The sequence below is a fragment of the Rhododendron vialii genome, chromosome 10a (assembly GCF_030253575.1).
Source record: "Rhododendron vialii isolate Sample 1 chromosome 10a, ASM3025357v1".
In the NCBI taxonomy this organism is placed as follows: domain Eukaryota; kingdom Viridiplantae; phylum Streptophyta; class Magnoliopsida; order Ericales; family Ericaceae; genus Rhododendron; species Rhododendron vialii.
In genome coordinates, this window is record NC_080566.1 from 36,897,543 (window position 1) to 37,182,914 (window position 285,372).

Below are 285,372 nucleotides of genomic sequence, written 5' to 3' on the forward strand. Positions count from 1 at the left end.
CATTCAACTCACACCTTCACTCCTTTGCTCTCATTTCTCTCTAGAAACCATTTCCATTCTAGACAGCCTACTGCCCTTCACAAATCTCCATTTTTCTCCTGCTTAAAGTAGTTTCTAGGATCAACTTCCTTCACGAAAGTTGTAGAGCGCTTCTAGAGCTTCGATTTCGACCCAAGAACGATCATATTCGGTCAAATATTGACCGAGTTACTGCCATCCAAAGTTTGGTCCAGATTTGCGAGTTTCACCGCTCGTAGAAAACTTCCAACTAGCTTATTCGGCTCCGACTAGTTTCGGATCAAGGTAGATAAATCTCTACTCATTTTCCCTAGTATAACTTTAGTTATTTTTGTTTATGATAAGGCAAGTTAAAGTATTAGGAATAATTAGCAAGCTCGTTTTACAAAATCTTGAAATAACATTACGATCATGTAGATTAATCTTACTCACTATCTCTATGTATAACGTAGGATCATCTCCTATCTCTAAGTATAAGCCGAATATTCTTGAGTATTTTCTTAAGTAGATAAGGTTATCTATTGCTTTAAATGCTATGTGCGATACTTGTATGCATGAGAAACTTGAAAAGAGCTTTCTTTAAAAAGATGAAAAGGAAGGGGAGTATGTTGAATATATTGACTTTATTTTCCGAATAAACATATGTTACTTAGAATTTCTCAAAAGAAAGAAAGAACGGTTTTCGAAAGATAGAATTTGACACTTGAATAGAAGTATTCGTATTTTGATCTTTAGGATGGTTATGAGCATGATTATTAATATAGAATTGGATGATCTTGCTAGTTTAGTTTCAAGATTACAATGAATGATTTATGTTTGTAAAAAGTCCTACCGCAGAGTCTTTGTATGTAACGAGATACGAGAATCGAGAAAGTAGAAACATGGCGCATAGGGTGTGATTAATGAAAGGAAATATTTTTCGAGGAAGAAAATATTTTGAAACTACATAATGACCGGTTTTGGACGGCATTATGTGAGTTGTGTGCGTGTGCAAAAGTAAGATTTGTGAAAAACCCAATGAGAACCCGGAGCGGCGGAATCATTGTGAGGATACTCGGGAACCCGGAGCGGTGGAACCAAGGGTTTAGATTTCGAAAACCCCAAATGGGAACCCGGAGCGGCGGAACCGAGGGTTTTGAATTGTGTGCGTTCCCATGGGAACCCGGAGCGGCGGAGCCATGGTGAGGTATGGCTTGGTTATCCGCGGTAAGGAGCCAATGCAATCGTGTGCCAATGGGAACCCGGTGCAGCGGAACCATTGTGAGGATACTCGGGAACCCGAAACGGCGGAACCGAGGTTGGGTGTGTTAAAAACGGATTTTGAAAATGTTGATTTGGTTATGAAAAGTGAAAATGGAGACACAGTCTACGATGAGTCGCATAGGAGAAACACAAAAAAATATAGACACCAACGATACTTGAATAGTGAATATGGATGTGCTATCGTTAATCGTTTTTGTTAAACCTGCTTGTACTCTGTTGATTTTATGACCTATTGTTTGTAAGTTATGGGTTAGTGGGTACGATTTATTCTATTGAGCTCCAATAGCTCACGGTGTTACCTTTGGTGACCCTGACATATTATATTGGTGGCGACGCCGGTATAATGTGTCAGACCTTGTAGATAAACAGGGAGAACTCTACACCTTAGAGGCTTTCAGAGCCGAAGAGCTGGCTGGAATGGAGGAGCAGGTGGAGCTGTAGTTAGGGACCCTAGTTTTCCTCCCTTGTGTAATAAAAGTACTTTTGTGAGAGTTATGATGTAATAAAGAGCCAGACTCTATTTTGAAGTTTCAATAAAATTTCTCTTTTAACGTTCCCAAAAATTCAGGGCGTTACATGTCAAAACTCTATAATACAAAAGGCTTGTACTATGTGTAATGTACAAGGCTTTATGCATTGGAGTTTTGACACCAACAAAAACAATTTTGTTATTATCACTACCCTTTAAAAATGGGGAGCGTTCATTCAAGGGACACAACCTTTAACACAAATTTTGACATCAAAATAATAGGAACCCCATGTTGACAATAGTAGCCATTTAATTTGTTTAAAACATATTTGTAAGAGTTTTAAAAAAAATCAACTCATTCTAATATCAGTAAGCGTTTACTTGATTCAAGCCCCGTTTTAGTAACTAAAATAAGTACTTATTTAAAACTTAATTATTTTTGAATTAAAGGTGATGTATTATGAGATAATTACTTATCTCGCAAAACAAAAAATAAGTATTTAAAAAATAAGAACCTTAATAGAACAGAGTTCGATCCACTTTTTATCCTGTCAAATTTAGGGATAGCGGATCCAAGTTATCCAACCCAAGGTTTTGAATACCGTACAGTTTTTTTACTGGTACAGTACTATACCGGTCAGTTACCAATACCGTTTCGGATTTACCCCAACTAGTAAGATAAAAGAGTGTGCTCTATGATACACGAGAAATTTTCGGGTGTCGGATGGGTACCACGTCACCCAATCGACATGGTGCCCGAGCAAAATATTCGGATCCAGATTGAAACACTCTCTCCTCTCCTCTCCTCTCATCCGAGCCATCAAAAACCGAAATGAACGGCTCGGATGCACTGAGCGGGCACCACGTAGTACACGCTCTGCGCTCGGCACTAAAAATCTTCTCTACATACACACACTTAGAGCATCTCCAATGGGAGATGTCAAATCCTACGTGAACAAGTTAACGGTAAAATTTGACACCAAAGTTCAATCCAATCCAACAGCCTTCTTTGATGTCAATTCCTACATGGATTTGAAGCAAGCTTTCTCATGCCAACTTTGACAACTTCCCTCCTCCATGCCAAATTTCAAAAAATGACCATTTGTATTTTGACATAAGGATGGAAGATGGATAATTTGATGCCAAATAAATAGAATTTGACATAAGAATTGAAGGGGAGGTTTTGATGTCAAATTGGAGATACCAAAATACCACGTCAGCCTTCAAAAAAAATTGACATAACCTTCAAAAAAAAATTGACATTCCCAATTTGATGTCAAGGGTCGGAGATGCTCTTGTACCATTCCAATACAACTATTCCATTCATTCTCTGCGTTTTTATATTCCCGAACGGTGGGCTCTAACCACTGCTTTGTACCGATAAAAGAAAACCCACTGATTTTGTAGTAACTTTTCCAATACAACTTTACTTTTCCCAAACGGTGTGCAGATGAACCCACTTCTCTCTCTCAATACCACCACTAACCAGTGGGAAGATCGATAAGCCGCCGGAGAAGACCGCAAGGAGCCAGAGGATACGCCGAGGAAGATCACGAGGACCCAGAGAATACGCCAGAGGAGCCAGATTTCGTTCCGATCTCCTCTATTCTTTTTTCTCCTTCTTTTTCTCCATTTTCTCGTCCGGTATTGTCCGGAATTTCCATTCGTGCTTCTCTCTCGAAATCAAAACGATCTTAGGCGTGCTTCTGGCTAAAATGAAAGGGAGAGGGATAGAGAAGCTAAAACTTCAAAAAATAAAAAGGGGGCAATTTGTTGGAAAAATTGTGTTTACTATTTGTGATAAAAATCGATAATATGAGTCCAATAAAATCGGAACTCAAAACCTGAAAATTGATGGAAATAAATTGGTGATTAAGGCGAGTGTTTGTGTGTGACACTCTGTACTTAAGACAGATTTCGCTTCCGCTACGGTACTTATGGTTTGCATTAGACGAATATCTCTCAGTACTACTTGATCGGAATCTCCTCAAAACAGCACTTCAATTGGAGGGCTGACGAATCATCTTGTATTTGTAATTCTCTCATATGAATAGACTTGAATGAAGGAAAAATCAACCTCTAAAAATGAATGAGGGAAATAATATTTATAGGTCAACTCGTAACTCTACGAAAAATCACCAAGGAAAGAGGCACATTTGTTCCTGAAAGACTCGTCCGTCCACGGCGAACAAGTGCCAATAGAAAGATGCAACTCCAAAATAAATCAATTTTCATTCACACTTAAAAATAAAATATTATATTCTATAATATTTTCCAACACAATTTACATGCAGGTATAGAAATCCGAGCTCCACCAAAGATAAGTTCTCTTTCTCTCTCTCTTTGGACCATCTACTCCACTGTTTATGTACATATACTCCGTACTAGTGTAGTGCCCGTTCGATATATGGTAAGCCAAAATAATCCTTTTCTTTTTCTCCTCTTACTGTTTTATGCATAAGGGTCATCATTTAGTCCGAAGCCCGCGACCCGCCCAAAGCCCGCCCGCCCTGCCGGGTTTTTACCTGGCCCGAGCTCATAAAACGGGCTGGCTAGCCCGGCCCGTAGTTTGTAATGGGCGGGCTCGGGTCTATGAATTTTTACTCTGCCAGCCTGTAGGCCCGGCTCGGCAGCCCGCCCATGATACCCGCCCGGCAGCCCGTTAGCCTATTAGCCTAAAATCCCACAAAACCCTTTCTTTTTTCCCTTGGTTTAGTTTTGCCTAAGGAAATTTAAGCTCGTCCGTTGGCCCGCTGGCCCGCCAATTGGGCTAGCCCGTGGGCCGGGCTTGGGCTTCAATTTATGGTCGGTAGCCCGGCCCGCCAAAAAAAAGAGAAGCCTGGTCGGCCCGGCCCGTGGGTGGGCTTGGGCAGCAACTTGGCGGGCTGGCCCGGCCCGGCCCGATGATGACCCTTACTTGTGCATCGAATGAGCACGATGCTAGTTAATAAAAAAGAGATCGATCAAGAGGTGTGCGGAGTCGACCAACTATTTTTCTTGTGAGAATCCGGCGATAAAAGTAAGTAAAAAGAAGTAATAACCGTGTGACTCTTTTATTCCAAATTGAAAATTTGTTAGAAATGGTACATTGTAAATATATTCCGTAGAGTATAGAGAGATATGTGTGAAAGTGGAGAACATATTTTGTTGGAGGCTTGTGAGAGGCTTTTTTGCCTTTTTAGTCTCTAAAGTATTAGCGAGTTGCCAATTTGGTCTTCACTGTATGAATTTAGCCAATTTAGTCCCCATCGTTTAAAATGTGTGCCAAAATGGTCCTCCTCCCTCACAGCGTTTGCCTCTTCCGTCAAAAGGGAGGCATGAATGGTATTTCACCCCCTTTACACGTTTCTTTCTTATGGAGAGCTTTTTCCCGCCAAATGTCATCCCCCACCTCTTATATAGATTGTAACACTAAAAAAAAAAACACAGAGAGAGATTTTGTTTATCCAAGATTTTTTTGTCAACTTATTTATTTTGTCCTTGTTAAAAAAAATCGCATTTGTTAATTTTTTATCAATTTTTTGAGGATTATTGCTTCTTCATGACGATAGGAATTTGAAAAGTAAAAAAAATTACAATCAAACCCAATCTTTTTTTAATAAAGACAAAAAAAAGCCAATAAGGCCCCGTTCCGGAAACAGAAATAAGTACTTATTTTTTAAGAAGGCAATTTCAAGCTCAAAAATCATGTGTTTACGTAAATAATTTTCCTATCAATATGGATCTTGTTTGATAGATCTCATTGAGATCTTTTATACGGTGAAAAAAAAATTGAAAAATAATTTTTCATTTATATTATTTTTGATTTGAAAATGTGAAATAAGTATTTATTTTTTAAGAAGATGTTCTGGAATGGAGCCTAAGCCAATTTTTTCTTCTTTGTTAAAAAGAAGATTTCAATCGTAATTTTTTACTTTTTAGATTATTCTCATCATGAAGAAGCAATATTCTCAAAAAATAGACGAAAAACTAACAAATGCAATTTTTTTGTCCAAAAAAATGAGCCTTTTGGCTTATAATGCCAAACTAGGCATAAGTTACATGTAAAGGGGGTGAAATACCATTCGTGCCACCCTTTTTGACGGAAGAGGCAAACGCCGTTGGGCAGGAGGACCATTTTGACACACATTTTAAACGTTGGGGACCAAATTTGCTAAATTCATACATTGCAGACCAAATTAACAACTCGCTAATACTTTGAAGACCAAAAAGACAAAAAAGCCCTTGTGGAGGTGTTCCTCTCTTAAAATCAAGGATTAATTTGATTCGGATTCGATTGATTGATACTTGATTTTTAAGAGGACGCGGAGGCGTTCCTCCTCTCTCTGCTGCACTTGGTTTACTCCATGTCCTCCTGTCGAGCCCCGAATTTCCACCATGAACGCCGAAGGGGCAAAATGGGGTGTCAACACCTCCTCCTCTCCTACAAAACCACCGAAACCTCATCTCATGCATGCACACAAGCAGACCAGTACTTCACGTGCACGCACTCCTCCCAAAATTAACATCCATCCTCATGCAAATTGGTGTTATTTTTTTTTTCATTGAACTTCTACACGGTCTTTCAAGGGCGGAGTATCCGTCCGTTGATTTACTGGCAAGGGAAGGGATCTCCCTTCGTCGAATAGTGCGCCGATTTCACGACAGCTTGTTCTGATATATGTGCCACCGGTGCAACGACAACTCGTCGTTACGCCAGTCCTTCTATTGTGAAACTCCAAAATAGTCAACAAAATTTGGACATCACCAAAGAAAGAGACTAGTAAGCAAAACTTTAGGCCTCATCATGCCTAAAGGTCTGGTTTGGCTAAAAAATGCCGATGATTGGCTTATTCAGCTAATAAGTACACTAGTTTTTTGCTTATTTCTCTTTAGTTGGATGGATTAATATGTGAATCCATCCAAACAGGCCCCTGTATTCCGCCGGAAGGTCGCCGGAAAAAAACCATTGCCTATGGCCACCATTGAACCCCAAACCCCTCCAAATGCCAACCGTACGTGTACTAGCTACGTCCCCTGAAAAGACCCATAGAGATGTGGGTATTTGTAATCATGGTCATGTGTGAGGCTTATCAACATGTCGAGGGGCAACCAACAGAGAGACTCTTAATTTTCCTTGATTGTTTTTTTTTTTTTTTTTTTTGTTTCTGCATGTTTTTTAGTTTTCGTTCTTTTCTTTTCCAACTGCATTACTTTCGTTCATTTTAACTCTCCTTACGAAAACTTGTTTATGTTATTAGCTATTCTTAAGAGAAATGATATTGACACTTCAAAAATTGATACAGACACTCCAAAATCAGTGTAACTCCAAAGTCACTTTCCTTTGTTTTTTGGAGTGCCTGCATAAATTTTTGGAGTGCTAATATCATTTTCCATTCTTAAATGGATCGCGGCATATACTGGCCGGTGTGTCAACGAGAACTTACTCCTTTCTCTTTTCATAAATTTGGAAACCTTTTATGTAATATGGCCTATGTTGATATTCGATTCTATATTTTGTTTTTGCTCGGCATTGTTATTCAATATGTTGCAGATATAATAGTTTTTGACACGCGCGGCTAAAGTTTTCAGACATAAGAGGGGAGGAAGGCCATGTAAAATCGATATGGCCTTAGAGCATCCAAAATAGAATAATCAAAATCAAAATGTTGTTAAGGTTAGTAATGTTTGTTCAAAAAAATACTCACATTGGAATAACCAAACCTGACAACCTCTTAGCAACTCATCAAATTTTGGCATTTGAATAATTAAAACTAACAACCTTTTGCCAATAACCAAATTTTCTCTCTCTTAATCAAGTACACCATCATTATACAAAAACTTTCTCTCACTCTTTCCTTTTTTCTCTTTCTCAACAATGTTTTCAAAAACTAATTTTAAAAAACTGTATTTTTCAGATTTTTTTCTGTTTTTTTCAGAAACTTTTTTTTTAACAAAACACTGTTTTTTCAAAAATTTTAAAATGTGTAAGTAAATAAAGTGTGTTTTTAAAAAAACTGTTTTTGAAATTTCAAAACTCTTCTACACAAAACTCTTTTTAAAATAGTATTTTTTTGGTAAACGGATTTTGAGATTTCAAAACTGTTTTTTACACAAAATATATTTTTAAAAAACTGTATTTATAGTTTTTAAATTTTCAAAACTGTCTGTGTAAATACAGTTCTTTCAAAATTTCTTAAAATTGTATTTACAGTTTTTTAAGTGAACAAAGTGTGTTTTTTGAAAAATTATTTTTTGCTTCGAAATTTTTTTTTTACACAACTGTTTTTATTTTTTATTTTTTTATACTAGTCTCTAGTTCCGGTTATCGAGTAAGCAGTCCTCTGGGCTCTATAGAACTGTTTGATTGTAACGTCTCTATGAATGTTATCGGTCATTCTTGGTCTTGCCCATTGAACAGCATGCAAGTGTAGGATGGATTGTAAATTGCTGAATTTGTACGCATTTTCTATATACTTTTGCGATTCTTAATCGAATGTTTGGAGAACTTGGATGCGTTAACCTTGTTTGTTTTTTGTATTTTGTATTTTGTATTTTGTATTTTGTATTTTGTGACGATGTTCTGCCGAAGCTCCATATTTCCATGTCTAGATTGGTCTGGTTTTAGATTAGCACTGGTGTAACTCTGTTGCGATCGTGAATTCCTCGACAAATATACAAGGGGAGGGGAATGTTATGCATGTCATATGTTACTCTACAGTTGAAGGAGAGGGTTCCCCTTGCTTCTGACGACTTATAGCAAACAATAAGCTCTTTGTGTACCGGTAACTGCTCATGTCCACGGCTGCAAATTTCGATAGTAGAGGAGAATTAGTAGAAAAAAAAATCATCGTTTGAGTTTAATTTGAAAACCCAGAAAACTTCGACAAAAATGTTTTAACCTTGATTTGTTTGTGTGATAAAGTGATCTTCAATCAAGATTTTACCGATTCGAATATCAGTTGAACTTGAGTGGTTTGGTTTGTTTATTAGTACCACTCGAAGTCTAATCAAATTTCCACAGTTTTTCAAAGTTCTGAAGAAGGCCACCAGATTTGATTTCTTGCCAAATAAGCAGTCTTCCGAAGAGCAATTCAAGGTTGGTAAAGAATATCAGAAACACGCCTTTTAAGTAGTAATTTTTAGTGTTCTTGAACAGGCTTTAGTGAAAAACTTTTAACAGGCGTTTGATTTTAAATGTCCTTTGAGAAAATGTTTGTGAATACTGTCGTAAGAATTATTCGAGGATTCATTCACTCGCTATCCTATTCGAGGATTCATTCACTCGCCATCCATAATCGAAAGGAAGCCCGCCCAAGTTCTCTCTGCCTCTCTCATCTTTCTGCTACATCTTGCCACACTCGAGCTTTAGAAAGCCATCATTTTATAATGTAGGCAAAGCAAACATTCGTTTCAATTCATCAATTACACATGGTCCAACAAGAATCGAGGCGTTGATAATATCCGGGCAAGGCTGGATCAGGCTCTGGCTAATGTAGAATGGAGGACTCGTTTCATTTTCCCCTTGCTCAAGTAGTCAAGTGTTTCATGAAGTTATTCTTGGATCGGACCACTTGCCCATTGTTATTCAATACTGCCATCCTCTTAAAAAAAAAGTGCCACGCGTGTTTAAATTTGAATCTAAGTGGATCACCCATGTTGATTGCGCCCCGGTGATCAAGAACAATTGGTTCTCTTCGCAGCAGGGGTCTGCCTTGTTCATTTGGAATACTAAAAACTCAAGCAAATTGGAGCTTAGCAGAGATAGGGCCTGACTCTCCAACATGCCGTGCCCGCTGAACATAAATCTCCAACGCCAGGGTGAGGTGATCAAAGAAATGGAAACCCTTCTCTTCCGTGAGGAAATGTCCCTTCATCAACGGTCAAGGATCAACTGGCTATCGTGTAATTCGAGATTCTTTTGTGCCTCTCTCATCTAGAGACGCGAAACGCAACCAACTGTTGAGATTGTAGACGGAGGAGGGGGCTTGGGTGAGTTCGGTTGAAGGTATCAATTCATTTTCCTTGAGAGTGACTGTCTTGGGTACATGAAAAAACGAACCAAACGGCGTAGTTTTGATGCACGGCCGCACTACAACCACCCCAACCGTTGGACAATGCTGAAGAGTTTTGCAGGTTAAAGTTTTCGAAAAAGTGCCAAGTAACGTTGCTGTGCATTATCAGTCGGGAAGTATTAGCCTCAGCACTACATAGTCATCAATGCCACCACACTTATGTTGGAATCGAAGACAAGCTCTCATCCGTGCTACGACAGCTATATAATATATTTAGCTCCCACCGAGACTCAAGCCCAAGCGTTATACTAAAACTCCAAGCACGTACCAATTCTAATGGTATCTATTCTATGGCCATTGAATCGTTTGACAAACCAATGTCAGATAGTGTAGTATTTTATAAGATCAATCAAGCAAATTGTTAGAAAGATTCTTTACTATAAGGTGAGGGCTAGTTTAATCATACCTTAAAATAAGGAAATACAAAATTAAGAGGATTTGTTAGTTATCCAACAATGCTCAGGATACACATGTTCGAACATACATGTGTTCAGGGTCGTTTTGCGAACGCAAGTTATACACTATAAAATGTCCTGTTTACCCTTTCAATAGACGTCCAAAGCCTCTCGTCATTTTATCTCATCAGAAGAAAACCCTCAGTTTGTTTGGCTAATTTTCTACCATAAAAAAAGCAATTATTTAACACTTACACAAGAAAAATTATACTATGCCCTTGGGGCATAGCCATGTGGTGCAGAGAGCCCCTGTGGCACCACATGGCCATGCCTCTGAGGCATGGAATAATCTCTCCTTACACAAACACGCTTATATGTACTATGGGTCCCACACTTGCCACAAACCTTCAGTGTGTGAGCAACAATACTACAACACACCCCACCTTACACACCACTAACACACAAGTGTGTGGGTTCCATTCAAACTGTACATATATAATGTATAGAGCCCACAGACTTGTGGAACCTAATGGGTTTGGTTTAGTAGTTTCATTTATGGTGTGTGGGCAACAATACCACCTACTTTGCACACACAAGTGTGGATTCCACACATCTATTGTATGGAAACTGCGCACATCTATTGTATGGAACCCACGCACTTGTGGGACCCAATGGATTTGGTTGGAGTATCATTTTTGGTGTGTGGGACCCACAGTCCATATGGTGCCAGCTCTTTCTCTCAGGCTCCGTTCCAGAAACCTTCTTAAAAAATAAGCAGCTTATTTCACATTTTCAAACTTAAAAATAAAGTAAATGAAAATTATTTTTTTAATTTTTTTTGCATCGTATAAAAGATCTCGATGAAATCTTTCAAACAAAATCCATATTGCATATTTTTAGATTTCAATAAGACCATAATTTTTTAACTTGAAATTGCCTTCTTAAAAAATAAAGACTTTTTCTCCGTTCTGGAACGGAGCCTCAATAATCTCGGTTCAAAATTTTTCCTTTTGTGTTTTCCATTTATTATTCCTCTCCTCTGTGTAGAATCAGGGTTTGTCCATATGTGAGAGCGTCTTTATGGTGCCAGCACTATCATATAATGGGAGAATTACCGGCAGGTTGTGTGGACTGGAAATAATCACCACTTTCATGGTGTCAAGTCTTCAAATTACCAAGACATGGCACCTGCAAACAATATCACCAATACATGGTATGGGTTAATAAACATGATGAAATTGGACAATTTTGCCCTTTGTTAAGACTATACCGTTCAATATATCAATCCCTTTCCGTTTTCCTTCTCTCTTTTTCTTCTCATTCTCCACAGCCGAACCACATCCTCCCCTCTCTAGGGTTTTACTCCTGCCATTCTCTCCTCTGTGCTCCCCACACTCTGAAGACTGCTGCCTACTCCCTCCTTCGAGAGCAACCTTGTTCCCCAACTCCCTCCTTCGCATCTGTTTGAATCCTCTACCCCAGAGACGCTGCCTTCAATCGTCCACACTTCCAACATTGCCATCCCTAGTTCATCAGGTTAGTTGAATCGATTCCCCTTCCTGGTATGCATAGCTCTCTCTATCTCTCTCTCTCTCATCAGACCAAGTCAGTTCGAGCTCTCTCGATCTCGTACGGAACTGCAACGAAAAGGAACGAAAACCCTAGGTCCCGTACTCAATCAAGTGCTGTATATCACATGTATCGACAATTCAAGCACATTTTTGGCGTTTTTATTTTTATATGTAGTTATTGGAATTTACCTCTTTGTGTTGATGTTCTTGCCATGTGTAATTTAGTTGTTCAATCGACTGTCGGGGTTCGTAACTTGATGAATTTTGGGCGTTTTTCCATTGGTGCGATTGAATCACACACACATACATAGGGTGAAGAACACACCTCAATCGTGTTGGTTGAAGTTATTAGAACAATTACTTTGTGCATATTGCCAAAGGTTAGGTTTGTCTCCAATCCTCTCCCACCCATACCCCCAGTGATTGGGAACAACATGGGTTATGTCTGTCTGTCACTCTTGGTTATGTCGAATGCCACGCCGGCACGTTGCAAGAAACGTGTTTGATGAAATGCTTGTGCGAGCTGCATACACTTTTGGTTCAAATAATGAAACCATCGGGGCTAAAATATTTAAATGGCTTCCAATATGGACTTTGCTTGTTTAGGTAACAAACTGATACGAAATGGGCACAATATGAGTTGAGCACTTGAGCTAAAGTCACTAGGGTTTGATTTACTGTCCTAGGATTTTAATGAAAGGAATCACTGTAGGTGTATTTTCAGGTCGCTGAATGTACCGGCATTGTGTTGTTTAACCATGAAAGAATCAAATACTGAAGTGAGAAGTTGTTCAACTGTCTCTCCATTCAGTGGTAATTAGTTTCAGGAATGCCTTATTTCAGTTTGGTTGACTAAATATCGAGGATGATTTATGGTACACTCTTTACCAAAAATATCAGCTCCAGGGCACCATTATCTACCCATACATATTAGAACATTGAGTGACTGCTCATCTGAGCTCAAATCTGTCTTCTATAAGGTCAACACTTATTACTTTTCAAAGTGACACACTGCTGACTATGGAACCTTTCAACTGTTGTATGGGAGTGTGGAAATAAAGGATGAAAAGAGGAAACAAGCGACTTACACATGTACTTATGTACAACACAAATTGGTGTAAGAGACTTATACATGTACTTATGTTAGAGGATAAAATGGGTACTGATATGCGAAAGAGGCTACTCGTACGTTTGGGGTTATGCTCGTGCAACAAGGTGCATGATGACATCTTTCGGAAGTGCTGATTGTGTTTTCGTCTTGGTCTTTATATTTAGTTTATTTCATGGCGTGAAGAATGTAACTAGTGTTTGGCTTGGTTTTGAAGTTAGTCATAATTGGTATGAGTCTTTTTTTAGATTGCGGAGACTCCAAGGTACGTAAAGATACTAGTTTGATCATTTATTTTGAGTCTCGAATGAATCTGGTATATGCTGAAAATTTCGTGGGTTTTGGAAATCTGTCTTTTGGGAGCCCTTCTGCCAGGAATCAATTTTTGGTGTCTTCATAACAGTTAAAGTACGTTTCAATACGAAGATTTCGGTACCAAGATCATGAAAAACCGATAATCACACAATTAGTTATGAATTTTTAAATACCGGCTGTTTTCTGGAAGCGCGAATCTGTGTGTGGCTGTCTTCTTTTAATTTTCTGGGCATGATGAACATTTTGGGTGGATTTGGGTCTTTTACAGGAGCTGCATATTTAAGTTAAGAAGGGATTGGCGTTGGAATCAAGTGATCTGGTTAAGTATACAATTTTTGGTAAATTTCTAAAGCAGGGTTGGTCGACTAGGGCGAAAATGGTTGCGAATCTGTTTTTCCTTTGATTGTTGGGTTAATCTCCTCTCGTTTCTGAACCTGGAATTGTTACCGAGAGAGTAGGACTTGTAGTCGTGCAACTTTTGGCGTTGGTTCCAATATTGTTGGGTTTTAAGATGAAAGAGTTATGATTTTTCAATCAAATTTACTCGTTCCCGTCCTTAAATTCACGTTGTTTAATTGGATATAGTTGAATGTGGATGATTAACTTTGCCAATTTGACATTTAGGGATTTCTCTCCTCCTTTATATGTTTATGAGTTGGTTTGATGTGTTTAAGATTGTTTAAACGTCCGTATTTGTTGTTGGGAGAAATCTGTCGAAACTAGAAATCGTACGCTGAAACACAAGTCCTACCGGTAGGAGTTTTGGCCCTACCGGTAGAAATGCTGTCCAGTAGTGTCTATGTTTGAGAAATTTTGGTATTTTACCGGTAGGAGGTTGTGTCCTACTGATAGGGAATGAATAATCTGCTTAATTTTAAAACTTCTGACGATCATAACTTTATCATCCGGAATCCGTTTGGTGCATATTATATATTGAAGTTGATGTATGGAAAATCTACTTTCTAATGGTGGTAGTCTTATAATCAAACTCTAAACCTATAAGAAGTTATAGTTAAAGTACGGTAGGTTGGTTGTTAGAATCCATACCGATTTTGGAGGTTATGTCGTATGTGGATATTACGGGTGATTTGGTACACTCCTAAGTGTTCGAGGTAGAAACGCTATATGCATTGGGCATTCTTTGCCCTTAGAATCATTTGAGTGAGACACGAATGTTCCTAGGTGCGTTTAACTATTTGAATGGTCTACCGAGCCTTAGGGTAGTAGGCTAGCACACTTGGGAAAAAGTTTGTTGACACCTAGAGAAAGTAGGAGGTTGAGTGGTTGATTGTATATTAAAGTTGGATCGGGAACCATAGCTTACTATACAAAACATGATGACGACGCCGCAGCCTCTATATTTACCTCAATATCCCAAGCAGCAGATTCAATACCCAGGTCCTTCTAATCCATTCGGAGATCCATTTAGCTATCCGCAGAATGCAAATTCACAACAAGGGAACCATAGCTTACTGTAGAAATACTGTTTTGCGTGTATTATTTTATTCTTTGGTATAGGTGGATTATCGCAGTGAGTGAGTTTTCAAAAGTTCATTCTTTGCTATTTTTATTCTTTGGTATAGGTGGATGCTCTCGCAGTGAGTTTCCAAAAGTTCATTCTTTGTTTCTTTTAACAGCTCTATAGGTGGAAGCTCTCGCAGTTAAGACCCAAAAGTTCATTATTTCTCGATTGTGCAAATCGTGAATGTTACCTGTTTTTGTCTTGAGGAATAGCTACGTTGACTTTGTGCAAAAGGCCACATTGTTTTGATCAATTAAAAAAGGGAATTGATTTAACTCCTAGTTACAGGCTCGAAACAGAATGAATAATTAATTAATTTCTTGTTTACCACTGTTAAATTTATCACATGGCTATTTCATAAAGGGATACCTCGCCCACCAAATCCAGTACCCCACATAGTTGGTGTTAGATTTATAGCAATGAATATACTCGGTTATACCTCTAAAAATGGTGGGTTATAATTTAGTGATTTTACTCACTTTCTTGTAAATGTAGTCTAAAATTTATTTTTAGTGCTCGAATTGTCTATAAATGTAACTTATAAGCAGCATATTAATTCATATAAGTTATCAACATGACACCAAAATTTTGGAAGCGCCTTTCTTCTGCGCCCAAAATCGCACATCCCCTCCCAAAAAATTCAATTGATTTCAGTACTGGTGCCATTCGCACCCTGACTCCTCCTTCGACGATTTCATTAACGCTCTGACAAACATCGATTTCACCAATCCCTCTCCCCTCTTGTTCTGCAAAGAAACCCTAGAACCATTGTAGATTATCGATCGAAGGGGTATTTCACCAAACCCTAGAACCATCGATTTCATTAATAAATAAGATTTCAGGGGTCTGGACCAGCTTACGTACACCTCAATAATCCCTAGGGATTAATCCTGGTCCTCTCGCGGAGGCCTTAATTGAATTATGCGCAAAGATCCTTGTAGATTAGCCCCACAAAAATTGTGTTAAACTTGATAACACAAGGAGGTTGAATAGTAATAGTTACTCTCCATTTTTAGCCGGGGGAGGTTATATCAACAGATCAGGTGCACGTAGGCAAACAATTACTATCCAACCCAGAAATATAAACAATCACGATTAGAATTATCTAGAAGCACAGAAGCACAGAATCACTGAAACCGACCTCACAAAAACAATATGAGGTCAAATGCAAGGATAACTTTTAATTTTAATAGTAGATGTGAAGGAAAAGATGAAGTAAAGACCATTACTTTGTAAAACTCATAATTGTCCTTTGTCTTGGTAATGCCCTCTGAAAATCCATGATTAAAGCAAATCCAAGTCTACTATGCACATTGAATTTACAAAACAAGCAAAGAATGCATGAATTACTTCAGAGAAGTATGCACAGAGAAGAGCAGAAAATGTGCCAAAGGGTTAGGTCTACACTGTTCTTATATTATGATGCATTTAAGTTTGCATGTAAGATTTTGGGACAAAGGTTCTGCTTGTTCATCAATAGACTGGAAACTTGCTCAGACCATTTTGCCTGTCAAATGTTGTGGTGAAAATTGAGTTAGGTAGATTGGATAAATGTCTCTCTCTCTATATATATCATGAGGATGGTAAACCATTAATATCATTATCGACACACTGTTTTGCAATATTCAGTGTGTTCGGGTACTCTTCTCCCATAAAACTGAGGAGAGCAGAGCACAGAAACAAACTGTTTATGCAAACAATGGTGATCCAAAGTACAAAAATCTCTCATCACTAAAATCCTAGTTTATCTCTGTGGTTTACACTGTTTTGCAATATTCAGTGGGTTCGGGTACTTGTAAGATTTATTATGTATTCAGCAAGCTAAAAGCTCAATTTATTCTTTAAAAGAGAAACAATGATATTGTTGCATAAGATAATAAACTTTTGCTAGTCAATATTCAATTTTCGCTTGTCTTGTTAGACCCACATGGTGATGAGTGATGATGGATCAGTTGAGTTCCTTTCTTGTCTATACATGGATGCTGAAACAGTTTGTGAATTAGATGACATTTGCCACCTAAAGGCAAGATTTTTGTTTTGGCAAGCAAAGGGTCAATAGAAGGAGATATGATATGGAGCTCACATGACTGTTTCTTTTGTTGTTGATAGGTAGGTAGCTCCTTTACAACAACCTAAGAACTCAAAACGAAGTAGCAGCTTGAGTACTTAATCCTTTTTGCTCATAATAGTTTCAATAATTAAAGTTTTGTTATTTTTGTGCTGTATGAAGGATGACAACAACAGGAAAGAAGCGATTGCAAGTTGAAAAAGCAACAAAGGCAGGAGTTGAAGGGTCAAAGGCAGCAGAGGGACGTACCCACACCAATCCTTATTTGCTTTTCCTGTACGTATTTTACAACGAATATAGTTACTTTGTTAATGTGTTTACTAGCGACAGGTATTTGGTTGTGTTGTAATGCCTTTTTAAAAATTTCCAACTACAGTAAAGGTTATCTTAAAGAAGCGAAAGCTGCGAATAAGAGTCCAAGGTTTTTAATTGGACAGGTTAGAGTTAATGCGGTTGTAGTTTGTATGGTTATTTGGTAAACTGTAGTGCATGTTTGTATGAACACAAAATTTTGTCTCCACTATCCAGCATACCAAAGTAGCTGCGGAAATATGGAAGCAGATGTCTGATGCGGAAAGAGCCCCATTTGTGGACAAGACCAATGAAAGAAAATCCCGCATTAAAAAGCAAATTCCGAAGGAAAAAAAGAAAAATGCTTCGGTATGTTGTCGTTTTTTGTATAGTTAATCGTTATGTTAACATATCATGTGTGTAACAATGATGGGTTATATTACGTTGTATTAAATCGTAAATCCTTTATATGTGTAGCCGGTATTTCGCAGTCGGTGCTCGCCGTTGAAGTTGGTCAAAGTAAATGAGGCATTGACCAAAGCCCAACAAGATGCTGTTCAAAGAGTGGGTTTTGGTTCAATGCTTCAATTGAAGTGTACAATGTTGAACCGTGATTTTATAAGTCGGTTAGTTAAGCATTTCAACCCTGTCACCAAGAGCTTGGAGTTTGGGAGGGTCAGGGTTTATACAATCACGCCTGATGATGTTCGAAGGGCGCTAGGGCTATTTTGTGGAACGATACCAGTTCCGACGGACACTCAAGACCCCCACTTTGAACACATTACAAAGATGTTTGGGAAAAACAATAAACCGTTGAAGAGAGGAGTCACATTTGCGATGATGCAACAAGTATTCAATAAAAAGAAAGCTGATGTGAAGTTCCAAACGTCGTACGTGCTGTTTGTGCTTTCTTGTTTCTTGTGTCCAACCACGAAGGATGTGGCTGCCACAAAATTTTACCCGGCAGTGCACAATATATTGCAAACTCCTACATATGCATGGGCAGAATTTGTGCTTGATTGGTTGGTGAATGAAATTGCGAAGTACAAGAAGAGATGTGGCAAGGTTGGTGGTGGTAAGAAGGATTCTCTTGGCGTTGCTGGTTGTGTGTTACTTCTAATGGTAAGTACATCAACATGTTAAACTTTTGTCAATTGTTTGCTATAAATTTCGTTTGTAATCTATTCTGACTCATAATATTTTTTTGTTGCAGCTGATATATTTTGACAAACACCCAATGGGTATGAAGGTTGGGAGTGAAGGTGAACCCCTTATTCAGTCATGGACGACAAAGTTAATAAAAGAACGTATTGCAAAGGATGAGACGTTGGAGTTGGTTGATCCAATTGCTGAGCAATTCCCTAAGGCTTCTTATCGGCATCCGGTGAGGAAACTTCACTTCGTCGCCGATATACAATTGTACCTCTTATGTCATTTATATTTATAACATTACTCCTTAACCTTATGTGCAGTGCACAATTGCTGCGTATCATGATTTGAAGAAAAATTTCCTCAACCAAATGCAACATCTTGATGCCTTGGAAAGCGCATTGATGGGTGATGTTCCCAAAACATGCACACCAAGTCCGTCAAAAAGGAAGCCCTCCACGAAGAGAAAGAATCGAAATGAAGATGATGTTGAGATGGGTGATGTACATATGGACGTGGAGGATTTTCCTTCAACCTCCACTGTCAATCCGAAGAAGGTTAGGCATGGGGTAGACGTGGAGGACATGGATGGCAGCCGCATGAGTGGCCTTTTATTTGCCCGGGAAATGCCATTGTACTCTCCGGAGGCTTTCCAAGTGGATGTTGTACAAAATGCGCAACATGTGGAGCTAGAAGAAGAAACTGTGGTGGAAAACGAAGGTGAAAAACAAGGTGCACAAGAAGAAGACGAGGAGGAGGAGGACGAGGAAGAGGACGAGGACGAGGACGAGGACGAGGAGGACGAGGAGGAGGAGGAGGAGGAAGAGGAGGAGGAGGAGGAGGAGGAAGGAGAAGAAGAAGAAGAAGAAGAAGAAGAAGAAGAAGAAGAAGAAGATGATGATGATGATGAAGGACAAAGAGATGGAGAAGGAGAAGGAGATGAAGAGGTTGAAAAAGAACAAGAAGTCGCATTGACTCCGCCATTGAACAAAAGGCCATGTACACGTGTTCAGAAAAGTAAGTCCGTAACCCGACCATCTACGAAACGGGGTACGAGGACTTTCAAACCAAGTAAAGCGACAAGAACGCCGTACGTGGCTCCACCGGAGGTCAAACTATCAAAGCTTACAAAACAAGAAAGTCAAGTGTGGGCGTATGTTATGCAACCACCAAACAAAACAGGAGAAGAGTATGACTACTTAATCCTACATTCTAAAACTACTCTCCTGTAATTTTCAATAATTAAATAAGTTGGTACTTGCAGGGACTATGTTGTGAAAATGGACGGCGGGAAGATCCATTTATCGCATGATATGTTACACGAAGTATTCAAACCAAGGGGTCATATGTCCACTATGGTAAGTTATAGTACATTGCATAAATTTATCTACAATTGCATTAATTATTAAGTGCAAGTGTTCCTTACATATTCAGTCTTCATTACTTCACTTACATTCATGTCCCATTTTGTGTTTCTTGGAATGGTTTTTCAGGTGATGACAACGATGACCGAATGGTTGATGAAACAAGAAAAGGCAAAGGCCCCAATCAAAGACGGGGTCCCTCGTCCAACACGACACATGTTTTCAAGTTCATTTGTGGTAATTTAGCATATGTGTATTTTCACTTTCCTTACTCATTCGGCTACATTTTTATATTGGTGGTAATTCATATTTTTGTTCCATTCGTTCCTGTTGTAGAACAATTTGTTGAATTTCGATAAAGTACAAGATCAGAAGGTCATTGAAGATCCAGTGGATGCAAACATGTTGGGATACGATGTGGCAATGTGCAATCTGGCAAGTTTTACAGTCTACATTTGTCAAACTATCATTCTGATGTAGTTGTCCTCCATGCTTGGGTCCCGATAATACTTATTTGCAAATCCTTGTGGGTTTATGCAGCTGTTTCTACCGGTGTTGCTGAATGATATTGAACATTGGTATTGTGTTGTTGTCAACTTGGTGGATAAGCGGATTGAAGTTCTTGACTCAATGGTATTACAAACTACCGATAAGAAGGTAGCTAATGCTACAGTGGTAAGCACAGGCCAGTCATGTTTGTTGAATGTTATTTTCCTTTTTGCATGGTCATTTTTCTGTCAAGCTTCGCATGTGTAATGTACCTGTTTTGTTTGAGTGAGTAGGTAAGGATGTTGTTCAACGTATTGAGTCGGACTCGGTCAAGGCAACAACTACATACCCCATGGAATGACTGGCATGTCCATGAACCAGAAGTCCCACAGCAATCGAACACGTGAGTGGTTACTTATACAAAGCTACTCTAATGCCGACATAATGCATGCATGTTTATGAACTGCATTTGTGTGGATGCAGGCACGATTGTGGATTTTATACTTTAAAGTTCATGGAGCACTGGACGGGGGGCCGGATGAATACACGGGAACTTGAGGTAAGAAACGTTTGCCCAAATACTTGCTTCACCTTACCTATGCATATAATGTTACGAGCACCAGAAACTCATACATGTGGTTGCATTATAGGATCATGTGGGAGCTGATGCTATTGATGTGCGCAAGAGGCTGCTAGTACGGTTGCTGTTAAGCCCGCATAACCAGTTGCGAGATGTGGTTCTTCAAAAATTAGTGAAGTGAATTGAAATTGAATGGTTTTGGGAGATGTTGTTTAGACAACATCGCTGAAGTGACGAAGATGCATTACCACTGAAACGGGCCAACTAATGCACGGTATTCCAAATTTTTGCGGTTGTCAATTTATTATATTTGCCGACCAAATGAAGAACCAAATGAAGACTTCAAAAATATATGCAGAATATGTTTTTTGGGCTTCAATTTTGGAAAAAGGGATTTTAGTGGTGTATCATATGTATGTACTGCTCTTACATACTTTCAACAGGTTAGTGCTGTTTTATATTATGTCAAATGGTTAATCTTGCTGCTGTTTATTAAGCTGGGAGCTGTTATGTTACCGTAGATGGTACCAGCTATTTTTTCAAAATGTTTTCCTATGGTGCACCTCACGGTTGTTGGAGAATGTTTTCACGAGTATTGTGCTCCTGTTTGTGTGCAAGATACACCATTTGAAAAGTACCACATACATAGTTGCTGCTACTGCATATGGTGCTGCTATGATTGTACATCCCGAATTTGTTATGGGTGATTCCGTACCCCTAATAGGGCAATGATGAAACAATTACAATGTAAATGAAGGTAGTGCCTTGGCGGGGTAACTTTTGTTGCAGCCATGAGTACCCTCATGTTTTCCTAATACTTTTCTGAGCCCAGTGGACATCATGACAAACTGCAAAGGGCTGCTGCAGTTTTCAACATGGTTTTCTGTTTAGCTTTACTGCAGTTTGATTTACCATGCTATTTTGTGCTGTTACCAAGCTATTATGGAAATGCATAACCAATTTGGTGGCTATGATGTGTTACAAGCTGAGCCAAGTGTTTGTTGTTTTGGATGTGATGATATTTGATCTGAGCCAAAGGTTGCTTTCAAACTGCATTTAACTGTTTTTGGACTGCTGTTTGTGTGTGTGTGTGTGTGTTGTGTGTGTTGTGTTGTGTTGTTGTTGTTGTTGTTTTGGGACTGTTGTTGTATTCGGACTTATTTTTATTCTGGTACTAGTACTTTCAACTTTTTTTCCCAATGATGACAACATTTTGATATGTACATTAAGGACTTAGGCGTAGACCGTCAATTGCCAACTAATGTTGCCGCCTTAGTGCCTTTGAATATTTCAATTTTTTCTGAGCCAAAAACATATTTTTTCTGTAACCTCTTATATGGCATTGGCATATAGTGTTTGTTATGGTGAAATGCAGGTGTGTGGGTGTGTGTTTGGAATATGCAGTTCAGAAAACTAGAAACTGCAGAAAACAATATGAAAATCTTGACTTTGGTGTTCAAGCATGACTGTCTGTTTCTGCAATTTTTTGAGTTCAGCATGCTGTCATGACTGTGTGTGTTTGGCATTGGCATATATTGTTGGCTATGATGATATGATGATATATTATCTGAGCCAGAGGGACTATAAGACAGGTTTATGGGTTTACCATGCAATTTTCAACAGCTTTATGGGTGTGTTGTTGCTGTCTTGTGCTGTTTTTAGTGTAGTGTTTTTTTGTTCAACAGGTGTTTGAAAAGTTTGCAGTAGCTGTGTGTATGTTCATGACCATGTGTATTTGTGGAAGATTCAAGGTTTTAATGCAGTTTTGGTTCCAAACTGTGTCCAATATTCTGCTTGCAGCACCAATGAAGCTATGTTCCATATTTGGTGGCTATGATGATAAATTTTTGGAAGATACATTCACGACTTAGGCGGGGCAACATTAGAAGGTCAAATTGGCAACTAATGTTGAAGCCTACTAGTCTTTCAAAAAGTGGTCTTAAATTTACAGATTATCTGAGCCAAATGTTGACAAGTGTTCGACACGTATCCAAGCACGCCAAGAAGAGTTAGTTAGAAGAAGCAAAGGACGACCAAGAAGATAAGGAAGAAGCATTGTAATTTTTTCTTAGCCTTCGTACGTTGACGTTGTATTTTGTTGGTACATTCCGTAGTGATTGTACCATTTGACAAGCAGCATTCCGTAGTGATTGTACCATTTGACAAGCAGCACATAGGTAGTTGCTGATACTGCATAGCTGGTGTGCGTGTGGCTATTGTTGTTTACCATGCAATATTCTGCATTTACACTTAAGGTTAGGCTAGTGGCTAAAGCTATTGTTGTTCGCTTCAGTAGCCTTCAATGCTATGCTCTGGTTGAAATGGTATGGAACCAATTGGTATCATCTTTTTTGGTATCCTCCATTGTAATCCTAAACTTGGTAGACGCATAAAACTAATAGCAGGTGTAATTGTGGTTTGGCCCATCCAAGAGGTGTTTGTGTTTGTTTGTGTTAAACAGGCAAGTTCATTTGCCGGTTTTTTTGGTGGAACTGCCTGCTGTGTGTGAAGTATGTTTTTGGTTAACAAATTCAAGGTTTGCATGCAGTTTTGGTTCCCAACTGTATCCAAGATTGTATCCGATAACATTGTAAATGTCCCTTGTAAAGTGCGTTATGTATAATGTGTATCTACCGTTAAGTAATGATGAGACATTGGATCTCCGGTAACATTATATGCTTGTGTATCGGTCCATATCGGTCCATACGGTCTGATAGACAAGATATATATAATTGTATCATCGATATCGTTACATTTCTCGATTGATACCGCAATCAAATTCGAGGAGCCAACGTCAATTTTTTGATTAAGTTAAAAAATTTAATTTTCAATCTTTCTTGTATGAATTGAATTAAAAATTTGAAGGTATTACAAAATGTCAAGATTTACCCACATTGTATCCGTATCCCTCTCCCACTAAATCACGAACAAGGGTTCGTCCAGTTTCATCTATAAAGGTATTGAATAATTTCTCCACCCACAAGGCTCAGCCGCGAACCCAATTTGAACCAGTTAGATGGATATGATGACAGCAAATTAGAACCCAAAAAAAATGAAACAACCCCCCAAAAAAAACACAAAAATCAACTGCCGACCTTTTTTTCAGTCAAACGTTATGACATTAATTAAATGTATATAGTTTGGCAGTGAAAGTACCAAAATGTACTCTGGAGTTCTGAACCTCAACTACCATTCTCTGAGGAAGTTAGAGCGAGCAAGTATCAATTACTGAAAGACTACATTTTATTTTCAACAAGACTAGAACTTAGAATCATAAAGAGCATTTGTTTTTTTGAAACGGGCCCACCTAAGAAGCCCAGCAAATCTTGTCAGCAATCTACGACCAATATATCTTGAATCTTGTCACCAATCTACGACCAATATATGTTGACATACATTACCGATATATCTTGACAATATCCAACTAACTAATTATATACAGTTTGGCAGTGAAAGTACGAAATGTACTGTGGAGTTCAACAGCTCAACTACCATTCTCCGAGGTAATAAGACCAAGTAAATATTACTCAAAGAGTACATTATTTTTTCACATAAAGTACAGCATATAATCATAGAGAGCACTTCTGTGTTTACATAACTCAATTCACAGTCTGGAATAGTATGTGTCATCCACCCCCTATATCACCTGCCCTTGTGATGAAGGGCGCAGCTAAGAAACCCCATCGAACCTTGTCATAAATTTACCCTACCAATATATCTTCACTAACATTGATTTGCAAGTATTCATATACAACTTAACTACCATTGTCCGAGGTAGTAAGAGCAAGCAAATACTGTGACAAGACAATACGCGGCAGTCGTTCGCAAGTGGAGCGACACTACTCATAACTGTCCCAGCCACCGATCGAATTCCAAATTGTTCCTTTCTACCGCTGGATGCGCAATCAGATTGTTAAACCCACCCCATCTAACGCAACGGCAGTTTGCTCCGAACGGAGGGAATCAATAAGAATATACACAGCACTATCGTGACAGATAGACAATGTCCTATAATAATGTAGATGGCCACTTTAGTGGTTTTTTGTAAGACCGCCCATACATAAGAAGAACAGGAGAACAACACACCTTTGTAATGGAAGACAATTTATGAACATTGTCTTCTGGTCGCATGTTTGTGGGTTTGTGAACAATTCAAATGAACTACATATTCGTAGAGGTTTTTTTGTGATGACACTGAAGTGGGGGAACTTTCTGACTATGTAACATGAGGTACAACTTGGTGGTATTTATATGCCATAAGGATGGGAATTTAGTAGTCCGCATCTACCTTACTTTCTCCCAGGTCATCATACATAAATGAAAACCATATATATAATTTATTGATTACGAGCATATGTTGTGTTGACTTTAAGACGTGTGGAAAGTTACGTGTGCGAACTTCCATTCCACCTCAACCAACTTTTTCAGAAATTCCAAAACAACGAACTTAGTAATTAAAGACAATTATATGAAAAAACATCTGAAAACACCATATAATTAATGCAGTTTAATGCAGTAGGAGGACATTTGTTTCATACAAAATTGATTTCATCTGACTAAAAATGGCCCAAATAATTTACAATCTTAAGATGGGCATAATCTCAATCACATAGTTTCGTCATTAAAAATTGTGTAAATACAACATCTATTAACTAACATAAGACAACAAAAAGGGGTCCCATCCCTACGAAAACGTAACACCACAGAAGTCCTTGATTGCTGTTTCACACTGCTGTAAATGCGAACATGGGTTGCCTTCATCAAAGCTGTGGGGATTGCTTGTTTGTGCGTCATGACAAATCAACATAATAATGTAGATAGCCACTTTAGGTCACCCCGGTTTGCAAGCATAACACCACAGAAGTGAAGATGCTTGACAATGCCAGAACGGCCGCCATGACCAGTCTTCATCAAGATGCTGGGGATCGAGACGACAAGTCAACATAATAATGTAAATAGCCACTTTAGTGGTTTTTTACCAACACCGCTCATACCATACCCAAGCAGATAGGTTTACGCATCCAATGAACCTATCATTAATTTTATGGAAAAAGCAACTGCTTGGGAAAGCTCGTGACATATTGTCACTGAAAAGAAATGGAGTTGTTGGTTTTTGAACTTATATCGAACTCGGCGTTAGAAATTATGAGAAATTCTCGAAATGGGTGTGAGAAGGACCTAATAAGGGAGAAGGACCTAATAAGGTAGATAGCCACTTTAGTTATTTCTTACCAACACTGCCCATACCCAATAAGAATAACCCAACAACAAATGTATATAACCATAGATTGTGAAGGAAGAGCAATTTAAAAGGTTGGATTGTATTGTTTGTTAATGGGTTTTTCAACCGAAACGGACTGCATCTTGTTCACGCGCAGCAAGTAGAATTTTTTTAAGACAAACCATTTGGGAAAGTTAAGTTTGGATTGTAGTCAAAGATGAGGTATGAACAAAGTTGGGATGAGAATTGAGGCAAAAAGAAGACGAAGTCAGTATGTTTAGTTTAGACAACTATGTAGTTAATGATTGTGGGTTTATGACTAGGAAGTTGGGATGGGAATTGAGGGGAACAAGAAGATGAAGATGCAAATTAGTTCCCTATCTCATATTTATTTATACACATAAATTTGTACTATAAATTTAACAGTGAAAGTACTACCATTACTATGGAGTTCAACAACCATTCTCCGAGGTAACAGGAGCAAGTAAAACTTTCTCAAAGAGTACATTCTTCTTTCATATAGAACATAATTTATAATCACACGGAGCACTTTTTAATTTATGTAACTGTTGAGTATGGCATATTAAGTGTGAGGCATTCCCTATTCCAGCTGTCCTATGAAAGGGGGCCCAGCACGGGAAATGTTTAGGACAGTGAATCTTGACCCTACCAATAATTCTTGACAACCATTATGACATTAATTGGACATAGTTCCACAGTGAAAGTACTCCCATTACTATGGACTTCAGCAGCAGCTCAGCTACCATTCTCCGAGGTAACAGGACTAAGTAAGTCTTTCTCAGAGAGTTCATTTGTTGTTCACATAGAACATAATTTATAATCATACGGAGCACTTTTTAATTTACGTAACTATTGATTATGGAATATTAAGTGTGAGGCATTCTCTATTCCATCTGCCCTATGAAAGGGGGCCCAGCACGGGAAATGTTTAGGACAGTGAATCTTGACCCTACCAATAATTCTTGACAACCATTATGACATTAATTGGACATAGTTCCACAGTGAAAGTACTCCCATTACTATGGACTTCAGCAGCAGCTCAGCTACCATTCTCCGAGGTAACAGGACTAAGTAAGTCTTTCTCAGAGAGTTCATTTGTTGTTCACATAGAACATAATTTATAATCATACGGAGCACTTTTTAATTTACGTAACTATTGATTATGGAATATTAAGTGTGAGGCATTCTCTATTCCATCTGCCCTATGAAAGGGGGCCCAGCACGGGAAATGTTTAGGACAGTGAATCTTGACCCTACCAATAATTCTTGACTACCATTATGACATTATATGGACATAGTTCCACAGTGAAAGTACTCCCATTACTATGGACTTCAGCAGCTCAGCTACCATTCTCCGAGGTAACAGGACTAAGTAAGTCTTTCTCAGAGAGTTCATTTTTTGTTCACATAGAACATAATTTATAATCATACGGAGCACTTTTTAATTTACGTAACTATTGATTATGGAATATTAAGTGTGAGGCATTCTCTATTCCATCTGCCCTATGAAAGGGGGCCCAGCACGGGAAATGTTTAGGACAGTGAACCTTGTCATTAATGGACCCTACCAATAATTCTTGACTACCATTATGACATTATATGGACATAGTTCAGATAAGTCTAACAATAAATCGTTCCTTCCAAGGTCATATATTGGCCAAATAATTGTACCATCGATACCATTACGTTTCTAGATTGATACCGCAATGAATATCTTGAAGCTAACAATGTACTTTTTTGGATCATTGTATCGCTCTCCCACTAAATCACGAACAAGGGTTCTATCCAATTTGTTGTGACAAGGTAGTGAATAATTTATCCACCCACAAGGCTCAAACCCAATTTGAATTGTAGTTTTCATTTTGTTGCTATTTATTTTTGTCCCCTATTTTTATAAACCAGTTAGATGGGTATGAGGACAGCAAATTACAAGCCAAAACAAATATCAATGACTTATAAATGAAAGTACCAAATGTACTGTGGAGTTCAACACCTCAACTACCATTATCCGAGTTAGTAAGAGCAAGTACATATTACTCGAAGAGTAATTTTTTTTTCCCAAAGACTACAGCGTTGAATGACAAAGAGCAATTAGTTACGTATTATGGAATATTAGGTGTGCCCCATCCCCTTTTTGAGATGGCCTTACAAAACGTGGCCCAAGAAATGTTGTCATAAATGAACTCTAACAATAACTATTGACCAACATTTTGACTAATATTATGACATTTGTAATATATGTAATTTGGCAGTGAAAGTACCAAAAGTAGTAGGGAGTTCAACACCTCAACTACCATGGTCCGACTTAGTAAGAACATTGAAATATTAGTAATAGAGTACATCAAACATCCCCATCAAACATCTGTGTACACCATATAATTAACGTACACCATATAATTAACAATAATGCTAGCCACACAGACATTACAAATAGATCATGCACAGCAGCCCCCGTGGCAAAGAAAAAGGGCCCCAATCACACACACACACACACACACTCGCTCTCTCTCTCTCCCCCCTCCTGTTTTGCCGGAAAAAAATACATTTTTGCTCCACCATCACCCACCGCGAACAACTGCCGACCACCCGAGATCAAGTGTCAACACCGCCGCTCTCTCCACCGACAACCCCCAGAACGGCCACATCTGAATCGTACGACCACTATGACCACTAATGCCGCCACCGACAACCATTACTTATATGTCCCTGAATTCCATCTCTCATCTCTCTATCTCCACTCTCTCGGCCACATCTGTATGTGGGTAGCATTATTGTATAATTAATGCAGTATGTACATTTGTTGCATAATAGAAAATTGATTTTCATTTCATCTGCCTTAAAATGACCCCACTAATTTATAAACTTAAGATGGACATAATCTCGATCACATAGTTCCATCAATCAAACATGCATACATACAACTTCCATTAACAAACATAAGACAACGAAAAGGGGGTCCCTACGGAAACGTAACACCACAAAAGTCCTTGTTGTTTGACACTGCTGTAAATGCCAACATGGGCAGTCTTCATCAAGTCTGTGGGAATTGTCTTGACCATGACAAGTCAACATAATAATGTAGATAGTCACTTTAGGTCACCCGGGTTTGCAAGCATAACACCATAGAAGTGAAGCTGCTTGACAATGCTGAGAAGGCCGCTATGACCAGTCTTCATCAAGATGCCGGGGATCGCGAGGAAAATACAATATAATAATGTAAATAGCCACTTTAGTGGTTTTTTACCAACATCGCCCATACCATACCGAAGTACAATTTGGATTGTATTGCTTCTTTCTCGGTTTGTGAATCGAAACGAACTACATCTTGTCTTCTATTACCACTTTTGTGGTTTTTTTGCTTCTTTGGATTGTAGTTAATGTTTCGGAGGATATAACTATGTGAACCAACCAGAGGTATACAAATAGTTGGGATGGGAATTGAGGGGAGCCATCAAACATTGTATGAGGCAAAAAGAAGATGAAGTGAGTATTTCTATAAGACAACACCCAAATAATGAAGATGCAAATAAATTCCTTATCTCATATTTATACACATCATTTACCATAAATTAAACAGTGACAGTACTAACATTAATATGGAGTTCAGCACCTCAACTACCATTATCCCATTCTCCCAGGTAACAAGAGCACGTAAATATTACTCAAAGAGTACATTTGTTTTTGACAGAGACTACAACAAATATAATCACTAAGAGCACTTTGTAATTTACATCACTGGTGAGCATGGAATATTAAGTGTGAGGAATTCCCTATTCCAGCTGCCCTATGAAAGGGGGCCCATCTAAGAAGTCCAACAAATCTTGCCATGAATGGACGGACCCTACCAATAATCCACCATATGCGTCTATCAATCGTTCCACAACTTTCACGTTTGTTGTGAGAACTGTCATAGTTCTTCATTCAAGTAAACGATGCAGTTAATCATCTACGAGGGCTCAATTTTATTATTCAGCCTGTACGAAAAAGCGGTTAAGGATATAACATGATATATAAAAATATAGTTATTTACAATATATGAAATAAGGGAATTAAGTAGAAAATTTTGAGGAAAAATAAAATAAAAACGAAAACCCAATGCACAAGGCTCCCGCCATAGCGGTGTTTGGAGGTTAGTGCTTGTTTGAGAAACCTCAGGGGAGGTCAGTGAAATTTACCCATAGTTTCACAGTAAAAGTAGTAAATGTATTATGGAGTTCAGTACCTCCACCTACCATTCTCCGAGGTAGTAAGAGCAAGTAAAGATTACTCATGGAGTATACTTTTATTTCACAAAGAGTACAATTTATTATCATAAAGAGCACTTATGTGTTTATATAAATGTGGACTATGGAATATTAAGTGTGAGCCATCCCCTATTCCACCTGCCCTTTTAAAACGGGCCCAGCTAAGAATTCCAGAGAATCTTGTCATAAGTACCCTACCAATAACTCCCATACAAGATTGGTTTCTACGTAAGGTAGCCCTCTCACACATTAGGGATATGTGAGATGGTATGTTGGTAATGGTATTTGTGAATGTTTGTGTAATTATTATTGTTAAATTTTTGTGCAGGCACATTGAAAGAAGTTGGTTCGAACAAAACCATGGACAAGTCGGACTCAAAATGGAAGGGCAAAGGCATGGGAGAATGTAGTTTGGGATCAGAAAGGGTACATGATCGGACGATTCCCGGACCAGCTGGTGTTGTTCAAGAAGCGTAACATCGCAGAAGGGAAGGGGAGGGTGTGTTGGTAATGACTACACATGAAGCAGTTCATAGATCCCTTACAGTAGAGAGTGAGGACACTGATTTCATAGACAACCCAGCGTGGATAAATATTGTAAAGGCAGTATACCTTCAGTTCCCTAAATACACAGATTTGGCTACTGTGAATAAATTTCCTTCATTTGGACGTGTCGACCTCGTAAGTTCAACTACCTATATTCAATAAATATCATGGTCATTTATCGCTTGACCTAACTACGTGGTTAATACTTAGGTGGGCACATTGGTGAAATCATGCGGCCATACACAGTCAGGAAGGCCAGTATCCACCATAAGGCATATGTAGAAGGAGAATTTGCAAGGAAGATAAAGACGGGTGTTTGCCTCGTTGTAAGAAACATCATTTTGTTCCGACCTCATAAAACTGCATGTATGAATATAACAAGCGCAAACCTTGAATGCGTTATTGAGAAGTCAACACAATTGCAGGATGTGTTTTATTTGTGATTTAGTCTTCAGTTTATTTCTACGTAATCGTGCTTGGTGGTTTAACTTGATGTCATGTATCCACTCATATATGAATTGTTTATTTGGTTGGGTTTGTTCGATATTAGTTATTAATGCAAATTTACTTTTTTATGTCGCATTGGTCTTCACTTCATGACCATAATTTTGTCAGCATGACTTCCAACATATTTATGATCTCGGTGAATGATCAAAATTTCTCACAACACAATTTCATGTTTGAAAAAAAAATGTAAGCTGGAGAGTGTTGCTCTGCATAACGGAAGATGTTAGGGAGTGTATCAGCTCACTCATGCCCAAAGTCGAATAGAACCTCCTCCGAAACATCAACAAACTCTTCAACCTCGACTTCCTTTGCCTCATATTCCTCTTCTTCGTCACTGGCTTGTCCGTCCCTAAGCCACTAACTGTCTGATTTATCATCTTCATGTAATCGCTTCCACTCCAAAACCCATCTCGGTCCTGCTCAGTCAGCAGCGACACGTTTTCGTCCTAATGTATTCATACTTCTTGGTGTACTTCTTCAAGTTCTTGGCAATCTCCTCCTCCTTCTATGGGGTACAAGAAGGATGGTGGGCCTTGGATGCCATAGGAACCATAGGAACTGCAATGATCAACAGAAAACACATACCATAGTCAGGCCATGTCGTATTTGACTACGTAGGCACTAAATTTTCATTTTCGTTCCTGAGAGACTGAAATGGAACACCAGTGAAATTAAGTACTTTCACTGTTTGTAGTAAAAGACAACAGAATGGTGAAACATGTTCTGGAATGATTCTGTCTGTTTGCTTGCCAAAATAACAAAGCAAAATGAAATAAAATCCCTGTTTACACCGGCCATGCAGAAGAGCTCATAATTACTAGCCCAGCAAGATGTTCAAAACTTCTACAAATACAAGATCAACATTTGAGTTGCTTTGATACATCTTCCGTTGTGTAGTCATTGTTTTAAGGAATTTTGATAACTGGAAACAACAGCATGTTTAAGTGAGGATTGGTCTGGACTGGTTCGGTGGCTATCCAATCCTCCTTTTTTAATGTGAGGGATTCCCCACATGTCCAATACTCTTTCATTTCCCTCAACTGCAGGTCATACTTTTCCCTTTGTTTTCAGTCTCTTGTCTCCCCCATGACCTCCAGCCAAAATCAAAGTTCTCCAATTTTCAAATATAGTAAACTGATGACGTAATGTAAGCTGGAGAGTTTTGTTTTCCTTTCAAAAACATTATTGCAATTCATGATAGCATCGTACACATTTGACAAAGTTACAATGAAAGGTGTTCGATCATATAATTTTACACAAGAGTAGGAACTTATAACTGTAGATATCTGATATCTCCACCCATAGAATCTCTATATAGTCTACTAGCGACAATTCTATTTACTTATGTCACTCGTCCATTATATAATGAGATCCATTTTTACCTAAGGTAAATCTACAGGGTCATGAAGACATCCAGGACCATTTCATTTTCAAAATTAAAATGTCATTACAAGCAGCAGCACATGCACCAGTTATGACACGATAGAATGTTTCTTTCGCTATTGATGAATGTGAGAACAAAGTAATTCACCCAAAGCCAGCACAAACATTGGGGTTGACTGCATTAAACCTATTAATTGAATATCAGTAAATATGGTAAAGCAATATCCTAGGCAAATCCAAGGCAGTCATGTATTACTAATTACTCTATCCACAACCCCAAAGGATAAACGTTGCATAATAAGATCAATTCCCCCCCCCCCCCCCCCCCCCAAAACCACCAAATCTTACTTGAAAGAAGTGATCCTCTAGTATGCGATATAGAAGCTTGCCATTAAAACACCAGATGTTGAAACCATTTTCCATCTCGTGAACCAAAGTAACTAAAGTTGTAACATACCTGAATTCACAAGCAGATGAGCTTATAAAGAAAATAAGATGAATTTATTTCAGAAATAAAACAAGGAGTCTATCGCCAGATGTGCGTGTGCGTAAAAAAATCAAGCAAGGATTCTATGCTCTTTCAAGAGAACTGTATATTGAAAGCTAAGGAAATACTAGGGCAGGAAATCGATAAGCTTCAGTTCACTTGAAATCATAAGCAAGTTTTTGCCGAAGCCCCAACTTGGCAATTGACTTTTATTACCTCCAACATAATCGTAACCAAATTCTTCCTACAAATTACCTTCCAGTTGGATCCCATTCAATATCCGTTGCCATGAAATTCTTCATCGACATCATAGAACTCCAACTGTCCATTGAAGCCCTTCAACCCTTCAAGTAAGATGAAACGTCCAGCTGGCGACCAGTACAAAGCAATAGCCTGCTTTCCCTTAAGAGTAGTAAGCTTTGAAACCTAGCCAGAATTATGAGTGCTACGCATGGAGTAGAAACTAATGTCAAGGTTAGGGCTGTCGCCGTAAATGACAGAGAATCTGTGGACCTTCGGAAATCAAGTTCAAATGCAATAATCTTGTCATTTTTGTTCTCTAACTCCAAGAAAACCTCAATGGGTATGTCCTGTTCCTTGATGCGGAACAAAGAAAGGGAACAAAATAAACGGAATATGGAAATGAAACAGCTCGACTCACGCAGGTTGGTTTCCTCTTCCAAGTTCAGGAACAAAGAGTGCAACAATGGGTTCAGTAGGCGACCAACTAATTTCCACAAGGTTTTCAACCTTTATGGATTTGTTGTCAATAAGAGTAAATGTGTCTGTTTCACAGACATAGACAAAGATAACACTTTTACCAATTCAGGGAAAATAATTATCCTCTTTTCCGCCACACCATCACTGATACTCATACATGAGACAACTATGAATAACAATTGCCACAAAGCATCCATCCAAATCATAGATATTTTTAATGCACCTGAAAATAGGCCTGAAAACGCCGCTTACTGCACCTTCAACTGCAAACTGATATGCGCGTCCCTTGAAATCTCTCATCACTATTCCAGTTCTCACATCGAACATATTTAAAACCACCCTGTAGACTATTAACTCACATTAGGGGTGCCTCAAGGAAACAAATCTTTGTCAAAATTACAATGACAATAGTAGTGGAGGAATAGAAATTGTTAAATGAGTATCACGAGGATTGCATGGTTCATGGTTGCTGTACAAAACATGTCTCCCCATGAGATAAATGTATTAACTTTACCTACAGTGAATAACACAAAATCTATGCATCAATCGAAAACCTACAATATATAAAAGGCATAGTATAGAATACTAAAACAATTATGAAAGTAAACTTGGGGATGAGAATAACGCATAAGCCGGTTGAAGCTAGCATCGCCCCAAACAGCAGCCTCCCTGTCTATCTATGAACTGTACCCAAGTAAGTTCCTAGAGGGGACCATTGCACAAAACTTTCCGTCCAAAACTGCCAATAAAGTGCTTTGGATTATTATCTTCCACCCATCTTGAAAGATCAAGACAAATCCCATAGAAGTTGCCCAAATGATACTTCAATGAGTCTTCGGTTCTTGCGACCCAAGATCATTAACCATCTTTAGAGCCGTATTTTATCTTTCAGCTGTCAACCCCTTTGAGCTAGGTACTGTCAATCCAAAGTTTCACTGGCCTTCTTAGCTGGGCCCCTTTGAAAAGGGAATATTTCATACTCCACAGTTATATACAAACATAAGTGCTCTTCGTGATTCAACAGGGTAGTCTGTGTGAAAACCCAATGTACTTTTTTCGTAAAATTTACTTGCTCTTACTACCTCGGAGAATGGTATTCCAGCAGCAAGCAGCAGAAGAAGCAACAGCAAGTAGGAGCAAACAGCATTACCAGCCATGGCAGGCAAACACTACTCTGATCAACAGCAGCCATACATCAACTTACAATCGCCACAAAATGGAATTGAACAATACAATCCACTACTGCAAAGAACTTCAAGTGCTTATTTTCGACTTGCACAAGTGCTGATTCTTGTAAGCTAAAGGTTGGATTACATTCTCAACGCTCACCCAGGCAATGGAGACTTGCATGTGCTTCGATTGTGTCCAGGCTCATGGCAAAGCCCACAAAAAATAGTTTTTTTTTCTTGGAATTGTGACTCAATCCTCTTTTTCTTCGGCCTTCCAGCTGGTCGCTTTGTAGCAGGAGGTCGAAGCGCTTGCATGGGTATGGAAGAAGAGGTGGCTATGTCAAGGTCTTCAGAACCGTACTGGATCTCACGAACTTGTGGCACGATGTTAGTCGAATTAGGCATGTCATGCAAAGGAATGGGAGACATTACGGTCGTGTAAATAAGAAGTTGTGCCTCCACCTTATAGAAAGGATCCACAAGGTTATATATATTGTACGACGAACCTTGTATTGCGCGCACCGCATGCTTGCAAGGGATGCCTTTCATCTGCCAGCGCACACAACTGCAGTAAAAAGGATGGAGCTTGACCGCATGAGATTTCCAGTCGGATGCAAACACGATGAACTCTATGGGAGAAGTGGGTCGACAAGTGAGACCTCGAGATTTTTCCTGAGAATCCTTAATCATTTTGTCTATATTACGACCAACCGGCAAGGGATGCCATTTACCCACCTCCATCTTATGCCTATATAACATGTCAGTGGTGATGGTGACGTGGCCCTTCATGAATTGGATGATGTCCAAGTCTCTCAATTTCAATATCCAATTGTTGAAGCTTTCGGCAATGTTGGTGTACAATTTGTCCCACCTCCGATACGGAAATCGCGCATTCGACCAGTGTTGTGGACCATTTTCTTCAACCCACTTCGACAACTCAGGTGATAGCCCAAACAATTTCGTCAAGTACACCCCATATAGCCGCTCATCACATGCATAGGCAATTTTTGTGAAAAGATGCAATGCCGTCTTCTTGGGGTTCCCCTTCATTCCTTTTGCGGTGGCAAACTTGCTAAAATTTTCCTTCACGTGGCGAACACACCATGCATTGCATTCCTTGCCAAATAATTCATTAACTGCCCTCAACAACCCAGGATTACGGTCTGTCACAACCACAACTTCCTTTCCGGCAACAATTTCCTTCAAGTTATGCATGAACCATAACCAATCCTCGTAGTTCTCTGATGATACAATAGCATATGCAAGAGGGTACAATTGATCATTCGCATCATAGGCAACTGCAGACAAACAACTACCGCGATATGGACCAGTCAAAAAACATGCATCAATAAACAACATCGGGCGACATCCCCCCAAGAACCCCGTAATGCTGCAACCATAAGCGACAAAAAGTTGCTTGAACTTACCATCCTCAGAAGAACTCCAAACTGCCTTCGTGTTGGGAATTGATTCTATAAGACGTTGACACATCCACGGCACTAAGTGATACGTCATGGATACCGGCCCACTTATGAACTCACGGGCACGTTCCCTAGTCCTCCATCCTTGCGAGTAAGTTAGGGGAGTATGGAACGCAAGCTCGTAGTCCTTGCATATGCTCCTTGGGAGGAAATTGGGCTGCCCTGCTATTTTGTCCATGAATATCATACCCATCTCTTTTGCCCGAATCCTTGGCTTGAAATTAGTGTTGTCCTGTGCAATGTGGCAATGTTCATTCTTCATCTTGATGACTCTAATGAGTTCAGACTTACCTTGTGCCCTAGCTGTTAACTTCCATGGACAACCATCAACCACGCAAGCTAACCTATAATAATGACGACTATTGTCCAAATACTTGAAAGTGAACTTGTTCAATGCTGCAAAAAGAATAACAGCCTTCTTGAATAGCGTATGGTTGTCAAACAACTGACCATCACCACTTAGAATGTCTTCACCTCGCCGTTGCGAGTACGGCACCAAACCCATTTCATGGCAAATAGTCAAACTATCTTTGGTAGTCGAAGAAGGTTCTCCTGCGGCAGTGGATGGACTGCTACTCAACAGGTTCGACTCCCTACAAAAAAAAATTGTCTTAGTAGAACACTTGAGTAGGGAACTTATCAAGTAAATCATTAAGGAGACCAATTGCTATACATGTTATGCAACAACCAAGTCAATTAATGAAAAAGTGGATAACAGTAACCTCTTCTTCCAAACCATATGTTACCCATTTGTAACCTCTTCAAAACAATATCACTTTTCACATAAACACAAACATGCAGAATCCTCATATATGTATATGTGTGTGTGTTATATTTAAAAAAAAACAACAGTTATACCTGCTACTTATGTTACATTGTCTTGGTGTGTTCACAAGGGTCTCTTCTTCCACAAATATGTCAACCTCATCCTCATTCAAACAGAACATCATAGAAACACCATCTGCATCCCTCATACGCAAATGCTTCGACTTGTCCTTGCTTGTACTATAAAATAATGACTTCCCATCGGACCTCATATCCATGCGCAAGCAAACTTTCACGACTAACTCCTCAAACGGTATGCCTTCTTCAATGATTGTGGCTTCAGATACACCACCCATATACTTCCCCAAGCTACCATCCGCATTTGCCATGCGCTCACCACCCGAATAACAAAAACACATCAACTTCCGAGGAGTTGTAGACATTGCTGCACAACATCAACTACATATATAAGCATTACGCAATTCATACCCAGTTACATGATACAAGGGACGTTCAATTGTTCGATGAGTCCAATAAAACATGTAACCCTTTACACTACACCCACAACACTTGTTTGGATGAGGTAATTTGTAAATCACACAGGACAGCAATAGGAAGTCAAATTAAATATTTGTATGCAGCAACTACAATGCTGTGCAAAAACCACATCATTTAATCTTTCTAGATTAAGCCACTAAACTCTTTAATACCATATGTTACACACCATCTATAAATCATTTGGGATTAAGAGGATAAGTAAAAGGGACAATTACGGGTCAGAGGTGTTGGCCCGGTTTAATGCAAATTTTACATTTGAATACTAATACTATTACACAGCACCCACAAATTTAATGCTCAAGAACAACACATTAAAGATGATCTAATAAAGCTATGTTGGTCCTCAAATGGAGAAGTAATCTACTACACAACTATTGTAGTAAACATTTAAAAAAGCAGACATACCACCACACTTTCATTATCAATATCGATTTGCATGTGTGCACAAAAGAGGATAGAGATAAATGCTTAAACCGAAAGAAGACCTTTGCCTTAGATACAAGGTTTGGAAACCCGAAGCGCATTCGCTCTTGGGTCATCCTGGCAAAGTTTTCACCAGGGGGTTGGCCTCGTGGTCAGAATAATCCTTTTCGAGACGTTTTACCTGAAACACTGAACAACCTACCTTACGAGTAAAATTGAGTAAAAACGACGAGTTATAACTAAGAACACTACTCACTAGGGGACTTAAGCACCACAATCATACAATCTTAGGTGCTTATCAATAAACTGCATAACTTAGTAGGTTATTAACGATACAATCTATGCCTTACCATCCGCTCTTTCATTCCTGGCAAGGTCTTCCCTTGCAATTGGTTGCATATATATGCATAGGGCAAAGGAGTGAATAGCTTTACCTTTTAACCAAATCAATGACCATACTCATAAACCACATCCCAATAGACTGATTTTCAGCTCCCTACAACACAATTACATACTATAATTAACAAAGAACATTGAAAAGATTCTACCAATTACTACTCAAATCCCTGCCAATTCTCTTAATATTGGGATGGAATTTAACAAATCATCATTATCAAGCCTTGAGGAGAATGCTACTTCTATTCCATGGGGAAAAATCACTTGGTTTATCCATCTTGTCCGCAGGTGGACTTTTATTGAATGGCTGATTTTCTAAGGAGGCTTACAACTAAACGTATGTTTGGAACTTGGGGAAAATAAAGGAAAAGGAAAGGAAAGTGTATAGGAAATTTATTGTGCTTGATTCTTTGTTTTTTTTTTTTCCTTTCTTTTCTTTTCCCTAGGTTTCAAACAAACCCTAAAGATGGACTTGTAGGTTGGGAATGAATGTGAATCCTAATGTGTCCTTCGCAATTCTCACGATTCCCATGAGCATCTATTCTTTGAGTACTCTTATGGTGGACAAATTTGGGGGCTTTAGAGTGTTACATGACAAAGGTGTGCTATGCTTGGCAAAAGAGATGAGCTGGTGGAAAAGGCCATTGAGTTTGCATTACCTCTAGGACGAAAATCAAGAACGTTGATTCTAAAAGGCTTCTAGCTACTGTCAAGAACGTTGATTCTAAAAGGCTTCTAGCTACTGACTAGAGGGTTTCCTTCAGGATCTTTGATCCTCGATCCCGAGGTAGCTTTGCTTACTTCTATTTATACGTTTTGGATTGACTGATTTGTGTTTGTTTCCAGGTTCTATACCTGACTGTCATTTGGGTTTGTTTGCTTTCATGGAATCAATAACCCCAAAAAGAAAAGTTATACATAAAAGGAAAACGGCACAACAACAGTCATTACACACCATTAGAAATATCATTCCTTAGACAATAGGAGCGTAAGAAGGAATACCTATATATATAGGTTCTAATTCATAGAATGCATACAAAGGACACATAAATGAATCACCTTAATGCCCAAGTTTCTATGCCAGAATTGGTACAGTTTTGTGGTATTGTGCATAATATACTGTAACCCAACAGCTCCTCACCAAAAGGGCTCTGATCCCACCTATCAAAAACCAATCTATTTCTTCAAAATCCATTCCCACTTATTAGCATTACAGGTAGCTTTTCTTGAGTAGGTAACAACCTAGCTACAAGCATTATTAACTTAAGCATATCTACTTTTCAACTTGTTCAAGCCATTTCTATTTTGGAACGAGTTACATCAAAAAAGTAAAACAGCACTCCGACACAAACTTATAAGAACAAGTTAGTGTTCATATGCTGGCCAATTTTACTTCCAAACCGCGCCTAGGGTTTCATAGTAACCCTTACCCCCTGCAACTCCAATTTTACAAGCGTCATAATGGATTTTGCTTATTTTTTTCGCGACTCCGATGCTCCGATCTGGTTTTTCAACCAAAAAATCGTCTCCAATAGCAGAACAAATAAAGAGAGCAGAGAACCCCAGAGAGAGAGGATAAAGCAAAGAACAACGAAGAGAAGAGAGGAAGGAGAGAGAGAACGAGAGAGAGAACGAGAGAGAGAGGAACATACCAGTTGTGCAGAGAGAGAGGAGAGTCCGTTGATGAGAGCAGTAGACGATGAGGAAGGATTTGGGAGCAATTGAGAATTAGGGCTTTTTTACTGGTATATAAAAGGGAGGGTATAATTGTCAATTCAACTTCACACACCATGTCTTGGTAAATATTTGTCCTTGTGTCATTAGAATGGTGATTTGGAGAGTCAAGACCATCAGATGGTAAATAAACCTGGTCCACGCCTCTGCCCGGTGATTTTCCCATATAATCTGAGTTCAAAATTTTTCCTTTTGTGTTTTCCCATTTATTATTCCTGTGTGTAAAATCAGGGTTTCCCGTTCCACCCACCTGTTGTTGCTGCCTCTTCTTCGCCTAAAATCCCAAATTCAACATTCTCATTCTGGTTTTTCTAGGCTAGGTGTTTCGGGTTTTGTAGAAAAATCTTTTCTAGGGTTGGGTTTTAAGGTTTTCTTGAAAAAATCTTTCTGAGGTTTACGGTATACAGAGTAAAGTTCCGACTATGGATTCATACGGTGTTGTAAATCCCAACACCACCATTCCGGGCTTTCAACCCAACATGCGCGTAGCCTACAGCACCGACGGCGCCGCCGTGTACAGCCCCATGATACCGCCGCCGCCGCCGTTTCAAGGCGGCGGTGGCGGGTCTCCCGCGGTGCCGCCGTCGCAGGCCAAGAAGAAGCGCGGTAGGCCTAGGAAGTACGAAGTCGAAGGTGGTACTACCATGTCTCCACTGCCGCTGCCGCCGCAGACGGAGGTGGGATTTCAGCCGAGTGGCGGCGGCGGGGGTGGGACTTACCTGGATGCGGAGGACAGTGGCGGGATTCCAGAGATCAAGAAGACGCGCGGCAGGCCCAGAAAGTGCACCGTGGAGGGTGGTGGTGTGCCTTCGGCGGCCGCGGCGGCGGCGCAGCTGGAGGCGGTTTTTCAGGCGAGTGGGTTGTCGTCTCCGGCTATCATGGGGTCTGCTTCTGCTGGGAAGAAGGCAATGGGAAGGCCGAAGGGTGCCAAGGGACGGAAACAGGAACAAGTTGCTGACATGGGTGGGTCTCTATTTATGCAGAGATATCCATATACTATTCTGTTAGATGGGTGATAAGCCGTGGTTTTTTTCTTTTTTCTTTTTTTAAGAACAATGAATTAAAAGCCCCTTTACGCCAAATCTTTGACCACTAGGTCCCCAAGACTTGGGGCTTTGGGTTTGCTCCAGGTATGAGGTTCGATGCTATCAACTTCTTTGGCCAGTTCGTATCTGGCTTTAATTGAGACCTTCGCAAGTGGATGTGTAGTCGAGGTGCGCGAAAATTGGCCTACACAAGTGAGTTGAGTTATCAAAAAAAATTAAAGTCCCCTTTGGATTTTGGTATTTCATAAGAAAAGAAAAGAAAGGGTTATGGTTTCTTGCCAAATTACTCGCTCGGATGGAGGATGGAGTATTTTGGTGAGAAATGGAGAGAAAAGTACAAAGAATGTATTTTTTTATTGGCTCTTCTCCTTTCTTGTCTCATCCCTCCTCATCGTCTAAGGGGTTGTGTTATTATTAGTAGAGAGGCTTTTAGATTGTCAAAAAGGAGGCAAAAGAAAGGATTTTAATGGATGTAGTTGGTGAGAAAACAAAAAATGGACTACTCAGAACATAAGTTGTCATCATGTCTTACCTCTTTGTTATTATCCAAATAAGTAAAACAGGGTTCTAGGTTCTTTCTCTTTCTCGAATTCAAAGGGATGTGAAAACATTCAAGTAAACAAAAAGGAATGTTCTGGGATGGTAGAAGAAAGAGTGTGAAAATCAACTCTTTTTTAATTGTTACTACTCTCTTATTGGACTTTTGTCAGGTGCTTTTGCTTTTTATATTAGTTGCAAGTTTGGATAGTATTTCTTCTGTCGTTTTCGAGAATCAATATTCTTTAATACTGTTTGGGTCCGGGAAATTATGGAATAAGGGTACTTGTATTTGTTTATCCATTTATTTTTCATTTCTGGGGAGGAAGGAGTGGAAAGGGGGATTTTGGTTTATTTGTGCTCTAGGACTGGTGTTTATGATTAGCTGCATCCTGCATGCCGCATGATAGTGTACCGTCTTATTTAACGAAATAAAACAATTTCCCATTCCTTGCTCGTTACGTGCCTGTCTTTTTCAGCTATGTTGATCGATTTTGTTTGGTATGAAAACAAGAATTCATCTTCAGCCAGAACTTTTTTTTTTTTTTTTCATTTTTCTTAGGCCAGGTGCTCTAAAGTCTTGTAGTATTTGTTCCCACATTTTGTTTTAGTGCATGTAAGTTTTAATTGCACTTATGTGTTCAGTTTGTATGTTGTTTTTATTTAAAGCAATTGCTTATATCAGACTATTAGCATTTCTGGAGTTTTGATAAATATTAATTTTCAGGGTCAGCAGGACTTGGGTTTACGCCACATGTCATAATAGTACAAGCTGGAGAGGTGGTCATCAATCCTATAATATTCCTCTTTACTTTTCTGCAATATTCCTGTTTCATACTAGTAGAATTTGGTTTAAAGATCAGTGGAAAAGTAGTTGATAATCATGGAAGTAGTCCCAAGACTAATTTGTTCTCTTGATTCTTGAATGAGGAGGTTTGTGTTTTCACATCAACAGAATGATATTCATGCATGAAAAACCAAAAGGCATTTGAATGACGGTGTTGTCGTTGCTTTTATTGCTTTGGAAGTAGTTATTCATGAGAAGTTCCAGACTTATCTGCCCCTTGATTTGTTACAGTATATTCCTAAACAAGCTTTGTCCCAGTTATTTTGTTATTCAGTTTCATTATTAGCCTTGTAGTTGTGATGATGATTTATCATTCTCTCCGTAACAAGTAAGAAATAGCCAATGATCTACACCATTTATGATGCAAACTCCTAGCCGTTTATACATAGGTAGGTCCGATATTTGTGACTTGGTCAAGAGCTGTTACACATGTTAGGATTCAGTTATGCTTTTTTTCATTTCAATTTCAATGTCAATACATGTTTTTACTGCTTCAAGTGTCCGAAATTTGCATACTCTCATCCATGTGCATGATTTTATTGCTTCACAAAGTTGTTGTGCTGTGATAAGTAAATGTGACCAGAACAAGGTTGTCAAATCATGAATTTCGAAACTCAAAATGGTCCTTTACCGAATCGTGAATCTCTGTGATTCGGTCATGGTTTTTAAGATATGTGGAAAAAGCTATTTTATGCATTTGGATGAGAAAATACGTAAATCAAAGTTCTATGCCTCAATCATTTAAAAATTTGTTTTAAACGGTTGATAATCATGTCTATCGGTAAGACATTTGCTTCAATTGCAACTTTTGAGAGATGTGGATTCGCGAATTCTAACAAGGCCCTATTCGTGGAAAAGAGTTTAAAAAACTTGAAAGTTCAAACAAACCTTTTTGAATGTCTTTAGGATCATTGTATATCATCTTGTTTCCTATGGCCTTAAAAAGTTAGTTGATGCAGTCAATAAAGGGAGCAAGAAAGAACAAGATCAAGGAAGTAGTCACATTTGGAAATTACATAGTTTCAAGCCAAACTCTTTTGGGATCAGTTGGATTAATCATTAATGTATGGGGATGTCTCTACTTCTAATAGAGTCTGGGTTGTGCTTATTATAGGTTAAGTATGCTGCCAGTCAAATTTATTGTCGAAGGGTATATTTGTTGTTCTGAAACATGGGCCGTAGGGGTCTCCCATGGGTGACCGTCTTGGGCTTCAAGTCATTTGTTTGGTGTATAATTGTGATTCCTCATATAGGTTTTGGAAATCTAAGAAATTAGTTGTTCCTTTTCCATAGTCTTTGTTGGTTTAGGATCAGGAAAAGCCCTATTTTGATTGTGTTTCTCCTATTTTGGTAAGCCCTAACCCTAAACCTTCCATTCAATACAAAAACCCTCACTTCCTTCATTGTTCTACATCTGTTTGGTATCAGAGCAAAAGATCCTATCGTCAAGATCACCTTCTGAAAAATGTCTATGGGCTTTGGGAGACCCATTGTTAGATGGGTATTTTCTGAGAGCAAATGAGATTCTCTTCAAAATCATGGAGAAGCTTGATCGCTTTAGTTTTTGATTGAATGCTTTGGAAAGTTGACCTACAGAAGCGAGATGATGAATCACCAGATTATTGCAGTAGAAAATGCTTTATTTATGTAGTAAAAGCACCACGCGTGGCTCACCATACTGTTATGGAAGAGGCTGGAGTTGGAGCTATAGAACATGTAGGTTCTTATGCTGAGAAGTGAAGAACCAGCTGCTGATCCAAATATAATCTTCAATGGTCGATAAACCACTCTATGTGGTTTGGCATGTTGACCCTTTGGAGGTTGGAAACTTGCTGAGAGATGTGGTGCCAACAAAGCTATTTAATGATTCCCCACCCATGCATATTACCAAGCACGCTATAGATCCTATACAAGAGTCTCAACTGCTTAACCTTCCCCCATGTCTTGCCAAAATGAGTGTGTAAAGGACCGATAGCGATATCGACTCCAGATATTATTCAACACGGAAAGAGTGCATTGCATGTTGACATTCTAGTTAAGGAAGGGGGTCAAAATATGGAATCCTTGATTATCAATATGAGTGGGAGCATCAAGCATGAACATTGCAGTGCATATGAAAAAAGAATTGGAATGAATGGGAAATTTTTTTCAGCCCAAGACTTGAACCAATTCAAGGATGCGTTTTCTCCTGCTGATTTTGTCATTTTGGAAAAGTTCAACGTTGCAATTGAAAAGATCTCATTGTTCTCCTTGTTATCTCCATTGAATGAAGATGAGAATGATGCCATACGATGCTATGGATGCAATTGAAAAGTTCATGGTTTCTCATACTTGTCCGACAAGGTGAGAATGATGCCCGTATAGGGTGCTAGAAAGAACAAGATAAAGGAAGTATTTGCATTTGGAAATTGCTTAGTTTCAAGCCAAACTTATTTGGGATCAATTGGATTAATGTATTGGGATGTCTCTAGTTCTAGTAGAGTCTTGGTTATGCCCATTATAGGTTAAGTATGATGCTAGTCATTGCCCATTCCAAAAAAGAGAGTATGATGCTGGTCATATTTATAGTCAAAGGGTATTTATGTATTTCTAAAATTATAAAACAGGGGCCATAGGGGTCGCCCATGGGTGACAGTCTTGGGCGTCAAATTTATTTGGTTTATGGAAAATGCTAACCTCTGCCCTAAGGGTGGAGGATAATAGGTAAAAGGTGCATTGATATTCGAGAAAAGTTTATTGATATTTGTGAAAGCGTATTAATATCCATGAGCTATGTATTGATGTCCAAACGTGTTTGAAATTATTGGCATATTATCCTCCGCCTAGTTGGCAGAGGTTAGCAAGACCGTTGGTTTAAAATTACGAGTCCTCTTCAGTATCATATAGGCTTGGAAATCTAAGGAATTAGCAGTTTCCTTTTCCATGGTTGGTTTAGAAAGTCCCCAACCCCAACCCTATTATGAAATGTCATGCTTCTAGTTTTATAGAGTAGAATATTATGAGAAATTTTAAAGCTTTTGATGCCTCCTTTATGGTTTGTGTGATGCAATTAAACCCTGTGATGCCTAAACCCTCTAAGATTGATTCCTAGAGCTTTCTTCTTATTTTTTCTCTTTCATTCTTGTTTTCTGTGATGCAATCAGTCACAGGTACAATTCACAACACAAGGACAGCCGTATTTTGGTTGCGTTTTTCCTATTTTGTTAAGCCCTATCCCTAAACCTTCCATTCAATATTCAATACAATAACCCTACACTACCTTTATTGTCCTTCACCATTTGTTTATACCCATTTCCGACAAAATAAATTAAATAAAAGAGCCAAACACCGAATTCACTGAATCTAAAGATTCACCGATTCACCCACGATCACATTTATTTCCGATTCATGCAACCTATTCTTATTGATGGTCATGGCCCACTTAATCGTATCTAATCGTACATGAATAATATGATTCTAACAAATATGGCCAGAATATTATGCCTTGTGTGATCAACTGAAGGATGAATTCCGTGGGTGGAATATGCAATTAGGCAGAACTTATTCTTCTCATTCCCGTAGTTCTGCTTATCTGGAAACTTTTTTGTTTGAGATTATTGTCATTTGTCACGCTCAAAGTATAATTGTTGACGAGGCAAGAAAGTAAATTGAAGCAGACTTAGAGGGATGATACTCCTGTATAGAGTTGTGCAACATTACGGCTGTACAGATTAGGGTTTTGTTTAGAGGTGAGGTCATAGCATTAACCTGAAGATATGTAATACCATTTAGGTATGATGTCACATTGATGATATAATTACACCTTTAAACGCTTCAGAAAATTGAGTCCTTTATGCTTGCATGCTCATTGTTATGTATTTAGAGGGCTGCATGTGGAGATTCTGTCTACTCTTTTATATCATCATTGACCATCCGTTGGTAGTGCAAACTGTAATTGTTCCTGATGCTACACGTGAGTTAACTTTAAGTGCTGATCCATGGAATTAGCTTCTCTTGGCATCACCATAAAGCAATGGGTATGCATTCATGATGTGCTATTATATACTTGGATGTCAGATAATGTTTTCCTTGTTAAGGAGGTTTTTGTGTGTGAAACTGAAGAATTAAGTGTTGGTTGATTTATTTGTTAATTGCATTGTAATTTTTGATTACGATATGTCAACTCTCTAATTTAGCATTTACTTTTTCTGTTTCTCAGGATATATCCACAAGAATAATGTCGTTTTCTGAAAATGGTACGAGAGGTCTTTGCGTTCTGTCAGCAAATGGTACCGTATCCAAAGTAACACTTCGTCATGCGTCAACATCTGGTGGAGCCGTAGTAACATATGAGGTGATAGTCTGATACTTCTTCTATCTATGTTACCTGTGCTTACCAATGATGAACTGCATGGGATTATGGTTTTGTATTTCGAGATAGTCTTTCTACTACACTTGCCAATCTTCCTAAATATATGAAGCTATGGCACGGAATAAAAGTTTAATTCACTTTTTAGGTCCATGATGCATTATGATGTAGTTGTAGATATCAAGAAAGGGAGCTGGAGAATAGAAAAGAAAATGGAATCGGAGAGCCAAAGTTTGTAAAAGAGCTTTTTTGACGAGCATATGCATCTTTCTTGGTATATAAGTAGTACATGAGGGCAGATTAGCTTTGACAATAAGTTAGAAAGGACGTATCACCATAACCCTAGCAAATATTAAATCCACATGTAGATATCTTGCACCCTTGGTTTACAAGGATCATCCAGCAGAGTTTGCAGTTTCTTATGGAAAATGGATATGATAATCCTATAAGTACGGGTCCATCTTTGTTTCAAATGTCATGGATGGGACATTCTTTCCTTTGTAGTTCATTAAATCAAGTCCCCATCCTAAAAAGTGACTTTTTTTTTTTGCCTGTGTTACTGTGTATAAGTATTTGAAATCTTAAATCACCAGAGATGCTCATGCAGACTGCTTTTGCAGGGACGCTATGACATCCTCCGTCTTTCTAACCCTGACATGCTCGTAGAGACTGGTGGTCAGTGCAGCAGAACCGGCAGGTTAAGTGTGACGTTAGCTGGGCCTGACGGTCGTATTTTTGGTGGCAGTGTGGCAGGGGTTCTAACTGCAGCCAGTCCAGTGCAGGTATATTTGACTTTCAATTGCAAGTTTATTTCTCTCTCTTTTTTAGGATTCAACTCATCTCCCAGCTTGAATCATTTTCTTCAGGGTCCAGTGAGGTATTATGAAGATGCTACTGTTTTAGAAAATTCTTGGATATTCGTTACTTCTATATGTATCCCGCCATTGAAATTCTGCAACTGAGGAACTTTTCTCTACTCTCCCTTAGCTGATTCTCTCCCACTAGCAAATTTCTTTCGTTAGCAGAAACATGCTTGCTTCTTTTAATTCCATGAAAACCTCACCTTTTCTTTCAGTCTTTTCATCGTGGAGATTTGTCTTTTGCTTCAAAACTTGTGTTCCAATGAGATGCTTATTGCGATGTGAGGACCTCATTTGGGTTTTACCAATTTTAGATGTTCACACCTGATGTATGAAATATCACGGATTCAGTTATTTTCTGTTAGCTGTTCAAAAAAAGAAGTTATGTTCTGTTACATAAGCACTAAGATAACGGTCCTTGACCTTGGTTCCTTAATTTCTGATAGCTATGTTGTTATATTTGCTCTAGTTTCTATCTCATCTTAGTGCTTACTGATTTCTCCAAATTTAAATCGAGCTCCTGGTGACCATTTATCTTCTTCGGCCTCGAATTTGAGTGTATCCTCAAACAAACACTCTTTAGCTACCTGTAAAGTTTCATATATTTGCGTCCCACCAGTAAGGTTTGATTTAGTTGCATCCCATCTCAGTAACTTTACATGTAATATGGGGAGGGAAAAGAAAATCTTGGGGATTTCCCGGCACAGACTAAAGGCCCATCTCCCCATACCTTCCCTTTTCCCTCGATAAATCCTTTCACAAATCCTTAGATTCAAATACGGTACTAAATATATGCACTACACAGAGTGGTTCTAGTGCACATTTATTCAATGCCTTGGTCACATCTTGGTTCTGTTGCAGGTGGTCTTGGGCTATTTGATTTCAGGCCAGGAGGATTTCATATTGCCGACTCAAGCAGGCCTGGAGGATTTCAAATCACCAACCCAAGCAGGCCGGGAGGATTTCAAATCACCAACCCAAGCAGGCCGGGAGGATTTCAAATCACCAACCCAAGCTGGTCCTTCAACTGCTCCACCAAACGTCGTTCCTGGAGCATCAGCTGCTGGAAGCCCAATATCATGGGGAACCATGAGTGATTCCTCGGGTGGCCCCGGAAGTCCTCTTAACCAGAGCACCCAAGCATACAACAACGGCAGTAATCAACAAGAAATGAACTCCTTATCTTGGCTTAACTGATGCTGTAGAACTTGTGACCTGTTTCTGGCTTTTCTGTAGCCATTAGTTGCAACTAGAGAAGGACCATTGCAACATTCCGGTTCCAATTTACCGGCTGCATTTCCAGTTATGACATGAAAACATTTGAACGATTCTTTGACAGCTCTAAAGTTGATTGTGATTTCTTTTTTGAACGGCAAAGTTGGTTGCGATTGGTCGGTCGGCCACTGTGGGTTTGTTACCAGCATTCTCTACGACTTGATCTGTTACCTCTCAGGGAGATGAGGAGAATTGTGCTCCAGATTACCTCTGTGGGAGATGAGGAGGAGAATTGTTCCTGGAGCACGGAATTACTTGAGTTATTCTAGTAGAATATCAATTCACAGGGGAATACGCCGGATAGGGAAATTTTTAATTTGGTTCTTCAAGAGCAATGCTCCTCTCTTCGCATAGGTGTGCGACCACTTGTAAGTGCTAGGGTTTTTCACTTTTTGTGAGAGGGAGCATACTGCAAGGCAAGCGTGCTTGGCTAACGGTTTTTCATACCTCATGACAACGTGCCCGGGGTATCTTCTTGTTGAGACGAAGCTTTGCGCTCGGCTTCTTTGTTTCTCCTACCCCCTTGGCACCCAAATACCTTGGGCAGGTCCTGTTAGTGGGCTCAACTGTTTCATGAGGTTCTGAAGATGTGTGTCAAAGAGAATTTTGAAGGAATGGTTGGAAGATATTTAGGGTTTTTATTCTCCCCCCCTTTGTTTCTCCTATCCCTTGGCACCCAAATACCTTGGGCAGGTCCTGTTAGTGGGCCCAACTGTTTCATGAGGTCCTGAAGATGTATGTCAGAGAGAATCTTGAAGGAATGGTTGGAAGATATTTAGGGTTTTTATTCTCCCCCCCATACTCGATCTTTTTGGGTAGCTTAACAAGATGAATGATTAGGATCATCAAAATAGACATGATTCTGTAGGTCTAATAGATGACAAAAACACGTAATCGTAAGAGACATAGGTTTTGATCCAGTGCGCTAATCCATCTATTTTGAATAGCTTAACAAGATGATGATTAGAATCATCAAAATAGACATGGATGGGTCACATAGTGCCAACTAATTCTGTAGGTCTAATAGATGATAAAAACACGTTCTCGTAAGAGACATAGGTTTTGAACCAGTGCATTAATCCATCTACAGTATTTTTTGTAAAAAGAAATGTGATTCAAAATTACATAAATCGAAATCCAATCCACAAAAACTTTTGAAATAATTAATGTTGATGCGAAAGTAAGTTTATTTGTGAAATAATTAATGTTTATTTGTGAATGTGGCTCCTTTTTTATTATCAAAAAAAAGAAGAAGTTTATTTGTGAATGTAGGTCCGGAAAAGGCCCCGACTCTATTGGACTGAATATACTGATAATACTTCATTTTGGGCCGCCTAGGCCTAATAGAGTGTACTTTAAGCAAGTAAGGACCACAATTGGCTTTGTTCAGTTGCCTTGAGTTTTGTTTCACATAGGATGAATATTATCTTTCTTTTTATTGGTTGAAATAGTGTAGATTTCACTACAAAGTGATGTCATATTTACCAAATAGTATATTGCAGCCTTGCAGGGTGGGACTTATACCATTTCAAAAAATAAGAGAGAGGGTAATATTCACCCTCTTTTGAGGGTGAACAAAATTGCGCTCTGTTCAGTTGGGGTTTTCAGAACCACCATTCCTCTGTCAACACGGTTATCTAACTCTCCCCGAGAAAAAAAAAAAAAAACCTCCCTCAAAACATTTACAAAGCAAGTCCATGTCTTTTCCTCGGGTAATTGTTCGGTGGCGGTATCCCAACATCTTTATTTGCACGAAAACTTATTCTAAGCCTCTGGGACACTACCACGTGGTGTCCCATGCCCTTTCTCCGCTACACATTGTTGGATCAAAGAGAAAATGTATGGACCCCATACAAATGTGTGGTTGGATTAAAGATAAAATGTATGGACCTCACACAAATATGTGATGGAGAAAGATAATAAGACATTTTTACCACACACTTAGTACTAGACTCCACAGCAACGTGTGATTGATAAAAATAATAAGACACCACGTGACAGTGTTCCAAAACCGTCCCAATAATTTCAATAATTTGTCCTTTTCCTTGTCAATGAGGGGCCTTGGGGGACAGATCACGTGAGGTTGCCCACATGGAAGGTTACACATACCTAAAAAAGGAAGGGTAGAAACGGTTGTGGCGTGACTACTGAGAGAGAGGGAGAGAGAGAGAGACAGTGAGAGTGAGCATAGTTGGAAAGCCAGCTGGATAAGGTTAGATTGGCTATGGACGTGGGCTGGCTTTTCCTGTTCACGTGTCCACCCTACCAACCATGGACACCTGTATCGCTGCACTTTACTCCTGCATTCATTTGGCAGTTAGAATGACGGCACATGCCACCACCCTGCCTGGGCTATCTTGCTAGGGGTGGGATCCGGAGATCTTATAGGGCATCTCGCTCTTCAAAGTTGTAATACGGCTGTTTCGGTCGTTCATTTTAGCAATGGACGGCTCAGATTATTGAATTTTAATCTGAGCAGTGAACGGTTCAAATCAGTAGAAGTTCGAATTAAATTTGAGTCATCGATGCCGAAATGGACAACTAGGAAACCAGTTTGCCATCTTATTTTGTTCGAAAAAAGGGGATCCACGATATGTGTCTGTCAACAAATTTGACTTATCTAAAAGAGTAGTTGATGTACTTTTTGATGAAGAAAGGCATCCTGTAGTGCAGCTGTACACTATAGGAAAACCCCAATATGATACAGGTCTGGTTTGAACATATTTTTGGACCAAACTAGTTATTCGGTTTGGAGAAGTAAGAAACCAGAATCGGTTGACACTAATCCGGTCCTATTTCATTCGGTTTATCCGGTTTTGGTTCGGCTTTCAGGCCACGGGAACCGGGAACCGAACCGGTTTAATTTTTTTGAAAAACTCCAAGCAGGAAATCGAACCGGATTTTAAAAAAAAATGGAAGGAAAATAACCGGTCCAATTTTTCGGTTTTAAATGTTAGCCCTCTATATATCTTGTGCATGTAATGGTGAACCAACGTGGCATGTTATGGTGTCATCGATTTATTCACGTATGGTCGTTTGCGTACTCGGGAATCCCGAGACCGAGTTAGGTAACGAATCACAATACCAGTTTTTCTCTCCTCTAAAAAAATCTGTTTTCGGATAAGTGCGGCGGATTATGAATGAATCGATGATACGATGTTGACGTGGTGCCACCATTTTTCATACCACTCCACTAGTTACACCTTTTCCATTAGCTTTAGACTTGAGAGAGTCTTTTTTTGCCTTTCTTCCAAGCATTTGAAATGCATGGTCCACTCCCCACTATTTTACCCAAATTTATTATTGTTGGACTGCATTGACAAACATGGCTTCGTACGTGGTGGAGCATTTTTAGTACGAGAAAAAACTTTTTAACGGGTCTTCCGTAAATAAAGTTTACAGGGGTTAATCTTAGCCGTTCAAAAGTGTTTTGAACGATTTAGATTAAATACAAACTACTAACGGTATGAAATATTTATTACAGGTAATAGTTTAAAAACGTATCTCAACCGTTGATTGTCGAAACAGACGGATGAGATTGCACACTCCGCTGTGAAGAATGAGACCTTTTCTCGAAAAACTTCGGACGGGTGATATATGTGTAGAGTAGCATGTCACTGTATACATTTTGCAAACCTGGTCGATCCAATAATGATATTGAAGAAGAATGTGAGACCTTTTCTCGAAAAACTTCGGATCCCAAGAAGAGAGAGTTGAAGATGGTGCAACATCTAATCCTCCTCCGTTACGATAATTAGGAAACGTAAAAGAATACACGTAGGCGTGTTAGTTGACTAGTTTTTTTTTTGGACTGTCGTATTAATGCTACAGTATGCACCCCGTATCATATGCACCTTTATAACCAAACCAATGAAAGTCGTAACTAAACCATTGAAAGGCGTAACCAAACCATTGAAAAACATAATAAGAGAGGTGCTAGGGGGACATTATCTCAACCACACTTCTCTCACATACATGTGAGGTCCGTTTGTATGTGAGAGAGGTGTGGTTGAGGTGATGTGCCTCTAGCATTTTTGGCATAACAATTAAATGAAGTGTTTGGTTATATCTCTTAATGATTTGGTTACGTCTTTCAATGATTTGGTTACGTCTTTCAATGATTTGGTTACTCCCCTCAATAGCTTAATTACGACTTTCAATAGTTTGGTTATAAGGGTACATATAGTATGGTATAAGGTGTGTACTGTAGCATTTCCCCATATAATGCTGTTTAAGAAAGGAAAACCAAACAGTTCATGGATTGATATATATATATATATATATATAGTCAGTCTCAAATGAGGGAGTCCTTATTTTAATTAAAATGCGGATCTCCTCATTTCTCCCATTTTCCGATTGAATTTCAATGATCTGAGCCGCTCAATGTGTTCAGAACGTGATTTTAAGGGTACCCGCGAGAAATCGACAAAAAAAAAAGACCGGGAATGGCTTCATCTGAGCAGTTTTTGTTTGAACCGTTCGATAAAAAACAAACAAAAACTGCTCGGATGAAGCCCTTCCCGGTCATTTTTTTTGCTGATTTCTCGCGGGTACGCTTAAAATCACGTTCTGAACACATTGAGCAGCTCGGATCATCGAAATTCAATTGGGAAAGGGAGGTCCGCATTTTATTAAAATGAGGTGGTTCTTACGGGAGACGGACTGTGTGTGTGTGTATATATATATATATATATATATATATATATATATATATATATATATATATATATATATATATATATATATATATATATATATATATATATTAGTAACATCGAATTAGTTACCTTTCAAAAAAAAAAAAAAAACATCGAATTAGTCAAGGAGTATTTATTTTTTCTGAAAAATGTCTTTCTCCATTTTTTTTTAAAGAGTGAAAATTTCAATCTCTAGCATTATTTTTCTCAATTCACAAGTCAACAGGCAAACATGCGTTTTGAAAAGATTTTATATTATATATAGCAAAACAAAAAGGAATACTGCCTTTTCACGAAAAAAAAAAACAAAGGAAGAAAGAAACGAAATGTCACTGTATGATTGGTTTCGTTTATAAGCGATACTCATATACAAGTATATACATATGCACAACTTGACTAATTCCAAAGCTCGAAAGTTCACAACCCCGAAGCTTCTAGTTGCCTAAAAAAAAAAAAAAAAACTTGGCCGCAGTTGAACCTACAAGTTGGGGGAAGTATGGGGAGGCTGGGCTCTGAATTTGTGAAGTAAAATTCATTTGGGGTGTCTCATTTTGTATACTATAAAATGTAATGCATACCAAATTCCAAGGGGTTGACATGATAGTTAAGACCTAAAGCTTAATTAGGGGTTTATTCATTTTTAAGTTCTTAGCTTTGGAATCTCGCTAGAGCTATCAACTCCTTTGAAGTCAGTCCATACAGAGCCATGGTTTGCTTTAGTGAGGCTCACCGCTTAGTGGATAGTGAGATTAGACCCTCAAGATCAGCAGAGATGTGCGCAAGCTGGTCCGAACCTATCATCAGTTATCAAAAAAATGCAATGTATACCATGGAATCCTTCACTCAAGGGCATTACCTCTAATTAATCAAGGAGACCAAGATGCACCTAGATAACTTAAATCCAACAAGCAAGAAATCCAATCAATTAGACAATAATAAGGGCATGCATCGATCACTCCAAGGCCTTGAAATGATTAGTTCATAGATAGTAGGAGTATAAAACAAATCAAATGTTTTATTGATTTGTTTATTTGCTAGTATTTTAGTTTATCCATGGCGAAGTATCTTCTAAAATATGGGTAAAAAAGCATGTACAATAATCGAAGTTGAAATAGGTATTCAAAGATTTTAACTGTTTCTCGGTTTTAACAAAGCTACTATACTTTTTAACGTTACTCTAACCAATTGAAAAATGATTTTCACGCTCTCTTTTTTATAATCTACACTTCATTTTTGTTTTTATCCATGCGAATTTACAATGTTACCTTTGGATGTGTGAAAAAATGTATTAAAAAATGACAACATAGTAAATTCAAGTGGATAAAAACAAGAAATGGAGTGTGAATTATTGAAAAGGGATTGTGAAAATCACTTCCCCAGACAATTAATATTACCATCTACTTTGATTATTTTCATTTGAAGTACATCATTCTCTTTGTATTCTGTTTTTTCTTTTTTCTTTTTACAAACAAAATGTGCGCATTTTCAAAAGTTGATTTAGCTAGATTTTTTTATTTTATTTAAGATGATGGGTTAGGCCACTTATTTTTTTATACCGCGGTTTATCGGATATTTCCGTCACACATCCCATTATGAAAGTATATAATAGCGACCAACTGAGCTACCCCAGTTGTTATTGTAGAGAATTGTAAATGATGAAATTACAAGTGACGTTAATGAGACTTCGGCAGCCTATGAAACAATAGACGAGATTATGTGTAATAGGACTAGAATACTAAGCTTAGTAACATGCCTCTTTTTTTTCTTTTTCTTTTTTATCTCATGGTAAAAATTTTCATTCCATTCAAGAGAGCCATCCGGCACTTACAAACGAATTACGTCCGAAACAACATAAAAAATAATCTAACCACAACCCTTAAAGAAAGATGAACAAATTAAAGCCAAAATAGGATAATTTTCTCCTGAACCTAGACATGAGCGTCACGCTCTTAATAGATACCGTAAAATACGAATAAATGAAATTGAGCGCGTTTCATTTTATTACTCCTTCCGTCCCAATTTACTTGTCATTTTTGAGAGTTTGTGCCACTTTTCAATTAATTATATATTGCAATTTATAATGTTTTAAGTGATTTCGAAAACGTTGAATTATAGAACAAATTGAAATTTATCAAATAAGATCCATATTGAATATAAAATTCATTACCACTTTAAAGATATAACTAATTTTGTAATCCAGTTAGAATAGAACTGTAACAAATAAATTGGGACGGAATGAGTACTTCGCTATATAGTTTTCCAATAATAATACTTTTCTCGCACTAATTTCTTGACGAGTGAATGGAGCCAAAATAGGGCAATTCCGACTATTCACGCACATGTAAAGACAAACGGAGGGCTGAGCAGATCTTATTGATAACCGATCAGTCATAATCTGAGTTCACGGCGGAGTTCGGATGAAATGAAATATTTTTACACTAAAAATCTACGGTAGCAAATATAATACGCATGTAATGCACTGATTTCCAAAACGACGAACATTCTGCTACTCTCCAGCTCAAGAAGCAGCTGTTTCCCCCCCCCCCCCCCCCCCCCGCTCATACGTTCCATCTACTCTCATTTCGAAAGCAATAAACAGAGCTACCTAGCTAGATTCGGTTCGCTTTCATATACTGCTGATCCACAGCGAAGGTTCATTCACGTTGCTTTTGTTCTCTGAATCTGGTTTTTAATTTGGTCTTTGGGCGCTGTTTCAAAAGCTGTAAGTGGGTGCTGTTTTAGCTGTTTTAATTTCCTTAATTAGCAAGGACAAGCGGTTTTTGTTGCGGTATTTTTGGGTTACTAGAAAGAATAAGCGATTTCTTTGTGTTTTCGATACATTTTCATCTGGGTTTTGGTGGGAATTTGCTTCTCTTCGGTTTTTTTCCCCCTTCACAATTTGGGTTTGTTTCAATTCCTTTGTGTAAAACAGAATTTGGACCATTTGGGTTTCTGTATTTTGTATTGTATTCATCTGGGTTTTGCTAGCAATTTGCTTTTGAAAAATGGAAGATTAGCATCGACCCAGTTTGTTTTTTGGTTGTATTGCTCATTTCTCCCCACCTGGGTTGTTTCCAAAAACAAAATTTGGACCATTTGGGTTTCCTTATTTTGTTTTCTTTGCATCTGGGTTTTTGCTGCAATTCGCCTTTGGAAGCACATAGGATTATCCTCTCTCCTTTTCCCAACGGTCAGGGGTGTCGGGACATGCATCTCGACTAATTCCTTTCTCGGTCCGGTCAAAGGCAGGCCATCCACGGCGGCGAAAGGAGAGGATTCACAAGAAATTTCCTTCTTACCTTCCTTCTCGCGGCCTGACCCCAAAAATCGACCTCTGATTATTAAACACTGTGGATTATCATCCACTCAATTTGTCTCTCTTTGTTTTCCTCTTATCTCCCACCTGGGTTTGTTCCAATTCTCAATCTTATAACAGAATTTCGGCCATTTCGTTTTCTTGATTTGGTTTTCTATTCATCTGGGTTTTTTGGTTACAATTTTCTCTTGCAAACAACTAGATTAGCATCCATCAAGTTCGTTTCTTTTTGTGTTTTGCTTTATGTTTCCACCTGGGGTTTGTTTCAATATGGTGCTTTAGGAAAAAGAATTTGTATTTTTTACCATTTGGTTACAGTATTGTGTTCCGCTGCAAGGGATTTGCCACTAAAAGCTGTATGTTTTTTGGAAACACAAAATAGGAATTAGAAGACAATGGAACAGTCTGCGAAATCCGTCGACGAGGTGGTGGAGGAGATAATGAGGATCCACAGATCTCTACCTCCTAGACCTGGAATTGACGAGGTGGAGGCGGCGAAAACATTGATCCAGAATCTTGAGAAGGAAGATCAAGTGAGGCTCGAGGCGATAACGAGGCAGAAGAAGAGGGCAGAGGTGCCAGAAGAGTTGTTCATGGTGTTTTTAGAGATGCAGAAGAACTTGGTATATTTCCAAAGCAAAGAACAGAAACAGGAGGCCCTCAAATTGCTTGATCTAGAGAACACCCACTCGTTATTCGATGATTTGATCCAGAGAGCCTCCAATTGCCTCTCATCGAATTCTCACCAACCCAATTACTCATTTGCTTCCACGAATTTGAGCAGTGTTGCAAATTCGGCTTCATTTTCCCGCAGTAGTTTGAATTCAGATTCGGTTGTTAAGGATAGTACGATGTCGTCCTCGAGCTTATACTTTGACAAAAAGCCTGCTAAATCATCGGAGTTGTTCACCAGAGATGATACTTATGTGAAGAAGGCAAAGGCAACGTTATACGCGGATGGAATTGGAGGTGGGCTTCGATCTGGGGATGCATTAAAGCCGCAGATTTTGGATACTTCGTTGAAATCTCAAAGCCTGAAATCAGGTGAGTTTATATCGTGTTGTGTTTGTTACTTGAAATTTTATGAATGGGGACAGAAGATGTGGTTAAAGTTTTGAAGACCTTGGTCGCATAGCCTGTTTATGACAGGAAAAAAAAATTGACAAGTCCGTTTTGTGTAACCTTTTAGGTGAGGATTGATCCTTCTATGGTTCATGTCCTCTTGGGTTTTGGGTTTTTGTTGTCGTGCATTTAGCATTTATATTGTTGGGTGATTTTTACTTGAAATTAAATGAATGGGTATTAGAACATATGGTTGAATTTTGACGAAATTGGTTTCATTGCCTGTTTATTATCGTAAGCAAATCAACCAGATAGTTTTGGTTTAGTCTTTCCAGGTCAAGATGATTAAATGTTGAGTCTAATACTACGGATTGTGTTCGTACTTTTGGGTGTTGGGTTTTTGTTGTTGTGCATTTATCGCTGTTTGTTTTCTTGGAATTCAATGAATGAGTATCATAGGATGCAGTTGAATCTTTGAAGTTATGGTTGCACCTGTTGAGGATTGTAATTGAATTGTCATCATGGTCTTGCTTCAATCAATTTATTCATCAGTAATGGTCTTGGTTCAATCTTTGTAGGTCAAGAAGGTGAAAAACTGAGTCTAATAAAGCTTGCCAGTTTGATTGAAGCATATTCAAAGAAAGGCACTCGGGAGCTCAATCTTCAGAGCAAATTGATGGACCAAGTTGATTGGCTTCCTGATTCAATAGGGAAGCTATCAAGTTTAATCACCTTAGATTTGTCCGAAAATCACATTATGTCCTTGCCAGCCACAATTGGAGGCCTCTCATCATTGACAAAATTGGATTTGCATTCAAACAGAATTAGTGACCTCGCAGATTCCATTGGAGAACTCCTTAGCCTGGTTTTTCTTGACCTCAGTGGAAACCAATTAAAATCTCTTCCTTCAACCTTTGGTAGATTAGTCCGACTTGAGGAACTTGATTTGAGCTCCAATCATCTCCCTGTCCTTCCCGATTCCATCGGATCGCTCATTACTCTAAAGAAACTGAACGTAGAGACAAATGACATTGAAGAATTTCCTCATACTATTGGGAACTGTTCATCACTCGTGGAGCTTCGTGCAGACTATAACCGGCTTAAGGCCCTTCCGGAAGCTGTGGGACGAATTTCATCCCTTGAGATTCTTTCTGTGCGTTATAATAACATCAAACAGTTGCCTACCACAATGTCATCTCTTACCAATTTGAAGGAACTTAATGTTAGTTTCAATGAGCTTGAGTCAGTGCCTGAGAGCTTATGTTTCGCTACCACACTAGTCAAGATCAACGTTAGCAACAATTTTGCTGACCTACGGTCCCTACCAAGATCCATTGGGAACCTTGAAATGCTTGAAGAGTTGGATATAAGTAATAATCAGATAAGATTTCTTCCTGACTCCTTCAGGATGTTATCGCGATTACGTGTCTTAAATGTGGAAGGTAATCCATTGGAAGCACCTCCAAGAAAAATAGCTGAAATGGGAGCACAGGTAATTATTGTTTCTTCTATTTCTTGTGACTATTGACTTTGTAGCTTTTGTTGATTTCTTAATCTCGATTCTTCTCAATTAGGCTGTCGTTCAGTATCTGGCTGACCTAGTAGCAAAGAGAGATGCCAAAACAGAAACAGTTAAGCAGAAAAAGAGTTGGGCTAGTATATGCTTTCTTCCGAACTCCAACAAACGGAAGCGCGTTGGCAAGGCCTATGTGAAGACCTGATTTACTGCACTTGGCATGAAATCCATAACATGATGTATCTGCCGGGTAAGGTTTTCTATAACCTTCACCGGGACTAACCCGTCTTTTCACAATCATGCCCGCTAGTTTTTTGTTAATTCAACCAGTTATGGACAGGCGGATCAAAAAAAAAAACCCAGTTATGGACAGTAGTACTTCTAAAGTATATCCATTGAAGGGTTTTTTGGCTTTAATATGGTCAAGTGTCCTTTTTAAGGCACTATAAAGGTAAATCTGCCTTGCATTGGAAACCTCTCTTCCCCCCTCCTCTCGTATATGCAATTAAGTTAGAGAAGGCAAAACAATAGTTAAGTATCACACCCAGTCACATCTTTTTACCATCCGGATATTTTCTAACGTTTAATATCACCAAGTTACATGGATAGATATTAGTGGCATTCTCTATTTCCTTAGTGACTACTTTCAAACAAAAAACCAATAATGATTACTGGTTGATGGACTGATGGTGATTCAAAACGGTGACAGAGCATTTTTGCTATGGCTTTATGGGAGGTAACATGAAATTTCATGCGTTCCTTTTTTTGTACAGGAAAAGTTAGCTGCCAGTCGAAGGGAGAGGGCTGAGAAATTGTTGGAACTTATCCTTTACACTTAGAAGATGGATGGCTTATATGGTTCTGATTCTGATTTCTGACCCTTGCTGCTCAAGTTGTATATTTTCCTCCCTAAATTCCATCCATGTTTTTCCTTTTTCATTTGGCCTTCTATTTCTTATGTTCTTGTTCTATGATGAGATGTAAATTGACTCCAGCCGGCGAAAAAGGGGGAAGGAACAATGTATTCACTTCCCTCAACGTAAAATCCATAAACTGAGTGCTTTCCACAGCTTTCAATAGAAGAAGTTTTTCCCTGGACAAGTCTATTATCTTCCTTTGTCGTCTTCTTTGTTTTCCTACTGCATAGTTTGCTTTATAGTTTTGTTAGGTTTTAGCGCTTATGGTCTTGTTAAGTTTTTTTATCGCGGAAGGTTTCCATGAAGGTTACTTTGGGTGATACGGTTATACCTCCACTATATGTGACTGGCACTTTGAAAATTACCTCCACTATATGTGACTGGCACTTTGAAAATTCCAGCAGGTGTCTTATTAGTTTAATTATCAAAGCAAAGACAGAACAAGAAGAAAATGCTGTATCCCCTAATTTTGAATTGCCAGCCAATATCATAGTCATGGTCTATGATATGTATGATTTCACATTTTGTTCTTTTCTCTTTTAAGGGACCATTATTTCTTCATCCAAGTAGAAGCACGATAAGTTCGATTGTATTTAATTGCTCGAGTCGCTCTCTGTGTCGGAATCATATACCAAAAAGGGGAAAAACTTGGCTCTTGTATTGCAGCTTCAAAAGGAAGTAAGGAAAAACTTACTACCTCTTATACTTAAAGTCACATTAGTTGTGGGGTAGAAGTATTGCCATTTTGTTCTTCTCTCTTGTAATGCACCCATATATCTACATGCAAATATAAGCATGATAATTGAGGTGTATTTAATCGATCGAGTTGCACTGTGTGTCGGTTCATTTACGGAAAAAAAAAAAAAAATCTTACCTCTTCCATTTGCAGCTTCAAAAGCAAAGCCAGTGGAGTGTAACTTGAAGCATGCATACTGGATGCAATGAAATAGATGTAGTTGGATTACTACCGAATTGGTAATGAGTTCAGTTGACCAGTGAGGCATTTTATGGTTGAGAGTCCAGGGTTTTTTCTTGATAAATTCTTTATTACCTTTGTGAAGCCCAGTATGCAGTACATATGAGCCCCACTAAGTAATTCTGATTGGCCATTTTCATTGCTTAATTATTTTGCTTTGCATTCATCTTTGGTTCGTTATCTTCGCTTTCATCTCTTTGCCCGACCAATGCTAGGAACACAACTTGATGCATGTATACCTAAATACATCGAGCGGTTCCGGAAACAACTGTTTCTGCAGTAGTGTTCTAAAATTGTGTTCGACAAACTGTTTTGGTTTCCAAAATTGAATTTATGGGTGCCAGAAAGATTTGTATTTGTGATTTGTCGGTTTGTTATCTCCTTTTTTAGTAGGGTTTGGTAAGTAGGTCCTTCCACTGTGGACCATATATGAATTGTCCAAGTAGAAGTCACTCTCAGTGCACGTGAAGTTCATGAGTTTATAGAAATCTTCTCAATAGTTACAAATAATATGGCAATGACAAAATCTACTCACCGAGCTGCTGGTGAGCAACTTGAGACTCGGCTCGGCTCATTTAGTAATCGAGTCGAGCACGAGTTTGAGTTTTAGACTCATTGTAAACGAGCCGAACTCAAAAACTGCAAAGTTCGGTTCGGCTCGTTTGCACCCTTAGCTACTAGCCAAGGACTAGGGAGATTAGTAGCGCACCCACCACTCTCCCCTAATTTACCATTCTGATTAATTTCTGAACCATTTTCTTAGTGACGGGAGGAAAACTCAATTGGTATCGAATCGCGCACTCTCAATAGTTATGGTTTACTAGTGATCTCTGGGTAATTTGATTTTGAAAAATCTTTTTTCACAGAGCTTCCGTGAACGGGGGTTTACGAAAGTGCATCGTGTGCATCTGTTCCAGATTTGAACAGCCCAAATCTCGCGCCTCATTTGATTTAATCTAACTCATTAACTTTTTTCCGAAAAAAGTTTTGTTTAAATCCGGACCGTCCAAAGCCGGAACGGACGGCCCAGATCGCGCGCCTCCGTAAATGTCTTATTCACGTTTGCTCCGTGAATAAGACAATCTCATCTGATTTAATCTAACTCATTAATATTGCCTATGTCAAAAGAGAGAGAGAGAGAGAGAGAGAGAGAGAGAGAGAGAGAGACCTATTAGTCAATGTGTCACATTAGTTTTGATTTCTACTTCTCACATTATTCAAGCTTTTGTCTCAACTGTAAATTGTCCTCTCTCTCCTTGTTTGAGCACAGCCAGATATAGTCTGTTGAGGGTAGCTATGCTAAGGATGGCTTCTTTCCATTGGGAGATTCTGCGATGTCTGCAACTAGATTGGCCACTCGACCATCGGTTCGGTCCTTGGAATCAGACCGTAAGAAAGTACTCAATTTTTTTTTCGGGAATTCCCTAGTAACGGAATAGATGACTTGCCTTTAACTAAATTGGGAAGGAAATTAGTTGAGGTGTGTGTAAGTCAATTCGAACACTCCTGATTGTCGAACAAAAAAAAGTCTCCCTATATCTACCCGCGTCATCAATTTTATCTATTAATGTTGACCTAAACTTTGGCACTGCAATTCTAGAGTTGAAAGCATTTTGTTAGAGTTTCATTATACAAATTTGACTTTTTTTCTGAAGCATTTCTCTCTGACTGATTTAAAAAAAAAAGGTGTTTACCTAATGAAAACAACTTGTAGTTACACATTTATACTACTATAAAGAAGCTATCAAGCAAACGGATAAAAATAATATAAAATATGTTGCAAACATATTTGTGGAAAAAGATATGTTCCAGGTAACTCAATTAATACCAGTCTATTTCTATGTAGCTTTCTTTCTTGTGTTGTTTATTTTGCCTGTAAGTTGTTTGTTCATCTAATGAAAATCTTACTCTTTCAACACCCCCCCCCCCCCACAAAAAAAAAAAAAGCTGTCTATTTGAGACAGGGGCTGTAAACGAGCCGAGCTTTGTCGAGTTTGAGTTCAGCTTGTTTACTAAACGAGCTTTTTTAATCGAGCCGAGCCTCCCTTAATGAGCCAAGAAAACTCAAGCAAGGCTCGTTTACTCAACGAGCTAAGCCGAGCCGAGCTCGCAAGCTGCTTGGTTTATTTACATCCCTATTTTGAGAGTTGTGATACAGTGAGGGCAATCAAACTTACAACGTTAGTGGGTAATATACCCCTGGCGAGGAGCCACTTGGTGGAATATATCCTAGAAACACTAAGCTTAATACTAATTTGCCAAGAATTACATAGGGCAGAAATAAGAGGAGAAGCCTTAACATTTGGGAATTGAGAGCCCTTAATCCTAACATCAAATTTGATTCTCTGGAGAACAAAATCAGGGGATCTTTTGATGCCTTGGGAAAGCTCTACAATTCATTTTCATGCCAAACATAATAGAATCATGGCTGCCTAAGCTAGCATCCTTATAATGCTTCTAGGAAATCTTTTGCTTCTAAACTTCCTAGACGAGCCTCCTTGTTTGGTTGTATACTTGTATCTGTTGTTTTTAGGCCTATGGGCCGCACGATTTGTGTAACGACCCGCTCCATCTTTGTACAATATTGTCCGCTTTGGACGCCCAAAGCCCATAGACTTCCCAATAGGTCACCCATCCCTGAACTACCCCAGGATGAGCACGCTTAACATTGAAGTTCCTATGCACTTTGGCCCGCCCTCACGGCTTTAAAAGGCCTTATACAAGTAGGAGGGATCTTTTCTTATAAACCATGACTTGCCCTCTCCCGTCCGGACGGAGCCTGCTATCCTGCAGTACCGCCGGCCACCGAAAAACGGGGAGTCACAATTTGTATATGATTTTATCAATATAAATTGCATTTTTTTCCCGGTCAAAAATAACTTCCTAACGAGCCAATTCACTTCATCATCCCAAGTGTGAGGGGCCTTAGAAATACCACTGAGCAAGTTAACCTGCCTGCCACCATGCATGCCTTGAAAAGGAAACAGCTGAAGAAGAGATGAGAGATGTCCCCGTTACATAGATTGCGGAGAGGGCAGAGGGGGCCGGCTTGAATCCCTCGCTCGATATGATTTTATCTTTTGTTCTTGGGCGGCCTCTGACAGCCATCTGCCCAAGATTGGACATGGGGGGCAAGAAGAAGAAGAAGAAGACCACAGAGTTTGATCTGACCCCATATGGTTAGGTTGAAAACTTGGATAGAGAGATGCAAGGAGAAGCCAACTTTAACGGCTTGGCCAGTTACTCGAGATTCTCAATTTTATTTCATTTCCTAATGTTAGCAATGTACGGTGGTCAAATAGGATCATAATCCTCGATTTTATTCTGTTTCCTAATGTTAGCAATGTACGGTGCTCAAGTAGGATCATTTTTTTCTTGAGACCTTTTACTCTTTTTCATCATATGTGGGAGTCTCAATTACATTCTAAATTATCATAGAAACCGCAGCATTGAAAGGAATCCCAGAAGAAGTAATGGTCCTTGGCCCAAAGAATAGACTTAGGGGACCTTGAGGCATCCCAATTGTCATGCGATAAGATGGTATGAGACCATCACCAATGACATGCTTAATAGAGGGCCTAGCAATAGCCCTAAGGCTTAAAATTTTGCTTAATTTTTACTTCAATATCTGTGGAGTAACATTTGTAAAAATACAATTAAATATCATTACCTATTCTTGACAATTTTTGTAAGTCTCCTACCCCATTTGCTCGATAGTGAATTACACTCTCAAAAGTTAAGAATCTGGAGATTTTGTCCCAATCGGGTAGATATAAAGGGGCTAATAAACATGCCGGACAAGTTGAGTGGTAGATAGATTGTTCAAGCGATAACTAAACAAGATTTAAAATAATGTTAGAACTTGACTTGTTTACCATGCAAGTCAATCTCAAATGAAAAGACAGTCTAGTTTTCCAGTTAGCAATACAGTTTAACCATCTGCTCAAACAATCACAAGATGAGACACTGCAGTTTCCATGGAACATCAAGAAGTTGTCATTAACAATGCCTGAAGTTCATTAAACAGCCTCAGAAACGTTATCTGAGTACAACTTGCTCTTGTAATAGATTGCTCATGAAAATCCCGAGTTGTAAGACACTACCGAACAAAATGCTAGCTGTTGCACAAAATTAGCAGTGAATCGGAAACCTCAATGGTCCGACAGTGCGGAGTTATCATATATCTTCCCTCTCCCAAAGTAATTGCTAATCTTCTTTTGTTTCCCAGATTAGTCACCCTTTTATTGTTGCTCAAAATAGTTAGCGAAAAATAAACAAGAAGAGGAGAAACATACAGTAATGTAACTCTATTCAATTTTTAAAAACTCAGGATGTTTTAGTTTCTTCTACATCAGTGCGAACTTCTCCACTCGTTGGCCTGCAAGATTAACAAAAAAGAAAACCATGTTATTTCAGAATGACAGAGATAGGACCTGTTTTAAAAACAACTTTTAAAATATGTTCTTTTTTGCGCTCCATATTCCAAGAACCGAATAGGTGAATACCCACAACCACAGTAAAGTTTAGAATATTTACCATGCCAGTGTAACCCATGGGGGAAACCAACCAAAAGCAGCTGTGTTTACTGTTTAATTACAGGCAATCCAACTCAAACAGCCTGAATTTGAATTCTCCCATGAGTATACTCGTTGTAACATTATCTATGAAGCTCGCTATCTCCACCCACATATAAATTTGCAGCTAAGAAAACCCCAACCCCTCCCACACACAATAAGGGGTTAAATAATCAGACTAATTTGTCCTCTCGTTATTCAATAATCATGTTCTTCCTCCCACTTTCTTGTAATTAAGACAGACAGGTATACAGGGAGGTCATATGATACCAGACACCTTCAGTGTGACAACTGTGTCAACGACTCAACACAGGGTGTGATGTACGGAAATAAAATACACCTAAAAGATTAACAACAAGAGTTAACTATTCACAAATTCCAAATAAAATGCACTTACAATCCACTTAACACCTTAATGGTATCATAGAAGAACCATTGCAATGTCACTGCGGGTCCAACAAGCATTATTCTAATGGGGAGACTTCTAGTAAACAGATTGATAAGCCCAATTTTCTTCACAGCCTGAACATAAAAATAGCGGTTAGAATCAACCCAACAAAACTGAAGAGTAAAAGGGTAGGGAGTGACAGTAGTTTAGGGATCCTACCAGCTTGAGGCTACTAGCTTTCCTGTTAAAAAGAGAGGCGACGATATTGTCTGCAGGATTAGAAATAATGCTACCGACAGATCCAGCAGCATATCCAGCTATACAAGTCACTCCAAGCTGTTGAGCTTTTGAGCACTCCTCCTTCCTTCTTTGAATCACATTGTGATAAAGAAAATTTACAGAATGCTCAAACGTTGAGAACATAACCATAGAGACTGCCCAAGCAAATTTAGAATAGGGTAAATACAGAGAAGATGCTGCATACGGACGCAAAACAATCAACAAATTATGCCTCCTAGTTACACTTCATGATCTAAATTGCCCAACATAAGTAGAGTTGAAGGTGAGATAGCCTATCTATTGAATGCTTTTGTTACTCTAATAAACAACTATGCCTGGGGTGATATTGACCAAAGTACTGGCTAGAAGATGTAACAGTTCAGAAACTGGCCATCCATCCATGCTCCATAGTAAGTTCAGAATAGTGAGTTCATTCAGATAACCATTACTGATGTATGATTGAGCTCATGAAGAAGGAAAATATAAAATCTGGGTCTTTGTAGAGTGAGATACAGGTAGGTAGCCAGATAAGTGTGAAATTACATGGAAGGTTACGACCCAAAAGTGGAACTAAGCCCCGGTAAAATCTGCAGACAGAATCAACACAAAAAAGCAACAAGAGAGGAATGTCAGATAACACGAAGGGAGTATTAATGATGTAAAAAAAGCTGAGCTTTTAGATTCCATACCCAAAAAGACCTTCTGCTGCGTATAGTTTTGGAAAGCCATCAATCAAGCCTCTTGCAAAACGGGGCTGTGCTTGAACACGGACTTTGACAGCCTCAAAAGGACATAGAACCACATTGGCAATCACTTCTGCAGATGCACTACTGAGAAAAAATATGGAACTCCTGTTTTGATCTACCAGGAGATTAGAGTAAAACTTCTTGAAGTATTCATATAGGCCAAATCTGCAGGCTCCCTGAAGGCCGTACCCAAAGAACTTTCCACCCCTACCTCTCCAAAAGGCAGAAGGGCCTTGTTCCCTCAATATAGTGGCAAAACATGTAGAAATGCTATGATATTTAACAGGATTAACCTGCAACTCCAATGAAATTCATCTTATCAAGTCTTTGTCTAAAAAAATACTCTATATGATGGTAGGAAACCAATTAGCGAAAAGAAAGGTCGATATTTCCAGAGAGTTGAATATTTTCAAATCGCGAGAAAGATTACACAGTGGAGAAAACAAAAGGATCAACTGTCAATCCATCATAATTTATCAGTTGGGGTTGTTTTCTAGCATGAAGCCTGATGGTTCTGTACAATCGGGAATGTATTGAGTTAGTTGGGGATGGCATCAGCTTGCCCTAAGGTGGGGGATCGGGGGGATGTTTCCCCAAGGCAAATTTCCTAAGGATAATTTTGGTACTTTCAAAATACTTGTATATTCTACCATAAGGCATATCCAACTTTAACTCCTAAATTCTTCTCCAATAGTGAAACACCGCTGTCCGACAAAGATCGTGGTAGTATATCCCTTGTTGGGTGACCATGTAAATCTAGTGTTCTTGTGTGATTATTCTTGAAAAGATCTTTGTCTTTCTAAATTCGTATTCCATACATCATGCATCAGGGTTGAACATATTTTTACGAAGTAATACTATTTTTGTTTTGTTTTGCTGAGCATGTTCCTGATGGACCCGTTTGTTTGACCAGATATGATCATCGAATTTTTATACACTGAACATTATTGTGCACTATTACTCCAGTGGGAATGTATATCCAGTGGGATAGTACATCCCTTCACTCTTAGTCCATCAAGGCGTCAAACAATCTGGCCCAATAGGTAGGGCTAACGTTAAGCGATGCATAAACGTCTACATTCTTTTAAATTTAATATTGAACAAGATTTTCTGGGTATTAAAATCCAATACCGAAAGAGACATACTATGAACTACATAAATCTTACTAGGTTTGACTAACATCATGGGATGCATAAACCTTGCGATCATCTTAAACTGAACCAAATTTTCGGAAATAAATAATTACAGACTCCTACATTGTAAAAACAAACAAGCAATCCAAAAGTAGAGGTGATAAACAAGCCAAATGAGTCGATCAAGCTTGGTTTGAAAACTTAACGAGTTAAAAAAATATGGTCGAGCTTAGCTTGTTTATGAGACGATTCAATTTCAAATGAGCTTTAATCAAGCAAATTACAGGTCAATCTCGAGTAGCTTGATTTGTCTATGTAACAAACCAATCTTGAATAAGTTTTTAACGAACAAACACGAGCTTGAACTTGAGTAGCTTTGTTCGTTTAGCGGCTCTATCCAAAAGGCAGTAAAAATTCTCAAACTTGGCAAACTAAATCACCGTCAGTCACACTGAGAATTGAAAATGAAAAATAGAACTAGCCCAAATGCAGGATCATGCTTATGTCGAATACCTGCATATTAACTTTGACAACATCGAGGGGAGTGATGGCGAGATGGGTGGTTCCAGCACTGAGTAATCCTCCAACTGTGCAAATCCCGTAATACCCAGGTGAGAATTCCTCGCAAATTCTCCCTCCTCCCAAAAGGCCTTTCATTTTTCCACTATATTTTGGTTTCCCGAAAAAACCCAATTTATTTCTTCCTCTCGTCTTCAACCCACCTCCAAGAAAAGCCTCATTTTGTCTCTCTGCGTCCAAACGGCGCCCTTCCTTTTTTCGCTTCCTTATGTAAAGAGACGATTTTTTCTCTCTAAAAAGTCTGATTTGCCTTCGGAAATTCACTCTCCTGAATCTTTGGAAGGGGTTTTACGTTGATTGGACATTAGACCCTAATGCAATAACGTGCTCCGGACGGCGTCGTACTGCAGAGGTTAACATCGCGTTAAGGAGACGCGGTTTAATGATGGGGACAGAGATCGCATTATGCACGCGCGATATATCTCTACAGCAACCTCGCATGTTCAAGGCAGGATCTTCGGGGAACATAGGCGGCGTCGTTTTATTTATTTAGAGATGTGCCATAACCACCCGTTTTGAAGACGAGACACCTACGAATTTTGAAACAATCCTTAGCTAATTTTTTGTAAGAGCCAATTTAAATTTTTTTCACAACAATGAGTTGTTTGAATATTTTTGTGGGACTCATACAAAACGGGAATAAAAGGGGTAGCCAAACGGGGACCATTCCCAAGTACAAAACGGTGTAGTTTTGAGTAGGACAACAACCATGCTGAGTAGCTAACCCCCACGGTTAGCAGGTCCCAAATCGTAAATTACCCTCATTCAAAATAGTATTGCCTCCGGCTAGCGTTGTGGGATTCGAACATGTGAAGGGTTCATTAATTGATGGCTTAAAATCCCATAAAAGCTCGGTATGATGAAACTTTCCCCCCACCCCCACTTGATTTGAGCTAAATTTTTTTTTTTTTTTTTTGCCACGGCGATATACATCAGGGGGGTTAGTGAGGGTATTAGAATTAGCACGGGAAGACCAGAAGCTATCCATAGCCCTGGTCTCCTAAAGGGCCTGCCCTCTGTGGGGCTCGAACCCAAGACCTTCCACAAAGGAGAGGCAATGACTGACCAACTGCACTAAGCAGTGGTTGTCGATTTGAGCTAATTTACTTACGTTATTATTGGCAAAGTTCAAAGTTGATTTCTTTTGCTACTTGTGTGTTAGAGTCTTAGTTATTTCCTGATTAAACTGATAACTGAAATGCATGGTCTTAATTTGTAAAAAAGTTTATTTACCAGTAAATACACTATGACTATATGCTTAATTAGGAATGATATGTACTTATTGCAAAGCACTTTTGATATTTCCGGAGAAGGCGAAAGACTTATTTGGTTGGACTCCTCTCATTGAGAGGATGATCAATCCAAAAAATGTTAATGCAAATTGTAGACACCCCATTCTGGACTGTCCAGATAACGTTTTTTGTTGATCTTTTTATCTCCCCAATGATGATTTTAGTCGAAAACAGTTTAAGGACCAAGGTGTGGTTGAGCTTTGAGCGCCCTTAACCTCTTTCAAACCCATATCAAACCCTTCAAACCAGAGCTAAACAGCCCCAGCAAAACCAAACTGGCACGCGCCAATGTCCTGGAGGTGTGCGCCAGTTATCTGCCACGTGTCAGTCATCGACCAGTGGCCCAGCTTTTACTGGCGCACACCATTTAATAGTGGCGCACGCCAGTCAAACCCAGTCAAATCAACTTTATTCAGCAACTTGGACGGGACTTTTGTGCCACCCTGACGTCGGCTACAGCGTCCCTGATGATTACTCTCGGCAGAGACGTTCCCTCTCTCTCCTACACCCCCCATCAAGGCAAGTCCCATGCATTTAATGCATGGGAGGCTCCAACCTTGCCTTGACCAGCCAAACAAGGCCTTGGTCCCAGGCTGATCTCAGTCTCTCTCCCCTATAAATACCCCCCTTGCATTCATTTGCAAGGGGTTAGCATCATCAAGAAGCAAAAGCACCCCTCTTCTCTCTTCTTGCTCTTTTTCTCCTCTTCTTCCATTGAAAGAGAAAGGAAAGAAGCTCACTTCCATATACCTCCACTGATATCCAGTCACCATACAACATCCATCTTCAACCTCTAGGCTCTAAACTACCTACAAACTTCAACACCCAAAAGGTATACCACCTTTGCGTTCCTTTCTGTCTTCGACCCCTGAGGGGAACCAGCAAGGCCCAGGCTGGTAAACAATACTAGCCCTGGCCTTGAACTGGTAAAAATACAACAATCGTATGCGATGATACTTGGCGCACGCCAGTTTCTACATGCCGTACGCCAGTCATGGCAGTACGAGCGCAACTGGCGTGGAGATCATGGATCGTCATTTCTTTTGTTTTATCTTTCTGTCAATCACCCTTGCATGCTAAACAACCAGTTTGTTGCTTTCTGTATGCTTAGAACTGTTTAGACGTAAAGGTTATTGCTTACTCTTTGTTTATTCAAAAGGCCTCTGGGATCCTTCTGGTCATCTTCCAGAGCCCAGATGATGCAAAAACCAAGCACTGGATTAGGGTCAAATGTGTGTACGGCAGTCCATGACTGGCGTATGACAGTTAAAGCTAGGATCCAGTGGCTGGCCCTTGCATCTTAGCTTAATCTTGGCCTCCTTCCTGTCCCCACTCTGTTTAGGGGGTTTCTTTTCTATTTTCATGGCTTCAAGCCGTCTCATCTGTCTGTAAATATATATATCCTGTTTATTTAACTGCATGGTTTGTCCTGGGTGTGCGCTGGTCCTTTTCCAGAGCCCAGAGGGTTGCAAACAAGGACTGTAAAACTAGATGAATGGAGTACGCCAGTCTCCCTGTGGCGTGCGCAAGTCAAATCAACATGCAGTGGCTTGGCCAGTGCATGCTGGTAGAACTTGCTCACGCCCCTGCGGGGCAGCGTACTGCAATTTGTCCAGTTTGCTCAGTGCTTGTTCTCAATCTATATTTAGCATTGCAATCAAGCCATTCATAAACATTTTGTCACATAAATCACAACTTGTTATAATGCTTTAATCCCCATTATCTGTTCCCCCGCCCTAACTGGCTAAAAAATGATCAAATGAGAGAGAAATGCAAGAGCTTTTACAAAATGCCCGAGTAGAGACCGATCTCCGGATTGGGCGAGAGGGGTGCCATAAAACCCTTCCCCTCTTGTAACCTGGCTCCCGAACTTCAGATATCGAAGGTGACGACGGTTCAGTCTACAAGCCTTTTCAAAAATCAAACAAACGTGGCAAACGTTTTCGAGTTCGGTTCCTTGGGTGTTTTCACCGCTAAAACCCGAGTGGCGACTCTGAATCGAGGCGTTTCGCCGCGCTTTTCCAACAAAAGGGGCTGCGCCCGATTTTACAAATAGAATTTCCGGGGCGCGTGCCCACACAAATTCAAAAAAGACGAACAAAACACATAAAACGAAGAAAAATAATAAGTTTACTAGAATCCACCCTAAATTTACAGGTCTCTACTGTAAGCACACTGTTGGAAGCCCTGGCCCTGATGCTTTTGTGGGTGACACGGTTTCTACTTTCTAAGGCGGATGGATGAAAAAATCTGAATTTCGTGTTTATTTGTCTAATTGTTGCGCTGATTATAATGAAGGTTTAGCCAGAATTCTTGTTGACCAAGCTTGGCGTAAGGAGAATTTCCGGGCAGCAAGAGCTTGGGTTGCTTATGATGATAGGAATGAGAAGTTAGCTCAAGGAGGAAGGGTAGATCTTTGCTATGTTTGTAGCACGAACAATGGCTTGTTTAGATGCTGTTCAATGGTGTGTGTAACTACAGAGTTTTGATCGCGTTGCATGGTAAAAGACTAAAAGTAGTCTTCTCGTTGTCCAGCCCATTCGTAGGAAAGCTGCTTGAGAAAATGGGATGGAGTTTACAAAATTTTACATGTTTTATCAATAGTTATTTCAGTTGTTTTGTCAAATAGTGAAGTAGACAGAACGTTAGTCAAGGTTGCTCACAACCTTGCCAGAGGCGTGCTTTCGGGCAGTATCTAATTTTGTAAGATTTCGGCTATGGTGATGAAGTTTGTGGTCAGGGACGGAGCGAGGATTTTACCCTAGCAGTGGCGAAATGTATACTAAAAGAATAAAAAGATGCATTGCAATCATCGTTGGTGTTCTCAAAAGCACAACGGGTCTTCAGATCGCATATCGTTGTAAGTTGCAGACTTGCAGTCAATGCCAACCCTACTGCAATACATTAGCAACTCGCATGAATTTATGCTTCCATGAGTTTGCGTCTCTAAAATTATTAACGCAAGATATGCAGATTCGCCCTTCTTAGAAGAATGGGTACCGGATTTGACCTCCAGTTTACGAAAAATCAAACGCACGCAAAGAACAATCAAACACAAACAGCTCAACTAAAAGTGTTCAAACTTCCAAACAATCCACCTCAAGCAAAATCTGCCAACAATTTGGTTCCATATTCTATAGTTCAATCAATCCAATAAATGGATACTTATCAAAAAAAAATCCAATAAATGGATATATGGTAATGTCTGTATGTATGTATATTTTGATTGATATGTGAACCCTTTTTCATGCTCAGCTCAGGATGTGGTTGCCTTTGAGGTAGATTTCACATTCTGGTGGTCATTAGCGCCCTTTTCTAACCGGAGAAAGTGCTTTTGGGCATGGCTGGCCACTTGGGTTGGGGTCCTAGTCTTCACACTGTGCCTGGAAATACTCTTCCAATCTCCTCTACCAAATCTATCCAACCCAATTAGAAAGTTCCTGCATAAAATTAAGTGAGATCGGTTATCAAGTTACTAGAACAATTAGTGTAGTCTGGAGAGACGTCAATGTGCGGTACAAAAAGCGGTTACAATGCTTGTTACATTGTCTAACGGTTCAAAATCCTAGTTGAGATCAATGGTTAATCGGGAGATCTTTTGTGTTTTAACTCGTGCTGGCTACGCCGTTTCTTACATGGTGCACCGTCTTGCAGTTAACAGAAAATCGTGAGAAGAAGAAAAGAAAGAGAAGCATGGACAGGAAAATATATATGAAGGTTTGAGGAAACAAACTCATGTTCTTCTTTAGTCCAAAGAATCCCTTTCCTCCTATGTAGATGGCCAGAGTTGTTGTTCTGCCTCCTACTCTCATCATTCTTGGTATCTTTGTAATCAGGTAACGGAATTCGCCCCGATTCGATCATCTCAACATCTTCCACTAGTGCTTCATAGTGTTCAATGATCTGACCAATTGTTTTTCCAGGAATTTGGAAAGCGATTTTTTGAAATATGTCCGGAGAATCAAGGTTGAACTCTGCAATTGCATTCTCAAAAACCTTGTTCTCCTCAAAAGTCCACTCCATCATTTTGATGAAAGTCTCTCTCACTACAAGAAATTATATAGATGTGAACCTTTTTTTGTTTATAACAAGAATCCGGACCAGCTTATGTGCACTTCTAATATATAGATGTAAATTGATGCATGCACATAAACAGAATCGGCGGAGATTTATGGTTTCTCGTAATCTGTGAAGAGATTTTGCTAGATTCTTGATTAGTTGAAAATTAATGAGCCTTTATGGGAAGTAAGAATAAAATCTATTTCAAACAAGGAAATTATTGAACCAAATCTTCTTTGTTACTCTTTTTGTTTCGGCAATTGGTAAAGAAGAGCTGAATTTGAAAACCATTAGGGATTCGATTATGGTTATAGAAAGTTGTATCAGAGTTGGCACAAAGGGAAAGTTTAAGCTACTTACCATTATTGGTGAATGTAGTTCTCACATGATAGAGTTTCCACATCAATGATTTAGAGTTTACCATAAATGGGTGATTGTGTTTAGATTATTACGAACAGTTGATCGTTATTCTATCCGCTCGAACTCACAATATCAACCTTGGAGACTCAAACCCAAGGAGATGGACCATTGGGCTAAGCCCAAAGTGAAAGAGGGAAAGAAGGAGGAGTGAAAATCATTTTTCTAAATTCTTAGAATATTTTCTATTTTTCTTTTGGAGAAAACGCAAAATTCGTAACCATTCCCTCATTTTCCTTTTTGGTTTGTTGCTATATCTGTCCATGTTGAGGAGGAATTGACTAAATTTGGAGTTGCTAAATTATCTGTTATTTTAGTGTCATTTTTTGAATTTTTTTTTTTTTGAAACTCGTTATTTTGGAGAGTCAACTTATCTCCATTTTGTTTTTTTAAGCATTGTAACTATATATCGTTATCCTTGATGCTGTTTGGATATACTTTACTTTGCTTTGTCTAGTTGTTTAGAGTGCCCAGATTATTTATTTTTTTGGTTGAGAGAGAGCGAGTATAAGCAAGTAGAGTGCTCAACAACCTGTAGCTCATAAGTTTGACACAATTGTACTAAAACTGCCTGAATAATCAAAATCAAAAGAAGTTTCGTGAGACAGAGAGATAGAGATTAAAAGGTATCACTACTTTGCACGGTGGTTCAAATGAAAGTTCAATGTGTTCAAACTCCCGAATCAGTCACTTTTACTTCAAACCGCATAGCTACACTATTAATTTTTAGAACCTGAAGCAAGCTCACTACACTAAGATAGAACTGCCCCTGACTTTATAGGAGACTAGTTAAATTAACCAGTGTCGTTGAAGCTTCCAAACAAAAATGACAAGCTTGAGTAGTAGTATATTTAGATTTTGGCTAGCAATTTTAGCTAGGTGTTCTTGCACATGCCCTTATTACAATGGTTCTAATGTGAAAAGTTCAAGGTGTAATGTGTAAAACATCGAAACCATAAGGTTTTAATTTGTTATTAAGAACGAGCCGTTGGGATCATTCTGCGATTTCTTGAAACTTTCCCCTCGAAAGTCAGGATCTCTGATCAGTTGAAGACCCAAGAAGAAGACGACTCCCCAATTCGAAGCGTATCGCTGAATACCACCGAATTGAAATTCCTACACTTTGGTACCACCAAATGGCGAATGAGCAAAACGGCGTCGAAACGGCTTCTCTTGCTCTGAGGCCCGGAATCTTCATCGTCGGCTCCCCCAACGTCGGTAAACGCACCCTCCTCTCCCGTAAGTCTCTCTCTCTCTCTCTCTCTCTCTCTCTCTCTCTCTCTCTCTATACACACTTGTACATATATATATATATGTGTGTGTGTGTGTGTGTGTGTGTGTGTGTTGTGTATTCATACATGTGTTTTCATTTATGTGTGTTGGTAGTTGTTTGATTTTAGTTCATTCTCACTTACTTCGTAGCTGGAACAAGAAATTAGGTATCTTTTGTATGTGTTTTTGGTGTTCAAGAAATTAGGTTTTTCGTATGAGTTTCTTGTGTTTCTTTTTTTGGGTTTTTTCTAGGAAGTTGATAGTTTTCCTTGCAGACATGTATATTACATCTCTGTGTGTTGGTGTTTATTTGATTTTAGTTCATTCACACTCTATTTGAGAGAATGGCGTACGCTACTTACGCTACTTTATGGCTGGTACAAGAAATTAGGTCTCATTTGTGTTTATTTTGGGGGATTTCCTACTGTTTTCCTTGGGAAATTGATACTCCCCCCGTCTCATTTTGATAGGCCCATATTCCACTTTGGGATGTCCCAAAATACTTGTCCACTTTCCAAAATCAACTGTAGAAACTTGGTGAAGTTTCATTGTTACCCTTATGTTTAAATTGAATTACTACTACCTGCATCAATCAAATCACTTTTTGAGGGGGTATAATTAGACGTTAAATACATTTTGATGTAATCATTATGCTCCCTTAAAAAGTTGGAATCCCCAAATGGGACTATCAAAATGGGACAGAGGGAGTAATTGTTTCCCATTTTGGTAATTTGCGTTCTGGATGCAATTGTAGTTGGACCTCCTGAGCTTAGTCAATTGCCATGTTGAAGTGTTTGTGCCACTTGATAAGTAGTCTGATTGCTATTCTCTATTCCTAGCATTAGGCTTTGAAATCTGACTGATGGAATAGCATGAAAGGGACTTCTAATTAGCGGGTCCCACTTGTACTCCGGCATTGATACTAAAAAAGTAGATCCCGTAAGAATATATTGCTACTTACTAGGTTTGGGGGAGAGACGAGATTGTTTGTATGTATGTTGTTGTCGTTTAATCTTATCCGCGTAACCAAAAAATGGTGATTACTTGGAATTTTAGGGAGTTTTTCTTCCACACATATATAGGTATTTTAGGATGTTTATGGAATCTTTTTCCACCCAAGGAACTTACACGTGCCAATCCCATGATATTTTTCCAAACTAAACTGAAAATTAGTAAAATTAGTTGGAATATTCGGAATGTGCTGGGAGCGGAGCACCCCTGCACACCCTGTGTCCGCCTCTGATGGGGATCATTGACATAGTAGCGTATTGTAGAGTTTGAGTTTGCATTATACGTGATTTTTCAAGAGGAAGTAGCCAAAGAATTTTCTTGTTATGGTTTTCTGCTTCTATTCGGTATGTTTACTATCTAGGTATGTTGTACTCTCCTTCACAAGTACAAGATAAAAAAGAGAGAACATTCTTCCCTATACTGGTTATTCAGGGTCCAGGGACTTCGAAGCTGTTATGATGAAGATGGAAATTGGTAGAATGCTACTTTGTCATTTTCCCTCTTCTTGAGCCTATGAGAGTGCAGTGAGATCTTTTGTTAGCCTCGTGTTGATAATAATTCAGTATTGGGGTTTTTAGTTTCACACATAATCCATGAGATACATCATCTATGTTGACACGGAAGCAGAATTGAGTCTCACCACTTTGATTATTTGTTGATTTTAGGATTGCTCTCTGTGGATTTTGAAGATGCTTCTGATTCATCATCTGATGTACTTGCTTATGGGTATGTGGACTAGAGGTTCTTTCTTCAGACTGTCTATGATGCAGTTAATGTACTATCAATTTCATGCCTACCTAGGATTTCCTATATGTATCTGACTGAGTTGTAATTTCATGCCTAATCAGGTGGACTATCAGTACTAAGTATTACACTGCTGATGTGTCTGTTTGGATGTCTCATCTTCATGATGGCTTCTCTATTGGGTCCCTGCCAATATATGACCGGTTGACTGCATTGGTTATGGTTTTTGACATGAGTGATGTTAGCCTCACCTTCACTTTCAATCTAAGCTTTATACTTAAGAAGTTGGAATTTTAGTTTGCAGAAATTTGTGCATACTGCCATTTCATTTTCCTTGCTACAATGATAAATTGATGAGATGTATCTGTATCTTATGTAATCCACAGCTATCGTCTCTACCTGCACTGAAAGATTGGGTTTCCCGTACCGATATTCAGAAGTTTGACATATTATTATGCATTGGGAACAAAGCAGATCTGCTTCCTGGACATTCAGCTCATGTAGAATACAGAAGACGCATGCAGAAACTTGGAGACTCCTCTTTTGATTCAGAGTTCTCAGACTATGGAATTTCTGAAACTGAAGGGATTAGCTTACTGGGAGACGAAGAACCACTGTCAGAGATTACGAAGTCATGTATGGCATGGTGCACTGAACACAATATAGAATACATTGAAGCATGTGCATCCAATGCTGATTTTGACAAATGTAAGACTCTTCATTAGCCTTTACGTTTAAGTGCTGTTTTTCATTTTTTTAATAATCCATTTCATTGCGTTGTTCTGCTTATTTAGCAACCCGTAAAGGTACATGTCCTTTTCTGTTCTTAAGGGGAAACAATGGGGAATACCAAAACAATAACTGGACAATGAAGAAAATGAGCTTGGTTCTTTGGCTTTGCTACTTCTTAAAACACGCATATATGCAGAGGTGATGATCATAGTTCCTTGCCATTAGTAGATGGTACTACTAACCTTGTGATTCGTATTTTATGTTCAATTTTAATCTAATTACCTTTTAGCCACGCTGGAATAGGCAATGGGTACCAGTAACCTTGTCATTCCTATTTTGTGTTTCAATCTTAACCTAATTACTTTAGCCATGCTGGACACGCCCAATAGTCTGAATGGTATTGTTGTATGAAGTAGAACAATTTATCATTAGTTTTTTTTTGTTATGGATGCATTTGTAAGTATTTTGGTTTGTCTCAGAAAGTCTGTGAGCTACTGAGCTCTCAGTAGTCTATGTGTCCTGCCTGGGATTTGGCTCCTCCATGGAAGAAACTTGTCCACCTAGAAGCTGGTGTAACTTGAAGCCAACAGAAAAGTTAAACAGAGAAGTATGGAATAGGCATGCTGATATGATGTGTGACAACATTCTACAGAATGATTCACGCCTGCGTTGTCCCATTACAATCAAGGCAACTTAGAAGATATTTTGGACCATCATTATAGGACCTTAAAAGGCGTCGTTTAGCATAACGAGGCAACCTGAGAATAAGACAGTGGACGTTTGAATGGAGACTCCATAATGGTTAATATGTAGCTTGTCATTATCAAATTAATTCAAATACTGGCCCTGAATTGAGTAAATCTAAAACATCATTATGTTTTAAGACCAAACCATTTCAAATTAATCGATCACTACATGCTAGTCCTTAACGTATGCATTTTCATTTCTTTACGTGTTTTCATGTGTATAGGTTTATGGTTTAGTCATTTGTATGCTGTCCACTAGAACCCAAACCTTGAATCTAAATCTCCTGTTCTTGTTGGTCAACCATTCCTATTTGAGCATTTTGTTCCCCCAGGAATGGTCTGCCCCGGACCCAAAAAGTCAGATGCTCGCAAGACTCCTGAATTCGCTCCTTTAGTTCGACTACTGCAAGCGAGACAAGGGAAGGCCTGGGCTTTTCCCTCCAGCCAGAGATAAATTATTTCTTAGCTTTCTCTCTTCCTTCCTTCTGCTTTATGCAATAGGGGTCCGAAAGCCGGCCCTGTCCTCTAGCCAGCAAGCTCTTTCTTTCTACTTTAAGGATTTCAATGAATCACCATATGGCTATGGTCATTGAAATGGAATTGTAATTTGTAGTCTAGAGACCTTGTATTTCCCCTTGAGTTTTATTTTCCTGCTACATGTGTGTTTTCAATTCAAGAGTTCATGGACATTCGTATTTTGTAGCCTATAGACCCTGATTTGCCACAAGTTCTATTTTCTTCCTGTGGGCAGGTGTTTAATTCTACTGAGATAAAGAGTTTTTCCTTGACAGGTTTGTCAGTTGATGGAGATTTACAAGGTGTTGAAAGACTCTATGGGGCTCTTTCTGCTTATATGTGGCCTGGTATGGTCTTGAAATCCGGCGATAAGATAAATGAACCATCTCTACCTGAGAAGCAAGGTTTGATTTCCTATTTTCATTTTTTGAATTGTAAAAACTGCTTTTTGTGTAGTCAGGGTGCTGAATGTTTAACTTCACTGCTCAGAGATGTCAGATGAAGAATCTGACTATGAAATTGAGTATGAAGCATTATCTGCTGGTTCAGCGGAACCATGGGACGACGCAGATGGAGGATGGGTTTCTGCCGTTAGCTCTGTTGCAACCTCTTCAGTTACTCCTACTATTGAAGCCAAAGAATGTGAAGACAAGGATATTATATCAGTTAAAGGAGAGCAGGAGCCTTCTACATCAATGTCTCATTCGGCGGAAGAAAATGGAAGAGGGGCATTGACCAATGCAGATGAGCCTGAGGAAGCCTCAGAACTCAACATGGGGGCACACTATGAGTTTGAAGATTTGGAACAGATAATGTCTGAGATTGGAAATATGCGTGATAGCTTGAGGTTGGTGCCTGATTTCCAGAGGAGGGAAATGGCAGCAAAGCTGGCACTAAAGATGGCTGCTATGTTTGAGGATAGCAGTGGTGGTGAAGAGGGCTTTTGATTGATAAGGTGACATATTGGTGGGTAACAAGAAGCTTGGACAGCTGAAATCACACTTTCGCCCCATGAGGTTAAGGAAAAACCGCTAGTAGTCTACAGTTATATATCCAGACAAACGGGAAGCTTCTGTCAAGTACTGTGTGAGCTCTTTTCTTGTTTTGATATCCTTAGGTTGCAGAGAATTGTCCATGAGACAGATTCATCACCATGAAGTTTTGTTGATTAATGCTTCCCAGGCAAGGAAAACCTACATCTATGGAAATGATCGCTATTTTACAACGGAATGAGAAGTTATTTAACTGTATTTTAGACAACCAAGCAAGTTTGAGATTCAAAAGTTACTGCCGATCAAATGACCTGGCCACTTACTTTGTTGGCTTAATGATTTTGATGAAGAGACTTTTGTAATTTTAACCTGTTAAGGTACGTCTACGTCCTTGCTTTTGGTTAGTAAATCATATGACATGCCACCTATTCGTTTGTCTATAACATGTGTGTCTCCCCAAAAGGTGAAATGTTTCTTGTTTCGAAATATCTTGTCTCTTGTAACACATATTTTGCTTTGGTAAGCATGTAGATTGTTTCGCCGAAATAGATATATGTTTGATTTTCTTGTCAACTTCTTATTTAAGGTCTGTAGGTCCAAGAGCTAAAACTCCTATGGCAAGACTACTGCAATATATGTTTTTCTTGCTCCTATAACCATGAGAAGTATCTATTTAGCCACAGTACTCTGAATTGAACATTCAAGGGATGAGATTTTATTCTATATATAGACTTTTTTTAATTGTTTGTGGATATTTCAAGTTGGATACAGGAGAGGATGCAGCAAGATTTTTCTTTGCTCTTTTCTCCCAACTATATTCAGGTCTGGGGTAAGCCGGGGGTGGGTAGCCTGGTAGGAAATTCAAGAAAAAGTCGATCTAGGAGATGGCTTATCCTGATTAGTGGGTTGTTTATTGGTCCCAGCCGGTTAGTAGGCAAAAATATCGGTGTTTTTTTTTGGGTAAATTAAAAAAAAAAAAAAATATCGGTGTTGTGAAAGCTTTGGTGGTTAAGAAGCACAATCAGTTGAGATTTGAAAGCAAAATTGTAAGACCTAAGAAGCACAAACAGGGATACCGGATACAGCCATGACACGACATGGACACGGCAGTTAATTGAAAATTAGGGTACAGACATGGCAGGGACACATCGAATGTAGAATGTATTAATATTATAGATGTATGTTATGAATTCATATAAAAGTCGAAAACATTATTTTGTATCAATTTAAGAACAACACGATCAAGATACAAATCGGTGGTCCGCGTCGGGCTTGTAAGTATATACATAAACTATATATACATCTCTGAAAATTTTCACTCTGGGCCAAGTTCTAAAATTAGATTTTAACCTCTTAATATGTCCTTTGCATGCTCCAAGAGTATCGCCAACGTGTTTGACTGAAAGAAATATAATTAAAAAAATTAGACAAGTATTTAGGCATGTTCGTCATGTGTTCGCAGAGTGTTGTGTCGTGTTTGACCGACAAAGTGTCCGTCATGGATACAAGAGTTATGAGGCTGGTAGACGTGTCTGTGCTTCTTAGGTTAAGACTGCTAATGCAGGATTTCCCTTTCGATTTTTTATTATGGATTGATAGTTGGAGGTGGACTCACTAGTTCCTGTCAAGCTGTGGAAGGGTGCACATGTACTTTATCTTCCCAATTGTGATGCATGCCAAAAGTCTTGAGCACGAAAAAAGTAGTTGGTAATGGACCACCAGGGTTGGTAGTCTAGCGGTAAACAGCTCACTACCGTAAGATTTGGTTTTGGGAAGTTGTAAGTTCGAGGCATGTGGATGATGAGTCCTCGCGCCTTGCTACCTTGCCCTGCTTTGAAGCACTAGCCCTCGGTGGGACGGTAGAAATCTTTGGGTGATTTTGTTACCTCACAGAGGTCACCGTGGGTCTGGACTCTGTAGTTCCCTAATCGTCACGCCCTTGTTATAGCCGGTCGCCCTTCCTTCACCCTTTTGCATACTAAAGAAAGTGGTTGGTAGTGAACCCCAATCAATGTGACGATTACTAGGAAAAGTGCATGTTTTAGTGGGTAAAAGAAGATATTCACAAACCTTTCCGGATGGACAACCTTAATCCATCAGAGTGGAGTCTTGCCAGAATACCACCCAAGTGGCACATGACATGTGCTTATTCCTTCCCACCATAATAGGCTGCCATATTAGTTTGAGTCCAGTTATTGGAGTATGATTTTTGTTCTCCATCAGGCCCCGCCCGCCGTTGATCACCTCCTCCGTCTACCTCTAATGATCCCCTGCCACCTTCAGCAACTCACCGGCAACCACCCGCTGTTGTCCATTGACTTCGGTGACCTTCCGGCAACCCTAGTACAGCCACAGGCCACCCACCTCCGGGGATTTTTTTTTTTTTTTTGGACACAAACGTGTGTAGCATACGTGTTTCACGTATTTTTCTCTTCTTTTTGTTTGAAAAGTAAAATTCTTGTTTGCAAGAAGGAAAACTAAGAATTGGCAGTGTTACCAAACAGATCCAAAAATTGGCAGTTTTACCAGAGATCCTGGAATTGTTACTGTTTCCAGTTGGGTAAAGGAACACAGTTAGGCAAGATTTTTCTTTCCCTTCTGTTCAGACTCTATTCGAGTTTGGCTGTCAAAGAAAGGTGGTAGCCACTAAGCCTTTCAGCCAAATCTAGGAAAAATGGCAAAAAGGTTGGCAGAAAGGTTTAGCTCAAGTGGTAGAAAGGGCGGATACAAGTGTCTTGCAAGGACAAGTCTTTGATTCGATTTCCATCAAAAGGCATATTCTTTTAGGCCAGGCTGCGAGAGTTTCTCTCGTGAATTATATATCTAGTCTCGGCGTTAATAACCTGTCTTTGACTAGACCATTCAGGGGATTAGTCAACGTGTGCATAAGTTGACTGGCACACCCTTTGCGGTCGAAAAACAAAATCTAGAAAAAGTTTATCTACCAGATAGCTTCTCCTGATTACTGAGTCATTTATTTGCCCTAGTAGGTAAAAAATACAGAGAAAGCAATGGTGTAATGGGGTGGTTCCCAATGCTGATGTGCCATGGAGTGAAAGAAGCACTACAAGTGAAAGTATGATAATCAAATAGTCTTTGAGTACCACAGAGGTGGTAGCGCAGTTGGTGAGGGCCACCACTCCCCTTAATGCGGACGGAAGTTCGAGTCCTGGCAGGTGCTTGAAATCCGTTTGCGGATCAAAGGGGGGGACTTTTACCAGCTATGCACTAAAGTGGTGCCGTGGTGACGGTCCGTCCTTCCGGACGGTAGCTATGGCTCGAACCGGATATTTCATTGACAGGTAGGGAGCCCTTATAGTTACACTCAAAGGAAGTTGCTATGCTGGTCGCCCCCTTCCGTCCTTATTGATTATCAAAAAAATAAAATAGTCTTTTGAGTGTCCTTTTGGCGGGTGTCTCTGTCTCTTCTCTTCTGGACTACTAGTTGGTACTGCAAAAGGCGTTGTTTGGTTAGATTGTCTACCAACTAGCTCTTTTAAATTCTATTGCTAGGGAAAAAAAAATAGTTCGTATCGAAACTTTTCAAGTGCTATCAACTCTTTTGAAACTAGTTTTTACAGAGTTTTGCTCCGATTTTAACTGAGCTTTCGCAAATGAGTGGCAGGATTGGACTTCAAAATTAATCGAGATGCATAAGCTATGCCCGGACACTTCGTCTTGGACTCGAAACATGAAAAACACTTGGGAAAAGTGAAACTACACGTATGATTTGTGTAGTGAGTAAAGAAGATATTTTGCTACCCTTTATTGATGGATAACCTTAGTTCCCCAGAGTGGAATCCTACCTGAATGCTACCCAATTGGCACACTACATTTGTCATTTCGAGATAGACTGACTGACTCAAAATTTTCTTCGGCCTTTTCGACGACTAAAAGAGAAACCGTTCAATGTGCCTATTTCCTTACGAAAAAGGTAAGCATACACTTTATTGGAACAGATTTGAGTCCCCATCGAATAAATAAGAAAAAAAAGAGTTGAATCTTAATATACAATTTGGTGGTTCACCGCTTACAAATCTTGAGCTTTTAAGTACTGGACTTGGGTCTGTCAATGTGTGTTGGGACGAAGTGATGTTTGTGGACTATGTGGGTACTCACAGATGGATTGGACCTTTGCACACATGGAGAGAATCATTGTGGATCGGACTCCTAACAACACTAGGTCTTGGGTTTCAAGCGAATTGACAACTTCCAGTGTGATAGTTACTGATGTGGTTCCTCATTTACTGCAGAATAGGATCCACCACAATCCTATTCGACTATTTGAGTCGTTTATTTCGTAGATCTTGAAGTATTTGTCGTTCATGCAAAAAATCGGATCAAATGGATATTGGCAAAGGTTTGTTGGAATCATATTTGTCTGAAGAATCATGAATGGTTAGAGTCTTACCGTCTATTTGCCTTGTGACAAATATATTTTGACCTTCGTTCAACTAGATATCGATTTAATTGACCTAATTTTTAACTCGAATGATAGAAACACAACGAAACTAATTAAATGAATGGCTAGAATAATCAAATGGCGTTATGGATTTCATTTCGCGTCACATGAGAAATCATCATTTGAGAAAATCTTGGATTTGTGCAAGTTTCTCCCACCCCTTATTGAGATAATAGATATAGATACATACAAATATGTGATGCTGTTATTGGATATGTACTTGAAGAAAATGTGGAGGTTTCTTTATCTTTATTCTAATTCTTTCCTTTGAATGTCATCAACTTTCATTATCTATTGCTTGAAGTAACAGAGCGGCAAACTAAAGATACTGGAACAAATCAAATTTGTCAGAGCAAGTTATTCCCTAGATTTGACAAAAGTATTCAATTGTTTTGTATATAAAATATTGACACAAGACTATAAATATATTTTTTCAATAATTCAGGTGTCCGAACCATCTTATACGCACCTCAACTAATCATGGGGGATCAATTTCACTGCCTACTTGCGAGGGTCTCATTTAGAGGTCTGTATGGACTGACCCTAAAGGAGTTAATAACACTTTAAAAATTTCGAACTTAAGATCTTACGATGGAACAAACTCCAAATTTGAGGCCTCAGATCTCTAGGCAAACCCTTTGGGCTTACATGACTACAAATCTTGAGAGAGACTTATGACTAAACACACTATCGATCAATAGTTTAGATTAGTTGAATTTGGAAGAGAAATGGGTATGGTTCACAACAGGGAAAGTGTAAAGGTACAAGAGAATCTTGAAGCTTAATATGGGAGAATCTGCTTAATTTCCTCCTCTCTTTTTTTCCCTGGCAAAACTTTTTCCCTACATGACCAAAAGATTCATAGCCTTGTCCCTCAAAAAGCCAAAAACTGGACCGGAGTTGCCTACACGGACTCAAAAAGCCGAAACTGAACCGGTCTAGTGTTCTCCGTAACTGGTGAGGAGCTAAGGTTGGAATTGTGAATCTGGTGAAGAACTAACTTGATGACGAATTTTGACAGGATTTTTCATATGTTGGCCGTCATGCCACGTAACACATAACCCACCTAAGACATAACCCTCATTTTTTTTGACATAAGCTTGACTGTGTAAGATATAAGACTCGAAATATGATGCATCCAGAATAACATCCTATTGAGTGATTTAAGTTCGAGTAAAATAGCAGTTTGACAAAATTTGATACTTTAGTACTAGTATCCAGTATTCATTTTATAGATCTGGAGAAAACACATATTTTTGTATAAAAAATAAATTAAAAAAAAGAGAATTTTTTTAGAGAAGGCAAATTATTAATTAGTCCGACACTTTAAGAAGAAGAAATAAGAAATGACTACCCACAAACCAGAATACTTCTTGTTTAACTCGTGCTAGCAACAAAAAGATGGGACCTTAATCAACCCACAGAATAATAGGAAGGTGGTAGGAATAATTTTTTTTTTAGGGGTTCTCACCAGGAGTAAAAGTAAGACAAAGTGAGAGGAGAAAAATAAAATGAGTTGAGGTGCGTGTAAGCTGGCCTGAACATTTGGTTATTTAAAAAAAACCTCAACGGACAACTTTCTCAGGGTAAAAAAATTTCACACTCTGATGCAGGGAAGCGAATAAGAAAACTGATGATCAAAACGACAAGGACAATCACAAACTCAATAGTTTAGAGAAACTCTCTCTGACTCTTTTCTTTTATCAATAATCAACTGCTCAGCCCTAAGGCGTAAAATCGAATATATAGGTAGCAACCCTAACCCTAGAAAACATAAAAAAACAATGCCGAAATTATTACAGACCCATAAAATAGAAGAAAAAACAAGACTTTAGAAAAAAGAATAAGCTGAAACGGAAATTCCTACGGAAAGTTATAAGAGCGCAAAGATTGGCCCAAAACGAAACGAAGGCCCATTGAGAGGCCTAAACTGCATGTTCTGACCGTTGAGCCGTTTCGCATCGAACCCAGGTGGATCCGTCGCCTAAATCCACGGTCAATTATATTACGAAAATGCCGGTTAGTACAAATAGGCCTTAGAATGTTTAAGATGGTACTCCTCTTTTTTGATAATTGCACTCCTTGTTTGGTCATCTCGTGATGTGTATTTACAATATTACCGTTTCTAGTGTAAACAAATTCCCTCACGAAAGGATAATTATGTATTTTTACGTATAAGTAGAAAAAAAAAGGTGTAGTTACAAAAAAACCACAGAGGAGTATGTAAATTATTTCTGCAGTAAAAAGGTTACACAAAATCTGAAAATATCACCATCAATTATTCAATGTTTAGTTCAAATCATAGATGTCACATCTATCTTATCTTCACTCACAAAAATGGGCAAACAAAATAACACTCAACAATAACACCATCTATTCTTCATACAATGATACACCCTTCCCTGTTTTCCATAAATTCCCTTTCAAATACAACAGGCTATATGAAAACAATCTAGCTAGGAATGCGATGTTAGACTTGCTCCTATCCAAATCGGGGACTCGGTAGTGCAAGAACGCAATCCGAGCCATTAGATACAAGCATGCCATAATTGTGTTTCCAGAATTGCTCCTACGAGAAATGGACAGAAATGATGGGAAAAAAGTACCCATCACCAAGCCTTGGAATGGTAATTGTACATAAACAATCTCTAAATTTCAACCAATTCACCAAAATTAAACGAGCATTTATATTTCAAAAAAAAAAAAAAAACACAAGAGCTAAGAAAAGGGGCAAATTGCATTATATTTCATTCCTATCACAACATAGAAAAACTTTCAATATATACAACAACAAAGGCATGGCTTCTCATCTCCTCCTCTACATACAACAAATAGCAAATTCAATTCTCCCTTTCCTCCCCCATTGATGTAACTGAGGAAAAAACTGCTTTATAACCCAATTGTTTCCAGTTTTTCCATGTCTGCCCCAAATCTAGCACTATAGATAGATGTACTCTACAAAATCAAACTTCACACTTGCCTTTTTCAGGGATTGGACATAAAGTTAGGGTTTCCTTTTCATCCCCATCTAAGAACACAACTTTAGCACCTCAGTGCGAACGCAGTTTTGTCTGAAGCCGTTTGATACAGTAGTGTCGGGAGTTAGGCGGCGGACGGATCGAACCAACCCAATTTCCAACTACAAGCACTTTTTAACTGCAACGAATTTAATACAGGCTATTGGAGCTGGAATTACCCGGCTACGACTTGCCCCCTCCAATAAATTAATATTTTAAAGTGCGTTCCTAGTATTGCTCGCCTCAGAAAGGCAAAAATCCAGCGGAGGAAGAACCGCGGTCTCCTCTCGCCTCCGTCCGAGCTCCGGCGGCGGCAGTGGAGGCCGCCGCCGCCGGACACTCGCCGCACTTCCGGCACCTTGTCACGACGAGGATCTGGCGGCATGACGGGCACGAGGAGTGAGATCCGAGCCACGTGTCGATGCAGACGACGTGGAAGCCGTGGCTGCACTGCGGCAGCACGCGGATCTCGTCGCCGTCGGCGTACTCCGCCAGGCAGATCGCGCACTCGCTGCCTCCGCCGCCCGTACCGGCTGCGGCGGCGAGCTTCTCGTTGTAGGTGTACTTCGGGAGCGACTGGAGGACCTTCTTTTTGAGGCCCTTGTTGTTCTGGTTGGAGGATCTCGGGCCGCCGTTGCCGGTGGAGCCGCGGCGGAGCCAGGCGCATCTGGCGACGGCGATTAAGCCGACGACGCAGATTAGGGCGCAGAGGAGGGCGGCGAGGACGACCACGAAGTCGGGCTCGACTGCGACGGGTTCGGGCGGGTCAGCTGCCGCTGCCGCTGCTGTTGTATTATTAGTTGAATTGACGATGGTGGTGAGGAATCTAGGTGGACGAGGCATGACTAGCTGTTAGAGGAGAGAGAGAGAGAGAGAGAGGCGTGGAGGAGAGAGAGAGAGGTGAGTGGGGGTAGGAGAGGGTTTTTGGGAGGTAGCTCAACTGTTCTAGTAAAGTAAAGTGGTTCACAGTTAAGTCGGTTTGTATCTAATGTAATATGTATATATATTTATGCTGAGGACATTTGCTAAAGTAGTACCTTCAATTATTGAGTACTTCTGAAATATCACGTGTCATTGTCAGACGGAACTTGTCGCAAATAAAAGATCGTCAATTGCATGGTGTGGGTCATTTTTTATCTCTCAATAACTTAAAAAAAAATGAACGATAATGTCGCTACTGTGTGATTTGTCGCTACGTAAATGATTGAGAGTACCACGTAAGCAACGCTAAGTGAATAATTACTTTCTAGGTACACATTCTTTTGAACACATTTTCAAGACTAATATAAAAAAAATTCGATTAATTAGATATCGATAAATACACGATTCAAATCAGTTAGTTAAAAAAAAGCATTTTTACATATTCATTTTTTTGAGAAAAATTTGAACTTCTAAGATTTTCAACGATATCCGATCAACCTTATCTTATGGCATTAAGGATTTTTGTATTGAGACTAGGGGTGGCAAACGGGCGGGTTTGGGTCAAATTGGGTAAGTTGTTAGTGGATTGGGTCTTTAATGGGTCATTGACCCATTTAGACCCATTAACTATGAGTCTAATTACCCATACCCAACCAGACCTATTTATTTTAAAGCAAACCCGACCCGCCCATTAACCCAATTACATATATACTAAAAATTATGATCGAAAAATTAGAAAAGTAAAAAAAAATTATGATCGAAACTCATAAATTTTTTCAAAAAGACGAGAATAAGTAATTTTTTTTGTCTTATTGATTTTTTTTTGTCTTTATTCAAAAAATTATAAGTTTCGATCAAATTTTTTTACTTTTCCGATTCCTCTCATCAAAACAAATTAATAAGTCACAAAAATATGACACAAAACAAAAAAAAATACAAAAAAAATTTGAATAAGGACAAAAAAATAAGTCAATTTTTTAATCTAAACCCTTTGCGGGACTACCATGAGAGAAATTTATTCACGGCGGAGCACAATTTCACGGGTCCATTCGCGCAATTAATGGATGAGATGTGTTTTCAATTTTGACTGGTCAAAATAATTATTACCGGTCACAATTGAATAAAAGAGAGAGAGGAGGCCATGCTCCTGGGAGAGAGAGAGAGAGAGAGAGAGAGAGAGAGAGAGAAGGCCATGCTCCTGGGGGTTGGGGTTGGGGTTGGGGTTGGGGGGAGAGAGAGAGAGTTCCACTTTTCAATTGCAAAAGAGACCAATTAATAGATGGAATTTGGTAGGTTACTTTCATTGCCCATTGGGTCATTTAAGTTGACGCAATTGATGCCCAATTATGACCCAACTAATAATGGGTTAGCTGGGTTTAAACCCATTCTTACCCAACTAATAAATGAGGTTGGGTTGGATCTATTTTCTAGTTGATGGGCCTGGGTTTGTTAATGGGTCTGGGTTCAATTTGCCACTCCTAATTGAGACCTACGAAATGAACCATTCAGATTGCCAAAACTTATTGTGAAACTCACACTATCGGATGGTGTGTTGCACAGAGGTGTTTTAAGAAGTGTGCAAGAAGAATTAGCCATACGAAGTGATGAAAAAGTAAACCAAACCAGGAATTTGTCATGAATTGAGGCTGTCTAAGTGTTTTTTTTGTCTGTCTGCTTTAAAATTTTAATTAATATAACTAAAAACAGTGCAATGAAAACTAAACATATTCATCGCCTTTAGAAGTAGTAATTAATTTAGTTAAAATCGTCTCTTACTCGCTACTTGGCTAAGGTAGCATATTGTCTTTTTAGTACTCGTTATCTTTTCCAAAAGAAATAATTTTCGCACTCTTCTTAGCGTTGTTCACACTCTTTGTTATTTTTATCGTTACTCTTCATGTATCATTATTCTTTGAGAAATTGAATTAAAGAAATGATAACATGGTAAATTCATATGAGAGAGAGAGAGAGAGAGAGAGAGAGAGAGAGAGAGTATGAATAACATGATATATTCATATGAATAGAGGAAAAAAGGAACGTGGATACTAGTAAAAAAGATGAAGGCTTGTATAAATTACTACCCTTCAAAATAGGTTAACCAGCTATGTCTAGCCTTGCTAAGCCCCTTTTGTATGCTCTCTAGTCAAGTGGTTAAAATTTGTCGAAAGCAAAAGCTCATTATTACTAGTTCTTATGTGCAAGAAATTTTTGTTGTAATTATATTTTTTCACGTATAAGGCTATTTTTTTTTGGTTCTTTTGTAGTACGGAGTATTAGATTAGATTGTTAGGAATCTCACATGCTGTAGTGTCCCGTTATTGTAACTTTTACGTAATTGTTTAACAAAAAAATAGACTAATATTGGATGAAACTTGATCCCACCCCCCAAAATGGAGGATATTTGTCAAAGATAATAGGATAGTTTCTGCCTCTTCCTTTCTTTAAAGTTTAAAAAATATATATTTGTATTAGTTTGTTTGCCACATTAACCTAGTTATTGAAATTGAGTTAGATTTTTTCAAAATCTATATACGTTTTGACAAGTACTTCACGTCACAGCTTTTGTGTTGCAACACAAATATGAAACTTTACGTTTGGAGTTTTCAAAGTGAAGCGAACATTCATTAAAGAAATATCTCGACAAGAAAGAACGATGGACAAACAAAAGGACCAATTTTGTAAGATTTTTTGTTCTGATCAGCCAGTTTTGTAAGATTATCGAATTTTGTGTGAAAGATCTATACCAAATGAAAGAATACCATCTAGACGATACTAAAGTGAAGGAATACCATCGAATTTAATTCGTCTACATAATCTACATAATTCGGAAAATCAAATTTAAAGTAGCGAACCTTTTTTTTTTTTGTTAGCTACATGTTAGAGCATCCACATCTATCTCTCTTCTTCCCTCTCCAAACTAAATTGAAGAGCCAAAACTGAGAAAACACCCCAATATCAGCCTCTCTTCTTTCCTCACTATTTTACAAAAAATTAACGTTTTCTACAGTGGCTCGTTTCCTTTACAGAGCCACTGTTCACTCGCGTTGGAATATTTTAATCACTCCCTCTCTACCAATTGATGACGATGGCGACAAGGACCTGGTTGGGGAAGTTGCCGTTGAAGATGAAGATCACGACGCAGACGATGAAGGCGAATGATTCGAGTCGGAATTGAAAACTATATACGGTTTTACAATAGCGGAAGATCTGGGTTGGGGATTTTGTTTGAAAAGGAGAGAGAGAGAGAGAGAGATTGATTGGGTTTCCGTTCATGTTTGCTGGTTTTTGGGTTGAGGTTGAGAGGAAGTGAGAGTAAAGTTAGAGAGAGAGGTTGCTGTTTTTGCCAGGTTTTTTTTTTTTTCGTTGTTTCTGTTTTGCTGGTTTGGCTGGGGGTAGGGGTAGAGGGAGTGAGAGTAAAGTAGTTTTTATTTATTTATTTTTAAGTATGAATATTTAATTAAGTAGAGAGTGAGAGTAAAGAGTTTGATTCTATGTAATTGTGAAAAAGTGATAAGTTAAAGTAGAGAAGTGGATTTTAAAGATTAATTTGGTCCAAAATCAGCTAAGGCTGATGCGGATGCCCTTGTACTTTCCCCAAGCCCCTCTTTGTTATCTTATTTAATTCGATTTAGGAGAGTATAACCTCAACGACAGATAATAACTTTTGAATAAATTGACAATCTCTGATCGCTTACTGTCACATTTCTGAATTTGATTAGTTTAGATTATGGGAATTGAAGAAAATGTAAGAAATTAAGGAAAAGGGAGAAAAGTGTTAAGAGAAAAGGAAAAATTGACAGATTTATATATTCATGTTATATTTGGTTCGTGATGGCGTTCCCCCCAAAATGTCTTCCTCAAGGAGAAAGAAAAAAATGGATTGGGTTTTTCATGGTGGTCCCCCATCTCTCTCTCTCTCTCTCTCTCTCTCTCTCTCTCCTTGTTTGATTAGGGATGACATTCTCATCCAAATCGGACCCATGATTGATACGAAATGATTTTTAACCGATCTTTTTAACCGTGATTATGGTTGTTTTGTGGCTACTTCTATGGGAGTATCATTGGGGTGTTCTAGTCCTGCAATAGCAGAGGCGATGGCATTGCGACGGAGATGCAGTTGGGACTTCATTTGGGCTTGACATCAGTTGTGATGAAGAGTGATTCTCAATCTATAATCAATATGCTCAATGGCCAAATTGAAGTTAGTCAAGATGTGCGCGTTGCTCTGAATGATGTGAGGGTATTAGAGAGGAATTTTCGTAGTTGCATTTTTTTTTTCTCTAGGCTCTCTATTAACAATGTAGCGCATGTTTTGGCTTGTAAGGAGTATAGTCTTTGGACTGAGTCCCCTTCTACGTGGATTCTTGATCCCTTATTAAGGGATCGGAGCTCCACTTGATGTTTTGATGCGTAATAATATTCTCTGTTATCGGTTTTGGCAAAAAAAAAAAAAAAAGGCTTTCCAATTCCTAATTTGCACAGTTATATTAACACTAACGATTTTATGTTACATACAATCTCGTGTATCTCCTACGAACCCAAATGTCCTCGCTATCTCATTTTTAGTCCCAGCTCTAAAATTTTACAAAAGTGTTATGCACACAACGGTTGTGTAAAATACAACACACAACAAATCTCTAGCCGTCTATTGTTGTAATAAATGCCTATGATTTACTCAAACTCTTCCCCATAAAAGTTAGACTTTTCTTTGGAAGAATTTTTTAAAATCTAGAAGGTTCAAATACATCTAGACAGTCAAAATCACGCACACAACTAACACAATGATTATACGAATAACATTTTTGTAAATTTTATAATAAAAAATAATGAACGCACATTAAAGTTTGGTGGCCCCTTTGTAAACTAAGCCATGCCAAACATGTGAAATTGTCTTCCGAGTTGGCCCCTCTTATCTGACAAGATCCTTTCTCCACTTCAAATACTTTGTTCTCCTCCTTTTCCTTTTCTGTTTTGCATTATCCAATTACTAGCTACATCTTTTTCGAACTGTCGCCTTCCTCTTGTTTTATCCCCTTTACATCCGCTCTTATGAGAGCTTCCAAATAGACATAAAAGGTCCCGTTTGACAACAGTGATAGATGATTGAAATTCGTAAGGAGATTAGATTAGGATTAGAATTAATAATGAGAAGTGATTGGTAAGGAGATTAGATTGGTGATAAGTATGTTTGTTTGAGATGTAATTAGATGATGAGATTATTAACATCGTGTTTGTTTCACATGTGATGGGATTGAATTGATAGTTTAATTTTGTTTTTGCCCCTCCCCCAAAAACTGAAACAACACACACTGAAAAATAAAAAATATAATACCAACAGGAAAAAACCCAGCACACAGTTGCATACACAACCCCACCCCACCCGCGCACACAGGAAAAGTTTTAGCAGTGGTGAGTTGTAGGTATTTTGGTCATTAGTTGGTTTAAGCAAGGATAGGACGGTAATTTCGTATGGCTTGGGTATAGACTGGACTATGAATATCAACTGTGAGAGGGTATAGTGAATCCCCCCTAATACCCACCTTGTTAGTCCTAAGGACTAATAATTCCAACCCATTTTAGGTTACCAAACACAATATTAATAATCTCTTGGGATTGGTAATCCAATCCCAAAGGTTTATCAAACGGGGCTATGTATGAGGCTATTTTCTTTTTCTTTTCTGGGAAATGGAGGTGTCCCAACTCTTTTCACGCTTACACGTGAGATGAGGCGGTCCCGAGAGTTAGTAAGGAGAATCGAACTTGAGATATTTTACAGGAAAATACCACCAAACTGACCGCTTGGTGTTATGGCACTATTTTCTTGTTCTTGTGGCTTCTCTATTGTGCTTTCAAAATGGGTTGTGTTTTGAGATCAAAAATTTAATCTGTACTGTTAATATTGTAGGACTTGGATTGAACATTTATGTCTATTTGGAGCCATCTTTCTTGATTCTCTTTATTTTCAACCGTCTAGGAGAAATACCTTAAAATAAAATCATTAACAAAACAATTTTGATCATTCTAAAAACTTGTCGATGCGCATGTAAAACATAACTCAAAAATCTTGTCTTAGGTTTTGTGTTCATTTTCAAATAGCTTTATCGAAAGTATGCCTTGTAAATTTTTGCAGCTCTTGTCTTAATTTGTAGGATCTTATTGTGGTTGACTGAAAAAATAAACTTTTGTCATTGTAATTAATAAGGTGCCCCCATCATGATAGATTTCTGAATCTGTTCTTGAACCCCGCTGCATTCCCATCCGTAATACCGCCCAATTACTCCTACCGGAGACGGGGACAGAATGAGTGCAAGCCGGGCCAAATTCGTCCCGTTGCCATCCTTGTCTATGCATTTAGGAAGAGTTCAGCACCGACATTTAGACCTCTACAAACAAACAAGGCTATTAGTAGTGGGCCGGAGCTCGGGTTGGTCAGTTGGGCTGCCGGCGGGCCCAATATGGGAAAAGCCTGGTCGGACTCGACAGCCAACTTCCATTTGCGACCACATGCTCCTCGGTAGCCTGGAGCTTCGCAGGCAGGCTGAGTTGTTTGGTCGGAATCTTGATGGATCGCATATGGATTGGTTGTGACACGTTGGCATTGAGTTTGTCCGGCCCGATCATGTGGCACCTCTTGTGGTCCAGACACGTGCTTCCCGACAGTGTGTCAATTGTAATCGTCATGGGGCATGTGCTCGACACGAGCTACCTTAGAGACCCAAACAGGGGACTCTCTGTATAAGGTACAGTACAAATCCTAGAAGAGGTACGTAGTCTTTTCCCACTCTTATCTTTGTACTTTCCTTCTCCTTCGACTGGGACTGACTTAGCTATCCGAGTGCCTACCAGTCATTCCCAGCTGGCAAGGCACTAACGTGGTTTCCTGTCTTGCAGAGTTAGGTAGGGAGGGAGGAGCTCAGTCTAGATTTAGATCCAGAGTTCCAACTATAAGAACACCACCCCACACTATAAACTTGGATAAAGTAAAGCCAGCCAATCTTTGACTAATAATTGAAGCAAAAGCAAAAAAATGAGAATTAAAAGTTGTAATATTTGGACATAAATGTCAAATTTACAAGAAATGGCACTATACTTAGCCTAGCTAACATTCAAACAACTGTACTATTGCATCAAAATACATAGAACAAAAAATAACTCCCAGATTTGAAGGAAAAAACAGTGGGATGATCACCCGCATAATCTTTCACTTCAACGGAGCGGGCTTCACGAATGAGAAGTCATCCACGTTTCTATTTTCATCTACGCCGTTGGGTGCGCTCGGTTCAATCTCCGAAACATTGTTATCAACTCTTACGATCAAGTTGGTTGTCGATGATGTGGGGGAAAGTGGTTCGGCTTCATAGTCGGACTGCTCCGGGTCTGTCTCGTAGGTGAAGGATCGGGTGGAGTGACCGGTGGTCTTGAACCGGTGGAGGGTTGCTCCGACTGAGTGCAAGGTTGAGCTCATGGAAGCTGTCGGGCTTCCGCCTCCTAGTGTTCGTGCTGGAGACTTCCCTCCTTTGCCAGTCCTCTTCTTTACTGCATTGTGCCACTTCTTAAGGGCCTTGGATGTTTGTTCATCAAAGATTGATTTTTTCATGTGTGAGCCCATCTGAAATTCCATCATAAAGCCGTCAGCAATCAATCATTAAACAAAATCAAACGGGACTGAAATGAACCAAGCAACTCAACTCGTGTTCTACTCGTTAAAAGCTCGTTCGAGATTGACTCGTAATGCAAACAAGCCAAGTGACCCCATTTTGAAGCTTGTAGATTCTTATAGCTTATGGAATTCCAACTATCTGAACATACTTTCAATAGCAAGCAAATCACAATGACTTATTTTGTTATTTCCGGTTATACTTCGATGATGCCTTGTTATAATGGATATCGAGCTTCTCAAGTTCAGCCAGATAGCCAGTGATCAGCTCAGTTGAAGCTCGTTAACAAAATCAGCTCAACTGATGAATAAACATTGAACATATTTTGAAACTCATTATGTTTTTAAGCCAGCTAGAACAATCCAGTGGTCGACCCAATTAAGCTCATTAAGTCACCTCCAGCAATAATATAAGACTCCATCTAAATTCGTAGGACAAATCTTCAGCATGATAACAACTTTCCGTGCTGTTCAAACTGATTTGGATCGATCGTTTGACATAGAGCACGAGAATGTGGCATTGTCAAAAGCTTGTGTCAACAAAATTTAGAATCAAAGGCCTGCTTTTTGTTTGTTTTTTGTTTTTGTTTTTTTTTATCAATATACAAGAAAAGGCTTGTTAAATGCCGCAGACTTTTCAAGTACCTGAGCTACAAGGGCGTACAGAGGAAGCGTAATGTAGCTGCATAGTAACAAAACTCCAACCCTGCGAACCCAACAAAGTTCATTCCAGTAAGTCCAGGTCAATTTCAGAGCTTCAGTAAAAATTCAAGTCCAAGCATAAGGCAACTATTTAAATTGTAATGAGAAATTATGGAAGAAAAGCTCACCCCAAAGCAATTTTCCCAATCACAAGCTTGTAGTTGTCATGGAAGCAAGAGTTTAGCCCAAACTCATACTGCATAGAAAGAAAACTCCGTGTCAACTTTGTCAAGGTTATTAGGAATTTAGGAAGGACGAAAAAAATATAAAGACGTATTTGAAATTTTGTAGTGAGGATAGAGAGAAAAATATCATTACACATATCCACAGGAAGTACGTTAATTGGAATGCATTCTGCACACAGTACAAAGCAATAGATATCGGTTAGTAAACAATGATTTGTAGAAAGAAGATAAGTACAAACAGCGAACTTCAAAGCGAATGTTGAGATCAAAGAGCAAGTACCAAAATAAGTATTTCAAAATCAGCATAGCTAAATGCATCATGCACCCTTGATTTTATATTAGATTCACAAAAACCTCTTATCTCATGGATATCGAGCAGTAGAAACATGATTCTCCATCTGTAAATTCCACATGTTCATTCGTCTCTTCACTATAGGTGTAAGACGAAATAAACTTGTTTCGAATGTTATCTAAATGACGCCAAAGCAATTTTCATTTGAGATTGAACATTCTAGGTGAGATGCTCTTAACTGCTTTAAAAGAAAGTGTGGGCTTCAAACAACTTTCTCCACTTTTTCTAGTGTAGATTTTGAATGTTCATCCAATCACATAAGCTAGTGTCTGTGTTCTATAATCCGGAGATTACTTCAGGTTTATTTTCACAACAGAGTACATTTAGTACCTGAAATAAGGCAAAGTGGATTAGATTAAGCATTAGATGTGGTCGACCAAACCAAAAGTACTTGTCTGAGCCTTGCACAAGAGGAATTCCTTGGACAACTGCATGTCTTTCTGTGATTTCAAGCGCCATCTTAGTCAAAATGGCTTGGAGCTTTGTTCCAACAGCTAAGATTATCTGAAAATCAATTAAAAACAAAAATATAAATGTATAAGCATATGCAGCATATGATAAAGAATCGCCTTCCCTCTTAATCTGACAAAAAAAGAAAAGAAAAGAAAAACTACATGACGGAAACTAGATTCTTACAAATAGAGGAATTAGTGCTGCCCAAAACAACGCCTGCCACCCTGAAATTGATATTAACATTCATAAAAAAGAGGAAAAATGGAGACTAAAATCGGCAGAGGGAAATTATTAATTGCAATTGTATTCCAATGAAAAAAGGGCCTCACCACTGACGTTCAGGAGCAAGAAAACCACGAATGATGCCCACAAGACCGGACTGTCAACATCATCAAAAAATTCAGGAGACAGAACATAGGATAGGAGTACTTATATTGAAAATAGGCTACAGTGGAGTCGCAAAACCTCAATCTATTTCAAAAAAAGCAGAGATTTAAAAGGTTATATTACCTGACTCCCACAACTGTCTTATAGTCATCCTCTAATGACCTCTTGATGTATTTTTGGAAGTTAAATTTACTTCCCGGAGCCAAATGAACCTATAAAAACACCATGGTTAGATAAAAGGAAGATAGTCTACAACAGCGTACAGGTTTTTATCACCAATAAAGCTTACACTGATGAATCCGTTGCGCAAGGTCAAGTAGTCCGACCTACTAACAGACCTAAAAAATTGTCGAAAGAAACATCCCTGCAAGAAAAATCAACAATAAATAAGTTGTCTAATTGCTGTTTACGCTTAGCAAAAAGAAAAAAGTTGTCTAACAGTAGGCTTATTTCAAGCTAATCAGATGATAACACAACTTTTAGGGCTTAAACAATGAGAGAATTATACTCAAAACACCATGCCTACTTATGGTCACTTCGTTTTCTTTTTTGGTTATGCTATGTAAATAGGGAGTAGGGGGTGTCCTAACCAATTCAGAGACAATGATACATAAGGAAGAGCAACCACAAAGTAAGATGTAATCCAAAAGAAAAGTAAAACCAATGGCAAGGTTGTTCACGAGCCGTTGCTCACTCCCACTTACATACTAGTGTAGGTTTCCTAAATTAAACCATTTGTTTACAAGAGGAAATAAAAAGCACCATTTGCCTAAGGGTTTGGTTTGAACTCAGGAAGGAAAAAGAAGAGATACAAAATTTCCCTCATCTAATTCCTATTTCCTAATTTGGAAAGAGGAAGGGAAGAATCAAATAAACTAATCGAATTTGGCTTCATACTTTTCTTCTTTTTCTTTTCACTTTTCACTTCGCTCTTCGCTCTTCACTTATTCTCTTTCCTCTTTCCTTTACAGTCAAAACAAGGGGAAAATTCCTTCAACATTCCTTTCTTCATTGTTAAACCAGCAAGGGGAAATAAATACACATCCCCTAAGACTTCCATCTTATTTTCTCTTCTTTTACCTTCTTTTCCAGAACTTCCAAACGCAAAATGAAGAGTGTGATATAAACACCAGCAAGTGAGATTGAAGATACTTGAATTTCCAAAGTATGTCAAACAAATAGATCAGTTCAAATGAATAAGTGAGGTTCAGAGAACAATATCTTACAACATAAAAGAAGAATGGAATCCGAGTCCAGAAACTAGTGTGTGCTCTCACAAATGATGTCTCGTGCGTAAGCCTGAATCTTGAGGGATCTGCACGTTACAATTGCGAACAAAATATCAATGTGATACCAATGTTTGGGACCAAGAAATAGAAGATTTCAAACTAAAACACAAAGAATTCATATCATGCAATAATACCATTTGAAAACTCATAGTCATGGGATTCAGTCTCCTGCTCCCACTGCTTCCACCCCCGAATCTGCATGAAGTAGCTTTCATCAGGCAACTAAAGGTATTCAGTGTCGGGTATATCATCTAGAATCTAAACATAACCATTAGAAGAGTATCAGATCAATAAAATACCAAAAGGAGTGTACATTTTAGGTTGAGAACTTTTGGGGGAGATTTTGATTCAGGTCATTCAATCCAGCTAATTATGCATCTGCTTTCCCCTATTGCTCTGAGGTTGGAACACACGAGTCCCAGATCTATTACGGTTCAATTCAAGTTTTGTCACATAAGATAGCGGGTTAATACTCTTAGACAATCTTGGTGAGAATTCAATCCCAGAAGCTATTTATTTAGGTGATGTAGAGAAAGGTACACAAGGGGTCAACCGAACCACATAAATTGAAGTGTTGCAAAAATATCGTGCATTTTCCAATTCGATTTTAATATTTTTTGTCACACCCAGATTTAGTCCAAAATTGCCTCAATCCCAATCACTAGAAGTCCTAAATTGCCTCGGCCATTTTAGGTTTTCATACCATTACCCATAAATTCTTACTCCATCCCTCAGTGAGGGTTCTCTCGAGCTTGTTATGGAACATTATTTTCATACCCAGGTGATGTGCAATTTTGATTGACACCCTCGCTCACCCTTGTATGATGCACTCCCCGCATGCAAGCGAGGCACACTCCCTTCTTATTCCTTGTACTTCGGGTTTGATACCATGTCACACAATTATGAGCAGAACTCAACCCCAAAAGCTTGCTCTTGAGGTGAGGGTGCCCACGCTTGTAACACTTATATGCTGCACAGTATTTCCATATCCATACATTGCGGGACTTTGCTTCACAACTACAACAATGGGCTCTCCAATGCAACAAAATAAAGTACAGGGTTCGAACTGAGGTGACTTGTTTACAGCTTGTTTGGTTTAGTTCAAAAGAAAATGTACCAAGCTCATCTTAACTTGGGGCTGAGTATTTTACACTAATCTCTCACAATCAGCAAACCAACTCATTTTGATACGGTACTGGCTTAGGTTGGCAAAGCAAAAGGGCATTTTGCCAACCTAACTTAAAGAAAATTCATTGGAGCCAGGCTTCTATGAATGGCTTTAAATGACTCGAAAACAAATACAATCACAATTTAGATTACCTTTAGTCGCCCAAGCCCCATCGTGACAGCACTGTATAGCACATGAAGAACTGCTAAAAAGAATATGAGGATATGTAACTGATGCAGTCCATCGACAGTTATGATTGGCACCTTACCCTGTTGGCAAGAAAAAGGTTGATTAGGGAACAATGCATGTCCGTCTTCCTTTCACCCAATGAAAGTTGTAAACATCCTGCTCAAACAATGAAGTACGCATAGCTCTATAGAGATACCGAAATGAGAGGAATGTGAAGCTTTAAGTTTCAAATAATTCTAAGGCTATGATTAGGTTGAGAGAGTACCATTAAAATAAACATAAATATACATAGATGCATATATAGCATCGCGCCTGGCTAACAAAATTGTTCACTCTTTAGTGCCAATAATAGGCTCTAGATAACAAATTCGTCAACTATTTTGATACGTATACTTTACAATTAAGTATTTACAACTGTGTTGTCAAGTAAGCTGTTTGATCACTGATAGAATTAGTTACCTCCTTGCAACTGGAAGAATAACCAGCTAGCATTCGGTGTTCATACCACAAAAGCCTCCGGCGATTATCACCTTCTTCACTGGTTTTACTGGTTTCGTACTTACTAGGACATGGCAACATAGTATCTGCAACCTTAGTGGGAATACAGATTTTGGCAATGTAGTACTGGCTAAATACCAGGATCAATGATATGAAACCAAGAATCATCAACTCTGCAGTAATAAAACAAAAGTCAAACAAGAGATGCTTCTTTTTAGGTCGAAGAAAACACCAGAAACCGCCAAAAACATAATGCAAAGAAAAGAGTACCATTCTCTTACCAGCTTTAACCTTCTCCAAAGCTTCATACAGAGCTTTCTTGTGCTTTTCCGTGAGCCACTGAAATGAAAACGTATAGTCATTACCGCATTACCGATTGCAGAAAATAAAGGACATCGAAATTGAATCCAAAAGTTTAAGTCCACCAAAAGTAAAACATCAACTTGAAATCTAATTAGGTAATAAATTCATCAACAGGAAGAAGCAAATAAAGAAGCAAACAAGAATGGAAAAAGATCAGGAAAAGACCCAACTACAGTTAATGATTTTCCATACATGGAAACAGACCCATTCTTGGCAGACAAGATTTGGAGCACCAAGCGGTAAGGAGGGCGGAGAAGGTAATACAAGCACAGGTTTCCAGTTCGACTCCCATTAAAAGCAAAATCCTTTGAGCTATGTTTCTTGCAAGCGAAAGCTTGCACGAAATAGCCATGGAAGGGAATCAGTTTGTTGTGCGGCACGCGATCCAAAGTTGCAGTTAGTGGGATCGGTTCCGAATTGCTCCCTCCGTCAGCAAAGACAGTCCACTACCAAACTGTGTAATTTTTAGATATATAAAATAAAAAAAAAACAGTACTTCCATGTTTAATTTTTAAAATTTCTTGAGACCAGATTAAACACGAATTTTCTTTACTTTAATTGCATGTCTTTTCGTGGTTTGACAAGCAATCCGAACTAAAAGTAAGAAAAATAAAGCGAAATCCAACTACTGACATAAAAGAACTGAGGTCAAAATCAAGAAAAAGCAACAATATAGCACTTAAAGATTCCTCCCAAACAGATAAGAATACCCAAAGACAAAGTGGAGCACAAATAGTTGAATCCTATTCTGGGTTCCACTGCAAAATGGAGTATGAACTAGAAGTACCTCTCCAAGTTTGTGGAGGATCTTCTCCAATAAAAGTGAGATGATGATGATGATGGCACACACACCAGCAACTGCCCATGTAGGCGTTTGATCAAGCTCTCTTGATGTACCACTTGTATCCCCCGCCATAATTCCAGATACCCAGAAACCAAAACAATTATATATGTACGTATACGACAAATCTAGGGAGAGAGAGAGAGAGAGAGAGAGAGAGAGAGAGCGAGCGAGGGAGGGAGGGAGGGAGAGAGAGAGAGAGAGAGAGAGAGCGAGCGAGGGAGGGAGGGAGGGAGAGAGAGAGAGAGAGAGAGAGAGGATAAGAGCTTCAGAGTTCAGCAGAAGATATAAGAAGAAAATGGATATACAGTAAATCCTTGTCTATCTACATAGATTATGTTTATATATATTTATATATATAGGTGTGAAAGAAGCCTTCTCATTAGGGATTATGGGTTTGATTTGATCGAACATTGAAAAAGGACATGCTCTCTTCAAAAGTTTTGAGTTCAAAACCTCGTAAGAACCATCAATTCTTTTGAGATCGATCCAAACAGAACTTTTAACTTTAATTTGGATTCCCGCACGTAGGTGATAGAATTGGTGTTTCAGAAATCGATCCAAACAGAACTTTTAACTTTAATTTGGATTCCCGCACGTAGGTGATAGAATTGGTGTTTCAGAATTAATGTGATGCGCAAAAATTTGCCTCAATTCTTGAATTATTAAAAAAATGAAAAAGAATTATTGGGCTGCGAAGGAATCTGAGGTGGGAAAGTCTGACGGGGAAGAAAAAATCAAAGGAAATGGTGGGTTGTTGAAAAGTAGTGCTCAAGGAGGTTTTAAACAGTCAACGGACAGAGACATGATCAATTCCCTTATTATACCAGACTTACCAGTTGAAAGAAACGCGGGTTTAGGGGCTAATTATTCTTTGTTATAGTTCGCATTAAACTAGATTTCTTGGTTTGACGCGGGTCCACGGTTGGAGAAGTTTTTCAGTAACGGATAGGTATGGGTCACGTGGTGTCGAGCACGCATTTCGGTCTTCCAAAACACGTTTGGACGGCACAGGTCTGTTTGGGTTTGAGAGGATGTTTTAGTAATTTTACACTTAAAAATTACCCAAACAGATCTGAGCCGTCCAAAACACGTTTGGAACACGTGGCCCGTGCCCACCTGGCACTGAAAAATTTCTCCCACGGTTATTATTTTGTATTTGAAACTTGAAAAGATGTGAAAAGATTAGGCATATGGGGAAAAAAATGTGTTGGGTTCTCATTGCTTTTGAACTGGGATCATGTAATAATTGGCTTTTAACCGCCGCGTGATTAGTTGATGGGTAAACTCTTGAAGTGCCTCGCCCACTGTTCGGGGTTAAGAAATCATACCGTTTAACGCTCGTAGACCGACATAGTAGTGTTGGTATATGCAGTTTAAGAAACATACCATTTGACGCTCCTAGACTGACATAGTAGTGCGGTATATGCATATGGCCCATGGCGGAGTCAGGAAGTGGAGACGGGATGACACTATTAATCGTAAGTTCAAAAATATTTCTTCCCAATTAAGCATGAAATTAATTGAAGTCCAAGTTTTAGAGGCTTTAGAACAAGTTTACTAGTTGTTAGATAAAAATGCTAGTAAATAGTGTAATTTTTTCATTTTATCTACTCACATCACTTTCAATGCTACACCAACACTATTTAGTTAACCTATTATTTATTAAAATAATTTCTTTTAGAGAGAGAGGAGTGAGAGAGAAGAGGAACAGTGCTTTGGGTGAGAGAGGGAGGAGAGAGAAACTATTTATTTAAAGGTTGTTGATGAACAGTGCTTAGGTATTAATACCTAGCCGTTTTATCAAATCCATTTTATGTTCACTTTTACCTCAGTTGCTGCAGCTTGGTTTTTTTGTTTTTTTTTGGTACAATAGCTCAAAAAGGTATTTTAGCTATGCCAGTAAACTTGCTCTGAGATGAGTTTTCTAGTTAGCTATATTGAAAATCACAAATTTCACATGCAATCAACAGATAAATTTGAAGATCTTAAAATCATACAATGAAATGCCCAGCAATTAAATTCTGAATCAAAGTTAAATCTCTCAAAAAAAAAACTCAATATAACCAATAGATGTTATATAAATAGAGCAATTAAACAACCATAGATCCATGATCAGAACAATGATTTATGAGCACTCAAACAATGGATGGTGATGCTGATATTGATATGGAGTTTATACTTTCCTTTCATGCATGGAAGAGCATTTATGGAATGGTGAAAATAGTTTCCCTACAATTGATTTTCTTTCCTTTACTATGACAAACTATCGCCGTTGGATACCAGAATATTAGTCAATGTAATCAACAGTAACAAGTAGCTGATTTTTCGTGGTGATAAAAAAAAGTATGCGGATCTGTGCCTTTGGGCACAATCAGTTTGCTCACACTTTGCTTATAAGAAAACCATATCGAGTATCGACTCCTTCAAATTGTGCTTAAATTTTCCTTAATCAAATGACAAGTGGATAAGGAAAGGGTGATCAAAAAGTGTGTTAAATCCTTAATTCCTTCACTTGGAAGAATCCTTGAATTTTAGGGCTTGACAATTATATCTTGACGGAAAGTTAGCTGAAGAATCCTTCAATTATGGCATAGATAACGAGTGAATTTTTGTACACGTAGTTGCAGGGGTCAAAAGTCCATTATGTCGACTCAGAATTTCAACGTCAGTCTTTGTCACCTATAATAATTAGTATGGGGCCAATCATGCATTAAATAATGATGCATACGTATCCATATATACTACTCCATTATTCAGCTTTGTATAGAGGGACCTGATCTAGAAAAATTGAATAAATATATATACACCCACTCGTTTATGTGGACTGATTCCTCCGTTACTAATTGTTTAGTCCATTTATATGGATAGAAGCCTTTATTTTAATCTTTTGAAAGTACGCAATTAAACATGATTACAAAGGGATTAATACTGGTCAAATCCCACTAACAATATATCAATGCAGGTAATTTGTGTTGCGTTTGGATGAGTTTTTGAGAAATTTTGTAGGGTTATGAATGTAGAGAAAAATGAGAGTAATGATTGAAAATAGAAATAATGATTAGAGAGATAGAAAGAGAAATAAGAATAATGATTGGAGATATAGGTGAGTAATGATTGGAAATAGAGCTAATGAGTGTTTTTTTTTCAAAAAACAATCCAAACAAAGCATTGGTCTTTAGAGACGAATGAAAATCATTACAGATTGCATGACTTTTCGTTACAATTAGATAGTATGGGTGACGAAAAATTAATAGGGGTGACGAATTTATTTTTGCATGTCCTAAAAAAATATTAATAATTTGGTATTAAGTATGTGATAAACGAAAGCGACTAGGGACCCTCCTGACCAGCAAGGTCGGCATGTGTGCAGGCTCTTCAATACGGCCCCGTTTTGTTGCTACTAAACCCCTTTTCTTTGTTTCTTGTTTGGTACCCATTAAATGGTCGGTTAATGATTTATTTTTTATGGAGTCAATTTTGGGTTTCTAAAAAATAGGCTTCATCCGATATCGGTTAAGGCTTTTAAGAATTCGGAGTGCAAAACACTTAATTTCAAATTAATGATTTATTGGATTTTAGTGGGGCACATTTCATGTCCCACATAGGTAATTCAAAATGCTCATTATTTTTCATGAGTTCTTGAAAAAAATAAGCTCAAGACAATATCGGTAAGAGTTTTTTTTTCAAAATTCATAGAGCGCTCTACGAATTTTGATAAAACTATTAGCAATATCAGATTGAGTCCAATTTTATTTTTTTTTACAAAAACCCATAAAAACATTTAAAAAATAATTATCGGTTTGAATAATTTTTGTTAGATCCAAAATGGACCCCACAAAAAATCAAAAAATCATTTACCATCTTGCCAATTTAATGGGGACCATGAGGAACAAAGAGGATGGATTTGTTGCAGCAAAACGGGGCCGTAATGAAAGGCTAGCACGCATGCCAACCAGCAGGTCCCCAGTCCTAACAAAAGTACACGCCTTCTTATTATTCAGTACTTTCGAAGCATAGCTACGTGGTACTCTTGTACAGTTTCGCATCACACATTTACATGGTGTGCACGACTAGACATATAAAAAATAGAAACCCCATAAATATACGGTGTGAAAATGATCTGAAGCATCATGTAATTGTGGTACGAAACTACTGAATATTTACTCCTCACAAGTGGTTGTTTGGATGAGTAATATTCTTCAAATGTTTTTCATGGGTTCCTACCAAAATAAAAAGCTCAATACAATATTGGTAGGGTTTTTTTCAAAATTCATAGGGCGAACCACGAATTTTGAAAAAGCTCCTATCGGATTGAGTCCACTTTTTTAGCGAAAACCCATAAAAATATTTTTAAGAATAATTAACAGTTTGAATCATTTTTTTGAAATCCAAAATGGCCCCCAAAAATCAATAAGTCATTAACCATCTTGGCAATTTAATGGGTACAACAAGGAACAAGGGGATGGATTTGTTGCAGCAAAACGGGGCCATAATGAAGGGCTAGCACACATGCCAACCCTGCTGGTCAGGTCAGCAGGTCCCCCCGTCCTAACAAAAAGTGCACGCTTTCTTAGATGATGTCTGGCAAATGTCTAATTACTTAGTGCTCTCGAAGCAAGGCTACGTGATGTTTCTGGACACTTTCACATCATGCATTTACATGGAGTACATGACTAAACGTATAGAAAATAGAAACCTCATAAATATGCAGTGCAAAAATTATCCAAAGCATCATGTAATTGTGCTCCGAAACTACTGAAGCATCATGTAATTATTTAATGCTCCCGAAGCACGGTTACGTGGTGCTCTTGGACGCTTTCACACCACACATTTACATGAGATGCACAACTAGACTTATAAAAAATAAAAAATAGTGTAGACACCCCATTCTGGACTGTCCAGATAACGTTATTTGTCGATCTTTTACTTCCCCAATGATGATTATAGTCGAAAACAGATCAAGAACAAAGGTGCGTTTGAACCTTTGAGCGTCCCAAACCCCTTTCAAACCCATTTCCAGCCTTTCAAACCAGAGCCAAACGGCCCCAGCAAAACCCAACTGGCTTGCGCCAGTATATGGGTGACGTACGCCAGTAAGCTGCCACGTGTCAGTCATCGACCATGGGCCCAGCTTTCACTGGCGCACGCCAGTTATAAGTAGCGCACGCCAGTCAAACCCGGTCAAATCAACTTTATTCAGCCACTTGGGCGGGACTTTTGTGCCACCCTGACGTCGACTACAGTGTGCCTGATGGTTGCTTTCCGCAGGAGGCGTTCCCTCTCTCTCCTACACTCCCCATCACCTAGTCCCATGCATTTAATGCATAGAAGGCCCATTTTGCACCTAAGACCAGCCAAACAAAGCCTGGCCTTAACTGGTCTCAGTCCATTCCCCCCCTATAAATACCCCCCTTGCATTCATTTGCAAGGGGTTAGCAACATTAAGAAGTGCCATCTCTCCCTTTCTTCATTCTCCAAGACTTCTTATTCTTTCATCCATTGAAAGATAAGAGAAGGCCATACACTCCCATATCTCCTGCTGCAACCCAGTCACCATATAAGCCACCACCTTCAACCCTCAAGTTCAAAAACCACCACAAAACCACCATACTAAGAGGTATACCACCTTTGTGTTCTCTTCTGTTTTCATCTCCTGAGGGGGATCAGAAAGGTCCAGGCTAGTAGACAATACTAGTCCTGGCCTTAAACTGATAAAATACAGCAGTCGTTTAAAACAAAACATGGCGCACGCCAGTAATTATATGCCGTGCGCCAGTTATGGTGTTACGTGCAATATTGGCGTGGGGATCATGGATCGTCTCTTTTACTAAGTTTCATTCCTGTCAGTCACCTTAGCATGCTAAATAACCAGTTTACTGCTTTCCATATTTAGAACTGTTTAGCGGTTATATCCTATCTTTTTTTTTCATTTCTGTCATAAAAGGCCTCTGGGATCCTTCTGGTCATATTCCAGAGCCCAGATGATGCAAAGCCAAACACTGGAATCGAGGGCTGAATGGCGTGCGGTAGTACCATACTGGCGTACGGCATTAAGTTTTTGGGTCCAGTGGCTGGCCCTTGCATCTGAGCGCAATCTAGGCCCATCTTTTGTCCCCACACTGTTTCGGGGTGTTCTGCTTTCTTTTATGGCCTAAAGCCACTCATTCTGTCTGTATTTGTGCATGTCCTGCTATATTAAACTGCGTGGTTTGCCCTGGGTGTGCGCTGGTCCTTTTCCAGAGCCCAGAGGGTTGCAAACAAAGACTGAGATATCCAACAAGTGGAGTACGCCAGTTTATATGTGGCGTGCGCAGGTTTTATCACCATGCAATGGCTCGACCAGTGCATGCTGGCAGAATCTGCTCACGTCACCTTGTGACAGCGTGCTGCAGTTTGCTCGGGATACTCAGTGCTTGTTCTCAATCTATATTTAAGCATCGCAATCAAACCATTCATATACATTTTGCTATAAATCACGACTTGTTACAGTATTTTAATCCCCATTAGCTGTTCCCCCGCCCTAACTGGCTAAAAAATGACTAAATGAGAGAAAAATGCAAACGCTTTATAAAAATGCCTGAGTAGAGACCGATCTCCGGATTGGGCGAGAGGGGTGCCATAAAACCCTTCCCCTCTCGTAACATGGCTCCCGAACCTCAGATATCGAAGGTGACGACGGACCAGTCTACAAGCCTTTTTCAAAATCAAACAAACGTGGCAAAACGTTTTCGAGTTCGGTTCCTTGGGTGCATTCACCGCTAAAACCCGAGTGGCGACTCTGAATCAAGGCATTTCGCCGCGTCTTTCCAAACAAAAAGGGCCGCACCCGATTTTACAAATGAAATTTCCGGGGGCGCGTGCCCACAAATAGGAACCCCATAAATATGTTGTGCGAGAATGATCCGAAGCATCATGTAATTGTGCTACGAAACTACTGAATGTTTACCCCTCACAAGTGGTTGTTTGGGATGAGTAATGACGAGGTAGCTAGACTTGTGCTACTCGACTTTACTACCAAAAATGCAACTACATTGTATTGGATTGGTTCCTCTTTGTTGGGGAGAATACCTGCTGCAGAAGCATTGATGAATAATTTTTAGTTGGTGGGAATAGGGTTTTTATTTTTATTTTTATAGATCAACGGGGTTAGTGATGTGTTAGTATGTTAGTTCACAGGAGGTTCATAGACTATCCATAACCTTGAACCCCAAACTGCCTCTCACGAGTAGGGGTGTAAACAAGCCAAGACGAACAGAGCTTCGGCGAGCTCGAGCTCGGCTTGTTAAGTAAACGAGCCGAGCTTAGTCATTTACTAAATGAGCCTCTTTAATCAAGTCGAGCCTCCTTTAACAAGATTTGCTCCATGAATCCTACGGCTCTCCCTCTCAAACAATATTAATTGCACAATTGCAACTAATTAGATCTCACATTGCGCTGTGCCAATGTTGCTCTCTCTCTCTCTCTCTCTCTCTCTCTACAAACAAACCTACGATTGTGCAAAAATGTGTCCCGCCGTGCCTTTAGACTTTGTTTAGAATGCATTGAAAGCACGGGCATCTACTAGTGAACTAACAATTAAGAACGGAGGAAGTAGTACACATAAACTAGTGGGTGTATTTTATTACGGAAATGCTAATCATCATCCGAAAGGGATGAATTGTTTCAATATCTGTTCAAAATTTTGTATGACAAAACTCAATCTGCAGATAGAAACATGCATTAAAACACACAGAATTGCTGAGATTAAATTTTAATCAGACAAAGGGAGACTCAAAATTTTTGGTAATTTTTAAGAATATTTTGTCCTTCTCGAATTCGCAACTACGTCATTAATGAATTTTTATTCAAATTTATGCTTATATTTTAATTTGTCCAATTATGTGTTTCATACAAAATAAAAGATTTATTCAGATTTGTATAAGGGCCGGAAATGGCCTTACTAGTTAGATTGAGTTCTTAACCTAATTGAAACTTTCAAACGTTAAGTACCGAGCGTCCCAATTCTAGTTTTTAGAGTACGTAAAACGGAAGTCCCAATTCAAATAAAAAATACAAAAACAGAAGAAAAAAAAATTCTTCGAAGAGGCATCCTTGAAGCTAGGTTATCTGATCGATATAGACAACACGAGAATTCTAGCATCTGTAATCTCTAGGTTGGAACAACATGCAAGGAATTCGAACCGTTTATTTTACCTTCTTTGCTCATTAAATCTGTTCCAACATCATCTAAGCCGTTGAATTTTCTTGAAGACGAAAAGTTATTTTTTGTGTACACGACAAATTCGATGATCCTAACAACAGAACGACTCATGTCATTTCTTTTGGCTCGAAATAGGGTCTACATGAGGCGCACGCAGAACCAGAATTGCTGCACCCAGTCACAGCAGCTCCGATCCTTGAACTAAAACTTTTGAATGAGAGATCACACTCCTTGTGAATAAATTGTGTTTGAATATGTAATGTTTGTCTCTGTAGAGTGATGTATCTATGACCAGATTCATGCATGAAGAAAATCAACGATAACAAAAGGAAAGAAGTATAAGAAAAAAGAAGAAGAAAACAATAAGAATGTATTCTTTAAGAGAATCTCCAATATTTTGCTTCAAATTTGGAGAAGTTAAAATCTTTTGAAGGCCGATCTGGCAATTTAACGCCTTCAAATTTGACACCCATAACATTCTTTCTCCTATCATGGTGTCAAATTTGTGCTCAAAATCTGAAAAAACAAAACGCCACTTTTTGTAACCCGAAAAAGGTCACTTTGTCGTTTGGCGCGCACTTGATGCCAATTCTGAAGATCCACGTAGGATTTGACTTTCATTTGAAGGTAAGATTGGAGAGACTTACTTGTGATGTCAATTATGACAAGTGGAGCTCCACGTATGATTTGACTTTAATTTGAAGAGTTGGTTAACAGTCGAAGGTTCTATTGTAGCTCCAAATTAAAACATAATTGAATCTTAAAATCTCAAATTTTTACATTTATTACCACTGCGGGAGCTAGATGCTCTTTGCTCATCAAATTTGAGATGGGTAATCAAATTTGAGATGCTCTTTGCCTAAGTGAGTTGGTAGGTGAAGTTACCATCTTGCCCTCCCTAAAAAAAAATCAACCATTACTGCTTGCAGCCCAATTCCAAAAGAACAATTGCACTTGCATGAAGCAGTCACTTTGAATTTTTCTTTTACTATTTAGGTTAATGGATAATTACCAAACTCTAACGTCTCTAATTTTTCTATTTAATGGGTCCCCCTCATCTGGTTGATGACTCCCTCCTCCTTTTGACAACACAAAGCATATTAAAGTTCTGCTGGTTTCGGTTAGAAAGTCTTTTTTGAGAAATATACTTTGTCATAGAAAATTTATTTTATCAAGAATAATTTCTTTTTTTTTTTAGGAAACTGTTTCGGCTCCGAAGTGACTCAAAGGATTGAGCGGGCGTGCCAGGACTGAGCGAGCGTGCCAGGACTTGTCGCGTCCAACGTAAAGGACTGAGTGCCCCTTTTCTGACTTCTTAACCGTGAGGGCGATAGTGCTGCAACCTAAGGGTTGGATTGCAGTGAAGGTCCGTCCGTGGTTTTGCCTCTACGAGCGAGGACTTAATAATTTCCTAACCGTGTAGGAAAAGAAGTAACAACGTAGAATAACTTTATTATATCGTAATAATAAAGTTGGGGATACAAGAGAGATATGAATAACTTTGTTATGTCGTAATAACAAAATTGGGGTACAAGAGAGATAGAAAATGAGGGAGAAATGAGATAATTGTTTCGCTAGGAAGGCTTTGGTTTTAAGCGTTGAGCTTGATTGGTGCGTGAACCATTTTTTCTTCTTGTCTTTTAATATTTATAGGCCAAGCATCTCCACGGTTCTGCATGCAAGAGGCTTTGTTGGCTTCATCTCATGGCTGTCATATGTCCCTTATAACTTCCACTTCATGGGATCATGGGGTCATGGGTAGTTAATAGAGAATTATCCATGTGTTTACTCTTATTCATGGCGGTTACAAAGATAGTGGGCCACCTCCATTTGCTATTTCCGTGGGTTATCAAAAGGGTAACGGGCCATTTCACAATCAAATGGCCATGTGGCAATTATTCCCATCAACCAATTCCCTCATTTCATGGGATAGTTCCAGAGAGTTACGAGGGTAATGGACCACGTGTCTCTCCCTTTTTACGGACCTGAGGGAATTAATGAGGGAATTAAGAGCCATTTACCTTCAAAATGGCCAGTAAACATACCAATCTCATGGGCCCACTTTCAAATAATTATTTCTAACTATGGGCCTTTGAATTTTGGTAGACCATTAAGCCCAGTATACTCTTAGCCCATGATTGGATCAGATTAAAATTGACTGGGCCTAATTAGTTTTGTCTTGGCCCATTAATTTTAATCCAATGCCTCTCTATTTTTTGGTCCAATTTAATTAAAAGACAATTAAATGGCCCTCCAACGTACGCGGGGTGGGTGTAAACAGAAACAGAAACATATATTTATGACCAAGCAATACAAAGGACCCAAAAGGTCCGAAAAACAAAGAAAAACACAAACAAGAAGAAGAATGACGAGATAGAGGCTATAGCAGTGGTGGTGGTGGACGGTGGTTGTAGTTGAGTGGTAGCGGTGGTAGTGGTGTATTAATCCAAAAATAGTTTCCACCATCAAAATTGAAAAATAATTTTTTGCCAAGATGGATCAGCTCATTCTTCATTGATAAATGAGGATATTTACGATTTTCGTTGAACATCACCTATTCGAATACTCATTACTTTTCCGGTCATATTATATTTTAGGATTAAAAAAATAAAGCAATTCGATGCATAATTTTGAAATTTGTTTAGCTTTAATTCAAATGTCAATTAGCTGGAGAGAGAAAATGTGCCAATGTGCTCTAAATATTAAATCGAAAGGTAACACAATTATTTGTCATTATGAACTATGAATATGAGACGGAGGGAGTACTGAGTAAAGTCGACCAAATGTTATCTTGCGATTTAATCTAGCAATATAAAGGTGAAAAAAATACAACGGACGTGTTTGTGATAGCTGTGAATACAGATTTTAGATTTTAGATTCAAATTCTGCTGCAGTTTTTAGATTCTGAATTTTAGCAGAAGTTGAGAAACTTGGAAGTTGCAGTTGCGAGATTAGAGAATTTCATTCATTCTTTTAGAATTTGTATTGCAGAATCCCAAAAACTACCAAAACTCAGCTTTGAAATTTAAAGAACTAGCAAAAACCAGTGCAATGCATGTGCTATGCACTAAACGAATTTGTGTATGTGCGATAAATATAAATTCATGAAGCACATATATTTGTCTTATCTAATCATCAAAAACATACAAAATATTCACCACAACATGATAATTATCATAAATGATTAATGGAATAATTTTTTGTATTTAATCATCAAAACATACAAAATATAGTTTTTTCTTGACAAACAGTTTACCAATTGTGCGGCAATAAATTTTTCCTGACCTCTGTTTTTTCTTTCTTTTTGGAGTCACGGCTCTAGCAATTAAGTCATTGGGCAAGTTATTCCCCTCATCGTCCACACTAAAGTTGTCGTTGCGGTTGAGTTTTCTTCAGTTGTGGACAAGGAGCATCATGCAGAAGGTTTATATAGCGACGACGGAGCGACTAGCAATTAAGTCATTGGGCAAGTTATTCCCCTCATCGTCCACACTAAAGTTGTCGTTGCGGTTGAGTTTTCTTCAGTTGTGGACAAGGAGCATCATGCAGAAGGTTTATATAGCGACGACGGAGCGACTGAGGAGGTAGAGGGACCCTTCGATGCGCCGGACGAAAGGAAGACCGAAGACACATACGCATACGGCGGCGATGATGATGCCATTGAAGGTTTGGGGTTTGGGTGAGAGAGGAGGGTGGGGTTAGGATTTGGCGAGGACTTTTGGGAGGGTGTGGGAGGAGAAACTCGCTTCTTTTGAGAATGTTATATTTTGTGTAGTAGTTATGAACATGTGTATATAATAGAGAGAGAGAGAGAGAGAGAGAGAGATGGGTGTGTGGACCGAGGAGTGGAGGATTTCGATTCTTGAAGAACAGAAGAGAGGGATAGGGTCAACTTTCCTGGGGAAGGCCTCTTCTTGATGTGTTGTTTCCTCTGGAGATCGTGGTTAAAATATTGGTTGTTCATGTGCCTAGGCAGAGGAGAGAGGATGAATGTTTTTGGGAATTGTCTAGGGATGGTCATTTTACGGACAAATCGGGGTATTTCTTGGCTCACTCAAATCAATGGTGTAACCAGGAATATGCATTAATGGGGGCACTTACTCATATCCGGGTGATTGCAAGGATAGACGAATAAATTGCAAGAGTATTCACATTGTAATAAGCAAATTGGTATGGATAAGCAAATTTAACAACAATGCTAAAAAAACACCTCACATTGTAATAATCAAAGTTATAAGTCTTTTAGCAAATAACCAAATTCCACTCATTCCATAACTAAACTTAACAACTTTTACCAATAACCAAAACTCAATAATCAAACCCAATAACCAAATTCAAAACTAAAAAAATAAAAAAACACCCCCACATTAAAATCGTCTCGTCGAGAAGAATAATTTAGTGTGGTCGGGTGCGTGATTAGAACTCGTTTGTAATTGGACATAGGTGCATTGCGTATTGTGGGGGTTTTTTTCTAGGGATGCAAAAATAACCAATGTGGAGGTAAAGTTTGTTAAGTTTGATTATGCATTAAATGGATAATCAAATACTGACGTGGCATATTTTGGTTATTGATTTTGATTATTCCCATTGCGGATGCTCTAAGTATCTATCTTTTGTATTAACGACAAGATCGCTTATCAACTTTCATATGCTTTCAGTAATTTAGAGCAGGTGAAATTTGGAGTGGGCAAATACTTGTACAATAATTTATAAAAATGCACACATTCTTTCTTTTTATAGTCATTCACCTCCTCAATGAACGGCTAGGTTCCAACAAAACCGGCCATCGCCGAATTAGCAGTGCTGTCCATTTAGAGGGCATTAATCGCGTTCTTGATTTCAACAGCCGGGGTACTTGCTTGGAAGGCAAAGCAAGAGTAGCCCACAATTTGTTGAGCTATACCCTTTCATACATGTGTTTTATTGATCGCCGAACTCGCGCAGCCGCTGCCAATATCAACGCGCCATTTACATCAGCACCTTCTATCTCAACAACTGCTCAGACTAGACGATACTGAGCATGCTCCCCTGTCACAATAGCCTGGCAATCCGGCGAAGTACCCGTTGCTGAAGGTGTTGCACTTCCTCGTATTCGTGCGAGAAATGTGTCAGGACGACAGGTGCAACAGCCTATTGAAGAGGTGTCCACAAGTCGCTCTTCCTCCAGAGGGTATTCTCCATCTCCCCCTTCTCAAACCGAAGAGATGAGCAGAAGAGTAAACCATAAGTCTATGTACCCTGAAAATTAATCCGAATGTGAAATTAATGGTTGAGATTCACTTTGATGTGTGGGACCCAAATCCAAGTGAATCTTAACCAATAATTTCTCTTTCGGGGTCATTTTTGGGGTACCTAGCATTGCTGGAGAGTAACGCACAATCCTTTCCCTCCATTTATGTGGAGTAAAATCATTAACCAGAAAGATACCAGTATCCTGCATTTTCTGTCCTTTTTTCTCTCATCTACAAAGGAAAACGAAACTTTCTTTTTATCAAATTCTGGTCTGTAAATGTTAATCACATTAATAGACAACTTCAGTTATAATCTAGTTACGGCCATATTTACATTTGCACACAAGTTAGAAGTGAAGTTGATCGCATATCCATCAATTAGTGGGACGCAAGACCGTTAATTTTGCAATCTCATGTACCTCACTACCTTTGAAGTACTTGCTAAATGCTTCTTCCCCTCTACAGTACTTATGCAGGACTTTGTAGACTTCCATCAATAATTTCGGAAACCAACTCCTAAAATAGCCATCAAATCCTTCAGGTATCGGTCCTACAATTTCCTGAAATGAACACCAGTAATCAAACTAGTATCACCTACAATATTGGAATGCCGATACTGATCCTCGAAATCTTAAAAGAAGGTACTTGGGTACCAATAACAATTTGGTACAAGAAGCTTACAAAGCAGAACAAATTCTATGTATGCAGTAGTCAAAGTTTGAAAGGGAACTCAATTTGTCAAATATTTGAACATATTTAAGTGTATAAATTCAATTTCCAAGTGTTGGCATGAGAAATGAACCTGAATTTCAAGAGGAAGATCTAAGAAATGATTCTGCTTGTTCCGGATGAGTCGCAGTAAGTCATGAACTATCACGACCCAAATCCAGCGGATTTAAATGTCATGACCAGCTAGTGAGTCTGTCTTACCAAAGGCCTCTATTGCTCTTTTTTTTTTTTTTTAAATAGAAATAGACTTACCATTTGCAGAAGCAATATTTAAAAATAAAAGTCACTAGATTTTCTTTTTAATAACGGAGACATGAGCTACATTTTTCCATTTCCCTTCCACTACATGACCGCGACGTAAGCTTAATGTTATAGTTACTCGGCCTGTCCTTCTACTATTTCTGATTACCTGAAAAGAAAGATTTCAACAAACATAAGCCACTGCTTGTGTGAGATTATGAATTATCAGAGTTACATGAGCTATCATGGAATTTTTAAAATCCTTTTTATCAGAGAAAAGCAGAAATCATAACTTCAGTTTTTCATAGCTTGAACTGTAATCAATACCTTAACTTCAGCTTTTTATGGCTTGAACTGTAATCAAAACAATTCTGTGTATACATAACATAACATAATAATAAGATATCATCCAACGATTACCGCCGGTACTGAGGGGGCGACCCCCAACACGCATAACATGAATTGATCAATTCAATTGGACACCCGTCTGTGCCCCTTTCCATTCCGCCCTTATAACACAGTTCCGACTACTATATTTAACGTCCCCTAGATTCAGGGACATCGTTTGGATGTATCGATAATACTTTTTTCATGAACTGTTCAAAACATCATAATTCCATGGTATGTTTGCTACAAAAGAACTTTATTGTTAAATAACCATAATTTAGTAAGCCAAAAACATAAACTTTACAAAAATTCATGTAACAGGGATAATTCATAACTCTAATGCGGGAGGAGGTGTATTTTGGAAGACTCTCCTTTACTCTTATTGATACCATTCGCTAATTAAGCAGATTAGAAGCTAATCCTAATTTGAACAAATTAAAAAAAATACCAATTGGCGAGTATAGTGGCAGTAGGCTTTGTATCCCTTTTTATCCCACCATTTTTTTTTTTTTTACTTCCGTAACATTACCACAAGCCTAAACAATATTACATATGTCCAAAAAATGTTCGAATGGTTACCATGAAACGAGCCTAAGATTCGAGTTCGAGCTCGATCTGACTACAAAGCAAGTTAAGCCGAGCCACAAGTTGTGCGAGAGGTTCGGTTCATTTTCCGCCCAAAAGTCAAACCCAAAAATAAATTATAAATGGTCAATTAGCAAACCTATGGATCGATTCGTCCCGGAATTGGGCTAATTCTAAGAAATCATTTATTGAAGGCCATTCTTTCTTCTCTTTTACTATGAGTCTAAATAGGAAATTAGTATATAGATTAAGTGCAAGTGTGTATGTGTAAACGGCAGTGGTGTGAGGAAAATAAATAAATGTGAGAGTTTACCTTCTATTCCCCTCTTCTTGATCTTCCCTTGTTTCTCACTTCCGCTCTCTCTTTCTCTCTCTACTGGTTGGTGTTATCTGTGTTGTACGTGGAGGAAGAGGGGAATGCCTATTTATAGAAGGCTTGATCATGTCTAAAGAATATCTAGAATAATCTAGGATTATCTAATAAAATTTGATAAAATCTAAATAGAATCTAAGGCTCTGTTTGGAATTTTCGGAAAAGAAAAGAAAGGAAAGGAAAAGAAAAAGGGAGGAAAATGAGAGGAAAATAGGAGAGAAAATATACTATTCATTGAACTTAAAACTTTTATTTTATTCTCTCTTTCTCTCTCAACCAAACAATGGAAAAGAAAAATTTTTAATTTTCTTTTCCTTTTCATAAGTTCCAAACATAGCCTAAGTGTATCTTTCAAAATCTAGAATATTCTTTAGGGATTTCTATCCGATTCGTCCAATAATAAGACGCCGACTCTTTTCCGGATTATTCTGTTTGAACCTCACGGTTCTCCACCTCGCATAAATTCGTGCATTATTCTCGTGTCGCAATGATCTTAACATGGTGGGGCAATATCGGCAGAGCTTAATAAAAATTTACACAAACAAAAAAATACTCTAATTTTTTTTGTAGATGTTACGTCACAGCTAGTATATTTTCTAAATCGTAACGGCAAGCGACCACTAAATGTTATACTGCTTATTATTAGCATTATATATATACACACACATACATATATCAGTCCGAATCTCCTAAGGGATCAGTAAAAAACTGCTCGGGTCAAGTCCTCATTTTTTTTGCTGATACACACACACTCGGGATCCAATGAGGGATCCCGCACGGCTTTACCGTGTGGGACTCCCCTTTCCCGATCAAATTGCAACGATCCGAGCCGCTCAAAGTGTGCAGAACGTGATTTTAAGGGTACTCGCGAGAAATCAGCAAAAAAAATGATCGGGAAGAGCTTGATCTGAGCAGTTTTTTACTGAAGCGTTCAATAAAAAACTGTTCGGATCAAGCCCTTCCCGATTATTTTTTTTGCTGATTTCTCGCGGATACGCTTAAAATCACGTTCTGATCACTTTGAGCGGCTCGGATCGTCGCAATTCGATCGGGAAAGAGGAGTCCCGCACGGTAAGGCCGTGCAGGATCCCTTAGGAGATCCAGACCGTGTATATATATATATATATATATATATATATATATATATATATATTGTCTCCTTATTTATTTTTAAAAGTCAGAGTGTTACACGAAGACTGTCATAGCTATACCGCCTGTGGTTTTCGATGTCATCAAGCAATGCTGGTAATAATATCTTTTTGTCCCATTTTAATAGTACCATCTTTTTGTCTCGTTTAGATGATGGTTTTGTGCCTAAAACCAGGGGAGCTATGCTCTGTAATGCTTGTAAAATAGCAGATCCCCTGCCTTTCCGTTCTACTCTATCGCTCGCATCACGAAGAAACGATAATCTTTTATCAGAATCCCAAAACTTAGGATGAATAAGCACCTCCGATGATGATCAAAAAAAAAAAAAAAAAGCACCTCCGATGCCTTCGGCCAGCAAAAAATTAGACTCATAAAATGTGTTTTAAAAAAATGAACTCAAAGAAAAAGAACGAGGAATCCTGCGAAAGCAAAGAAGATCCGCTGCAATAGCCTATGTAGTACCGACACAACACGGACACAATATCAACACTCCGACACGCCAATGTTAAAAAATTTCTAACAAAAAGCATTTCATCCTCTATGTGTCTTTGTCATCAATAAACTATCATATGGTACACAAAGAAGAAAGACTTTTCTAAATTTTAGCAAGAGTCTTAACCATTTTGTTTAACACCCCGACATGTCTTGCGAATGTCCCAAGAGTGTCCTAAGCATTGAGAAAAAGTAGGACACTTCGGAATAAGTGTCAGACACGTGTCCGGAGAGTGTCGGTGTCCAAGAAGCATCCGACACCGATACATGAGCTCCGACGAAGTGTGCGTGCTACATAGGCAGTAGCTAGCTAATAACCAAGTTGGAACGTGCCTTACTTCTCACTTAAGGTTACTGTACTATAATCTGTTGATTGGGTAAAAAAAACTTTTACAAATTCTAAAATGGAAATGTAATGGTCTTTTAAGCTTGCAAACTCCATGAAACAACTTAGACAGTGTTTAGTTGTCTTTTTTAATCGTTTTAGGCTAAAACACAAAAGCTTATCATTCTATCTTAGAACGGTAGTTGCTATGGCTCTTTGGTACCTCCTGAGATCTGCCGTGAGTCGGGAGTCCCTATGATCACTCTTAGGAGAGGCTTGCCATGCCCGGTTGCCCCCCCTCCAGCCTTTTTGCTTAACCAAAAAAAAAAAAATTTGTTTTAATTGAAGGAAATTGATATTCACACTCCATTTTTTTGTTATTCGCATTCCTTTTTTGGTCTTTTAGCCCAAAAAAAAAAAAAAACTTTCAACACTAAAAAAACTAAAAAAAGAAAGTGTGAATAATAAAAAATGGAGCGTAAATATCAATTCCCTAATTGAAATGTCAAAAAATAATGTAGTTTGAAATTGAATTGTCTAGGTGTGGTTGGTACTGCACGCTTGTTTTTTTTTTTACCCCATACCAGGGGTTGCCCAAACCCACGGATTTGCGAGGTTTACCCTCGATTGGCCGGCCCTGAGAGAGATAAGAAAACAATATGGGGGTGGCACTGTAATTGTAATAGAACTCTTTAAAACCTTTTCTCGTGAGTTATGTCCATCCATTAAAAAATAAGGGCGCCGCTATTCGCAGCCCTCTATTTACTCCCGTAGCCCACTAAATTTCGGTAAATGATTGTTGAAAATCATAAATAATATTTCGGTAAATTGCTGTTGAAAACAAGATTATATTTCGGTAACTACATGTCGAAAATATGTTCAACTTTCGGTAAACAACTGCCAAACATGCATTTTCGGTAAACATCTGTTGAAAAAAATATTATATTTTGGTAATTGGACGCTGAAAATATATCTCAATTTCGGAAACTAACTGTCGAGTATAATTGAAAATTTTTAACGGGCTATGGGAGTAAATAGAGGGCTGCGAATAGCAGCGCCCAAAAATAAAGGTCACACCTTTATGGATCGATCGCTAATAAACATGTCTTTTCATTTAAAATTAAAAGTCATTAATACGAATACATATTTTCCAAGAGGCATTAGGCTCAACGTCGTCATTGAGAACACATAGGTGCTATGAGCAACAATGTCAGTAGTTCAACCTCTCTAAAGTCTTAATCTAACTATTCTAACAATACTAACTTTTATCAAGGAAAAAAAAATACAAATATAGCTTTCGAATTTTAAACTTGCAAAGCTCCAACACTTCTAAGCCAGATTAAGTGAGAAATCAACAGCACAATGAAGATCTTCATCATCTCCTTTGGCACTATTTTTGGGTCGTCTTGTTTGATGATCACCACATGAAGCCATTGAAGGGCCTTCAACCCTTGAAGCCTCAGTTCCAGAGCAATGGGCATTAGGGGAATAGAAATTGTTTTCAACAAAAATGGACTTTTGTGTGTAGATGTGGAGCAACTGGATTGGTGGTGAGTCATGGCTTGGAGTTGGCTTCCCACTTGCTTATGAATCTGCATTTTGACACTTCTGCCCCCGTAATTTGCCTCAACTTGTTCCTCTCCCTTGCATTCTTTTGCCATCTCTTTAGAGCATTTGCTATCTGGTCTTCAAATATTGATCTCTTCATGTGGGATCCCATCTGAAAAATTTTCTACCACATTTGAGTGACTCTATGGGGAATGCCAATAATACAATGCTTTTAATACGCAAAACAACGTCGAATGCTGGGGAGTAACATTGATTGTAATCCAAGATTACATCAGGGTGTGGGGATTAAAGTGTCTTGTTATTTTGGAATAGGAGTAGGAAACAAACCAGCAAAGCCATGAATCTAGGATTCTAGACCAAGCCAAGCGATTTGGTTCGGTTTTTTAGAGGCGTGGTTTGGTCAATGTTCAAAAGACTACAAAAATTAACTCAAAAGGTTTGGTATGTGAATTTATGCTATCGGTTCTGGTTTCAAATTGATCTAAACTGCAATTACGCATATTTACATATGTACAAATATTTGATGATTATATTGAAATACTGCCTTGAAAACCGACTCGGCCATGTGTGATTTCAATAGATTTCAGAGACTAATGAAATTTGTTCAAACAAAATTTTTGATTTCGTTCTCAAATTACAAACTCACAAGATTGATTTAGTTATCAGTTTACCACAGAGCAGGACCAATCTGGTCCCGCTAAATAATTAGGAAAATAGTTCTACCTTGAGTGTCTATAATGAATCAATTTCCTATCTAATTTTCAAACTATGAATCAATGGTTTGGGTGGGCCGGTCCAGGCTTGGGCCGGGTCTTGCGTGTTTGGACTGTATTTGATTATTTTGGGTTTGGGTTGAGCTTAATGTTTTTTATGTTATGGACCTTGATAGACCTTTAAGTGTTTTGGGCTTGCCCTTGTGGTGTATTATCCAACTATTTGTTGGATTCCCTTCCCCTTCCCCCGTTTTTAATAAAATTCATTTTTGCCGATAAAAAAAAAAAACTATGAAAAAAGCCCGAAATCACATTCCTACCCCAAGGGGTTGGCCTACTGATTAAGGCATGGGCCCATACTTAGGGTTTTGCTCTCCCCTAAATTGTCTAAGGTTCGAAACTTCTTACGTGCCATCAACTCTCTTAGGACCAGTCTATACACAGCTTTGCTTTGACTTCAAGTGAGACCACTGCAAGTGGGCTATGAGATTGGTCACTTAAGAATAGTTAAGGTGCACGTAAGGTGTATGGACTCTTGAGTTTAATAAATAAATAAAAAAACATAAAAGAGTACCTGATATAGTTGTACATGTTAAATAGAACTACTCACTTGGGTTACCAAGGCATAGACAGGGAAGGTGATATAGCCGCTACACCAAGAAAAACCTTGGTCAAAATTAGTGGCAAGTTTTCATGGAAGCATGATGTTAGCCCAAACTCATACTGCATCAAAAAACCAGAGTCAGTGCAAAATTAATCCAAACCCAAAAAGAGAGTAGAAATTTAATAAGAATTCAAAAGGAAATAGAGCTCGATGCAGGTTTTTGTGATTACCCATGTCCACAGAAAGTACGCCATCTGAAATGCATTCTGCGAAATTGAAAACAACAATCTTAACAGTGGCTTATGATACATCACTCCGAAAGTTGATGCAAGATCTTTGACGATACGGTTTAGGAACAAAAAAAGTTTAGTATCATGCATTGCATTTGAGTTTTCTCTAAATGCTATATTTGAATCCTGAATTTGTCTGCTAAAACATTATGAAATGGAAATAAATCTGGTATCGTATCTAAAAGAAAGGATACTATAATTGAACTGAGACCAGTGTGGTGCCAAATTGCCAACCTATGGCTTTCCAACGATTGGAATTTCGCACTATTGCCGTTCTCTTTCCTTTGCACGTACAAATTCACAACACAAACATATCATACGTGCACTTGTCGCATAAACAAGAATGAACGCATGAATGTAACACTCTCAATAAGCATGCATTTGTTGGACCAAAACAAAAATCAATTCGAATGAATTACCTGGAACAACGTAAAATGCATCAAGAAAAGGATCAAATCAAGCTGGTTGAGCCAGAAATAATCATTTCTAGGCTCTACCACTGGAACTCCCTTCACAACAGTTGCTTGGCCTTGGATTTGCTGAGCCATTTCCATTATAATGATTTGAAGCTTTGCACCGATTATCAAGATATCTTGTTGCATAATGCGCTTCAGTGAGTTTATATGCTCGTAAGTTGTATTTAACATTTTAACATCTTAGTGCTTCGAAAGGAAAACAAGCAAATGACCAAAAAGTATTTCGTACTATGGGCGGCAGGAAGGATATTACGAAAAGTGTGTACCATCCTGCAAAAGGAGAGAATGTTAAATGATCATTTCAGATTTGAAATTTCAAAAGAATTAACCCGACGGGTATGTTGAGGCCTTGTTTCGTTGGTCGGACTAACAATGGGATGATATGCTATTCCAAACTGATGGGTAATTTCACCAAATTATATTCGAGCTGAGGGGATTACTAATACTACATTCCTCAAGGTACTGGAAATCCCATGTTTGTGGACTTGGTTATCAATGGATTACACATAGACTAAGTACTAAAATCAAACACCAGAAATGTGGTCCAGTATCATATAATTCAATCCCATATCTAATGCTGCCAATCAAATGGGTCCTAAGGATTCAGGCTGAGAGAGAGAGAGAGAGAGAGGGACTTACTATAGACATTTAGTAGTTGAAAGAGGATTATGGAGAGAGAGGGCCTTACTATAGACATTTAGTAGTTGAAAGAGGATTGCAAATATCCATAGTGGTTCACTGCCAAAAGGACATCAGTGGTTAGTGCGTGTAATAAGTAGCCCTCAAAAGTCAACAACACTGCTCATCTACATAACCATAGACGATTACACACACACACACACACACAAAGAGAGAGACCTGATACCAACAACAACTTGAAATCATCTTCTATAGATCTTTTAATATATTTGTGGAAGTTAAACTGGCTATTTGGAGCAAAATGAGCCTGCAGTTTTGTGTACAAAACAACCAGCCTCTAGTTTGAACTCGTGGGAAAATATGAGTGGGCTTTGAGCATGAAGAGACAGACAGATGGAGTGGCCTAAGGCAAATCAAACACTGGGCTAAGATTGGGTAGATAGAGCCTCTGGCTTTAGTTCTATCCAGAAACATTATTTGATCCAACTAAAAGGGCTATGGTTTGCAACATAAACCAAACCAAACCAAGCTCTCAAGTCCCAATTAATGTTTGCACCATATAGTCCAAAATTTGTTGCATATTTATAAGAAATGAAATTAACATGCTAATAATTAACTTTTGTTGATAACTCGGTATCTGTCCCAATGACATTAACACACTGATTATTACTTACGTTGATGAATCAATGTCGCATTGTCAGATAATCCACCTTTGTTACTGAGGCTAAGAATTGCCTGAAGAAAGCCACCTGCAAATACGATAATAATATAGAAATCATGTGGTGGAATTTGGGCATAGCACGCAGGAATCGGTCTCATGTGGCCAGGAAGGGGAAATGATGTAGAGGCATAGTCGACGATGTCGGGAGCCTTACACCCCGAACGCAATGGAAGCACACCCACGCACACACTAAAGAGAACAAAACGGAAAGTTTATGTGGTTCATGAAAAATCGCCTAGATCGGAACTGCCAATGAAAAGATCAACACGAAACAGCTTCCATCACTCACGAAAACTCGCCCAGATTAAAGTTCAAGAGAGATAAATCCACTATATAGATTATAGAGCATGGACATGCTCAAGAACCATAGAACCTTTGAGCAAAATTGTTTCTTACGTGGTTTGATGAAAACCAACGGAAATGTACATGCGAAGGAGATAGATAGTACAATTACGAGATTCAAAATATCCAGAAACCGGTGTGCCATTAGGATAATATATCCTACACACAATCAAATCCCAAAAAATGTTAAAGTATTGTGCCGGTCCTGCATAATACAAGACAGTGTACAAATTCAAGGGAAGAGTAACACAGAATAACCAAAAAGGGAGATAATCTTACAATCCATCTGAGGCCAGGCAGTTTAGAGAAACTAGTATGCCGCCGAACAAAGGAGGTTTCATGAGTGAACCTAAATCTTGAAGGATCTGCGAGATCAAGATCATCTTACTTGGACACTGTACTTACATCGTAAAAATAAAATAAATGATATGCTTCAATGTTAGTTACCATTCGTAAGATAATATTTCAGTGAAGTAGTTTCTAGCTCCCATGCTTTCCACTTCTTCATCTGTTAATACCAGCAAAACAAATAGTAAATATCAACTAAGTGTTAAGTGAAGTCCCACATTGCCTAGGTACCAAAGTAATATCAATAGCTAGCTTTTAGGATTGAGTTCTACCCAAGACTGTGCAACACTAAGCAGTAAAAAAATTGAAATTGAAATGAGCAATGTCTCTCTTATTTTTTTTCTTCACAGTAGAAAAGTTTGCAATTATAACATACTTTGGCCTGTGCTAGAACCATTCCGATTACACTGTATAGGATGTGGAAAACTCCAAGTAGAAAGATGAAAATGTGCAGTTGGTGCACCCCTGACCCTGCACATTCACAAACAAGGATCACATAACACAAGACATGCATGGGAAGTGAAGTACTAATTTTTCTCCATCTTTTAAGTGCAAAATGTAGATATACTTATATACACAGTATTAAAACCGAAATCTGTCAGTTGGAGGGAAAACAAAGTGAAGCCGCCCAACTTAATATCTAATGGAAGTTGCAAGCTGACTCGGTTGGGTGCTTGGCTAAGTTCATCTAAGTCAAGGGTTCAATTCTTGACAACCAATAATACCTCTAACCCCTATCAATTATAGCACAAAATTAATTACCTTTTGTGTAAAAAAAAAGACATGATTTTTAGCAGTTTTGCTGCAGCACCAGAAAAGTGTGCATCCTACTCACAATGATGCAAACCCATAATTCTGCAGGCCCACCCCTTGTGAGTATGTTGTTTGTTTTCCGTACACGGATTTTGCTGCAGCACGCGAAAAATGCACATCATACTCACAGCTGTGTAGCCCCTGTGAGAATGATCTCCGTGTGCAGATTTTGCGCATGTAGGTTTTCTGATATATCAGTGTCGAAATTTCCATACAACACAGCTACAGTTTTTTATCCCCAACCTCCTATATTCGTAATGAAACTAATGTTCATTCTTTCCTCATCTAATTGCCTCATTTTCTAACTCTGGAATTTTTGTAGCACATGCATCATGTGCGTAAAGCCTCTTGTCTCAATAAAAGTACTGGAACTTACAAATTTAGAGCAGTAGCCTTCACCACCAGTGGGAGCAGAATTTCCGGCATACCACAACAACTTTCTTCTGTTAAAGCCGTCTTTGTTATATAATAGTTTCTTGGACTCATGCTTACAAGGAAGCATGGTATCTCAAAGTTTGAGAAGGATACATATCTTAGAGATCGGACTTGTACCAGCAGTTATGAGAAGGGATATGAATCCTAGAAGCATCAACTCTGCAATTTTTTTTGTTGATGAGAATAGTATCAACACTGTCAACTAATAAATTCGAAAAAATATGTATGTAGCATTTCTTTTTACCTTCAGGGTGGGATCGCTCTTTGCTTGAGAAAATCAACGTAAACATGAGATAGGGTTTTTGGTGACAGAGGATATACCCTCCCTTTATCCCTTCAGGATGCTTCAGATGATACTATGATGAGCACTACTACGAACAAGGATGTTCAGAAATGATCCGGATAGAGATGTATCTGGAGCCGTCTAATGCACGTGAATTTTACACGATGAATGCGAAACCGCACACATCATACAACGGCGGATACATCTGTGTCCCAAGAATTTGCATATTATTACATCAAGTGCCATGCTTGGAGGCGGGAAAGACATGACAAATGGCAGCTCTTGGTTGTTGGGTAGTCATTTATGCTAATAATCTTACAATTTTAACATAAGGATGTCCATTTTATTTATCAAATGGACATGACCAGGAATTCAAAAGATAATGGATTATGGTAAGGGACAGAGAATGAGAGAAAAAGAAAGAGACCATCTTTAATCTTCTCCAAAGCCTTGGTCATGGCCTTCTTCTTTTGCTTTTGAAACCACTGTATCATTATGAAGAAATGAAAGTTACCAATTTAGAACAAATCCCTCCCAACATTTCAAATCACAGCTTAGAAAATCCACCAATTTTTTAATGCAAGTGTAATTAGTCAGGCCTTGAAAATGCCGTGCCAAGGACTCCAGAAGGCTTACAAACTACTAATTAGGACAGTACTGTAAAAGACACCCACAAAAAATTGTACCTTTCCAAGAGAATGAATCCCACGTTCAATAAGAATAGAGATGATCACGAAAACTGCAGAGACCAGTGCAACAGCCCATGTTGGTGTCTCCTTCAGCGACCGATCTCCATAAGCCCCAGACATTGCACTGCCTACCTAGCTATAGCCAGTTTATATAAAGGTATATCTGCGTGTATCCCTCACTTTCAAAATATCAACAGAAAGACAGTGCCGCCTACTATGAAAGGAAAGGGAAAATTTGGTCAAGAAAGAGCTATAAGGGTATGCTGAAATTGGAACTAGAGTTAACTATCACAATAACAGTTAGGGAGAACCAAACTTCATGAATATACTCCTATTAACACCAGTTTCACAAAGACTGTTATTTGATTCAATCAACCAATCTTATTTGATTCAGCCTAACAACTTTTATTTTACCAAGACTGTTTTGGTTATGGTTCAAAGACTGTATACATCATCTACATGAAACCGAGATAGTCACCTTCCAGAAAATTCTAATGATAACCCGCAATATGTCACAGTAGTTGTAAATCGTATTTTGCATGCATTGCTCCCCACCACTTTTGGCTTCTTATTGCAAACGCGGACACTTAAGAATAATGGTCGATTTTTTAGCAAAATGTGTATCTGAATTCTCTCCCTTTGGAACAACTTCTTGTTGTAAATTGCTAAAGCAGAGATATAAAACAAACCAAGCTACTTAAGTTTAATTGATGCTGATTCGCTAAAAGCTTAATAGAGGAGGAGTCACTCGGTAAACATGCCAAGAATGGACAAATTTTGAAACTCAATAATATTGTTATTGACAAGGAGAGGAGCTGTTGGAACAAGGAGAAGTTGTCCCAGAGTGTTTCAAAGGAGGAAGTTGAAGCTATTATGTTGATCTCTGTAGCTCAATTTCAAAGAGAGGACAGTTTGGTCTGGCAATACTCTTCTAATGGTATGTACTCCATGAACCAGGTGGCTCTTCAGAACTTAATTCCTTTAGAGGAGAGACCTTCTTCCTCTTTTATGCCAAACAAAAGTCTTTGGGCTACTATCTGGAAATTGGAGGTACCATATAAAGTTTGTCATTTTTGGTGGAGAGCTTGTAGCAATAGCTTGGCCATGAAGGAAAACTTGGTGAGAAGGAAGTGCAGTAACTCGAGAATTTGCCCAATCTGTCAGGAATATGATGAGTCAATTGAGCATCTGCTCTTTGATTGTCATTGGGCTCGGGCGGTGAGGTTTGGGTGTCATATCCAGCTCAATGTGGGCCATGGCTTGCCCATTTCGGTGCTAAAGTGGACGTCTCAGGTAGTGGAAAAGATGAAGAAGCAAGAGGCTACTAATTTTCTGTGAAAAGTTGCAGTTAGGCACATTTGGAAAGCAAGGAATGAAGTAGTGTTCAATTCCTGCTCTCGGAATCCAGTGCAGATCATGAAGCGAGCTTTGGAAGCCTTTCGTGACTTTTTCGGAATCTAAGGTGTCTCCCCTAATCCAAGTGGATAACCCGACTTCTGAGGACATTATTTCCCTATGGAAGGCTCCAGATCAAGGGTGTTACAAGATGAATTGTGATGTGGCGATGCAAAGCAATGGAAAGGATGCTAAGCTGACTAGCTGAGTGTGGTTGTTAGAGATTGGAGAGGCAAATTGATAAACGGCTCTGTGTGTGTTGGACCTGTTGGTTCTCCAATCCAGGGTGAAGTGTTAGCAATCCGGACAGCATGCAGGATGGTGAACGATTTGGGGATGGATCGTGTTGTGATTGAATCTGATAACCAACTTGCCATTAAGCTTAAAGTACCTGAATTGGTACCCCTTGGGCGATCCTTCTTTAATTATCAGCACATTTTGAGGCTTCAAGTCTAGACGAACCATCCCCAATTCATGCAAATGCACAAGTCTGGAAACCATATCCTTGTAGTATTACGAAAGGAAATAAAAGAGTCCGGTTCCTCTCCAATCCATAGGAAATTGGAGGATCCTCCAATTCCAATTCAATGGTTAAGATTACCCTAGTATCTTCAACCCAAAACACATATGGTATTCTACGGGCAATCAATTACTCCTCAAATATTCCCCAATTACCAATTATCACATTTCAAGCACCAATTTACAAGATTCCAAATATTAGTAAAATTTCATATTGCAACTTTAATAATATGTGTAGATTCACAGGGTTAATCAAAGAACTCTTTTTACATTTCTTCTAAAATATTTTTTCTACGTTCAATTACTTACTCCTACGATTTCTTTCTAATTTTTATAGCTGAATCTTAATTTCAACTTTCTTACATACAAGAACAACTACATCAATGAGTACATAACACAATGCGAAGCACACGTGGAAATACACTTCAGTAAAAAAATCTCATGAGTTACATAATAAGATAATATCAATGAAAAAAACCATGCTAAAAGAAAAAAAAATTACTGATATAATATTAGTAAAAAAAATCCTCATGAGCAATATGATATCGGTCGAATAAAATCCTCATGAGCTACATAATTTTTTTTTTTCAGAGGCAGGTTTAATGGGGAGAGAAGACGCCGTTCAAAAAAAATTAATGAATTTTTTGTAACAACTTCGAAGATTAATGAATTTTTTTTGCCGTTCAAAAAACGGGGAGGGAAGATGCTTATGTAATTGAGAAATATTGGAGGAGTAATTGGATGCCCATAGAATACCATATGAGCTTTGAGGATTGAGTTACTAGAGTAATCTTGACCATTGAATTAGAATTGGAGAATCCTCCAATTCTCTAAGGATTGGAGAAGAGCCAAACTCGAAATAAAAGCATATCAAGCAAATACTGAGATGCAATCTAATTAAAAGGACAAGTTTTAAACCTGCGTGCTTTTAAAAAGATCAACAAGACAATCTAGCGTAAACTTATAACTGCATTATGAAAATTGGTACAGGAACATAAGATTACATTGCTGGCTTTTGCATTCTTGATGTAGCTCAATAGCTCACATATCCAGTCATCGATTCTTATGGCCGTTTACGAATTACGAATAGTAGTGACTGCCAGAACTTGTGTGGGCATTGGGAATTGGATAAAAAAAAATACATGAGACATTGCACAATGCCTCTTTACAAATTGCCTTTTTGGTCAATAAGTCTAAAATCTTGAACATAATCCGCTCATGATATCTGCACTGGCAATAGATTACTCAAAATTCAAATGTGCTCATGGAAATGAGATTCTGTTCCAGATTCAATGCAGAGAACAATGAAAGAGGTCCAGTCTACTTAAAGTCTACTCAAGTCAAATTCCAGCAGAAGGGCTTGGGCCCAATAGTACAGATATACTCCTTTCTGCAAATGAACCGAAAAATTACTAGTACTTTGTAAGGGATAAGCGTTATTCACTATCAGAAATATCAGAAAATATCATGCAGATTCCCACCTATGGACAACACAAAACTTCATGGCCTTAAAGGATTGGATACATACTCTATTCGTTAATTGTAAGTAACACAATTTTTATTCAAAATGAGCTTCAAATGGAATTCTACCCAGGAACAATTTTTTTATATTAATCTTTGAAGTTGTTACAGAGATTAACAATATTAAGAATGGATGGCATCATAATCCTAAGCAAAGAACAATATTATGCCCATCCAAGACCCAAACCCTAGATTAGCAAGAAACCAACTAAGATAACACCCATTGGGACAAGCCCACACACCTAACGAGCGAAGCCCAAAAAACTAAAACCCTAAAGAGAAACCACCACCACCAATGCACCACCGAGCCCTGATTAGCAGAGGCCCAAACAACGGCAGTAGGAAACAGCCCGCTGGAGAAGCACGATGAGGACGGCACCAGAACAACACTCAAAAGTCAAAACAGCTGAAACCTAAAACCTTGACTATCTGATTCTGGCCATTATTTTTGCCTGACCTTTTTTTTTTTTTTTTTTGGAGAGAGATAGAAAGAGAAATGAGATTAATAATTGAAGAAAAAACCTATGAAAAACCATAAGTAAAAAGAGAAATTAGGTTTTGGGACCCAAAATGAACACATTCTTAAAGATTTAATTGTTTAAATAACACCAAATACAAAATAAAATTCTTAACAAATAAAAAAAACAACTAAACTTAATATGAAAATTGGAAAGAAAAAAAAAAAACAAATCAACGAGGGGTCCTTGACCCCTGGACACCCACAAGTAGCTACGTCTTTGAACAAGAGTTTAACTTTTTTCCGAAAAATTTTCATTTAAATTCGGACAGTTGAAAGCCGAAATGGACAGTCCAAATCACACAGCTCCGTGGATAAAGAAATTAAATTACGGTCCCTCCCTGAATAACTCAATCTCCCAATAACATTGAGATGTGCTTCTTGTATAAAGGCTTTTGTGCTCCTTCTGTAACACACGAAATCAAAGAAGCACATTTCTGGTTGCATTTTCTCTCTCTAGCCACAAATTTTACATTTTGGACCTTAGCTTCTTTTTTTATCAGACTTTTGGACCTTAGCTCAATGGAACAATATGCTGCTGAAACATGGAAGAATTGAAATGTGAGATTTAACATAAGGAATCTCAGCGTTGATGCCCTCAGTCTGAACCGAATACGACTCTAATTAAGATTCATCCCATAAATTTCACAATTTGTCTCCACGACTCACGTTACACACGATCGGTGAAACACGGGGTGCCAAGTATGAACCGATTTGCCCATATTGTGTGTAAAATAATGGAGAGAGATTAGTGCCGACTCTATTATTTGGGTTGTCTAAGTCTGACCTTAAACTTGATTATCCATAAAAAAATAAAAAATAAATAAAAAATACAAGCCAAAAAAAATACTCCATCCGTTCATTTTTAAGTGTCCCACTTCGTAATTTCAATTTATTAAAAAAACATTATCATTACACCTTTCACATCAACTTTTACCTCTATTTTCCATACTTACCCTCTATGGAGACATCATCATTACACTTTTACGCACTAACTTTTTAAAATGGAATCTACTTTTAGGGACAAAATTGAAAATGTACCCACTTTACCCACTAACTTTACAAAATGGACACTTATTAAGCGACAGCCCAAAATGAAATACTGGACATTAAAAAGTGGACGGAGGGAGTATTCAAGATTAACAATGTGTTTTTGGCTTGAATTACGTCAAAAAAAAAAAAAATCAAAATCACAATGTAACCCAATTGCAGTGCTTTATGATTAAAATAACAAGATTCGATTCAAACAAAATAATTTCTCTTTGCATTTTTTGAAGCAAATTCTATAATTAAGTCATCATACTTTAATTTATCTAAATACTCATTTTCTATTAAGATCACATCATAGTCAATCAACTTAATCTCTTTTGTGAAATGGTAATTCGAAAGTAAATTTTTATCAATTTCAACTTAGAAATGGTAGTCATGTCCCTCCATTCAAAAATAGAAGTCACACCTTTATGCATCGATCGCTAATAAACATGTCTCTTCATTTAAAACTAAAAGTCACATCTCTAATACAAACATATATTTCGCAAGAGGCCTTTAGCTCAACAACATCATGGAGTGCACATAGGTCCTAAGAATAAAGGGGTCAAGAGTTCAACCCTTCTAAGGTCCTTATCTAACTATTGTAAAAATACTAACTTTTGCCGTGAAAAAAAAATACAAATATAGCTTTCAAATTTTAAAACCTTACAAAGCTCCAACACTTCTAAGCCAGATTAAGTGAGAAATCAACATCATAATGAAGATCGTCATCATCTTCTTTTGCACTATTTTCGGGTCTTGTTTGATGATCACCACATGAAACCATTGAAGGGCCTTCAACCCTTGAAGCCTCAGTTTCAGAGCAATGGGCATTAGGGGAATAGAAATTGTTTTCAATTCCAATGGACTTGTGTGTGTAGATGTGGAGCAAGTGGATTGGTGGTGAGTCATGGCTTGGAGTTGGCTTGCCACTTATGAACCTGAAATTTGACACTTCTGCCCCCGTAATTTGCCTCAACTTCTTCCTCTCCTTTGCTTTCTTTTGCCATCTCTTTAGAGCATTTGCTATCTGGTCTTCAAAAATGGATCTCTTCATGTGGGATCCCATCTGGAAAATTTTCTACCACATTTGAGTGACTCTATGGAAATGCCAATAATACAATGCTTTTAATACGCAAAATGACGTCGAATGTTGTGGAGTAACATTGATTGTAATCCATGATTACATAGGGGTGTGGGGATTAAGTGACTAGTTATTTTGGAATAGGAGTGGGAAACAAACCCGTAGAGCCATGAATCTAGTCCAAGCCAAGCGATTTGGTTCGGTTTTTCAGAGGCGTGGTTTGGTCAATGTTTAAAAAATTACGAAAATTAACTCAAAAGGCTTGGTATGTGGATTTAAGTTATCGGTTCTGGTTTCAAACCGATCTAAACTGCAATTACGCATATTTACATATGTATGAATATTTGATGATTATATTGAAATACTGCCTTGAAAACAGACTTCGGTTTGTGATTTCAATGGATTTCAAAGACTAATGAAATTTGTTCAAAAAAATGTTCTGGTTTGGTTCTCAAAATTACAATTAGTTTTACCAAAGAGCAAGACCAATCTGGTCCATGCTCACCGCTTATTGATTAGAAAAATAGTTCCACCTTGAGTGTCTACAATGAATCGATTTCCTATCTAATTTTCAAACTATGAAAAAAAACTGAAATCACAATTCTACCCCAAGGGGTTGGCCTACTGTTAAGGCCTAGGCCCATACTTAGAGTTTTGCTCCCTCCTACATTATCTAAGGTTCAAAACTTCTTAGGTGCCATCTGCTTTGACTTCAATTGAGAAGCCCTGCAAGGGCGTGGTGGGATTGGTCTCTCAAGATTAGTCGAGGTGCACGTAAGGTGGTCCGGATACTTGAGTTTAATAAAAAAACATAAAAGGGTACCTAATGTAGTTGTACATGTTAAATAGAACTACTCACTTGGGTTACCAAGGCATAGACAGGGAAGGTGATATAGCCACATAAAACTTGAAAAGCTACACCAAGAAAAACCTTGGTCAAAATTAGAGGCAAGTTTTCATGGAAGCATGATGTTAGCCCAAACTCATACTGCATCAAAAATCCAGAGTCAGTGAAAAATTTAACCAAACCCAAAAAAGAGATTAGAAATTTAACGAGGATTCAGAAGGAAATAGAGCTGGATGCAGGGTTTTTTATTACCCATGTCCACAGAAAGTAAGCCATCTGAAATGCATTCTGCAAAATTGAAAACGACATCTTAACATCAGCTTATGATACATTGCTCCGAAAGTTGGTGCAAAATGTTTGACGATACGGTTTAGGAACAAAAATCAGTTTGGTATCATGCATTGCATTTCAGATTTCTCTAAATGATATATTTGGATCCTGAATTTGTCTGCTAAAACAATATGAAATGGAAAAAATTTGAAAATGTGACTAAAAGAAAGGATACCATATTCAACAATTACACATTCATTTCTTCTCATTTTCCTAATCCAACAGAAACTTGATTATTAAGCTTCCACAGTTCTATGTGACCTTTCCTTCCCCTTCTAATAGTGTGAACACGCCATGGGCTCAGACCAAGACTGAACACCAAAGAGGAGCAAAAGTTAATCAAACTGAGACCAGTGTGGTGCCAAATTGCTCTATGGCTTTCCAATGATTGGAATTTGGCACTACTGGCGTTCTCTTTCCTTTGCACATACATATTTAAAACACATACATATCATAAGCGCACTTGTCACATAAACAAGAATGAACGCGTGAATGTAACACTCTGAATAAGCATGCAATTGTTGGACCAAAACAGAAATCAATTCGAATGAATTACCTGGAACAACGTGAAATGCATCAAGAAAAGGATCAAATCAGGCTGGTTGAGCCAAAAATAATCGTTTCTAGGCTCTACCACTGGAATTCCCTTCACAATGGTTGCTCGGTCTTGGATTTGCTGAGCCATTTCCATTATAATGAGTTGAAGCTTTGCACCGATTATCAAGATCATCTGGTTGCATAACGGGTTCAGTGAGTTTATGTGCTTTTAAGTAGTAATTAACATTTTAACATCTTAGTGCTTCGAAAGGAAAACAAGCAAACAACCAAAAAGTATTTCGTACTATGGGCGGCAGGAAGGATATGACGAAAAGTGTGTACCATCCTGCAAAAGGAGAGAATGGAAAATGATCATTTCAGATTTGAAATTCCAAAAGACAAACACAACGAGTATGTTGAGGCCTTGAGGCTATGTTTCATTGGTCAGACTAACAATGGGATGATATGCTACTCCAATGGATGCGTAATTTCACCAAATTAACGCTGAGGGGACTACTCATACAACATTCCTCAAGGTATTGGAAATCCCATGTTTGTGGACTTGGTTATCAATGGATTACACATCCCTCCACTAAATACTAAAATCAAACACTAGAAATGTGGTCTCGTATCGTATAATTCAATCCCATACCTAAAGCAGCCAATCAAATGGGCCCTAAGGATTCAAGCTGAGAGAGAGAGAGAGAGAGAGAGAGAGAGAGAGAGAGAGAGAGAGGCCTACTGTAGACATTTAGTAGTTGAAAGAGGATTGCAAATATCCATAGTGGTACACTGCCAAAAGGACATCAGTGGTTAGTGCATGTAATAATTCAGTACTCGGTAGACCTCAACACTACACCTCATCCACACAGCCATGGACAATTACACGCATGCATACAGAGAGAGAGAGAGAGAGAGAGAGACCTGATACCAACAACCAATTTGAAATCATCTTCCATAGATCTTTTGATATACTTGTGGAAATTGAATTGGCTATTTGGAGCAAAATGAGCCTGCAGTTGTATACAAAACATCTAGGCTCTCGTTAGAACTCATGGGAAAAAATGAGTGATAATGACCAATGGGTTTTGAGCATGAAGAGAGAGATAGAAGGAGCGGCCCGAGGCAAATCAAACACTGGGCTAGTTTGGGTAGATAGAGCCTCTGGCTTTAGTTCTATCCAGAACATTATTTGATCCAAGTATCCAACAAAAAGGGCTATGGTTTGCAATGTAAACCAAACCGAGCGTTTAAGTCCCAATTAATGTTTGCACAATCTAGTCCAAAATTTATTATATTAAGAAAATGAAATTAACGCGTTAATAATTAAATTTTTTTGATATCTCGGTAGCTGAACCAATGACATAACACACTGATTATTACTTACATTGATGAATCCATGTCGCATTGTGAGATAATCCACATTTGTTACTGAGGCAAAGAATTGCCTGAAGAAAGCCACCTGCAAATACATTGTCATTAAAGGGAAAGGGGAAAACTTTAACTTTTCAAAAGTTTTGTTAGCAAGAGGAAAGATAATATAGGAATCATGTGGTGGAACTTGGGCATAGCACGCAGGAATCGGCCTCGTGTGACCAGGAAGGGGAATGATGAAGAGGCATAGTCGACGATGTCGGGAGCCTTAAACCCCAAACGCAATGGAAGCACACACTAAATAGAACAAAACAGAAAGTTTACGTGGTTCATGAAACCTCCCCTAGCTTCAAGTTCAAGATAAATCCACTATATAGATTTTAGAGCATGGACATGCTCAAGAACCATAGAACCTTTGAGCAAACTCGTTTCTTACGTGGTTTGATGAAAACCAACGGAAATGTACATGCGAGGGAGATAGATAGTACTATTACAAGATTCAAAATATCCAGAAACCGATGTGCCATTAGGATTAGGATAATATATCCTACACACAATCAAACCCCAAACCATGTAAAGTATTGTACCGGTCCTGCATAATACAAGACAGTGTACAAATTCAAGGGAAGAGTTCCACAGAATAACCAAAAAGGGAGATAATCTTACAATCCATCTGAGGCCAGGCAGTTTGGAGAAACTAGTATGCCGCCGAACAAAGGAGGTTTCATGAGTGATCCTAAATCTTGAAGGATCTGCGAGATCAAGATTAATCATCTACTTGGACACTTTATTTTCGACCAAAAAATAAAATAAAAGATATGCTTCAATGTTAGTTACCATTTGTAAATTCATATTCCAGTGAAGTAGTTTCTATCTCCCATGCTTTCCACTTCTTCATCTGTTAATACCGGTAAAACAAATAGTAAATCACAACTAATTACTTAGCAGTAAAAATTTTAAATTAATTAGAAATGAGTCTCTTATATTTTTTCTTCGCAGTAGAAAAGTTCGCAATTATAACATACTTTGGCCTGTGCTAGAGCCATTCCGATTACACTGTATAGGATGTGGAAAACTCCGAGTAGAAAGATGAAAATGTGCAGTTGGTGCACCCCTGATTGAGAAATCAATTGTATTTTGCCCTGCACATTCACAAACAAGGATCACATAACACAAGACATGCATGGGAAGTGAAGTACTTATTTTTCTAGATCTTTTAAGTGAAAAATGTAGATATACTTACATACACATAGTATTAGAACCGAAATCTGTCAGTTGGTGAGAAAACAAAGTGAAGCCGCCCAACTTAATTTCTAATGGAAGTTGCAAGCTGACTCAGTTGGGTGCTTGGCTAACTTCATCTAAGTCAAGGGTTCAATTCTTGACAACCAAAAACACCTCTAACCCCTAAAACTTATTGTACAAAAAAAAGACTATTTTTTGCTGCAGCACCAGAAAGGTGCACATCCTACTCACAATGATGCAAGCCCATAATTCTCCAGGCCCACCCCTTGTGAGTGTGCTGTTTGTTTTCGGTATGCAGATTTTGCTGCAGCACCCGAAAAATGCACATCATACTCACAGCTGTGTAGCCCCTGTGAGAATGATCTCAGTGTGCAGATTTTGTGCATATAGGTTTTCTGATATATCAGTGTCGAATTTTCCATACAACACAGCTACAGTTTTTTAACCTCAACCTCCAACATTTGTAATGAAACTAATGTTCATTCTTTCCTCATCTAATTTCCTCATTTTCTAACTCTGGAATTTTTGTAGCACATGAATCATGCGCGTAAAGCCTCTTGTCTAGATAAAAGTACTTGAACTTACATATTTAGAGCAGTAGCCTTCACCACCAGCAGGAGCAGAATTTCCGGCATACCACAGCAACTTTCTTCTGCTAAAGCCATCTTTGTTATATAATAACTTCTTGGACTCATGCTTACAAGGAAGCATGATATCTCCAAATTTGAGAGGGATGCATATCTTAGAGATTGGATTTGTACCAGCAGTTATGAGGAGGGATATGAATCCTAGAAGCATCAACTCTGCAATTTTTTTTTGTTGTTGATGAGAATAGAATCATCACAGTCAACCAATAAATTTGAAAAAATATGTATGTAGCATCTCTTTTTTCCTTCGGGGTGGGATCCTTATCCCATGCTCTTTGCTTGAGAAAAAAAAAATGTAAACACAAGATATGATTTTTGGCGAGAGAGGATATACCCTCCCTTTATCCCTTCAGGATGCTTCAGATGATACTATGATGAGCACTATTACGAACAAGGATTTTCGGACATGATCCGGATAGAGATGTATCTGGAGCCGTCTAATGCACGTGAATCCTACATTAAAACCCACACACATCGGACAGCTGCGGATACATCTGTGTCCCAAGAATTTGCATGTTATGAAATCAAGTGTCATGCTGGGAGGCGGTAGAGACATGACAAATGGAAGCTCATGGTTGTTGGTAGTCGTTTATGCTAATAATCTTAAAATTTTAACAAAAGGATGTCCATTTTATTTATCAAATGGACATGATCAGGAATTTAGAAGACAATGGATTATGGTAAGGGACAGAGAAGGAGAGGAAAAAAAAAGATACCATCTTTAATCTTCTCCAAAGCCTCGGTCATGGCCTTCTTCTTGTGCTTTTGAAACCACTGTATCATTATGAAGAAATGAAAGTTACCAATTCAGAACAAATCCCTCCCAACATTTCAAATTACAGCGTACAAAATCTACCATTTTTTTTAATGCAAGTGTAATTAGTCAGGCCATGAAAATGCCCTGCCAAGGACTCTAGAAGGTTTACAAACTACTAATTAGAACAGGACTGTAAAAGACACCAAAAAAAATTGTACCTTTCCAAGAGAATGAATCCCATGTTCAATAAGAATTGAGATGATCACAAAAACTGCAGAGACCAGTGCAACAGCCCATGTTGGTGTCTCCTTCAGTGACCGATCTCCATACGCCCCAGACATTGGACTGCCTACCTTGACAACATATATATCAAAATTTGATTGAGAAAAATGAACACGGTCTACAACGTCAAGCTATAGCCAGTTTATATAAAGGCACATCTGCATGTATCCCTAACTTTCAATGCATCAACAGAAAGACGGTGCCGCCTACTATGAAAGGAAAGGGAAAATTTGGTCAAGAAAGAGCTATAAGGGTATGCTGAAATTGGAACAAGAGAACTATCACAATACTAAAAGTTAGGGAGAACCAAACTTCATGAATCTACTCCTGTTAACACCAATTTTACAAAGACTGTTATTTGATTCAATCAATCAATCTTATTTGATTCAGCCTAACAACTTTTATTTTACCAAGACTGTTTTGGCGATGGTTCAAAGACTGTATACGTCATCTACATGAAACCGAGATAGTCACCTTCCAGAAAATTCTAACGATAACCTGCAATATGTCACAGTAGTTGTAAATTGTATTTTTCATGCATTGCTCCCCACCACTTTTGGCTTCTTATTGCAAACGTGGACACTTAAGTAAGAGAATAATGGTCGATTTTTAGCAAAATGTGTTTCTGAATTCTCCCCCATTGGAACCACTTGTAGTTGTAAATTGCTAAAGCAGAGATATAAAACAAACAAAGCTACTTAAGTTTAATTGATGCGGATTCGCTAAAAGCTTAATCGAGGAGGGGTCACTCGGTAAACATGCCAAGCATGGACAAATTTTGAAACTCAATAATATTTTGAGCTTACTCAATAAACTGAAGTGCACTCTTTGAGCGTATAATACTATAATAATCTAAGACCAAGTTGGTCTTGATTGGTGTGCATTTAAGATCTAGTCAGAAGATAAACAATTAAGTTTTGAACGCGTACTGAAACTTTTAAACTTTCAAGCCAAATTTGAGCAATCCACTACAGCACTACCTAACTGGTCCATAGCCCTTGTCAAAGTGATATTCTCAGGTTTTGTTGTTTGAGAACCCAAGACTTAGGCTACTATAATGCAATTTGACTGTTTAACGAACTCACAATGTTTCAGTGCAAATTTTCTTTTGGAAATGTATGAGCTGATAAGTACACATTAGAATTCATGGATAACATATCTCTGAAAGAATTTGCTAGATTGACTCCACTTAGACATGGATTCAGATTCAAGTCACAAAATATAAGCAATCCCCCAGGTTGGTGCAGTGGTAGTCATCTGGCAACCAGGGGCCTCAGGAGGCTTTGGTCTAGGATTCGACTGCCACCTACGTGCTATCAATTCCTTGTTGGGCAAGTCCATGCTGCGCTTTGGCCCGGCTCTAATCAGGCCCCAAGAGGATGGTGGGATTGGTCCTCAGATTAGTCTAGTCATCGGGCTAGATAACGAGCTATCAAAATTCAAAGATCATAAACGTGACTTTCCAACAAAGGGTGGCAACTGGGATTTTTTGGGTGAAACGAAATTTTCCGCATCAAAATTGTTTTCATTGAATGATTAGCACTTAAATTCCGGTCAATGATGTCCTAATATTCACTGCTGTGGTTTAACTATTGACCCAATCAATAAGATCTATGTAAGAACAAATCAGCCACCCGAAAAGGCTTGAGCTGGACACTGGATAAAGGCATAAGAAGCATAGGACACTTATCTTGGCCTCTGGGTTCAAATCATATTGACTGTCCAAAAATGTGTAAGTAGTAACAAATACTGCATCAAAAAATATATTCAGTCTCCATCACTTAGTATAATATAATGTTGAGATCTCCCCACCTAACGCGTTAAGCATTTAAGTTGAACATAAATTTCTACATGGTATCCAGAACTCATTCCATCCCACATTTGAAACATTTACTATACACACCAGAATGACGGAACCCCCCCAAAATTTCACAATTATAGACCTGAAAAAGGCTCGACTTGACAGAACTCAAACGCAACTGTACGTGAGGGGATGTCAAAGAGTAAATCCTACGTGAGTCATAAAATTGATGATCACTTAACATGTTGGGAACTCTTTGCCTAATAGCATTGGATACAAAGTAACATTTGGACACGAACTTGTGTAGGGAATAGGGATTCATGGATGGAGGAAATAAAAATGGGACGGAAACAAAGAGAATAATGGAATAGGAGAACTGGGTTTCAAGTCATTGTCATTTCCCATACTCCTCTCACAGTGATCCAAACACAACCTAAGACCTCGTTTGCTTGGCAGTGACATACTTTCGCCGAAAAAGAAAAACTAACTTACGTATCCAACTTGTGTTAAGTCATTTTCCGAAGCATGTTGCGGGACAGTTTATGTCACCGGAGTTTGTATCATCCCAGCGCCGGTGGCCGGTGAAAGAGGCTGGTACCCTGGCAGTGAAGTCGGTGGCTCCATTAATGGTTCCAGTGAGAGGTATTAAGGGAGAAATTGGCATGGTTATCAGAAATGATTCATGCACAGCAGCTGTGCACAGCGGCCGTTTTCTTCTGCCTCGGGTCGCGCAAAGATGATCGGAGCCGCTCATTTTGTTCAAAATAGGTCGTTTAAGGTCTCTGTAAAAAATGAGCTTCGTTCGATATCATTAGAGGCGTTAACAAAACACCCAAAATCACTTCAGAATTTAGGCTAAATAATTTACACAAAAACCTTCTCTCTCTCAACAATGTTTTCAAAAAATAATTTTAAAAAAGTATAACTTTCAGATTTTTTTTTCCTGTTTTTTTCAGAAACCCTTTTTTTTTCTTTTTACAAAAAACAACTTTTTCAAAAAATTTAAAAACTGTAAGTAAATAAAATGTGTTTTTCAAAACTCTTTTATAGAAAACTATTTTTTACACAAAATCTGTTTTTAAAAAACTGTATTTATAGTTTTTAAAATTTTAAAATTATTTGTATAAATACAATTCTTTCAAAATTTCTCAAAATTGTATTTATAGTTTTTAAGTAAACAATATGTGTGTTTTTTTGAAAAGCTGTTTTTTGTTTTGAAAAACTTTTTTTTTTGAACTGTTTTTAACATAAACTGTTTTTTTCTTTCAAAAATTGCTTTTTCAAAAAATATGCATGAAATGAAGAAAAAAAGTTTGGAGGGCCCATTGGTGATGATTATGGGCAAAAAATAACCAATGCGGGATTTTGTGGGTCTCATTATGGGTCCTACAAAAATATTTCAAACCACGAGTTATTCTTAAAACGTCTTTTAATAGGTTTCTGAAAAAAAACAACTCAATTCAATATTGGTGAGGGCTCTTTCATAATTTGTAAGGCGATTTACAAATTTTGAAACACCCTACGAATTTCGAAATAGCTCTTACCGATATCAGAATATGCTAATTTTTTTAGGAGGCCATAAAAAAAATTTTAAGAATAACTTGCACTTTGAATCTTCTTTGTAAAACCCGTAACAAGTCGGACAACCAGAACACATGCTATTTATTTTTGTGGGGCTCATTCGGGTTCTACAAAAATGATTCAAACTGCAAATTATTCTTAATATTTTTTTTACGAGTTCCTGTAAAAATTAGCAAAATGTGCTATCAGTAAGGGTTGTTTTGGTATTCGTAGGGTCTCTATGAATACTAAAAGCGCCCCACGAATTCTGAAAGAGCCTTTACCGATATTGGATTGAGCTAATTTTTTTCAAAAACCCATAAAAAAATATTTTAAGAATAACTTGCGATTTGAAACATTTTTGTAAGATCTGAAATGGTCCCCACAAAAATAAAAAATTAATACCAACAGTGGCCTTTATTTTTTTCCTCATGGCCAACGTCAAACAAAAACAGCGTTAAGGTTGGAATGGGGGCGTAAGAATCTGAAACGGTGCCGTTTGGGGGAGCAGCTGGCCGCTGCTGGCCCTTGCGCACAGCAGCCCCTTGAGTCTCTAAATAGATAATTAAAATCTGATCTGACATATTTTGATTATTCACATTTGCTTATTTCATTGCTGATGCTCTAAGCGAGCCAAGCTACTCGAGTATGAGCTCGTGTTTGTTCGTTAAAAGCTTGCTTAAGATTAGTTTGTTGCATAACCAAACCAAGCTTGAACATTTGTTTTGAAGCTCGTTAAAATTTCAAGTCAAACTTAAATTAGTTACTACTCGACTCATTTGGCTTATTAAATATAAAAAATTCAAGTTACTTGAGATTGGTTTATATTTGACTTAATTAAAACTCGTTCAAGATCGACTTGCCTCATAAACAGCTAAGCTTAGACATATTTTTAATGCTCGTTAAGTTATCAAACTAAATTTAATCAGCTACTTATTTGGCTCGTTTGTCTTATTTATCATCCGTGGATGTAGAAAAATCTTACATGGTTCGGGCTCTATCTAATTATGTATACAAAATTCAACCTCAGCTGTAAGACGACCACTAATAAATTTACTTACTCCGGACCATCTGGGTGGGATAAGCTGTTTCGATATCATCGAGGAACATTTCTCTCCCTCTCCCTCTGATATCGAAGAACAGTTCTCTCTCTCTCTCTCTCTCTCTCTCTCTCTCACACACACACACACACATAGGCACAGGATGCCTGCTCTGTCGAGTTCAATCGTCTCAGTCAGAATCCCACGAACCGACTCACTGTCGGGTAAGCTTTACCTAACTTTCCTAGTCAACTTTTTTCATGTATCGTCGTCATCATCATCATTGTTGCCAATTTGATACGATCGATTTCACCGTCTTACCTTTTTCACATGGCCTATTCTGTTGAAATTTCTTGGCATTCCGTTGGGAAATTGACAGATCATATCTCCTCCAGTGTTATCAAATGCACATGACATTCCATTCTATGTAGTAATTTAATTTATGTTCCTCTACCTGTACATTACACATGTATATTGATTTGCGAGTTAATTTTGTCTATTTGGTTCCATGATTTTGATGAATTGCGAATCTAAGCTGCGGTTTTTTCTATGTGGATACTGCGTTTGTTCTTTTTTGTAAGTGGCTATTTGAAGGTCATTGATTGACTATTATAAACCTTACCGAATAGCTAAGAATAGGGCTGATAAACCCAATGAGCCGAACAATTGATTGTTCAATCTTGGTTTGAATGCTTAACGAGTTTTAAAAATATGGTCTTGCTAACCTCCTCCTAGTAGAGGATAATATGCCAACAATTCCAAACAAGTTCGGATATCAATACAAATCTCACGGATATCAATACATTTTTTTTTGGATATCAATGCATCTTTTATCTATTATTCTCTGCCTTTAGGGTGGATGTTAGCATTTTCCTTACAAATATGTTTGAGCTTGACTTGTTTATGAGACAAACCAATGGGAAACAAGCTTTAATTGAGCCGATCACGAAGCGATGTCAGGTAGCTTGAATCTGTTAAAGATCATAAGAGGAACGGGCCAAGCAGTAGTTTGTTCAAGCTTGGGTCAAAAGCTTTACAAGCTTCAAAAATGTTTAAACTTGATTTGTTTATGTAACAATCCGATCTCAAACGAGCTTTTAACGAGCTCAAACTCGAGCGGTTTGCTTGTTTTATTAGAGCTAGCTAGGTGCCATTGCTAGAAATTATTTATGAAATGTCCAATTTAGGGGCGTCAGTTCTCTTATTTAATATATAACTTCCATGTTCAGAAGTGGTCTTAGTAGCGGCTATAATTTTCTGTGCGAAATTGCAATGTATGTTTATGTGCAAATGTTCAATCCCGTTTTACATCAACATAAGCTTTACATGTGTTTCAAATTTGGTTCTAGACAGTTTCTTTGTTGTCCTACTTGTCAACAACGATTCTATTCTTGGTGGATGTTGAATATTGGCACTTTAAAGTAACTAAAGGACCTTGTATTGATATTGTTTGGATGGAATGATAGGGAAGGGAAGTATTGGTAGGAGGGAAGGGGAAGAATGTTATGGGATGTAGGGGTTACTCTTCCTTGGCCGGTGCGCAGAAAACCTTTTTTAATTGTTTGAACAAGTTTTTGATTTTGTCCTGAATTGATGCTATTACTATTCCTGAATTGATGCTATTACTATATCTTTCGAAAATATGGGAGTCTTGTACTGCCCCGCTTACACAAATTGTTTTTGCATCTGGGTGTTTTACTGTTTTATGAATAGATATTTAACGCAATGCTCCATGCTGTTGTAGCCATATAAGATATGATTAGATAAACTTTCCCTGCAATTCTTTAGGACAATTTTTTTTGGGGGTGCTCAGTATTTTCTCTATCTAACCAAAATATTATGTTAGGTTCTTCATTAATGCGAGTGAACCAATCTCTTGGCAGCGGAAAATTGTTTGTCAGTCCAACTGGCCTGGGAAAGGCAAAACCATTGAAGTACAGGAAGGCACTTACGGTGCAAGCAAGGTAAACTTCTGTTTTGAGCATTGATGTCTTGGTTCTTGGTTTCAGCCTCATTGCTTTGTTTTGTCTGGAGAAGCTATGAGGTTTTTTCATTGGTAACTTGGGTTCCATACTATCTGTTTTGTAATCCCAGAAAGGGGGGAACAATTATTTTGTTTTCGTCTGAAGAAAGTTCGAAGTGGGTATGGTCTTCCATCTCCTGTTTATCTGAATGTTTTGCATAAGTAAAATATTTTTTTTGGGTTTTCACTTTTCAGCTTTGTCCTTGAAACTGTTTTCCAAATATTAGAGAAGAGAAACAATGTGCCTAACATGTCTATGTATGAAACAGAACAGCAAATTGTCACTAGGCTTGTTGAAGTCTGTAAACTTATGAATCATGCATACAGCTGGGAAAAAATGTCAGTGATAGCTTGTGAATGTGATCGTAAGAAACAATTGCAGCAGTACCAGTTTGGAATTCCTTTCCTAGTCAGAATGCACTCTATGTCCTGTCTTAGTCTGGCAGAAATCACTTCATGCACAGCAAGCTGCCTGCCTCTCTCTCTCTCTCTCTCTCTCTCTCTCTCTCTCTCTCTCTCATATGGACATACGACTGCACACACAAATTCGATGAATCCTGTTTCAGTTCTTGAGCATTTTGTTTCACTTGTCAGCATCAGCTGCTTCTCATGCTATGAAGTAATTATCTTGGATTAGACAATTATCAATTTCGGTGCATGTGCAGTAGGGATGATGGAGGACCAAGTAGTGCAAGTATCTTTGTTGGTGGCTTTGTATTGGGAGGAGTTCTTGTTGGAGCACTGGGTTGTATATATGCACCTCAGGTATGTGTGTAACTATTGAATCCTTTTCTTTTTTTTTCTCCGCTAGAGGTGGATTAATTTGAATGATATGGATAGGTGCTAGTAAAGAGGCCCACAATCCCCTAGCAAGAAATTATGAGCCCTTGTGGGACAAAATTATTTCTTGAGATGGACTACAATTTGACTGGAGTCATTGGACAATATGGTTGTGGGATTCATTTACCTTAAATTTGCTGCTACGAGACATACTATTTGCCACGCTCTCCATATGTAAATACTGGTTCACTCTTCCTCGTCTCCTATCATCACCTTTGTTGACCTTTTCGGTGTTGGAGAATAAGAAGCATGGAAACAGGAACAAACGCCGACACGACACAATACGGACGCTCAGATACGTATTTCTTCAAAAATTAGGACACAGACTCCTTGTGAACATATCGAATATCATATATTTTTATTGTCGATGTATCTTATGAATTTATATAGAAGACCAAAAATATTCTGTCTTACACATTAAGATAGAACCTGCAGATAGGATTACCATTATGAACATACAAATCAATGATCACTGTACAAGTGCTTTGTGTTCACAAGCTAAACATCCGTGGAAATTTTGACTCGGGACCAAGTTTTAAATATTACACCTTAATGTGTCCCGAGAGTGTCCTCAACGTGTCCACAATGTGTCTGAGTAAAAAAAATAGAACATCAAAGTTGGACATGTGGTAAGACTTTGCAAGATAGAATTAGAAACGAGAACATTCGCTAAATGGTAGATATAGCACCGATAAGAGATAAGTTGCGAGAAAAAGGTGGTTTGGACATGTTTATTGTAGATCGACCAATGCGGTAATTAGGAAGAGTGATATGGTTACGGACTTACGGTTGAGGGTAATCCTAAGGGGAGGGTATACCCAAACTGACACAATGCCAAAGGGATATATGTAGCTGACTTCAATTGATTGGGACTTAAGGCTCTGTTGGGTTGGATTTGGTTTACAAGTACAAATTAACATGAACTAGAGCATGCACAATAATTGCTTTATCCAGACCAGCTAAAGATTAGCTTCACCTAGGGTAATGATTGAATGACAACCTTCCCTTCAATCTAAGAAGTGCAGGCGCATGCTGATTTGTACACTCATCTTACTCACTCAATTGTTGATATGTACTTGGATTGGTTAGATAATCTTCCTCAAAAAGATCATCCTTTCCAATGGTCCTAGTATACTTTCTCCACTAGCTAGCAAGGATGTGATTGAAAGAACATGCTCTAATGATACCAAATTATCTTACAGATCAGTAAGGTGCTAGTTGGAGAGCAAAGAAAACAGCTGATGAGAAAGCTGCCAAAATTCATCTATGATGAAGAGAAAGCCTTGGAGGTGAGACATCAGTATTCCATTTAGCGTCGATATTAAATGTGTATTTCCTCTCAGAGCTGATGACTAGAGCATCTGGCCGAGATTTATCATGACCAAGTTAATCTTTTAAACCTATGCTACTCTAACCTATGGGATTGGGGGATGGGGCAGGTGGGGTTTGAAACCACCACAGGCTATTTGCTATCATCTCTTGTTTTAAGTATACATGGTAGTTATAATATGTACGTGTTCTTGCCATTGGTTCACTATTCACTCATTTTCTTGCTTTTAATGATTTGACGAGAACAGAAGACCCGCAAAATACTGACTGCAAAGATTGAGCAGCTTAACTCTGCCATAGATGAAGTTGCCTCACAGATTCATGGCGATAATACCCCAAAATCAACGAAATCAAAGAGAGCCCCAGTAAGAATTAAACCAGAAGAAGAAGTCGAGGATACCACTGACTATTATATTGTGTGAAGTTTCGAGGAACTCAAAAGTTGGTCTCTGTTTACTGTATTGTGGATGGGAATGTATGAAACCAATCTTCATTGTGAAGGTATCCTTATGCAGATCAAGTTTCTGGGATGATGCCTCTTTATTCGCATTTTCTTATAGATTTGCCTGAATAATTTTTTACACAAACCATATGCTTTGAAGCCTTGAACAATTGTGGTTTTTGTAGTCATGAGTGGTTTGTTTTCTTGTAAGCTGTTACGAGTGTTCTCTCTGGGTTATTCATAGTTGAAGGATGATGAAATTTCAGGCTGTCGATTTTTAGGAATGAGATTGGTGTTCTTTTTCACATTTCTAGCCCGGATTGGAAGCTTTCGTTGCTTGTATTAAGGGCCTGTCTGGCCGCTCTGTTAATGCATTTTGGATTTTGCATTTTTCAGGTTTTGACCCTTTTTTTGAGAATGGATTCTGACATTCTGTCAAAATGCATAATAAGTAATGAACTGCAGAATGCAGAGTCTAAAAATCTGAGTTCTGCTCCTCTCCAATCCCTATGGAATCCAAAGGTCAAAATGAATCCTTTATCTAAACTGCCATGGGAAATGAGGAACGGACCCAGGTTATTTATCCAGGGTGGCAAAAAATATTTTAGGCGCAAAATTGACAAACACGAAAGAAAAAATTGAATAAAGACAAAAACAAGAAAAAATTCCAAAAAAATAAATTAGGCGTAAAATTAACAAACACGAAAAAAATTGAATAAGAATAAAAATAAGAACAAACCCCAAAATAGTTGGTGGAAGAAAGAAAAATTCTCTCTCATGCCCCCCTTTTTTGGCTAATTAATCTTTTTGGGTCTCAAAGTATTGTGACTTGCAAATAGAGTGGAATGTAGTTGGTAGCTCTTTTATACTTACATGCATATGGGTAGAGTTTGATTTCCGTAAGTATCTATCTCCTTGTCAAATTTTTTAAAATAGAGTAGATTATATTTAACGAATGACAAAAAAAAAAAAAGTAATGTGACTTCATCTTATTTTAGTTCCCAACGTAAATCTTGAAAATATCTTATTTTAGTCCCAATGTCTCAAATTTGTACCAATTCTAGTCCCCAATGTCTCATCATTTCTCCATATATTTTTTTTCCCCTTCTCTTCCCCTCGTCAATTACTCCGTACTTTATTTAGAAAAAAGCAAGGATAAAAAAGAAAAGAAAAGAAAGAAATTTCATTCATTCAAAAAATCAAACAATGAAAATATTTGGGACAAGCAAAAGTCTATGAAGCGACAAACAAATTGGGACGAAAGAAAAAATTTCGAACAATATTTAATTATGTTTCCATTTAATTTTACTACTAAATATTTTGCTGTAATTCAAGTTCGTCTGAAAATAAGGATCTTATTTAAATGAGCCTTTGATATCATCGAAAAGTCGAAAAACAGTACAATTTTACTCCTCTTCTTTGATATCATCGAAAACATTTCAACTTTTCTCTCTCTCTCTCTCTCTCTCTCTCTCTCTCCACAGGATGGCTTCTCTTTCGACTTCAATTGTATCAGTCAGAATCCCACAAACCCACTCATCGTCTGGTAAGTTTTACCTTATTTTCTATATCAGTTTTTTCATTCATCATCATCGCTGCCAATTTGCTAAGATCAATTCCACTTTCTTTGCTTCACACGGCCTATTTTGGTGAAATTTCTTGTGATTCTTGTGAGAAAGAGTCAGATCGCCAATCTATATCATTTATATTCCAATACACACACATAGCACATTTATGTCGATCTGTGAGTTTATATTTTTATTTTGTCTGTTTGATTCCATGACTTTGCGGAGTTGCGAATCCAAGCCAAACCAAATCAAGCTTCATAGATCCCCTTACTAATGATGGAGAAGCGAACCACACATTCTATGCTTTGTAAAATTCCGGCCTCTCCTTAATGATGGTTGGCTATTTCATGTTTTCCCAGGTCATATCAAACTTGATAGCAGTGTACATTTTAGCCTAGCATATAGCCTAGTGGTGGGCAAGTTAATTGCCGCTCATCAAATCAGTAATTCAAGCCCTAGCAACCCCTGCCCACTAATTAAATGGAGAAGAAGGAAACCTTCGGTTAATTTTGGATTTTGACTAACACAGATGGAACTATCCTACCACGCTACATAGCATACCGCTCTTTGCTTTACCCCGAGCTCCTTTATAACCATTATCAACCAGGCATCTCTCTACAATCTTTAACAGTCACTGACATCCGTAGTAGGGTGAGTAAGTTGAGTAACACATTTTGCAACTTGGTGTGTGATAAGACAACTCCGTAAAAAACTGTCAAGCTTCTTGTACGTGCTTGTTCAAGCCATCTAATCTCTTCCTTAATCTAGGAAAAAATAGTTCTTTTCTCGGCATCAAAACTAGTTGTTCTGTAGTTTATGGAGAAAGGTACTCTGCACAAAAGTAGTTTGTTTCATCTCCATAGTTCTAGGCTTCAGGCCACTCATACCACGCACGCACGCACACACAATAGAAGTCGTCTCATGGTCCATAACGCATGTAATTTCATACAATCAAAACATGTCTAAAACCTAGTCTCTCTCTCTCTCTACCATACTTTGACAGTATGAGAGCCTTTGATCTGTCTTGCTCATACAAATGTTGTTTGAATGTCCATTTGGGTGTGTTTTTTTAATAGGCATTGAATGTAATGGTCCATGCTGTGGCAGCCAAATAAGATATGATTAGATGAACTTTTGATGCAATTCTTAGTATATGTATTTTGGGGGTTGGTGCTTAGTACTTTCTCACTCTACTCCAGATACTATGTTAGGTTCTTCATTAATGCGAGTGGACCAATCTCTTGGCAGCAGAAACTTGTTTGTCAGCACTACTTGCCAGGGAAAGGCAAAATCACTGAAGTACAGAAAGACATTGATGGTGCAAGCTAGGTAAATTTCTGTTTCGTGCATCGGTGACATGTTTCTTTGTTCGGCCCCATTGCCTTTTGTTGGTTGGAGAAGCTAAGGCCTATGGGATTGTTTGGTTGCGTAACATGTTTTCTGTTTTCTAATCCTAGAAAGGAGGGAATAAATTTTTATTTTCGTCTAAAGAGTGTTTGAAGTTGGTATGGACTTCCATTTCCTCTCTCTCTCTCTCTCTCTCTCTCTCTCTCTCTCTCTCTCTCTCTCATATGTTCGTACAGATGCACACCCACACAAGTTGCCTTCTTTAATGGCTGCATGGTTCTGGTCCATTGAAGATTGCTTAGAAATCATATGATGCATGGGCTTTTTAATTCTCTAAGTAAAGAATAGTTTCAAAATTAACTATTTGACCATGAGCTCAATGAATTCTGTTTCAGTTCTTGAGCATTTTGTTTATCACTTGCAGCATTAGCTGCTTCTTATGCTATGCAAATAGTTGTTTTTGATGAGACAATTATCGCTTTTTTGTGGTTGTGCAGTAGGGATGGTGGAAGTAGTGCAAGTATCTTTGTTGGTGGCTTTTTATTGGGAGGAGTTGTCGTTGGAACATTGGGTTGTATATATGCGCCTGAGGTATGTGTGTAATTCGTTAACTCTTCTTTTGTCCACTAGAGTTGAATTTACTTGGTCAATACGGATAGGAACTAGTAAAGAGGCCTGCAATTGCGGTGAAAGACGTTACCAGCCTTGTGGGGAAAAACTGATTTCTTGGGGCTGAAATAAAGAACAAATTTCTACCAAGATAACTGGTAGCTCCATTCACCGACGAGATGCACAGCATCAAAAACTGTATCAAATAGTCATCGAATTTTATTCAGCTGTATGGAATTAAGTCTTCCTTTTGTATTTGCTTGATCTTGGCATATGAACTTTTGTACAATTTGATTGGACAATGTAGTTGCTGTGAGATCGTTTGCCTTAAAAGTTGGTGCAATGAGAATGATACTTGTTATTTGCCTCTCTCCAAAATGTGAATGCTAATTCACTCTCCTGCATCTCCTGCCATTACCCTGTTGATCTTCTTGGTGTTGAAGGGAAGGTTATGATTAACTATATGCCTAGGTGAACTATATCTTTGCCTGGTCTGGATGCATAGGCGGAGGGACATAGAGACAATGGTGGGCAGCCAACCCCACTAGCTGCCAAATTTTTGACCCCACTTTAAAATTTATTTTTGGCCCCGCCCGTATCAGGGTTTTGTACTTGGGGAAAAAAAGGAGTCAAAATAGAATCTCCACCCACAAAATTCCATCATGAATGTGCGTTCTAGTAAGGAGTTTTCCAATTTGAAAGGAATTAGTGACCTTTCACAGAAGATAGTTGAGACCTGAAGAGATATGGCATATTCCTTGGTTTATAGGCTTCTTACTTTGCCCCTTATTTTCCTGGTTGCTATTGCCATGGTAGAGAGAGCATTTTCCGTTATGAAGATTGTAAAGAGTAGGCTTCGAAATCGTATGTGCGACCAATGGATGCATGATAGTTTGGTTGTTTATATAGAGAAAGATGTTTTTGAAACCATTACAAACGAGGCTATCATCCATCATTTCCAACGTAAGAAAAGTCGTTGAGGTCAATTGTAAATCGAAGCTACATTTTATTATTAATATATATCTACTTTTTGATTAACTTGTTAATCCTAATTGTTTCTTTCAATTAGCAACTAGAAAAGTGAACTACACGGTTGTGTTTGGTTGAGAGTTTAGTTTAGTTTAGCAGGTGGAAAGAGAAATAGAGTAATAATTGAAGATAGGGGTAATGATTGGAGAGAGATAGAGAGATATGTGAAAGTAATAATTGGAAAAATAGGGTAATGATTGGAGAAAGAAGTAGGGTAATGATTGAAAAACAAAACTAAAACAAAGCTAAAATGGCAAACGAACAAAGCCACAGTACACATAGTTCAAATTTTCGACCCCACTTATCAGAAATCCTAGCTCCGCCACCTGGATGTGGCAGTTATTGTGCATGCTCTAGTTTATGGATGATTTTTATGCTTATATTGGTTCGATAGTCATTCTTAAAAGATCATACTTTCTGATGGTTCTGATATATTTGTTCCATTAGCTAGCAAGGGTATGTTTGAAATAACATGTTCTACTTGCATCAAATTATCATACAGATCAGTAAGGCACTAGTAGGAGAGGAAAGGAGAGAGTAGGCTTCGAAATCGTAAAGAGTAGGCTTCGAAATCGTTTGTGTGACCAATGGATGCATGATAGTTTGGTTGTGTATATAGAGAAAGATGTTTTTGAAACCATTACAAACGAGGCTATCATCCATTGTTTCCAAAGTAAGAAAAGTCATCGAGGTCAATTGTAAATCGAAACTACATTTTATTATTAATATATATCTACTTTTTGATTAACTTGTTAATCCTAATTGTTTCTTTCAATTAGCAACTAGAAAAGTGAACTACATGTACACATAGTTCAAATTTTCGACCCCACTTATCGGAAATCCTGGCTCCGCCACCTGGATGTGGCAGTTATTGTGCATGCTCTAATTTATGGATGATTTTTATGCTTATATTGGTTCGGTAGTCGTTCTTAAAAGATCATTCTTTCTGATGGTTCTGATATATTTGTTCCACTAACTAGCAAGGGTATGTTTGAAATAACATGTTTTACTTGCATCAAATTATCATACAGATCAGTAAGGCACTAGTAGGAGAGGAAAGGAGAGAGTTGATCAAAAAGCTGCCAAAATACATCCATGATGTAGAGGAGAATGCCTTGGAGGTAAGATATTGGTATTGCATGTAGTATCGATGTCAAATTCGTATTTCGTCATGGGATGACTAAATAAGTAAATTTCGAAGGCTCTAAGCTAAATTTCATATTGACCATGACTTATCTTCCAGTATTAATATAACAATCATGTGTTATTTTACTCATTCGTGGTTCTAATATTCGCTCATGTTCTTGCCATTGGTGGAGTACAAATTTATGATATTGAGTGATTGTACTGATTTATATGATTTGACGAGAACAGATGACCCGGGAAGTACTCGCTGAGAAGATTGGGCAGCTTAACTCTGCCTTGGAAGATGTTTCTGCCCTGATTCTTGGTAATGATGCCCCAAAACCAAGGAAACCACATGAAGCAATGTACAAGGCTTTGGACGACAATTTTGCTATTTGAAGTTTCGGTAACCCAAAAGCTGTTATATGTTTGTTGTGTTTTGGACTGGAATGTTCGAAACAAATCTTCTCTGTGAACCTGTCCTTTCGTAGATCAAGTTTCTGGGATGACGAAAAGATGATGCCTCTTTATTACGTATGACATTCTTGTTAACTTGCCTAAGTGATATGTTACATGAACAATAAGCTTGAGCTGCTGTATTTTTCGAGCGAGTAGTTTCTTTTTCTAGCAAGCTATTTAGTACCCGTTTGATTGCCGGAAAAAATGGCGGTGTATTACCAAATCCGGGACTGGTAGTCCTGGGATTATTAGTCCACAGACAAAATAGCGGGATATTACCAAATCCGGGACTAATACCCATTTGATTGCCGGACAAAATGCTCTAGTTAATATGGTTTCCCTTATGATTGGGCAGTGATTTTTGGAGACGAAGAAAAAAATATTCATGCTGGTCCAAGTTGTTTCTTAGTTTTATCGTCTTTTTTCCATAGTCTTCTAGATAATAATTTGTCATTTCTTTTCAAATTAAAGATCGAACCACAACCCAAGCGTTGTAAGAAGCGTTTTTAGTCTCAGTGGGTGCAAAAAAAAAAAAAAAAATCTTTAAAATGTCTTAAAAAAAAATACTTGGACATATATAACAGATTTGGTGTGTGGAAAAAGTGCTTGGGGATTCTTACATTTACCTCAGATCTACCGTCAATAAATAAAGACTTATTTTAATTAATGAAACATACCTAAAAAGAATTTACATTACTATTTAACTCACAATAAAATATTCATACCTAAATGGACCATCCTGTTGGGCCATATTTGAGGCCCTTCCTGGCCACTTCACCTTTTAAAACTCGTTATGAACATCTATCATATACTCCTTCCGTTATTTTTTAAGTGTCCTATTTCGTAATTTCAACTTATTTAAAAAATATCATCATTATACCTTTCACATCAACTTTTTCCTCCACTTTTCCTACTTACCCATCATCATTACACTTTAACTTACTAACTTTTCAAAATAAAATCTACTTTTAAGGACAAAATAGACAATGCATCAACTTTTACCCACTAACTTTACAAAATAGACAATGCTCGTGATTCAGATAGTCGAATTACAAAAATATTTTTTTAACAGGACAACCTGAAATGGAATACTAAACTCTAAATAAGGGACGGAGAGAGTACAACATTGTATCGATCGGATTTCGATAAACATACAATCACAACTTATTTATTTTAAGAGAAATAATGGTTTCAAGTTTCAACCAGTGTAAGAGTTTATTCTGGGTAATAAAAAGTTAGATGATTAGATCAAGTACCTATAGGTATTGGATTGAGTTGATTTTTTACAGCATCCGTTAAAAAAATATTTTACATTTAATGAACAACTTGGATCATTTGTGTGGGACCCGTAGTGGACCCCACCACAAAATCTGTGCACAATCTGTATGTACCAGAATCATTTCGGTTTTTGACCCGCCAGATGATTTTGTGGACTTGGGTAAATTTCATTTTTGAACGTCCAACTTGGATAATCGGATTCTGCAATTTTCAATCTAACAGCCATTTCTAATTCCAAAGCTAACGGTCATTTGTGATTTGACTTAATTGTCACGAATCTGATACTTTAGTGACTTAGGTCCCGTTCTGCTAAGGAAAATAAATACTTATTTAAAACTTTTTTTTTGAATTAAACATGATGTATTGTGAGAGAATGATATGTCTCGTAAAGCGAGAAATAAGTACTACTCCCTCCGTTCCCATTTGGTGTGCCTATTATTTTCCCAAAATTTAAGAAAACATCATAATTACATTGATTTTTTATTAATTTTACCATTTTACCCCATAAGTAGTAGTCCAGTCATGTCAAATCAAGTTTAAATTTTGAATATGGGAGGGAGAAAATGAGGGGTAAAATGGTAATATGAATATTCAAAAATGGAAATTTTTGAAACAAACACATCATTTTGAGATATCCCAAAAAGAAATAAGGGCCTAACAAAGTGGGACGGATTGAGTACTTAGTTAAAAAATAAGAACCTTATTAGAATGGGGCCTAAGTAAACCAAATTAATAGCATAGGGATGAAATAAAAGAAAACACAGAAAATTTAGGGGGATAAAAATGAAATTAGTCCCACTTTTCCCTTGCCTCTCCCCTCCCGACTTCCAAACACAGCGTTAATGTCTGGTTATCCACTTATAGTCTTATACTATCTTCCACTCTTTTCTTTGTTCAATGGCAACCTTTGCTTTGATTTCCAGCCCTAGAATGGCTTGCATCTACGCAAGAAAAGGTACCTCTCTTCTTCTTTCCCTCAACTTTAACCCATTGGTTGGTGATACAGCGTTGCTTCACACCCAAATTCCAACAAACCCTTTTGCTCCTGATTCAGTTGCAAAAATGGGTCCAACTCAATTACAGAAATTGGTTTTCGAAAGACACAAATTGGGTTTCGATAAGCTCAACGATGCTCTTAATTTGTTCCATCGAATGGTCCGAATTTGATCTTGTCTTTCTGTGATCGATTTTAATCAGCTGCTAGGTGCTTTTGCCAAAATGAAGCAGTATTCCACAGTACTCTCTTTATTTAGAGAAATCCGGGAGCTGGGAATTCCAATTAATGAGTATACGCTTCGTATTCTGATCAATTGCTTTTGCCGCATGAATCGAGTTGATTTTGGATTTGCCAACTTAGGTACCATCTTCAAATGTGGTTACAAAGCGGATGTGGTTGCCGTTGCCTTCAACAATCTAATAAATGAGTATATTTTACAAGATAACACTGGTGATGCTGATGCTGATGCTGATGCTGTGAAATTGTTCCTAAGGTTGATAAAATATGAGGACATTATACCTAATGAGGTTACGTGATGAACCATCATAAATGGGCTTTGTAAACTAGGTTACGTGCGGAACCATCTTCCGGCTCTTCCGTCGTGCAGTCCGACGACTTTTGGATGTAGGGGCTTGCAAATCGTGGTTGCCGGAGGCGTCCTCCTCCCACCGGGGTAGGAGATCTAGGTGGGTGGATAAAGTCTACTCTGGTACTGCGGACTCCGTCCGGTTCCGTTACCGATTTTTCTATTTTTTCTTGTTCTTTTCTTTGGTGTCCCCTGTGTGGGATTTCTCCTTGGTTGTTTTCTGCAGTGCTTCGTCAGTGCTTCGTCTGTTTGGAGCGATTGGTTTAGTTGGAGTTGGGTATAGTCTTTGAACTGAGTCCCCTCCTATTTGGTTTCTTGATCCCTTGTTTAGGAATAGAGTTTACTCTTGATGTACTGTTTTTTGGATCTATAATATCACTTGTTATCGTTGTGGCCGAAAAAAAAAAAAAAAAAACTAGGAAAATCTACAATGGCTGTACGGTTTCTCAGGAGTACGCAAAAATGGAACTTTAAGCCTGGTGTTGTGATTTATAGAACTATCATTGACAATCTTTGTAAGGATGGATACATAGATGATGCTCTCAGCCTCCTGTCACATATGAGAGAGTGGGGTGTTATGCCAAACGTGGTTACTGGTTACCTATACCTCTTTGGTGGACAAGTTGTGCAAATCGGGTCGATGGATGGATGCCACAAGATTGTTGAGCGACATGATAGAGCAAAACATTATTCCAAATGTTATAACGTTTAATACACTTGTGGATGCATTTTGCAAGGAGGGAAAGACGAACGAAGTAGAGTGGTTACTCGAGACCATGATCCTTAGAGCATCCCCATTTAGAAGGGGATGGATAGTTATTTTAGATGTAAAAAATGGTTAAAAGCTAATTTAGAAGGGGATGGATAGTTATTTTAGATGTAAAAAATGGTTAAAAGCTAGTTGGATGTAAAATAGAACCCACCTCTATCCAATGGTGAGATGTAAAATAAAGATGAATAATTAACTAACTTTCTTTCATCCTTAATTTTCCTCAACTTTCTTAACCCTAATTCAAGTACTACTTCTCTTGAAAAATAATTTTAGTATTCGGTAATCAAGGACTTAAAGAAAAAAAATTTACTTCCGGCCCTTTTTTTTTTTACTTCTTATTCACTTCAATTACACCATTTACTTCATCCGTTTACTCCCATCAATTCTCAACCACGTCATTTACTTGATCCATTTACACCCCACTCTCAACTACACCATTTATTTCAGTTATTTACTCTCATCCACTCTCAACTATACCATTTACTATAGTCATTTACTCATAGCTACTCTCAACTACACCATTTACTTCAGTCATTTACTCTCATCTACTCTCAATTACACCATTTAGTTACCATCTATATATACTATGGACGGGTATTGTTTGCAAGGACACATGGATAAAGCAAAAGAATTGTTCAAATCCCTGGAGGATAGACCTTGAGCCCGACATTTATAGCTACAATATTTTGGCCAATGGATACTGCAAGAGGAGGAATATAGACGAGGCCATGCGTCTCTTCCGAGAAATCGCTTGTAAAGGGTTAAAACCTACAACCGGTCACTCACACCACTTTGTTAAAGGGGCTGTTTACACTAGGAAGGTGTGATGCTGCAGATAGCATTTTCCAGGAGATGATACGTTTAGGTCAAAATCCTGACATTTTCACTTACTCCATTTTGTTAGACAGCTTCTTTAAAAACCACAAAATCATCAAGGCATTAGAGGTGTTTCGTTCGATGCAAATTCACATTATCACTCCTTATATTGTTGTTTACAATATCCTCATAATGGCATGTGCAAAGCTGGGAAAATTGAAGATGCTTGGAAACTTTTTAGTTCCATTTCAGCAAAAGGTTTGAAACCCAATTTTAAGACTTGTAACATCATGATTGGTGGACTTTGTAAGGAGACCCTGCTGGATGAAGCTGAGGAGTTATACTTGCAAATGGAGGGAGATGGGTGCCCACCAAATGACGTGACTTACAAAATTGTGGTTCGGGCATTCTTGAAGAGGGGTGACAAGCACAAGGTTATGATACTTCTACGAGAAATGATCGACAAGAATTTCAAACCAGATGCATCTACAACGTCCATATTAGTGCATTTACTCTCGGTTGATGGTGGGCTTGCGCCTTTTTAAAAATGATCCAGAATCTTGTGCCGAGGGATAGTAAAAACATGGCCTGAATATTGAAGGAGTTAATTGAAGTTGTGAAAATAAGGATGCTTTATTTGAGGTTCTATTTTTTTTTTGCATTAGGAGTTGGTAAAGAGTAGCAAGAAGTGGGAAGGATATTTTCTTTAAGATTTTTTCCAAATTGTTATAGCCCACTGTAAGGATGTATCCTGTATGATGCAGGTTGATTCAAGAGTGATAGCAAGAGATTATGGGCAGCACTTCAATGAACTATAGATATTCGAGTTGGTAGAAGGCATTAGTCTTGATTGTGACACTTAATAGATTGAGGTGTCAACCAATGGGGAGATATAAGCGTGCTCAACCAATCTATTGCGCGTATCCCTCTTGTTCTTTTACAGACTTACTCCAAGCTGCTTCGTTTTGTACCTTAAAGACTTACCATCTGGGACCCTATTTCTAAATCTGCAGAACAAGGAAAAGAAAAGAAAGGCGCCATGATGTTCCCTAAGCATGACATTTATGTATTTTAGTGCATGCATTTTTCACTGACGACTCCTTAAAAGTGCTTCTTTAGCTTGATTTAGCGAAGCTATACTGAATGTTATTCATATGTGTTTTTGGAGTACTGCGTTCTTTCAGTCTCATTGGTTTAACTATAGAGTTACAATGTCTGCCATAAGATATCCGTAGCCTATTTAACATGCAAGAGGAAGCTTTCTGAACAAATGTGTGATTGATCTCCTTGTATTTGTCTCCTAATTTGCTTGCTTTAGATGATTAGTGCAAAAGTGAAGGCAATTACAACAGGTTGGGTGGTACTTTTGCAAGATGTATTTAGGTTTTTATAGGTATACAACTTTGCTCTCCCTGTTATGTGGTTTTTGATAATCCAGGTGGCCGGGCCAGCTTTCCCTGTCGTTATATATTGGTTTTGAGGCATCATCTGTTGGAGATAATCTGACAAGCTCTTTGCAATTCTGTAGACAGTCATAAACTGTGAATGTTAAGGGTGTCAAGATATTGTCAAAACCTCCAAACAACTGGGGAATGTCAATAACGCCCTCTATTTCGAGACTTGTATTGCTTTTTTAGTCTCAAAATCCTTCTGGGGTTCTCGGTTTAATCGTGTCAGATTAAGTTTTCAGAATTCGGTACATCATATACCAGATTGACTACTCTTGTGCCCTAAGGGAAGTTGCAATGCATGAAATTGTTGTCATACATTTTTTCCCTGCATCAGTATCCAATTCTTAAGATCGTGGAATGATAAACATTTTTAAAAGTTACTTGTTGCTTCTATAGATTCTCATTATAATTCGAAAATGATTAGTCTACAATTCAAAGTCTCACTAATAATTGATTCCAAATATGCCCCTCATTTCTTTATCTTCTAATTTTGTACAACCAAACAAATGAAGGAAAATTCCGCCCCTCCTTCCTCTTCAATTCACATATCTTAAACACCACCACCAACGCTCACCTGCACTACCACCTCTATTTGTACTTGCGTCATTCTCTCCTCTCTTTTCGCTTCATCGTTCTTCTATTCTTTAGAGGTACAAAGAAAAGAATGATACTCACATTCATACTCATTCCCGTCCTTCCTTATATTTCTCATCTTTTTTCCTATGCATTCAAGATAATATTTACCAATTTCTTTACAAATTCAAAATTCACTGAGAAGCTGTTATTGGCCTCAATGAACACACACACACACACACAAATTGCTTCAAAATATTTGAAAAAATATATTGGCATGGCTTGGGTTTCTGGAAAAAGTGCTTGGGTAGTCTTACATTTTTCTTAGATCCAATATTGCCATAGGGACACAAACATGTCCGTAATCATACGATGAGTGTCAATTCAACGTTCATCATGTGAGATACAAGTGTATCGAACAATTATGGTCAGATAGCATTGCTCTTTCTAACCTATGGTTGATATCTGCTTTACTGTTTAGAACATAAGGTTGGTTTATCAAAAGAGAACACGATCCGATCTTCTAGTTAGTACCAGCATTCATGATGGAAATAAAATGAATTAATTTATTTTCTCGCAAAAAAAATTCATACCTACGTCACAATCTGCTCTTAAGGTACTACTCTTTCCATATACAAGAAAAAACAAAAAGATATTACATGGTTTCTCAGCTGTTGGTGTAAATCATGTGTATAAAATGAGAAGGTTATGCATTGGATCCAGCTCCTCTCCAATCCCTAGAAGGAACTGGAGTGACCATCCTGTTGGGCCATATTTGTGGCTTTCCCGGACCACTTCATCTTTTAGAGCTCTTCAAAAACATATGCCATGTCAAACATTATGTCGATTGTATTTCAATAAAACATATGATCACAACTCATTTATCTTAAGACAAATAATGGTTCCAACCCTTGTAGTAGTTTATTTTCTTCAAAATAAATGTGTTCCAAAATCATAACGATCGAAATCCATCGACAAGATTTTTGATATGGTAGATATTTTTTACGAGCTCTAAAAGATGAACCAATGGCCAATGGGAAGGGTCCAGTCAGTGAGAATCCTCTTCCTTACAGATTCTATCAGTTGAGGGTAAGTTGGAGCTTCGGCCGGTTGGGTTGGGGCTCCACAACCTCCATATGAATTCTCACCGTCTGCAGAACACCAAATGAAATGCTACCGTCAGTCTTCTTAACCTTCTGCTGCTGCTCGTCTACCAACCATTCTCCACCTCCCTTGTCATTTCTTGGTGCCAAGTACACAGGCCCTTCAATACCAAACCTGCACAAATAATTTGGGGTGCAGAATTCAGTACAGGGGATAAAATGACGAACATCGTAAAAATCATCATCAGCAACCACCATTCATGATGGGAAACGATTTTGATATTTGGGGTGACGAGATAGGTGCAATCAAAATCTAATCCATTATGCATCTTAGAAAAAAATGTGTGATACATATCATTTTTATTTCTGGTTATGGCAATCATTTGTGATTCATAGACTTCACTCTGTACAGTGACAAGTATGGGAAGCAAAAGCAATCTGGTGCAGTAGCTGCCATTTGGGAAAAGAGAATGAAACCATGGGTAATGGAGCTGGAAGGAGACAAAAAGACATACTTGGGAACGAAAACAATAAAGCCGTTCGATCTTATTTTCACAATTCTGGCCTCTGTGTCAGTCGGCCTGCAAGAAAAAGAGAATTATATGAGAGAGAGAGAGAGAGAGAGAGAGAGAGAGAGAGAGAGAGAGAGAGGTCTTTACACCAACCTTTTCCGGAAGTAGATGAGAGTGTGAAGCTCTACTGAGGCCCGGCTCGCCATCTGGGCATTCCTATGCCGATAATTCAAATCTGCAAGACCCAAAATAAGAGATTTCAAATCTTACATGACACACACACAAGTCATCGAAGCTAGCAAGCTTTAGTAACAAAGTGTTAGACAAGCCCCCCATTGAGCATTCCAATGGTGCAAGTTATTTCAGGACACTGATTCCTTGTCCTATCGTTTTGAACTTGAAAACATTTTGGCTCATTTTAATACAGTTTTAGGGCACAAATATGGTTACTTTTTTTTTTTTTTTTATCCGCCAAAACGCCCCTCGGGCTATATGGTTACTTAAAGCACCAAGATACTCAGAATGCACGGGAAGAGCAAATGTAGTTAGAATATAGTTTCTAAATTTAAGAGAGATAAACAAGCCCATATTTCACGAGGGAGAAATGTGATACCCTCAACATACAATTTGTAATTTAAAATCATTTCCATGACAAAGCAGCAATATGCGGTTGGCAATGGGTTGTTAAATTCCTATTCGATTGAACGGTCATATATCTATGACATGTAAATGAAGATGAATAGCACAAGGCGTTACATAAGCTCCTTTGTGTCCAATTAGAAGCTTCACAGAGGATTATAAATCCAAGATAACCACAACTTTTTGTTTTTAGGATTAAATATCAGTCAAATAGAACATCCGCCAACACAAGGCATAAACAACCGATTGGTGGATATGGTATCCTTTATCGCCTCACTATTACTCCAAGAAGATAAGTGAGATGATCAGCAGTCCTATAGGATTATATTTCCTTCCGCTGTAAGTCACGTCAAAAAAAATAGAGCCATAAAGGTCGAAGCGAAGAAATCAATCCTTACTGTCTGCGATACTGGTAAGTTGGGGCCTGTCTTGGAATATGCCTGGAAGCTTGTAGATGCCCAAAGCTGCCGCAAGCAACCTGTGTACAATGACATCTGCAATGGAAAGCTGTTTCCAGTCAAAAGCTCTTTTCCCTCCTCGTTTTCTTTTTCGGCTTCATTTTATATCAGTGAAAAGAAAAATCACAACCACCACCAAAAAAATGACTTCCTCACCTGCATATCTCCTAATAGGAGAGGTGAAGTGCGTATAGAGACGTGCTGAAAGACCATAATGATAGAACTCTGGGGGAGTGAGATCTCCACTACAGAAATAGACGGCCTGAATTTGGAAAGAGATGGAACCAAAAATCAATGATAAGATACTAGTATACATTTTGCGTACAACAACAAAAAACTAATCTCTTAATAGCGCTGGATGTCATTACCTGTGTCATGCATCTAGTCGCAAGGATGCGAATCAGTTTATTGAAGTATGGATCATCGCCCTGCATCACAATTTTTCCAAGACAAATTTAGTAGATGTAAAGAAATTGAACACAGATAGATGATAGAATGATCAATAAGAAATGAAAAGTAACAAACAAGAAAAAACCTAGCAACAAGTTATCCTCCAACCACAGGTTTTGGTATTGGATTAACCCAACCTGACACACTAACGGAAAAGTAGAAATTAAGACCTAGCAGATAAATTCAACAGGCCTCAGAATAGCAAAAGCGGACCCAAAACCCCAAGTAGGTGGCAGAAGCAGCTTAGGATGGATCTATATGTCATGCCGGTACATATACCATGACATCATGAAACCAAGTAACTCACCACAGCACGATCAAGTGAATCTGCCAATGCTTTGGATGTCGACACATCCAAATTAAGACCAATCGCAGTAGCTGTACGAAGCAAAGGTTCAAGCATCTCTTTGGTTGGACTAGGATGGCGCCTGCAAGCAAAATATAAATGAGTTCATACATCTACTAATAAAATAGACATCTACTGTCCATCAGATTTACGCAAAGCACATAATACTACTTATCCTCTGCACAGAAGTATGGCAGTTCGAAACTTCGAATATACTTCAAGAAAATTCTAGTATGGCATTAAGTCAAAACTTCTTCGTATAGTTAATTAGAGTTAGTGGAGTGTGCATTTTAGAAATCAAGAATTGAACTAGCACTCTTTGTACTCCTGTATATAAGATGTACTCTTAGATTCTCGACATGTATTGTGGCACTTTCATCCATAGCACAATCTTAGGAATCCATAGGAGGGTGCAAGTGAAATGCAAACTCCATTTCAATACACACCATCCAATCATTCCAAGAGATGGTAAAGAAAAAGTACTCTAGGAAAATAAAAACACACACCACAGCTTGAGGGAGCCAGTGAGCGACTTGTTTACCTCAGCAACGAACACAATGGAAAATGTGAAAGGATTTTTTCTGCAACTGAAATATTAGCAGCAAGCATAAACTCCTCCACCATCTGGTTTGCTTCTCGAATTTGATACATTCCTGCAGTTGCAGTTGCAGCTCATGCATTATGCATTTATTCTCATGAACAAGTAAAGCATGTAAATCCTTCAATCATCTACCAAGAAGCAAAGTAAAAATAAGCCATACAGATAATGCATCACGACCCAAATTTGAAGCACACCAATGCTATTAACGAAGTCCATAATTTAATTTCGAACACATCATAGTATAAGTCAGTCCAAAAGCACAAACCTTCCAACTTAAAAGATGATATGAGGAGTATGCCTTTGGACCTTAACTTGTATTCAAAGTGTTGTTTCTGAGATATTTGTGTCCTTTGTCTATACCTTGGGCGTGCCCTATACTGAATGCTCATCAATGGTCATCACTCAGGCACTAGAAACCAATTTTATACAGGGCGGTTTTGGGACTCATATCCTGAAGGACTTCTAAAGCAAACACACATCCCAAAATGCTTAAGGAAAATTTTATAGTCAAGTCACATCTATCATGCATGCTGCTGACAAAGATAAACAAAATGAATAACTCAGTAAAACTCAGTGCGCACCAAATGATGGAATATTAAGTGGTCGAAACCGCATTAATAAATTGGTATATCAATTCATCCACTATCCATGAATTAATTCTACAAATGGTATAGCCCACCTTTTATCGACAACATATAATCAACTTTTTTCATCAACAACATGTAATCAGCCTTTTTCATTTAGAACAGTCAAGCCAGCGTACCAATATCAAGAGGGTCGTGAGTTTCTGTATCAATTTGAAATTTCACCTCAGCAGAGGCAAGAGTCAAGGCACCTCTATCAATACGCCTTTGTCTCATTACCTGCAAAAGCACAATTCATTCACATTAGCCAACAACATAATGAACAAGTGATCAAAAGCATTGACCTAAGGATACATACCTTTGCCAACGCATTCATGTTTCTCAAATCTGTAGTTACTGGATCCATCAAGCGACTACAGTAGACAAGCAGATAAGAGGCATCAATATGGAAATCAAAAGAGAGGAATCTTCAGACATAAAAAGAAAAAAAAAGAAGTGCAGTAACTTTACTTGCAAGAACAAACATGAGCTGACTCTAAATATATGAACTTGCAACCAAACACAAGTTCTCTTTGATCTTGAAGGCGGCATGGGTTGAGCAATGAGCACAGACATGGTAGAAGAGGGTGACAGCTTCATAAGAATATTACATTATTGTGTCGTTTCATAGGAGTGTTCCCACAGAAACAATACACAAAGCATTTGAATTCAATTTACATAATTCCGCTTGTATAATCAAGAGCATTGCACCAAGAGTTAGCTAATTGCTGAATGCGTCATCTAGTCAGGAGGAAGGCACGGTGGCTGCTGGGGTTCTGTTAGGGTTTGGGTTTTAATGTTTTATTTGGGCTTTTAGGCCTCTTAGGTGTTCAGGTTGTGTCCCATTTGTGCTTATTGTTTCTATCTGGGGTTTTAGGCCTTTTAGGTGTTGGGCTCTGCGCTTTTATTTGTTTTATCTGGGCAATTAGGCCTCTTGGGGTGTCTACTTGGTTGGCGTCTTGCCAATCAAGGGTTTGGGTCTCAGAGGGCACCTGTTGCCTTTCTCCTTGCTCCCGTAAAGTACATTTCAGATATAGAGCTGACTCATGTTTGGCTTGGAAAGTAACATTGAACTATGTGGCTGAACCTTTGACACACTCTAAAATTCTGAATATCCTGGAATATCTTTACTCATCTTATACTCCCCCTGATTCTCATGTGAAGAGAATAAGAATCATGTCGACGTTTCAACTCTTTGCCTTTGAATGAGAGAAATATTTTCAGATAATATGGGAAATTTCCCTATGGTTTGGGTATCATCTGTGGACATCCTCAGGAGAACATGTCACTAAGAGTAACCTAGGTGTTTACAAACTTGCCGCATGCTCAAGTTGCAAGCATGAATTGACACTAAAGTGGTTTCTGTATTTGTTTTTATTATACCTCTTTTTCATTTTCCACCATATATTTATGGGAAGGCTAATATCTCAAGCTGCCTTTTGAAAGGACTAGCACTAAGCTGGCAGTCAAGTGGTTTTAGGCGACTAGCAATATCTGAAAGTTTAACTACTAATATGAATGTTTAGCCCCAAAATAATACTGAATAATATCTTTAGCACGTAAGTTTCTTTCCCGAGTCATAAAAAGGCGGAATATATAAAGACAGATATCAGATAGAGCACCTATCATCCATCCTTGCTTGAGCTTCAACATATGATAATGCTGCACATGATTTGATGACACTTTTTGTATATTGAGAAGAGATAATCTCTGCTTCAGGCGTCATTTCCTAAAATTTACATAAACAATGTTAAACAAAAGGTCCAACCTTGAGTGCACAAGCAAATACACAAAAGCACAAACCAATGTGATGAAAAACAATAGATACATGAGCTGAAAGGCTACACCCATAATTTAAGGACTCAGATCCAAGCCAACACTATTCGGTGGTAGGATTAAAAAAAGTGCAACATGTGACAACAAGAATGGAAAAAGAGCAGCATGTAAGAAGTAACCATGGTGAGGGAGAGTAATTAACAGACAAACATAAGAAGTTCCTCATGTAAGGATCTGAAGATAATTTTTTTTTCTGAATGTGGATTGTTGTAGGTGATGTGGCCTGAATAGCCTGACATGTGCTTCTCGGAAGATAGTGGGCACTTAGATGGTCAATTATCACCAGAGATGAACAATGAGAGAGTTCAAGCAATCTTAGGAGAGAGGGTGGAAGTAGAGATCTTCGGATGCCAAGGGAGGAGCATTAAGCCTGAGATGGTCAAGGCTTGATTTCTTGTTCCCAAGGGAAGCTACTTTATAGAGGTGGTGGGAATGACTCACCAGAGACAGGTGGCACCTTTACCTCGGGGACTATCAACAACCAATGTATTCTAACATTGATCAGATATATGCTACTTCACTAGTAAAAATAAAAAGAATGAGAAGAAAACTGAATCATAAGTCACAGAATCATAAACAACAAATAATTCAATTAATTTACCCAGATGACAGAAAATGCTAGTCTCTCCACATCAGCTCGAAGAGAACAAATATCTGCAATATCCAAAGCATTTGTCACAATTAAGATGTTTCTAAAACTAACAACCAGCCAAAAAACCAATATAGTTAGTTCACATGGATGATCTGCAATCAACAAATTTAATTGAAAAGAAACATGTTACCTTCTGTTAGAGGTTTAGGCAGCATGTCAATTCGCCGCTCAACGAGGTAGACCGATGTGCCTCTTTGTGTAGCCTCATCGTCAAGGGGACTTCCAGGGTGCACAAAATTTGTAACATCAGCAATATCTGATTGAATGTTATTAAGGCTCGAGCGCTTGACAGAAAAGCTCCATGTCTAACTGAAAAAACTGAGAGCCACCCCACTGGAACCAATGCTCACACTTCAAAGTAAGAGCTTAAACCATAGCACGGGATATTTTCTCCCTTAATGGAACTTTATTATTAAATATCAAGAAAAAGAGAACTAATCAGCAACAGGTGACAGTTTTTACCCAATAGTATTCAGCAAGATAGGTAATTGTTTCACCAGTAGGAAAATTCTCGAAAGGAATAAAAACTCAAAGCCAAATAAAAAACTTTCAATGTAAACCCCTCCACTAAGGTCATTCTCCCTATAGTGCCTAAGTTAACTCTTGTTATGTTTAATTATTACAGTAACGGCACTATTAACAGTTCTGTTCTTAGTTGGACAGAGTGGGAGCGGGAACAAGGGCGGTAGCGGGAGCAGGGGAATATAGAAGCTTCCCAAGGTATAGAGTGTGAAAGGAATGTGTACATACATTACAAAATAATGTTGCAGAGAGTCTACACTTTAAAATGCAATCATTTTGGGGAGTAAAAATATTGGCCAAGTCCACCATTATTGACAGAAATGGGCTAGCGTCACAATATATGGTTTTCTTTTCAATATATCATGACTTGGGCTTGATTTATGAGTTCATCAAAGACCAATTAATAAAGCAAAGTGACAAATCCCTGTTTTTCTATACAAGGATCGTACATAAGCTCCCATCTTCGTGAGAAGCGGGCTCCCATCAAGCTCCTTAGTTGGGAGCGCAAGAGCGCGCTCCTAAGGTAGGAGTGGCATCACTTTAGGAGCTGCTACTCAGGTTCGGTTAATCCCCATACTATTAGTTTCGACTAACAAGCTACAATTACTTCCAAGTTATAAACAAAGAAAACATAAAGTGTATTGAAGATCAAAGGATACGAACTCCCACTTCAAAATTTCCATTTGGAAGAGCTGTACAGTGCAATGCATCATCAATGTCCTTGCATCCTACAGAGACAAAAGAGTTATTACTGTTGAAAGGTGGGTAACAGTCTAAGGCTCCGTTTGTTTCGATGTAAAACACTTTACACTGACAAGTATTTTCATAAAGAACATTATACATGTATTTTCATAAAGAACATTATACAAGTAAAATAGTAACCGTACTATAAATTTTTGGTGGCAGTGGCCGAACCATCCTCCCATCTAATTCTCTTTCCTCAAATATATTTTCGAGAGCGAAAACAGGTAACATTCACATACGAGAGAGAGAGAGAGAGAGAGAGAGAGAGAGAGAGAGAGAGAGAGAGAGAGAAGATTGGTTTCTGGCAGTGGCCAAATCATCCTCCCATCTAATTATCTTTCCTCAAATATATTTTCGAGAGAGAAAACATGTATACGTGTATATGCATGAGATGACTCAAGGAGAGAGAGAGAGAGAGAGAGAGAGAGAGAGAGAGAGAGAGAGAGAGAGAGAAGAAATGCAAATAATTCAAGGATTTAGAGAGAGAGAGAGTCATGGGTGCGTATCTTTATTAGGGAGAGACAGGTCATAGGTGCATCCATATATGGCGCAAAATCTATTCAGCATGGCCTATTGGAGCCATGAGAGGGAGGAGCCATGGGAGGGAGAAAGTGTGGGAGAAAGATCCTGATCATAATTGTAAACTGATGCCAAAGTAGACCGGTAAGTTGCTTTTTCTGATTTCTTGAAAAATATTACGAATGGAAGACATTTTACCCCAATATGCTCCACCAAATACGAGAAAACTAGGAAAAAATTTCACAGAAAAAATGTTGCGGTCCAAACAAATGGAGCCTAAACTAAAATGTCAACTAAAATAAGGAGAAGAGCAAGTTAAAGAAAGGAGGGCTGATACATCCACAGGTCACATACCTGGAGGGTCAACACTAAAGACACGTAAATGACGCAAATCTTGCCTAATAGGATTTTCCAGATCTTCAGAAGACACAGACCATGGCAATGGGGGCAAGCATGCCAAAACTTGAGAAGAAAATGGCCTGGCGTCAATATCATTCTCTATCAATACAACCTGCAGTAACCACTTACATTATTGCTAAATAAACTGATTCATCAATAATCACCCAGATTTCCTAAAAGACATTCTACAACAGTGTCACTGTCAGCTGTTAAATGAAACAAGAGACAGTTACATCCCAAACAGGGAAGCAAATGATCTTGGCCTTCAACAAACTCACTGTCGAAAATAACAATCAATAATAATGAGATGAAAAATCATATTGCGCACCTCAGTTTCTGTGTCTCTATCACCGATTTCTCCTAATGTTCGTACATAATGGCCAGAAGGATATCGGGATAAACAATCCCAAGAATCAACAGCAACAATAATCCTCTTGTCCAGAAGATTTCCAAGTTGTCGAGTTTGAATCCGAATCTTTGGAATTCTGCGATCTTTGGAGACAAATAAAGCATGGGCAACACCACCAGAGCCTGCAGGCATGGGCATTGGTTCCAACGATCCACAATATCTGCAGGATATAAATAAAATAAAATAAAAACCTTGATACCTTAACCCAAAAAAGGAAGGTGCAACACATAATGACGGAAACCTGGCCGAAACAGAACATTTTCGTTAGGCATAAAAAAATTAAACATGATCCAGCCAACAATATTAGTAAAGCCCCAGTTAACTTACGAGTGCCAGTTCCGTTTTATGACCCCAACAACACGACCAGATGGACGAGAAGATACAGGATTTGCATTTCCCAAAGAACTTTGCATTTGATTTGTAACTCTAGGAGCATCATCAGCACTGCTTGGAACCAGATGAACATCATCTTCTTCCTCATCCTCTAGAAGATAATTGAAAGTTAATAGAAAGAATGTAGCATTGTAAAGCATAGATAGCACACTCCTCACTCACTCTAAAACACTAGTTGACACAATTTACATCGACTAGCTCCACTGCTTTGCCCTAGGTTGTGGAATGGATGATCCAGCATCATAGTGGCTCTCAGTTCGTAAACTTAGTTTCTAAAGAGGTGTTGGCAGCTATAGTGTATCATGTTTGGGGGAAAAGGAATATGCGTATTTTTCAGCATTGTGGCCTAGATGTGTAGGTGTAGGAGTCTAGAACTTTAATTGATATTAAAGAGGACAGGTGTTAATCAAGCCCTTTGTTCTCATTGGCGCTTTCCCAGTTGAATTTCCGATTCTTGTTGATAGTTGGGGGTGGGTTGATGGTCTAGATTGTATAGCTGCTATGTTTTGGTATAGGGCTTGATGTAGTGTGCCCTATGTAGTTAGTTTTGCTTTTCTTTTCACTGGGGAATGCCTCTTTGATCTTGTATATTTTTCCTTTGGTTAATAAAATTTTTAATTACCCAAAAAAATACCTCTTTAATTACCCAATCGACTGCTAATAAAGAATCATATTGCTCAGCAATGATTTCATTGAAGAAATAAGCTTGCACATAAAAGAATAAATAAGGGCAGTTATCATTGTTCATGTCTACAACGCAATGCACGGAATAAGCCAAGAACCAAATGGGTTGTGCTACCTTACCTTCATCAGCTATGGACAGTGACTTCTCTTCATGCCATTGCTCTTGAGGCAAAAGTTCCACTGCCACTACATCACCATTAAAAGCCCTATTCATGTTTGCACGCCCGTATATAATTATCTCATCTCCAATGCTCTCACTTCCAACATAGGCTTCAAATGGATTGTAACGATTGACACGAAGTTTCCCTTGATGGAAAATCCCACGACTCAAGCCAGCAGTAATCTCTGACATAGGTTTATGCTGGGGGGGAGGGGAGAAACAGGTGCATAACTAATGACAGTAATATAAACATAACCACATATTAAGGGGAACAATCATCGTTAAAAAAATGCACTAGCAAATAAGGATACCTCAGTATAAATAATTTTCTTCTTTGAAGGTCTCAGATCTTCAACATCCTCCATGCCTACATCTTCTGAAGGAGCTTGAACAAGCAGGTCAAGCAATCCAGGTTGACCAAGTGATTTTACATACGCCTCAACTGAAACAAATAAGTATATCGATTGGTCATCCTTTTCCAACACAACACCCACAGAGTTCATGCCTCATGGAAAACTCAGCAGGTCAACAAAAATACAATCGCAGCTAAAAGAGTTGCAGACAATTATCTATACCCAAAAATATGCGTGTACAGATGGAAAAAAAGAATTATGTGATGTGATACCTGTCTCAGCAGAAATGCCCTCTTCAACGGCCTTCCTCTTATTATCCCTATCATTTGTGATTAGAACAACCCTAGTTGTATTGCCAAGATGATTCTGATACCACTGAGCTGCCACCCGAATAGCTGAACCACAATTTCTTCTACGTCAGAATAGAAATCAACAGAGACATATCTCAATGCACTAAGAACAAGATTAAGCACCGCAATTACATTTTATACAGATACCATCCCACATGTACCCCATAAAGTAGGATCAGAAGCAATTACTATGCCAAAGTGAGTGTATATGTTATTGATCACACCAATTTTTTATTTTTTTGGACCAATTTTTTATTTTTTTGGACTTGAAAATAATAAAAAATTCTTTAGCAAGACTATTCTATGTGCATCGTGTCACGCAGATATGCATGTTTAAGAAGTTCTTTATAAATTTGAACTCTTTAGGCAGCCATTTGCATCTTCATCTCAACAATTTATCTATCAACGCATTCTAAGGCCTGCAGAGAGTGTACAGTGGGAAGTACTGGGAACCATTCGAGAGAACTTACAAACTAGCATTACCAATTTTCACCACTTATGTTCCCTGTATACAACCTTGGCAAAACAGCTTCATGCCTTACAAATCAATGAAACAAAACACTGTAAGAAAGCAAATGTATAACCTCTATCATTCCGATCATTGGGACTTTCGCCAACCATGGCCTTCACGTAGGTATCCCTAAGGAAAAATAAATAACTCAGCAAGTATTAGGAGCTGTTTCATATAGTTCCAACTACTGCTACTGAAACTGTTTAAGTTCGGACGGGATGAAAACTGAGAGACCTACTTGTGGTATTCATTAGAGAAAACAAAGAACTTCTTCACAGAGTTGCTGCAGAGGGCTCTAAGTCTATTATAAACTCCGAGATTCTTGTTCTTGACCTCATCAAGAACAACTGATAATACGACAACATCATCAATTGCCTCATTCTCCAGCAAGTCGATCTGAAAACACACAGTCGAAACCAAACCAAACCAAACCAAACCAAACTCAAACTTCAGCTACCCCAGAAAACATGAATGTAGACTTACCTTCTGAAGATTAAAAATAAATAAACCAGGAATAAAGGTGAAGAAGAGACAGAGAAAAATCCCCACAACAAAAGGGGACCTCCAGTTGGTTTTGTTTGAGGAGAAGCCGATTTGAACCTTTCGTTTATCGATTCGAAATATACAATTCAAGAGATGCCAATCAGGGGGGAAAATCGATAAAATTACTAACGAAGAAGAAACCCACTGGCATCCCAAGCTCTTGCTAAAATCTTGACTCAAACTCAGACTTGAGTGAGAAAAAACAAAAACAAAAAACACAAATCCCCCCTCATCCATTCCTACCAAAACTCATATCAGAATGAGTTTTACAGACTACCTTACAGGGAAAAAAAAAAAAAAAAAGCTTCTTTAAGTCTGTTCTTCACTCAAATTTTGCAAGACAATTAATATAGCTTTTACTCAAACTATACGAATAAATCTAGGGTTGGCCATTGGAGTATTTGATATCAAATGAAGTTTTTGACTCAAACGACTACTAAAATTAAGTAAAAGCACCATACATTATAATTAGGGCTGCAAAAGAGCCGAGTTTTGAAGTGTACGAACTCAGCTTGTTCAAAACTAGTCTACCATGAGCTTGGCTCATTTAATATCAAGGTGTTCGAGTTCACTTAGTTCACTAAACAAGCCTCTAAACGAGCCGAACCACCACAAACAAGCCGAGCTTCTGTAAACGAGCCAAGTTACAACTGGCTTGGAATTTGGATCAGTCTACCAAACGGGTTTAAAACTCAAGCTCGAACTTGGATAAATGAGCCAAGATACAACTAACTTGAACCGTTTACTAAACGAGTTTAAACCTTGAGCTTGGCTCTCCTACCATCAAGCCGAGCCTCAAGCTGCTCGTGAACAGCTAGGTAAGCGTTTAATGCCCTAATGTTATACATAGTACTTCAAAATTCCACTAAAATTGGAAAACACCAAATTTTTTGCGTCCCAATAGAATTCAAAACTCAGCTCATTTAAAAAATGAAGACTTGAAAAAGGAGTTGACCTGATTAAGAACGACGTTGGTGTCAACAATTAGAACAGTGGAGGCAGTGGAGCTCAAGCGAGCAGCTGAAGAATCGCAGACTTTGCAAAACGGAGCACCACAGTATATATCGTCTCTCAGATAGTGTTCTCTAACTACCTGCATATGATACCAACGTCATCTTGCAAAACCCTAAAGTAAACTTAACTAGGTATTGACTGTAACATGAGAAGAAGATGGTGCGACTAGGGTTTCGGGGGGAGTGGAAACGGACCTTGATAACTTTCCCTTGCCTCGTTTTCCGCGAGAATGATTTGTTCTGTAACATCTTTGTCGAATGTTGTTAATTTCGCCGGCGAGTTTCTGGTTGCTTTCTTCTGCTTACGACGGCGGCGGGTTTTTTTTGTGTTCGGCCTGCTTTTATAGCACTGATGATGATGACGGGGTCCGTGGATTTGATGAAACGGGTCGGGTACGGTTGGGTCACAAAAGGGATCTAAAAGGTCCTGTTTCTCTATAATTTTTTTTTTTTTATACTTTTTATTGTTTTGTTCTTATTTAAATTTTTTCTGCATTTGTAATTTTTGCGTTTAATGCCAGATGTGCCTTGTTAATGATTATTTGTTAGTTTTGAAGTGTGCCTCAAAATGTAATGTCAAATAGGCGTTAACTTGTTTTCTCCTTGGGATTGGATTGAGAAATCTTGTAGTGCTAGTGCTAAGTCAGGTTTTTGATATTGACAATAAATGGTTGAGATATGATTTTTAATTATAATCGCTAAAAAAAATTCATTATCGGTCTAATTGATTTTTTATCTGAACCGTTAATTGATGAGATCAACGGATGTGCGTTGCACTACAACCCCTATAAGGCACTCCGCCGTACATGATCCCGAGTCCCTGAGGATTGCCTTGCACATAAAGATTTGTCTACCAAGAAAAGGGAAGAAAGAGATAGAGAAGATTTTGTATAATAATGGGTGTACTTAATTAACAAAATATTGGGTCCAATAAGTTTAGTTTTTGGCAAAAAAGTTGCTAGACTTTATTATTCAAAGACCAAAATTTAGTTAGTGGCTAAAAAGTTGCTAAGATTGTTTATTTCAATATGAACATTTTTTTGAACAAATATTTCTAACATTAGTGACATTTTGGTTTTGGTTAATCCATTGTGGATGCTCTTAGTCATATAACCCTCGCCTCTCATCTCTTGCGCTCAATTCTCATTCTCGCGAATAATGATAATTTATAATAATCTAAGAAAAAACTTTTAAATTCTCGTCGACACTTGCACGCTCACTTTCATACGCGTACACGCTTGATAATGTCTATTTTGGCCTGATGATTATTTATTGGCCTTATCCAAAAAACTTGGCATTTTTTTTGTTGTCAATTTATATATATTTATTAACTTATCTTGACGAGAGAAATCTGAAAAAGTAAAAATTATAAATCAAATTAATTATTTTTTTAATAAATAAAATAATTATTAAAAAATTATATTTATTTTTAATTATTTTGTCTTTAGTTTTTTTTTAATATTTTCAAAACTTTTTAATACAAAAACAATAATTCATAAATAAAGGAAATTAATATTCACACCCCTTTTTTTTATTATTCACACTCTTTTTTTTTTGTTTCTCATGTTGAAAGTACATGTTTATTTTTATTAAAATAAAAAAATGTGAATATTAAAAAAGAAAGTGCGAATATTAATTTCTTAAAAAAATACACAAAACTAATATAAATGAAAAAAATAAAATGGAATAAACACCGGAAAAATTAGGCCAAAACGGGCGGCGCTAATTACCAACAAGATAAGAACGGTAACCCAAAAACCCAACGAAATCAAAGCCGTTGGTTTCACGACAAATCTCCATTGCAGTAATCTGACAACATCGGAGATCCCAAATCGCGTAGACCATCCGAAGCTTCGAATATCTCTTTGGATCTCTTCCTCGTTTCCAAAAACCCTCCATTTTATCTCTCCTCCAGACGCGCCAATCAAAAACCCAAATCGAGGATTGGATCGAACTCCAATCCACCCTTTTCGTTCTCAAATCAGAATCCCTCACTTCTAAAATCCAATCCTGTTCTCTTTTCGCCAGATGAATCGCAAATTGATCGGCCTCTTCTTATGCGTTCTAGTTATCGTATCTGGGTTTTTGGGTTCGAGCGGCAGCGTTTCGAGCCTGGTCGGGAATGATCTCGATGGAGTCAGTACTCAGCCGGCTAAGCGGTCTCTGTTGTCGATTTCTAAGTGAGTGCCTCCATTTCCTTTTGAAATCTTAAATAAATATTGGGTTTTTCCCTCTTTTGTTTCACTATTCATATGAGTAGAATAGAGGGTTAAGGGCTGATCACATAGTGCGAGCCCGGGCGGCGGCGCGTCTTTGAAAAACATAAACATCCCGAACTACTAAATTTGCGAGACTGTGAGTGCTAAGGGAGAATTGAGAGCGGGAGTGGAGGGGCCTCCTGAAGGATTATGTGACTTAGGTTAGGGGTTTTATGCAATGGTGATAGAATGAGTATAATATATAAGGACGTACGGTGATTAAGATAACGGGATGGTTTGGCTTACTTCTATATACGCAAGAGTGTTTTCGTAAGCTAAATATTTTGTCTTGGAGATCTGAACACAGTTCTTCCAAACATGACGTGATTATGTTTGTATAGTGATTATGTTTGTATACGGACTTCTCTGCTGGTGTAATTCATACTCAATCTGGTGCTACTATGGCCCATAAAACAGCTTCGAAAAGGATTTCATATAGCTTTGGGGTCAAACAGAACTCCAGTGGAGACGCTTCGATTTTGAGCTCACAAAGAATGCCTTTATAATGAGCTTGTCGCTTAACGAAGCAGTGCCGGCTGCTATGTACTAGCGGGACGCTTATCCTAAGCTTCAGAGGAAGTCTGTAATAGGAGAAGATAAATAGAGGAATTGACAATTGTGAACCTAAATTCAGGCATTGATTGTTCAATGGGACAATAGCCCATTGGCGCAAGCCGAGCACTTAAGTGTTCTCGCTATTGCAGCTATCCCTCTCACGTACCCAGGTTCGAGCCGGGGGATCCCTTCCCCCGTCGCTAATAATTAATATCAGGCAATAAAGCATAATTCAAGCATTGATTTTCTGCCATAAATAATGTGTATAGTCTGTATGTGTTAGGAATTAGGAGTGCTAGGAAAGGGAATTGGGAGGGAGAAGATAGAGCTTGATGCAGTGAGACTATGCTCCTATACACAGGAACAAGGGCTATTCTCAATGCAGAACCTCACATTTGTGGACCGTAATAGCCTAATACCTAAATGATTTATGTTCTATTGTGCACGTCCAAAAATGTGACATTGTTCAGTTCTAAAACTCAACAATCCAACACGACCCCAAATTTTCGTCACCTCTCTCTTGTTAAAAGTCATTGTCTAGAGAAAACAAAAGCTCATGTGTTGGAGACTAGAATTTGGATAGCGGAGTTTTTGAATATCAAAATATGAAATAAGGGGGTCATGATGGTCATTAAAGCATGTTTGTACATATTTGCTTTCAGGAATAATAAGCATACTTTCTTGGGGCCAATTATTAACAGAATATCAATCTCGCGTTATGTTATCAATTATTGTTTAGAATGAGATCTCTACAAGCTTACCTCCATCATAGCATTCTTTAGAGATGGTGGCATACCACATTCCTACTCCCATTTGGAACATTTTTTTCCAAAGACAACACAAATTTTCCCCATTGATATGGCAACATCTCGAACGGCTTTATTCTTTATTCTCTCCCCGCCAATTACCACACTCTGTTTTCTCACTTTTTTATTTTATTGTTCTTTTACTTTTTGAAACAGTGAGCATGATACTGCATTGGTTGCTGCCTTGGATGGAACAATCCATTTAGTTGAGCCTAAATCTGGGAAAGATTTATGGTCATTTATATCAGGACCATCAATTTACTCTTCCTATCAGGCTACTGTTGAGCATGATGATGATGATGATAAGGAGAACATTTCCCGGCTGAGCAGCTTCTTCATAGATTGCGGGGATGACTGGGCGTTGTATATGAATGATGCCTTTGGTAAGAGGGTATGTCGGCAAATGTCTCTCTATCTTTCACATTAATGATTTCCCGAAGTTCTATAGTCCTTAGATTCAAGATTGGTAAAAAGACTCCGTCTGGCAGGGTTTTGTTAACAACTACTTGCCCATGATTGCCTGATTCACCCTAGGTCCGTATCATCTATTTTGCTCTTACCTCAATAAAGATGGTTAGTTTTATCTAGATGGGGAAATGTTCATTGGTTGGTGGCTTATGTTCTGCATCTGCTTGTAATGGGACTATTAATTGCACTGTAAATGCATATTATCTAGTGGTTATAGACTATCTTTCCTTTCTTTCCCTCCTTCATGGGGTTGTGAATAACCTTTGTCATAATCACTTAACTGGGTGAATTCTCATATCCATCTTTTTGTCTCAGAAACTCAAAGAGACTATTGAAGAGTTCATCAGCAATACTCCACTCATAGCAGAAGATGGAGGAGTTGTACTTGGGTCAAAGAAGACTACTGTGTTTCTGGTTGATGCTAAGACTGGAAGGCTAATCTACACTTACAAGATGTCTGATCCTCCACCCACGTCACAGAGCAACGTTGTAAACAGTGTATTAAACAGTACTACCTTTGATGAACTGGGACAGTCAGGTTCTTTGAACTTTGAGCCTGATGAGCTTCCTCTTTACATCACAAGAACTGATTACTCACTGAAGTCTTTCGCTCTAAATACCGACAAAGTTCTTTGGAACATGACAGTTGCTGAAATTGGGGCTGCTTACCTTTGTCAAGACACTGAAAATTCATTTAGTGGGGCTCTTTCCGAGTCTGAATCTGAATTTCCTCCTGCCCCTGGGGTTAACTTCAGTATGCCATTGCCATGTCAATCAAAGGCTGTTGTATACCGCTTTCACCGTCATAATATGCTAGGACCATTTTATAAGCCTAACATGCTGCCTGAGGCTCATGATGAAGAAATGATGCTTCCAGAGTCCAATTCAAAGCATGGGCTTCATTGGCAGCCTCCCAAGGTTGATAAATTACCAGGATTGCATGGTAATGATGAGATACTTTCACTGCCTGCTCCAAATGAACCTTACAACAACAACATTGGTCTAGGGCCATCAGTGGTTCAAATGACTGAGAATTCGGGGATCTCTGTTATGCAAGATGTGAAAATGCGTGGCAGTGGTGGACTAAATATGGTTTCTAAAGGGTCTAGTGGATATTCTCTTATATCTCTGGTAATCACTACTGTATGCCTTGTCCCCTGCCTTTATTTTTTAATGGCTAGGAAGGACGGTGAGGGAAATAAGCAGCCCAATGACTTAAATGCAAGTACCGTGACTTCAAAAAGAAAGAAAATACGGAGGTCAGGAAAAAATAATGGTCGCACCTCGTCTGGTGATGGATATGATGAGAGACCATGGTTGAAACTCAATCAAGGAGTGGACGAAAGTTTAGATGGACGCACAATTGGTAAATTGTTTGTCTCCAATAGAGAGATTGCTAAGGGAAGCAATGGTACCATTGTGCTCGAGGGAATTTATGAAGGCCGTCCTGTTGCTGTGAAACGTCTTGTCAAGACCCATCACGATGTTGCTTTCAAAGAAATCCAGAATCTTATTGCATCGGATAGACATCCAAATATTGTTCGATGGTATGGAGTTGAATCAGACCAGGATTTCGTGTATCTGTCATTGGAGCGTTGCACTTGCAGCCTAAGTGATTTAATTCAGATGCACTTGGATGCTCCAACCGTTGGTGAGGACCAAGCTACGGAAGTCAAAATCGAGTATAAAATCCGTTTTGAATCAATGGAGGGCACTGTGCCGGAAGTTAAATTGTGGACAGACAAAGGCTATCCTTCTCCTATGTTTTTGAAATTGATGAGGTTAGTTTAAAAAAATTTGACGTCGTTAGATTATACGCTAGATGTGTCACCATCTCATGCTGAGTATGACACTATTATTTTTGTCTTAGGCTGTCATTCTTCTTCTTTTTCATCTGTAAAATTGGTGCCACCAAATCCTTGAACCTTGTTGTTCCTGTGTAGAAATCCCGTTTGATACTTATGAAAAGAGTAGATGTATCCAATCCTTAGAGGCCATGAAGTTTTGTCGTTGTCCATGGGTGGGAATCTTTATGATATTGTCTCATATTTCTAGTAGTGGATGTTGCTTAATAGTTAATTCCATACAAAATACTATAATTTTCCAGGTCCATTTGCAGGAAGGAGTACATCTGTACTATTAGGCCCAAGCCCTTCTGATCCTGGAATTCGATTTATCTCAGTCAGTAGACTTTAAGTAGACTGGACCTATTTCATTCTTCTCTGCATTGAATCTGGAACGGAATCCCATTTCCATGAGCACATTTGATTAGAGTAATCTAGCAGATAGAGTAGGATTTCATGAGCTGATTATGTTTAAGATTTTAGACTTATTGACCAAAAAGGCAATTTGTGAAGAGGCATTGTGCAATGTCCCATGTATTTTTTATCCAATTCCTAATGCCCACATAAGTCCTGGCTGCCAGTACTATTCTCTATTCGCAAACGGCCATAAGAATTGATGACTGGATATGTGAGCTGCTGAGCTACATCAAGAATGCTAAAGCCGGCAATGTAATCTTACTTTCCTATGGCAATACGGCAGTTATAAGTTTATGGTAGATTGCCTTGTTGATATTTTTAAGCACGCAGGTTTAAAACTTGTCCTTACTTGATTAGACTGCATCTCAGTATTTGCTTGATATGCTTTTGTTTCCTTTCGTAATACAGGGATGTGGTTTCTGGGCTTGTGCATTTGCATGAATTGGGGATAGTTCATCGAGACTTAAAGCCTCAAAATGTGCTGATAATTAAAGACAGATCTTTATGTGCAAAGCTTTCTGATATGGGTATCAGCAAGCGCCTTGTTGGGGATATGTCTTCCTTGGGCCATCATGCTACTGGCAAGTATTCTTGACTCATTATTATGGCGGCAACTGCATATTTCCTCCATTTCGTGCATTCTATTTGATTTGCAACATCTTGAACCTTTATGTACCCGTGATTTTATTGGAATTAATGATTTAGGAGTATATAGAATGTCCCAAGTTTTTGGAAATTATTTTACTTGCCAGTATTCTCTAGAATAATTGCATGATCCCACTTGTTTACCATGAATTATTGGTAGCATCACTGCTAGTTATCAGATATGCAAATGGTGTGTTCTGTAGTTCAATTCTAAAATCATAAGGTTTGATTGTTGTTCATATGTATTATTTGGGGAATGCTAACCACCACCAATGGGGTATGCATCTAAATTGTATGTAGTGTATTTTTTCACATACACTACCTAGCTTCACTATTTCACTTCAAGTTATATACGATTTGTAGTCCTATTGTTCAGTATTTAATTTCATTAGCTGTTACAGGTTATGGAAGTTCGGGGTGGCAAGCTCCCGAACAGCTTCTCCATGGGCGCCAAACGCGCGCTGTTGATATGTTTAGCTTAGGCTGTGTCCTCTTTTACTGTATTACCGGTGGTCGACATCCGTTTGGTGACCGTCTTGAGCGTGACATCAACATTGTGAAGAGCAAAGCTGACCTCTTCTTAGTGGAGTATATTCCAGAAGCTGTGGATTTGTTATCCCGTTTATTGGACCGGGATGCCGAATTAAGGTATGACGCAAGGAGATTATTGCCTTGATGACTACACAGTGATAGTTATACTTGTCACCTCTTCGATTTGTTGTTCTCTGTGCCATTTGGAGACGGCGAGACACTACGCTGTTTCTTTGGTTCTGTGAAGGACTACTAATGCTGTGTTTGAGATATCTAAAAAGTCAATTTTTTTTTTTTTTGCTTTCCATGAAAAACGCCAACTAAAGAAAAACGAAGTTGTTTGGGCTAAAAAGTCGCGTATTCTTTTTGCAGCAAGAGTAGGGCTAAAAAAATCTAAGCTGTTTGAAAAGTAGAGCTTTTTTGTGCTAAGATAGAATGACAAGCTTTTGTGGTGTTTTAGCCTAAAGCTACTAAAATAGACAACCGAGCACTGTCTAAGCTGTTTCATGGAGTTTACAATAGAGATGGCAATCTCGACCGAACCGATGGGTACCCAAACCATAACTGATGTTTTTCCCTGAACCATAACTGAATTTTTCCCCGTGGATATGGGTATGGTTGAGGTATTGGAAAACCGAACGGGTATCGGTTCGGTTATGGTTTAACTGTTACCCGAACCGAACTGAAATAAGGAAATTACAACAATACCCCATATGTATATATATGCGTGTGTGTGTGTGTGTACGGGACGGTTCAAGGGACACCCAAAAAAACACCTAAAAAAACACCCCAAATCTCAATCTCATAGTTCATGATCAAATTTTTATAATCCGAACAGTTCAATGTGTGCAAAATGTGATTTTAAGGGTGCCCGCGAGAAATTAGCAAAAAAAATGACCGAGAAAGGCTTGATTTATATATATATATATATATATATATATATATATATATATATATATATATATATATTTATTTATTTATTTATAAAATAAATATATACACATACTCCACGGTAGCGAGGTTTAAAACTTAGGGTTCACACACTTGACACTCCTATTACTTTAACAGTTTCATCCACCCACCCACGCCGCCCCATATCACATCCTTTGCAACTCCTCATCTTCTACATCCGACTCATTCTTTCTTGCTGTCACCCCTTCACCATCGATTAAGGTTTTCGGCCGTATCTCTCTCTCTCTCTCTCCTGATTTGAGTTCCCCCTCCGCCGTCGATCATAAGACATCTCTCAACAAATCTGCTTCAGGTTCACCTCCCTCTTCTCCGTCCAGCTTCCTATCTCCCGCTTCCCGATTTTTTGTATCTCGATTTGTGTTGTAACTGGCAAACTAGAAAGATGGGTTCTGGTTTGTGTTGTATCTTGATTTTTTAAGTCGAAGCTGTTTTGCCGTAATTGATAGGATGATTTCTGGGTTTTTTAAGGTCCTTTTCTATCGAAGGGGATGACTTTGGAGGAGAAGAAAATCCCCATCTTTCTTGGTTTTTCTTTTTTCCCCATCTTTCTTGGTTTTCCTTTTTTTTGGATCAGAAAAACGTCTTGTTCAGTTACCCATTCGGTTCAGGGAATACCCGAAATCCGTTTGGTTCGGATATGGGTAACCACTTCTCTCCCCGTTCGGTTATCGGGGCGGATTCGGGTGGGTAATTATTTCGGCTATCGGGTACGGAATTCCCCATATCTGCCCCAATTGTGCCGATTGCCATCCCTAGTTTACAAGCTTGAAAAACCATTATACATCCATTTTAGAATCTGTAAAAGTTTTTGTATCCAATGAACAGATAATACAGTAACCTTGAGTGAGACATAAGGCACATTCCAACTTCGTCGTTGACTATTCGCCTTTGCAGGATTCTTAGTTCTTTTTCTTTGAGTTAATTTTTCGAAGACCCATTTTATGTGATCTACTTAATTGATGCAGGCCGAAGGCATCGGAGGTGTTTAATCATCCTTTGTTTTGGGATTCTGAGATGAGATTATCATTTCTCCGTGATGCGAGCGATAGGGTAGAACTAGAAGACAGGGAAGCTAACTCTAATCTTTTAAAAGCATTAGAGAGGATAGCTCCCTTGGCTTTAGGCACAAAATGGGACGAAAAGATGGAACCAACATTCTTGAAAAACATCGGAAAATACAGGCGGTATAAGTTTGACAGTGTTCGTGACTTACTGCGAGTCATGCGGAACAAGCTGAATCATTATAGGGAACTTCCTCTTGAAATTCAGGTTTATTTCTCATGCAAACACTTCGGAATTGAATATTTATATACACAAATATCTTTCCATTGTTTCCATTGTAGGTGATGCGAGTTTGATTACTGGTGTTCATTTCAGGAAATTCTAGGACCGGTACCTGAAGGATTTGATGGCTATTTTGGGAGTCGGTTTCCGAAATTGTTGATGGAAGTGTATAAAGTCCTGCATAAGTATTGTAGAGAGGAGGAAGGGTTTAACAAGTACTTCAAAGCCAGTGTAGTTTGAATATATGCTACAACAGACTACATGAGCGTGCAGAATGCACGGTATGGGGTCCTTCTGACTGACGGATGTGTGATCGTACTTCTAACTTGTGTACAAATGTAAATATGGCTGTAATCGGATTATGATTGAAGATGTTGATTAATGTTACTAACATTTATAGACCTGAATTTGAAATATCATTTCGTATTCCTTTTTTAAGTCATTTTCTGGTTTTTTCAGTTATGGAAAATTTCACCATCTTGCATTCGGGTTTGATTCGCTTATGGGTTTCACTGTTAGTTTTCATCTCTGCTAGAATCCAGTCCGTTTGGCAAGCTAGGAGAACAGAGAACAAGGATTGGGTAGAGAAAAAAGAAAGAAAATGCAGGATACTGGTTTCTTTCGATATTGTCTGGTTAATGATTTTAGCAGATAAATGAAGGGAAACGATTGTGTTCTATTCTTCTGCTTGGGAAAAGTAAAAAGAAATGGTACGGGCGCAGAATTGTTCCTGTCCAATGCATGTGGGTCTGCACAATGGACATGAGATTTGCAAACATCAAGCGCTGCACACATCGGACAGTTCCACATGCAAACACAAGTGTTTCAAGCATCTTTCAAAAGATAAAACAGAGAAAATGAAAGAAGATGCAATTTTACGATATACTGTATGTAGTAAAACCAGAATCTGTCCACCTTTGGAGAGATTCAGAAAAGTGGATTTTATCTTTCACATGGGTCCACATACATCTAACAGTACCAAGCTGTGTCCGAAATTGTGTTTCTAACTTTTTTTTTAATACCTTTTCTCCTCATTTCTCTCCACCAGCCAACCAAGTGTTTTGGGAGGGCTGAGTTTTTTCTTTCCTTCTATTTTCTTCTCTCTCCAACTCACCCTTGTCACAAAAACCATTCTACTCTACATCAAATGTCTAGTTACCAAAATCCCCTTCCAGAGGGCGTCTATGACAATCAGTTGAAGTACAGAAGTGCAGAGGTCGCCCGACATCCTTGTGCATGATACAGCCACTGCTGGTGCATTAGCTTTATCGTTGCAAGTGTTGCAACATTTAAGGATTGCGAAACTGCTGGCGAAGATATGGCTGCACTTTATCTTCCCAAGAAAGCTTTGTTCTTATAGAATGGGAGAGTTGGGTCTTTAACTGGGGAAGATGGAAAGAACCTTGCAGAAATGAGTAATAGGTTCATCGGGTTGAGTAAAAAAGACGAGTTGCATGTCTTGGAGCTGATACTTCTAAATTATGCTAAGGTTGTCCAGTGTTGAAGCCTTCACTGATGGTTGTACTTTAATGGGCAATATATCAATTCAAAATTCCAGAAAGTAGCAATTTCATTTTCTCCTTGGAAACTCTCAGCTTCTTGGGTTTTACGACGATAATATCATGTCAAAATGAGATAGCACAATATACCGTTATGTCCGTGTACTGATTACCTATTTTCCAGAGTATAACCGAATTGAAAATAAGACGCTGTCTCTGTAATCCAATGCCAAACCAACTTCCTCCTTAAACTTATATCGTCTCTAAGTGGAACTATTGATACATTCCCTGAATTGTCTCCCACAAAATCATCAAAGCAAGCATATCTGAGATGTATAGTGCACTGTTGTGCAATATTATCTCATCTTCCAAACAAAACGCCAGAGTCAATGTAAAATCAAAGATAGAGCTCTAAACGGCAGTGATGAACTGTATACAGTATAGTGTTCTGGCTGCATACAGAGAAGTATGGATGTGATGTCTGGAGGAAACCAAAGTGATAAAGTTTGCAAAATGACTAGAAAACCTACTCCAACATAAGGTGATATAAATAAAATGGCACCAGCTAGGACAACTCATCTCCACTAAGGATTGCCTCATCAAAAATCCATGAATAGAAATGTAAACGAGGTCATTGGAATTACATTATTGTAAATAATGTTCTTTTGCGTATCTCAGATGTTCAAGATTTGCATAGTGGCAAAACATATATGGTAATTAGACCAGAGAATGACAGGTTTGAGATTCTTTTGGAATAAAACCCAAAGTGCAGATAGTCTTCCTGAAGGGGGCGAGGTTCCCTCTTCAACTGATATCAACATACCCACAGGGGCTGAACGTCTCCAATCAGATTTTGGTGGCAAGACCATCTGCATAAATATTCAACTTACTAGAGAGAAAAAAGAATCAGGTGCATAGATTTTGGAATGACAAGTATGATCCGGGTCTGTACTCAGCAACGATAAGAAGCAAACCACCGTTTATAAATAACTAAAACCCCAGTGTCAGGTACTCAACACTTTCACAAGGATATGGACTCTATGTTCGACATATTTAGTTGAGCATCCATCTATCAAGGATATTTTGTAATTCGGAATTACATGAACTATGCAGGAAACTCCAATCTAATGCATGAAATGCCTTAAGGCAATTAGTAAACTCCATTTATCCCAGAAAGAAAGAAATGTTCTGCCATATGCAATTTATTGGGCGTATTTCTGTGTCTGTGAGGTGGAAATTAAATGAAATCGACACTCACACACATAGCCGCACTCGCCAATTGTACCCGAGTCCATGTAACACAGGGCAGGACAACATGAAGTTATAAATTGGACCAAATGACTAATCTTTCCATATAAATGTTCACATCTAACAACGAAATGCATAGATTGCTAAGGCTAAGTATGACTATCCTCCAAGAGGACCTAGCCCCTTGTCCAAAGCCGAACCAGACACAACAGACCCTGAGCCTTCACACATACTGATCCTCTATAAAGGTGAATGACTACTTCAAGTGTGTTTTGAAGGGATAAAAGGGGAGACAGATTTTAAAGGAGTGCTTTCCCTTGAACAAGAACTGATGATATTGATTCACATATGACTGATGCACAGGTAACTTGGCACTTTACAATAGCCCTGGTAAAGGCTATAGCGCAAGAGTATACATACAGAAAACATGCCTAAATGTAACTAATATGGCCGATAAACTTCTTACGTGGTGCATTGTAATTTTTTACTAAAAACTCGAAGTACTAGCTGACCCCCTGCAACTTTCCACCTAGTGTAGTAAGTGACAAGCAACAATATCTCTTCAAACCAATCAAAACAACAGGTTATAAGTTGGCAAGAGAAGGCAATTCCCAGACGTGAAACATGAACCCTGAGTATATAACATCACGACCATTTTGTTTCACAAGTATACTGGCCATCACTGCATAGCTTAGCCTTGGCCCCAAAATGCCTTATTCAAAGCGGAAAAAAAGACAAGAATAAAAAGATTTCCCCAACATTTTCCCAATTAGTGCAATGAAATCCATGAAAAAAGATGCGCATAACGAAGGAAAGTAGTTTGATAAAATCTCGAACATGACAACATAAAAAGCATATTGTCCTTCCCAATACTACCATATAGATCCTGATTCCAGTTACAACATAAATATCGTCTTGATTTCATACATAGCATCCATTTCAAGAAGGATTCAAGGTAACCCATCAGAAGTAATAAGGTAGAAAGTGGACCCATCCCATCCCAAGTTAGAGCCCAAAACATAAAACATTGTTTGACATAGAACATTGGAGGAGATTGCAAGACAAAAACTCCGGACATTGTTTGACATAGAGGGCATAAAAAATGGGATTTCTAAGGGTAAAGAAAAAGCATAGATGCTGAAATCGTAAGTAGAGATACCAACAAAAGCATCATCCATAGTTCTGAACAGTCAGGGCATATTACATGATCTAGGACTGGTGTAAAACATGTAGACATTGTGCATACTCTTTTGACTACGATGGACCTAAACAAGCAGGAGGAAGCAATGAGAACACACGAGTGCGTCGCATACTATAAATTTGGGAAAAGTCCATTTTACTGGCGCTTTACCCCTGAGGTTTAAACTTGACCACATAACCCCCACTTGGTTTATAGATCTCCATCCATTTTAACAGTCCATGTGCGGATGTGCCATACGCACGTAGTTTGCAAAAAAAATTGTCAATGAGCATTTTCCCTCCCAAATGAAGACCAAAAGATGCCCTTAGGCTATAAATAAAAAGGAAAGCCCCAGTGTTCTGCTCTTCACCACACTGGCTGCAAGATTTGGTCCCACTCACCCATATTACCATGAATACTACTATGTACTCCCTCATCTCCGTCCTCGTATTTCTGGCCCTTCACCTTTAAGATCCCCATTCGTCTTCTTCCTCTCCGTAGTGAAATATCTTTCTCAAGCATTGCAATATGCGAAACCATTACAAGCAACTAATAAATTGTCTAAAGCTCTTTTAGAGCTAAGTCTACAATGAGTCTGGTAGATTTACACGACACAAAGATTGGTCAAACCTCACATTTCGAATACCAGGTTCTAGTAGAAAGCCTTACCATGCACAACCAACCGCGAAAGCTATAAATTCAGAAATGGAGTTCAAGTTTATAAGAGGCATTTGTGCTTTCCACATCTGTCCAACACATATTTCAATGCATTGGTAAACGAGAGCTCCTGAAGTTGAGATTTTATGCAAGTTTTTTTCTAAGTAGCAAAATTGAATCAAAATACTTCACAAAATCCATAGGCCGAAAAAAGACTTCCCTCAGAAGCCAAATGTCAAACACGTGAGAGGCATATAGCTTGGATCGATTTCTAATGCCGTAAGCAAGACAAAATCAAAATCGGAAAAGCTATTATGGGTGCCAATAGAAACTGAATTAGATGCAGCAACCAACCATTGTACCTTAGATTGTTCCTCACATTATTGGGCTGCAGAAGTGGTTCTGTTTCTAAACTTCTGAGACACAAATAGAAAACACCCGTTGTTGTAGAGAGAGAGAGAGAGAGAGAGAGGCGATGGGTGTGGCCACGGAGTTTTTGGCCGAAATGGCCATAAATTGTAATCAAATTGGGAAAATACCTATCTTTCTAAAAGTTTTGTAAAAATATGTCATCGCTCCTTTTCAAAAGACGTTATAGCGGTTAGGCGCCATGTGGCCGCCATGTAAAAAGCTCCTTTTGAAAAGAAGCTAAATTTAAACCCTAATTGCTCCTTTTGAAAAGGAGTAGCACCTTTTGTAAATGAGTTATAATTTTAACTAGTAGCGCCTTTTGAAAATGAGCTATATATAATCCTAACCCCAAAAATACCGACGTTAGTTATCTCAATTTTTGAAACACAAAGTGAGAATTTGTAGTATTATCCAAAGAAATAGACTAGCCATAAAGATATTAAAAAATTTCACGATTGTGTTAAAAAAATTAGAATTATTTTTAATTTGAAAGAGATTGGATATAAAAGAGTTGAGTGATATGATATAGAGTTGACTTTAATCAAAGCATCCCCTTTTCTCCTCCTATTTGATATTTCTCTTTCTCCTCCTATCAAATTCAATAAAACAAACCATGCCAAGAATCATGTTGGGTGAAATTATAGCTCCTTTAGCTCCGTTTGAATATGAGCTATAACTCCTTTTAGAAACTCGTATTATCAGTTATAATGCCTTAATGTATTGTTTTTTAAAAAAAAATTACGTCAATTAATTTCATGAGGGATACATCATACAAGTCTTTTATGTTAATCAATTATTTATCCGGACGTGTTTCACTAGTTGAATTTGTTCAATAAGTTAAGTACTTAGTTGAGGTTTAAGAGAAAGCAAATTCAAGAGAGAGCAAATTCATTCACTTGGTGATCGTGGGAGTGAAAAATTAATAGTACTCACAAACAATCATACTACAACAATATATGTTACTCTGTAAGAACAAACCCATGTAGTTGGTTTCTCTCTCTAACTCTTCTCCCTCTCTCTGGGGTTTCTCTCTCACACTAGCTAATATATCCCACCATACATATTTGTAAACAAATTACATAATCAACAAACAACTAATAATCAACCACTCCTCCCTCTAACTATGTACCACATCCAAATCACGAATTCGGGCTCTTCCTCTCTCGTTTCTCGGCAAAGTTAATTTGGAAATTTCTATATCATATCAACTCTTTTATATCCAATCTTTTCCAAATTAAAAATAATTCTAATTTTTTTAACACAATCGTGAAAATTTTTAATATCTTTATGGCCAGTCTATTTCTTTGGATAATACTACAAATTCTCACACTTTGTGTTTCAAAAATTGAGATAACTAACGTCGGTGTTTTTGGGGTTAGGATTATATATAGCTCCTTTTCAAAAGGCTCTACTAATTAAAATTATAGCTCATTTTCAAAAGGCGCTATTAGGGTTTGAATGATAGCTCATTTTCAAAAGGAGCAATTAGGGTTTAAATTTAGCTCCTTTTTAAAAAGAGTTATCTACGTGGCGGCCACATGACGCCTAACCGCTATAACGCCTTTTGAAAAGGAGCAATGACATATTTTTACAAAACGTTTAGAAAGATGGGTATTCTCCCAATTTGATTACAATTTATGGCCATTTCGGCCAAAAACTCTGTGGCCACATGGATAAGGTCACCGGCTCCAATCGCCCAAGTCGCTAACACACCTCGGCCGGCTGACTCAGAGGTCGGAACGGCGACGGTGAAGATCGAGTTGGATGGGGCGACGATGTTATAACGAAACTAGAAGGCGGAGGGAAAAAGTCTTCTTAAAATTGTAATCAAGTGTTCCCGGCTCACTTTTTCCCAATTTTTTTCGACATATATCTTTCCCGATTAGATTCTAAGAATTATCCGATTGACTTGAAGTCTAACAAAATCATTTTAATTGACAAGTTTAACAATATGGACAAATCGGATCATAAAAATAATTCCAAAGTAAAGTCCAAAATTTCAAAAAATGAAAGAGAAAACTTTTTCTTTCATAAGAGTTATAATCAAGTGTACCTAGCTAATTTTTTTTCATTTTTTTGGGGAATCTTTCTTCTCCGATTAATAACCAATTGGTAATGGATTGAATTCCTGATTTTCAAAAACATTATAATCGATAATTTATACAATAAGGACGAATCGGATCATTAAATTAATTCCAAAACAAGGTTGAAAATTGTCAAAAAGTGGGAGAAGCTTTCTTCTGGATACTTCTCAGGTTGAGGATGAGAAGTATGTTTACCGCCGAACTCGCGTTTCTCAAGCCCGCTGTTTTATTCTTCCAAAACTCGCATGTTCAAGGCACGATTTCAAAACATGATGAACCCGCGCCGTGGTATTAAAATATACTTCGCATTTTCAACTGCGAAGTGCAACGGAACAGCGTCGTTTCAAGAAGCCATCTTAGTTCTAAGAACCTTGGGAGACTAAGCAGCAGTTTTTCTTCTTTTATCGAACATAGTTCAATAATCCGAGACATTCACATTTTAGATATAATAGGATTCAATAATTATGTACAAAATCAGATTTTCAGAATATAGATTTGTTCCTAATCTTGTTGTCAAAAATCATTTTTGTGTTTCTTAAAATGGGTTTTGTCACATTGAATCATACCTATCAAACCCGTCGTCCCCCAACCTCGCCTTGAAGATGCGCTGGTTAAACTTCATATTATTCACAAAACCGCGTCGTCCTCTTGGTCTACCAAACACTACAAGCTCGAGCTTTGTAGTGTTTGAGCTCGGCTCGTTTACTTTTTTTTTTTTTTTGCCATGTTTATTTATTAGCAGGAATTAATAGAGTGTCAGTATGTTAGTCAATAGGTTCAAAGACTGTCCAGAACCCTGAACCCCAAACCTACTCCCCATGAGGCTCAAATATTCGCCACCACTGGGGAGACACACGAGCAAACCAACTTAACTAAGCTTGGTTTCTCCGGCTCATTTAGTAAACGAGCCAAAAATTTGCGCTCGAGCTCAATGTGTTTGTAAACATGCCAAGCCCTCAACAAGCAATAATTTACTTTACAAGAGTCTTTAAACGAGCCAAGTCTATACAAAGAACCGGAGCTTTTGCGAGCCGAGCCAAAAACTAACTTTTTGAGCTTTTCTTGGATATTTTCCAAAATAATTGTTTAAAAGTTAAATTTTTTTACTTTTCCGATTCCTCTCGTCCTTGCTCACCCATATCACATAAAAGTTTGACGTAAAACTAACAAATGCAAAAAAAATTGAATAAAGACAAAACCAAAAAAGTATTCTGCATAAGTTAATCACTAGCGTAAACACCCTTTTGATTTCATTACTTCAGTTCTACAGAGTATGAATACAATTAGGCTACAGGATTATAGACTAATCAGTCCAGTGGGTTGTATGTACAAGGTTTTAGCGAAGGTGTTGACATGGGAGGATAGTCTTAATCTGCCTTGGCAATCTCTGCATTCGTCATTAGGAGGAAGCTATGGTACACAGGGTATACCGTATGTCTAAATTATGACAATTTGTGATTTTCATTATGCCGATTTTTGGTTTTTGAATGCATATTTATGATTCTAGTTACGACTTGTACATTAAAATTTACCTGTTGAACAGGTCATTAGCAGGTTATCCATAATTAAAAAATATTGTTATTATGTAATCATAATTATTCGTACCGAAATCCATAATATTTATACCCTAACCAAATATATACGTACAATATCAAAAATTAAATAATGTTACCCATAAATGTTATAACAATACCATAAATTGGCATTATCTTACCACAATGAATCGTACCAAATTTTTTTTGACTCGTATGATATTCCGTAACAAAATCAAAATATGTAGTACTAGAATCAACAATTGTTATACTCAAGCCAAAAATATTTGTAAAATGCCACAAATTTTATAAAATATCCACAATTATTATAACAACACCTAAAATTGTCATTTTCTTAACACAATGTGTCGTATCAAAAGAAAATATATTTAAATACCACAAATTATATAACAAACCATAATTATTATAGCAATACCATAAATTGACGTTTTCTTACCACAATGTGTCGTACCAAATGAAATTAATTAAAATATTCCGTAATAACACATGTCTAAAATACCACAAATTTAGTAATATAATCAAATTTGTTATGACAACGCCATAAATTGACAATTTCATACCCACAACGTGTCGTATAAAAAAATTCAATCAGAATATTCAATTAACGAGTTATAATCAACAAAATATTATACCACAAATTCAGTAATATAACCAAAGTTGTTATGACAACACCATAAATTGGCGTTTTTATACCCACAACGTGTCGTATAAAAAAAATTCAATTGAAATGCTCAATTAACGATAGTTATTATTAACAAAATACCATATCGCAAATTCAATAATATAACCAAATTTGTTATGACAACACCATAAATTGACGTTTTCATACCCACAACGTGTCGTATAAAAAAATTCAATCAGAATGTTCAATTAACGATAGTTATAATCAACAAAATATCATACCACAAATTTAGTAATATAACCAAATTTGTTATGACAACACCATAAATTGTCGTTTTCATATCCACAACGTGTCGTATAAAAAAAATTCAATCGGAATGTTCAGTAAACGATAATTATAATTGGCAAAATACATTACCACTAATTATTTTCAATTCCCGCCACATTAGTTTTTAAAATTTTAAAATTTTCACCATATTATCTTAATTTTCGATTCCCTCCATACTATTTTTTCAAATTCTTATTTGTTCCTACACAATACCTCAATAATTTAAACTAAAAATGAAGTTCTCGCACAAAAATTTCATCCAAGAAATTCACCAAAAAGTAAGTACTATACCCAAAAATTTTAATACAACTACAATTTCCTCTCAAAATATTGTCTAAATCAAATTATTTCTCCACAAAATTTAATTCAAAAAATCAAAATTCCTTCGTGGAAAAATGAGAGGTCACTAAAAAAATAATTATCCTACTGTCTCAAATGCATACACTTTCGACACTAAAATGGAATACAAAAAAATAAGTGTGAATATCAAAAAATAGATTGTGAAAATTACTCCCCTTTTTGTAATTGGTGAAATTAATTACATTAATACCCAATCTTATTAATATTCAGGGCGATACACTTAACAATTGGCACTATATATTTGACACATGGATCGGTGTCAAACCTTCACCCTATGCATACCAATCAAAATTTAATGGTGTTCCTTGGAACTAGGTCGTGGAAGTAAAATCTAAATAATTTTGTAAGTTTATTGTCATTGTACTTTCTTTCAAAAAAAATTATTATAGTCGACATATTGATTTACACCAATGACATAGCCTGAAAATAAAGCCCATACGTACAAGAAAATATTATATAACTAATAGCCTTTAGAATTACAAATTCTAAATTGTGTACTATAGTGATAAAGTGTTGGAATTTGGACATTTATCTAAAAGATCTGGAGTTCATGTCTTACACTCTTCGTTCCTATTTTTTTTTAAAAGAATGTTGTTATTTTTTAGGATAAATTACATAGTTAGTCCTTAAATTTTCATACTTCAACAAATCTCGTCGTTCAATTTCAATACAACATTAAAATATAATAATGCACCATCTGAGCCCCACGTAAGGTGTTTATTTTATTTTATTTTTTATTTTATCAAAATCGTCTATCTTTTACATAATATTAATTAGGTCATTCGTACCAAGAATGAAGTTGATGGCTTATAGCTAGACACTTAATTGGATGAAAAATATCATTCTATTATTCAATTTGTGTGCCGATAATGGAGCTTTCTAAACCTGATTGAGACAAAAATTTACGTAGGTGACTTAATCAACAAACATAAAAAATTCAACGGATTTGATCGTTATTATTGTGTCACAGTCGCATGGCTACATTACATTCAACTATAACAGAGGACTAGGTTTCACACCAAATACTATAAATTGACTGTACAGTCTAAATGTCGTTAGTGAGTGTATTTTTAAAATGATCAATCAGGACTATTAGGATGTTAAGTTATACAATATTTAATTTGTGATATTTTAGACATGTATCTTGCTTGGGTATAATAATTATTGATTGTGCTACGATATATTTTGGTCGTGTATCTAGTATTTTTTGATCGATTTCTTTTGGTACGACACATTGTGGTAAGAAAGTGTCAATTTTTTGTTTTATTATAACAATTGTGGTTATGTTATATAATTTGTAGTATTTTACACATGAGGGAGAGGAAGAGAAAGTCAAGAAGGAGTGAACAACCTGTTACCTGCTGAGCCCTTTTTTTATTTTATAAATTGATTTAATAAATGGGTGGTCCGGATTATTTACTTTGAAATCCAAGGGTTTAAAATCATGATGCGTACGGTACACCCCTAATAAGGGGTGTGTACCATAGGACTACCCTTAGAAGTGAATATTTTTGTAGAAAGATTAGTCATTTTGTACCAATTTATAACTTCATGTTGTCATGCCCTATGTTTTATGGGTCTGAGGAGGAAGTTGGCTTGGCAGTGGTTTTAAAAAGACGGTGTCCTATTTTCAAACTACATATAATTTGGAAAATAAGTATTCAATACGTAGACATGACGATATATTATGCTATCTCATTTGGACATGATATTATTATCGTAAAACCTAAGAAGCGGAAAGTTACGGAGGAGAATTTTTTTTTGGCAAAAAGTAGAATTTCATTGATAGATAAAAAAGAGTTCTTACAAGAGTTCACATGAGAAATACAAATACAGCCTCAACAAAAGAAATTACAAGTATAAGAAAATTATATCGGAGGAGAATATTAAATTGCTACTTTCTAAAATTCAAGACTGTGATATGTAGCAAGTAATTGGGGAATATCAAGAACTCAGCTTCTTGTCATTTTTGCTCAATAGGTTGACAACCAGGCCCTGAATTTTATAACATGAAAACCAGATGGTTCATCTTTTTCTCGTGACACTTTTTTTTGGGTTATTAAATCGAAACTTAGCATAAATAAAATTAAGAGTACATAGTTTGGGATAAGAAACAACACTCGGGCCATCCAACATTTGGAATATAATACGATACGGAAATTCACAGAGAAACTAAAAAAGGGAAACGGTGCTCTTTCACATCTTGGGCTAGTTGATTGGCGCACTTGTTGCATTCGCGCATGACATGCTTAACCGGAGGATTGCCCAGCTCCTGGAGAAGGGACCTGCAAACAGTGAAGAGATCGTGAAGTTGATGATTGCTTTTAGTTGAACTGATTAGGTTGATAGCATTTGCGGCATCTGATTTGATTTCTGCCAAGGATATGTTCTCCTGAGGAATTTGAGTCCATGATAAATAACTCAAAGCTCAGCTGAGAAGCCTGAGATAGGGCCCAATTTGCACAAAAACCAGTGATCCAATTTCCTTTCCAATCCCTAACTAAGCCACCAGTACTTGCCTCTGAATCTGTAGTGCTACCACTCCCTTCAGCATTGAGTTTAAAGAGGCCAACGGGAGGTGGAGTCCATCCAAGAAGGCATTACTGGGCTGAGTACAGGTTGTAGTAGGGTTTGGCGGCACAATGACTCCCGCTCAAAGGCTTTGGCTAGGATAGTGGTGACGGTTGTTTCAAGTGGCGGGAGCTGGTTGCTGTTGTGGAGCTGGCGTCCATCGTGACAATGTTTCCCCAAGCAACAGAGTTGCCACTCGCTCTTTCACAACAGTAGAAAGAAACATTTCCTTCTGTTTGCAGAGATAAACTAACTCTTATTTTGGATCCCCACAACTTTTGAACCAATGAACATTCTCAGACAAGCACTCCAATCTGAAGCAAACCTTCACTGTGAAAGAATTTGCTTTCAGGGTCTTGTAAAAAGGTGCATCAAATCTGAATTTTATGATTTGACTGTTGCCTCCAAATCGGTCAAAATCCAGGTAACACAACTAAGATAGAGCATCGTCCACAGCAAGTCGCAACCATAACCTATTTTCCCTTGAGATGTTGTACAAAGTGATCCCTAGTCATATACCAACGGGAAGCCCAGGAATATATAAAGGGAAAAGGTTTGTCATAGTCATTACCAGAAACATCACGCGCTTGAGTTCTACACTGAAGACAAATTGCTTCAAGGAGAAAAAATCAACTGACTTCTGAAATAGTAGTGGACTGTAGAAAGTCCCATCAGTTGAGAAACCAATTTCATGCAATGATTTCTTGAGTTCACTCACGAATTTGGAGGGCTCAATGGATAGCTCAGAATAAAGGGATTCTATTTGTGACAATGTAGAATGGAGCTACTTCAAAGTAGAACCATCACTAAAGGCTTCGACACTGGACAACCTCAGTACACAGTAGAAGTATCAGCTCCAAGACATGCAACTCATCTTGTTTACTGAGCCCCATGAACCTATACTTCATTTCTTTAAGGGTTCTGTCTAGTTTCCCCAATAAAAGACCTGACTCTTCCATTCCGCAAAAGAGCTTTCTTGGGGAGATAACTTCGCCAGCAGCTTCGCAATCCTTAAATGTTGCAATGAAAAAGCAAATGCACCGGCAGATGAGTTAGTAGGGAATTTTGCCAACTCTTCCTTCCAACTCTTGCATGAGCCCAAGAAATATAGATCAGTAACTAACACAGAAACAGTAACCAAATTTGGCAATAATATACATGACAACACAAAGCGGCACAAAGTGCACATATCTGACAAAAGCAGGTCCATGGCAGAAAATGAATATACCAGCATAACATCTGTCTCCAATTTGTTAACTCAAAAAGGGAAAGAAAAGAAGAAGGAATAATTAAAGAAATAGGCAGAGAAGTAAAAAAGGCAATCCGGACAACAAAAATCCACAAGCCCATGCATGTGATGGTTATGAAAGATAACATAGACTTCAATATATTTTCTACAAGCACCACATAGATTTAACAGAAACATAACTACATTTTCATAGAGAGATGACTGTCCATGAGGTTCTGATTAGTCCATGAGGTTCTTCAAATTGATAATCAGGAGTCCAAACCTTAGTCACAGAATCTGTGACCTAAGGCTGTGTGCGCATCCAAGACTTATGCGTGAATTCAGACTTAATTCGTGCACTCACTTCTGCCATTTCCCGACTTCTAATAACAAATGAGATTGAAGCCCATCAGTGATCCTGTTGGTCATATGTCCCGCATTTAAACATAACTAAAGCCACCACCCAAAACTTAAGGTTTCTCCAGTAATCAACAGGGAACCACCAAACCAGTGTAGCTTCAAGCAAGGTCAGAAAACTTGTATAATGCTGACTACTTAACCACAACGTACGTCTCGTGAAAATGTCACTCAGAGAGAACTGTATTCATAGCTTTAAGCTTTATGGCACAACTGAGAAGTAATTCTGAGCTGACTTAACACTTCCAAACAAACATTACAGAAAATCATCAAGTTTATTGCAGATTGAATAAAAAAAGGTATTGGGTACCAACACTGGATTTCAACTTGTCGGTCTAAAAACATACACATGAGAAAAGGCAGACACATGCCAGAAGCCCCCAAACCTACCAAGAGCAGTACATGGCTCTCAACTTCTAGTTGAAGGCTACATCTTGTGAGAAACCATTCCTTAAGAAAAGGGGCACAGCATGGTTCATCTTTTGATTTTCAAACTGAAAGATTAGCACTCTCCGTTGTAAATGAGAAAAACAATACTGTAATACATTTTTTTGTCCATGTATGTGGAGATTAGCTTCCATAATCCCTTTCGCTTAAGTGTAATTTCCATCGAATGTTCATAGCCCTCTCATATATGCTTTCCCAAAATTTATGTACACAATAACTCGATAGTTGCTTTGACCACGATTGTTCTCTCATCAGGCATCATAAGATCGACTATAATGCAAACTCGGCTAGAATGGACCACCGAAGAAGAGTAACAAATGCACCGCAGTGGTGGTGCTGAGAGTTGGAAAAAAGTAAAGATGGAGTAACTTTATAGGAAAGGAAACGGAATGGACTCTCTCCTGCATAATCACCTGTTTAGATAGCTTTCGAGGAAACAAATAGGAACAAACCATATTCCTTACAAAATAAAACTATCTACCATCTGTCATTTATCGTTTATGTTTTTCCAAGCAAGGGAGAGAATAACACGTCTTGCTCTTCTTTTCCTCATGAATTATTCAAACAAGATGGAAAGATGCCATTATCAATTTTGTTTTCTGTTTCTCTTTTCTTTCTAGCCTCTTTCCTTTTTCTCACCAATTTCGCCAATGGTACAGTAATTGAGGATGGTGTAAACCTAAAGTACACCCAAATCAAGATTTATAGGTCGTGGTAGTTTGCCATGAAGCATATCAAAGCAGAAAAATGAAACAAGTAGCCTGAATCAAAAGCAACCAGCGAATGATGCAAAAAAAATGTACTGGTGCAAAAGAACTAGACCACAATACGTATAAAGTTGGGAAAAGTCCATTTTACCGGCGCTTTACCACTGAGGTTTAAAACTTGAGCACATAACCCCCACTAGATTTATAGATCTCCATCCATTTTAACGGTTCATATGCCATACGCGCATAGTTTGCAAATTTTTTTGTCAATGAGCATTTTCCCTCCCAAATGAAGACCAAAAGATGCCCTTAGACTATAAATAAAAAGGAAAGCCCCAATGTTCTCCTCTTCTCCACACCAGCAGCAAGATTTGGTCCCACCCACCCATATTACCATGTATACTACTATGTACTTCCTCATCTCCGTCCTCATATTTCTGGCTCTTCATCTTTAAGATCCCCATACATCTTCTTCCTCTCTGTAGTGAAATGTCTTTCTCAAGCATTGCAATATGTGAATCCATTACAAGCAACCAATAAATGATCTGAAGCACATTTTCAAGTTCCATAGCCAAGATAAATGAGAAGTTTAGGACTTACACTCTTATGAACAAAGGTTCAATGCCGGAAAGTCCTCACCACCAGCTCAATCCGTCCCTGACAAAGAGGGCAGTTTGTTAAGTGCGAAGAGCACAACATACAACAGCACATATGCCCACACCTTAAAAAATCACAACCCAGTCAGCCAGTAAGACATTGAACCTCAACAGAATCGAAGATCTCTATGAAAGATTAGTGTTCCACATTTTTTTCCTTCTTCATGTTTTAACATATCAAAACTTTGGACGTGCGACTTGGGCATTTCAAGATTGAGTGATATTGCTCTGCAATTTTCATAGCCATAATAACAAACTGAAAATAAAACGCATGTACAATTAACCAGCTTGAATCCCAAGGTTCATTTTGAGGAAAGGTTTCAGCAATACCACAAAACTACCGATAGAGCTACCCTAAAAAGCACGGATACGGGATACGGATACGATACGCGGATACGTGATTTTTCCAAAAAGTAGGATACGATACGTTGGGGCTACGTTGAATATAAAATTAATTTTTCCAAAAATTATTTGTATCCCCTTCATTAGGTTGTAAGGATGAGGAAACAGAACTACCAGTACTAGCAGAATCCAATCATACTGTTACAAAAAAAAAATCCCCTAAAATCAGATTATACTGGAAAAAAAAACCCCTAAATCAGACAAGAGAGAGATGAGAGAGAGAGAGAGAGAGAGAGACGGGAGAGATATACATTTCCGTATAGGTATATATATAGTAAGAGAGGAATGTTGGCAGAATGCTTAAGGGACAAAAACAGAATTGTACTCCTGCTCTAAGCATATCACACATAGATTTGGCATTAATCAGTCTTTTTTACTACTATCTGACTCTGATCCATTCTCAACTTTACCATCTGAACCTGGGGAAAAGGAGGAAAAACAAAAGGCAACTTTTCACTACAAAAGAAAATCATGGAGGCAAAGACAAAAATTTAGAAGCAGACACACAGCAAGCTTACCTTCATTAGTCTACAATGAGCCTTTAAGGCGTTTTTTGCTGATTAAAAAAAAAACAGTCTTGGTAGATTGGTCAAACCTCACATTTCGAATACGAGGTTCTAGTACCATGCACAACCAACCGCGAAAGCCATGAATTCAGAAATGGAGTTCAAGTTTTAAGAGACATTTGTGCTTTTCACATCTGTCCAACACATATTTCAATGCACTGGGAAACGAGAGCTCCAACGGGAGCTCCCGAAGTTGAGATTTTATGCAAGTCTTTTTCTAAGTAACAATAGTGAATCAAAAGACTTCACAAAAATCATAGGCCGAAAAAGGACTTCCTTCAAAAGCCAAACGTCAAACACGTGGGAGGCATAAACCTTGGATCGATTTCTAATGCCGTAAGCCATACAAAATCAAAACCCAAAAAATTAATTAGAATTTGCGCCAATGGAAATTGAATTAGATGCAAAAACCACTCATTGTACCTTAGATTGTGCCTCACGTTCTTCTTGGCTGCAGATGCGGTTCTGTTTCTCAGACTTCCGAGACACAAATAGCAAACACCCGTTGTTGTAGAGAGGGAAAGAGACGATGGGTTTGGCTGCATGGATAAGCTCACCAGTTCCAATCGCCCGAGTCGCGAACACGGCTTGACTCAGTGATATTGGAACTCGGATCGTCGACGGTGAAGGTCGACTAGGATTCGGCGACGTTGTTACTCCGATTACTGGACTACACGACCAGAAGGAGAAAAATAGTCTTTTAGTTGTAATCAAGTGTTCCCGGCTCACTTTTCTCCAATTTTTTCCGACATATTTCTTCGCCGATTAAATCCCTAGAAGTATTCGATTAACTTGATAACTGATAAAATCATTTTAATTGACGAGTTCTACGATGTGGACAAATCGGATCATAAATATAATTCAATAGTAGGGTTGAAATTTTCGAAAAACCGAACGGAAGGAAAAACCTCATTATAAGGTTGTAATCAAGTGTACTCAGCTAACTTTTTATCATGTTTTTCCGAAATATTTCTTCTCCGATTAATATTCTTTTGGTGGTTGATTGAATTCATACTTCACAAAAGCATTCTAATCGACCAGTAATACAATAACAACAAATCGGATCAACAAATTAATTTCAAAATAAGTTTGAAAATTGCCAAAAATGGGGGAGAAGGTACTTCGCAGGTGGAAGATGAGAAGTGTGTACTGAACTCGCGCTTTGTACGCCCGAGTTGCTTACTTTATTCTTCCAAAAATCGTTTTTCCTGAACACGATTTCGTCACAGTAGACACCGCATAAGACGCGATCGGTTTTCTTAGAACATATATCAATGGGCTCTAGGGTCAATCACCTCTGAATTCACTGATGCATACAACCTCCTCCTCCGCTTCGATACCATCTCTGATCTATTCTTGCTTTCAGATTATTTTTACGAATGGTATATCAAGGCCTTTCCCCCCGATGCCTTTATCCTCCAACGTTAAAGCTTGGATAACAGGTACTTGGCTTTGCATCGGTATTCGGGATCGATTCATATCCCTTTGTTTCGTCGTCCTTGCTTTATACCCATGTAGACCCTAATCATTGGAGATATGAGTGGGGAGGATCGAAAATAGACCTAACCTTTGTCAATATGCACAAAGTGGTTCTCTCAAAATACCACTCAAACAGTGGCCCCTGTACCTGTTTTGCTGCGGAACCATGCCCCCAAATCAAAGCCAAATGGCATGAGAGAGTGCAGACCTAGAGATCCAATTCAATTTATGTCCACGTTACCATGCTTCCTTCATTGCTTTATATGTATGACAAATGCAGTCTATTAAAAGTGCTTTAGTTTTCAGGGTATGCTCAATTAGGACATGGAAGTGATTCATATCCCTTTGTTTCGTCGTCCTTGCTTTATATGTATGACAAATGCAGTCTATTAAAGGATGCACATAAAATGCTAATGCAATGTCTGAACAAGAGGTGGTTTCTTGGAGTGTTTTAGTTTTCAGGGTATGCTCAACTAGGACATGGAAGTGAGGCAAAAGAGGTCTTTGAGGACATGGAGAATAAAGGGATCGAACGGAATGTGGTATCTTATAATGGGATGATAGCGGGATTCAAACTAAGTCAATGTTATTCGGAATCAGTGTTGGCGTTTTGAAAGATGCATTCGCGAGGTTTTAAGCCTAATGAGACTGGTATATCAAGTAAAGCCAAGTCCAATAAGAATCCCTTGTATTTTACCAGCTTGTGGTTGTGGAAACACTGCAGCATTGATGCATGAGAAGGCAACTCAAGGTTTTTCTATCAAAAGTGGGATCTCTGGTGATGTGTACGTAGGCAGTGCATTGATTGACACGTACGCTAAATGTGGAAGGATCGAAACGTCTCGTCCTTTTTTTGATAGGATGCACTAGAAATTTGGTTTGTTGGATTGCGATATTGGTGGGTATGCAATCCATGGAAAAGCTAAGCTATTGAGAATTTTTTCAGTCGATACAGAGGAGTGAGCAGCCCGACCTGGTTAGTTTCAACAGTATATTACCTGTAGCCAAAGTGGCTTAACAGAAGAAGGGCAGTGACATGTCTACCTTCAATCCTAGGGCTTAGGTAAGGAGACCCCTTATCCCTAGTTCTTTTTGTCGAAGCAGCAGAAGGATTAAATATCATGTTCAAAAAAGCACGAAGGGTGTGGAATTGGGCAACGGGGAGATGCCATTAACTTATCCACAATATGCTGATGATACCATACTATTCTGAAATGCAAATATATAAGAAAATACTGCTATCAAGGGGCTGCTAAGGAATTTTGAGTTCATGTCTGGTTTAAAAATTAGTTATCAGTGGTGTGGGGATAAATGAGGTCTCGACAACGACGACAAGAGATTTTGCTGCAGTGTTGCGGTGCAAAGTTAAACCATCCCTAGTTATTTGGGACTGCCACTAGGAGCCAACTCAAGGCTGGAGAAATTCAGAAAAAGACAAACATCTTCAAGGAAGAAAGTCTCATCATTTGGAGGTAGAGTAGCATTGACATAATCAGTTATGAGTAGCCCGCTTGTTTATTAATTATTACTTGTTCGTATTCGAAATCCCAGAAGGTGTGGCTAAGGAGATAGATGAGTCCAATGCGACTGCCACTAGGAGCCAACTCAAGGCTGGAGAAATTCAGAAAAAGATAAACATCTTCAAGGAAGAAAGTCTCATCATTTGGAGGTAGAGTAGCATTGACATAATCAGTTATGAGTAGCCCGCTTGTTTATTAATTATTACTTGTTCGTATTCGAAATCCCTGAAGGTGTGGCTAAGGAGATAGATGAGTCCAATGCAATTTCCTATGGGGGGGATTCAGATCAAGAAAGGAAACTCCAGATGGTAGGATTGGGAGAAAGTCACTATGAGCAAGGAATTGGGTGGTTTAAATAACAGGAAAATTATGTGGATGATTACTATCGAAATGGTGGTGGAGATTTGGGGTGGAGAAGGAAGCCTTATGGAAAAAGGTTGTATGCCTCAAGAATGGTGATAATCAAAATGGTTGGTTACCAAATGCAGCATCAGGAGTGAAGTCTTCTGTCATTTGGAAGGAGATTACTGCTGTTCAAAATAGAAATGCCTTTGTATTCAACCATTTCAGATCCAGTATTATCAATTTCCTTCGGGAAGGACATTTGGGTGGGGGAGACGATAAGTTGGCTGTGAAGTTCCTTAGATTGTTTAACATTACTATGCAGAAGGAGGAAACAGTTTGGGAGCTTTGTAGTAGAAATTCAAACACAACCTTTGGAGGATTATAGACTAATCAGTGTAGTTGGTTGCGTACAAAGTTCAGAGGTCACCTAACATCCGTGTGCATGATATGCCCAATTCACCCAACATAACTCGGGCTGTCCAGTTTGCTTTACGAGTTCATCGGGAACCAATTCAAACGTCCGCTAACAGAGGACCCGATTAAAGCTGGTGCAAAGTTCATCTAGGCCATTTCAGACAACCACCATGAAATCTGTACGTGAACAAAAATACATATAAATACATTTCCTTTGCCATATAGTAATGTATGCATGAATATAGGATGATTCCCCCAGTTACAAATGACGATCCAGACGACCAATCCCACCCGGGCTCACTAAATGAGGATTGAATTCTTTTCCCAGTGTAAGCGATGAAAATTCCACTTGCCAATCTAACCCTTTTGTTAGCCCTTTTGTTGCGGAACACTCTTGGTATATACCTGGTTCATATAGGGGCATTTCCGTCATTTCACGTGTTTTGTGGTGGGTCCGCGCTACTGTTTTGCCATTTTTCAAATTACTAATATGGATTTTCTGACTTTCTTAATATTCCGTTTGTGTCCCCAAAAAAGTAATTCTATTTTGTCTTTTAGCGTTTGGCATTTCAAATTTTGTTGAGGGGTATTTTCGTCTTCTCATATTCTCACCTGACAGGTTCACGCGTTTTCTGCAAAGTGACGTCTATCTTCTCCAAATCGGATCGTCTGTCCTCGTTCCTCTGTCCCCATCCCTGTCCCAGTATCCAGAATCCAACACGTGTCCATCACATAGAAAGCCAATAAACTAGACTACACCTAATCCCCCCCTTTGTCATCTTCTCTGCTGCTCACATCTACAGCAACGCACACCACCATAGCTTCGTCCAGCCTCCGCGCCGCCGTCTCTCACTTCCCCTCAACCACCACCGTCTTCTCACTTCTGTAACCAAGTAAACCATCTCACGCACTCAAGTGAGATGACTATAGATCCGCAAGTGCTTATTCAAACTGAAAATTAGTAGATCGATTTGCTAATTCCTGCTTGAAAATCTATATATATAAATTATCATTGTGTTCTGGAGATTCAAACAAAGAGCTATTAGGGCTTCTTCCTTTTTTTATTTGCTAATTCCTGCTTGAGAATCTATAAAAAAAGATTATTGTGTTCTCGAGATTCAAACAAAAAGCTATTAGGGTTTCTTATGTTTTCAATTTTTCTTCTAATTTTATTGATTTCATCAGAGAGAACCAATTTGTTAATGTAATCATAGACAGAATAGTTTGAGGGAGAGAGAAGTAAAGTGGCGGTGGTGATGGTGGAAGCGGTGGTGGAAATTTGCGGAAGAGGAAAACTGGTTTTTAGTTGGCAACAGGTTTCACACCAAGGGAGGGATTGGGTGTAGTCTGGTCTATTGGCTTTCTAAAGTTATGGATACGTGTGGGCTTTTGAATACTGGGACAGGGAGGGAGACAGGGTAATTGGGACAGACGATCCGAGCTGCTTCTCTTCTCTGTTTGTGCATCTCTCTCTCTCAAGAACAACTGTAAACTCCACCCTCAGTCGCTGAACAACAATGGGCGGCGACATGTGCTACGAGATCGGGCAAAACGCCTATATCAAGCTCGTCCTCCAAGCCCTAAACCACAAGACCTCCGCCGTCAACGGCCTCCTCCTCGGCCGCCTCTCCGCCTACAACAACGACATCGTAGAAATCACCGAATCCGTCCCCCTCTTCCACTCCCAGATTGACCTCCTCCCTCCCCTCGAGATCGCCCTAATTCAGGTCTCAATCTTCTCTCTCTCTCTCTCTCTCTCTCTCTCTCTCTCTCTCTCTCTCCATGGTAGTGACAGAATAACCCATATAAGTTCCGCAAGAAGGAGCATTTACCTGAGGATATACGGTGGCAATTTTTAGCAGAATAAGTTTGCAATGCGGAGCTTCTGTCCTCTGCAAGGAAAGTAAGAGTTGCGGAATCCAAGAGAGCCAAACCCAGTGCGGTATTTGGTCCATATACTTGTTGAAGGCTTTTCCCACAAGGCCACCAGGAGTATCAAAACTTAAAAGATATAAAACATGGGCTAAATGGCTTCTGGCATTAGGAATGCCAAATTTGACACCTTGAAGAAAACAGCTCACAGCATACTCTAACCAAATCTCCTCATGGGTCTCTTTATAAGCCTGAAACAAATAACAGGCGGATTAGCTATTCCGCTTACGAGCACAAGCAAACGGTAGGTTCAGCAATAGAGAATGAATACCATGTCACAATAATTCCCCTAGCTAATCCATCCTTTAGGCAAGTTTTTGAAGAGGCTGATGGCATTAGATTATGCCAGGTTAGCACCCTCGCAATCATTCATCTTCAATAAGAAATCACCCTTGAGGCGGAAAATTTCTGCCTTATGCTTCACAGGAAAATATTCCAGATTTGTACTGCTGATCAGATTACGGCCACTGGTAAGCTCCCCCCCCCCCTCATTTCAAGATACGCCTTTGCTTGTTCTCTTATTTTGACAAAGGCTTCCTGCAAATATGTCACACAGAATAGATGAGACAGCTGCATCCGGTTTCCATTAATAAGCATTCCCCAGACAAGGAATTTAACAAAACTAACCAAAGAAATGGTACCTGAACTTCCATGGTTGAATGTCCATACATCTTTTCCAATATCGAGACACAAACATCATTCAGGCCCTGCTTACGAGCAATATGGGCAAGTTTATTGACATTCCATGCCTTGTCACGGTAGCCAAGGTGATGAAGTTGTGGATTTGTGGTACTAAATTCCCTAAATGCATCAATTACTCCATTGTACATTTCATTTCTCCACTGGAGCAAATCATACCAAACAGTTAAACCATCCCATTCATTAGGGGTGCGAAGTCTCCACGTCTCAAGAATGTCCTTGAGATCTGCGTATAGGCTACCATGTACACCAACAACAGAACTTCCTGCAACTTTGTTTCCGTTGGCAATGTCCACTATTATTCTGGCTGATTCTTGAACTTCAACCAGTTGGAATTGCTGTAGAAGAGGAATCCTTGCATGAACAGACATCTCAGGCAATTGCCACCATTGTTCCAAAGCAAGATCTACACCTTTTCCCACAATGTTTTCAGCTTCTGCCACGCCGTTAGTATTTTTTTCATGAAGGGCAAAGTAGGCTTGAATAATACGGAACTTCGGAGTTTCATCTACTTGAGCCTTCAAAATAACATCTTTCAAATATGCCCAATCCGGCTGTTTCCAAAGACTGTCCAATCGAATCTCATAATTATCAACAAGTTTCCCAAAGACGACTAAAGCATCCCATTGACTGAGTTGACTTGCACAATAAAGCCACTACTCTTCCCAATTACCAGACTACACCCAGAACACAATAAAGCCACTGCTCTTTTTATGAGGGAAAAGCCCAAACAGAAATGAGGATGCACAAACAGATGGAATTCCACTGCTCTCCACTGCTCTTCCTACTTTTTTTATTTGCTCTTCTCATCCTCATTTCAGGGTCTTTTCCCAATAAAGCCACTGCTCTTTTTAATCTTCATATCAATTACAATATCAGTGAGAAACTGTAATTTTTTTACAAGTTACTATAGGGGGCGTTTATTCTTGTGTTTCTGTTCTGTTGTATGATTCAATAGAAATTAAGTCGCATTTCTTGCTGAATTCAATTTGTTGTTGGTTTCTCCTTCTAATGTTGTTCGTGGGGATCTTTATCCGATTAGAATGAGATCTAAGTCCTCATTTTTTGTTCGGAGATAAATGGAGGATATAAAAGTTACCGAATAAGTATGGATATAGAATCTCTTGGGATATAGCTCAGCATATGAATGGTGAAAGAAAATTTTTGGTACTCTATTTGTTTTGGCTGGGCTTTTGGCATGCCTTTTCCATTTCGTCCTAAGGTAAATCACAAGTTTCACATAGTATAGAATAACAGCCAATTGTATACTGATGTGGATGGGAGAGGATCTGGAATTCCACAAAAATGGGAATCTCATGCAGAGGGGAATATGGGTTTTATCCCGTCTCAACTTTCGGGGCACCAACTACAGGTTTTCTAGGAATGACAGAATTACATCTCCAAATCCCATTTCAGTCTCAATTTCAAAACAAACGAGCCCTAAGTTCCTGGCCTGAACAATCTTGTTGATGCCACACAATATAGGTGGATCTAGAAAAGGATTTCCATTTTGTTGGTTAGATTAATTACTTCCAAAATCTAGAATAAGGAACTCCATCTTGTGAGTAAGTTTTAGAAGTTCCAGAACAGGCCTGTGCAATGGTACACTAAATTTCTGAAAAATGAAAAAATACCAAACTTTATTCCAGTCGTCTATTATAAGAAAAAAGTATCAATACATACTAAGAAAATGCATGATTTATTTAGGTTTTTAGGTGAGATTGTGTGGCTTGGGCTATCCTTTCATTTTGTCTGTTGTGATATAAGAATTGTGATTTGATGGGAACATAGCTTTAAGAGACTTACAGAGAAATAGAATCACTGATTACTGAATAGGTACGTGTCCTTCCTAAAAAGTGGGATGCGGGTTTATTGATAATCGCGGTAAGGAGCAAATTATAGACACTTGTGCCAAAAACTGGGATGCGGATTAATGCCAAAAGAAAAGAAAAAACAGAAAGGATGGGTGAGAGAAAATGATCATATCTGCAACGAACCCGTTTTTCTCAATTTCGGAAAGGATTATTGCCATAGGCTAGATGCAAATTACAGTGGCTAAGATAATTATATGTACTACCAAAATTTTGCACATGGCATGTTAATTTGTCTGTCTGATTTCTTGTTTTACACAATTCTATGGAAACTGTCTCAGGATGGAGTTATAACAGATCTCTAAGAAACAAAAGATGCTCTTGCGATGGCATCCGATTTACCATTATCAATCCTTATTGTTGGAGTTGGAGGTCAAATTTTAAAGAGATGGAGGTACCTCACTTTTCTTCCCATTACTTGAATCCTGTGTAATTTCTGCATCCAACTTATCATTGTCCATAGTTTAAAACACGATTCCAGATTGCATGTGTTTTCTTGTTTGCACTTGGCAGATATTGGCATACTGCACGTGTGAAAACAATGATATCTTGATTATGCTTTTTGGTGCTGCTTTGGAGTGTGAACTATGTCGTGTCTTGTGATCTTTTTCTTGGACATAGACTTTCATTTTTCAGTTTTGTATATTTGGTTTGTTTACGGGTTTGTGGCATGACTTTGTCAATTGGCATAGCAAGTCGTGGATTCCATACATAAAGGTTTCATAGTTGTAGGTGGACAAATTCAAGTAGTGCTCTGAATAGCACTGGAATGCAATGGCTTCACGTGCCTCTTGACCGGAACCCTAATTTGTCAATGAAACCCTTGTCCGGCAAAACAAACAAGGAGTGAGTGCACCTTTGCCTCTCGTGGCAAAAGGCCCTCCGATGCCTTTGTTAGTATTTCGTACTAAAGAAACCCTAATTATCAGTAGGAGAATATCGAATAATACAATGTATTGCGTACCTTTTACCTCTAGGTTTATTCTGTTTATATAGACATTCGTATGCTTGGCGCCCAAGCATCCCTATTGCCATAGGATTCCCAACTCGTATAGGAAACCCAAGACATCAAGGATTCTCGTTTCCTTTATCAGCTCATTAAAAGAGTCCTCTTTGGATCCTTTTCCATAATGAGCTGAACATCCCATTCTCATTGGGTATCTTCACTAGATCCTATATTCCCGGGATCTTATTCCTTTACGGGACATGACTACTCTGGAATCTTCCAAAGTATTCCCTATGCTCCTATTCTTGATTGGAGCTCTTTCTTTGCTCGGCCGTCTCATGGCCGAACAGACGGCTTGGACCATTGACTTCTCATGTCACTGGTCCATATTGCCGAACACTTGTTTAGCACGATGTCTGTCCTGTCCATATTCAAACTATGGTCCCACATACCATTTGCATTGCTTCTAACCCGTGATCCCTCGTATCACGTGCTTGGTTCTTGCTTCATCTGTTCGGCTGTTTTATAACCGAACAGTCTGCTTTGGACCAGCTACTTCACATGTAACTTGGTCTGATGTAATCGGAATGTCTCTAACTGTCGAACAGTCAGTTTATAGCCATGACTTCTCATATTATTGGCCCTTAATTTGCCGAACAGACTGCATGGATCAATGACTTCCCATATCATTGGTCCATATCGATGTTCGCCAAACTGCCCGGCGGTAAGTCCTGTCATACTTACCACGTGCTCCCGAATATCACGTGTTCGGCAACAAAATGTATGTTCTCGGGAATACCTCCCTACAATAGTTACTCTTTCGTGGGGCTTCTTGCTCCAAATATGGAAGCTAGAGTGGTAGATTGGGTTACCGGTTCCTTCTTGCCTACTAGGAGGAGCGGTGAACTTTGGTTAAGAGGACCTGCTATTATGAAAGCAAAAGTTTTTCAATATTATGTGTTATAAAATTCCAGCAACATTTTTATTTTTAAGATTGTATTTTGTTCGCTGCTCATCTTTACTTTTTTCTAGGTAAATCAGCATGTCGTCAATTGTATTATTGTTTCTCGTAACTGAACTTAAGAAAAGTTGAGGCTTGAACAAATTTCTGTTCAATCCATGCCACGTTTTGTTTAATGAAGAATTGGACAAATTTTCATCTCCATATGGAATTGAACAACCTTTCAACTCCACCTGTCATGGGATCGAATTACAAGCCTGTGCCAATTTTAGTATATTTCCCTCTTTATAAGGAAGAGATGTGGATGGGTACGTAATCCATTCAGTATTAGTTTGTGGAACAATTATCACAGACGTAAATTTTTCTCGGTTGACAGAATTAAACTTTTGCAGATTTGTCCTGCCAAGTTCGAAACTGTATTGGTAACCTGTCCTGATATATTTGATGCTGGAGTAACAATGTAAGTGTGACCAGTTTATGCACTTGTATAGTAGCTTGTTGGGCAGTATCATCCACTACCGAGTGTACCTGTGGTTTTGGTGTCAATGCATTGATGGTTGAATTCTAGAATCCAATAGGAAAATGATTTCCCAAGCTCAGACGCACATTACTAACATTAATCGCTATGTGTTTGTGGGGCTCCTACATTGCCTATCTTTTGCAAAGCCAAGGATGAGGAAACCAGGTAAGTGCCGATGGCTTTTGTGATTAAGAGGCGTGGAAGTCTGCTTTCCAAAGCAACTGTAGTAGACTATGTTGCTAAGCAGGTACCTATACTTCTCCCAACAATTCACTTGAAAGGCTGAAAGGGCGTGGAGATGAGGATCCAATAGTGGCATGTTGAAGTTTGGGAAGGAAATTAGCATTATGGTACCAGCATTGAGTGTGGTTTGTACTGTGGTTGTGCAACCATATTTATACTTATAGGGGTCCTTGATCTAATCCATAACTACATATTTAGATTGTAAGTATGAATTCTTGGATACTTCTTCAGATTCATGGGAGGGAGCAAGTGTGCAATTATTTTCCACTGTACATGGGGATTAAAAAAAAAACCTCAATGGCTTTTGTTTCCATCTGTTTTACGGAGTATATGTGTATATCATAGCATTCACAACAATGCCTTGAGCACATTGTTTGCTTCTTCTTTTTTTGGGTCAAACGGAATAGAACATGATTTGCTTTCATTGCTGCAGGTTGCACAATATAAGAAGTGAGGAAGGTGGTGTTCGCAAAGTCAATACCTAGGTCAGCGGCTGGAAAGATTCTCCGAGGGGAACTGAAGAGCTTGATTCCCAAAATTTAAAGACTATTGGGACATGCCCAGTTCCGAGTAGAGGTAAAATAATCGTTTAAGTTACTACTGGAAACCAAAATGTTGCTCAAAGGGCAAAGCTCAGGCAGAGATAGACCGATCACATTCTGTCATCGAGAAGTTGATGTGTCGACTAATCTGGTTAAATTGAATGAGCATTGCATTAAATCGCAATAAAATTATATAAAATTTTGGGGAATATTGTGTTCCAAGTCAACGTGACTGGGTTGTGTCTCTTTTAATTAGTTGTGAGTCTGAAATTTGCCTGATGAGAATCACATGACAAAATACTTCCTTTTAATTTTATTTTGACATTGGAGTCCATAAACTAAGTACAAAGTGGGAGGGAAAGCTCAGCAAGAGTAAGGTGGAATGGTGGATGATAGACGTACTCAATATATTCAATTCAGGAATTGGAAGGTATGCTTGGGGGGCGATAGTTTGTATCCCCTTTTTATTGTGTGGAGAGAGGGATAAAGGCAGGAGGAAGGTGGCTGTTTGAGTGTACAAGGTTCACCCTTTTAAAGCGCTTATGCTTGTATTTTTTCATTCTACTGCCAATAGTTGACAGGTTAGTCATGTTCACATGTTTACAGTTAGTAGTAGAACTTCATCTCTTCTGTATATTTTGGAGTATAACTTTTTTTTCTCTGCTGCAACTTGCTATATTAGCTTTACCAGATCTACGTGTGAATCGTCTACACAATGGATCAACTATACTAGATAAGCATTCAAGACATACCCAAGTCTTTCTTCACCAATTCATTTGTTTAATTATTTCATGGTAGAAAACCTCTTTTAAGTGATAGACATGGAAACCGAACTGTTGCCTAATTTAAATTTCAGCCTTTTCGGTTGCTCTAGAATGCCATGTATATTCAACATGACAAATTGGGCTTATTTTCCTGTTGAATGCATAATAACATATGTTAGGAGCTAATTCTTATTCCAAATCAATTTTGGCAGCTACTCAATTTGCAAATTGTTCGTACTTTGCTAGAAGAATTAGAATCGTCCCCAAATCTTTTATCATATTCGTCCCGAAATCTTGAATCAAGAAAAATTGGAGAAAAAAAAAGTGATGTAATTAACAACCCCAAGATATGCACACATACATAAATATGCAATAAATCTATGGTTATGTAGGTAAGTATATAAATGCGGCAGACTATGTTGGGCCCGGCCCTCTGGCCCTGGTTTCCCAAGCTCCGAGATTTGAAACTTTTATTTTGTATATACCTGATTTTGAATATTATTAATATTTTTTTTGAAAAAGATTGATACTTATTCGTTTATAACTACTTATAATTTTAATAATTTGACTTGATTTGATTTAGAAACTGGTTATTTTATATTCTTATTTTTTAATTTTTTAATAAATAAAAAATAAACACGTGACAGTTGAAGTGGTCTAAAGGAAATCCAAAATGATTGGTATGGTTTAACTGCATTACGCTATAATTATTTCAATGTACAAATGTAATGTATTGGAAAGTATAAATTTCATGATTTATTAGAATATGTTTCGATAAAAAATATATGTATTTATTAAGTTGGCTATTCGGGTTCAAAATCCTGGTTCCACCATTGTATATAGAGATAGAAAGGTGAATTACCAGGAAATTGAAGCTTTATGAGAAGAAAGTAATTTGACGAGCTTTGTTTCTCTACAACGGACATTGAAAGCGATCCAATGCATCGTGCGGCGTCAATTTGTGAACTGAGAAGTTGGTGTTGTTAAGGGCAAGGACAAGCTATGCGTTAGGATCGCCATTCCAAACATTGCAAAGCTCAGGGGAGGGGTGAGGAGAGGATGTCTCGAAATCAGGAGGCGTCCTAGGGATACTCTATTTCTGTGGGTGGGACTGTGGGGGATATTTTGTAGAGGAAGGAGAGGTGATTTTTGGCCCAAAAAACTTTGCATGGAGCCCTCTCTTGCACTAATTGGCGAAGCCGGGAATGAAAGTTTTGTTTTTTTTTTAACCAGTCAATTCATTCAAGTCCGAAGGCGAAGATTACATCGCAAAACACAAAAGCGCACCAAACTACCTAATCCGGGACTCTAGAACACCCTGCAAAAGTGAATCAACCCGAGTGCCGATATGAGTGTCCCGTCTGGGACAAGACAGAGAGATGTCAGACGAAATCCCAGTACAATCCATTACACAATAAGGAACAGATGTAATAAAAAACAACAATAGAAAAACAGGCTTAAATGAAGAAATCTATTCCCATGGTCAAACCACAATGGCTGCCGGCCTGACTGGAAAAGAACATTCCAGCATGAAAGTTGTAGGAAGCCAAACTAAGAAAGAAATTTTGGTTCGATTATTTTTTTAAGACTACTTCAAGGCAATCGAGTTTATATGAAATAATGTTGAGAAATTGAAGAATTAATCTTGAGTATTGTTTATCATTCGACATGAAATATAATTATGGCACAGTATGATTGACCATAATTTAGTCTCTTCAAGATGGGTTAGAGGAGAGCCTTGCATTAAGGGAACTGGATAATTTGGAGTGAAATCATCACCAATGCATAATCATAATTACCATCATTGTATTCCATATTTTCCATTGGTAATATGCAAGTATTGTAGTAGAACTGTCCCAAATTTCACTTTAGATTTGCTTAATTTTACCACGCAAATCCAACCAAAACAATACAAAATTATAAGCAGATAAAACATAAGTGTTTCTATTATTATCCAGCATTCTTTTGTCAATTTGGATTTCGTTTGTTTGGTTTGGTTTGGTTCAGTAACTGATCTGAAACACCACGGCGGCCGCCCAATCAAACTGTAAAGTGCGTTTGACTCTGGTCTTGTAAATGAAAAATATGTGATTGAACTTGTATATAGTTTTTTTTATTATGCTTTTCATGCTTTTGAGAGGCTTGAAGATTAACACAAAATTGTATACTGCCAGTTTTCCTGATGAACAGTGAACTTCAAAAACTTCCTTAGCCTCTACAAATCTCCGTTTTAGTTGATTCTTGTGCGAGAAGTTTTGTTATTGTTTTATCGAAAAATAGGGAACAAAAATAACTGATCTAAACCATACCTCAAAAATCTCGTTTTCTTCAACTGATCCTGTTTTGAGCCTTTTTAGGCAACATCTTGTTTGCAACTTATCTTCCTCCCATTCTTGGCTACGTATATGTGAGATATCTTGAAGTTCCGATACCGTTTGCTACAATTTTGGGGCCAGAATTGATAGCTTGTTTTGCTGTAAAATCTATTCACGTGTGTAGCGTTTTAATCTTGAGCTTGATTCTTGTATTTCAAGATATAGCATGACATTTTGATGCATTATTGATTTGTTGAGACCATTTATGTTGTGCATTGTTCATGTCGTGAATTGAAACGGGGTTGGAAACTTGCATCGTTGACAATTAGTTACTCACAAGAATGAATTGGAAATGTCCATGTTTCAAACTTGTGAATAAGATGATGGTAATGATATAATGGCAATAGAGAGGGGATCACACTTTTACATTATAAGGCGACATAAACCCTGAGATGGCACGAATATGATTGGCATAAGGGTGACATGCATTTTACTGCTTCCTTGATGGTTCGAGGATGCATTGTATTGAGTAAATCACGTAGGCGTACCCATCCTGCCAGTGGTGCTGCGGTACACGTAGCCCAAGAGGGTTTTTGAATAGCCTGATGACATAGTTCCGTGCTGAACCCTAGATTGGTGGAATGCACTTATTTGCTTTTTTGGATTAATCACTAAAGGAGGTATTTTGAGTTGTCCTATTTTCCATAAACACATAAGTGGATGGATGAAACCTTGTGTCGATGAAATAATTTGAGACATGGTATAAGTATAAACATTAGTTGAAAGGGAGAAAAAGGTGGGCTTGGTGGGGTTGAAACCTCATGGAAGGTAGCTAACTACATGGAGTGTCGTTCTATTTGTACTACAACGGAACTTTCACGCATATCTAATGGGGGAATCCAATTAAAAGATGATAGCATGCATTACATTTGCTAGGAGAGTAGTTGTTGGTAGAGTTCTTGTGCCGATGAAATAATTTGGGTTCGATTCTTGGCCTCCTTACTTTTTTACCACAACAATTTTTCAAACCTGTAAGAAAAAAGGTTTTGAACTGATGCAATCATGACTTGAACTCACAACCAGAGCACAGAGGTAATAGAGGAATGGCACAACCACTGTGCCAGCGAACCACGAGTTTGGTTTCCTAAATGAATCGTAAATGATTGTGATTTATTGAAGGGATTATTCATGTGTATAGTCTCTGCTGCCTACATGACTCTTAAATGGTTGAATTATTGTGATTCATATGTTCAGTTGAATGGCTTTTATGTGTTTGGTTGCCTAAATGAATTATGGTGATTCATGTGCGTAGGCAGGCTACTGGAACATTATCATGTCCCATCTGTCTTTATATCTTAGGTTGAGACTTGAGTTAAAACCTTACTGCCAGTAATAACTTTTGTTAAAGATACAAAAAGGAAATAGAATCCTAGCAAATCTAAACATCCCTTTCCACTCCTATTGTAGGGATGGATACGCGAACTAATGGGTACTTCACCAATCTTATGCAATCCGGTTCGAATGAAGAACAATTTATGATGGAGTCACAATATTTTAATCCAAATGTGCAAGTCGCCACCCAGGAAACTCAATTTACCGCTGCAATGGGGTCAATTTTCAAGAAACAACACAGTGGCAATTTCACCGTAGAAGAGGACAAACTCCTCGTGTCAGCGTGGCTTAATATAAGCATGGATGCAATTCAAGGTAATGACCAAAAAGAAACTACTTTCTGGCAACGAGTGAATGAATTCATTCAAGAGAACGAACCATTTGATTCCAATCGTACTGTGGTCTCTTAAATGAATTGGTGGTCAATGATTCAACTTTGCACGAAACAAGTTTTGCAGCTGTTATGGGAAAATTGAAGCACTGAATCAAAGTGGCATAAATGAGGAACAAAAGTCAAAAGGTACTTGTTATATTTATTTGTTTACTTTTCATTTATCATTTGCTTTGTAACATACCGAGTAGCATTGATTGAAGTATTTTTAAGTAGAAATACAAAAAAAAAAATGTACAGGAAACTCAACGATCAACAACAAGAATTCAAATTCGATCACTGTTGGGTTTTATTGAAGAACCAACTGAAATGTTTCTTGGAGTGTAAGAAGAAAAGAAAAGTGAAAAAGCCAAGAAAAGGGCTACCATTTTGTCCTTCTACTCTAGATACGGTCAATCTAGGCAACGACAATGTTGCAGCAGATAATTATGTGGACTTGGAGCGACCAACAGGCTAAAAAGCCGCAAAGGCTAAGAACGGAGATTGGGGGTTCGACTCAAAATTTCTGGGGTATTGGATAAGATAAAAGAATGCAAAAGCAAGTTGATTGACAAGATATTGGAGATGCTTGGGAAAACATATGATTAGGAGCAAGAGAATTTTCGTATTAAACAAGAAATGCTTGAAGTGAAACAATTCGAAGGGGATGAGAGAGTAATGATGATGGATCTCTATTGCTTGTCAAAAGTGCAACAAGAATTCTATAGTCTTCGGAGGTTGGAAATCCTTGAAAAAAGACAAAGGGTTCAGTAATTTGTGGAACGTGGAACCAAAAACTTGTTTTGAACTCTGCAAATGTGAAGTTAACACTCACTTTTTGATGTCTTCAAAGGAATAGCTATATCTCAGGTACTTGTTTTGATGCTTTAAAAACCATAGCAGGAGTTCTATTTTGTGAACTATCTAAAGGAAGCCTTGAATGGCAGGCTGTGGGGCTTATCCATTTTGTGGTTTGGCAGCGATGGTGGCGGCGGTGCTGTGGGGAGGAGCCGCGGCTCAGTTCTCATCCTCTTGTACGAGTGAGTTGATTAGCATGTCGCCATGCCTTAACTACATAACGGGAAACTCTTCGGAACCGTCTTCGAGTTGTTGCCAGCAGCTTGCCAGTGTCGTGAAATCGCAGCCGCAGTGCTTGTGCGCCACGCTGAACAGTGGTGGGTCGTTAATGGGGATCAATGTCAACCAAACTCAGGCTCTGGCCCTTCATGCTGCTCGCAGTGTTACAACTCCTCCCATTAGCCTTTGCAGTGGTAAGAATCCATTCCCATGATTTTGTTGAAAATGATGCACAAACAGATCAATTCCTTAAAGAAACCTTACAATTTGCAAAAATAATGTGGCAGTGACATTTTTCGATATTCGAGGCCGCAAAAAATTTTGGATTGAGATGTTTCTTCTTGGTTGTGTACCATTATGAATGTTTTTCAGCAACTAAAAACATAATAATGAAAGATCAAAACTTTAATTCATGTGGGTAGTTCATTATTAATTAAATGAGGCATAACTGATGGGTCAAATACTTGAATATTTATTTCGTTTTTGAGGAGCATTGCCCTGCCTCTCACACTAAGGGTGTGGGCTCTACCTCTAAGTGTGTGAGATTTAGAAGGTGGAACACTGCACCAAGAGCATTGAATAATGGGAGATTTATTGATAGGTCCACTATAGACATTTCATAAGCCCAAGAGCATTGAACACTGCCCCGTTGGACCATTAGAATGGACTCTAAGTCAATATTTTCAGATGGCCTAAAAGTTAAACCTTGATCGTGAGATCTATCTATGTTTAAAACTCTATTTTTTGGGGTCTGATAGTTAAACTTTTGGGGGTTTGGAAAATAATGCTGGACCCAAACATGGATAGCTAGCCACTTTACGTTGTTTTCCAATGGCTATATTTAATCCGGAGCACTGGTAAACCTGATAAATTGAAAACCTTGTTAAGCTTTCGATGTTATGAGGTGAAAAATAAAATCACTCTGAGGTTGTTTTTCGTATAGGGTTAATGTGGCCTGCAGTAAGATGAGGTGGGAAGTGGTACTGTGCTTTTCGATTTCCATTTCTAAGTTGGTCATAGGTTTCAATCGAGAGATGAGGCTCATTAAAGTTGCAGTTGGTGTCGAGTTCTATTTTGGGCTAACAATGTTTACTAATCCCTCATAATTTGCTAATTATGTAGCATAATTCACTTATATACATAGGAGATGGTGATTATTAGCACTCTAGAACATGAGCTTAGCAAAATTTGTAGTCAGTACACTTTATTCCACCAATTTAGAACAGCTATAGACGACAATCTTGCTGCAAGTGTTTTTTTTTAATGCATTTAGCAATATGCACTGATGGTTGCCTTTTTCTGTCTTTGCTTGATCCAGATCTTTAAGATAAATAGCTATATCGATCCTTTCTTTGGGGCAAGCCACAGAGGTGGGAATGGTTGACATCTTCAAAAGGCAAATGAAAGTTCACATTGAATTTTGTTATCTACCTCGAAATGCTATGATAAATATGCTTACTGTTGTGTGGAAACTGACTTGCTTCTATGCCTCAAAGCATTTTCTATCTTGATCTGGTTGTCTGGTTTCGGGTGAAAGCTTGAAGGCCTTACAGCAAAGAGAGAAGTTTATGAGAAAATTTAAGAGAGCTGCTCTTTGGGAGAGACTTCACGAGCGTAATGCTAAGGATGTCCTCGGTTCGATCATAGAGCTGAAAGGTTTATGGGTGAAACTTAGGCAGTACTTGTCTACACGTGCAGATGTAACAGGTTCCTTGGGAAGGATGGATCAAGAAACGTGATTCAAAGGAAGTAATCTGCCATGAGTTCAACCGAGTCCAGCCTGATCTGCTGATTGTGGGAAGCTGGGGTCTTAGCCCTTTTCCAAAGGTATAGTCAAATTTTCTTATGAATCTAATGTAGATGCTTGATGTTTTCCTGGATATTATTTCCTAACTTCTCACGTGCATGAATTAACTGAGGAAGACAGACTTGATGACCCCTCTCTCTCTCTCTCTCTCTCTGGACCTGATGACTAATTGTACTGGATGTGCTTGGATACATTTAGTTCTTTCAATAGAACTGGAACTTTTTGTCTGTAAATAAATTACATATGAACTTCCTCCCTTCTTGTTCATCCATGTCTCTCTGTCGCTTTGAGCATAGTTGACTCAGTTTCCATCATTTTGCGCACCAAGTTTGGAGGTACATTTGGAGTTTGTTTTAGCACTGAAAAACGGGGAAATATAGTTGATTATGCATTCTTTAGTCCTTATTTCTAACCAGCCAATGTGTTGAAAATTTGACATGGCCCTGTAGAGACGTTAGTTTTGCTTTGGAAATGAAATGTGGTTCAACTATCTCTCAGGTTATGCCATTTTCTTGCATTTGTCAGAATGTGGAATATTCTAATTTGCTTATCCTTGTGTTTTTTAGTATGTCCCATTTCCTTGTGCTCATACTGGCACATGCTTATCTAATGCTCAGCTGATTCACAAAACCCCATCATATTTCCTCCAACTGGAGTGTGAGATCACGTGGGATATAGATTCAGTCTGGGTTAGCTGTGTTTAAATGTTAGATTTGTGCAGGAATTATGTGAGAGCAAAAGAAAATAAGGTAGATTTCCCTCTACAAATCCAAGTTATGTCTCCCTTCCCTTTCTCTTCCTTCCAAAAATCTTTCACAAATTCAGAACCCAAATACAGTTTATCGAAATTGAATGCCTAGGCCCCAGACATACTGAATGTGGACCATAATAGCTGCTGCTCAGGCTATCCCAACTCAATTGTGTTTCTAATTTCACATTGAGGTTTCTCATCCAAAAGTGTTTTTGTCAAGCTTCTTTCCAATCAAATCATCATGTACCCAATACTTGTAATTCAAAATTAGCAACAAAATCACAGGTAAAGAGTAGCCAATTGCTTTAACTGAGAACAACAATAATTACACGGTTAGCTTCATATATTAGAGTGATTTACCTGAAAAGCCTTTGAAACAATATCATTGTGCAAAGAAATATGATTTTGAATGAGACATGCCTATTCTTAAATGTATGAAATCCTTTGAAGCTGAGATGCTGCAGGGCCTGTAATTACAGGTAGATACCCAAAGAAACATATAGCCGCATTTCTGTTTATTAATGTTTTAAACATGATTTCTATTTGAAAATTGATAACATTTCAAAATCACGCCCGTTGAGAATCTTTTGTTGAAAACAAAATTTTCGGGGCCAGTGTCTGGGAATTTGCTAAAAATTTAGAGATCTTATTTTCTAAGAACATTTTTTATCTCCACATCCATCTACGAAGTCATAGGATAGGGAAGAAAGCATGGTATGTTTTTCGTTGATTAGCGATTACTGAAGAAGTCACACCATAAACAAGTTATTTGAACAAACCTAGGATTACTTTTGTTTTATTAGTATGTAAGATTTTGTCAGTTGCGTTATTGTGGTCCCCGCGAAACCCCAAGTGCTATTGGCCTTACCTCTTTTTCGTTCATTCTATATTCACAGTTAAGAGTCCTTTCTAGAACTAGGAAAGGAATTTGATTTCAGTGTTAAGACTACTTTGTTTTCATTTAAGTATTAAGACTACTTTGAGTTGTCCTGTATTGTTTTCCACTCAGAAATTCAAGATTATGCTGAACCCTGGACTGGTGGAATGCACTTGGTTATGTTGATATACTGTAATGGACGTCTGCTTTTTTGGATTAATCGCTAAAGGAAGTATTTCGAGTTGCCCTATTTTCCATAAACACATAAGTGGATGGATGAAACCTTGTGTTGATGAAATAATTTGAGACGTGGTATAAGTATAAACATTAGTTGAAAGGGAGAAAAATGTGGGCTTGGTGGGGCTGAAACCTCATGGAAGGTAGCTGACTACATGGAGTGTCATTCTATTTGTTCTACAATGGAACTTTCACTCATATCTAATGAGGGAATCCAATTAAAAGATGATAGCATGCATTGCATTTACTAGGAGAGTAGTTGTTGGTAGAGTTTTCTTTTCTTTTACAAGATTTGATGTCATGTATCTGTGCTATTTTTTCATGTTTTCTTCTAAATGAGACTTCCAACTATAGAATTAGTGGGGTACTCTTGCAATTTTCTCCACCACATTTTCTTATCTCCGATGGAGCTAACGACGACCCTCTCCTATTCTGTAATAGCTGCAGGTTCGAGAGCAATAAATGTCTCTTCGATCCGTATGTTTGGCGGCATATTAAGTTGGGCCCTACGGCTTGGAATTAATTGTTGTGTTCTAATGGGGGCAAACATTGTTAATGAGGTATTTGAACACCAATTATTGTTTGATTCTACATTGTTCTTGCACTGGCTATTTGAACCATCAGTCGCTTATGATTAGATACTGCAAATACAGATTGCAGTGGAGAAGTTCAGTGAAGCGACAGTTGGATACTAGCTTGATGAGGCTGAGGTGTGGGAGGGTATGCCATTGGTTTTTTGAACTTGTTCTCTTTGTTTGGTAATCTAATTTGAAATTCCTCCCCAAAAAATAGAAAAATAAAACAAAATAATAATAAAAGAAGAAAAAACTCGGTGGAACATGACAGTTGTTTGGTCTGATTGTTATTGAAGTAGTCCTGGGTGTGAGGAGAAAGCTGACCCATTTTTGGTGCTTGTTTGGTAAGTTTGCTGTCAGTTTGGAAGTCTCCAAATTCAGTTCTTATCGATGTCACTCGAAACCTTTTTTTTTTATCGGCAAAACGTCACTCTAAACTTCTGAAGGGGTATACCTATCTATCAATACATCAATAGTACTGGGGTCCGAATCATTTGATAATATAGCAGCAGTTCCATGGTTTTTTAGTTGTTCATGAAAAATCAATTGAAGGTGTATTCCTCCTCGCTATTTGTACGTGAATAATTAAGACTGGGATCCGAATGATCTGATATGTCTAACAACAGGTCCATGGTTTTAGTTCATTTTTCCTATTTCTTTTAACATGTCTTTTGGCTCTTTTTGTTTCTTTTATAGGTACTAATGAAATTACGATTTCCAGGACACTCCCCGCGGTCCACCCATCGTCCAAGGCCACAAACTGGTGGCTATCGAGCATTTAGCAGTAAGCTTAGAGGATACTAGAGGTGCTTCGAGTTGAAACAAACTGACACGTTGGCATTTGATTTAGGACAAATTTGGGCAACTACCTAGATGCTTAAGTGATGACGAGAACTAACTGATACTTTTGCAAAGAGAAAAGAATTTGTTTGATTGCATACCTCAAGTGATTACAAGAATAACATTATGAGCTAGGTTAAACTGAACCTGCTGAGTTGAGCCGGTAGACCTAAGAAGGTGATAAGACGAGAGCCAGAGGAGGAGAGCACAACTGAACCTACTAAATTGAGCAGGAAATGAGTCAAGATGACCTGCTTTTTTGTGGGAAAACAGGACATAACAAGAGAGCATGCAAGAAGGGATCAAATGTTGGGGAGGGTTCAATGAGAGTGATAAAGAAAATGTCCCAGCAAGTGCTGCAGAACATGTCCCAAGAAGTGGTCCAGCGAGTGCACCATTCAATTTTACCAACAAATGCGTTCAATGTCCCAACAGTAATTTTAATTTTTTTTTTTGTTCTGTCTAACATTCAACAGTTGAGTTCACATGTTCAACACCTAATTTTGCAATTTCAATGTGTGTTAACCAGTGTTGCTACTGCTTGGGCAGATACCAATGGCAGATCTTCCTCAATAGGAACTAAATTGAAAAAGCCGGTTCATGCGTCCCAAGTCTCATTCAGAAGAGTTTGAGTGAAACTCAGGTGTTAATTGCTTCCATGGTTCACAAGGTGCATTAAATGTAAGTATTGTTTAATTAAACCTTTGTTGTTGTATATTACTTTGGTAGATTGCTTTTTAACACCTTTGTGCCATAAATTTCAGGGTCATGTTGGTACTTGGTAGTAGTGTGAGAACAAACATGGCAGGTGATACCTAGCCAAAGGTTAGACATTGCGTAAGTTTGATCACATCTCTTTCCATCAATTTGTGACTTTAAATTGCCCTTTATAAAAGTGGGATTTTAAGAATTATTGCTTCATGTGTAGGTATCTGTCAATAACTCAACCAACAAGATGCATGCAATGATGTGGAGGCGAAGTAATGTATATCTGTCAAGTTTCAAGAGAGCTGCTTCTTCTAACAATGCTACAAAGGGGAAGTGAATAACAAATGTGGCAGTTTTTGGGTAAATATCATGTAAAGACATAGTTTTTTATAAAGCTAAAGCGGTCCAAATGTTGAAGTTGTAATCTGTGTTCTTCATGGTAGTATTAGGTAGTTGAAATTTGTTTTGGATGTTGACTTGTAGTTGAAAACATTTGGTAGTTGGTAAGGCATTGAGCGTTTGTAATGACTTCAAATGATAGTGGTTTCTTGTTAAGGGTAGTAATAGCTTATATTTGGTTTGCAAATGGCCTTTTGTTTTGGATGTCAGTGCAACAATCTGTGCCTGAATAGTTGGTAATGGCAATTTCTGGGTCATGAGAGTGGCCATTTTTTGTGTTAAATGCCTGGTACGTACCATATTGTGGTCATGACAACCCCAATTTCTTCTTCCTTTGAATGGGAAATGAATGGCAGGTGAATGGATAACATATTGAACAGGACTTAACAATAATTTCCCATTAACTACTACACTATTTGCATTACTACATTACAGACACGTTATATTTTATCCCATATTGGGGGATCAATCTGAAAAGAGCAGACACATACCACAACAACACACACCTGCACATACCGCAACCACTTACACCTAGCCAATCCGAAATGAACAAAGTCTTAGTCTTTGTTCAAAATGAGCAGATTTTGCTCCCAAACACAACAGCTGCAAAAATAATCCAACTTGAAGCAAGACATATCTTCATCTTCCTCTCTCTAGCAGTGATTTTTTCAAGCTCCATCTCCAACTTGTTCGCCTTCCTTAGTAGCCCAGAGATCGATTGAATGGTGGTGATCTAATGGAGAACATGCATGTTCACATAAAAATTACGTGGTTGAGGCTTTATATTAGGGCGCGCATAGTTCTATTGGATTGGGATGGTGGTGATCTAATGGAGAACATGCATGTTTACATAGAATTTGAGCTATGGAAAAAGTAATCGAATTTCAAATTCAAATTTTTTACTTAATTACCTAGCATGGGGATTTCAAAAATGGAAACGTTATCATTCCTTTTAGTCGTACTATGACTAAAAGGTTGACATATTGAATAGAAAAATTAAGCTAAATGTGATTTTCCATTTTATATATAATATTGATCTATTTTTTTCCATAAGAGTGAAAATGATCTAAAATCCAAGAAAGATGGAAAAAAAAACATGACATTTTTTTAGTGGTTGATTGACATAAAAATAGTACAAAGTTAGAAAGTGAATTTTCTTACATAGCTTTCACTTTATTGCTAAAAATATAGGAAAACTCCATTTTCTTGTGAAAGTTGTCACCTCTTTTTTACACTTTCTATCAGTTCCATATTTTCCTTCCCTATCATAACCAATGTATATTAAGGGTATATTTCTTTTATCAGCAAAAGTAACATTTCATTAACAAGAAAAGGGAAGGGGAAATCCAACCAAGGGTTGGAAAGTACATTCCATACTTCATTGCTAGATTTTGACAAAACTTTTCAATTCAATTATGCGCATGGAGACAAAAAGATGTTCTAACACAATTTTCTTTCCAATCAAACGGGACCTTTATAGATTTGAAATGGCCATAAATTACGGAATGTGAAAAAATTAATTCATTCTTTTGGTAAACAAGAATAATTCATTATTTTGTTCTGATCAAGAACAAATTTTATAAATAAATATCACATGATGTGATGACTAAGGAAAAAAATATATCATGATCGAACGAAGCAACTCATATATGAATCGTGAGTTACATAGGCCACGCAACCTTTGATTTGCACGTATTTGGGACACATACTAAGAAATTGATAAGGGAGAATACAAGCCTTTCATGCATGCCATTGTTGATCCAGATTGAGATCCAATGCCAAAGTTGTGCGAAGTCAATTTGTGTAAGTATCTCCTTCTGCTATTATGCACGCATTATACACACACGTTATTAATTTGAGCACATTCCTTGATGGCACAGATATAATTCGAACATTGATTAACCCAGTGACCCTGAGAGATCTAGACCCTCACCTCCGATTCTGCAAGCAATTGGTGCCATTTGACTTGCAAAAAGTGGTTAGTGAAATTTCTTCAAAACAACTATCAACAATTTGATCTTATTATGTACTGTCAATCAACCTCTCACCTCATTGCATGTGTTTGCAATACCTTCCCTACAGTTTTTCTGACCATTTGATGGAATATGGCGTTGAAGAGCTCCTTCTCACTTCTGGAACAATGGCATGGCCTTCTAATTGCAAGACAGGAAGCTTAGAAGGACCAAAATGGTTTGAATTCCTAAATGCTCACTCGCTAGACGTTGGGAAAATCATCGATTGTCTTCATTTTCGACATGGACGGTAGACGCTTGCATGTTCTGATTTGTTGTTCTTAAAATGTCGAACAGATCCAATATATGTTCGGCATTGTAAAAAACACACAACAGTACTTCCTTGCAAACATCAAGTTATGTAAATGATTCACTCCACCTTATGAGGCCTGCTATTGTAAATAACTTCTCATCACCCAGCCTGCAACAATCCCTTCACACCATCTCTACAGTATGATTCGTTACTATATTTGAGAAATAACACAGAAAATAATTGTACGAAAAAAATAACAATATCACTCACACTCAACATGTTCTGGAATACGAATAATGCATCCCTACATCATGTCTAGAAATCTATCAAACACTTGATACACAAGACTTATAATTAGATCAAATACTATCTACACAATGCCTTTAAGCAAAGCATTCCACTACCTATTAAGAAGTACCGACGCGCGTAGCGCGTCGGCATCGCACTAGTATGGTATAAAGAACATCCACTTCTCGATATGCTGCTATATATTTGTGAAAACTATGGTTCATGGAAGTGTTAACTAGACTTCAGAACCAAAACTAACACTTCGGTTTGACGCCATTTCTGTACATCTTCTGTTGGAAGCAGCACTTGTCGATTCCATACCGCCACCATTGCTCCTATTCGAATCCCTCTCCAACTGCCTTCTCTTGGACCGGTTTTTCACGCTCTCTTCTTTCTCATCAGCAAACGTAAGAAACGTCTGAAAATGGGATGACCGCGAGCTTCCAGAAGATTCTGGCTCCTCCCCAGAGTAATGGCGGAAGTACTGTCCCACCATCTTCACGAAATACACTAAGAGAGCAAGAAGACACGCCAGTCCAGAGATAAGGAAGAGTCCTGAAAAGCTCTTGAGTTGGAGGCGGTCCACGGCTAGCTTTGCGCCTTGGGAACTGCAAGCACTACTCATAAGCCACTTGTCGTGTATTCGTTGGAGTTCCCCATTTTCTGATAGTTTTAGAATGGCAGTTGACATGTCAATTGCCAAAGGCGAGTCCCTTGGAAAGGCCTGGTAAGAAGCAAATATCAAAATCAAAATAAGTTTATATCAAAACGACATTTTGATTCTTGAAGCGAAGTTTTCTTTTGTGGCCACTACGGAAAATACACCGGGGGTTCATTCGAAGAAGAAGAATTTTCGAAATTTCATGTTTAAAGCTCAAATTTCTTTTTAGTGAAAGCTCGAGGAACAAAATTTTGCATATTAAAAAATACTACTAACGTTTACATGGCAATAAGGCCCCATAAAACCCAATCCTGGTAAAATAGTCATGTTTACATGGCAAAATAAGGACCCATAAAACCCTATCTTGATGCAGATTGCATATAGAACTGAATCACAAGCTCAGGTAGAAAGAAATAACTAAGGCTTGTTTGGATAGATGTGAATTTCAAATGAGGGATTAGAAATAGGTTTATCTTATTGGTATTACGGTATAATCAATCCTTAATAATCCCTCCGTTCCAAATTGGATGACAATTTTTGAAATCTGTGCCAATTTCAATTCCTTATATCTTTCAATAGGAATCTCAAAAAATATGCAATATGGATCTTGTTTGATAGTTCTCGATTAGTTCTATTATACAAAGTTTTCAAATTCGTGAAAAACATTATAGATTGAAAGATATAAGCAATAAAAAATGGCACAAATTTCAAAAATTGTCATCCAATTTGGGACGGAGGGAGTATGAAGGACTTCAAATTACTCATATTAGACATTGATTTCAAAATCCTTCATGAAAAAATTCCAAACTCAATATAGAAAACCAAATGTAGACTAGCCTAACTTTTAGCCGGGCTTATTGAATCATCACCGTCGAATCACTTCATTTCAAAGCCATATTTATCCAAATGCAGCCTAACAATGTGGTGGATAAAGAATTTTACTTACAAATCCCCATCCGTTTTTTGTGAACTCTTGACCTACTATACTGAATTCGCAACGCGACGAGAGGAAGAGTTCTATATATGCTCTCTCATCAACCAATGCAGCGACACCACCGTTCTTCGGGCCCTTTTTCAAGGCTTCAGCATACTCCTCAGGGGAGTTAAGAGCAATAAGTCTAGACTCGTGAATGCCAAGTTCACCGCTCAGATAGTTGCGGGCAAATGAACCCTGTTGGTGGCCAATGGGGTCATTGCTCGTGCGTAAACTCTCAAGCCCTTTAATGGGTGAAGAAAGTTTTTGTACTGTGAGGATTGAGGTTAGACTTGCAGTATAGCTGGAATTTATTATTAGAACCACAAATAGCCATATGATAAGCACTAGACGACCGAGAGCACTTATTGTGTTTTCTCCTGCATGAAAAAGAAAATATGGGAATCAGTATTACTGAAGTTCCTTGAAGCAAGTGAAGATTAAGGTGTTCGGACTTTGGACCATGGATTTGTGGAGGTATTTATGGTGGACGAAATGATACAAAGATAACGAAGTGAAGAAGCTAAATTCATATGTTTGTTCCTATTTTTTTTCCCTTTTCACTAGTTGTGTCTCTCCACAACTCTATGATCCAGAGATGGTCCCATAAAACCAGTGACGTGTTACTTACTGTGGGCAAAGAACCAAGTTGAAAAGCTAAACCTGCAAAGTGAAAGCAGAAAGCAGTCAAGGGACTTGGATAATATGATTTAACTTGGAAAAATGAACATCATTGCAGAAGAAAGAAAAGGAGAGACAGCTACCCGAAACAAGGTTTTTTGGTAAAATCTCGAGAATATATTCGTTTCTCCGAACTTGGGTTAGCGATAATATATCATGTTGTTTGAAACATCTTACTCTTATCTATATTCGCAACTCAAGAGCAAAAAAATTATTAACTCACGCTACTCACCATAGAATAGTGACGACTTGTTTCCTAGGAGGGCCACGAAAATCATCATTCAACCTATGCTCCAAAATCCAAACAACAGTTCCCACAAGTAGGAAAAAACCACCTGTGACCATCCACATGCTTCCAGAAAATGGCCTCAAGAAAGCCCAAGCATCAGAGTTCAACTTCTTGACCGGTGCCACCACGACTAGCCCAGACTCGATATATGGCTGCGTAAAATCGACCATTCTTGTTCTATTAGTTATGATTGCAATGTCACCTATTGCAGCATCAAATTCCTGCAAGAGAACAAAAATTATGAAATTAAGCATAAACCAGACATATAGGGTGCAATTGGATCATGAACATTTTAGAGGTACTTATGGGGAGGGAAAGGAAAAGGTAAAGGCAAAAAAAATGAAGAAAATTTAAAAGAAGCTAAATTTACATTATTGGTTTTTCCATATATTTTCCTTTCCCTTGGTAAATACCTCAACTGATCTATATGATCAAAGCACAGCCAAATAAAACAATGAGAATGTTAAAGCTCATACTCACACCGGCTGTGATCAAGCGCACAAGCTCAGTGCAGCTAGGGTTATTGACACCATCCCCAAAGGGGATCAACTTATATGGTAGAGCATATGGCAACAAGTTCACTGCAGCCGTGAAAACATCAATGCAGTACCCTTTGAACATCTCAGTCCCTGGCACTTCTGCTATAAATTCACGATAACTAACTCGATTTGGGACTCCAATTCTCAACGCTCTTCCATTGTTTGGAAAAACCCATCCGCGGGGTTTATGTGACGTTTGTCCGGGCCATATCACAGGGTTTAGATGTTGACTTGAACTGGAACGATTAGTTGGTTTTGAATAGAGTGTTTCCGGAGGCAAAACTGATAAGCCAGAATAATTAGACCAATAACCGATGGTTCTAACTCCCGTGCCTATCACATTGATCACTTCAAACGCAGGACGAAAGAGGGACCTGTCGGAAGAAAACCTCACATTACCCGTTAAACCAGTCAAATTGACATTTAGGATATTGTTGAGCAATAACTTTCCTCCATCAAAGATGTTCAGAGCATCTAGATGCAGATTCCCCCCATTTAGCTCACTTAATCTGGAATCATTCGAAAAGGAGATACTTCCACCTTGACTGAAAAAGGCATCAATAGCATGTGCAAGTAGCCAAACAGTGTCATAGGCATACAAACCATAGGTATTCAACCCAAAAGGGCCATTCGCCATTTGGTGAGTCGTCAAGTTTTTCCAACGAGAAACGAAGTTTCTTTTTAGTTCCGATTCTGGCGTGTACATACGCAATGTAATGAGTCCTTGGATATTATCCATTGATTCCGAAGAAAGGGGAGAATCAGTGTCCAAAACAGTAGTGAGCCAATTGGTTGCTATCCAAACATACCCACTGTCCATCATCCCAAGATAATGTGCCACAGAAAGAACATCTAGACCCCAAGTGGGATAAGTGTGAAGAACAAGAATCCGAGATTCGGCCAAAGCCACCTTAACCAAAACGTCCATGATCTCGGTTCGCGTAGCTTGAGGGTCTAAAGGTGCTTTGTAAGAGATCTGACATCGTTTTTCTGCAAGTTCATCTGATAATGCAGCTATCCCGTTCCTCCCAAAATCATCATCAGCAAAGATTGCAATTACGTCCCTCCATTCATAGTACTCAACTATATCTGCTATAGCAGCCATCTGAAACTGATCATTCTGGGTCATTCTCACAAAGAACGGATACTGAAGTGAGGACAAGGTGGGGTCCGTCGCTGCAAAAGATAATAGGGGGACTTGAAGCTCGTTTGCAATATGGGAAATCACATGAGCCGTAACAGAAGATTGGGGGCCAATGATGGCCACGGTATCGCTCTCCATGAACTTTAATGCTGTTGCCAGTAACAAAATGAAGGATTAGAACTCAGTTTTGATGAGTGCTTTTGAAATGAAGGGACCTGAGGTTGAACTTCATAGCATGAAGTCTAACTATTGCCGGTAATTGGTACTTCTAATGTGGAGAATTGAAAGGAGGATTGTTTATGGAAGGATTTCAAATAACTACAATCACAAACTTGGTTCAATCCACCCATCTAAAGTTCTTACATGCATTCTTAAAATGCAAACCTAAATAGAAATTGGATGAAATGATAAATAGAGGGCGCGTCACTTAACTACATTTGTTCTTACATCTGATGTTCCACTCATTTCAAAACAATACATCTAAACACAACCTCAATAACGTAAAATTGAGATTCTGAGTCACTTGTCCAAAACTATGTTACATAGACTTAGATACGGGTGTCGGGTATAGGTATGTGTTCTCATATCTGACACACATGGTTCTTTTCTCAATTACGCCGGACCCTGCAAAATGTCTATATTTGATAAAATGTATATCTTGCATTTGTCAAGGTAAATTGTGTTTACATGGTGTCATAGAGCATTTCATGCAAAATATGAGAAGTTTGTGAATGGTAAAACCACAAGATCAAAGGCCAAATATGTTTTCTAGGTTAGAGTCCAACTAAAACTGTTGGAAACAGATCCCACGCCCTCACTCTAGTGTCTGAGTGTCCGACATTGGTACAGCAATAGCATTACCCATGTATTCCCAAATTAATGGGGGTATGGACAAGGGAGGACCCGATACAGACTGACATTGATACTTTAAACATTTCAAAGAGTGAAAGACTGAACTATCGGCCCCCCTATACCTAGTGTCCAGCGTTGATTCTTCAAACATTTCAAAAACTCCATGTAACATAGGTACTCCACATGACGAAAATGCTTACCCTCGACCATCCCCAGAAATCCACTGAAATTGGCATCGTGCATGGTTAAGTTCAACTTGGTTCCTTCAAGAATTGCTGGATTGGAATTCACATCTTCAATCGCAGCTTCTAAGGCAACTTTCACGACCTTCCCGATTGCACTATTGAAAGCAAACATAGACCCAATCTTCACTTCTTCAGGTCTATTAGAAGAATTTGTACTAACCCCATTTGAAAAATGTCCATTGCTGAAAACTAACAATATTAATACCAATACCCATATCAAATTCATGGCAAACTGTCTAATTATCGAACCCGAATCTGAACCTGCGAAGTAAATAGCACAGAAGAAACTAGTTCATTATGAGAGTCGTCGCCGACAATTCCAGAATGAAAAATGCTCAAAGACTTGTCAAATTGATTTAATTTCTGCAGTTACAAACCAAACAACTTTAAAAGAAAATTCCAACAATAATAAACATAGATTGTTACAATATGTACATACGCTAATGTAATGACAATAGCAAAATGAAGACTTTTAAGCTCTAAACTTGTTTCCACAGAGAAACAAGAAATGGCAAGAAAACCAGAAAAATACACTTTGACAGGAGAACATACCCATTAGAACCCTAGCAAACAGGAACTTAAAACTATCACCGCAGTCAAAAATTCAAGATAAATTATAACCATGTTGGTAAAGGTTGCAAAGGAAGAACTACCCAATCATTTTGTCCCAAAAAAAAAGGACTTGGTGTGAAAGGAGGTCCATTTTTTGTACAAGTAATGAAGAAAAGAACAAGGTCAATAAAGAAAAACATGTAAAAGTAGAAGAAAAAGGCATGAACCTGGAGGAGGAGGAAAAGGTGGTATTAGGAATATCTGGAAGCTCGATAAAAAGGAGAAGACATGTGGGGGAGGAGAGAGAATGGAACTTACAGAGAGAGAAGGGTTGGAAGAAAGCAGCAGGCCCATCCATTCGAAAGCCAAGAAGAGCCACTGAAAAGGAGTAGCACTAGTGTGAGTTTTAAACTTATGTCAGAATCCCAAATTTATTCCCTCAGTTGGAATTCTTGCACTGGAAAAGAAAGTGCAAACACATTTTATTCACATGTCTGATTTTGTTGTTTTCGTGGACCACCACCACTCCCAGGTGTGGCTGGCTGGAATTCCAACCAATTATCATAAGCATGCGCACGTATTGCAGACTCGGGAATTCTGTAGTGGGCAAAGTCACAATATTATAGTGAACATTTTAGCTGTTTTATCTAAGCAATTATCAACAGTTCGGATTTAAAATAAAGTCTTCTAGGGGAGAGTCGTGAATGAGTTTTTTTTGCTAGTCCGAACCGTTGAAAATACTTTTGAACGGCTGAAATTGTTTACAGCAACCCCGTAGTAAACAATTCAGATTGTCTATGTCACGGTGACTGCATACACATGTCAAAGGAAAACAGTCGGGCATTAAATTCGATTTTGAGAAGCAACGCTAGCTCTTGACAGGCATGGGTTGATCAATGGTTTTTTGACAGGCAAATTCTGTACGTATGTTTTAGGAAGGCTTTGATTACGCCATTTGATTATTATGTTCATATCATGCACGCTGATTGCAATAGCAGTTTTTGAACGTCCGAGATATTTTTTATTTTTGTCATTCGTTAAACCTAATGTACTATGAGATTAAATTTTTTACACCGCCGGTGTAAATATTTGTTTCCTCCAAATTAATTATATTGCGCCATGTCGCTATGTTCTATTGATTGGGACCACTGTTTTGCAACGTGGCGCGATGTAATTGATTTGGAGGAAACAAATGTTTACACCGGCAGTGTAAAGAATTTATTCTCATGTACTATATTCTAAGGGACTTGAAGAGGGAAGAGTGCTTAAGAAAATCGAACCCCAATTGCACTCCACTCCACTTGCGTCTGAGATATCATTACACTACACCTTGGTAAACAGTAGCAGTCGCCAATGAGCTCCTTGCTCAGTTTGGCATTACCCACCGCCTTTCTTAGTGGATGACTGGGTTCGACCCCCATGAGGGGGCGGTTGGTCCATTCAGGGCTTTGAATGACTTCTAGACTAACTTACTAACTCCCCGCCAATATATACAGTATTGGCAAAACGAAAACGTAGAGGTCAAACACTCCAACAGTTATGAACCAGAAAAGAAGGGGAAAAAAAAGGGAGAGAAAGGAAGAGAATAATTATAAGAAAAATGGGGAGAGGATGGATCAAGTAAAGAGAAGGAAACATTTTCATTTCCCAAATGAAGGGTATCAAACAAGTTAATTTCAATTTTCCGCTTTGGCTCTTTCTTTCCTTTTGTTTCCATAATGAATGAAACAAGATTCAATTTTCCTCTCTCTTTCCTTTTATTTCCATAATTTCAAGTCAAACACTAACAAAGAACGTGAATTTTTTCCTAACTTTTTATAAAGTATTTGATTCTTTTCAATTCGTTTCAGTGATAGAAATTAGAAAAGTACATAAATATAGACCGAATCAAAAGAAATAAAAGGACAAAACTAAGCCAGATTTTTTTAAAGCTTTTGGCTATAATTTTTGCTTTTCTGACTCCTTTGGTTGAGCGAATTGAAAAGATAAAAAAAAAAAAAATTTGAGCTGAAATTACCAAAAGTTTAAAATATTTAAGTCTATTTAGCTAGGGGGTTGCGTTCTTATGAACTTAACTTAAATCTAGAAATTTGTCTTTATTTAAATTTTTTTTCGCATTTGTTAGTTTTGTGCCAAACTGTTTTGGGTTATTGACATTTTTTGGCCTAAAAAGTGGTTATTTCTCAAAATATTTGGGTAAAACTAAAAAAAAATTACTTTCCGATTCCTCTAGTCGAGATGAATCAATAACCCACAAAAGTTTGGTGCAAAACTAACAAATGCGAAAAAAATTCAAATAAGGACAAAACTTTCAGATTTAAATTAAATTTAAATTAAGTTCATAAGAACACAGCCTAAACTAATCATGAATTAAAGTATTAAAACTCGTGAGAATTTCCAAATTAAGACCCCCATGTGAAATTCTTGCACAAGAAAACAAAGTGATTAAAAAGTGCAAAAACATTCGATTCATGTGTGATATGTTGTTTGCATGGGAAAAATTTTCAGTCCCAGATGGGTACCACGTTTTAACGTTCCAAAAATTTGGAGACATTAAAAAAAATTTAAAAGGGATTTTCCAATTAGTTTTTCATTTCGAAGCATTTAAAATTTCAAAAATCTTGTTAATTCCAATCAAATCACAATGCATCAAACTTAAAGTATTTTGCTAAATTCTCTTACTGTACAATATTAAAATAATTAATTGAAACTACAGAGCAACTAAGAGTATAATCAAAGTTCTATATAATCTTCTTCAGTTAGCGTCAAATCATTCTTTTCCTATGCCCCTTCTATTCGGTCTTCAAATACCTGGCGTTCGAGTTACCAAGGCAACATAGTACCGCTAGTGATGACGCTCAGTAGCCAAAATCCACCCGAAACTTCATAACTTACAAGCAGCAAGATATCCAATTAAATGCATTGACGATAACATAAAAAGAGAACAATTAATCATTTCAATACTATTTTTCAACCTATGTGAAATCTCAGATCCACAGATCCGTTCCTACCCTTAACCCTTGGCTTAAGGCACTAGTGTGGTCCGACTCCCCTTTTCCAGATCCGGATGAAAGATGTCTAAGTTATGTACTCAAGTATCACATCAGTGACCATAAGTTCGGATAAAACTTCACCAGCAACGCAAAACGCCGTCTAGCCCGGGTTGTGACGCAAGTACAATGTCACCCTTATGTCCCATCCCAACATTTGAGAGTCGATCACCACCATGCCGTACCCAGGGTTCGTAAACCAACACTTTCAATAAATCACCACCAATCATCCTCCAACCATATTTCCATCGGTTCTAAATTTGGATCGCCCATAATCCAAAACCGCGGTCTCTCACATTATTCCATTTTCCCTTAATCCTATTTTCACGGCTAAGGTGATAAATCCATACATCGCAACCAACCCCGGGAACCTATTTGTCCAATCTACAAACACAATAAAAGATCACACGATTCAACATTCCAACTAAAAATACTAACATACTAATAACATATAAGCATGCGATAAAACTAATCATGCGATTAAAACAACCTAAGTAATTATTTTTATTTTCTCTTTTCTTTTTCACCACTAAAGTCTATGTTTCCTCTTAATCACCTCGGGTATTAACGGGATTAAAGTCTATGTTTCCTCTTAATCACCTCGGGTATTAACGGGATTAGAACTGAACCGAAACTAATTAACCTCGAGGCTTAATATTAATTTTTATTACTCAAAAGTTAGATTTATAAGCTCTTAAATTATGAGGGGCTAAACTGTAATTTATCAAAAAAATTCAAAAGAACAAAAGCATAAAACAGTCGGCAAAAAACGGGGAACCGGTTCCGGCCGGGTTTCGACCGGCGTCGTCGAGTCCAAAAACAACCACATCAATTATTACTATTAACATATACACACAATAACAATAATATACGTAGGGAGGTATGTTTCGAACTACCTCTCGTCTGGCGAAACGCGGTTCGGAGAGAGTCGGAGCGGCGGCGAATACGGCAGTGAGCTCGGTAGGTGGTGATGGTGTTCGGCAGTGGGGTGATCTCGGTTGGTGTCGTCCGGTTGAGGTGGAGATGATGATGTACGGTGGTGGTGGGATTTCGGTGGTGAGCTTGGTGAGGTACGGTGGTAATGGTGTACACGACTGGTGGAGGTGCTACGGTGGTGGTGGTGATAGAAGGAGGTGGTGGTGGCTGCTCCGGTGGTGAGAGGAGGTTGGCGGTGATGGTGGGTTCGACTGGTGTTCTCGCTGATGACGGGAGGCGGTGATGGTGAGGAGTTCGGTGATGGGGGTGAGCTCGGCGGGCGGTGTCGGGCTTGGCTGGTGGTGATGAGCTAGCCTCCCTTCTCTCTCTCTCTCTCTCTCTCTGCCCAAATGGGAGAGGGAGTTGGCTGGGAGTACTAAAAAGGAAGAATGGGTATTAAAAAGATGGGTTGGATTTACATGGGGAGTTTTATTTCACGCGATGGGTAAAAATGAGTTGTTGAATGGAGAGTGGGTTTTAAGGAGGGAATTAGGTCCCATTTCATTTTCTTTAAAAAAGAACTTTTAGAAAAGTAAGATAATTTTAAGCTAAATAATTATGTGTTTACGCAAATAATTTTTCTATCAATATAAATCTTGTAAACTCAAAAATTATGTGTTTACGCAAATAATTTTTCTATCAATATGGATCTTGTTTGATAGATCTTATTCAGATCTTTTAAACGATGAAAAAAAATAAAAAATTATTTTTTATTTTTCATTATATTTGAGCTTATAAAATTACCTTCTTTTTCAAAAAGAAGTTTAAAAAGAAATTGTCTCTCTTCTCTAAATTTTGAAGGATGGGAAAGGGTTGGGTTGAAAGATAATGCTCCTGTGCAACGTGTACGCTCACTATGAAAATTACTTGCCGGACATGCACACACACGACCGATTGTGAAATAAAATTTAGCGTGATGACAGAAATAATTTTTCGAGCAAAATGAGATTTTTGTTTTGATTATTATTATTATTTATTAAAAAAAATACAGGGTCTTTACACACGTGGTGCCCGCTCGGCGCATCCAAGTCATCCATTGCATTTTTGGACGGCTCAAATTTGGAGGGAGAAAGTGTTTGGGTGAGAGGAGAGAGGAGAGAGGGTTTCAATTCGAACCATCTAAAAGTGTATTAGACGGCCCAAATGTGCCCACTCGGCACTGAAAAATTTCTTGGGGCCACCAGATGGGTTGAAGTTTCACCCAATTTCCAGAAGCATGCATATGCTGGATTTATTTGTGATTGTCTCTACGTACACATCACACAACTGCATTATCTACTCGTCTCCTACCTTAAAAGAAATGGAACAAAATGTCTGGATCTTGATTTTGTATATCACTATCCTTCGTCCCAAAATGTTTGTCTAGTCTGTAAAATGAAAACTAAAAAATAATATATTTCTTTTGAGAAAAAATTCAATTTTTTTTTCATAAACTAAAAGAACACATCGATAACTAGTGAAATGTAGGAAAAAAAATTGAATTTTTCTTGCAAAAATTATATTATTTTTACGTTCTTACTTTGCGTACAGGACGAACATTATGGGACGGAGGTAGTATAATAGTACTACTTGTTTTGTGAGCAATTGGTATAGGAGTAATTCAATAGATTAATGGGAAAATGACGGCCAAACGTGTTTTGATAATTAATATCCGCCAATGACATTTTCAGCATTAACAAATATTCTTAGCATGTCTTTGGCGGGTATTAATTATCAAAATACATCATGGACCGTCATTTCCCTAGATTAATATCTATCCATTTCCCTAACAATAAACAAAACAAAACAAAACAAAATAAAATTTCACTCCACTTGTTTTTCCTATGTTTTTCAGCACTTTTCCCTGAGGTCCGATTGGATGAGTGATGAGTTTTGGAGTATTATTTATGAATGGTGGACCCACATTGACGTGACTCTTATGGAAGGTGAATAAAAAAGTACTGTAATTTGTTTGGTATTTAAAAAAGAGGTTATACAATAATACTTGGTTTCTATAAGAAATAGAATAAGAGGATAAAGTTTATTCCTTCATTTGTTAAATATTTGACCTCCTCTTTTTTAATTAACGGCTGCGAAGACTCTTCAAACCCTCATTATATTTTCTCTCACTCTGTTTTTTTAATTACTTTGAGTTTTACCAATTTCTCCAATGAAACTTTTTCACCTGGAGGACCTTTCATTAGACCACCTAATCTCTCTACAGATATTCTTAGATGCCGTTCCACTTTTTTTTTAAACCTTTTTTTTCAAAAAATAAAAATAATTTCAAGCTCAAATATAATGTAAATAAAAAATAATTATTTAATTTTTTTGCACCGTTTACAAAATCTCAATGAGATCTATCAAATAAGATCTATATTGATAGAAAAATTATTTACATAAAGACATAATTTTTAAACTTAAAATTATCTTCATTTTCTAAAATTTTTTTTTTATTGAAACTGGAATGGACCCTAATATCTTCTACAAACAACAATATCTAAATGAATCCACGCTAACCATGTCACTGTCTTTTAAACCTTGTCCGAGCTTGCCTCCCTCCAGTGAAGGAAAGTCTCGTCGTTAGAGAAAAACGTTGCTTTCATGTCATGTCATTTCATCAAGTTTTGTCTTCTGAATCGGCCTGTAAAAAAAAGCTTTGCCTTACCTACCTGCTAATGTCACCAATAATATGGGTTACACCGCCTTATCTGATTATGTCAAGTTCTATCGAGAAATTTTTCGGTGTCTAGCGGATATATCACTACAACAAAACTTGGATTTTGGGGCAGTTGAAAATGCCCTTAAATGTTACTTTATGAGGCATTTTAACTATTGAGGCAGAATAATGAACTACCACTTGTATCGATGCCACAATAGCTTTACACGGCACTTCTAGGAGCCCCAAGAGATACTAGACGAGGCACACAAAATTGCCACATCAGGCTATCTATTGAGACACTTTACAGAGCAGCAATAGGTGGTTTTACGTGATGACCTTAACAAAACGATAGATCAAAATCCACATTTACCATACCTTAAGAGAAAATTAACCCCAAGAGAGCTAGTTACCATACCTCAAGAGAAAAATTACTCCCAAGAGTGCTTAAGTATCTGTTAAGTATTAAGGTTGGTTCATGAACAAAATGAACGGTAAACATGGGAACAAGAAAATAAATTGGAAAAAAAAAGGACCTGCACTTGGGTCTTCTTCAAGGTCCTTATATATTTGTCACTGGACGATGGCCTCTCGATATCACTTGGGTAGCCTTTCATGACTTGACAGTTGACACACTAAATGGGTTCAAGTTGCACCGCATTAATTCAAGTTGCAAACTGCCCCATTAAGTCAATTTGACACTTACAGGGCACATTTCGGCCGGTGCCTCGTTAGATAACTATCAAGGCATTTCTTTGTAGAGTGCCCAAGAATAGTGCTGCAAAAAGTGCATTTTGTTGTAGTGTATCTCACGTGGTGACTGCTCGGCATTCCTGAGCCGTCCGATACACTTTTGGAGGACTCAAATTGAAATCTTCTCTCTCCTCTCATTCCTCCTCTTTCTCTCTCTTTTTTTTCTCTCCAAATCCGAATCGTCCAAAATCGCATCGGACTGCTCAGATGTGCCGAGTGGGCACCACATGGTATCCACCCGGCACTGAAAAATTTCTCAGTTTTATTTGATAACCGAACAGATGTGCTGGTTAGCTTGTGTGCACATCTTGATTTATTCCAGAGTTCTGAAGTTAGCAACCGAATCGGACAAACCTCCTGTGGTTCATGCATGGGATCTGAACTTGCAACCTGCGACTGACCTCTTAGGGGACAAAACTTTTAATTGCTTTCTCATTATGTCATTACACCACCTAATAATAATAATAATAATAACAATAATTATAATTATAATACTAGTGTAATGAAATGAAATATACTTGAGGCGTCATTTTGATCCCAATATCTCAATTATGGCATTTCGATCGGCCCCTAACTATGGGTTTAAATGGTCCTCCCGTCATGTCGTGATCTCCACGAGGGGCGAAGGGAGCATACGTCAAGTGAGAGACGTGTTCGCCCTGCAAATTTTCTACAAGGGAAAAATTGCTTCTCTAATCTCTAGATATTTGAGAAACCAAGCTTAATTAGTTGAGTTGGTTTGCTCGTGTGTCTCTTCAGTGGAGGCCAGTGTTTGAGTTCTACGGGGAGCAAGTTTGGGGTTTAGAGTTATGGATAACCTCTAAACCCCTATTGATTAACATACTAACACTTTGCTAACTTCCGCTGATGTATAAACTATGGCAAAAAAATCTGTAAATATTTGAGAAACCAAACTTAGTTGAGTTGGTTTGCTTGTGTGTCTCTTCAGTAGTGGCCAGTGTTCGAGCCCCACGATGAGCAAGTTTAGGTTTTAGGGCTATAGGTAGCCTGGATAGCCTTTGAACCTCCGTTAACTAACATACTAATATCCCACTGACCCTGTTGATGTATAAACTATGGCAAAAAAATCTCTAGATGTTTAATAAGTAGATACCCATTCAGTAATCAATGGGAGAATGTCAAGGAGAAGAATACGAAATTGAAGAGGCTAATTTCCTAGAGGGAAAATAGTAAAATACTTCAAAAAAAAAAACATTACAACCTTTTACAATGCTTAAAAATAAACAGATTATTTCAATCAAAACAGTTACTCCTTGCTAATTGATTGTCATAGGATCGATGAGTACTGAGAATACAAATTTCTTGAGCTTTTTTCCTTTATTAGTGCACCCATCTTCATCTTTGTATATACTCATAACATTGATGATCACTTGTGCAAGATCGAGAACGCAGCAGGTGAGGAGAGGCATTAGGACCGCAGTCGGGCGGAGGCACTCTGGATTCAGCTTTCAATTGGAAGTAATCATTAGAATTTCTATAACCTCAAATACTAGGAGACAATACCAATATGATTCTACATCTACATTTCTTATAAAAGTCTCAATTGTTTGTCGACTTTTTCTATTCCGAAACTACCCTTGCCCCATTTTCCCTCACAAAGCCACCCAGGTCCACGTTTCTCCCCGCGAACGACGTGACCTTCACAGAAACCATCCACACCTCCAAAATAACCAAACGGCATAATGAACCCGAAGGCCATTGCAAATCAAACTCTCCTTGGTTCTCTCTCTCGCCCTCCCTCACCCTCTCTCTCTCGCGCGCGCTATAGGGTAGAAAGGTGAGTTTCGGTTGAACTTCATCATTTGTAATTGTTTATGCTTTTCGACTGCTTTTCTAAAGTTAAATCATTGGTTTTCCCCTCTTGAATCCTTAATGTTTTTGTATGGCTAACATGCTTTAATTATCAAGGTTGACGGTTGTGCCTATTCTTATTTTGGTTTAACGCTAGGGTCTAAAATCTAATTTGAAGAGTTACATACTTACCGTTACAAGGGTGCCGTGGAACTTAAGGGATAACTTACGCTAAAGTGCATCTAAATCTCCATTATCATTATTCAATTTTGTTAAACGTAAACCTCTAATGTTAGAATTGCCCTGCTAATGATCACATTTAGTCCAATTTACGCATAACTTACAATAAATAAAAAACGTGAATGTTGCAATATGAGTTGAGTTCTCACGTTCCATCATATGTATGTGCTTTCTCCTATTGCGCAACAAACTTAATTTCTTTATATTTTAAACAAATATTTCCACGTGCAGTGCACGTGATATTAAACTAGTATATAGTAAAATATAGTGAGATGGTAGTATTTTAAGTAGAAAAAAAATAAAGGAGTGTGGAGAAAATTTACTGATCGACTTCGATCGCTTTAACAATTTGACCACTTCAACAGTTTGACGTAGTGAATAAGTTTTGTAAAAGAATTTGTTGCAATCAAGTTGTTAGCTGTTTCAGATAGTGATTAAGCTGTTGAGAAATGTCAAGTTGCTTTTCGTAGCAAATACGGAGTTGTATGTAGATGGGTATGTGAGTGAAAATTTTGTTTTTTGATAAACAAAGAATTTTAATAAAAAGTTGGGTATGTGAGTGAAAAAATTGTTGAGAAATAAGTTGTTGACAAATTGTTAATTAGTGTGAACAACGGCCTATGTTTTTTGGAAATAATTTTGTCACTCCCTTTTTTGTTAACGCCACTCCCCTGCAAGTGTATTTTTGCACCAAAAATACACTTGCAGGGGAGTGACGTTAACAAAAAAGGGAGTGGCAAAATCAGCATTCATGTTTTTTCACAAAAACATAGCGGAAATGCCCCCCTTAGGCCCTTAGTACAAGTATTGTCTGTTTGGTCGGTCGCAGGTAGATACAAATGCACAGTTTTACTCTCTCTCTTTTTTTCCAAGGTTCATTGTACTATAAGGTTCACAATCATACTTAGGTATATAAAACCGAATTTCCTGAATAAAAGGGCCCAAGATTACAACGGTACAATGGACATAGATATCAGAGAGACATCTTTATTCTTTACCCCGGCCAGAACACATCTGAGCCAAGTTCACACTCATTCTGGCGATTGAAGGGGAAAATATTTTGGAAATAAAAAATAAAACATTTAACGGCACTTATGAATAAATTGGTTACGATTAAGATAACTGTTTGCTAATTGATCGGAATAGAATCGATAAGCACAGACGTTACGCACTGCTTCAGCCTTTTTCCGGAGTTGGTGTACCCATCTTCACCCGTGTATATAAGATCGATCACCCGTGCAAGATTGAGAACTCGGGCGAGGAGAGACATCGGGACCGCAGTCGGGCGGAGGCACTGTGCGTTCATGTCTTTCCATGCATTTGTAACTCTTTGTTTAAATTCAACATAAACCTCTTCTTCTACGACACCATGTTGTTTCATGTAGCATTCAACTGCCGAGGCTACGTGGCTTCTCTCTTGCTCATCCTGCAATTGCAACGATACCAGAAATGAAAAGGTCAAATTATGATTGTTTGCATGGCTGATAATTCATTGGGGCGAAAGGACATGAGGGGTGAACGCACTCTCAATGAAATTAAAAATCCTATAGTATTAGCAATGTGCAAGGTAGTCAAAATATTTGAAGTTTGCAAGCCCTAACCATATGATTTTGCAACAACATAATATTGGAATTTGGATTCAACCGTGCGTGTTCTAATTTAGACCATATTTTCTTATCAGTCCTTACCTTGTGGCCAACCATATCGTCCACGAGTCTGCAAATCACGAATGCAGCTTCAAGAATTAAACGATCACTCGGCAGCCATTTGAAACCCTCTTCGGTCACCAAATCCCCCATGCCAACAAGGGAAGTTGTTGCAAGCATTTTGTAAGCCCCGGTTACAAGAGCAACTCTCATATACTCTTCTATACTCGGAACATAGCCCTTGTGACACCATTTGGCTTCCTCAAAGTATGCTCTAATTAACTTATTCATCTGAAAATGTTCACACAAAACAAAACATTAGTATTAACTTCATTTTTTGTTTTCCACTAACAAAATGTAACTTGGGATGAGATTTACTGCAGATTTTGCGTAAATGACACAATGTTAATTACCTTCCTTCCTTGGCCATTTCTTCATCAATCATGTTGTAAACATCCAATAGTGCTTGATAACACAGTTTCATGTACTCTGACAGTTGATCCAAGGCACTATTTTCCCACCTGAAAATTCATTGACATTAACTTAAACAACTAACCTTCCATTAGTATCATTGTGATGCTAATTATGCCCTAAAGCCAAAAATTAATTATGACCTTTCAAGATAAAATGATCAGAGAAATAGTATCTTTGCACTGATTCAAACCGATTGAAAATTGAAACACTTAATTTTTCAACCTACAATTTACATATTAAAAATATGATTAAAAAAAAATGTGAAAGATTAAAAATGAATTTAATGTACTGTTGTTAGTAAAACTTACTTTTTCAACCTACAGTTTATATATTAAAAATAAATAAATTTTATCAAATTAAAACTGACTTTTTTATTTTTTAATATTATTAAATTAGTACATTTATTAGTAAAATTAAATATTAAGGCTTAAAGTGTGAAAGATTAATTATATTTGTAATTATATATATAACCTAATACATAATTAAGTTTGGGACTGAACACGGGCAAAAGGGTCATTTGACAGCTTTTTACATCATCCACTCTTTCTTATACCCCATATTTATCCTCCATCCAAACCAAATGCTATTTAATACACTCTTCATAAACATCACATCAATGTGAATCATTCCTTATTAATCAATACCCCCACTATTCAATCTCCCCTTCTCACATAATACCTATAAACCTAATCCCGCATCCAAACAAGCCCATAGAAGCACAAATAAGGACCGCGAGCTAAGAGTTACTGAAACGATCAAGAAAATATTTTGAAACCATAAGGGCCTGTTTGGATGGGGGCTAATGGGGGCTACCGAAGGGGTATTAGTAATACCTCCTGTTTAGACCGTGGGCCCATAGTTAAGCCAAGGTTTAGAAACACATTTTGCCGGGGGTATTAGCTAAGTCCCGAATTCTCTTGTACTCTCTAATACCCCCAGAGGAGAGATTATTTATGGGGAGGTTCTGGTGTGTTATTACATAATACCCCATCTTTCTTCTATTTCAATTACAAAACAACCTTACCCCATCATTTTATCCCTCGTCCAAACCAAGTACTATTTAATCCCCCCCCCCCCCCCCCGTCACATCAATTTGGGTCCACCATTCTTACATAATACCCCATACTATCTTTTTTCCCTTCGTAACTAATACCCTCAATCCTTATTCTACATCCAAACGGACCCTAGGGAGTACTATTTATCTGTGTGAACAGGGCCGGTTTTGAGATTCTAGGGGCCTAAGACAAACTTATGAGGGAAAAAAAATATTCATATGGGGAAGAAAAAAAGAGGCCTTTAAGACTTGAACCATGTACCTCTTAGATAGAAAAACTAAGTTTTTTCACTAAGCTAGCTATCTTATTTGTTATATAAGTGCTAGATTAAATATATATTATATATCCGACTATACCTATTTGGGGCCCTAATTTTGATCCAAAATTTAAGGACTTAAATCGGCCGCCTTGCTCGTCTCGGCTCAGAGCCGGCCCAGTGTGTGAAAGTACCCGGATACTTTGGTTGGTTCAAAATTCTAAAACCTTCAACCACCTCATTAACTAGAAGATGAGACTTCCATGCAAAATTTAAAAAAAAAAAAAAAAACTAAAATGACAAGACTTCCATAAAATTACTAAAATTGATGAGCATGTTACTGAGCACGTGCTTTCGTGCAGGCGATAACACTAGTTCTAGATATAAAGTTCAGTACATTTTGGAGTTCATTTCTTTGCCATTTGATGCACTTTTCTTTTTACCATCCTAGAAATGATACTACTCTACTTGCCTTTTCTTTTGTTTCTTTCCCCGTGGATGAGGGATCAATTTTAGCAATGAAGAGAGTGTTCTAAACCAGTTAGCTTGGAAAAACAATGGTAAGGCTTCCGGATTTGGGGTTCCCGTAGTGTCACAAAAGCACTGCATCCTGCAATGCCCTCAATTGTAGGTCCTCTATAGTTTATATTTGTTATCGAAATCAAATCGTTTATTTTTTAGAAATGTTGAGTAGATCATTCATGCAAAAATCAACTTGGTTGAATATTGCAGAGGCCATGGCGGTTCGTCGAGGCGTACAAATGGGGCTTCAATTAGGACTAAATGCAGTGATGGTGGAGAGTGATTCCCATTCAATCATTTAACATGATAAATGGGAATAACGTGCATGGTCAGCCAAAGCGTGAATTCTATCATCCATGATGTTAAGGTTCTAAGCAATGATTTTTAAAGTTGTATGTTTTTGTTTGCTCGCCGATCTTCTAATTCGGTTGTGCATTCTTTGGCTAGTAATGATTTTGGTGGGTTGGATTATAGTTTTTGAACTGAATCCCCTCTTGTTTAGCTTTTTGATTCCTTGTCTAGGAATGGAGGTTCCTCTTGGTGTATTTGGCTTAAGATTTATAATACTATCTGTTATCGTTTTGAAAAAAGAAAAGAAAAAAAGAAAGAGAATATTGGTAGCCATGAAATCGGATAGCATATATTTTACAAAAATGGATAGCTAATATGATTCAGTGAATTGTAAGATAAATGTGTCTCAAAATATAACTACCAATGTCCAATAAATAAGCTCAACATTATAAACAAAAAAAACAAACAATTCATATCACAAATTTAGACCGTAGAGGGAGGGCACTACGAGGTGGCCCTGGGGTGATGTTTTCAGATTTCATAATTCTGAGTGACTTCCAAAGTTTCATAACAGCATTTCTGAAAGTAACACAGATTGATTGATCAAGATTCTTTGTTGTCAGGCCATTGATTGCTTGCTTAGCTTCTTTTTTCCCGAGAGAACGGAATCTCATTGCAAAAGCTGAAATCCAGCTGAAAGGGTATATATAGGCCAAAGCTCTCAGCTTTTAACCCCAATCTTAACGGTTGGTTTGAATGGAGAATTTGTTTTGGGTGGATTTGTAATGAGGGTTGATTTGAAAGTGGATATGTAATGAGGGGTGATATGTTAAGAAGAGCGGTCCCACCTCTTAAGAATGATGGATTTGTAATGAGGTATTTGGATGATTTTTAAAAAAAAAGGATATAGAAGGTGGATATGAGGAGATAAGTTATCAAATGACTCAATTACCCCCAGTTATATTTTATGAACAAATTAGATTAATTTCGTTATAATTACAATAAATACATATTTATCTTTAATTATGAGATAAAATAAATTTGTTTTGTCTGTAAATGTTTAAATCAGTATTTTTTTTATTAGAAAAAACAAATTTTTTGGAAAAATATTAAAATACCTAATTTTAAAATTCTTAATAAAATCCATACATTTTTTATGAATTCTTTTTTCCTGACCATAAAACTAAAATTTTAAAATTACATTTTTTACTTTAATTTTGTATGCGGGAAAAAATAAAACAAATAGAAAAAGATATCTTTTTGGATTGTGAACCACGACCAAGGAGAAACTCCACATTTTCTAGTGAATTCGAAAGGGTTGGGTTTGATATTTACACCTCACCCACCCACCCACTTTCTGATTCAGGAGCCCTCTCTCTCTCTCTCTCTCTCTCTCTCTCTCTCACACACACACGCACGCACACACACACACCCCTCTTCTCCCATGGCGACGACAGCTCTCTGGATTTTGAAGACAATTTGCACGCGACAACGAGACGGACAGAGATCAGCGATATGCACATGACGACGACAACGACGGTGGTCTTATTTTGAAGACAGTGATGGTCAAATACAGGTCACAATTAGAAATTTTCTTCCCCTCTTTCACAAATCAGAAGGGATAGATTGTGTTCATGCTTTTTGTTGCTTCAAACTTTGGGGTCTTGTTTGTAAAATCTTTAAATTTGCCGTGAAATGCCCAACAAAAGGTTTGAGATTTTTTTTTTGCAATATCCAGCTTATGATTTCAATCTGTTTTTGCTTACTTGAGATTTTGTGGTTACTGATTTCTCAGAGAGAGGTGATTTCACGCGAAGAGAAAAAGCAGGGGCAGAACTGTCTTTCGCCAACCCCGCTTCACCAACGACAGGGGCTTCACCAACGACAGGGGTACCCCTGTCGTTAGCAAATCCACCTTCTGGCGGATTACAAATCCGAAGGCAGCAAATCAGGGGCCAAATCCGGGTGGCGTTTTTCACACCCAAACACCGGAGAAGAGGAGAAGGGGGAGTTCATCTCCGGCCGCTTGGCATATCCGGGGGCAAATCCCCCATCCAAACAGGCTGCAATCTTATAAAAGGTCCCCATGCCCAGATTCTCCAATCCTTCAAAACTCACAAGAATCTACCATAGACTTGTTAATCCCCCTTTCCAATCGAAACCCATTTCAACCACGCCAGTCCCAACCCATGACCACATTGCCCATCTCATATTAGAACAAAAAACAGCCACCCAAGCCCTCCAAACCTTCAGATGGGCCTCAGACCTCCCCAATTTCGCCCACTCCCAGTCCACATACAGAGCTCTGATCCACAAGCTCTGTACTTTCCGTCGGTTTGACACAGTCCACCAAGTGCTCGACGAAATGCCCGGCTCAATTGGGTCGCCCCCGGATGAGGACATTTTTGTCACACTTGTACGTGGTCTTGGACGGGCCAAAATGATACGTAATGTCATAAAAGTAGTTGATTTAGTCTCTAAATTTGATGAAACCCCGTCGTTGAAAATCTACAATTCGATTCTTGATGTTTTAGTTAAGGAAGATATTGATTTAGCTAGGAAATTTTATAGGGAGAAGATGATGGAGAGTGGGGTCCAGGGTGATGATTACACATTTGGGATTTTGATGAAGGGACTTTGTTTGACTAATAGAATCGATGAGGGGTTTAAGCATCTGGCTGCAATGAAGTCGTGCGGGTTGATCCCGAATACTGTTATATACAACACATTGCTGCATGCTCTTTCTAAGAATGGGAAGGTTGGAAGAGCAAGGAGCTTGATGAATGAAATGCTGAAACCCAATGAAGTGACTTTTAATATATTGGTATCGGCATATTGTCGCGAAGGGAATGTAGTGCAAGCTCTTGTGATGTTGGAGAAGAGCTTCGGTAATGGTTGTGTGCCTGATGTTATCACTGTGACTAAGGTTATCGAAATTTTATGTAATGAAGGCCGTGTTACTGAGGCGGTTGAATTTTTAGAAAGAGTAAAGAGCAATGGTGGCAGTGTTGATGTCGTGGCTTACAACACCCTGATCAAGGGCTTTTGTAAGAAAAGAAAAGCAAAAATTGCAGTTGGCTATTTGAAGGAGATGGAGAGAAAGGGATCTTTGCCAAATGTAGAGACATACAATGTATTGATTTCTGGCTTCTGTGAATCTGGGATGTTGGATTCAGCTATGGACATGTTTCAAGAAATGAAAACGGCTGGAATCAGCCGGAATTTTGTGACGTTCGATACTTTGGTCAACGGTTTGTGTTTTGGAGGAAGAACGAATGATGGGTTTAAGATTTTGGAATTGATGGAAGAGAGTAAAGGGGGATCAGGGGGTCGTATTAGTCCTTACAACCATATCATATATGGTTTGTACAAGGAAAATCGATTAAACGAAGCTTTTGAATTTTTGTCTAAAATGGGGAAACTTTTTCCTAGAGCTATTGAAAGGAGCTCTAGGATATTAGGGTTATGTAAAGAAGGTAGTATTGACGACGTGAAGAGGGTTTATGATCAAATGACCGAAGAAGGGGGGATTCCAAGCGCTCTCGTGTGTTCAAGCTTAATCCATGGATTTTGCCAAAAGGGGCTTATCAAAGAAGCATTTGAGCTTATGAACAACATGATTAGTGGCGGTTATTTTCCCATTGCAACGACGTTTAATTCAGTAATTATTGGGTTATGTAAGGAGGGGAAAATTGGCAGTGCAGTGAACCTGCTGGAGGATTTGGTTGGAAGAGGTTGCTTGCCTGATGTTGAGAGCTATAATGCTTTGGTTGAAGCTCTTAGTAGAAAAGGGGAGTTCCAAAAGGCTTTGTTGCTGCTTCTGCAAATGGTGGATAAAGGTGTTGTTCCTGATTTTTGTACATGGAACTCATTAGTTCTGTGTCTTTGTCAAGAAAAAATGTGGAATTCAGTATGTTCCGTGAACATAATCTGTGGGAATGAATGAATTAGTGGACCTGGATTTTATTAATGGTGTTTGGAATTTATGTAGGTCACAAAATCATCTCTACGCTCACGATTCGTTAAGATTAAAATGTTTTGGTTGTGTTTGGTTGAGAGTTTAGTTTAGTTTAGTTTTGGTAGTGGGTGGAGAGAGAAATAGAGTAATGATTGAAGATAGGGGTAATGATTGGAGAGAGATAGAGAGAGATGGGAAAGTAATAATTGAAAAAATAGGGTAATGATTGGAGAAAGAAATAGGGTAATGATTGAAAACAAAACTAAAACTACAACTAAACCACGAACCGAACAAAGCCTTTGTTCTTTCATTTTCATTGACATTTTCTTGTGCTTGACAAAGACCGAAGTTCATTGAAGAATATTTCGTCTTTAATTGAAAATAATTTCTGTTCGGCTAGAAAGTGTTTTCTATTTTCTAAATTCGGAAAAACATTTTCTCTGTGTAATGTGATACTATATATATATATCGGGCCGGTTCGGAGAACAACTAATTAGACACCTAAAAAAATAACTCATAGTTCCCGATCAAAATTTAATGATCCGAGCCGTTCAATGTGGTTAGAACGTGATTTTAAAGGTACTTGCGAGAAATCAGCAAAAAAAAACAAAAGAACCACGAAGAGCTTGATTTGAATAGTTTTTAGCTTAGATTTGATGAACGGTTCAATTAAAAACTGCTCAAAACAAGCACTTTTCGGTCATGTTTATTGCTAATTTCTCGCGAGCACTCTTAAAATCACATTCTGCATACATTGAATGGTTCGGATCATAAAAAATTAATCAAAAATTATGAGATTAAAATTTGAAATGTTTTTTAGGTGTTTAATTCGTTGCATGAGGACGATTCCCCTCACACATAATTTAACACAAATTTTGACACAAAATCTCAGCCATTGATTTCAATAAATCAATGGCTGAGAGGCTGAGATTAGAACACTCTCCCTCCTCAATCTCCATCATCTCACAAAATCCTTTCCTCTCTCCTTCCCCACGGCGTAACCCTTTTTTCCATAACCCACTGGCCGCCGCCGCCGCCTCATTTTTTGGCCAGATCCATCTTCGGTGACGACATACACCCACCACCAGGTTTTAACACCATCTCAAAGAACTACAAAACTAATGCCACCATCTCAAAGAACTACAAAACTAATGCGACAAAACAAGGTTGTAAACTGAAACTTCTATCATCACGCCATGAAGCACAATGTTAAAGCATCCAACTCCAAACCAATTGGCTAAGAGTGGAGAGGCTGCCCAGGCTCATATACTAGTATTGGAAGAGATAATTAACCAATGTGGGACAAATCCCAACACTCCCCCGCACGTGCAACCCCTGACTTGCACGTGGAGAGGTAAACAAAGGATCCGGAACACACGGATCACAATGAAAGAAAGTGCAACTATGGCACAGACAAAGGGGAGCCATCAAAGCAGTATCAGATGTATATCATCAAGATCGGGTCCTGCAATTTTTGCAAGGTTTGGATAGCTCTTATTCGAACTTGCGGAGTCAATTACTGCTTCTCGAGCCATTGCCGTCCGTTCAGAAGATTTATTCTCTTATTCAGCAAGAAGAAAAGCAACGTGAATTACATCATGCTCCAGCCATGGTTCCTGAAGCAGCAGCTCTTATCGTTGCTAATAGGAGTAACAGTGCACCAAAAGGTCCGAATGATTTGCAATATCGGTCTCGCAGACCTCATTGCAACTATTGTGATCAGGATGGGCACATAGAAGCAAAGTGTTATAAGAAGCACGGTTACCCTCTTAATGCAAAGAAGAAAGGTTCGCAGACTCGTGCAATTGGTTCGTTTGTGCCTGCTAATGAATCTTCTGGCGGGTCTTCGAGTCAAACTCATAGGAATAACACTTTTGCTGCCACAATTGAGCATGTTGCTGCCACACCCCTAGATACTAATTACATGCAACCTTCTGCTCCAATCACTCAAGGCCAATATCAACAAATTCTTGCCATACTTTCTTCAGGTACTTCTACCTCCACGGCGAATCTTGCAGGTAAAGCTCTTTCGTGTGTCACTTCTCATTCCTGGATTATCGATACAGGAGCTACAAATCACATGTGCTCCGATCTTACATTTTTTTCTTCATATTCCCCATGCACTATATCTCCACATGTTCAATTACCTGATGGAACACAAGTGGTTGTCACTCACATTGGTACAGTCCAATTCTCATCTGAATTTTCCCTTACTAATGTGTTCTTTGTTCCATCATTTCGGTATAATCTTATCTCTGTGAGTCAGCTTACAAGTTCTCTCCAATACTTCGTAACTTTCTTTCCTGATCATTGTGTATTTCAGGACCAGTCAACGAAGAAGAAGATTGGAATGGGCAGGATGCATGATGGACTTTACCTCCTTCAACCTCCTCAAGCCTTTATGGTCTCTTCCACCTCGTCTTTTGATCTTTGGCATTGGCGCTTGGGACATCCTTCTCATGAAAGAATAAAATCTTTAGCAACAGATTTTGATTTCATTTCTTGTTCTAATAAATGCCTTTGTCATATTTGTCCCCTTGCAAAACAAGTTAAGCTTCCCTTTCCTGTTAGTTCAATTCGTACCAGGGCACCTTTTGAATTGATACATTGTGATCTTTGGGGTCATTTTTCTGTTCCATCCTTGTCTGGTGCACATTATTTTCTTACAATTGTGGATGATTTTAGTAGATGTACTTGGGTCTACCTCATGCGACATAAATCTGAAACCAAGTTTCATCTCCAATCCTTTTTTGCCATGGTTTCCACTCAATATCAGTCTCAGGTAAAACAAATACGAAGTGATCAGAGCCAAACTAAATTATCCATCTTCATTTCTTTCTTATGGAAGAAAAAACATCATCTCCGTCAAAGTCAATTAATGGCTTTGATGATCCATACCTTATTCATCACTCTGATAGCCCTACCTCCGTTCTTGTTTCACCACTCTTAACACCAAATAATTATAGTACATGGGTCCGAGCAATGCGTATGGCACTTCGTGCCAAAAATAAGCTAGGATTCGTCACTGGTGAAATTCCTAAACCCACCTCTCCTAATCAACTTCACCAATGGCAACGTTGCAATGATTTGGTTTCTTCTTGGATCCTTCACTCCATCTCACCAGAACTTCGTGGCAGTATCCTATACGACACATCTTCTAAGGAAGTTTGGGATGATCTTCATGATCGTTTTTCTCAACCCAATGCATCAATGTTGTTCAAGCTGAAGAGAGAAATATCTCATCTTACTCAAGAAAACATGTCTGTGTCGCAGTATTTTACTAGGCTTATATACTAGTATTGGAAGAGATAATTAACCAATGTGGGACAAATCCCAACACACAAGAATTCTCAAATTCGTTTTGGTAAAGTGTCTCAAAATCGTAATCAAAGCACTCCGGTCGTGCATATGGATTTTTGATTTCTTGTAGCAATTTCACAGAACCCAATTTCAGATCTGATCCAAGCTTCGATACATACACTCGACTGGGTCGGAGGGAGAGAGGAGGGAGGGGCAAAACAAGATTATAATGTCTGGACTCCGGAGCACCTGATTTGATGTACACGGCTTCTGTGCATTCGCGCGTGAGAGAGAGAGAGAGGGGGGGGGGGCGGGGGAGGGGGAGGGGGGGGTGGGGGAGGGAGGAGACGAGATGGAGGAGGGAAAGAGAGTATTTTGGGACGTCAGAGATGGGTTCACCGAAGAGGACTCTCGCCGAAGATGGGTGCGCCGAAGAGGAGAGTCGTCGCCGGAGATGGAGGGGCCTAAGTTTAAGGGGCCAGAGAGTGTGTGTAGTGTTTTACAGAGAGAAGGGAATAACGCTATGGTGAAGGAAGAGGTAGGGATTCTGTGAGATGATGGAGATCGAGGAGGGAGAGTGTTTTAATCTCAACTATTAATTTCAATGGCTGAGATTTTGTGTAAAAATTTGTGTTAAATTATGTATGAGGGTAACCGGCCCATAAAAAATATATATATATATACACACAGTTCGTTTCCCGTAAGGACCACCTCATTTTAATAAAATGTGGACCTCCCTTTCCTGATTGAATTTCGATGATCCGAACCGCTCAATGTGTTCAGAACGTGATTTTAAAGGTACCCGCAAGAAATCAGCAAAAAAAATGACCGGAAAAGATTTCATCCGAGCAGTTTTTGTTTGTTTTTTATCGAACGGTTCAAACAAAAACTGCTCGGATGAAGCCCTTTCCGGTCATTTTTTTTGCCGATTTTCCGTGGGTACCCTTAAAATCACGTTCTGAACACATTGAGCGGCTCAGATCATCGAAATTCGATCGGAAAATGGGAGAAATGAGGAGGTCCGCATTTTAACTAAAATAAGGACTCCCTCTTTTGAGACTGACTATATATATATACAGTTCTTTTCATATCCGGTCGTCCAGATTTTATTTGGTCCGAATTTGGGGGCCCCCCACTGCTGTGGGAATAAAATAGAAAGGAAAAAGACCCCACTGCTGTGGGGAAATAAAATAGAAAGAAAAAAGACCCCAGCCTCCCAAAAGCCCCATTCGTTCCACAACCAGAGAGAGAAACAGAAAAAGGGAGGGCGACTGTGTTCTGTTCGACCGGCCCGATCGTAGATGACAAACGTAAGGTCTCTCTTTCTCTCTCGTTCTCTCTCTCTCTCTCTCTCTCTCTCTCTCTCTCGATTCTCTCTCTCCCGGTTCTCTTTGATTTTCGAAACCCTAACTGTGATTGTAGGGGCTAATTTCTGTGATTTGTACACAGAGGCGACGATATACGAGTCACCCAAGTGAAAACGAAGAAGGACGACCCAAGCTAAGGTGTCTCCCTCTCTGCCTCTCGTTCTCTTTCTCTCTCTCTCTCTCTCTCATTTTCTATGATTGTTGAAACTCTAATTCTGATTTTAGGGATAATTTCTGTGATTTGTACACAGAGGTGACGATATACGGGCGAAGATATACGAAAATCCAAAGCCGAGATCAGCCCTAAGGTCTCTCTCTCGTTCTATCTCTCTCATTGTTGTTGTCAGTGAATTTTTTGCATTTTTTCGGATATACGAGCGAATGATTCTGTTTTGGCAATATGGGAAAAAAAAAAGTTTCTGAAGATGTCCTCACTGATGTTGGAAGTTGGAACTGTTTCTTATAAATCAAAGATGATAATTTGTGCTAGGGCAATTAAACTGGTTACTATTTGTATTAGTTGAAAACGATTATTTGGAATGGTTTTTGTGTGCCACTTATGCTGAATTTTTGTTTTTGTTTTGGTAATCTTTGAGATAATGTCTGCAATTGGTTGCCATTGGTAGGTTACCCATAAGTAGCTCAGAAATTGATAAAATGAAAGAACAAGATCGAACCAATATTGATCCAACCCCCTTGTTTAGAGCACCACCACCGAGGTATCTCTTTCCCTCTCTCAAAAATTTGTTGCATATTATAGCATAAGGGAGATACATAGACTATTATTTGTTGTAATTGTTTGTTTACATGTTAGTAATTGTTTTGTATTTTGATTTTTAGAATGCAATCTTTGGATGACATAGTAGTATCACCATCACCATCCTAACCGTGTCAATCATCTGTGAATTCTTGTCAAGAATTTTATACTCCTCAAGTTAAAAATGAAGTGATACCGAAAATTGACCAACAATTTCTCAAATTAGACGATATTTGGGAATTTTACAACGAATATGCTAGACAAGCTGGATTTAGTGTCCGAATCAATTCTAGTAGGTTGGGTGAGAATGGTAAAGTAATGAGGAAGGAGTACGTTTGTTTTAAAGAAGGGGAGAGAAAAAATTCTAAGGCCACTATACGCCGTCGGGGTTTAACTAGAGAGAAATGTGGTGCAAAATTTGCTGTCGTAAGAAAAGGTGAAGTGTTTGTTGTATCAAAATTTGTCGAGGGTCATAACCAAGAGCTTACAACGCCAAGAAAGGTGCATTTGTTAAAATCTCATCGCCGAGTATCAGCCGCACAAAAAGCTTTAACGCAACAATTATCTGCTGCTAATGTGCCAACATGCCAACAAATGAGTATTTTTGAGTTGCAAGCGGGGGGTATTGAAAATGTTGAATTTTTAGCACGAGATCTTTACAATGATAAAAGAGATAGGAAGAATGTAGTACATGATCATGATGCGAACATTTTGTATGAGCATTTCGAGATGGAACAACAAAAGAATTCGGGCTTTAGGTTCACATTTGAGAGAGATGATAAGGATAGAATGACTCATTGTTTTTGGGCGAATGCGACATCTAGAAAGTCATATCAATATTTTGGGGACGTGGTAGTGGTTGATACTACATACTACACAAAAAAATATTCCTTGATATTTGCACCTATATTGGGGGTCAACGACCACAGACAGACAACACTTCTTGGGTGTGCGTTCTTGAGTGATGAAAAAACTGATTCGTTTGTGTGGCTCTTCAATGAATAGTTAAAAGCGATGCCAAGTGGACCACCCAAAATGATCATAACTGATCAAGATCCGGCAATGGCAAGAGCGATTGCTTCTACTCTTCCAAATACGTTTCATCGATATTGTATTTGGCACATTGTGAGCAAATTTTTTGAAAAATTGGGTGCACTGTCATATAAGGAACATTATGATGAGTTGAAGAATTGTATATGGAATTCTGAAACACCTGAGAGAGTTCGATGCAAGATGGGCAACTATCGTAGGAAACTCTAAGTTGTCTAGTAATAAATGGTTGCAGGACATGTATGAAATTCGTGATAGATGGGTTCTCGCATATACGAACCACATGTTTTCTGCCCACATGACTAGTAGTCAACGGGCTGAAATTTCTCATTCATTTTTCAAGAGGTATGTGTCCAAAGAAAATTCAATGATGAATTTTGTGACGCGATTCAATAGGACACTTGCCAAAGTCCCGTTTACTTATTGAATACTTTAATATTTACATACACCCAAATACCCTTTCCAGTTCCATACGGCACCATTGGAAATCATAGAAAAAATAAAAAAATACAGCATTGGAAGTGCTAACACTATGTCAGTAGCTCAATGTTTTCATCCACTGCTGGAATTTGTGTTTTCATTAGAAATTGAAGAAATATGTTGGGGGCTCTCTCTCTCTGCCAACCAACGGCAATGGAAATTGCTCATATAACTGACATTGCCCTCAATAAAAGGTGTTTTGGAAGATGGGTTGGAGCAAAACTATTCTCCAAAACACTTTTTTTCCCCTATGTTTTCTTAACCTTTCATCGATCATCCACATAGTTGCATTACATTCATTCTTTGAGCAAGTCAATACATTTTGAGAACTAAGGTTTTAAACTACCGGTTACAATAAATACGAACGAATACAAATTACATTCACTTAAGAAGTGCAATGATAGCCACTACGAAGGCTAACCCACTTAAGAATTGAAATACAAACAGCATGTGCTTTAAATTAGCCACGGTGACCTCAATGGCGTCAAGGCGTGCATCATTCTTGACCAGTTTCACATCTGCTGCAACATGTGGGTTGGGTTGGTGACACTCAATTGGATAGCACCACTCCCACATCTTGCATTTACTTTTATCCTTTGAATCATTTGGACACCTGTGGTAGAGCCTTCCAAGATTCTTTTCTGACTCTAAAATGTGCACAGCAGCTCTCAATCCACACCAACATGTCTTGTTTTCAAATGTAGGGTGATGAGATTGAATGGTACTCCTGTTGCTTGAACTGACTATTTTAACACAATTACTGCACACACTCACACAATGTATACACACACTCACACTCACACAATGTCTATACACACTCATACAAATGTCCAACACAACTATAAACTAGAAGTAACTCATTACAAATTTTGAGAGTTTTGGCTCAGAAAATTTTCATCATAGCCAAATAAAGTGAGTCAAATAAACAAAATGTTCAAGACACCACATTTTTAAGGCACTAAGGCGGCAACATTAGTTGCCAATTGACCATCTAATGTTTCCAAGCCTTAGTACACATTGCATGTTAATATATCGTCATAGCCAACAAATAGGGCAAATCAATCTAGAAATAGGGACAAACTCTCTCAATGGCTCAGAAAATTTTCATCATAGCCAATTAAAGTGGCTCAGATAAATGAAAGTTCACGACACCACATTTTTAAGGCACTAAGGTGGCACCATTACTTGCCAATTGACTATCTAATGTTTCCAAGCCTTAGTACACATTATATATACAGTTCTTTTCAGATCCAGTCGTCCGGATTTTAGTTTGCTCCGGATTTGAGGCCCCCCACTGCTGTGGGAAATTAAATAGAAAGAAAAAAGACCCCTCCAGCCCCATTCGTTCCACAACCAGAGAGGGAAAGATAAAAAGGGAGGGCAACTGTGTACGAATGGGCGACAATGTCCAACACAGTTACAAGTAACTCATATAACAAATTTAGATAGGCGATTTTGGCTCAGAAAATTTTCATCATAGCCAAATAAGGTGGCTCAGATTAATAAAATGTTCAAGACACCACATTTTTAAGGCACTAAGGCGGCAACATTAGTTGCCAATTGACCATCTAATGTTTCCAGGCCTACGTACACATTGCATGTTAATTTATTGTCATAGCCAACAAATAGGAGCAAACAAATCTGAAAATAGGGGCAAATTATCCCAACGGCTCAGAAAATTTTCATCATAGCCAACAAATTGGGGTAAACTCATACAAAATCCGATCTGAACCATAACAAAATCCAGCCGACTGAACTTGAAAACAACTGATATACAGATCACAGCTCAAAATCATACACTGATAACACCAAATAAACACCACTTTAAAATTATCTGGCCAAAATCAGCATAAGTTACACACAAAACCAGTCCAAATAGCAACTTATCATAAGAAAATCCAACGGCTCAGACACAAATCCGGACCATAAATGCCCCAAATCGGATATCATACATACAACCCCAAAATACTGTTAGAGTTTCGAAAATCAATCAATTAGTAGAAATCAGCCTTCCCGATGTCCAAAAAAATCACCACACAAACAAATCAATGAAATCAGGCCCTGTTCTTCATTTAGGGTTTTGAAAATCGAAGATCTTCTTTTAGGGTTTCGAAAATCATAGAAAACGAGCGAGAGAGAGAGACCTTAGGGCTGATCGTAGCTCTGATTGTTCGTCGTCGGCCATTGGTACGCACCTAAGATTGCTTGATCGTGGTGCTTAAGTCCGTTAGTTAGAAGTGCTTTTAGCTTTTATTGTCGTTTTTAGTCGATATTGCTCGTAAGGTAGTTTGTTTAGTGTTTCAGGCAAAACACCCTTTAAAGGCGTATTTTGAGTGCAAAGTCAACCCCCAAGTTAGTTCAAGACTCATCGCTCGGTGGAACTTGTGCCAAAGTGACCAAAGAACGAAGGCGAGGAGCATCGGGCAAGCCAACGGTCGTCGGGTGTCAAGATTGGGAGGCTGGCTTGATGAACCAGAGATAAGCATTCCGTATGGATACGGATTTAAGGCGTATCGATACGCGTTTGTTACCTTTCCAAGCAGAGAGTCCCGTATCGATACGGCCATAATCTGTATCGATACGGGATTGTTACGGGAGATTGGCCTTTTCAGCTTAACGATGTGGTATCGATACTTTGCTTATTCTGTATCGATACGGAGAGCTTCCGGCCAGATATTTGCTGCTTTTTGGACTTTCCATTTATGGAATACTTGCCTTTAATAGCATGTTTTTAGATATTTGAGGAGAGAGAAACCCATTGTGTATAAATAGGGGTCTCCTCTCTCCCCTTTGGTAGCTAGCTCTTTATGAATTTTAGTCTTTTCCTCCATTAATGTTCTTGAAGCTTTTCATAGTGTAATCTCTTAGAACTCAAGTAAGTAATTCTCGTTTGTTAATTTCTCGTTTATTAAAGTTGTTCCTACGGACTAGATCTTTTATAATATCAAGTTTGTTTTCGTTTTTATCGGTTAAAAGTCATGTCTCGTTTTTATGCTTTCTTCCATGCTTTAGCTATGTGTGAGTAGTTGATAGGCCAAGTCTCGGGGTAATCTTTCTCGAGTACTTAGGTGGTTATTTGGTTCTCAAACCTTCGGGCTTTAAATCTTGGTTTTTGGAATCGGATTAACCTAGTCTTTTTGGTCTAAGCGAGGCGTGTTAACTCCTTGGTATGAAGCTTAGTCAAACGGTCTTGGCAAGCCACATATTGAGGGCTCGTGGCCCCCTACGTGTTAGATACATTAGCAAAAATAGGTTGATTTAATTCCGGTTAATCACATCTTTTGATAAACGTAGTCATTAAAGCTAAATCTTCCGGGCGTGAGCACGCGGTCGTGACTCTCGCCTGAGTTAAATTGAGAACCGGTAACATCCTTTGTCAAGGGTTAGACGATCCCTAGACTTGCCTCTTTTTAGTTTATTAAGCGTTTTTCTAGTCTTTTGCCTTGGCAATTTTCTACCGTTAAAAGCAAAACCAAGTTGGCCGTCTTAAACGCCACAATCCACCATATAAAACCTACATTCCGATCTAGCTATATTTCGATTCTCTGTGGGTACGATCCCGGACTTCCGGATATTATGCTAGCGACGATCTAGCCCTACGCTTGGGGTTTTCAACCTTATATTTGAAGGCGAGGTTTGAAGGCGAAGCATTTTTGGCGCCGTTGCCGGGGAATCTTAATATAGCTTATTTGGAGGTTCAACAAACCACTGTAAGTACTCCGTTTGTTTTTCCTTTGTGTACTTTGAGCTCGGCTTAGCAGATACCTCTAACCGAGTCACCAATTCGACTTGAGGTTTAACGAAGCTAGTCGAGCATCAATTGCCTTTTACTTTATATTTATTATTGCTTCTATAGCCGTGGTGGTGGCATAACCCCACGATACTGTTTGTGAACGAGGCGGCAGCATAGCCCCTCTAGTCTGCTTTATTGGACTGTGCAGGTTGTATGCTCAATATCTATCGTAGCTCTTTATTGAATCGGCTACATCGATCTGCATCTCGCGAGCTATCACCTCCATTAAGCCCAATGGCAGATCAACCAGCAGCTCGCACTTTGCGCGATTATTTAACGCCAGAAAGAGGTCCACACGTCTCCCCCATAGTCATTCCCACTTGCACTGCCGCCAATGCGTTTGCTTTCAAGCCAGAGTACCATCGGGTTATCCCAGAGTTTCGAGGGCGTGAATTGGAGGATCCTTATGCCCACATTAGGGAATTCGAAACTATCGTTAGCACCTTTGTGACCGGGCCGGGTCAGCTAGATCAAGCTCGCCTGAAGCTATTTCCCTTTTCGCTCAAGGACAAGGCTAAGCAGTGGTTCCATTCTTTGAAGCCCCGCTCCTTGCTCACATGGGGGGAAGTGCAAGATGTGTTCACCACCAAGTTCTTCCCGGTCAGCCGAACCAAGCTCCTCATGGATCAAATTCAGAATTTCAAGCAAAAAGATGGGGAGGTTTTCTACAAGTATTGGGAGCGTTACAAGGATTTGCTTGCAGCTGTCCCACACCACAATTTTCCCATGTATCTTGTGATCAACTATTTCTATTTGGGTTGTGATCGGGAGTCTAAGCAGCTTTTGGATACTATGGGGAGCGGTGACTTTATGGGAAAGGACCCCGACGCCGCTTGGGAATTCTTAGATGCTTTGGCCGAAAGAGCTCAAACTTGGCAATACATCGATCCGGGTGACCAAGCTATGAGAAATCAAGGACCGGGAGGCTCCGGTAAGTTTTCAGTGGATGAGCAGAACGGTCTTGATACGCGGTTGGATGAGCTATCGTTAAAGTTGGACAGAATGAAGTTAGATTCGGTCCAAGCAAAAGAAGCGAAAGAAGCGACAGAAGTGAAAGAGGTGAAAGAGGTTTGCCAAGTGGAAGAAGTTTGTGTCATTTGCGAGACTACGGGTCATTCGACCGACAACTGTCATACCATCCCCACCCTTCGACAACACTATAATCAACTCCCAGAAGAAGTATGTGCACTGAATCAACGTTGGGATCCATATTCCAACACTTATAATCCGGGGTTGAGATCTAATCCGACTTTCCGTTGGAGTAACCAGAATGAGGCCGGCTCGTCAACTTCTCAAGGTCCTCCTCCTTCTCAGAATCAAACATGGCGCCAATCTCAGTTTCAGGGTCAGCCACGTTTTCCTCCGACACAATCTCAAGGCCCGCCAGGATTCATACCACCGAGCCAATTCCAAGGGCAAAATCAATTTCAGCAGCAACCAGCCCCACCTCCACGACGTTCTCTGGAGGATACTCTGAATGCATTCTGTCAAATGCAAACGACCACTAATGAGCAAACTACCCAAGCGATGAACGACATAAGGAATCAAGTGGGTAAATTAACAACGGCTATCGGTGTTTTGCAACAAGAGAAAGGAATACTACCTACCCAACCTCAACCAAACCCTCAGGGCCAACACTTTGCACAAGGCTCTTCGGTGACATTCCCCGAGCAAGCAAAGGCCATAATATCGTTGAGAAGTGGGAAGACAGTTGATAATGCTCAAGTGGAGCCGCCGGTTGCGCAAATCTTGTTACCCTTTCCGGCACTATTGAAGCCCACAGTGCCAAATGGGGAATCTCCCAAACCGGTTCTTACAGAAGAAGAAAAGGGAAAAGCCAAAGAAGTCGAGGTTCCGCCTGCTTTCACCGTTCCCGTTCCATATCCTAATCGACTTAAGTCGCCTGCCAAGCCGAATGTGAACAGTGATATTTATGAAGTTCTTAAGAAAGTGACGGTTAACCTTCCTTTGCTTGACGCTATTAAACAGATTTCATCATACGCCAAATTTTTGAAGGAGTTGTGCACTCACAAACGGCAACTCCAAGTGCAGAAGAAGGTGTTCTTGACTGAACAAGTGAGCTCACTCTTCCAGTCAACCCTGCCGCCCAAGTATAATGATCCGGGCTGTCCTACGATATCCATCACCATCGGGGGTAAGGTTTGTGAAAAGGCTCTTCTCGATTTGGGGGCAAGTGTAAACCTCCTACCGTTCTCGGTTTATGAACAACTTGGTTTGGGGGAGATGAAGCCAACTCGGGTGACTTTACAACCGGCAGATCGGAGTATTCGAGTTCCCAAAGGGGTGGTCGAAGATGTTCTTGTTCAGGTTGACCAGTTCGTGTACCCAGTCGACTTCGTAGTTCTTGATACGTGCCCGGTACCGGCAGCTCAATCGTCCGTCCCAATCATTCTTGGCCGGCCGTTTTTGGCAACATCCGACGCCGTCATTCATTGCCGGGATGGCCGCCTTAACATGAGTTTTGGCAACATGAAGATGCAAGTCAACATGTTCCATATCGGTAGCCAATTGGGCGATGACGAGGATGTGTGCGGAGTAAGCATGGTCGATTCACTTGTTCAAGACCACATCACTACGTTTATTTGCAAAGATCAGTTGGAACTCGCACTGACGTCTGCCGAGGCCGATTTTCTTGAAGCCCCTGAGGTTGCGTACTTGTGCTCTTTATTGGATGAGGAAGAGATGTGTGGTATAACCCCATGGGTCCCCAAATTTGAGGAGCTGCCGTTTATTGAGAAGCGAGCCGTTCCGTCTAGCATGGAACCCCCAGTGCTTGAGTTGAAACCACTACCGGGTACCCTCAAGTACGCCTATCTTGGCGACGGCCAAACATACCCGGTAGTAATCTCCTCCGCCCTCACCGAACTTCAGGAATCTCAACTCCTCTCTAAGTTGAGGACACATTCAAAGGCTATTGGATGGTCCATAGCCGATATCAAAGGAATAGATGGATCTCTATGCTCCCATCACATTTACATGGAAGAGGATGTTAAGCCCTCTCGCCAGCCTCAACGACGATTAAACCCGATTATGAAGGATGTGGTGCGCGCAGAAGTTCTTAAATTGTTGGATGTTGGCATTATTTACCCGATAGCGGATTCCAAGTGGGTGAGCCTGATACAAGTGGTGCCAAAGAAGTCTGGGGTGACTGTGGTGAAAAACGACAAGGATGAGCTTATTCCAATGCGTGTTCAGACTGGCTGGAGGGTGTGCATTGATTATCGGAAGCTGAACGCCAGTACCCGAAAGGACCATTTTCCCCTTCCCTTCATCGATCAAATTTTGGAAAGAGTGGCCGGGCATAAGTTCTACTGCTTCTTGGACGGGTACTCCGGTTATAATCAGATTGAGGTGGCCTTGGAAGATCAAGAGAAAACTACTTTCACGTGCCCATTCCGGACCTTTGCGTATCGTCGTATGCCGTTCGGGCTTTGCAACGCCCCCGGTACCTTCTCGCGGTGTATTATGGGTTTATTCAGTGACATGGTGGAGAAAATTATGGAAGTATTCATGGACGACTTCTCAGTTTTTGGTGACTCCTTTGAGGTTTGTCTTACCAACTTGGGGTTAGTATTGGCCCGGTGCGAGGAAAAGAACCTAGTGCTGAATTGGGAGAAATGTCATTTCATGGTGACCGAAGGCATTGTACTCGGCCATATTGTTTCTTCGAAAGGCATCGAAGTGGATCGGGCAAAAATCGATTTGATTGGGAGTCTTCCGACTCCAAAGTGTTTGAAGGATATCCGCTCTTTCTTGGGGCATGCCGGTTTCTATCGGCGGTTTATCAAAGATTTTAGTGCAATTGCCCGGCCTTTATGTCATTTGCTCGCCAAAGATGTGCCGTTCGAGTGGACGCCGGGTTGCGAGGCTGCCTTTGCCAAGCTAAAGTCTAGTCTCACCTCTCCACCTATAGTGCGATCGCTGGATTGGGAATTGCCCTTCGAGCTCATGTGTGACGCCAGTGATTACGCCGTTGGAGCTGTTTTGGGCCAAAGGAAAGGGAAAGAGCCGTACGTTATCTACTATGCAAGCAAGACGCTCAATGAGGCTCAAATGAACTATTCCACTACGGAGAAGGAGTTGTTTGCCATAGTCTTTGCGTTGGACAAGTTCCGGTCTTATCTAGTGGGGGCTCCGATTATCGTGTACACCGATCATTCGGCTCTCAAGTACCTTTTCACGAAGCAGGATGCCAAGGCGCGTTTGATTCGGTGGATTTTACTCCTACAAGAGTTTGACCTCACTATTAAGGACAAGAAGGGTGTCGAGAATGTGGTGGCCGATCATTTGTCTCGATTAGAATTCGAAGATCATACATCGCATATTCCTATCGGTGACTCCTTTCCCGACGAGCAGCTGTTCTCCATCATTACGGCTCCATGGTACGCGGATATAGTGAACTACTTAGTCACCGGTCTTATGCCCGGACATTGGAATTTGCAGGAGCAGCGTCGGTTTTTGGCCGAGGTGAAACGGTTCTCTTTTGACGACCCATATTTGTTTAAGTATTGCGCCGACCAACTTGTTCGCCGTTGTGTGCCCGAGTCTGAGCAACATAGTGTTATCCAGTTTTGCCACACGGAGGCTTGTGGCGGCCATTTCTCGTTCAAAAAGACCGCCGCTAAGATTTTACAGTGCGGATTCTATTGGCCACAATTGTACAAGGATACGTTTGCTTTCTGCCGGGCATGTGCGCGCTGTCAACTTCTGGGGTGCGTGACGCGACGTAATGAGATGCCGCTTACCCCCATTTTGATTATTGAAGTGTTTGACTGTTGGGGTATCGACTTCATGGGGCCATTTCCTGCATCTTTTGGGTACCTCTACATCTTGTTGGCCGTTGACTATGTCTCCAAATGGGTGGAGGCCATCCCCACTCGTACTAATGATGCCCAAGTGGTCGTTGAATTTCTCCGTGAGTACATTTTGGCACGATTTGGTATGCCCAGGGCTATCATTAGTGACCAAGGGTCCCACTTTTGCAACCGATCCATTGCGGCCCTCTTGCGGAAGTATTCCATCATTCACAAAGTCTCAACGGCTTATCACCCGCAAACCAATGGCCAAGCGGAGCTTGCAAATCGAGAGATTAAACATATCTTGGAGAAGACGGTTAATCCTACCCGTAAAGATTGGTCAACTCGTTTGGTCGATGCTTTGTGGGCTTACCGTACTGCGTACAAGACTATCTTGGGAATGTCACCTTATCGGTTGGTTTACGGGAAAGCATGCCACTTGCCAGTCGAGCTTGAGCATAAAGCGTATTGGGCCATTAAGAAACTAAATTTCAATATGGTACAAGCCGGTGCCCGCCGCAAGCTTCAATTGACGGAACTCGAGGAGTTGAGGTACAATGCTTACGACCACTCTAGCATTTACAAATCTAAACTCAAAGCCAAGCATGATAATAAGATTGTGATTAAAAACTTCGAGCCCGGTCAGCAAGTCTTGTTGTATAATTCTCGATTGCACTTGCATCCCGGGAAGTTGCGCTCACGTTGGGCCGGACCTTATGTTGTCAAAAATGTGTCCCCTCACGGGGCAATAGAAGTAGAGAGCATGCGTAACGGTTCCTCTTTTAAAGTTAACGGTCAGCGGCTTAAGCCTTTCCTTGAGGGCTTTGAAGCTCGCGAGCCCGATGAGGTCTTGGCCGATCCCGTTTACACGGATGGTCCCTCGTTTTAGCTGGTGTTACTCTAATTTGTACGGGGAGCGAAAGCGTAACCGCTGAACTTAACTGTTTGTCGGACCCGGCCCCCGGGTAGGGGGTACCCTCCATTGACTTGGGTATATGTAGCTCCGCACGCCGCTACTAAAAAAAGAATCGTGTGCCCAGCTCCGGTTAGTAAGGGCAATTTTAATATCAGTGACATATGGCTTTCGTTAGCTTTTCTGATAGGAGTAATTCACAGTGAACCACTCTCGTCTTCCAGATTAGCCCCAACGGGGGCGGTATAGATCTTAGGTTAGGCCTTGATATTCCCGTGCTCCATTACCGCACTTGGCTCTATCTTGTGCCTGCCTGGTTACGATCTTAGGGGACGCTGAACTTCATTGTTTGGCGGAGTCCAGCTGTGACTTGGACGCTCCGAGCTCTGGTATTAAATTCTGTATATTTGTACATTTGTAAATACTGCGTTTCTGTTTTGTTATTATTTCTCATGTTTCGAAATTTTCTCACCAAAAGATTTCACCAACGCATCATTGTATCGGGCTTTAATTAGTCCTTCTTTGTCGTAGTTTGCCGTTAACGATCCATGCTCACCAGATATGTCCCTATCGGGGGCAATTTAGGTCTTTGGGTGCGGCTTGATATTCCCGGGCTTTGGCACTAGGCTCTGTCTTGCTTCACTTTGTTTTGATCATAGGGAACGCTGGGCTTAATTGCTTGGCGAGGTCAAGCGGTGAATTTTACTTCGGGCATGATGTAACAACTTCGATGGTCTAGTATAGCCACCCGCATTTTGCCTACTTGGTAAGACACGGGACGAAAAGTATGACTCGTAAGATTGCGTGAAAATCGGGTGGTGTCCTTTATTTTTCTTTATTTATATGTTTGTTGGCGCCCGGATAACACGAGCCGGGCGGTTCTAATGTCATTTGGCTCTTAGTAGGTAGTTCGAGCTTAAGTCTTTTGCAGGGTGTACGTGCTACCACACCAGCCTTGGTGGATTGGATCTAACGTCGGAGTGAATGAGGCATTCAGGAGCCCTAAGCATGGGTGCGATTACGTGTCGCGGTTGTTAGTCCAATAAAGTTTTGGCCATGATCCTGTGTGACTAGCTGTGGTTCCATTGGAAGAACCGAAAGAGTCGACCTTGGAAGCCGTTCGGATGACAAACGGAGCCGGTGACGCAAAAACCTCCAACTTGGTCGAGGTATAAGGGGGTTGACATTCCCTCGTAGGTACGATCTTTTGTTCCTTTTTCCCTACTGTTGTTCTCCATGCTATGAGGGCATAGCATATTTCAAGTTGGGGGGAGGGACATAAATCGGATATTTATGTTTTGTGCGTTTTGTTTAAGTTTTTCGTTTTTGGTAGATCAATCCTTCCGTTATTACAAGTTAGTGGAATGGATCAACTTAGCACTTGGTCAATAGTTCATTAATTGGCAAGAGTTCGTGTAAATATTTTTGTTAAACTTGTTCTGTCCAACTCGTATGCATGCTAAAGGGCGAGAAATTAAATGTTGAGTGTGTTGTGAGCAGGTTTGACCCATATCCCGTTGATTGTTCTCAGTATATTCTTAGTTAGGTTGTAATCTCATGTCATGCCTAAACGTATTCGTTATCTACTTTAAATCGCTTCGGAATCTATGGCATATGTAAGAAATGATACAAGGCCATCTTCGCTTGATTAAAACCACAAGAGAGTCTCATTGTCCTTTAAAAATAAAGCCTAGTCCGCGTCTCACTCTTATCCATAGGAAACCGGATGTTTGGGTGGATGGATGGAAGTTGGTTTTAAGCTTTGCTGGGGCTGGCTTCAGGTTTACAGGCTCCGGGTGTATCTTAAAAGTGGCTCTGGGCGTCGGCATTGGCTATTGGGTGGCAAAGTTGAACTTCTGGAGATAAGCTACCCGTATCGATACAGCCCGTAAGGCGTATCGATACGCGTTTGTTCGTGGGTAATCAGAGAGACCCGTATCGATACGGATTTTGGGCCGTATCGATACGCGTGGGTTAAAATCGAAATCTGCAGTTATTAAGGTCGGCCTCTTCATCTTCCCAAACTCCATTTTCTCTCACTAACCCTCCATAACCGCCCAAGCTCTTCGAAACCCAACCCCAAAAACACCAAAATCAACCCCAAAACTCCATAATCTTTCCCCAAAACTCCAAGCTTTCAAGGAATTCCAAAGGTTTTCAAGGATTTCAAGTCAAATCCTACTCGTACCAAGGTAAACCCTCTCTCTCTCTCTATGCGCATCATCTCCCATTGTTCTTCCTCTATATTAACTCCAAACCTTGATTACCCACTATATTGCCATGCATTGCTATTTTAAACCATCCTACCATGTTTTTAAACCCCAACTTCCGAAATCACCCATGAACCCCTGTTTCCTAGATTTTTGAAATTTTGATTGGTTTTGGGACTGGAATTGCATGGTGAAGTTACCATTTGTGTACTTAAGTTTAGAAGCAGAATCTGTGTAGTACAACTCAAAAGTGTTGTGGATTCTGTCTGGCCGCCTGTTTTTGTTGAAGTTTGCACGTTCCTGGCTGCAATCTGGGTTGTTTTCGGTAGTATTTTGTTTCAAGATTTGGGATATTGTTCTGTTTGGTAGGTTTTGCATGCAATGGTGAGAACAAAGACTGTGGTTTCTAAGGGCAAGGCTCCGGCTTCTTCTTCGCAACAAGCGGAGGAGATAGTGCAGGAAATGGAGGAGGAGGAGGAAATGATTGCGAACCCGCAAAAGCGAAGCCGGGCTAAGAGGAGGACGGCGGCTGAAATTCGTGCCGCAACTCAAAAGAAGTGGGAAGAAGGGATTCGGAACCGGGGGTTCAAGAATGAGCGACATGTTGACGTCGACAACCTTGGTATCGAGAATCCGTTTGTTCGTCGCATCCGCGACCAAGGTTTGTCTTACTACCTTGCCCCTAACCCTAGTTACAACAAAGAGCTTGTCGTAGAATTTTACAAAAACATGAAAATTTCGCCTGAGGAGGATGAGAAGAAGGATGATGCCAAGGTAACATCAAAAATTGGGAAGATTACTATCGAGGTGACTTCAGGGTTCATTGCACGGGTTTTGAATTACCGCCAACCACCCGCGGATGATGTGAATTATCCCGATTAGGAGTATGTGGCGGATGAGACCGTTGTTCAGGAATTGTACAAAAATCCTAGGGAGGCAAGTCTCCCTCATGTGCCTGGGAAGTTTAAGGAAGTTTATCGGCTCGTTAATCAGCTAGTGCATCACAATTTCAATCCGAGGGGGACGGAGAACAAGCCGGATAGCTACGAAGGGGGAATGATTCACGCGTTCATGAATCCGAATGTGGTGTGTGACTGGGCAAAGGTTATATTTCAGGAGATGATTGACTTCAAAGCCAAGGCCCCAACCAACTCTAGGTTGCCTTTTCCATGTTTAGTGACCGTTATGTGTTTGGCTCAGAAGGTTCCCGCTTCCAAGTTTCCGGAGCGTGAAAAGCTCAATCCGGGGGATATTAACAGTTCCATACTCACCCGGAGTATCTCTCAGTCCCGACCTACTGCTGCTGCTGCCCCACGTGGGGAGTACTTGACTACCTTGCCACCAAAGGGTGCAAAGTCGGCTGCTTGGAACAAATTGCTGTTTTGCCAAGGGGTGGCCACTATGGGATGCCTGAAGAAACTGAAAAAGGAGACCCGAGCCAATGCAAGGAGGCAGTGGAAGATTGATCATAAGTTAGACTAGGTTCTGAACCAAGGAGTGGGGCAAGCCAGTAAGCAATATGTGCCACCGCCCGAGGAGCCTGATGAGGACAGCGATGATTTTGCTGGGGATGAGCCAGTGTTTGTAGATGACGAGTAGGGTCGGTGGAGTAGTTGGAAATCCCTCAACTTGGTCGGGGTGCTTGGTGGTTGACAACCTACCTCTTATCTTTTATTTCATTGTTTTTAGTTTAGTTTGGTTTAGTTTAACTCTGACTTAATAGTTTAGTAAGTTTTTGTTGAGGCCGGCATGTGGCCTATGACTTGGTAGTTGGAGTTGGAGGCGGCCAAGGGTAGTTGAACCAAGCTAGTATATGGCCGCTATCCTATTTTGCAAACCGTTCTTTGATTTAAAACCAAGGTCAATATATGCTATGAAGACCTTAGTAGATCTTTAATATGCCTTGATTCCATTTCGATTTATTGCCTGATAGTTAGTATATTTAGTTTGTGGCATGCTTTCTTTCGGCAATTCAGTTTTCAATCGTTTAGTCGCAAGTTCTGTTTAATGGTGCTCTCCACTTATAAGGCATGGTATTTTTGTTCCCCGTGCCTAATTCGAGCACTTTTCTTGTGGGATATGGTTACATTGGTTGGAATTGGTTAAGTTATAGCTTCGTATCCGTCTTTTGTCTTTTGGCGCTCGTTTTGGATACTTGATTATAACTTGCTCAATATTTAGTTAATCGCTCAATTGTTGGCTGCGAGTTGTTTTGGAATAATTAAGTTATTTTAACTCTTGCCAATTAGTTGCAGTTTGAGTAGGTGCTAAGTAGCTCTGTCGGAAGGATGGTCAGGCGTTCTTTATTTTCCTTTAGTTCCTATTTTGTTGCTAGGGACTAGCAACGCTCAAGTTGGGGGGTGTGATACGCACCTAAGATTGCTTGATCGTGGTGCTTAAGTCCGTTAGTTAGAAGTGCTTTTAGCTTTTATTGTCGTTTTTAGTCGATATTGCTCGTAAGGTAGTTTGTTTAGTGTTTCAGGCAAAACACCCTTTAAAGGCGTATTTTGAGTGCAAAGTCAACCCCCAAGTTAGTTCAAGACTCATCGCTCGGTGGAACTTGTGCCAAAGTGACCAAAGAACGAAGGCGAGGAGCATCGGGCAAGCCAACGGTCGTCGAGTGTCAAGATTGGGAGGCTGGCTTGATGAACCAGAGATAAGCATTCCGTATGGATACGGATTTAAGGCGTATCGATACGCGTTTGTTACCTTTCCAAGCAGAGAGTCCCGTATCGATACGGCCATAATCTGTATCGATACGGGATTGTTACGGGAGATTGGCCTTTTCAGCTTAACGATGTGGTATCGATACTTTGCTTATTCTGTATCGATACGGAGAGCTTCCGGCCAGATATTTGCTGCTTTTTGGACTTTCCATTTATGGAATACTTGCCTTTAATAGCATGTTTTTAGATATTTGAGGAGAGAGAAACCCATTGTGTATAAATAGGGGTCTCCTCTCTCCCCTTTGGTAGCTAGCTCTTTATGAATTTTAGTCTTTTCCTCCATTAATGTTCTTGAAGCTTTTCATAGTGTAATCTCTTAGAACTCAAGTAAGTAATTCTCGTTTGTTAATTTCTCGTTTATTAAAGTTGTTCCTACGGACTAGATCTTTTATAATATCAAGTTTGTTTTCGTTTTTATCAGTTAAAAGTCATGTCTCGTTTTTATGCTTTCTTTCATGCTTTAGCTATGTGTGAGTAGTTGATAGGCCAAGTCTCGGGGTAATCTTTCCCGAGTACTTAGGTGGTTATTTAGTTCTCAAACCTTTGGGCTTTAAATCTTGGTTTTTGGAATCGGATTAACCTAGTCTTTTTGGTCTAAGCGAGGCGTGTTAACTCCTTGGTATGAAGCTTAGTCAAGCGGTCTTGGCAAGCGATATATTGAGGGCTCGTGGCCCCCTATGTGTTAGATACATTAGCAAAAATAGGTTGATTTAATTCCGGTTAATCACATCTTTTGATAAACGTAGTCATTAAAGCTAAATCTTCCGGGCGTGAGCACGCGGTCGTGACTCTCGCCTGAGTTAAATTGAGAACCGGTAACATCCTTTGTCAAGGGTTAGACGATCCCTAGACTTGCCTCCTTTTAGTTTATTAAGCGTTTTTCTAGTCTTTTGCCTTGGCAATTTTCTACCGTTAAAAGCAAAACCAAGTTGGCCGTCTTAAACGCCACAATCCACCATATAAAACTTACATTCCGATCTAGCTATATTTCGATTCTCTGTGGGTACGATCCCAGACTTCCGGATATTATGCTACCGACGATCTAGCCCTACGCTTGGGGTTTTCAACCTTATATTTGAAGGCGAGGTTTGAAGGCGAAGCAGCCATCCCGAGATCGATCGAAACCACACAAAAAATCACACAAATGAGTTCAAAAATCACAGAGAACCGGGAGAGAGAACCGAGAGAGAGAGAGAGAGAGAGAGAGAGAGAGAGAGAGAGAGAGAGAGAGAGAGAGAGAGAAAGAGAGACCTTACGTTCGTCGTCTACGTTGATTCTGGAATTTCCACAAACTAAGGGGCCGTTCTATATAAATCATAAATTTCCACATTATTAGGGGTACTAGAAAACTATTAGTAATAAGTTTTTGTACACAAGTAAGAAATCAAGAAAAAAATTGGTTGCAAAAAGGTTTAAAATCTAGCAAAGCAAATCAAGTGGTAGATTCCATTTGACCATAAAGATTCAAACAGAGATTCAAATAGAGGATCTATGCAGTTGCTGCCATAATAGCTAGTCAAGAATACTTGCCAGTAGCATGATTGCCTAAGGAAGATTTATCCCCCACAAGACGCTTGCTGATACCCATATTTGAAAGCTTTGCACATACAAATTCTTCTTTAAATATCAACACATTTTGAGGTTCAAGTCTCGATGGACCATCCCCAATTCATGCAAATCCACAAGCCTAGAAACCATATCCCTGTATTACGAAAGGAAATAAAATCATATCAAGCAGATACGGAGATCAAAAATGATATTCACACAACAATTCAAACACAACCTCTCACATACATGTGGACTCCGCACACACTACTATGTGTGGGAGTATCATTTTTTATCTCCGTATTTGCTTGATATGATTTTATTTCCTTTCGTCATACAGGGATATGGTTTCTGGGCTTGTGCATTTGCATGAATTGGGGATGGTTCATCGAGACTTGAAGCCTCAAAATGTGTTGGTAGTCAAAGAAGGATCTGTATGTGCAAAGCTTTCTGATATGGGTATCAGCAAGCGTCTTGTGGGGGGATAAATCTTCCTTAGGCAATTATGCTACTGGCAAGTATTCTCGACTAGCTATTATGGCAGCAACTGCATAGATCCTCTGTTTGAATCTTTATGGTCGGATGGAATCTGCCACTTGATTTGCTTTGCTAGATTTTAAACCTTCTTGCAACCAATTTTTTTCTTGATTTCTTACTTGTGTACAGAAACTTATTACTAATAATTTTCTAGTACCCCTAATAATGTGAAAATTTATGATTTATATAGAACGGTCCCTTAGTTCATGGAAATTAATTTAATTGCCAATATTCTCTAGAAATATTGCATGATCCCACTTGTTTCCCATAGATTACTGGTAGCATCGTTTCAAGGTATTAGATATGCCAATGGCGTGTTCTGTAGTTCAAAAAAAAAATATTAAGGTTGGATTTTTGTTGATATATACTATATGGGAAATGCTAACCACCGCCCAATGGTATACATCTAAATTATATATGGTAGTGTATTTTTTCACATACACTTTCACTATTCCTATTCAAATTATTTAATTTCATTAGCTGTTACAGGTTGTGGAACTTCAGGATGGTAAGCTCCTGAACTGCTTCTCCATGGGCGCCAAACGCGTGCTATGGATGTGTTTAGCTTAGGCTGTGTCCTCTTTTACTGTATCACCGGTGGTAAACATCCGTTTGGTGGCCCTCTTGAGCGCGACATGAACATTGTGAAGGGCAAAGTTAAACTCTTCTTAGTGAAGCATATTCCAGAAGCTGTGGATTTGTTTGACCATTTATTGGATCAGATGGCGGTATTGCCGCAAGATGCAAGGAGATATTAGAGTATATATTTTTCGAAAGAATTAATATCAATGGCGTTGATATTGATTCCTCTTTCCAATAATTAGTTGTCAATGAATTGGATATTTATTTGTCAATTATATTAATTGGATATTTATCCTAACTCTTTGCGAAAAATATAATGATTGCTAAATAATATTACCTGAAAATTGATTGAAGAGGATTTGCATGGGCCTTCGAACAACGCCGTCTTCAACAAGAATGTCTTACCCTTTGGTACAAGGAGACTAGAATTTTCCTTTGATGTAGATCCACAAACTTCTTTCCAAGCCTTCTGAAAAGCGTTCTTTTTTCTTCTTTTTTTTGAAAAATTAATTTCAGAACAAACTATTAGTAATATTCTTATAATGGTCATGCTGCAATAAATAAATGTAATTTCCTATATCCAGTATACGAATCCTCCAATATGACATTCCATATCAAACAAAAGACATTTTGTTACCCCAAAGGTTTAGCCAAGTGGACGTGAGGAAGGTACAATATATAATAAATGAGCTTCCTAAGAGCATTTAGCTGATTTCTAGAGGAATAAGCGAAATGAAATTTACATCAACTTTGAAGAGTTATTTGAAGAGTTACGTTATAAAATATATTATCCAAAGGGAAAAATTAAATGTACTAAAATCGCGCCAAGGAATTTAACGCACTTGTCCCGTTAACGAGTCAAAAAAATTCGCATTAACAAATCTCTAAAATTACGAAACTTCGCTCTTTACCACTGCCAAGGTATTTAACTCCGCTATCTAAAATTTATGGCTGCAACCTGCTTTTATATGCATGGAAATGTACATTACGTGCACAGAATCACCAATCAAATTATAGACGTGAGATGATATGAGAGTGTACGAGTAATTTTCATTTTTTTTCCTTAGAATCATCTGTTTCTCCATCTGCAACAGCCCCGAATTCTACCACGTTAAAGCCTCCTTCTTTTGCTGATGATTCCACCATAACCATGCATAGGAGTAGTATAAGCAAAGCAATAATGTGAAAACCCTGCATACACTCCGGATGTTTTGTCCGGATATTTGGTCCGGTCTCTATCTCGACTGGTTTCCCCAGCCCGGAGTTTGTGTCGGTTTTCCCAGATTCGGTGGGTGTGGTTGGTGGATCAATAAGTGAATGATTTTGATTGATTTTTTATGTTGTCTTTGATATGGAGCTCCAACATTCCGAGGTGACTAGTGTCTAGATACTAGCTCCACATATACCGATCCATGTTGTATATGTTGACGGTGTGAAGAAGAGTGTTGGCTCATGCATAGACGCTAGACATTAGCTTTGACTTTTTGTATTCCTTGTATATCGTTAGTTTTGGGGTTCAGTTGTGTTTCTTTATCTCTATAGATGCCATATGACTCTTTGGAATGATAATATCTTCTCTTTTTGGATTAAAAAAAAAAGTTCATTAAAAAATATTTTTTGTGTTTAATTGAAAATAATTTTCGTTTGGCTAGAAAGTGTTCTCTGTTTTCTAAATTCGGAAAACATTTACCGGGTATAATGTGAGACTTATCAAAAGTCCTACCAAGTTGTGTACTATTTTGAACTAGGTATGGGAAATTTTTTCTCTCTTTTTGTGAGATGGGAAACTTAGAGTATCTAAAATGGCATAACCAAAAATGCTAGGTTTTTAAAGTTAACAATATTGGTGCAAAATATGGCTCAGAGCATTAGCAGTGGAATAAGCAAATGTGAATAATCAAAACATACCACATCAGATTTTGATTATCCAATTAGAGGTTGCTAAAGTTAGCAATGTCAAATCCCACATTGGGTTATTTTTTTGCCCATGATCAAAACCAATGGCGCTCCAAACTTTTTTCCTTCATTTCACGCATATTTTTTGAAGGAAAAAAAAAACAGTTTATGTTAGAAACAGTTTTCAAAAAAACACACTTTGTTCCCTTAAAACTGTAAATAAAATTTTTGAGAAATTTTTAAAGAATTTATATTTACACAAATAGTTTTGAAATTTTAAAATTATAAATACAGTTTTTTTAAAACAGATTTTGTGTAAAAAAAAATTTCTATAAAAGAGTTTTGAAATTTCAAAAATAGATTTTGAAAAACACACTTTATTTACTTATAGTTTTTAAAAATTTGAAAAAATTGTTTTCTGTGAAAAAAACTTTCTAAAAAAAACAGAAAAAAAATCTGAAAGTTACGGTTTTTTTAAAATTATTTTTTGGAAAACATTGTTCACAGAGAGGAGAGAGAGAGAGAGAGAGAGAGAGAGAATGGAAGAGAGAAGGTTTTTGTGTAATGTTGGTGTACTTGATTGAGAGATAAAATTTGGTTATTGACAAAATATTGCTACTTTGATTATTGAAAAGCCAAAATTTGATGAGTTGTTAAGAGGTTGCTAGGTTTGGTTATTCCAATGTGAGCATTTTTTTTGATCCAACATTGCTACTTTAACAATTTTTTATTTTGCTGTATTCCACTGTGGATGCTCTCACAAGACTATAATCAAATTTAACAACCTCCTTAGAAATAATCAAATTTTGGAGTTTGGATTACCAAAACTAGTAACCTTTTTCGGAATAATTAAATTTAATGAACCTCACATTCTCTATAAAATACAAAAAATAAAAATTGTTCTCGCTCTCTCTCTCTCTCAATATGTTTTCAAAAAATATATCTTAGTTAAAATTGTTCCACACCCTCCCCCCCCCCCCCCCCCCCCCACCCCCCCCCCCCCCCCCCCCCCCCCCCCCCCCCCCCCCCCGGTCTCTCTCTCTCTCTCTCTCTCTCTCTCTCTCTCTCTCTAATGTTTTCAAAAAATATATCTTACTTAAAACTGTTTCCCCCGCCCGGCGCCCCCCCCCCCCCCCAAAAAAAACAAAAACCTCTCTCTCTCTCTCTCTCTCTCTCTCTCTCTCTCAAAATAATGTTTTCAAAAAATATATCTTACTTAAAACTGTTCCACCTCCCCCCCCCCCCCTCAAAATAATGTTTTCAAAAAATATATCTTACTTAAAACTGTTCCCCCCCCCCCCCCCCCCAAAAAAAAAAATATATATATATATATATACACACACACACACACACACACACACACAAAACAAATTGTTCTTTTTTCAGAAAAATTGTTTTGTATAAGAAAATATTTTTTTATAAAAATTATCTTTTCAAAAACCGTAGTTACACAAAAACTGTTTTTCTTTTTTTAAAAATTTCAAAAAAAGTGAAAAAGTTATTTTCTATTTCTAATAAATAGTTTTTATTAGTCTCAAAATTATTTTTAGAAAAAACTATTTCTACGTTCACAATTATTAGTTTTTTTGTAATTTAAAAAGGTAATGTGGTAACTTTTGGTTATTCAATTTGATTATTTCATTGGGAACGTCTACATTGCTAACCTTACCAATCTTTTAAATGAATAATCAAAAGTTAATGTGCATGGCAACTTTTGATTATCCACCCTTATGTGTTACACTTATCTATGCGGGTAACCATTGGGAAACATCAGATGAGAGCAATCAATCAATGGCAAGTGTTAATCTATATGTCACGACCCTGACCCGCCCCATGAGGTCTTAATCATGACAAATGCCAGTGATTTCTCACTAAGGCCAAATCACGAATCAAATATCATCTAAGCAAGCGATAATCAATAGGGGCTAAACATAACACCGAAAGCAAAAGACGACTTTTATTGATAACGAACCAAAGTATTACTTAGGTTTTACAAACCAAAAGGTAAACCTCTCAGAGTTGTGCTTACTTACAAACCCAAAAGCTAGCAAGCCATATACAAAGCTAAGTGTCTACAAGCAAAACTTCCTTTCTACAAGTTTCCAACAAAAAAATACAACACGTCCCAAAAGTAAACACGCCACCACACTATGCGTCGCTTCCTGAAAGGTGGAAAAGAAAATCTATAAGCCAAAGCTCGTGTGAATGATTAATACTTAACTCACATGCCTTCCATGGACAATGCAAAATAATTTGATAATATTTCAAAACAAAGAGCTTGAAACCGTAAGCCAAATATAATGCACATTCCGCTATTCAAAGTTCAAAAGCTACCAAGCGTCCCCGATAGTAGATAAGCCAGACGTCTATGCAATATCCCAAAACACACACCAACCTCAAACACCCTTGCTAGCCATTAAGCCGTCCCCTAGCAAGACCGGACGTTGGGAATGCCATTAAATAGATTCACAAATATTTCACAAATAGGTCCACCTTTCATTGTTATCCATGGAATACATAATTTATAAAACATGTTCAATTAAGCTCGATAGAGAAAACAAGTTCAAACCATATGTTTAGGTATTAAATCACTCACCTCGGCTCTACGAACCACCCGAGCTTTCTAAAATAATTAGGCAATAAAAACATGATTAGATGATGCTAAACAAGCCTATTTTTAAGGTCCTAAGGTAGACATGTGAAGTTAGATAGCTAGCCCAAGAAAATAATCTCAGAAACTGCAGTTCCATAAACTTTAACGCAAAAACTGACTTTGTACAAGAATAACTAAGACATGATCTTCATGCATTTTTTTAGGTCTACGAGTCTAGGTACAAAATCAGAAATCGGATCGCAATTTCATCGCCCGAACTCAAAATTATGGCCGTTTCCGTAACATGTGTCTGTGCAGTCAGCACAGTTCCGAAAATGAGTGATGCTAGGTAACGAATTTTTACAGAATTCAATACTTTGATTCTGATCCCGAAATTTTTACCATAGATAGAAGACTCATAGAGGAGCTCTCAATAAAAATCTCATAATTTTCTGAGCCTAGAAACTGCCTCAAAAAAAATCCACAAAATCAGGACAGATACGAAATTTCTACCTTGCAGATTTCCAGAAATTTTGCTCTTGTTCTACCTGCGATTTTCAACTCTTAAACCCCTCCAAACTACTTCTAACTTGCATCAAAACCTCTCTAATCATGCTCAAACTCATAGCTATAGAAGAGTTACTCTAAGAACATTGCATCAAAACAAGTTTTAAACACTCAATCCAAAGGATTTCAAGTTAAGCTTTTGACTTCCTTAAGAATTCAACCCTAAAACTCAAATTCCACTTAAATCAAACATCTAAAGCATGAATTCAAACCCTAAGATATGAAATTTAACATACAAATCATGGAATCAAGTAGGAGATATAAAAATTACCAAGTTAAATCTTCAATTTTCAAGCCAAGCAAGTTTTTTCTCAATTTTTTTTTTCCTTTCTCTTTTTCTTCTTCTTCTTTTCCACCAATTCTTTCCCCCCCCCCCCCCCCCCCCCCCCCTCTCTCTCTCTCTCTCTCTCTCTACGTGGAAGATAGAGGTGGGACAAGAATAATGTAAAAGCTAGTTGGATAAATACTTGTGTGTGGCCTAGTCCGTACACTACCATGTACTCCAATTCTATTTAACAAGAATAACATACTCCTAAGTCCTAACTCACATAATTAATCCCAAACATAACACATAATCAACTCTAAATATAATTAAAGAATCAGGGGTATTACACTATACAACGCCTACCCCTGAAGAAGACGGTAGAGGGGAGTCCAGAGTCTAGACTAGATACATGTTCATCTGAATTCAGCTTGTTCATTCCTCTGCTCCAAGCAAAAGGTTGTCTTGTTTTTTTTTTTTTTTATAAGCAACAATAAATTTTATTAACCCATAACACGAAGTTACAGCGATAATAGGATCTTGAATATACTGGCCTAACCATTCAAGACCCTCTTCTCCAAAAGACGCTTGTGCTTGTTGGAAGCTTTACATATTTTAGGGTGTCCATCTCGCTTTCACATACGCTTTGACTACTCATGACACAAGTTAGTTGGTGTTTCTAGGGCATTGCGTGCTACATTGTGTCAAAGATTTTTAGATCTAATATAAAATAAAAAAAATTATTCCGTGCTCATAAGATCTGCTACTTCAACCTTTTTTTTTACAAGAACTTCAACCCTTTCGTATCTACACTACTTTTCAATAGGTTTTTCTCCGCTCTAAAATCACGCAAATATCATCTGATTGTAAAAACTAAGAATCGGGATCCTCTTCAGTCCAATGATTTTGGATCAATAATTTGGACTAGACGACACAATCCAAATCGGGACCATCCATTGGTAGAATCAATGGTTCAAATTTTCTTATCAATTCTTATCGGTAAAAATTACTCCTTCCGTCCCACTTTGTTGCGTCTGTTTCCTTTTTGGGACGTCCCAAAAAATTGTCCCAAAAAGGAAACGATCTATAAAATATTACTATAAATTGTGAGATATAGACAATTTTTTGGGACATCCCAAAAAAGAAACAGGCAAAACAAAATGGGAGGGATGGAGTAACTCTTACCGGTAATTAGAGTTTAGAAATACATCCAAACCATTAATTGCACCAAATGAACGGTACCAAACAGAACTGTTTTTTTGGACTCGAGAGGATTCATTTTCAAAAAGTAAACAACATAATATAAAGTACAAAATCTATTGTGTTAAAAAGTCATTACTCTTGCCATTCCAAAGTTATAGTCAGTAAAACGTGCAAATTTTGGATAAAAAAGAAAAGCACTTTTGTGCATATTTTTTTAAGTTGTAGTAATTGAGTTTTTATAGTATAAAGAAAGCTACATTATTATTTTATTTGAAGTATTTTTTTTTGCATTTTTTAATCTTGCGTTAATATTTTTGTGAATTGTTGGTTCAGCTTGATGAGAGAATTATAAAAGTTAAAATAATAAACCAAGTTAAAATTTTTTTAATTAAAATTATAATTTTTAAAGAAAGACAATAATCTAAAAAATTTGTCTATTTACATTTTTAGCTTTTTCTCGTCGAGCAGAACCAATAATCTATAGAAGAATTGAATGCAAAACTAATAAATGAGAAAAAATAGTTAAAAGAATAAAAGAAATCAACTTTTTTATTCGGCTACCGGGCCTAATTTATTCTCAATTTCAGATAAGCATAAGTTTTTTTTCTTGTCGATGTATGGAAAGTTCCAAACACACATCATTGCATCAAATAAAAAATGTGTTTAAGAGGATGAAGGTTTACTCCGATCAATCAAAAAAAGGAAAAGGATGAAGGCATCTTTTGTCATTTTCAAAATTATAGTCCACCAACAAAAATACATCAGTGCATTTGAATTTTTTCGCTTATATTTAAAAGTCTTACTAACTAGCTTTTTAAATTGGTGCGAACATATTAAAAAAATGAAACGCATATCCTTTTTTATTTAGAAATTATACATTTTTTTCACAGTGAACAATAAATTTAGGCCGGTGACATTGCATCATTTGGTTGCCAATAACTTTCTTTCACCAAATTTAAACGAAAACTCCAAAGGGACCGAAGGGGAACGTGGAGACCACTCCGAGTCCCTCACCTATGATCTGAGTTGTTCAACAATTTTAGAAAAAAAATTGAATGACCTTGCGAGAAATCAACTCAATCCAATATGTGTTGGTGTTTGATCCGATTTTCAATTTTTTCATTCATATTTGTGTCTTAGAATCTGAATGAAAAAATAGAAGATTGGATCGATCACTTACACATATCGAATTGAGCTGATTTCTCGCAAGCCGCAGTATTGTTTTAAAATTATTGAACGGATCGAATTATTCGTGTGAGACCTAGAATGGGCTCCGCCTTCTTTCGGTACCCGTCGGTTTACTCGCTGTTAGTACCTATATAGAACGAGTAGCCGGGGGGGGGTGTTTGTGAAAAAAGAAGACGTTTGCTTAAGGTTAAAATAGTCATTTGATAAAGAATAGCATGGTTCAGGATAGTCATTTGGATAGTCCTTTGATGAAGATAGCCGGCCGACGATG

General features: G+C 38.5%; 20 protein-coding genes, 4 long non-coding RNA genes, 1 other non-coding gene and 3 pseudogenes across 48 annotated transcripts; 15 read left to right on the forward strand and 13 right to left on the reverse strand.

The window, feature by feature from the left end:
* Window positions 1–11,305: 11,305 nt before the first annotated feature.
* On the forward strand, window positions 11,306–12,755 carry LOC131304079 (uncharacterized). The gene is made up of 2 exons (XR_009192296.1): window positions 11,306–11,761; window positions 12,495–12,755. It is a non-coding gene; the product is annotated as an uncharacterized LOC131304079 (long non-coding RNA).
* Window positions 12,756–12,925: 170 nt separating this feature from the next.
* On the forward strand, window positions 12,926–20,365 carry LOC131303192 (uncharacterized). Its single transcript, XM_058329969.1, has 16 exons — window positions 12,926–12,929; window positions 13,127–13,194; window positions 14,777–14,791; window positions 16,345–16,427; window positions 16,946–17,113; window positions 17,160–17,220; window positions 17,312–17,443; window positions 17,552–18,196; window positions 18,288–18,458; window positions 18,547–18,943; window positions 19,181–19,412; window positions 19,488–19,581; window positions 19,717–19,824; window positions 19,924–20,022; window positions 20,128–20,262; window positions 20,330–20,365. Exons 1-16 carry the CDS (start codon window positions 12,926–12,928, stop codon window positions 20,363–20,365), a joined length of 2,448 nt encoding a protein of 815 aa, XP_058185952.1.
* Window positions 20,366–31,435: 11,070 nt separating this feature from the next.
* Window positions 31,436–40,477, reverse strand: LOC131303193 (eukaryotic translation initiation factor 3 subunit B-like; annotated as a pseudogene).
* A 1-nt stretch (window position 40,478) lies between these two features.
* On the forward strand, window positions 40,479–49,326 carry LOC131304123 (AT-hook motif nuclear-localized protein 10-like). Of its 2 annotated transcripts, XM_058331241.1 has the most exons (6): window positions 40,479–41,274; window positions 42,622–42,674; window positions 46,940–47,074; window positions 47,710–47,871; window positions 48,811–48,868; window positions 48,902–49,326. In XM_058331241.1, exons 1-6 carry the CDS (start codon window positions 40,734–40,736, stop codon window positions 49,144–49,146), a joined length of 1,194 nt encoding a protein of 397 aa, XP_058187224.1. In that variant the 5' UTR covers window positions 40,479–40,733; the 3' UTR covers window positions 49,147–49,326. The 2 variants fall into 2 exon arrangements, with proteins under 2 accessions (XP_058187224.1, XP_058187226.1); XM_058331243.1 differs by having other exon boundaries at window positions 40,481–41,274; window positions 48,811–49,326.
* A 7,003-nt stretch (window positions 49,327–56,329) lies between these two features.
* LOC131303934 (plant intracellular Ras-group-related LRR protein 4-like) lies at window positions 56,330–60,916 on the forward strand. Of its 3 annotated transcripts, none has more exons than XM_058330996.1 (5): window positions 56,330–56,643; window positions 57,620–58,281; window positions 58,878–59,791; window positions 59,874–60,065; window positions 60,589–60,916. In XM_058330996.1, exons 2-4 carry the CDS (start codon window positions 57,633–57,635, stop codon window positions 60,018–60,020), a joined length of 1,710 nt encoding a protein of 569 aa, XP_058186979.1. In that variant the 5' UTR covers window positions 56,330–56,643; window positions 57,620–57,632; the 3' UTR covers window positions 60,021–60,065; window positions 60,589–60,916. The 3 variants fall into 3 exon arrangements, with proteins under 3 accessions (XP_058186979.1, XP_058186980.1, XP_058186981.1); XM_058330997.1 differs by having other exon boundaries at window positions 56,394–56,573; XM_058330998.1 differs by lacking the exon at window positions 56,330–56,643 and adding an exon at window positions 56,847–57,328.
* A 4,764-nt stretch (window positions 60,917–65,680) lies between these two features.
* Window positions 65,681–69,697, reverse strand: LOC131304409 (mitochondrial phosphate carrier protein 1, mitochondrial-like). Its single transcript, XM_058331636.1, has 6 exons — window positions 69,342–69,697; window positions 67,639–67,988; window positions 67,493–67,536; window positions 66,890–67,104; window positions 66,680–66,804; window positions 65,681–66,086 (listed from the first exon to the last, which is right to left on the reverse strand). The coding sequence occupies exons 1-6, from the start codon at window positions 69,483–69,485 to the stop codon at window positions 66,035–66,037; spliced, it is 930 nt and encodes a 309-aa protein (XP_058187619.1). The 5' UTR covers window positions 69,486–69,697; the 3' UTR covers window positions 65,681–66,034.
* A 4,209-nt stretch (window positions 69,698–73,906) lies between these two features.
* Window positions 73,907–74,743, reverse strand: LOC131303194 (transcription factor SRM1-like). The gene is made up of 2 exons (XM_058329970.1): window positions 74,433–74,743; window positions 73,907–74,139 (listed from the first exon to the last, which is right to left on the reverse strand). Exons 1-2 carry the CDS (start codon window positions 74,723–74,725, stop codon window positions 73,956–73,958), a joined length of 477 nt encoding a protein of 158 aa, XP_058185953.1. The 5' UTR covers window positions 74,726–74,743; the 3' UTR covers window positions 73,907–73,955.
* A 1,427-nt stretch (window positions 74,744–76,170) lies between these two features.
* Window positions 76,171–81,628, forward strand: LOC131304136 (uncharacterized). The gene is made up of 6 exons (XM_058331263.1): window positions 76,171–76,414; window positions 78,124–78,184; window positions 78,307–78,442; window positions 78,589–78,910; window positions 80,472–80,600; window positions 80,686–81,628. The coding sequence occupies exons 1-6, from the start codon at window positions 76,312–76,314 to the stop codon at window positions 81,141–81,143; spliced, it is 1,209 nt and encodes a 402-aa protein (XP_058187246.1). The 5' UTR covers window positions 76,171–76,311; the 3' UTR covers window positions 81,144–81,628.
* A 6,741-nt stretch (window positions 81,629–88,369) lies between these two features.
* LOC131304364 (RING-H2 finger protein ATL8-like) lies at window positions 88,370–89,665 on the reverse strand. The gene has a single exon (XM_058331589.1). The coding sequence runs from the start codon at window positions 89,508–89,510 to the stop codon at window positions 88,911–88,913; it is 600 nt and encodes a 199-aa protein (XP_058187572.1). The 5' UTR covers window positions 89,511–89,665; the 3' UTR covers window positions 88,370–88,910.
* Window positions 89,666–96,596: 6,931 nt separating this feature from the next.
* LOC131303686 (MLO-like protein 10) lies at window positions 96,597–103,818 on the reverse strand. Of its 2 annotated transcripts, none has more exons than XM_058330675.1 (15): window positions 103,619–103,818; window positions 102,750–102,807; window positions 102,430–102,641; window positions 101,934–102,050; window positions 100,748–100,808; window positions 100,551–100,639; window positions 99,614–99,688; window positions 99,448–99,536; window positions 99,267–99,316; window positions 99,121–99,161; window positions 98,815–98,988; window positions 98,266–98,301; window positions 98,076–98,143; window positions 97,891–97,951; window positions 96,597–97,197 (listed from the first exon to the last, which is right to left on the reverse strand). In XM_058330675.1, exons 1-15 carry the CDS (start codon window positions 103,745–103,747, stop codon window positions 96,790–96,792), a joined length of 1,668 nt encoding a protein of 555 aa, XP_058186658.1. In that variant the 5' UTR covers window positions 103,748–103,818; the 3' UTR covers window positions 96,597–96,789. The 2 variants fall into 2 exon arrangements, with proteins under 2 accessions (XP_058186658.1, XP_058186657.1); XM_058330674.1 differs by having other exon boundaries at window positions 101,934–102,052; window positions 102,426–102,641.
* On the forward strand, window positions 101,047–102,512 carry LOC131303687 (uncharacterized). The gene is made up of 3 exons (XR_009192130.1): window positions 101,047–101,061; window positions 101,873–102,052; window positions 102,426–102,512. It is a non-coding gene; the product is annotated as an uncharacterized LOC131303687 (long non-coding RNA).
* Window positions 103,819–116,340: 12,522 nt separating the features above from the next.
* LOC131304215 (inactive serine/threonine-protein kinase/endoribonuclease IRE1-like) lies at window positions 116,341–120,989 on the reverse strand. 4 transcript variants are annotated; one of them, XR_009192330.1, is made up of 3 exons: window positions 118,088–118,792; window positions 117,909–117,976; window positions 116,342–117,666 (listed from the first exon to the last, which is right to left on the reverse strand). XR_009192330.1 is itself a non-coding variant. In XM_058331365.1 (3 exons), the coding sequence occupies exons 1-3, from the start codon at window positions 120,939–120,941 to the stop codon at window positions 117,481–117,483; spliced, it is 393 nt and encodes a 130-aa protein (XP_058187348.1). In that variant the 5' UTR covers window positions 120,942–120,989; the 3' UTR covers window positions 116,345–117,480. The 4 variants fall into 4 exon arrangements, 1 of the variants encoding a protein (XP_058187348.1); XM_058331365.1 differs by lacking the exons at window positions 117,909–117,976; window positions 118,088–118,792 and adding exons at window positions 120,700–120,870; window positions 120,906–120,989 and having other exon boundaries at window positions 116,345–117,666; XR_009192328.1 differs by adding an exon at window positions 119,361–119,435 and having other exon boundaries at window positions 116,348–117,976; window positions 118,088–118,244.
* A 1,634-nt stretch (window positions 120,990–122,623) lies between these two features.
* LOC131304217 (MLO protein homolog 1-like) lies at window positions 122,624–142,437 on the reverse strand (annotated as a pseudogene).
* Window positions 134,712–141,470, reverse strand: LOC131304214 (MLO protein homolog 1-like). 2 transcript variants are annotated; one of them, XM_058331363.1, is made up of 14 exons: window positions 141,329–141,470; window positions 141,070–141,127; window positions 140,292–140,509; window positions 139,487–139,603; window positions 139,299–139,359; window positions 139,128–139,213; window positions 138,475–138,549; window positions 138,012–138,100; window positions 137,830–137,879; window positions 137,393–137,433; window positions 137,107–137,280; window positions 136,473–136,508; window positions 136,233–136,361; window positions 134,713–135,358 (listed from the first exon to the last, which is right to left on the reverse strand). In XM_058331363.1, the coding sequence occupies exons 1-14, from the start codon at window positions 141,449–141,451 to the stop codon at window positions 134,975–134,977; spliced, it is 1,641 nt and encodes a 546-aa protein (XP_058187346.1). In that variant the 5' UTR covers window positions 141,452–141,470; the 3' UTR covers window positions 134,713–134,974. The 2 variants fall into 2 exon arrangements, with proteins under 2 accessions (XP_058187347.1, XP_058187346.1); XM_058331364.1 differs by lacking the exon at window positions 141,070–141,127 and having other exon boundaries at window positions 134,712–135,358; window positions 141,329–141,450.
* Window positions 142,438–145,790: 3,353 nt separating the features above from the next.
* LOC131304889 (uncharacterized) lies at window positions 145,791–150,734 on the forward strand. Of its 2 annotated transcripts, none has more exons than XM_058332348.1 (5): window positions 145,791–146,017; window positions 147,640–147,757; window positions 148,482–148,581; window positions 149,859–149,945; window positions 150,234–150,734. In XM_058332348.1, exons 1-5 carry the CDS (start codon window positions 145,957–145,959, stop codon window positions 150,405–150,407), a joined length of 540 nt encoding a protein of 179 aa, XP_058188331.1. In that variant the 5' UTR covers window positions 145,791–145,956; the 3' UTR covers window positions 150,408–150,734. The 2 variants fall into 2 exon arrangements, with proteins under 2 accessions (XP_058188331.1, XP_058188332.1); XM_058332349.1 differs by having other exon boundaries at window positions 145,794–146,017; window positions 148,485–148,581.
* A 1,053-nt stretch (window positions 150,735–151,787) lies between these two features.
* LOC131304890 (uncharacterized) lies at window positions 151,788–156,704 on the forward strand. Of its 2 annotated transcripts, none has more exons than XM_058332351.1 (5): window positions 151,788–151,973; window positions 153,207–153,324; window positions 153,840–153,933; window positions 156,012–156,101; window positions 156,355–156,704. In XM_058332351.1, exons 1-5 carry the CDS (start codon window positions 151,913–151,915, stop codon window positions 156,502–156,504), a joined length of 513 nt encoding a protein of 170 aa, XP_058188334.1. In that variant the 5' UTR covers window positions 151,788–151,912; the 3' UTR covers window positions 156,505–156,704. The 2 variants fall into 2 exon arrangements, with proteins under 2 accessions (XP_058188334.1, XP_058188333.1); XM_058332350.1 differs by having other exon boundaries at window positions 151,807–151,973; window positions 153,195–153,324.
* Window positions 156,705–158,691: 1,987 nt separating this feature from the next.
* On the forward strand, window positions 158,692–162,688 carry LOC131303195 (pentatricopeptide repeat-containing protein At1g63330-like; annotated as a pseudogene).
* Window positions 162,689–163,580: 892 nt separating this feature from the next.
* Window positions 163,581–177,210, reverse strand: LOC131303565 (exosome complex exonuclease RRP44 homolog A). Its single transcript, XM_058330494.1, has 24 exons — window positions 177,053–177,210; window positions 176,800–176,937; window positions 175,540–175,697; window positions 175,375–175,430; window positions 174,713–174,835; window positions 174,399–174,529; window positions 174,048–174,288; window positions 173,178–173,334; window positions 172,770–173,010; window positions 172,397–172,553; window positions 171,439–171,507; window positions 170,388–170,513; window positions 170,207–170,259; window positions 169,392–169,498; window positions 168,089–168,143; window positions 167,910–168,009; window positions 167,087–167,198; window positions 166,507–166,627; window positions 166,118–166,177; window positions 165,906–166,011; window positions 165,690–165,785; window positions 164,806–164,887; window positions 164,656–164,721; window positions 163,581–164,315 (listed from the first exon to the last, which is right to left on the reverse strand). The coding sequence occupies exons 1-24, from the start codon at window positions 177,104–177,106 to the stop codon at window positions 164,117–164,119; spliced, it is 2,808 nt and encodes a 935-aa protein (XP_058186477.1). The 5' UTR covers window positions 177,107–177,210; the 3' UTR covers window positions 163,581–164,116.
* Window positions 177,211–178,596: 1,386 nt separating this feature from the next.
* LOC131303755 (serine/threonine-protein kinase/endoribonuclease IRE1a-like) lies at window positions 178,597–187,066 on the forward strand. Of its 2 annotated transcripts, XM_058330745.1 has the most exons (7): window positions 178,597–179,037; window positions 180,633–180,867; window positions 181,260–182,725; window positions 183,614–183,786; window positions 184,252–184,498; window positions 186,319–186,622; window positions 186,731–187,066. In XM_058330745.1, the coding sequence occupies exons 1-7, from the start codon at window positions 178,886–178,888 to the stop codon at window positions 186,875–186,877; spliced, it is 2,724 nt and encodes a 907-aa protein (XP_058186728.1). In that variant the 5' UTR covers window positions 178,597–178,885; the 3' UTR covers window positions 186,878–187,066. The 2 variants fall into 2 exon arrangements, with proteins under 2 accessions (XP_058186728.1, XP_058186729.1); XM_058330746.1 differs by lacking the exon at window positions 178,597–179,037 and having other exon boundaries at window positions 180,705–180,859.
* Window positions 187,067–188,727: 1,661 nt separating this feature from the next.
* LOC131304442 (uncharacterized) lies at window positions 188,728–191,711 on the reverse strand. The gene is made up of 3 exons (XR_009192408.1): window positions 191,584–191,711; window positions 191,409–191,492; window positions 188,728–189,005 (listed from the first exon to the last, which is right to left on the reverse strand). It is a non-coding gene; the product is annotated as an uncharacterized LOC131304442 (long non-coding RNA).
* A 13,489-nt stretch (window positions 191,712–205,200) lies between these two features.
* Window positions 205,201–205,308, reverse strand: LOC131305820 (small nucleolar RNA snoR100). Its single transcript, XR_009193378.1, has one exon. It is a non-coding gene; the product is annotated as a small nucleolar RNA snoR100 (small nucleolar RNA).
* A 3,539-nt stretch (window positions 205,309–208,847) lies between these two features.
* Window positions 208,848–209,644, forward strand: LOC131303196 (ER membrane protein complex subunit 8/9 homolog). Its single transcript, XM_058329971.1, has 2 exons — window positions 208,848–209,057; window positions 209,453–209,644. The coding sequence occupies exons 1-2, from the start codon at window positions 208,848–208,850 to the stop codon at window positions 209,642–209,644; spliced, it is 402 nt and encodes a 133-aa protein (XP_058185954.1).
* On the reverse strand, window positions 209,307–211,172 carry LOC131303197 (uncharacterized). The gene is made up of 4 exons (XM_058329972.1): window positions 211,164–211,172; window positions 209,904–210,617; window positions 209,534–209,799; window positions 209,307–209,453 (listed from the first exon to the last, which is right to left on the reverse strand). Exons 1-3 carry the CDS (start codon window positions 211,170–211,172, stop codon window positions 209,716–209,718), a joined length of 807 nt encoding a protein of 268 aa, XP_058185955.1. The 3' UTR covers window positions 209,307–209,453; window positions 209,534–209,715.
* Window positions 211,173–213,592: 2,420 nt separating this feature from the next.
* On the forward strand, window positions 213,593–216,620 carry LOC131304441 (uncharacterized). Of its 2 annotated transcripts, XR_009192406.1 has the most exons (3): window positions 213,593–214,047; window positions 214,132–214,199; window positions 214,936–216,620. It is a non-coding gene; the product is annotated as an uncharacterized LOC131304441 (long non-coding RNA). The 2 variants fall into 2 exon arrangements; XR_009192407.1 differs by lacking the exons at window positions 213,593–214,047; window positions 214,132–214,199 and adding an exon at window positions 214,206–214,506.
* Window positions 216,621–220,761: 4,141 nt separating this feature from the next.
* LOC131304440 (non-specific lipid transfer protein GPI-anchored 26-like) lies at window positions 220,762–227,343 on the forward strand. 8 transcript variants are annotated; one of them, XM_058331676.1, is made up of 7 exons: window positions 220,762–221,156; window positions 225,082–225,194; window positions 225,295–225,354; window positions 225,906–226,483; window positions 226,599–226,730; window positions 226,814–226,886; window positions 226,978–227,343. In XM_058331676.1, the coding sequence occupies exons 1-4, from the start codon at window positions 220,826–220,828 to the stop codon at window positions 226,011–226,013; spliced, it is 612 nt and encodes a 203-aa protein (XP_058187659.1). In that variant the 5' UTR covers window positions 220,762–220,825; the 3' UTR covers window positions 226,014–226,483; window positions 226,599–226,730; window positions 226,814–226,886; window positions 226,978–227,343. The 8 variants fall into 8 exon arrangements, with proteins under 8 accessions (XP_058187659.1, XP_058187662.1, XP_058187664.1 ...); XM_058331679.1 differs by having other exon boundaries at window positions 226,814–226,874; XM_058331681.1 differs by having other exon boundaries at window positions 225,931–226,483.
* On the reverse strand, window positions 227,123–240,008 carry LOC131304438 (glutamate receptor 3.6-like). 5 transcript variants are annotated; one of them, XM_058331674.1, is made up of 7 exons: window positions 239,592–240,008; window positions 235,049–235,354; window positions 232,794–234,145; window positions 232,257–232,534; window positions 231,975–232,006; window positions 231,317–231,723; window positions 227,123–230,433 (listed from the first exon to the last, which is right to left on the reverse strand). In XM_058331674.1, the coding sequence occupies exons 2-7, from the start codon at window positions 235,317–235,319 to the stop codon at window positions 229,945–229,947; spliced, it is 2,829 nt and encodes a 942-aa protein (XP_058187657.1). In that variant the 5' UTR covers window positions 235,320–235,354; window positions 239,592–240,008; the 3' UTR covers window positions 227,123–229,944. The 5 variants fall into 5 exon arrangements, with proteins under 5 accessions (XP_058187657.1, XP_058187654.1, XP_058187653.1 ...); XM_058331671.1 differs by lacking the exon at window positions 239,592–240,008 and adding an exon at window positions 235,964–236,056; XM_058331670.1 differs by lacking the exon at window positions 239,592–240,008 and adding an exon at window positions 235,873–236,016.
* A 10,681-nt stretch (window positions 240,009–250,689) lies between these two features.
* On the forward strand, window positions 250,690–253,357 carry LOC131304281 (pentatricopeptide repeat-containing protein At2g17525, mitochondrial). The gene has a single exon (XM_058331472.1). The coding sequence runs from the start codon at window positions 251,444–251,446 to the stop codon at window positions 253,301–253,303; it is 1,860 nt and encodes a 619-aa protein (XP_058187455.1). The 5' UTR covers window positions 250,690–251,443; the 3' UTR covers window positions 253,304–253,357.
* A 1,385-nt stretch (window positions 253,358–254,742) lies between these two features.
* LOC131304015 (uncharacterized) lies at window positions 254,743–255,953 on the forward strand. The gene is made up of 2 exons (XM_058331109.1): window positions 254,743–255,333; window positions 255,639–255,953. Exons 1-2 carry the CDS (start codon window positions 254,925–254,927, stop codon window positions 255,680–255,682), a joined length of 453 nt encoding a protein of 150 aa, XP_058187092.1. The 5' UTR covers window positions 254,743–254,924; the 3' UTR covers window positions 255,683–255,953.
* The last annotated feature ends 29,419 nt before the right edge of the window (window positions 255,954–285,372 follow it).

Bases quoted from the DNA above. Each gene is read 5' to 3' on its own strand.
- LOC131303192 (XM_058329969.1), top strand. The intron at 18,197-18,287 runs GTAAGTACATCA...TTTTTGTTGCAG, and splicing joins GTTGTGTGTTACTTCTAATG to CTGATATATTTTGACAAACA. The intron at 19,582-19,716 runs GTAAGTTATAGT...ATGGTTTTTCAG, and splicing joins GGGGTCATATGTCCACTATG to GTGATGACAACGATGACCGA.
- LOC131304123 (XM_058331243.1), top strand. From the start codon at position 40,734: ATGGATTCATACGGTGTTGTAAATCCCAACACCACCATTCCGGGCTTT. The intron at 41,275-42,621 runs GTGGGTCTCTAT...ATTAATTTTCAG, and splicing joins GGAACAAGTTGCTGACATGG to GGTCAGCAGGACTTGGGTTT. The intron at 42,675-46,939 runs GTGGTCATCAAT...TCTGTTTCTCAG, and splicing joins TAATAGTACAAGCTGGAGAG to GATATATCCACAAGAATAAT.
- LOC131303934 (XM_058330996.1), top strand. From the start codon at position 57,633: ATGGAACAGTCTGCGAAATCCGTCGACGAGGTGGTGGAGGAGATAATG. The intron at 58,282-58,877 runs GTGAGTTTATAT...CAATCTTTGTAG, and splicing joins ATCTCAAAGCCTGAAATCAG to GTCAAGAAGGTGAAAAACTG. The intron at 59,792-59,873 runs GTAATTATTGTT...CTTCTCAATTAG, and splicing joins TAGCTGAAATGGGAGCACAG to GCTGTCGTTCAGTATCTGGC.
- LOC131304409 (XM_058331636.1), bottom strand. From the start codon at position 69,485: ATGAAAGGCCTTTTGGGAGGAGGGAGAATTTGCGAGGAATTCTCACCT. The intron at 67,105-67,492 runs GTAATTTCACAC...TTGCTTGGGCAG, and splicing joins TTTGGGTCGTAACCTTCCAT to TCTCTATGGTTATGTTCTCA. The intron at 66,087-66,679 runs GTAAGTGCATTT...TTAATCTTGCAG, and splicing joins ATTAAGGTGTTAAGTGGATT to GCCAACGAGTGGAGAAGTTC.
- LOC131303194 (XM_058329970.1), bottom strand. From the start codon at position 74,725: ATGATGGAGTGGACTTTTGAGGAGAACAAGGTTTTTGAGAATGCAATT. The intron at 74,140-74,432 runs GTTTGTTTCCTC...AATTTTATGCAG, and splicing joins TGGACTAAAGAAGAACATGA to GAACTTTCTAATTGGGTTGG.
- LOC131304136 (XM_058331263.1), top strand. From the start codon at position 76,312: ATGGCGAATGAGCAAAACGGCGTCGAAACGGCTTCTCTTGCTCTGAGG. The intron at 78,185-78,306 runs GTATGTGGACTA...ATGCCTAATCAG, and splicing joins TCTGATGTACTTGCTTATGG to GTGGACTATCAGTACTAAGT. The intron at 78,443-78,588 runs GTTAGCCTCACC...TGTAATCCACAG, and splicing joins TGGTTTTTGACATGAGTGAT to CTATCGTCTCTACCTGCACT.
- LOC131304364 (XM_058331589.1), bottom strand. From the start codon at position 89,510: ATGCCTCGTCCACCTAGATTCCTCACCACCATCGTCAATTCAACTAAT.
- LOC131303686 (XM_058330674.1), bottom strand. From the start codon at position 103,747: ATGGCGGGGGATACAAGTGGTACATCAAGAGAGCTTGATCAAACGCCT. The intron at 99,162-99,266 runs GTGAGGCCCTTT...TATCAATTTCAG, and splicing joins CTTGCTCCTGAACGTCAGTG to GGTGGCAGGCGTTGTTTTGG. The intron at 98,989-99,120 runs GTAAGAATCTAG...ATTGATTTTCAG, and splicing joins CAGCACTAATTCCTCTATTT to ATAATCTTAGCTGTTGGAAC.
- LOC131304215 (XM_058331365.1), bottom strand. From the start codon at position 120,941: ATGAGTCTAATTTTTTGCTGGCCGAAGGCATCGGAG. The intron at 120,871-120,905 runs GTGCTTTTTTTT...TCATCATCGGAG, and splicing joins GCTGGCCGAAGGCATCGGAG to GTGCTTATTCATCCTAAGTT. The intron at 117,667-120,699 runs GTACTATTAAAA...TGTTCATTTCAG, and splicing joins CTAAACGAGACAAAAAGATG to GAAATTGTAGGACCGATACC.
- LOC131304214 (XM_058331363.1), bottom strand. From the start codon at position 141,451: ATGTCTGGGGCGTATGGAGATCGGTCACTGAAGGAGACACCAACATGG. The intron at 140,510-141,069 runs GTATCTTTTTTT...AAAAAATTGCAG, and splicing joins TTTGGAGAAGATTAAAGATG to AGTTGATGCTTCTAGGATTC. The intron at 137,880-138,011 runs GTCTCTCTCTCT...TCCTTTTGGCAG, and splicing joins AAATTGGTTGTTGGTATCAG to TGTACCACTATGGATATTTG.
- LOC131304889 (XM_058332348.1), top strand. From the start codon at position 145,957: ATGCCTGCTCTGTCGAGTTCAATCGTCTCAGTCAGAATCCCACGAACC. The intron at 146,018-147,639 runs GTAAGCTTTACC...ATATTATGTTAG, and splicing joins ACGAACCGACTCACTGTCGG to GTTCTTCATTAATGCGAGTG. The intron at 148,582-149,858 runs GTATGTGTGTAA...ATTATCTTACAG, and splicing joins GTTGTATATATGCACCTCAG to ATCAGTAAGGTGCTAGTTGG.
- LOC131304890 (XM_058332350.1), top strand. From the start codon at position 151,913: ATGGCTTCTCTTTCGACTTCAATTGTATCAGTCAGAATCCCACAAACC. The intron at 153,325-153,839 runs GTAAATTTCTGT...GTGGTTGTGCAG, and splicing joins ACATTGATGGTGCAAGCTAG to TAGGGATGGTGGAAGTAGTG. The intron at 153,934-156,011 runs GTATGTGTGTAA...ATTATCATACAG, and splicing joins GTTGTATATATGCGCCTGAG to ATCAGTAAGGCACTAGTAGG.
- LOC131303565 (XM_058330494.1), bottom strand. From the start codon at position 177,106: ATGTTACAGAACAAATCATTCTCGCGGAAAACGAGGCAAGGGAAAGTT. The intron at 172,554-172,769 runs GTGCGCAATATG...TGGTTACTGCAG, and splicing joins ATAGAGACACAGAAACTGAG to GTTGTATTGATAGAGAATGA. The intron at 168,010-168,088 runs GTATGTATCCTT...GTGCTTTTGCAG, and splicing joins ACATGAATGCGTTGGCAAAG to GTAATGAGACAAAGGCGTAT.
- LOC131303755 (XM_058330745.1), top strand. From the start codon at position 178,886: ATGAATCGCAAATTGATCGGCCTCTTCTTATGCGTTCTAGTTATCGTA. The intron at 179,038-180,632 runs GTGAGTGCCTCC...TTTTTGAAACAG, and splicing joins TCTCTGTTGTCGATTTCTAA to TGAGCATGATACTGCATTGG. The intron at 184,499-186,318 runs GTATGACGCAAG...TAATTGATGCAG, and splicing joins GACCGGGATGCCGAATTAAG to GCCGAAGGCATCGGAGGTGT.
- LOC131303196 (XM_058329971.1), top strand. From the start codon at position 208,848: ATGGGCGGCGACATGTGCTACGAGATCGGGCAAAACGCCTATATCAAG. The intron at 209,058-209,452 runs GTCTCAATCTTC...TCTCTTTATAAG, and splicing joins TCGAGATCGCCCTAATTCAG to CCTGAAACAAATAACAGGCG.
- LOC131303197 (XM_058329972.1), bottom strand. The intron at 209,800-209,903 runs GTACCATTTCTT...ACATATTTGCAG, and splicing joins ATTCAACCATGGAAGTTCAG to GAAGCCTTTGTCAAAATAAG.
- LOC131304440 (XM_058331675.1), top strand. From the start codon at position 220,826: ATGGCAGGCTGTGGGGCTTATCCATTTTGTGGTTTGGCAGCGATGGTG. The intron at 221,157-225,081 runs GTAAGAATCCAT...TAATAGCTGCAG, and splicing joins TCCCATTAGCCTTTGCAGTG to GTTCGAGAGCAATAAATGTC. The intron at 225,355-225,905 runs GTATGCCATTGG...TTTCTTTTATAG, and splicing joins TGAGGCTGAGGTGTGGGAGG to GTACTAATGAAATTACGATT.
- LOC131304438 (XM_058331670.1), bottom strand. From the start codon at position 235,999: ATGGGCCTGCTGCTTTCTTCCAACCCTTCTCTCTCTGTAAGTTCCATT. The intron at 234,146-235,048 runs GTAAGCATTTTC...TACTGGCAACAG, and splicing joins ATTTCTGGGGATGGTCGAGG to CATTAAAGTTCATGGAGAGC. The intron at 232,007-232,256 runs GTGAGTAGCGTG...TTCACTTTGCAG, and splicing joins CAAGTCGTCACTATTCTATG to GTTTAGCTTTTCAACTTGGT.
- LOC131304281 (XM_058331472.1), top strand. From the start codon at position 251,444: ATGCCCAGATTCTCCAATCCTTCAAAACTCACAAGAATCTACCATAGA.
- LOC131304015 (XM_058331109.1), top strand. From the start codon at position 254,925: ATGGTTCCTGAAGCAGCAGCTCTTATCGTTGCTAATAGGAGTAACAGT. The intron at 255,334-255,638 runs GTAAAGCTCTTT...TGTGTATTTCAG, and splicing joins CTCCACGGCGAATCTTGCAG to GACCAGTCAACGAAGAAGAA.